The sequence below is a fragment of the Coregonus lavaretus genome (assembly GCF_964263955.1).
Source record: "Coregonus lavaretus genome assembly, chromosome: 19".
NCBI classification, from domain to species: domain Eukaryota; kingdom Metazoa; phylum Chordata; class Actinopteri; order Salmoniformes; family Salmonidae; genus Coregonus; species Coregonus lavaretus.
This window is the reverse complement of record NC_140006.1, coordinates 6921259-7170484: the sequence shown is the minus strand read 5'-3', so window position 1 is coordinate 7170484 and position 249226 is coordinate 6921259. Positions and strand designations below refer to the sequence as shown.

At 43.8% G+C, this 249226-nt stretch overlaps 2 protein-coding genes, 1 long non-coding RNA gene and 1 pseudogene across 7 annotated transcripts; 1 reads left to right on the top strand and 3 right to left on the bottom strand.

Annotated features, from left to right (window-relative positions):
- Positions 1-7754: 7754 nt before the first annotated feature.
- Positions 7755-32011, bottom strand: LOC311147138 (rho guanine nucleotide exchange factor 18-like). Of its 2 annotated transcripts, none has more exons than XM_084183764.1 (19): positions 31882-32011; positions 25093-25275; positions 24819-24959; positions 24551-24672; positions 24276-24386; positions 21513-21756; positions 21054-21305; positions 18786-18971; positions 18307-18513; positions 17997-18121; positions 17779-17850; positions 15573-15620; positions 15225-15407; positions 14368-14520; positions 14041-14169; positions 13723-13905; positions 10883-11081; positions 9016-9120; positions 7755-8900 (listed from the first exon to the last, which is right to left on the bottom strand). In XM_084183764.1, exons 2-19 carry the CDS (start codon positions 25193-25195, stop codon positions 8725-8727), a joined length of 2739 nt encoding a protein of 912 aa, XP_084039890.1. In that variant the 5' UTR covers positions 25196-25275; positions 31882-32011; the 3' UTR covers positions 7755-8724. The 2 variants fall into 2 exon arrangements, with proteins under 2 accessions (XP_084039890.1, XP_084039891.1); XM_084183765.1 differs by having other exon boundaries at positions 7869-8900; positions 25093-25272; positions 31882-31965.
- Positions 32012-59244: 27233 nt separating this feature from the next.
- On the bottom strand, positions 59245-152956 carry LOC311146660 (insulin receptor-like). Of its 2 annotated transcripts, none has more exons than XM_084183192.1 (23): positions 152911-152956; positions 124065-124625; positions 92562-92692; positions 91810-92003; positions 83172-83311; positions 82907-83051; positions 82343-82557; positions 81834-81960; positions 81418-81533; positions 80622-80753; positions 78461-78628; positions 70430-70628; positions 69025-69317; positions 68431-68570; positions 67622-67781; positions 67313-67415; positions 66638-66705; positions 66152-66381; positions 65851-65961; positions 65374-65536; positions 63986-64115; positions 60999-61133; positions 59245-60800 (listed from the first exon to the last, which is right to left on the bottom strand). In XM_084183192.1, exons 2-23 carry the CDS (start codon positions 124519-124521, stop codon positions 60407-60409), a joined length of 3951 nt encoding a protein of 1316 aa, XP_084039318.1. In that variant the 5' UTR covers positions 124522-124625; positions 152911-152956; the 3' UTR covers positions 59245-60406. The 2 variants fall into 2 exon arrangements, with proteins under 2 accessions (XP_084039318.1, XP_084039317.1); XM_084183191.1 differs by lacking the exon at positions 152911-152956 and adding an exon at positions 147249-148452.
- Positions 149467-181861, top strand: LOC311146661. Of its 2 annotated transcripts, none has more exons than XR_014614705.1 (5): positions 149467-149529; positions 167366-167404; positions 170860-170985; positions 180267-180422; positions 180824-181861. It is a non-coding gene; the product is annotated as an uncharacterized lncRNA (long non-coding RNA). The 2 variants fall into 2 exon arrangements; XR_014614706.1 differs by lacking the exon at positions 149467-149529 and adding an exon at positions 156857-157167.
- Positions 181862-192847: 10986 nt separating this feature from the next.
- LOC311146923 (hippocampus abundant transcript 1 protein-like) lies at positions 192848-216461 on the bottom strand (annotated as a pseudogene). Its single transcript, XR_014615606.1, has 7 exons — positions 216306-216461; positions 212176-212284; positions 196187-196258; positions 195938-196050; positions 194638-194735; positions 193400-193566; positions 192848-193105 (listed from the first exon to the last, which is right to left on the bottom strand). The product of XR_014615606.1 is annotated as a hippocampus abundant transcript 1 protein-like (transcript).
- Positions 216462-249226: the final 32765 nt, after the last annotated feature.

Here is a 249226-nt window from a genome sequence, read left to right as displayed (position 1 = left end):
CATCTCACTCATATGGCTCTCCATCAAGTGATCTGGTCTTTCTCACAGGCTACAAGTGAAGACAGACACATCCGGGAAGCAACTGCGCGTGTCCTTATCCAATTCTGAGGTGCATATTGAAGATATTGGAAGAACTGTCCACATTTACTTTGTGTCAGCCAACAAGATGAGTAGGCCTAACGAACAGCAAAAGCACTAGCCTATGTCAATCTACTATCCCCCATAGTACAAAAGTTGACCTATTCTGTGCGAGAAATACATATTCTAAACATAGTCTGGGACAGTTGTGGGATGCAATAATCCCAAATTAATACAACCACTAGCATCCCAAAAACTTTTTTACGCAATGAGGCTGACGCAACAGATCAGAACATTTAGCTTAAAATGTTGATAAACTATTAGGCTATTTCTTCATATTCTAAGCGCAGCTGTGATGAGGTGATGTCGAAGGAGTCAGCCGCAGAAGGGTAAATCACAGAATAACAGGCTTTATTCCGCAAATACAGTGTTACGCAGAAATGCGTCAATCACTCTAGTGCGCAAAAACAGGCACCCTGGAAAGTACAAGGCACACAGGGAAATATCCCGGCGATACATAATACATGGAACTCTACCGAGCTTAGCTATACTCTACAATAAACAATCACACACAAAGACAAGGGGGCAGAGGGAACACTTATACAGGTACTGATGAGGGGATATGAACCAGGTGTGTGTAATAAACAAGACAAAACAAATGGAATGATGAGATGAGGAGCGGCAGGGGCTAGAAGGCCGGTGACGAACGCCGAAGCCTGCCCGAACAAGGAGAGGTGGCAGCTTCCGGAGGAAGTCGTGAGAGCAGCAATGCGCACACGGCAGTAGGCTTTAAGGGCAAATGTTCCATTAGCGGGGAAAACACCATTATCAAAAGTGACCACAAATGCAATTACAGTGAGGGAAAAAAGTATTTGATCCCCTGCTGATTTTGTACGTTTGCCCACTGACAAAGACATGATCAGTCTAATTTTAATGGTAGGTTTATTTGAACAGTGAGAGACAGAATAACAACAAAATCCAGAAAAACGCATGTCAAAAATGTTATTAAAATGGAAATCAATTTATGAGGGAAATAAGTATTTGACCCCCTCTCAATCAGAAAGATTTCTGGCTCCCAGGTGTCTTTTATACAGGTAACGAGCTGAGATTAGGAGCACACTCTTAAAGGGAGTGCTCCTAATCTCAGTTTGTTACCTGTATAAAAGACACCCGTCCACAGAAGCAATCAATCAATCAGATTCCAAAGAGCACTCCAAGGTAGGCTAAAAGACCATCGCCAAGCAGCTTGGTGAGAAGGTGACAACAGTTGGTGCGATTATTTGCAAATGGAAGAAACACAAAATAACTGTAAATCTCCCTCGGCCTGGGGCTTCATGCAAGATCTCACCTCGTGGAGTTGCAATGATCATGAGAACGGTGAGGAATCAGCCCAGAACTACACGGGAGGATCTTGTCAATGATCTCAAGGCAGCTGGGACCATAGTCACCAAGAAAACAATTGGTAACACACTACGCCGTGAAGGACTGAAATCCTGCAGCGCCCGCAAGTTCCCCCTGCTCAAGAAAGCACATATACAGGCCCGTCTGAAGTTTGCCAATGAACATCTGAATGATTCAGAGGAGAACCGGGTGAAAGTGTTGTGGTCAGATGAGACCAAAATCGAGCTCTTTGGCATCAACTCAACTCGCCGTGTTTGGAGGAGGAGGAATGCTGCCTATAACCCCAAGAACACCATCCCCACCGTCAAACATGAAGGTGGAAACATTATGCTTTGGGGGTGTTTTTCTGCTAAGGGGACAGGACAATTTCACCGCATCAAAGGGACGATGGACGGGGCCATGTACCGTCAAATCTTGGGTGAGAACCTCCTTCCCTCAGCCAGGGCATTGAAAATGGGTCGTGGATGGGTATTCCAGCATGACAATGACCCAAAACACACAGCCAAGGCAACAAAGGAGTGGCTCAAGAAGAAGCACATTAAGGTCCTGGAGTGGCCTAGCCAGTCTCCAGACCTTAATCCCATAGAACATCTGTGGAGGGAGCTGAAGGTTCGAGTTGCCAAACGTCAGCCTCGAAACCTTAATGACTTGGAGAAGATCTGCAAAGAGGAGTGGGACAAAATCCCTCCTGAGATGTGTGCAAACCTGGTGGCCAACTACAAGAAACGTCTGACCTCTATGATTGCCAACAAGGGTTTTTCCACCAAGTACTAAAATCATGTTTTGCAGAGGGGTCAAATACTTATTTCCCTCATTAAAATGCAAATCAATTTATAACATTTTTGACATGCGTTTTTCTGGATTTTGTTGTTGTTATTCTTTCTCTCACTGTTCAAATAAACCTACCATTAAAATTATAGACTGATCATGTCTTTGTCAGTGGGCAAACGTACAAAATCAGCAGGGGATCAAATACTTTTTTCCCTCTCTGTATGCATGTAATGCTTTTATTATAAAGGTGCATTTTTATGGTGAAAATTATCTTCCCCAAACTTGAAACTCACGTGCTGCTTATGTATGCCAGTTAGCGGATTAATGTGCTTTATTTTAAGAAGTTATTTGGCCACTTTTTAGTTGTGATACAAACCTTATTGAAACATATACCCTATGGGCTAGGCTACATGAGGTGTGCGACTATGATTTGAAAAAGTCACACAAAAAAGGCATTGTTTCTTGCCTTAAGCTGGGCATCATTCACAAGTGATAATATATAATTCACAAGTGATAGGCTAATATTGTCACCCATCAGACTATTCTTGATTTAATCTTGTCTTTACATATACTAAATAATTTGTTTGAAATTCGTTTTGATTTAGAATGGACCATTATCATGCACCTGTCTCGAAACAGGGGCAGGGGAAAAAATACATGTAATCTCTGCATTTAAATAGCGAATGGAGGACGCTTTTCCTGTGGTTCATTTTCATGCCAGCCAGGTAGGCTATACTCCTGTTGTATAGATAAGCATTGTTGTCACGAACGTTGGGAGACGGGTCGGACCAAGGTGCAGCGTGTAAACTCAAATAAACATACAAGAAAACAACGTAACGTGAAGTCTAAAAGGCTATACACATACCAGCCTAACAGGAACAAGATCCCACAATACACAGTAGGCAATGGGCTACTTAAGTATGAACCCCAATCAGAGACAACGAGCGACAGTTGTCTCTTATTGGGAATCACAACCGGCCAAACCTAGCACTGCAACTTAGAAATAGACTAACTAGAACATAAACATAGAAACTCACGCCCTGACCAAACCAACTAAATACAACAGGCCTCTCAAGGCCAGGGCGTGACAAATGTGCTTAATATTTTTTTAATATTAGGAAAGTTGAGAAATAAATATAGTAGGCCTAGCCTATAGAAAGCTGATGGGATCCTCCTCTTTTTAATAGAGGCCATCACTGTTTTCTCACGTAATTGCATAGCCTATAGAAATGTTGCGCAACATGAGCTCATGGGCTCTCATGAAGTGTTTGATTAGATTTTCGATTACATTTGCATTGATGTCAGAGTGATTAGAGGGACAATAGAGTGCTGAGTACCAGGCAGTTAGCAAGTTTGGTAGGCTACTAATGACCTTCAGCAGCATCAGAGCTTGGAGAAGCCTAATTACCGTGACTAAACCGGTCAGTGGAATTTGACTGCCTTCACGGCTCATGATCCCCGGTGTGGCGGTAATACGGTCACCGCAACAGCCCTAGTCATGACCAGATTGCAGGTGCATCACCAGGGGCACACCCTCTATTATCGCAATTCATGAAAGGTGCCTGCAGGCTACGGCCCCAAGTCTCCTTCAGTACCCTCATGGGAGTTAGATGTTGTCCTACGATCACTTATGAGCCCACCATTTGAGCCGCTGTCTTCACTTGAGCTATGTGAGCTCTCAGTCAAGACTGCCTTTCTATTGGCTATTGTTTCAGGCAATCGTGTTGCACTTTTTACCCATTCTTCATGCCTCACTTTAGCAGAAGATGGATCTAAGGCAGTGTTTCAACCAAATCCAGCATTCTTACCGAAGGGGCTTTCATCATCACATTCTAACCACCCCTTAATCATAGCAGCATTTCACCCGCCTCCCCAGTCCTCACAGGAGAGTCGTGAGTTGCATACACTTTGCCCGGTTAGGGCATTAAGTGCTTATCTTGCTGCAACAAGAACTGTTCGTATGTGGAGAACACCAAAGGTCACGCTGTCTTGAAGCAGAGACTGGCACATTGGATTACCAATTTAGTGTCCAAATCATATGCTGCAGCAGGTAGACAAACTCCAGATGGCGTGGTATCACACTCCACCAGGGGTATGGCCACTTCATGGGCCCGTTCAGAGGGCCTCCCTGGACTCGATCTGTCTTGCTGCAAGTTGTGAAACACCCATGACTTTCATGAGGTACTACAGACTCAATGTTATGTCCACACCATCAGTGGGGCTGTGGTTATGGACACAGCACACTCTCTCAACCCAGATAAGTGAGCATACCGTTAACCTTGTACATACTTATCAACCATCAGTGAGATGGATGTTCTATACAGAGGCCTTCCCCTCTTGGTGCTGTTGAAGCCTCATGTTTTAAGTTCTAGATTTCAGCTTGTATACGGTTGTGTACCAGAGTTGAAATTCTGTGTTACCCTGTTGGTAAGGTAATTATATTCTTTTGCATCCTGTGGTGGATGCAAGGACGTCCCAGGGGCTCATCTGGACTAATTTAAAATGGTGAGTTATTCCACTCTGTTGTCCGAAGGACCTCTTTGGTACAGCCTCTCGCATAGGTCATTTGGTGACCCATTACGAAAACGAAAGAGCACATTGCGTTAAGGATGTAACCGTGGTTTTCTGAGTAGATTAACGGGTCACCAAGCTGTCATGTTGTTCCTCCACTTCCGTGGGGTTTGAGTGAAGTAATAGACAGTATGTCACGCCACACCGCCGTTTATAGTGACAGGTCACGTGGGTACAGTAAGGGTGTGGCGTGACTGTAAAAGTCTTTAATATTAAGCATCTCAATCACATCGCGTGAAGTGGAAGGAGTTCCCATAGGTCCTTTGACGACCCGTTACTCTACTCAGAGAACCAATGTTACATCCGTAACCCAAAGTTATATTTCCTCGCTGTCAAAATGTGGTGGATTTAATCATTTTAAAGTATTTTTTTTTTACTCAAACCACCTGCGGGCTGGAATTGACCAATGATGTATATAAACCCTGGATTGCTGATGCTATGTATTGGCCATTGAGAGGCGCTGAAGCCACCGGCCGGACATATTGGCACTCCCCAGTAGGAGTAGTCTTCCATAGGAATGAATGGAATTCTACAGTATTTCAATTAAATGTTTCAAGGACAAAATCACGAGTATTTAAGTCTTTTTTGTGGGGACAGTAACATTAGTAATCTTAAAAATATATAGTTTAAGGAAAACATTTGCATATATATTTGTTTAGCTCAAATATCATTTAAAAGTATGCATTAAGGTGTCTGTAATAGAATAAATGTGGCAAACAAGAAATGTAGATAATAAATGCATTTCTATAGCTTCCAAAATATTTTTTTACAATGGGGTGTAGGAGTGCCAAGATGGAAGTGCGGTGGCTTCAACACAGCGCCCCCATCAGTCATCTAGTGTGTGTGTATATATATATATAAATAAATAAAAATCATTGGATTGGACCACCTTAAAAGCCTAAGCAAAAGTTCAGAAGTATGGCCCACTAGGGTATGGCCCCCCAGAGTCGCCGAGAGGTTGTTGACATTTTGTGATGTCCTCTGATTGGTTCGTGCTTGTCTGCTCTATTTAACCTGTAGGATTTTGGGAAACTGGAAATCAAGTTATCATCATTATACTTTCAGCAGTATATCATGACTTTCTTTGCCCTTTTCCATATGTGACCTATGGATGGTCATCTACATACAATAGAGTGCAATAGATATATTCTGTAGCTAATCAAACAAAAGAGATGTTTTGTTCTTGTTCAGTTACTATACATAAAAACAGGTTGACAGTCATAACATGTATAGTAACCTACCACATAGGTCCATAGACACAGGAACGACATGGTCAATACTGGAAATATATTAACAGTCTGCTTTAGGGCAAAGGTTAGGGGTCAGAGGCTAGTGGTCAAAAGTCAAGACTGAAGAAGCTGGTTGGTTAGGGTGAGTGTCCTCAGATTCAGTTGCGCACATCATTTTCAGCCAGGACATAAATGAGTTTAGTTTAGTAGTTTAGTCTAGTTTGATGATGTCACCAAGTGGTTTTAAACACCTCTAAGGAGGAATAGGTTATAATAAAGATACAAAGCATTTCATATTTTGCCTGGCGTCTTCATTGGGAACCTCAGAATAATAATTATATTCACCATTCAAAACTTATTGTAGGAAAAAAAAAGTTGAACAAAGGTGGTACTATTTTTCATGATTCTTCAAGCTGGATTATAGGAACACCACATGTACGGTACCAGTATTGACTCAGGGGTGTGAATACTTACAGTACCAGTCAAAGGTTTGGGCACACCTACTCATTCAAGGGTTTTTCTTTATTTTCACTATTTTCTACATTGTCGAATAATAGTGAAGACATCAAAACTATGAAATAACTCATATGGAATCATGTAGTAACCAACAAAGTGTTAAACAAATCAAAATATATTTTATATTTGAGATTCTTCAAAGTAGCCACCCTTAGCCTTGATGACAGCTTTGCACACTCTTGGCATTCTCTCAACCAGCTTCACCTGGAAAGCTTTTCCAACAGTCTTGAAGGAGTTCCCACATATGCTTAGCACTTGTTGGCTGCTTTTCCTTCACTCAATATATTTTGATTTGTTTAACACTTTTTTGGTTATTCCATGATTCCATGTGTTATTTCATAGTTTTGATGTCTTCACTATTATTCTACAATGTAAAAAATAGTGAAAATAAAGAAAAACCCTTGAATGAGTAGGTGTGCCCAAACCTTTGACTAGTACTGTAAGTATTCACACCCCTGAGTCAATACTTTGTAGAAGCACCTTTGTTCTGAAGCCATTCCAGTGTTGCTTTGGCTGTATGATTGGGGTTAATGTCCTGTTGGAACATACATCTTTGCCCCAGTCTCAGGTCATTTGCACTCTGAAGCAGGTTCCTTATCAAGGATTTGCCTGTATTTGGCTCCATTCAATGTTTCCTCCATCCTTACCATTCTCCCAGTCCCTGCCACTGAAAAGCATCCTCATAGCATGATGCTGCCACCACCATGCGTCACGGTAGGGATGGTGTTCGACGGGTGGTGAGCTGTGCCTGGTTTTCTCCTTCCCCAGATATATGCCTCATCACAATTCTATCTCTGAGATCTACGGACAGTTCCTTGGACTTCATGGTATAGTTTCTGCTCTAACATGCACTGTCAACTATGGGACCTTATATAGACAGGTGTGTTTCTTTCAAAATCATGTCCAAACAATTGAACCTAGTTGTAGTGACATCTCAAGGATGATCAAAGAAAATTGGATGCACCTGAGCTCAATTTAGAGTGTCATAGCAAAGGGGTGTGAATACTTGTAGATATTTCTGTATTTCATTTTCAATACATTTGCTAAAAAAATTTAAAACATGTTTTCACTGTCATTATGGGGTATTGTGTGCAGATGGGTGAGAAAAACAAATCAATTGAATCCATTTTGAATTCAGGCTGTAACCCAACAAAATGTGGAATAAGTCAAGGGGTATGAATACTTTCTGAAGGCACATGTGTTCTAATTCGATTTATGTGTTCACTGGAAACTGTGAGCAACATAATTCACAAATCCTTCTAAACAACCTCCCCATATTAAAACAACATAATTCAAAAAGTTAAATCTTAACATTATTATTTACAAGTTACCTTTGTTCCCAGAACATAACCATATTACAGTTAAACAATGAGGAAAAAGGAAAAACGATTTGCTCCAGTTCAAACTACATTCTCACACACAGGGCAGCTGTTGTGTGGTAAAACTTAACTAAAACTCCATGTTGAGCGTTGATATCGCGTGGTAAGGCTGTCTGCATTCAACAGTCCACAAAATGTCATGACACCCACTCCTGTCTCCCTCATGACAGAAACCACAGTAGAATTGGCATCATTTAAGTCCAGTAGTCATAATTATTCTGTGTTAAAATACAGTATAACCCCATACCATTATTATTCCCTCTAACAGATAAATCTACATTTACTTCCATACATTCTATGACATAAATGCATTATTTTGATTAAGACATTCTGATTTCAAGCAGCAGGTCAACGATATAGATTAAAGTCGTTTCTAATGCGCTCTGAGAATAAAACGTGCTTGGCACCTCAGATCTGTAAACAAGTTATAATAATAAACAGCTTCCTAACAACACCGCTCAACATTCATGTAAGAATCCTTTAAAAGTAAAGACTTGAGTGCAGAGAGTGGTTAGAGACGATTCCTCTTAAACCATGACAGAAACACTCATCAGAACAATATGGAAATTCAACAGGCACTCAATAAGTACCAGGAATTAGAAAAGTCCAATCAGTAAAACATTAAAATCTTTACTGTACAGTGATCAGAACAGACTACTTTGGCGGGCCAAATAAAATCACTTGTGGACCGGTTTTGGCACACAGGCACCCAGTTGCAGACCCCTGGCATAGGCCCTATGAGTTAGGGTTTTGGTCTTACCCTGTATCACCCTGTGTCCTTACAGATAGATGACGCGTTCCTTGGTTGGTTTGCTTGCTATGTCTTTGGGGAAGGGTGGAGGATGAGGAGGTTCGGGTGGAGGGAAGTGCCTCCTCATGCTGCTGCTGGACAACAGGGTCTGGGTCTGGGAGGGCTTGGCATTGGACAGAGGATCTGGAGGACTAAAGAAACGATCTGAGGAGGGATAACAACGTAGGGTTAACTTACTCATCGTGTGTCCGTGCGTGCGTCATGTTAATTTAGATCCTGAGACGTTAAAACAAATCTCCAGTCATGGTAAAAATCTTACCTGATTGGTTGCTCCTGTGAGGGCTCACAGTCCTCTTCCCTCTCAGACTCCCGCACTCTTTTCCTGTCACTCTGATCGGCACCACCTGAGACATGTCTATAGATGCTGCAGGAGGAAAGACAACTAAAGAGAAATACTCACTTCCTAACAGATAATCGAATTTAGAGTGTCATAGCAAAGGGGTGTGAAGATCTTGTGACTGACATCCTGATCCCACCAGTGGCGGTCGGTGCTTATTTCTATAACAGCATATTGGATGACTCTCATTCATATCCCATTCACCCAGCTCAATGTAACATTGATAGGTTTAGGCTACTACATGATACTTCAATTTTCCCTATATCAATGAGGTTGCTACAACCTAGCCTATGAATGAAAGTTTACAACATTGGTGCACACAGGTCGAGAGAAAGATTTGAGGTGACAGACAGTGACGCATTCAATACCGCCTTGCACAATCTTGCCTGCATCTAGCTGATCTAGGGTGTAATCTTTAGTCCAACAGTTGCAAACAAGAGTTTCTATTGGACAAATTCAGGTATGTTTATCCCAGTTTGGTTCCGTTTAAGAAACGCTTTTCAACAGAATCGGCGGAATGAATACATCCCTGATCACACGCAAACAGTTCACTTTCATAGCCATATACAAACAGCTCGATGTAGTCCTTATCGCATCTACGTGCTCTCCTCCTCTCACCTTTTCCCTTCGCTTGTGGACTTCAATGCACAACACATCAGCTGTCTGTGACCAGGGGGAAATGTCCAAGCTAAACCTTCATATCATATCCAATACACACAGCCTACATCGTTGTCACCATATTAGTTAAAGTAACGTCATAGTCAACATAGCTAATAGAACTAATGCGTTAGTAAACCCGCTACAATCATGCAGTACAGTGTACAGCCAGTAAGCAGTTACACAGGCGGGCCCCGGTGGCAATACATTTGTAAAACCAAAAGCTTACCTTGACTTGGAAGAGTTCCAGTGTTGGATAGTCATAGCCAGCTAGCTAACATAGCATCCCTCTGTTTGAGCAGGCTAAACTAGCTAGCTGCATTTGCTACCTAAGTACAGTACTTTCCCTCTCTTGCTCCTCCTACATTTTTAAAGAAATTAATTTGTTCAAACTGTTCAACTATTGTCTTTCTCTGAGTCAACTACTCACCTAATTGTATGCACTGCAGTGCTAGCTAGCTGTAGCTTATGCTTTCAGTACTAGATTAATTCTCTGATCCTTTGATTGGGTGGACAACATGTCAGTTCATGCTGCAAGGGCTCTGATAGGTTGGAGGATGTCCTCCGGAAGTTGTCATAATTACTGTGTAACAGTGGAGGCTGCCTCATAATAATGGCTGGAACGGAGCAAATGGAATGGCATCAAACACATGGAAAGGATACCATTCCACTAATTCCGCTTCAGCCATTACCATGAGCCCGTCCTCCCCAATTAAGGTGACACCAACCTCCTGTGCTGTGTAAGTCTATGGAAGGGGGTGAGAACCATGAGGTTTTGTATTGAAGTCAATGTACCCAGACGAGGACAGCAGCTAGCTGTCCTCCAGCTACACCATGGTGCTACCCTACAGAGTGCTGTTGAGGCTACTGTAGACCTTCATTGCAAAACAGTGTGTTTTAATCAATTATTTGGTGACGTGAATATATTTAGTATAGGATAACTTTAATGTTTCACTAATTTTATGAAATTCACTGAGGAGGATGGTCTCCACTGGATCCCACTCAGCCTGATGAAGAACCTTTGTGTTCAATACATTGCAAATAAAAACTACAGGAGCATCTAACCATCCAGTGTGTGGGTAGTTTTCTTATACGATCATTTCTACCATGTATGTAAATTAAGTGTTCTGACCTGCACTATGCATGCACTGGTGCGATCCCTTTTTTCTGCTCTTCTTGTTGCCCTTGCTGCTGAGGGCAGCCAGCTTGGTGGGGATCTGCTGCTGCACGGCCCCTGGCTTGTGGACCACCTGGTTGGTGGTGCTGATCAGGTGAATGGGAACCTCCACTTTAGGGGGCACAGGGCTGATGCTCTCCCTACGAAGGGGCACCTACAATACAATACGATAATGTAAAGTTATGAATACTGTAACCTTGTCCCCAGGCTATTGCGCACAGCACATTTAAACCTGGTACGTCAACGATTCAAAGTTGGCCTTAGTGGGAGTGACCATACAATGTAAAGTATTTGTCATCATTACATTTTTGCGAATCACACGAGTGCGAGGCGTGGCTCTGTGCTTGTTCTGCGCTAGCGTATGGGGGAGGATTAGGGGGAAGGGGTTGTGGGTAGACGTGGGCGGTATACCGTTTATACCGTGGATTTTCAATACCGTTAGGGGAACCCCCGCCTCGTGGGGGCTGCGTGCTACGCCACTGCTTATAACTAACTATATCTGTAACTATAAGAAATCTAAGATGTGTCAAATAAATTACAGTGCATTCAGAAAGTATTCACATCCCCTGACTTTTTCCACGTTGTTGTGTTACAGTCTGGTTGAGATTGTGTGTCACTGGCCTACACACAACACCCCATAATGTCAAAGTAGAATTATATTTTTACACATTTGTACAAATTAATAAAAATGGAAAAGCTGAAATGTCTTGAGTCAATAAGTATTCAACCCCTTTGTTATGGCAAGCCTAAATAAGTTCAGGAGGAAACATTTGCTTAACAAGTCACATAATAAGTTGCATGGACTCACTCTGTGAGCAATAATAGTGTTTAACATGATATTTGAATGACTACCTCATCTCTGTACACCACATATACAATTACCTGTAAAGTCCCTCAGTCGAGGAGTGAATTTCAAACACAGATTCAACCAACAAGACCAGGTATGTTTTCCAATACCTCGCAAAGAAGGGCATGGTGAAGTTATTATTGGATTGTGTATCAATACACCCAGTCACTACAAAGATACAGTCATCCTTCATAACTCAGTTGCTGGAGAGGAAGGAAACCGCTCAGGGATTTTACCATGCGGCCAATTCTGACTTTAAAAATGTTAGAGAGTTTAATGGATGTGATAGGAGAAAACGGAGGATGGATCAATCAACAATACTAACCTAAATATTCCAAAACATGCATCCTGTTTGCAATAGGGCATCAAAGTAAAACTGCAAAAAAAGTGGCTAAGAAATGTACTTTGTCCTGAATTGTCCATATTTTCAAGCATGGTGGTGGCTGCATCATGTTATGGGTATGCTTTTTATTGGCACGGACTGGGGAGTTTTTCAGGATAAAAAAAATTAATGTAATGGCAAAATCCTAGAGGAAATAAAGAAATAATGGCACAAGCAAAATCCTAGAAAAAACCTGGTTCAGTCTGCTTTCCACCAGACACTGGGAGATTAATTAACCTTTCAGCAGGACAATAACCTAAAGCACAAGACCAAATCTACACTAGAGTTGCTTACCAAGAAGACAGTGAATGTTCCTGAGTGGCCGAGTTACAGTTTTGACTTAAATCTACTTGAAAATCTAAAATGGCAAGACATTAAAATGTTTGTCTAGCAATGATCAACAAACAATTTGAGCTTGAAGAATTTTGAAAAGAATAATGGGCAAATGTTGCACAATTCAGGTGTGGTAAGCTCTTAGAGACTTACCAAGAAAGACTCACAGCTGTAATCGCTGCCAAAGGTGCTTCTAGAAAGTATTGACTCAGAGGTGTGAATACTTATGTAAATTAGATATTTCTGTATTTCATTTTCAATAAATGTGCAAACATTTCTAAAAACATGGTTTTCACTTTGACATTATGGGGTTTTGTGTGTAGATGGGTGAGATCTTTTTTTTATTTAATCCATTTTGAATTCAGGCTGTAACACAACAAAAAGTGGAATAAGCCAAGGGGTTTGAATACTTTCTGAAGGCACTCCAGCTATGCATTTGGTTTGCTAACTTGCTAGCTAAGTGGCTAGATGTCAAGATCAAGCTTCTTGGTTACAGCAGAAGCATTCAATCTCCTCCTGGATCAAGATCCCTGCTGCCTAAATTGTTTCGTGCATCAATATTATTATTTATTTTTGTATATATAATTTTTTGAAATAATGTCCCTTGTGTGCACTTCCGGTAATACCGTATACAGAAACTGTATGAAAATCTGAATACCGGCCAACCTTGTCAGAGATGATTGGTTGGTAGATTAAGCCAATGCTTATGCGCCGGGAGTGTCTCCTGGTCTTTCTGTATTGGCTAACGAAGGCCAAGTTTGATGCTTTGGTCCACCAGACTCTTTATTTGGGCGGAAGCCTCTGGGAACATTATGAATACTGTGAACTACTGGGATTGAACTCGTAAGAGTGTTCTGATAGGGAACTTTGTCACTTTTAATGGAAATGCATTTTGTGAGGTCAGCACACAAAATACACAATATGAATACACTATAGTACAATAAATTGAATACAAAAACCCTGGAAGGTGAACACACATATTCACATAGTCCTGTGGATAGTGTTGCAAAGTACCGGTAACTTTGCCAAAATTCCCAAGTTTTACAGAAATCTCCTACTTCTCATATCTCCTATTTCCTACTTATTCCCTCCTGATTCTAGGAATCTTATAACCGGGATTTCTAGAAAACCTAGGAATTTGGGGAAAGTACTGGAATTTTTCAACTCTATCTGTGGTTGGTATACTGTCCTTCCATGTAGTCTAGCCCATGTTATGTCCTAGCTATGTCTCACCTCTGGGGGCTGCTCCAGGAAGAAAGCTGTGGCTAGAGAGGGGCTGGGTTGGACGTGGACCTTGGAGGTCTGGATGGGGGTCACGTCACCTCCCGTGGTCCAACCACCCATCAGGTCCCCTCGTAACGACTGGGAAAGGTCCCCTCGGAAGGAGGCAGAGTGGGGGAGGTTCCCTCTGAACGACTGGGAGTGGGGGAGAGGAGAAGAAGAGAATGACCAGATTACCTAAACGTCCCATACATCAATATCTATAAATGCATAATTAACAGCCCTCTCACTATTGGTCCTCAGTCCTTAACGACCACACCACCTCCTCACCTGCTGAGTGTTGAAGTTAAAACTCCCAGGGTTGGCAATGGTCTTGTTCTTCTTCAACTTCATCTGTATATCCAGGCGTTCCTTCTGTTTCTCCACAGTCCTTGTAGACTCCCTCAGCCTCTCCAGATCCTGTTGGTACGGTACATCACATGAACAATGAAAAAAGGCCAGCAGCACTCACTTGGATAAAATTGCCAATTGAAGATTAACTTTTTATTTTTTTAAACATTTGGCCATTTAGCAGACACTCTTATCCAGAGCAACTTATAGTAAGACCACAATTGTTATATTGTAACATTGTATAATGTAACAAAACGAAGCAGCAACCTGTTGGTAGATTTCTCTCCATCTCTCCAGCTCCCCCCTCTCCTCTGCTAGCTTCTCCTCCAGTCTCCTACACTCCTCCTCTCTCTGTCTTAGCTGCGCCTCCAGGACCTCCGCCTGCAGCTGGTGGCGCTCCTGCTCCTTCTCCCAGTGAGCCTGCGGATGAGATGGATGAGAGAGGGAAATGAGAGAAGTGAGATGAGTTTCTGCTCGAACAACTAGAAAACCAGGCGAGGAAGGTTCCTAACTAATCAGCGATCAATCAAGTACAAGGGAGAAGTAAAAACCCTGCAGACACTCGGCCCTCCATGGAACGAGTTTGACACCTGTGAGACAGAGAGATATCATAGATAAACACAATAGATAGTTCAATTAATAGATAGAGGATTAATCGAGATCGATAGATCAATAAAAATAAAAAGACACAGGAAATTGCAAGTACTTGTGCACAGAGACACGCAACATTCATCCAGCAGGTGTAACCCTACAACAAGATTGTATGTATACATATACAACATGTGGCTATATTTTGATAAAAGCTTTAAGACGTAATAACTGATACAGTGTCTGCAGTTTAAAGCTCTATTCTAGCTAGCTACCTGTTCCTGATGGTGTCTGCAGCTTGTGGAAGTTGGCCATCTCCTCTCTCCGTTTCTCTACCTTTGTTTCTCTACTTTTGTTAAGTACCTGTTCCTGTAGGCCATCTCCTCTCTCTGTTTCTCTAACATAAACTATTTTCTACCTCAGAGTTTTAAACTGTTCTAGTACCTGTTCTTGTCTGTGCTGTCTGCAGCTTGTGGAAGTTAGCCATCTCCTCTCTCCATTTCTCTAATGTAATAAACTGTGTTCTAGTTCAATACCTGTTCTTGTCTATGCTGTGTCTGCAGCGTGTGGAAGTTAGCCATCTCCTCTCTCTGTTTCTCCATGTTACGTTGTTTCTCCTGCTCCAGGAGCACGTTGCCACGAGGACGGCCAGGATGCTCGCGCTCTGACAGCAAGGCACGCTGCAACTCAATGTGGCTGTCCTGCTGGGAGACGATGGCCTACGGGGAATGGCAGGGAACAAACTTAACGCCAGGAGGCAGAGGACAAACTTCAGACCAGGGATGGGCAGTGGACACACTTAACCTATCTAATGGTAAGATACGACAGGTCAAACCTATCAACTGTCTCTATAGAATGTAAAGAATAGATACAGTACGTCTTACCAGCAGACTGTAGAGTTTTTGTGAGAGCAGCAGCACCCTGTCAAAGAACTGGGGAGAGAGAGACAGAAATAAGGTTGTAGCAGCTTTCGAAAAGCCGTGGGAAAACCAAATGCAAGATTTGAGATGCACATCCAAAATCCAATCGAAAACCCAAGAATCCAAACGAAAACGTATTTATTTTCATAGAATCCAATATAATAAGTGCAAGGTAAACAAAGGTTCCAATATTCCAGGTAAACAAATTAGGTCAAGGTAAAACGTGTGGTTAAAGAAAATAGATATCACGGTCTCACAAACATTTGCTTTACTTCCTGTTTCTATATACCCAATATGTGGCTATCTGGGCAGGCCCACCCATACTTACAACTAATTGAGGATAGAGGGAGTAATTGGCCTATTATAATTCAAATAATAGAACCATAATAAGAAATCACATTACCAAATTACTGCATAAACCATATAGAGTGCTGTGAAAAAGAATTTGCCCCCTTGTTGATTTTCTCTATTTTTGACACGGAATGTTATCAGATCTTCTACCAAAACCTAATGTTGGATAACGGGAACCTGAGTGAACAAATAACACAACATTTTGATAAAGTTATGAAACACCCAATGCCCCTGTGTGAAAAAGTAATTGCCCCCTTACACTCATTAACTGGTTGTGCCACCTTTAGCTGCAATGACTGCAACCAAACACTTCCTAGAGTTGTTATCATTCTCACATCGCTGTGGAGGAATTTTGGCCGACTCTTCCATGCAGAACTCCTTTAACTTCGAGGTATTTGTGGGTTCTCGAGCATGAACTGCTCATTTCAGGTCCTGCCACAACATCTCAATCAGGTTTAGGTCTGGACTTTGACTAGGCCATTCCAAAACTTTACATTTGTAGATTTTCAGCCATTCTGATGTAGACTTGCTTGTGTGTTTTGGATCATTGTCTTGCTGCATGACCCAGCTACGCTTCAGCTCACAGATGGATAGCCTGACATTCTCCTTTAGAATTCTCTAATACAGGCCTCCCGAGTGGCACAGCGGTCTAAGGCGGCACTACAGACCCGGGTTCAATCCCAGGCTGTTTCACAACCGGCCGTGACCGGGAGACCCATAGAGCGGCGCACAATTGGCCCAGCGTCGTCCGGGTTAGGGGAGGGTTTGGCCGGGGGGGCTTTACTTGGCTCATCACGCTCTAGTGACTCCTTGTGGCGGGCCGGGCGCCTGCAGGCTGACCTCGATCATCAGTTGAACGGTGTTTCCTCCGACACATTGGTGCTGCTGGGTTCCGGGTTAAGCGGGCGGGTGTTAAGAAGCGCTGTTTGGCGGGTCAAGTTTCGGAGGACGCAGCGATGAGACAAGATCGACTGGGGAGAAAAAGGGGGGTAAATTACGAAAATAATAAAAATAAATAAATAATAATCTCTAATACAGAGCAGAATTCATGGTTCCTTCAATGATGGCAATTTGTCCAGGTCCCGAGGCAGCAAAGCCTCCCCAAACCATCACACTACCACCACCATGCTTGATAAACGGTCAAGCTATCCGTCTGTGAGCTGAAGCTGAAGTGCAGCAAGACAATGATCCAAAACACACAAGCAAGTCCACATCCAAATGACTGAAAAGCAACACATTTAAAGTTTTGGAATGGCCTAGTCAAAGTCCAGACCTAAACCTGATTGAGATGTTGTGGCAGAACCTGAAACGAGCAGTTCATGCTCGAAAACCAACAAATGTTATGTCGCTAAGTTAAAGCAGTTCTGCATGGAAGAGTGGGCCAAAATTTCTCCACAGCGATGTGAGAGACTGTTCAACAACTCTAGGAAGCGTTGGTTGCAGTCATTGCAGCTAAAGATGGCACAACCAGTTAATGAGTGTAAGGGGGCAATTACTTTTTAACACAGGGGCTTTGGGTGTTGCATAACTTTGTTTATGAAATAACTATTTTTGTATCCTTTTTTTCATTCAGGTTCCCTTTATTTGATATTAGGTTTTGGTTGAAGATCTGATAACATTCAGTGTAAAAAAAAAATGCAATAATAGAGAAAATCAGAAAGGGGGTAAATACTTTTTCACAGCACTGTAAATAAATGAAATGATCCTTAAATATATATATTATCTAATAGACAAATATTTGCATAACTAATACAATAGAAAACTGTCTCCAACAGGTTGGCACAATAAAAAAAAAGTGATATGTTCTAGCAACACTTACCTCAGCTTCAGGAAAGGATGGATTTGGGCATGGAGAACTCCAGTATGATGCTGGTGCTGGTGACTCATCTACCTGTAATCACAATACCATGAATCAGACAAACTAAACCAGTCAATACCGCCCTCCCTCTCTCAGGAGAGAACAAGAGCACACTTGTAGGAGGGAACAAGTGCCCACTTGGAAGAGAAAGGGAGAGAATGGAACAGCCAGTAACTCACCGACAGTTCCAGACTCTCTGATTGGTCAAGGTCCTGTAGCTGGGGGTCAGAGTTTGAATGCTGACCTCTGTCTAGAGGTCTTCCTGCCACACTGTCTAGCTGTTCTCCCGCCTGTATATTACCATCTGGAAAACATGAATATGAACAGTGGTATAATAAAGGAAAGGTAAAGGGGGATACCTAGTCAGTTGTACAACTGAATGCATTCAACTGAAATGTGTCTTCTGCATTTAACCCAACCCCTCTGAATCAGAGAGGTGCGGGCGTCGATCCAGCATCCATAGTCCATCTGTATGAGTGGTAGACTTACTCTTCACAGGGGTTATGGGATTGCAGACATAGCCCCCACAGGTTTCGGCTCTCCTGAGTGCCACCAGGTTCCACAGCCCCCCAAGGCCTAGCCCCCCTGGACGGAGCCGTAGCACTTCTGGCCTCAAACTGTATCCCCCTGATCCCAGGCTGTCCTTTGGATCTCTCACAGTTACACCGGACAGGAGAAGGTTCTGCAGATTCTCCACTGAAGAGAGAAGAAGAAACGAAAAGCTGATTCCCTAACTGACAAGCTGACATTGGATTCTCATGGTGGGTCAATAAGCATTTATAACAGATTTACTAAAGAAAATGGTTAAGTTAACTATTATCAGATCCTATCAGACCTAGCAGGAGTACCAAGGCCAGCCTATCAGGAGGTGAAGGTGGAGCTATTACAATATTGCTTTAACCTATCAAATCCTCACAGATCTCCACAATTGCTTAGGGCATAGGGGCGGATTTGTCATTAATTCCTACCCTCAGTGATGGCCCCCTTGAGCAGTGTCTCCCCCTGCTGGAGGTCTAGGGCGTCACTGCGGAGCAGCAGACGAGAGTGGTTCACTACATCCTCCAGCCCTGGTACAGCCTCCGCCATGTCAGCAAACATATGCAGCTTCTCTGTCAGGCTCTGCATGATCTGGACATCCTTCATACACAGACTCCCTGGAGACACACAGATTATATGGTCAGAAAAATACACAGACCTACAGATGCTCTGGACACACACACATTCCATATGACCTGACAATGGTAGTTGAGGGCATTTGGACAGCTGTTATTGAGAACATTTTGAAGCGCTCAGGTAGAGCTGGTATGGGTAGAGTCTTTTACCTTGGAAGTCTCTGAGACTGGTTTAGCCTGGCCTCCTCCTGTTCACTGTACAGCTGCTCCTCTATCGTGTGCGTGGCAAAATAGCTCTATTTTCATGTCATCCAACAAATGTAAAAGCCTGGAGTTTGCTAACTTGCATTGGCACTTGGATTGGAACTGGTGGTTTGGTCAGATGACATGAACATAGACCTCTTTGGTCATGCACACCAGTGGTGGGCTTGGCGTCAAAATAAGGATGCAGAAAAGAACCTCATACCTACTGTAAGATATGGTGGTGGATCTTTTGATGTTATGGGGCTATTTTGCTTCCACTTTTCCTGGGGCCCTTGTTAAAGACATGCTCCGGTACTTTGGCGACTAGTAAGTATTTTTTAAACCTCCCGCGTTGGGCTGGATGTGTCAATGTGTAGTTCATACATGCATCATCTATGAGCAGAATTACTGTCTTACCTCAATTAGCCACGAAATCCCAAGTTTGAAAGCGACTGTTTTCTGGAAGCTGTGTGGCGCCATTTTCCCTACATTTACCCTCACGTGGACCAGTCCCCTTAGCAATTCGAGTTGCAGCCAATGAGCTTCAGCCCCTCGCTATTTGAGTGACAGCTCAAGATGCACACACAGTAGAGCGAGAGAGAGCCATGATGTGGTGCACATACAGTGAGCTCCAAAAGTATTGGGACAGTGACATTTTTTGTTGTTGTTTTAGCTCTGTACTCCAGCACTTTGGATTTGAAATGATACAATGAGGTTAAAAGTGCAGACTGTCAGCTTTAATTTGATGGGATTCTTATATCGGGTGAACCGTTTAGAAATTACAGCATTTTTTGTACATAGTCCCCCCATTTTAGGGGACCAAAAGTATCGGAACAAATTCCTGTTTATTAAAGTAATACAAAGTTTAGTATTTGGTCCCATATTCATAGCACGCAATGACTAGATCAAGCTTGTGACTCTACACATTTGTTGGATGCATTTGCTGTTTGTTTTGGTTGCGTTTCAGATTATGCCCAATAGAAATGAATGATTCATAATGTATTGTGTCATTTCAGTCTTTGTTATTGTAAATTGATATCCTTCATCTGCGCTTACGGACTGCCCAACCACAGGTTTTCAATGGGGTTTAAGTCGGTAGACTGAGATGGCCATTGCAAAATGTTGATTTTGTGGTCAATTAACCAATTCTTTGTGGATTTAGATGTGTGCTTGGGGTTATTGTCTTGCTGGAAGATCCACTTGCGGCCAAGTTTCAGCCTTGTATTACATTTACATATTAGTCATTTAGCAGACGCTCTTATCCAGAGCGACTTACATGAACTACACATTGACACATCTAGCCCAACGCGAGAGGTTTAAAAAATACTTACTAGTCGCCAAAGGCTCCCGAGTGGCGCAGCGGTCTAAGGCACTGCATCTCAGTGCTTGAGGCGTCACTACAGACACCCTGGGTCGATTCGAGGCTGTATCACAACCGGCCGTGATTGGGAGTCCCATAGGGTGGCGCACAATTGGCCCAGCGTCGTCCGGGTTTGGCCGGTGTAGGCCGTCATTGTAAATAAGAATTTGTTCTTAACTGACTTGCCTAGTTAAATAAAGGTAAAATAAAATAAAAATAAATCAAGGATCTTGATAGATTCTGTATGGAAGAATGGTCTAAGAACCCTCCCAATGTGTTCTCCAATCTCATAAACATTTTAGAAAAAAGGCTCAGTGCCTTTATACTCGCAAAGTGAAAGGTATTGAAAACAGGGGTGCCAATCATTTTGACCCCAATCTTTTTGAGAGAAGAAATATTTGACAAAATGTGGGCATACAATATAGCCCAGTATGTATATTATTTATTTTATACAGTGTTTTTGCTAATCTTTATCAAGGGTGCCAAAACTTTTGGATCTGACTGTATTTCTTTTAAATCACCTTTCAGCCATCCGTTGGCCGCCCGCCAGTTGGTCTCCTCATGGAGCAGGGTTCTGGACCCCTCTGCCAGGTCCTCTCTCCTGAACACCCTTCCGTCCTTCAGCCTGCCCTGAGAATGAGGTTCCAACCTGCTGCCTATGTCTCTCAGCCTAGAGGCCCTCTCATGGTCATGGACCTGAGAGTCCACAGCAGAGATGGTCTCTCTGATCAGAACCAGGGCTTGGGCCAGGGCACCGTGCTCCTCACTATCGACTGATGGGAGGAGAGTAGAGGATTGGGTTTGGGTTAATTCCATTTCAATTCAGTCAATTCAGGAAGTAAAATCAAATTCCATTTGTGAACAGCGTGGTTATCAAGCATGGCTGGGCCTGGGGGCTGATGGTACAAAGAGATATGCAGCCTAGCCCAGCTGAGCCCACCTTAAAGGCATTCAGTTACCTAACTGAGTCCGTTAGTTACCATCAGTGTTCTGTAGAATGCGTTCCACCAGAACGGGGTACTTTGTGAGCCGCTGAGACACCAACAGAATACATTCTGGGACTCCTAACCGCCGCACAATGGACAACCGACCGATTTTCGTAATCAAGTTCTGGAACTTCTTGTTGTTCTGTAGCTGTTCTTTGTAGAAGCTGACAGCATCTGTGTGGTGACTACAGAACACTCCATAGCTCTCCTTCATCCTCTCTCCCATCTCACCTGAAAACTACACCACAACATCATCATCATGATGATCAGGTAAACAACAACAAACATTCTGATCAGGTATGACAAAGGGATAGTACAGAGTCATTATTTCTTTAGAATGTTTTCTCAGAATCAGAGAGAGAGAGAGAGAGAGAGAGAGAGAGAGAGAGAGAGAGAGAGAGAGAGAGAGAGAGAGAGAGAGAGAGAGAGAGAGAGAGAGAGAGAGAGAGAGAGAGAGAGAGAGAGAGAGAGAGAGAGAGAGAGGCGCTACCTGCTTGATTAGTATATCTCCCAGCTGTGTAATGGTTCCTACCTGTTTGTGTTACAGTGTAATGGTTCCTACCTGTCTGTTTTAATGACTCATGGTCAAAAGTTGAGAATAATAATAAGCCATTTAGCAGACGCTTCTATCCAAGCGACTTACAGTCATGTGTGCATACATATTTACGTATGGGTGGTCCCGGGGATCGAACCCACTACCCTGGTGTTACAAGCACCATGCTCTACCAATTGAGCTACAGAGGACCACAATGACACAAGTATTGGTCTTCACAAAGTTCGCTGCTTCAGTGTTATGAGATATTTTTGTCAGATATTACTATGTTATACTGAAGTATAATTACTAGCATTCCATAAGTGTCAAAGGTTTTTATTGATAATTACATTAAGTTTATGCAAAGAGTCAATATTTGCAGTGTTGACCCTTCTTTTTCAAGACCTCTGCAATCGGCCCTGGCATGCTGTCAATTAACTTCTGGGCCACATCCTAACTGATGGCAGCCCATTCTTGCATAATCAATGCTTGGAGTTTGTCAGAATTTGTGGGTTTTTGTTTGTCCACCCGCTTCTTGAGGATCGATCACAAGTTCTCAATGGGATTAAGGTCTGTGGAGTTTCCTGGCCATGGACCCAAAATGTCGATGTTTTGTTCTCCGAGCCACTTAGTTATCACTTTTGCCTTATGGCAAGGTGCTCCATCATGCTGGAAAAGGCATTGGTCGTCACCAAACTGTTCTTGGATGGTTGGGAGAAGTTGCTCTCGGAGGATGTGTTGGTACCATTCTTTATTCATGGCTGTGTTCTTAGGCAAATTGTGAGTGAGCCCACTCCCTTGGCTGAGGATGTTTTACTGTTGGCATGACACAGGACTGATGGTAGCGCTCACCTTGTCTTCTTCGGACAAGGTGTTTTCCGGATGCCCCAAACAATCGGAAAGGGGATTCATCAGAGAAAATGACTTTACCCCAGTCCTCAGCAGTCCAATCCCTGTACCTTTTGCAGAATATCAGTCTGTCCCTGATGTTTTTCCTGGAGAGAAGTGGCTTCTTTGCTGCCCTTCTTGACACCAGGCCATCCTCCAAGTGTCTTTGCCTCACTGTGTGTGCAGATGCACTCACACCTGCCTGCTTCCATTCCTGAGCAAGCTCTGCACTGGTGGTGCCCCGATCCCGCAGCTGAATCAACTTTAGGAGACAGTCCTGGCGTTTGCTGGACTTTCTTGGGTGCCCTGACGCCTTCTTCACAACAATTGAACCTCTCTCCTTGAAGTTCTTGATGATCCGATAAATGTTTGATTTCGGTGCAATCTTACTAGCAGCAATATCCTTGCCTGTGAAGTCCTTTTTGTGCAAAGCAATGATGACGGCACGTGTTTCCTTGCAGGTAACCATGATTAACAGAGGAAGAACAATGATTTCAAGCACCACCCTCCTTTTAAAGCTTCCAGTCTGTTATCCGAACTCAATCAGCATGACAGAGTGATCTCCAGCCTTGTCAACACTCTCACCTGCGTTAACGAGAGAATCACTGACATGATGGCAGCTGGTCCTTTTGTGGCAGGGCTGAAATGCAGTGGAAATGTTTTTTGGGGGATTAAGTTCATTTTCATGGCAATTAATCTGATCACTCTTCATGACATTCTGGAGTATATGCAAATTGCCATCATCAAAACTGAGGCAGCAGACTTTGTGAAAATTAGTATGTGTCATTCTCAAAACTTTTGACCACAACTGTATATATGAATGGACAAATCCATCAATCACGTGACACCATTCATTCCTATGTGAAGACTCAATAGTGCATTGAAGCCAAATGAAGTCGGTTAAGATGGCGTCTCATGGAGACAATATGCGTAGTTTGAGCTACTCCAGGAAGTGAAGTTGAAGGCTAACTCAGTGCTGCACCCTCTCATTCATTAACTCAAGTTGAAGGCTGACCTGGGTACTGCATGCAGCCATTAGCAACTAAATTATCCTCATAACTTCTTTGTGCGATTTTATAATAATCGGTTCAAGGATAAACATCTGGTGTATTAGAAGCAATTATTGGTAACTTGATTGTCTTCGATATTTACACAAAGATTGCAATTTTTTCCATTCACTAAAATGGGGGATCCTGTTTTCTGCTAACAATGCCTGCAGTACCGCGGTCGGCCTTCAACTTCCGTGGCTTCAATGAGAGTGGGCAGTCGTTTTCCCCCGGTCTGTGTGACAGTGTAGTGGTTCCTACCTGTCTGTGTAACAGTGTAATGGTTCCTACCTGGTTGATGAGTATAGCTCCCAGCTGTGTGACTGTGTAGTGATTCTGTCCGTCGCGGCAGTCTCTAAGACACCACAGGAAGTGTTGGTGGATGTGCAGCAGGCTGTCCATCTGATGGAAGAGTAAAGGAAACGATTACTGCACATGCAATACACACCTATTGGTTTTAAGCAAGAGATGGAGTCACCGGATGGGAACATCCTGTCCAGCCTAGTCTCCTCCACCTGCAGGCTCTGTCTCAGATCTCTCTCGCTCCATATGTACGTGTGTGTTACCTGAGGGAACATCCTGTCCAGCTTATGCTCCTCCATCTGCAGGCTGCGTCTCAGCTCATACTTGTACACACTCAGCAGCAGCTTCAAGGTCTGCAGGTGGTACACCTCCATCTGGATCAACTCTGACACACACACACACAAATACAGCATCATCATTATTACTGTTGTAAAGAAGTCATCAACAACATAATTGTAGCAATGGCTAATATCATCATCACCCAAACCAGTTCTTTAATGATAAGATCAGCTACCCCAGCTATATTCTTACCGTAGATGACATCTTGTCTCTTTATAGCGTCTTTGTGTAGTCTCTTTATGTACTGCTGGTCCACAGAGACACTCCAGGACTCTCCCTCCAGGTCCTGAGCATCAGCCTCCAGCTCCGCTCGCAGGGCACTGTAGTGGCCATCTACACACACAATAACACACACACAGCTTAATGGGCATCTAGACACACACAACACAGTGTCACAATAACACACAACAAACATAAGACAGGTACAATAACACATCCAGGACTAACTACTGTAGTGATCATGTACCTTCTAAGTTGATGATGTCGGTGCTGGACGAGGAAAGGGACACAGAGTCCTCAGGAGGAGGGGGTCGAGGAGAGAGTCCTCTGAGAGCATCCAGGTCATCCATGTGTTATGTCAGGGTTAAAGGTCAGGATGATGGGGCCGAGGCCATGGAAGGCTGGGGGATGGAACCTGTGTACAGGACTGCTGGATGGAGAGAGGAGATAGATTGCATTTTTATTACGTTGTGTTTTCTTATTTATTTGCTAATTTGTAAAGCTAATGAGAAAAACCTGGCCAGGTCACAATACGAAAAACCTGGCCAGGTCACAATACCGCATACGATACTGGCAGTCTGGTTTGATGTAAAGACAGTGTTTTGTTTGTTGTGGCCTACTGTAATTTGAGATGTTTAGACTGATTTTAGATTAGATACACTCACAAAAAATATGTGGACACCCCTTCAAATTATTGGATTCGGCTATTTCAGCCACACCCGTTGCTGACAGGTGTATAGAATCGAGCACACAGCCATGCCATCTCCATAGACAAACATTGGCAGTAGAATGGCCCATACTGAAGAGCTCAGTGACTTTCAACGTGGCACTGTCATAGGATGCCACCTTTCCAACAAGACAGTTCGTCAAATTTCTGTCCTGCTAGAGCTGCCCCGGTCAACTGTAAGTGTTGTTATTTTGAAGTGGAAACATCTAAATCAAATCGTATTTGCCACATGCGCCGAATACAACAGGTGTAGACATTACAGTGAAATGCTTACTTACAGCCCTTAACCAACAATGCATGTATTTCTTAATAAAAAAGTAAAATAAAACAACAACAAAAAAGTGTAAAAGTAAAATAAAATAACAGTAGGGAGGCTATATATACAGGGGGATACCGGTGCAGAGTCAATGTGCGGGGGCACCGGCTAGTTGAGGTAGTTGAGGTAATATGTACATGTGGGTAGAGTTAAAGTGACTATGCATAAATAATTAACAGAGTAGCGCAGCGTAAAAAGATGGGGTGGGGGTGCAAATAGTCCGGGTAGCCATGATTAGCTGTTCAGGAGTCTTATGGCTTGGGGGTAGAAGCTGTTGAGAAGCCTTTTGGACCTAGACTTGGCGCTCCGGTACCGCTTGCCATGCGGTAGCAGAGAGAACAGTCTATGACTAGGGTGGCTGGAGTCTTTGACAATTTTGAGGGCCTTCCTCTGACACCGCCTGGTATTGAGGATCTGAGGACCCATGCCAAATCTTTTCAGTCTCCTGAGGGGGAAATAGGCTTTGTCATGCCCTCTTCACGACTGTCTTGCTGTGTTTGGACTATGATAGTTCGTTGGTGATGTGGACACCAAGGAACTTGAAGCACTCAACCTGTTCCACTACAGCCCCGTCGATGAGAATGGGGGCGTGCTCAGTCCTCTTTTTTTTCCTGTAGTCCACAATCATCTCCTTTGTCTTGGTCACGTTGAGGGAGAGGTTGTAATCCTGGCACCACACGGCCAGGTCTCTGGCCTCCTCCCTATAGGCTGTCTGATCGTTGTTGGTGATTAGGCCTACCACTGTTGTGTCGTCAGCAAACTTAATGGTGGTGTTGGAGTCGTGCCTGGCCATGCAGTCATGGGTGAACAGGGAGTACAGGAGGGGACTGAGCATGCACCCCTGATGGGCCCCCGTGTTGAGGATCAGCGTGGCAGATGTGTTATTACCTACCATTACCACCTGGGGGCGGCCCGTCAGGAAGTCCAGGATCCAGTTACAGAGGGAGGTGTTTAGTCCCAGGATCCTTAGCTTAGTGATGAGCTTTGAGGGTGATGAGCTAGGAGCAACAACGGAAATATCTAGGAGCAACAATGGCTCAGCCGCAAAGTGGTAGGCCACACAAGCTCACAGAACGGGACCACCGAGTGCTGAAGCGCGTAGCGTTTAAAAATCGTCTGTCCTCGGTTGCAACACTCAGTACTGAGTTCCAAACTGACCCTGGAAGCAACGTCAGCACAATAACTGTTCGTCGGGAGCTTCATGAAATGGGTTTCCATGGCCGAGCAGCCGCACACAAGCCTAAGCTCACCATGTGCAATGCCAAGCGTCGGATGGAGTGGTGTAAAGCTCGCCGCCATTTAACTCCGGAGCAGTGGAAACACGTTCTCTGGAGTGATGAATCACGCTTCACCATCTGGAAGTCCGACGGACGAATCTAGGTTTGGCGGATGCCAGGAGAACACTACCTGCCCGAATGCATAGTGCCAACTGTAAAGTTTGGTGGAGGAGGAATAATGGTCTGGGGCTGTTTTTTATGGTTCGGGCTAGGCCCCTTAGTTTCAGTGAAGGGAAATCTTAAGGCTACAGCATACAATGACATTCTAAACGATTTCTACTGTTGATTCCTTGAAATGATCAAAAGCCTGTATAGAAAATACCCCAGACAGGAAGAGAGGATTAGATGGTGTTGAATCCTGACAAATACTATTTTCTATTACAGAACAGAAACAAAGCCATTGGTGTGGGTGGAAAGGAAAGAAAACTGGTTTGACACAGTTACAGTGTCACAGCCCTAGTCAGACCAGCTCACTGACAACACACATGGCAGAGGGAGAGAGAGAGAGAGAGAGAGAGAGAGAGAGAGAGAGAGAGAGAGAGAGAGAGAGAGAGAGAGAGAGAGAGAGAGAGAGAGAGAGAGAGAGAGAGAGAGAGAGAGAATACACACAAGACAGCAGGGGGCAATTCCATGTTAACGAAATTGCGCCGAGACTCTGATTTTTTAACTTAAAAGTATGCCAAACAAAAAACATTGATTTCAAAGTTTAACAACCCATACAACTCTATGCACAAGGTCTACTTTTAACAATTTACACTGAATGTCGGTAAAATCTCCCTCAGTTTCTTGTGTCCACGTTTTCCAAATTACGATTCAACGACATCTGCAGAAAGAATGGGGTATTAGCTATGGCATGACACATTGACTCTTTTGGTTATTGAACTAGAGTAAGTGAAGTGGATTCTCACCCAGTAACGGAATTGCGGTAATCGAATCTGAAGTAATCATAGATGTCTATGTTTCACAAGTTTGGACATCAAAGTACAGCACAGTAGAGTTCAGTACAGTACAGTAGAGCTCAGTAGAGTACAGCACAGTAGAGTTCAGTACAGTACAGTAGAGTATAGTTCAGTACATTATACTGTACTCTACTGTACAGTACTGAACTATACTCTACTTTTCTTTACTGTACTCTACTGTACAAACGTGTGAACACAACTGTTGATTGTGACTACTATGATTTCCCATTGTAGCCGATTCAATTGTAGAAATTCCATTACCGATTTGGCAACGGAATTGAGTTTTAAATCACTTAATAATACATAAAATGTATATCAGTAAAAACACTAATTGATAGGTCTACCTTTACTTGATACTTCTGTGTACGTTCATTATCCTCCCTCCTCATGAGGGAGAGAAATTAAGTTACGTTTTTTTGTTAACGGAATTTCAAGGTACAAGGCAATGTTACAGGAGGCAAATAATTTCTCCAAAACTAAATATAAGTGTTGATATAAGTTGGCAGGGGTCTTTACTTCAACATTATTGTGTTTTGATGTATTTTAATACCTTTTAAGACTTTCTCTGGTAGATGTTTTCTAAAAACCCTTTTCTATCTGTTTGACCAGAAATCAATGCCTTTGCTTATTCAACATTTTTTGGGATGGATGTTTTATTTATTTATGTATATATGCCTTAATTTGTAAAAAATATATAGTCTCTAAGCTTTAATTTGAGACCCAATTTGACATGCTCCTATGAACTTGATTGATGTTAATTAGCATCATAGCATAGGCCTAACTGTCACAGTTGTGAACTGTCCCTGTCAACTAAATTGCATTGAAATAAAATCTTAATGAAGCCTTCATAGATCCTTTATAAGGCATACATAGATGAATTAAAAAAACATTCATAAGCATGTGTCATGCTAAAAAGGATGGAGAGATGGTTATGTCACATGTAAAATGACAGTACACCATCAGTATGGATGGACCTCAGAGCATGTTGGACTTATTTGCCCAACCACAGTAGCTCATAGATCTCTCTCTACTGGGTGGACACATACACACACATGGCAGTGACAGCCAAAACATATAGACAGGAGTGTGTGCCATGGAGAAAACTAATCCACTGGCTGCGTGTGTGTGTGTTTAGTTCACACAGCTGGGTACTAAAGACACAGTTCACACACCCTTCTCTGTCTCTACAGCCTCTGGCTCATCTGTTAAGTAGACAGACAGACACAGACATACATACAGACAGACAGAGCTTCCTCCTACAGTACACCACACACAAAGAGTCAAGAAGAGGCACCCTATTCCCTACATGGTGCACTACTTTTGACAAGGGCCCATAAAGGTAGTGCACTACATTTGGAATAGGAATTAAAGTTCTACAGTCCAGTACTGACCTGGGAGGAAAGGGTAGGAGGTGTGAAGCGTGAAATACAGGTCAGCCCCTGTGTGTTAGAACAAGAACTAGACTAGAAAGACAGCCAAGTATCCCGGCAGGTGAACGCAGTGTCAGTAAAGTAACGCTTTCTCAACTTTCAATGCATTTTACCAGAAAAATTTTATCATGCAATATAAAAAAAAGGTGAGTAAATGGCATTTATACTCCACTACAACACTGACTGCCTGTAGAACATTACACACCTATGTGAGAATGCTATTAATTGACTACAGCTCAGCATTCAACACCATAGTGCTCTCAAAGCTCATCACTAAGCTAAGGACCCTGGGACTAAACACCTCCCTCTGCAACTGGATCCTGGACTTCCTGACGGGCCGCTCCGAGGTGGTAAGGGTAGGTAACAACACATCTGCCACACTGATCCTCAACACAGGGGCCCCTCAGGGGTGCGTGCTTAGTCCCCTCCTGTACTCCCTGTTCACTCATGACTGCATGGCCAGGCACGACTCCAACACCATCATTAAGTTTGTCGACGACACAACAGTGGGAGGCCTGATCACCGACAACGATGAGACAGCCTATAGGGAGGAGGTCAGAGACCTGGCCGTGTGGTGCCAGGTTAACAACCTCTCGGTCAACGTGATCAAGACAAAGGAGATGATTGTGGACTACAGGGAAAAAAAGAGGACTGATCACGCCACCATTCTCATCGACAGGGCTGTAGTGGAGCAGGTTGAGAGCTTCAAGTTCCTTGGTGTCCACATCACCAACAAACTATCATGGTCCAAACACACCAAGACAGTCGTGAAGAGGGCACGACAAAGCCTATTCCCCCTCAGGAGACTGAAAAGATTTGGCATCGGTCCTCAGATCCTCAAAAAGTTATACAGCTGCACCATCGAGAGCATCCTGACTGGTTGCATCACCGTCTGGTATGGCAACTGCTCAGCCTCAGACCGCAAGGCACTACAGAGGGTAGTTGCGTACGGCCCAGTACATCACTGGGGCCAAGCTTCCTGCCATCCAGGACCTCTATACCAGGCGGTGTCAGAGGGAGGCTCCAGCCACCCTAGTCATAGACTGTTCTCTCTGCTACCGCACGGCAAGCGGTACCAGAGTGCCAAGTCTAGGTCCAAAAGGCTTCTTAACAGCTTCTACCCCCATGCCATAAGACTCCTGAACAGCTAATCATGGCTACCCGGACTATGTGCATTGCCCCCCCACCCCAACCCCCTCTTTTACGCTGCTGCAACTCTGTTTATTATTTATGCATAGTCACTAACTCTACCCACATGTACATATTACCTCAATTACCTCGACTAACCGGTGCCCCCGCACATTGACTCTGTACCGGTACCCCCTGTATATAACCTCCCTACTGTTATTTTATTTTACTACTGCTCTTTAAAAAAAAAATGCTAATCATTAAACTGCATTGTTGGTTATGGGCTTGTAAGTAAGCTTTTCACTGTAATGTCTACTGTAATGATGTGAGGGGCAGCTAGCTAGGCCTAATTATAATCATGTGACCTGCTCCCATCAGGGGTTCTGCAGGGACAGACTGAAAAATACAGAATACAGCCTCACTAACGGCTGGCCCGGTCTGGCCCGGCCCAGGGGCTTTTTCCCTTGCTGAACAATGTCCCATGTTAAGTTGCTATCTGAGAGGTGATAGTGACACCTGTCAGGTCTTCTAGCAGGGTCCATGATGATCATGGGAGAGGCCATTCTCTATGGAAACAGAGAGAATGCATGGAATGCTACTGTGTTCTTGGATAATTCTTGGAGAGGCACATTCCACAAGGATCTGTCTTTCTAATGTCATGTACTGTATTCAACATAGACACTGAGGTTTTGAACCTCTTCACCTCCTAACAGGGAATAGTCAGGAGTGTGAATGGCAGGTGTTATTTCCAGTAGAGGAGAGGAGTGTGTAGAGAAATAGGTACAAGTGGGTGTCTTAACGTTTATGCTTTGGTGTCTTGGAGAGATATATATATTCAAAATCTTAGTTTGACAACAGATAACATCCAAGTGAATTGAATTACTTTCAATAGATTATTTTGAGAAAATATTGCATTTCAGTTTGAAGGCTACAATGCATATGTTTGTAAAGCATTTCAATATAGTAAGTCAAATACATGTCGGGGGAATTTTCGAAAAGTTAATTGAAGTTAAAATTACTGGGATCACTCCAATTTTATAAAGTTTTTATGGCGACCAACCAACCTAGCAACACTCATTTGCCAGTTCCACATAGTCAGGTCAGGTGTTACAGCCTAAGTCAACAATAAGTATTTCCTTTCCCCGTGAAATAAAACTATCAAATACGACATCAAACCGCTAGCCTCGATCAATTCTTACCCCACCGTCGAACTAATTCCAGCGCGAGCTGTTGTAAAAATGTTGTTACTTTGTATCAGCTGCTAAGGATCCCGAACAGCATCGACCGCGTTGGCATGTACTATATTGTGTCCGTTTCCTACATAGAGATAGATAGACGACGCTTTGTATCTGTGGCTTTATAGCTTCTCTGACAGCATGTGTTGCGCCATTGAGGATATCTCCATTTTTAAGTAGTCGATTTTCTTCTTCACGATTGGCGGATGTAAGAAATGCTATTTTTATAAATAGCTTATTGCTATTACATTGCTATAACTAATTCCTTTTTCAAGACAAGTTTTGTCAAGAACTCGAAGGCACATATATTGCAGAAAACATGTTCTGCATTGCACAAGAGGCACATGATGCTGAACACACACACACACTCAGAGACAGAATGCTGACACCAACCTTGCATAGACATTGATGAAACAGGTAACGCCTGACCACAGGGTGTTAAGGTCATTGCTGATTATAGACAATAACATCTCGTGACTTTTGCAAAGATGCACTCACACACACAGACTTACTCAAGATAAGAGATAACTAAACGCACACACCAAATCTCCTACTTTGCTGAGCATTCGGAACAAAGGGCCTGAGTAGATCTCCTAGACCCAATCACAGAGGACAACGCTCAAACAGCATGGACCAACCAGAAGACCAGATCTGCCAGACTCAACCTACTTTACTAAACTGTATAAAACATGTGTGCACTGTGTTTTCGGGGCTCCGTCTGCAAGTTCCATATGAGCTGAAAGAACGAGTCCGTGCACGCTTGTACCAGATATCTTTACTCTGAATAAACTGCCTTGTCATACAATTTATCACCTAGTCTGAATCCATCCTTGACCGACTCTCCCTTCTCCATATCCCGTTATCAACAAAATGGTAGCAGAGGATGGTTGTCTAGATCCAGAGTGGTTGATGTGGATGTGAGGGGGCGAGTTGGTGGAAGGACGATTCACGGAAGACTGGTGTAATTATTCGGGGGGAGGACAACAATTCAACTCAGCTCGGGAAACTGATCCTAAAGTCGACTATAAACAAGGTAAGCAAAACCTGTTAAATCAAACTTTGCATATTGTCGTATAGTCTATCTAAATTCTGATCAGTATTACCGAGTGTGAGTATGAATTATTGATTAAATTTATACATGTATGACAACTGAAAATAGACAGTGAAGTAAACATATGTGGGAATAATTAATAAGTCGAGAGTCGGCTAAGAGAGTTGGTTCACTAGAGAAGGACCAAGAGAGTTAGACCGGGAGGGACTTTGTGATAACATGTATTAAGCCGGACTGGGAGAGTTGGTTCACTAGAGAAGGACCAAGAGAGTCAGACCGGGAAGTGTGTGATAATATGTACAGTTTAAGCCGGCTGGGAGAGTGGGTTCACGAGAGAAGGATCCAGAGAGTCAGACCGGGGGGGAACTGTGTGGCTAGGAGAGATAGAAATGTGTATTACTTAATGACAAACGCTCCATGTACCAATAGGGTCGGATGTGTAAATGTCAACTGATTAATGTGTATTACTTAATGACAAACGCTCCATGTACCAATAGGGTCGGATGTGTAAATGTCAATTGTTTAATGGATAAACGTGTGATGGAGGCTCATCAGGGAAGTTATAGTGAGACTTATGAAACTGAATAAGGTTTGTCCAGGGACAAAATTGACATGGGTTGAAGCCCTGCCACTGGCTTTGATGGCTATGAGAGCATCACCAGGGGCAGGGACCCATCTCTCTCCTCATGAGATAATGTAAGGGAGAGAAATGCAAGGTCCACCAAGGGAGGGAGGTCATATGCCCGCCCTTGATGTACAACAGATAGAAATGACTGATTATGTGATGAAATTGACGGAATTTTCTGCAGCACTCTCTTCTCAGGTGTAGAAGGCCCAAGAGGGGGAGCTGACGGGAAACACGCCACCACTGAAGGTAAAAGTGGGAGACTGGGTGAGGGTGAAAGTCCACAAAAGAAAGTGGCTGGAACCCAGGTGGACTGGACCGTACGAAGTGAAGGAGGTTACTTCACACTCAGTCCAGGTCAGAGGTAAATCAGGAGCACCCTGGCACCATCTAACACATTGCACTCCAGCCCCCACTCCTTCCAGACCATTGTCTGAAGTAAGAGCTGATTTGAGCAGCGAGAACCAATCCTGACAACAAAATGAAGAAACCCTTATGGGAACAACAATCTCACTCAGGGAGAAGGATAACTTTTTCCCCCTGGGAGAGATTGGGAGTGTCTGAATGTTTGTATGTATGTTTTCTGATAGGAATTGGACTCCTGCTGGGCACTCCTTATGAGGTGTTGTTGTGTGAAGCTATTTTGAATTACTTGTTAAATTGACTTGTAATATAGAGAGGTGGCTAAGGGATTTTTAACAGTACCAACCATGGGGGGGGGGAATCCTCACAAGAGGTCCCAGAATTGACTGGGGACGAGAAATGCTTGATGTAATTAAAATGGAATCCAGGGATAGAAGAAATCTCCATTATATAACCAGGTGGAGGGAGAGGTATGGTTTTGAGGGACGTCTGGACGCAGATAAACTCGAATCCATGCTTAAAACAGATACATAAGGTGTGTAAAGGAGAAATAAGCAGTGAGATAGAGAGAGTAGGAGGGGGCCAGTACCCACTGATAGCCTTACCTAATCTATTGGGGGGGAATCTCTCTGAGTCAGACAGGAGAGAGGAGAGAGAGAGAGAAGTCCATCCCCCAGCTTTGAGTGTGAGAAAGAGGAAGATAAGGCGTGACTAGTCCTTGAGGGAGAAATAGTAGACTCTAGTGGGGGGAAGACTAAGGAACCCTTTGATCCAAATTGTGAGGTGTTTGAATTGGCTACTATTGATTTAGCACTTCAACAGGAACAGAGAAACCTAATTTGGCATTGACAGTAATGGGTATGAAAATTGATTGGATGATGGGGTTTTATGTTGAATTAGAGACAGTGAGACTATTAGTCAATACCTAGGAGAGAAGAGAGGTTACGGTAGCAAAGACAGACAAGAAGGAAATAGTAATAGTGGAGACAGGAGTGAGTGGAAGTGTTACAATTGTGACAAAACGGGACATTTTGCTAGAAAATGTGAGGAACCGTGTAGTTACTGCAAGGAAAGGGCACCAGTTAAGAAACTGTAGGCAGAAGGGGAAGAGAGAAATCAGGAGTCATCATGACCTGGCTGTTTGGTTGTTGGTTTTAATTGGGGTTTTCAAATAAAAAACAACACACCTAGTATGATGTTTATAAAGGGTTGTTGTTTCAATTTTGGAGGGTTTTCAGCAGGTCAAGGGTGATAGGTCTTAGAGGAGCACACAGTGAATTTTATGGAGTTTTTTAGCTTTTGGCTGAGTTTGGGGTATATATGATTTCTTATGAGAATGAATGTCATGAGGACTTAATGAACACTTGGGATAACTAACATTTATGAAATATTTAGAATAATGGTAATGTTTAGTATACTATGGGATTAAACAGTTCGTTAAATGATTTCAATTGCCTCTGAACTCTGTTTTAACATTCTGGTGTTAATTAATCATCCACACTAGTAAATTCTAAAGGCATGAGACGGGACTTTAAGATAGTTTATTTTACTAAGTTGAGGGTAATTTGTAATACTGTGCAAATTGTGAAGAAGGTTATAGTTTGGTAATAGTATATTTGATTTGAACCATAAAATAACAGAAGAGAGAGTGGAGGAATGGCAATTGGATAATGAATTACCAATATTACCAAAGTGATTGTTTAGGTAGGTGGTAATATTGACACATGGCCAAATCATGTGTCAAAAAGGGGGATGGATGGATTAAATATTAAATATATACGAAGGAGAGGACAAAATACTTTTAAAAAAAACAAAACAGAAAAACATGTATGATAGTTTATTAACCACACCTGTATGTCAGAGGTTTTGTGCCCCACAGGTGAATTAAAGGAGAAGGTGACCCACTCTATCTAACCAGGAGACTGAACCAGGCCTGGCGGGAAGGGCCCTACCAAGTACTGCCTTTGCCAGCAGAATAGCTGAGAGATCCATCTGGGTGCATGTCACACACTGTAAAAAGGCAAAACCAGCTACACCTGACGAACAAGCACAGAGTTAGGAGAAAGATCCGATCACCACTAGGGTTCGGGGGTTGCCTCCTTAACGAAGATTCCCTTACCCTGTCTGATCATCCCTGTGTGAGTTCGATAGAAGGTAAAGCAATGGGTTGGCCTCTGGCATCTGACATGTTCTCAGGGCAAGGGTGGGGATTCACAGGTCTCCCGACGGTAGGTAGCTGTCTGATTGTGGGGGCCATATTCCTAACACACACGGACCCTCCTGTTTCAGCCAGAAGTGGTAGTTAACCTAACACAAGTTGAAAAGGCATAGGAGACAACTAGACGTAGGGAAAGGAGAAATACTAGGGACTTTAGGGAAGGACATCACCAATCTCCATATACAGTTTAGGGTTGTGAAAGTAGGGAATTATCAGAAAATGGCAGTGCGACCCATATGAGGGTAGGTACTGTCTGAAAGTCTGAATTATGCTAAAACAGATTACAGACCTGACAAGTGAGATATCTTCTTCAACTGGAGAGTCTTATGGTAACTTGCACTATCTGTTTCCCCCGATAACAAAGTCATTCAGACCTGGGTTGCCTCAGTTTGAAGTCACAGAGGATTTTAGGAGCAAAAAAAACCAGACCCGTGCTGACATCTGATGGATATGTGGTGATAACTGATTGTGAACTCACCTACATAAGCAAACAATCAAACGTGTCAGAGACTGGTGAGTTGTCACATAGAAAATAGGACCTCCTCCCGGGATCCTTTGATGAAAGGATCCTTTGATGAGATAGGAGTACCTCGAGAGGTTTCAGAACAATTCAAAGCTAGGAATCAGATCGCAGCTGGGTTTGAATCAAGTATTTTCTGGTGGTCAACAATTAATAAAAATGTAGATTGGATAAATTATATTTAATATAACCAGCAAAATATTTATAACCCACACTCGTGATGCAATAAAGGGATTAGCTGAGCAGACAGCGGCAACTAGCTTAATGGCATGGCAGAATAGAATAGCTTTAGATATGCTTTTGGCTGAGCAGGACGGGGTTTGTGTTCTGTTTGGATATATGTGCTGTATTTTCATCTCCAACAATATAGCACCGGACGGGCCTGTGACAAAAGCGCTTGAGTGACCATCACCGCGCTGGCGAACGAACTGGTTAAGAACTCTGGTATTGATAGCTCCATAAACGGTTGGTTCAATAACATATTTGGTAAATGGAAAACTATTGTTGTGACAATTCTGGGTGAAGTTATAGCTTCTATGGGTATACTTGTTCTTTGTGGATGTTGCCTTGTATCCGCTTTTGGGAACTAATGATTTGGAACTGGACGATTTTGAAAGTGACTATCCTCCTTATATAATATTAAAGGTGGATGGGCCTGTCATGATTACAAACCTGAACAACGACAATTGGAGGTTAGCAATTTCGAAGACCAACTCTGATTGTTATGTTCACTCACTAGAGGGGGACTAACATTGTTTAATTAACTGCCCATATAATTAGTATGCTAGAGGGGGAATGGTTACATTTTTTTTACAAATTGCATTATGCGTTATCATGTGTTGTTTTTCTTTTCTACATTATTGTTTTTCTTTTAAGACTGATTCAACTATGCTTAATGCCAACATAATTAATGGATCACGTCTCTTTTGAGACGTGAAGAGGGGGATTCAAAACTTTCTACTCAAAACTTTCTCTCTGAGAAAGTTTCCCTTTTGTTTGTTTTTTACTTAGTTTATGTCACGCCTTTCCCTATATGACACGTCTTTAGAGACGTGTAGAGGGGGATTTGTAAGAAATGCTATTTTTATAAATAGCTTATTGCTATTACATTGCTATAACTAATTCCTTTTTCAAGACAAGTTTTGTCAAGAACTCGAAGGCACATATATTGCAGAAAACATGTTCTGCATTGCACAAGAGGCACATGATGCTGAACACACACACACACTCAGAGACAGAATGCTGACACCAACCTTGCATAGACATTGATGAAACAGGTAACGCCTGACCACAGGGTGTTAAGGTCATTGCTGATTATAGACAATAACATCTCGTGACTTTTGCAAAGATGCACTCACACACACAGACTTACTCAAGATAAGAGATAACTAAACGCACACACCAAATCTCCTACTTTGCTGAGCATTCGGAACAAAGGGCCTGAGTAGATCTCCTAGACCCAATCACAGAGGACAACGCTCAAACAGCATGGACCAACCAGAAGACCAGATCTGCCAGACTCAACCTACTTTACTAAACTGTATAAAACATGTGTGCACTGTGTTTTCGGGGCTCCGTCTGCAAGTTCCATATGAGCTGAAAGAACGAGTCCGTGCACGCTTGTACCAGATATCTTTACTCTGAATAAACTGCCTTGTCATACAATTTATCACCTAGTCTGAATCCATCCTTGACCGACTCTCCCTTCTCCATATCCCGTTATCAACACGGATCCATCGTGATGACCTGGTTGGACATGACTCCAACAAAGTCACCAGGAGGGTTCAGCCAATGAAGTTGACTTCATTAAAATCGTGGAAGCCCTCATTGGCGCTGCCAATGCTAAAACATCATTTTGGCCACTAGAGGCCTATGTCATTCTTTATGGTGTTCTACCTTCTCAAAGCATTCTGGGAGCTGTTCGTTTAATGGTTAAATGCGACCAGAGAAAGAGGCGAAGTGAGAGGGTTACTCCGGACAAAATCTGTCTACGAAAATAAGACCACGAAGTGAGGAATTTTTGTATGGATGTCAATGAGTGTCGAATTTGGGTAACAAAAAATGTAATTGCTACTTTGCTACATATGAGGCGTATTTGATCGAATAGACGTTTGATAATGGTTAGGTTGTTACCAGTGGCGTGTCAATCTTGTCAATCTTGGTGGGGCAAACTCAACATATTTTTTTTATGCATGCCAGCAAAGCTACTACACAACACTAAACAATACATTAATTGCACTATAACGGTGACAAACGGTGCCCACAAACTGTTAGGGCCTACGTAAAGCTGTCCCAACAGCAGAGCTCTCTTTTCAGCACCATGGAGTGAATCATTACCACCCCTACGCCTGGCTATCAGCAGAGGCTTGTCTGGCAGTGAAACAGTGCATTCAGCCTCATTTACTGCCTTTTAAAAAACATAGCTGATATGGCTGACTTGATTAAACAAATGTGGTTTCTACTGACAAATGAAATGTACAAACTATGGTATAAGGGAATGATGGGCGGATAAGAGGCAATCCGTAATTTCGATTAAGACATTAACGAGTGAGCTAAGACAGACATAGTCAATATAACTATTTGTTCAACACTTTTGAAATGTACAGCAACAGAATTCAGAACATGGGCCGTTCTTACAGTATTCTCCCTGTACAACAAGTCAGAACCGTAGGATCAATAAAGGAGGCATATAAGCAGACAATGAAAGCTCTTACAATATTCGATGATGACATTTCTCTAAAACGTGCACCACCAAGTCAGAACAGTAGGCTAAGTTATGAGGGGGAAAGGGACCAAATTATTAGGGTGAGGCACATGGGCTACTAACATCTTACTACACAACATACACTTGTAATTACTTCCTTAGCTACAGTATACATATCTCCCTGGCATATTACATAATTTATGCAGCAGCATAGATACGTTTTATCTATAATTTCTCTTCACATGACAAGGATTGAAAAGGATTTGCCAGTAGATTGTCGACTGATGATGACTGCTTGACTAGCTTGCTAGCTAAGATTTTGAAAGTATGATGTTGACATGATCAGTCCAATCAAAGCTACGGTAGATATAACGTGATTTGACGTAATTTTATCTGTGGCCAATGACCTTGAGCCTTCTTGGATGGGTACTTCTAATATAAATATATGGCAGCACCCAAGGGGCTTGAATTCTGGAGCTCTCCCTGTAGATTTTGCGGTGGCGTATTGTCCCCATGAGTGATAGAACACTGAGCCAATCACGGTGGAACTAGAGAACATTACCAAACCCTACGCTCTGTATTTTCCGCTGGCTGCCCCACAATCACAGAAAGCACTGAGCTAGGCTGAAACACCTGCATTTTGGAGCTGCCTTACTCAAGAAAGCAAAAAAGAGACATGTTTGTATGCGGCTTTATGAAATGAAATATATTTTTTTTTACATTGTTTGCAAACTGATGTGTGACACGTATTAATGCCAAAATAGCATGCAAAACAGGAACATCTTATTTTTTTTGATAAACATATGGGGCTCAAATGACGGGTCGGGGCCCTGAATGACGGGTCGCCACTGAGCAGCATACAGTGGGGAGAACAAGTATTTGATACACTGCCGATTTTGCAGGTTTTCCTACTTACAAAGCATGTAGAGGTCTGTAATTTTTATCATAGGTACACTTCAACTGTGAGAGACGGAATCTAAAACAAAAATCCAGAAAATCACATTGTATGATTTTTAAGTAATTCATTTGCATTTTATTGCATGACATAAGTATTTGATACATCAGAAAATCAGAACTTAATATTTGGTACAGAAACATTTGTTTGCAATTACAGAGATCATACGTTTCCTGTAGGTCTTGACCAGGTTTGCACACACTGCAGCAGGGATTTTGGCCCACTCCTCCATACAGACCTTCTCCAGATCCTTCAGGTTTCGGGGCTGTCGCTGGGCAATACGGACTTTCAGCTCCCTCCAAAGATTTTCTATTGGGTTCAGGTCTGGAGACTGGCTAGGCCACTCCAGGACCATGAGATGCTTCTTACGGAGCCACTCCTTAGTTGCCCTGGCTGTGTGTTTCGGGTCGTTGTCATGCTGGAAGACCCAGCCACGACCCATCTTCAATGCTCTTACTGAGGGAAGGAGGTTGTTGGCCAAGATCTCACGATACATGGCCCCATCCATCCTCCCCTCAATACGGTGCAGTCGTCCTGTCCCCTTTGCAGAAAAGCATCCCCAAAGAATGATGTTTCCACCTCCATGCTTCACGGTTGGGATGGTGTTCTTGGGGTTGTACTCATCCTTCTTCTTCCTCCAAACACGGCGAGTGGAGTTTAGACCAAAAAGCTCTATTTTTGTCTCATCAGACCACATAACCTTCTTCCATTCCTCTTCTGGATCATCCAGATGGTCATTGGCAAACTTCAGACGGGCCTGGACATGCGCTGGCTTGAGCAGGGGGACCTTGCGTGCGCTGCAGGATTTTAATCCATGACGGCGTAGTGTGTTACTAATGGTTTTCTTTGAGACTGTGGTCCCATCTCTCTTCAGATCATTGACCAGGTCCTGCCATGTAGTTCTGGGCTGATCTCTCACCTTCCTCATGATCATTGATGCCCCACAAGGTGAGATCTTGCATGGAGCCCCAGACCGAGGGTGATTGACCGTCATCTTGAACTTCTTCCATTTTCTAATAATTGCACCAACAGTTGTTGCCTTCTCACCAAGCTGCTTGCCTATTGTCCTGTAGCCCATCCCAGCCTTGTGCAGGTCTACAATTTTATCCCTGATGTCCTTACACAGCTCTCTGGTCTTGGCCATTGTGGAGAGGTTGGAGTCTGTTTGATTGAGTGTGTGGACAGGTGTCTTTTATACAGGTAACGAGTTCAAACAGGTGCAGTTAATACAGGTAGTGAGTGGAGAACAGTAGGGCTTCTTAAAGAAAAACTAACAGGTCTGTGAGAGCCGGAATTCTTACTGGTTGGTAGGTGATCAAATACTTATGTAATGCAATAAAATGCAAATGAATTACTTAAAAATCATACAATGTGATTTTCTGGATTTTTGTTTTAGATTCCGTCTCTCACAGTTGAAGTGTACCGATGATAAAAATTACAGACCTCTACATGCTTTGTAAGTAGGAAAACCTGCAAAATCGGCAGTGTATCAAATACTTGTTCTCCCCACTGTACATGTATGGTCAATTGCCAACATCAATACTTGCTGAAGTATCCTTAATAGGGAGCTAGCATTACCTCTAAAGGAACCAAAAACACACGATTCAGCAGCGGTGGCCTCTGCTGCTCGAGCCATCTGCTTTGCAGCTCAAGCCGGACTCTGCGCCTGTCTTTCCAACGGTAGTTCTTAGAGTCAGTCAGTTGGTTAACATTCAAGGCCAGCCGGAGAAGATACCAAAAAGTTCAAAATTGGTATTTGTAGCTATTGTATTTGTAATAGTGTATTTCGTCGCAGTCGCTAATTAGTTTGTGACATTGTTGTTAGCTTCATTTCTGGACTGGTCATGGTTGTTGTCAAAGTTTCTCTATTAACGTCAGCTAAAGTTAACGTTAGCTAGCTATCTTAGCTAACTGTTAGAGCAGAGGTAGCTAACAAAGTCAATAGGTTTAGGGTCTATCCTAGGTGATATTAGGTAGTTAATTGAGCTAGCTAGTGTTTTTGTTTGTAAAACATCGGTAGTCTAAGACTAGGCAAGAAAGCACCCGGTTAACATAGTTACTGTAGCTAGCTAGCTAACATTAGCTAGCTAGCTATGTCTAGTGAATCACAAAGGTCTTCCGCGACCCCAACTGGTCTGGAGCGGAGATGGCAAAGAGCGCTCCAAGATTCAATGATGATGATGATGATGATAATGATAATGGTTTATTTCGTTTAATGGATGCTAAACGCTGAATTACAGTAACATATACAACATATACAGTGCATTTGGAAAGTATTCAGACCCCTTGACTTTTTCCACATTTTGTTATGAGCTCTGGCTGGGCCACTAAAGGACATTCAGAGACTTGTCCCGAAGCCACTCCTGCATTGTTTTGGCTGTGTGCTTAGGGTCGTTGTCCTGTTGGAAGGTGAACCTTCGCCCCAGTCTTAGGTCCTGTGCGTTCTGGGGTAGGTTTTCAACAAGGATCTTGCTGTACATTGCTCCGTTCATCTTTCCCTGAATCCTGACTAGTCTCCCACTCCCTGCCTCTGAAAAACATCCCCACAGCATGATGCTGCCACCACCATGCTTCACTGTAGGGATGGTGCTTTGCTTGAGAGCCATCGGGAGAGGTTGTGTTTTTCTCTAGCAGGAGGTAAGCTTCTCATATGGTGTTGAGTAAAGCTTAAACCATGTATTAGATCGTAGGTAGGTAGTTAGTTGTAGTTAGGTATTGTAGTTATTGTAGGTTAGTATTGTTGTTATTGTAGGTTTCCGTAGGTAATTATTGTAGGTTAGTATCGAAGCACGAGGCTAGCTAGCTAGCGGGTAGCTACTGGTAACGTTTAGCAACGGTGGAGAGCTGTTTCCAATGTTAATGTGCTGCTAGCCAACGTTTAATTTTTGCTGCGTTATGCGTTATGAAAGGAACTAGACACGGACATGAATTATCTGTTTAGTGTGTTAACACACTTGGCAGTTTGTTGTAACCAAGTATTGGTGCTAAACTGTGTGTTAATGGATGCTAGCATGCTAGTTAGCTATGGCGTCATAGCTAGGCATCGTGGGTTGTTGTGGGTAGTTACTGTAGGTTGGCAGTGTCTTCGGCCGTGCCGGCTGTAGCACGAAGCGAGCTAACTAGCCGTTTTTCGAACAGAGTCAGAGTCAACACAGTAGCCATTGTGTGCCGGGTGTAGCACGAAGCTAGCTAGCTAGCCGTTCTTCAAACAAAGTCAACACAGTGGCCATTGCTAGCTACCCAACACGACCAGCTAACTGTACTGTAGTAGCTAAATACAATATACTTGTCCTAGCTAGCCAACGTTTAATCATTGCTGCGTCATGAAAGGAACTTGACACAGACACGAATGATCTGTTTAGTGTGTTAACACACTATTGGTGGTTTGTTGTGACCAAGTGTTGGTGCTAAACTGTGTGTTACTGGATGCTAGCATGCTAGTTAGCTAGTTAACACACTATTGGTGGTTTGTTGTGACCAAGTGTTGGTGCTAAACTGTGTGTTATTGTTATTGGATGCTATCATGCTAGTTAGCTATGGTGTCATAGTTAGCTAGCTGAATAAAGTGGGTTGAGTCTATTCCTTTAAACATTGAACCGCTGTGGTTCACAACAATTCTGATTTCTAAAGGTGGAAGTTGGGAGAGTTTTTGTTCGGGTGGTTCAGTGAAACAATTTTAGTTTCTGAGGTAGAAGTTTTTGGTGAGGGAGGCCCTGCTCTCTCCTCTCCCAGATGATTAGCTCATTTCATTCCGATCTCCTCTGCATTTTTGTAGCCATTTGCTACAGCCTGTCAACTATGCCTCTGCCTATCCCTGTTCTCTCCTCTCTGCACAGGCTACACAAACGCACCACACCGCGTGGCTGCTGCCTCTCTAACCTGGTGGTCCCTGCACGCACCCCACACCTGGAGTTCCAGGTCTCAGGCAGCCTCTGGAACTGCCGTTCTGCTGCCAACAAAGCTGACTTCATCCCAGCCTATGCCAACCTCCAGTCCCTCGACTTCCTGGCGCTGACGGAAACATGGATTACCACTGAAAACACTGCTACTCCTACTGCTCTCTCCTCGTCTGACCATGTGTTCTCGCATACCCCGAGAGCATCTGGTCAGAGGGGTGGTGGTACAGGAATCCTCATCTCTCCCAAGTGGACATTCTCGATTTTTCCCCTAACCCATCTGTCTATCTCCTCATTTGAATTCCATGCTGTCACAGTCACTAGCCCATTTAAGCTTAATATCCTTGTCATCTATCGCCCTCCAGGTTCCCTTGGAGAGTTCATCAATGAGCTTGACGCCTTGATAAGTTCCTTTCCTGAGGATGGCTCACCCCTCACAGTTTTGGGGGATTTCAACCTCCCTATGTCCACATTTGACTCATTTCTCTCTGCCTCCTTCTTTCCACTCCTCTCCTCTTTTGACCTCACCCTCTCACCGTCCCCCCCTACTCACAAGGCAGGCAATACGCTTGACCTCATCTTCACTAGATGCTGCTCCTCTACTAATCTCACTGCAACTCCCCTCCATGTCTCTGACCACTACTTTGTTTCCTTTTCTCTCTCGCTCTCCTCCCACACTACTCACTCTGCCCCTACACAGATGGTAATGCGCCGCCGCAACCTTCGCTCTCTCTCTCCCACTACTCTCTCCTCTTCCATCCTATCATCTCTTCCCTCTGCTCAATCCTTCTCCCTCCAATCTCCTGATTCTGCCTCCTCAACCCTCCTCTCCTCCCTTTCTGCATCCTTTGACTCTCTGTGTCCCCTATCCTCCCGGCCGGCTCGGTCCTCCCCTCCAGCTCCGTGGCTTGATGACTCATTGCGAGCTCACAGAACAGAGCTCCGGGCAGCGGAGCGGAAATGGAAGAAAACTAAACTCCCTGCCGACCTGGCATCTTTTCACTCCCTCCTCCCGACCTGGCATCTTTTCACTCCCTCCTCTCTACATTTTCTTCATCTGTTTCTGCTGCTAAGGCCACCGTCTACCACTCTAAATTCCAAGCATCTGCCTCTAACCCTAGGAAGCTCTTTGCCACATTTTCCTCCCTCCTGAATCCCCCCCCCCCCCCCCCCCTCCTCTCTCTCTCTGTGGATGACTTCGTCAACCACTTTGAAAAGAAGGTTGACGACAGAGATGGTTGTCCTTCTGGAAGGTTCTCACATCAATTTCGAGTCTCATAGCAAAGGGTCGGAATACTTAAGTAAATAAGGTACAGTTGAAGTCGGAAGTTTACATACACTTAGGTTGGAGTCATTATTACTCATTTTCAACCACTCCACAAATTTCTTGTTAACAAACTATAGTTTTGGCAAGTCGGTTAGGACATCTACTTTGTGCATGACACAAGTAATTTTTCAAACAATTGTTTACAGACAGATTATTTCACTTATAATTCACTGTATCACAATTCCAGTGAGTCAGAAGTTTACATACAGTAAGTTGACTGTGCCTTTAAACAGCTTGGAAAATTCCAGAAAATGATGTCATGGCTTTAGTAGCTTTTGATTGACTCAAATGATGTCAATTAGCCTATTGGAGGTGTACCTGTGGATGTATTTCAAGGCCTACCTTCAAACTCAGTGCCTCTTTGCTTGACATCATGGGAAAATCAAAGGAAATCAGCCAAAGCCTCAGAGAAAAAATTGTAGACCTCCACAAGTCTGGTTCATCCTTGGGAGCAATTTCCAAAATTCATCTGTACAAACAATAGTACGCAAGTATAAACACCATGGGACCACGCAGCCGTCATACCACTCAGGAAGGAGACGAGTTCTAGAGATTAACGTACTTTGGTGCGAAAATTGCAAATCAATTCCAGAACAACAGCAAAGTACCTTGTGAAGATGCTGGAGGAAACAGGTACAAAAGTATCTACAGTTGAAGTCGGAAGTTTACATACACCTTAGCCAAATACATCAGTAAATCAGTTTTTCACAATTCCTGACATTTAATCCTAGTAAAAATTCCCTGTCTTATGTCAGTTAGGATCACCACTTTATTTTAAGAATGTGAAATGTCAGAATAATAGTAGAGAGAATGATTTAATTAAGCTTTTATTTCTTTCATCACATTCCCAGTGGGTCAGAAGTTTACATACACTCAATTAGTATTTGGTAGCATTGCCTTTAAATTGTTTAACTTGGGTCAAACGTTTCGGGTAGCCTCCCACAAGCTTCCCACAATAGGTTGGGTGAATTTTGGCCCATTCCTCCTGACAGAGCTGGTGTAACTGAGTCAGGTTTGTAGGCCTCCTTGCTCTCACACGCTTTTTCAGTTCTGCCCACAAATGTTCTATACGATTGAGGTCAGGGCTTTGTGATGGCCACTCCAAAACCTTGACTTTGTTGTCCTTATGCCATTTTGCCACAACTTTGGAAGTATGCTTGGGGTCACTGTCCATTTGGAAGACCCATTTGCGACCAAGCTTTAACTTCCTGACTGATGTCTTGAGATGTTGCTTCAATATATCCACATCATTTTCCTTTCTCATGATGCCATCTATTTTGTGAAGTGCACCAGTCCCTCCTGCAGCAAAGCACCCCCACAGCATGATGCTGCCACCCCTGTGCTTCACGGTTGGGATGGTGTTCTTCGGCTTGCAAGCAACCCCCTTTTTCCACCAAACATAACGATGGTCATTATGGCAAAACAGTTATATATTTTTGTTTCATCACAGCAGAGGACAATTCTCAAAAAAGTAGGATATTTTTCCCCATGTGCAGTTGCAAACCGTAGTCTGTCTTTTTTATGGTGGTTTTGGAGCAGTGGCTTCTTCCTTGCTGAGTGGCCTTTCAGGTTATGTCAATATAGGACTCGTTTTACTGTGGATATAGATACTTTTGTACCTGTTTCCTCCAGCATCTTCACAAGGTCCTTTGCTGTTGTTCTGGGATTGATTTGCACTTTTCGCACCAAAGTACGTTGATCTCTAGGAGACAGAACGCATCTCCTTCCTGAGCGGTATGACGGCTGTGTGGTCCCATGGTGTTTATACTTGCATACTATTGTTTGTACAGATGAACGTGGTACCTTCAGGCGTTTGCAAATTGCTCCCAAGGATGAACCAGACTTGTGGAGGTCTACAAAAAATTTTTCTGAGATCTTAGCTGATTTCTTTTGATTTTCCCATGATGTCAAGCAAAGAGGCACTGAGTTTGAAGGTAGGCCTTGAAATACATCCACAGGTACACTCCAATTGACTCAAATGATGTCAATTAGCCTATCAGAAGCTTCTAAAGCAATGACATCATTTTCTGGAATTTTCCAAGCTGTTTATAGGCACAGTCAACTTAGTGTTTGTAAAGTTCTGACCCACTGGAAATGTGATACAGTGAATTATAAGTGAAGTAATCTGTCTGTAAACAATTGTTGGAAAAATTACTTGTGTCATGCACAAAGTAGATGTCCTAGCTGACTTGCCAAAACTATAGTTTGTTAACAAGAAATTTGTGGAGTGGTTGAAAAACGAGTTTTAATGACTCCAACCTAAGTGTATTTAAACTTCCGACTTCAACTGTACACTACCGGTCAACAGTTTTAGAACTTCTACTCATTCAAGGGTTTTCTACATTGTAGAATAATAGTGAAGATATCAAAACTATGAAATAACACATATGGAATCATGTAGTAACCAAAAAAGTGTTAAACAAATGAGAATATATTTTATATTTGAGATTCTTCAAATAGCCTTGATGACAGCTTTGCACACTCTTGGCATTCTCTCAACCAGCTTCACCTGGAATGCTTTTCCAACAGTCTTGAAGGAGTTCCCACATATGCTGAGCACTTGTTGGCTGCTTTTCCTTCACTCTGTGGTCCAACTCATCCCAAACCATCTCAATTGGGTTGAGGTTGGGTGATTGTGGAGGTCAGGTCATCTGATGCAGCACTTCATCACTCTCCTTCTTGGTAAAATAGCCCTTATACAGCCTGGAGGTGTGTTTTGGGTCATTGTCCTGTTGAAAAACAAATGATAGTCCCACTAAGCCAAAACCAGATGGGATGGCGTATCGCTGCAGAATGCTGGTGGTAGCCATGCTGGTTAAGTGTGCCTTGAATTCTAAATAAATCACAGACAGTGTCACCTGCAAAGCACCCCCACACCATGACACCTCCTCCTCCATGCTTTACGGTGGGAAATACACATGTGGAGATCATCCATTCACCCACACCGCGTCTCACAAAGACACGGCGGTTGGAACTAAAAATCTCACCTTTCGACTCCAGACCAAAGGACACATTTCCACCGGTCTAATGTCCATTGCTCGTGTTTCTTGGCCCAAGCAAGTCTCTTCTTCTCGATAAACAGAAACCTATGGAAATGTCTTCTCTACCCAAAATTACAACCAAATAATTGCAGCCTTACTGCAAATATGGAAGAGGAAAGTGGAAGGAGGAGAAAGTAAGGAACTTGTCTGTCGGCCTTGCATTAAAGAACATAATTGGTTAAGGAAAACGGTGATAAATAAAAAAGTATATCAGTTTCATTTAAGGACCAAAGGATTGACAGCCGTCCCATATAGATTGCAAAATAGTTGGGAAGAGATTTCTGACGTACCGATCCCATGGCATAGTGTTTATGAACTGATAGTCAAAACGACACCGGATTCAAAACTTAGAATCTTTCATTTTAAATTATTATATAAAATTCTTGCTACCAATAGAATGTTATTTATATGAGGGATACAATCTTCCCAGTTCTGCAGATTTTGCTGCGAAGAGACAGAATCATTAGATCATTTGTTTTGGTACTGTCCATTTGTAGCTTGTTTTTGGACACAGGTCCAGGAATGGCTAAAGGATTGCAATATTTACCTGGAGCTAACCCTGCAGATAGCACTACTGGGTGATCTGAAAAGTCATAGTCAATCGATCAATAACATAATAATACTATTAGCAAAAATGTTTATTTTCAATTCACAATCTGTAGAAACAATGAGAATAGAAAGGTTCAGAACTTTTGTAAGACATCACAGTACAGTTGAAATATATATGGCAAATAGAAATCCTATATGGATGGTGTTAAAATATAGATGGGAGGTGTTGAATGGAATTGAATGATGGGACTAATAACAACTAACAACAAACAATAACAAGATAACTAATAATGTAGGCACGCTGTGTCCATAATAAGTGTATGGGTTGTAGGTTGGGAGCTTTTGTGAAGGAGCACAGTTAGAAAGATATGGCATATAGAAGCAAACCGGATGGACATCATGAAAATGATCGGAGGGGTTGAGAGTAGAAGTAGTTCAGGAGAAAGAACAAACAAAATGTAATGATTGTAAAATTGACTGTGTCCATAAAATGTAGATAGTGGGTATGGGCTGGAAGTAGAGGCCTAGGCGTTGTTGTTCACTAGTTTACTCCAAGTGGGGAAAGGGTGGCGGGGTTGGAAAGTAATAAAGGGGAATATATATATTTTCTTAAAGGATATGTACAGTGGGGAAAAAAAGTATTTAGTCAGCCACCAATTGTGCAAGTTCTCCCACTTAAAAAGATGAGAGAGGCCTGTAATTTTCATCATAGGTACACGTCAACTATGACAGACAAATTGGGGGAAAAAAATCCAGAAAATCACATTGTAGGATTTTTAATGAATTTATTTGAAAATTATGGTGGAAAATAAGTATTTGGTCACCTACAAACAAGCAAGATTTCTGGCTCTCAAAGACCTGTAACAACTTCTTTAAGAGGCTCCTCTGTCCTCCACTCGTTACCTGTATTAATGGCACCTGTTTGAACTTGTTATCAGTATAAAAGACACCTGTCCACAACCTCAAACAGTCACACTCCAAACTCCACTATGGCCAAGACCAAAGAGCTGTCAAAGGACACCAGAAACAAAATTGTAGACCTGCACCAGGCTGGGAAGACTGAATCTGCAATAGGTAAGCAGCTTGGTTTGAAGAAATCAACTGTGGGAGCAATTATTAGGAAATGGAAGACATACAAGACCACTGATAATCTCCCTCGATCTGGGGCTCCACGCAAGATCTCACCCCGTGGGGTCAAAATGATCACAAGAACGGTGAGCAAAAATCACAGAACCACATGGGGGGACCTAGTGAATGACCTGCAGAGAGCTGGGACCAAAGTAACAAAGCCTACCATCAGTAACACACTACGCCGCCAGGGACTCAAATCCTGCAGTGCAAGACGTGTCCCCCTGCTTAAGCCAGTACATGTCCAGGCCCGTCTGAAGTTTGCTAGAGTGCATTTGGATGATCCAGAAGAGGATTGGGAGAATGTCATATGGTCAGATGAAACCAAAATATAACTTTTTGTTAAAAACTCAACTCGTCGTGTTTGGAAGACAAAGAATGCTGAGTTGCATCCAAAGAACACCATACCTACTGTGAAGCATGGGGGTGGAAACATCATGCTTTGGGGCTGTTTTTCTGCAAAGGGACCAGGACGACTGATCCGTGTAAAGGAAAGAATGAATGGGGCCATGTATCGTGAGATTTTGAGTGAAAACCTCCTTCCATCAGCAAGGGCATTGAAGATGAAACGTGGCTGGGTCTTTCAGCATGACAATGATCCCAAACACACCGCCCGGGCAACGAAGGAGTGGCTTCGTAAGAAGCATTTCAAGGTCCTGGAGTGGCCTAGCCAGTCTCCAGATCTCAACCCCATAGAAAATCTTTGAAGGGAGTTGAAAGTCTGTGTTGCCCAGCGACAGCCCCAAAACATCACTGCTCTAGAGGAGTTCTGCATGGAGGAATGGGCCAAAATACCAGCAACAGTGTGTGAAAACCTTGTGAAGACTTACAGAAAACGTTTGACCTGTGTCATTGCCAACAAAGGGTATATAACAAAGTATTGAGAAACTTTTGTTATTGACCAAATACTTATTTTCCACCAATTACAGGCCTCTCTCATCTTTTTAAGTGGGAGAACTTGCACAATTGGTGGCTGACTAAATACTTTTTTCCCCCACTGTATGTATGTATGTATGTGGGTGTGTATATGTATATGTATGCATGTGTGTGTATATATATATACAGTGGGGAGAACAAGTATTTGATACACTGCCGATTTTGCAGGTTTTCCTACTTACAAAGCATGTAGAGGTCTGTAATTTTTATCATAGGTACACTTCAACTGTGAGAGACGGAATCTAAAACAAAAATCCTGAAAATCACATTGTATGATTTTTAAGTAATTAATTTGCATTTTATTGCATGACATAAGTATTTGATACATCAGAAAAGCAGAACTTAATATTTGGTACAGAAACCTTTGTTTGCAATTACAGAGATCATACGTTTCCTGTAGGTCTTGACCAGGTTTGCACACACTGCAGCAGGGATTTTGGCCCACTCCTCCATACAGACCTTCTCCAGATCCTTCAGGTTTCGGGGCTGTCGCTGGACAATACGGACTTTCAGCTCCCTCCAAATATGTTCTATTGGGTTCAGGTCTGGAGACTGGCTAGGCCACTCCAGGACCTTGAGATGCTTCTTACGGAGCCACTCCTTAGTTGCCCTGGCTGTGTGTTTCGGGTCGTTGTCATGCTGGAAGACCCAGCCACGACCCATCTTCAATGCTCTTACTGAGGGAAGGAGGTTGTTGGCCAAGATCTCGCGATACATGGCCCCATCCATCCTCCCCTCAATACGGTGCAGTCGTCCTGTCCCCTTTGCAGAAAAGCATCCCCAAAGAATGATGTTTCCACCTCCATGCTTCACGGTTGGGATGGTGTTCTTGGGGTTGTACTCATCCTTCTTCTTCCTCCAAACACGGCGAGTGGAGTTTAGACCAAAAAGCTCTATTTTTGTCTCATCAGACCACATGACCTTCTTCCATTCCTCCGCTGGATCATCCAGATGGTCATTGGCAAACTTCAGACGGGCCTGGGCATGCGCTGGCTTGAGCAGGGGGACCTTGCGTGCGCTGCAGGATTTTAATCCATTACGGTGTAGTGTGTTACTAATGGTTTTCTTTGAGACTGTGGTCCCAGCTCTCTTCAGGTCATTGACCAGGTCCTGCCGTGTAGTTCTGGGCTGATCCCTCACCTTCCTCATGATCATTGATGCCCCACGAGGTGAGATCTTGCATGGAGCCCCAGACCGAGGGTGATTGACCGTCATCTTGAACTTCTTCCATTTTCTAATAATTGCGCCAACAGTTGTTGCCTTCTCACCAAGCTGCTTGCCTATTGTCCTGTAGCCCATCCCAGCCTTGTGCAGGTCTACAATTTTATCCCTGATGTCCTTACACAGCTCTCTGGTCTTGGCCATTGTGGAGAGGTTGGAGTCTGTTTGATTGTGTGTGTGGACAGGTGTCTTTTATACAGGTAACGAGTTCAAACAGGTGCAGTTAATACAGGTAATGAGTGGAGAACAGGAGGGCTTCTTAAAGAAAAACTAACAGGTCTGTGAGAGCCGGAATTCTTACTGGTTGGTAGGTGATCAAATACTTATGTCATGCAATAAAATGCAAATGAATTACTTAAAAATCATACAATGTGATTTTCAGGATTTTTGTTTTAGATTCCGTCTCTCACAGTTGAAGTGTACATATGATAAAAATTACAGACCTCTACATGCTTTGTAAGTAGGAAAACCTGCAAAATCGGCAGTGTATCAAAAACTTGTTCTCCCCACTGTATGTATACAGTGGGGAAAAAAAGTATTTAGTCAGCCACCAATTGTGCAAGTTCTCCCACTTAAAAAGATGAGAGAGGCCTGTAATTTTCATCATAGGTACACGTCAACTATGACAGACAAAATGAGAAAAAAATATCCAGAAAATCACATTGTAGGATTTTTCATGAATTTATTTCCAAATTATGGTGGAAAATAAGTATTTGGTCAATAACAAAAGTTTCTCAATACTTTGTTATATACCCTTTGTTGGCAATGACACAGGTCAAACGTTTTCTGTAAGTCTTCACAAGGTTTTCACACACTGTTGCTGGTATTTTGGCCCATTCCTCCATGCAGATCTCCTCTAGTGCAGTGATGTTTTGGGGCTGTCGCTGGGCAACACGGACTTTCAACTCCCTCCAAAGATTTTCTATGGGGTTGAGATCTGGAGACTGGCTAGGCCACTCCAGGACCTTGAAATGCTTCTTACGAAGCCACTCCTTCGTTGCCCGGGCGGTGTGTTTGGGATCATTGTCATGCTGAAAGACCCAGCCACGTTTCATCTTCAATGCCCTTGCTGATGGAAGGAGGTTTTCACTCAAAATCTCACGATACATGGCCCCATTCATTCTTTCCTTTACACGGATCAGTCGTCCTGGTCCCTTTGCAGGAAAACAGCCCCAAAGCATGATGTTTCCACCCCCATGCTTCACAGTAGTTATGGTGCTCTTTGGATGCAACTCAGCATTCTTTGTCCTCCAAACACGACGAGTTGAGTTTTTACCAAAAAGTTATATTTTGGTTTCATCTGACCATATAACATTCTCCCAATCCTCTTCTGGATCATCCAAATGCACTCTAGCAAACTTCAGACGGGCCTGGACATGTACTGGCTTAAGCAGGGGGACACGTCTGGCACTGCAGGATTTCAGTCCCTGGCGGTGTAGTGTGTTACTGATGGTAGGCTTTGTTACTTTGGTCCCAGCTCTCTGCAGGTCATTCACTAGGTCCCCCCATGTGGTTCTGGGATTTTTGCTCACCGTTCTTGTGATCATTTTGACCCCACGGGGTGAGATCTTGCGTGGAGCCCCACATCGAGGGAGATTATCAGTGGTCTTGTATGTCTTCCATTTCCTAATAATTGCTCCCACAGTTGTTTTCTTCAAACCAAGCTGCTTACCTATTGCAGATTCAGTCTTCCCAGCCTGGTGCAGGTCTACAATTGTGTTTCTGGTGTCCTTTGACAGCTCTTTGGTCTTGGCCATAGTGGAGTTTGGAGTGTGACTGTTTGAGGTTGTGGACAGGTGTCTTTTATACTGATAACAAGTTCAAACAGGTGCCATTAATACAGGTAACGAGTGGAGGACAGAGGAGCCTCTTAAAGAAGAAGTTACAGGTCTGTGAGAGCCAGAAATCTTGCTTGTTTGTAGGTGACCAAATACTTATTTTCCACCATAATTTGCAAATAAATTCATAAAAAATCCTACAATGTGATTTTCTGGATTTTTTTTTCTCAATTTGTCTGTCATAGTTGACATGTACCTATGATGAAAATTACAGGCCTCTCTCATCTTTTTAAGTGGGAGACCTTGCACAATTGGTGGCTGACTAAATACTTTTTTTCCCCACTGTATGTATGTATGTGTGTGTATATGTATATATATATATAAACATGGGGGATTGGAAGTGATGCAGACAATTACATTGATGGAAGTTACAATCTATCTGCAATATTAAGCTGATCTACCCCCCAAAAAATAAAAATAAAATAAATAAAAAGTAACTGCTTATTGGTGTCCTTGAGTAGTGGTTTCTTTGCAGCAATTCGACCATGAAGGCCTGATTCACAGTTTCCTCTGAACAGCTGATGTTCAGATGGGTGTGTTACTTGAACTCTGTGAAGCATTTATTTGGGCTGCAATTTCTGAGGCTGGTAACTCTAATGATCGTATCCTCTGCAGCAGAGGTAACTGTGGGTCTTCCATTCCTGTGGCGGTCCTCATGAGAGCCCGTTTCATCATAGCGCTTGATGGTTTTTGCGACTGCACTTGAAGAAACGTTTAAAGTTTTTGAAATATTCCGTATTGACTGACCTTCATGTCTTAAAGTAATGATGGACTGTTGTTTCTCTTTGCTTATTTGAGCCGTTCTTGCCATAATATGGACTTGGTCTTTTACCAAATAGGGCTATCTTCTGTATACCGCCCCTACCTTGTCACAACACAACTGATTGGCTCAAACGCATTAAGAGGGAAATAAATTCCACAAATTAACTTTTAAGAAGGCACACCTGTTAATTGAAATGCATTCCAGATGACTACCTCATGAAGCTGGTTGAGAGAATGCCAAAAGTGTGCAAAGCTGTCATCAAAGCAAAGGGTGGCTATTTGAAGAATCTCAAATATAAAATATATTTTGATTTGTAACACTTTTTTGGTTACTACAGGATTCCATACAGTGAAGGAAAAAAAGTATTTGATCCCCTGCTGATTCTGTATGTTTGCCCACTGACAAAGACATGATCAGTCTATAATTGTAACGGTAGGTTTATTTGAACAGTGAGAGACAGAATAACAACAAAAAAGTCCAGAAAAACACGTCAAAAATGTTATAAATGTATTTGCATTTTAATGAGGGAAATTAAGTATTTGACCCCTCTGCAAAACATGACTTAGTACTTGGTGGCAAAACCCTTGATGGCAATCACAGAGGTCAGACGTTTCTTATAGTTGGCCACCAGGTTTGCACACATCCCAGGAGGGATTTTGTCCCACTCCTCTTTGCAGATCTTCTCCAAGTCATTAAGGTTTCGAGGCTGACGTTTGGCAACTCGAACCTTCAGCTCCCTCCACAGATTTTCTATGGGATTAAGGTCTGGAGTCTGGCTAGGCCACTCCAGGACCTTAATGTGCTTCTACTTGAGCCACTCCTTTGTTGCCTTGGCCGTGTGTTTTGGGTCATTGTCATGCTGGAATACCCATCCACTACCCATTTTCAATGCCCTGGCTGAGGGAAGGAGGTCCTCACCCAAGATTTGACGGTACATGGCCCTGTCCATCGTCCCTTTGATGCGGTGAAGTTGTCCTGTCCCCTTAGCAGAAAAACACCCCCAAAGCATAATGTTTCCACCTCCATGTTTGACGGTGGGGATGGTGTTCTTGGGGTCATAGGCAGCATTCCTCCTCCTCCAAACACGGCGAGTTGAGTTGATGCCAAAGAGCTCCATTTTGGTCTCATCTGACCACAACACTTTCACCCAGTTCTCCTCTGAATCATTCAGATGTTCATTGGCAAACTTCAGACGGCCCTGTATATGTGCTTTCTTGAGCAGGGGGACCTGCAGGATTTCAGTACTTCACGGCGTGGTGTGTTACCAATTGTTTTCTTGGTGCCTATGGTCCCAGCTGCCTTGAGATCATTGACAAGATCCTCCCGTGTAGTTCTGGGCTGATTCCTCACCGTTCTCATGATCATTGCAACTCCACGAGGTGAGATCTTGCATGGGGCCCCAGGCCGAGGGAGATTGACAGTTCTATTGTGTTTCTTCCATATGCGAATAATCTCATAAACTGTTGTCACCTTCTCACCAAGCTGCTTGGCGATGGTCTTGTAGCCCATTCCTGCCTTGTGTAGGTCTACAATCTTGTCCTGACATCCTTGGAGAGCTCTTTGGTCTTGGCCATGGTGGAGAGTTTGGAATCTGATTGATTGATTGCTTCTGTGAAACAGGTGTCTTTTATACAGGTAACAAACTGAGATTAGGAGCACTCCCTTTAAGAGTGTGCTCCTAATCTCAGCTCGTTACCTGTATAAAAGACACCTGGGAGCCAGAACTCTTTCTGATTGAGAGGGGGGTCAAATACTTATTTCCCTCATTAAAATGCAAATCAATTTATAAAATTTTTGACATGCTGTCTCTCACTGTTCAAATAAACCTACCATTCAAATTATAGACTGATAATTTCTTTGTCAGTGGGCAAACGTACAAAATCAGCAGGGGATCAAATACTTTTTTCCCTCACTGTATGTGTTATTTCATAGTTTTGATGTCTTCACTATTATTCTACAATGTAGAAAATAGTAAAAATAAAGACAAACCCTTGAATGAGTAGGTGTTCTAAAACTTTTGACCGGTAGTGTATATACGGTATTATATTCTACTGTATTTTAGTCTGTGCCACTCCGACATTGCTCTTCCTAATATTTATATAGTTCTTAATTCCATTCTTTTACTTTTAGATTTGTGTATATTGTTGTGAATTGTTAGATACTATTGCATTATTGGAGCTAGGAACACAATCACCCGCAATAACATCTTCTAAATATGTGTATGTGACCAATAATTAAAAGGCATATCTTGGCAAAGTAGAAATGCTCACTAACAGACAGGGATGTAAACAAATTTGTGCACAATATTTGAGAGAAATAAGCTTTTTGTGCATATGGAACATTTCTGGGATCTTTTATTTTAGCTCATGAAAAATGGGACCAACACTTTACATGTTGCGTTTATCTTATTGTTCAGTATACAGTGGGGAGAACAAGTATTTGATACACTGCCAATTTTGCAGGTTTTCCTACTTACGAAGCATGTAGAGGTCTGTAATTTTTATCATAGGTACACTTCAACTGTGAGAGACGGAATCTAAAACAAAAATCCAGAAAATCACATTGTATGATTTTTAAGTAATTAATTTGCATTTTATTGCATGACATAAGTATTTGATACATCAGAAAAGCAGAACTTAATATTTGGTACAGAAACCTTTGTTTGCAATTACAGAGATCATACGTTTCCTGTAGGTCTTGACCAGGTTTGCACACACTGCAGCAGGGATTTTGGCCCACTCCTCCATACAGACCTTCTCCAGATCCTTCAGGTTTCGGGGCTGTCACTGGGCAATACGGACTTTCAGCTCCCTCCAAAGATGTTCTATTGGGTTCAGGTCAGGAGACTGGCTAGGCCACTCCAGGACCTTGAGATGCTTCTTACGGAGCCACTCCTTAGTTGCCCTGGCTGTGTGTTTCGGGTCGTTGTCATGCTGGAAGACCCAGCCACGACCCATCTTCAATGCTCTTACTGAGGGAAGGAGGTTGTTGGCCAAGATCTCGCGATACATGGCCCCATCCATCCTCCCCTCAATACGGTGCAGTCGTCCTGTCCCCTTTGCAGAAAAGCATCCCCAAAGAATGTTGTTTCCACCTCCATGCTTCACGGTTGGGATGGTGTTCTTGGGGTTGTACTCAACCTTCTACTTCCTCCAAACACGGCGAGTGGAGTTTAGACCAAAAAGCTCAATTTTTGTCTCATCAGAACACATGACCTTCTCCCATTCCTCCTCTGGATCATCCAGATGGTAATTGGCAAACTTCAGACGGGCCTGTACATGCGCTGGCTTGAGCAGGGGGACCTTGCGTACGCTGCAGGATTTTAATCCATGACGGCGTAGTGTGTTACTAATGGTTTTCTTTGAGACTGTGATCCCAGCTCTCTTCAGGTCATTGACCAGGTCCTGCCGTGTAGTTCTGGGCTGATCCCTCACCTTCCTCATGATCATTGATGCCCCACGAGGTGAGATCTTGCATGGAGCCCCAGACCAAGGGTGATTGACCGTCATCTTGAACTTCTTCCATTTTCTAATAATTGCGCCAACAGTTGTTGCCTTCTCACCAAGCTGCTTGCCTATTGTCCTGTAGACCATCCCAGCCTTGTGCAGGTCTACAATTTTATCCCTGATGTCCTTACACAGCTCTCTGGTCTTGGCCATTGTGGAGAGGTTGGAGTCTGCTTGATTGAGTGTGTGGACAGGTGTCTTTTATACAGGTAACGAGTTCAAGTCCCGAAACCTGAAGGATCTGGAGAAGGTCTGTATGGAGGAGTGGGCCAAAATCCCTGCTGCAGTGTGTGCAAACCTGGTCAAGACCTACAGGAAACGTATGATCTCTGTAATTGCAAACAAAGGTTTCTGTACCAAATATTAAGTTCTGCTTTTCTGATGTATCAAATACTTATGTCATGCAATAAAATGCAAATTAATTACTTAATATACAATGTGATTTTCTGGATTTTTGTTTTAGATTCCGTCTCTCACAGTTGAAGTGTACCTATGATAAAAATTACAGACCTCTACATGCTTTGTAAGTAGGAAAACCTGCAAAATCGGCAGTGTATCAAGTACTTGTTCTCCCCACTGTATATTGACAATGTGCAAAGACCGACCAATTAGATGAATTGTACACATGACATAGTAAACAACAAAGTAGACTGTAACAGAAGCATGTGGACAGAGAAAGAGCGTGGTCATGTTGCACCGTGCTGCTTTATTTATCTAGAGCAGACAGTTTGATTTGAACGGGCCAAGCCAACGTCCTCCTCTTACTGTGCATCTGATACAGAGAGAGAGAAAATACCAAATGCTGCTGGTTTATCACAAGTCCAAATGATTATTAGTATGAGTTCTGGATTAGAAAAAAATAAACATAAGAGACAAACATGTAAAAACTTTTTCTCTACAGACTGGAAATACCTCATGAAAGACAACATATGTCAACCACTATGTACAAAAAAAATATCAATAATATATATTTATATTTTCTATACCTATTAAAATATATCAAAAGAAGCAGCTATTTGTCTTCTGAGGAACTCGTTTCTTTTCTCAATGTTTTTCTGAAACAGTTTTTTAAATATCCTTCAGCTGTAAATGAAACGTAAATAAATTAAAAATATATAACCCAAAAAATCGTAATTATTTCTGTGTGATGCTGGAATACTGCAGAGTGTGAGGAGAAAGACGACAACAAGCTTCTCCAGTGGATCGATAAAGTTTGTTTGAAGATTTAAAGAAGGATTTGACACATTCATCCATCCAAAAGTTAGTTCTCAAATCTCAGAAAGTCTGTCGTTCGTTGACGACTTGAGAGTACAAAGATACAGAGACACAGCTCCATTATGCAGGCTATAGCCAGAGATAGAAGAGAAGGGCACTTTTACACTGAGCGACCCAGGTGGACCTCCATGGTCCAGGGAGACCCAGGGACCCAGTGAGGGCTGACCTGCCCAGGGAGAGCGCCTCGGCCTGGGCAAGGGACAGTCTGGAGAGTCCTGGGGTTAGCAGCTTTCTGGTTGTCCCACAGTTAGATTCACAGTTGATTCCCCCAAACCACCTCCCATTTGTGGAATATTGGCAATATATTTTTTACGGATCGAGGACTAGAAAGAAGCAGTGGGGGGACATTAACATACATACCGTAGTGTATTGGATGTGGCATCTTGACAAGAAAGCATTAACGTCCTGAGATATGTATGTACACTTCGAGCCTCTGAGTGATAAAAGTGATAATCTATATAAAATGAAAAAACAAAACAAAAATATATTCATATATTTATATCTATGCATCTGTGTGAGGGAAAAGGTTGGACATAAGGGGAGGTAGGGATACGATATCCATATAATGTTCTGTTAGGAGGGACTAGACCGAGGCAGGGCTAGTGTCCGTCCATTAGTCTTTCCACCGTTCATGTGTGTGTACGGGATGTGTTCCTCATAGCTGTTTTGCCTCAACCCCAGCGACGAACCCGCTTCGTCCCTCTCCGAGCTGTGGTCTCCCCTCTGAGAGTACGAGGAACTGTGGTCCCCTCTCTGGGAGTAGGAGGACGGGTCCAGGGGAATGCTCTCCATGTTGTCCATGTCTAGGTCAAAGTCCTCCTGCTCCTGAGGCTTGTTTTCCTGGCTGTAGTAGAAGGAGACCTCCTGGAAGGACTGGTGAAGGTCCTCGTGGAGCATTTCAATGATCTCCCGGAAGCTGGGACGCAGCTTGGGGTTGTACTGCCAGCACATCGACATCAGGTCGTGTCTGAATAGGAGGAGAGAGGAGCTGCTGTTACATGAAATAGTTAAGAGCTGATGTTTATTGTCGTTAAAACATGATTTCATCAATATCACACACAAAAGTGTAATCCATGTTCCATACAGTTCCCTTCTATAATGATTAATCTTGTTATGACCAGTCACAGCTGGACATAAATATGTACAGTACGGAGGTGAGACTTACAGCCGGTCAGCACAGTTGTCTGGTCGGTCCAGATATCCTCCGTCCATGACGAACTTCAGGACCTGCTCATTGGACAGGCCCTGGTACGGCTGCTCCGCTAGGGTACTGACCTCCCACAGCACCACACCAAATGACCTGGGAGAGACACACACGAAAACATAGGAGAGAGACAAAATCTGTGGTAGGTAGGGAGAAAATCTTGAGAGGAACCAGATTCTGTCCTTCTGGACCAGGGATGGGCAACTCCAGTCTTTGGGGCCCTGATTGGTGTCAAACGTTTGCCCCAGCCCCAGCTAACACACCCGACTCCAATAATCAACTAATCATGATATTCAGTTTAGAATGCAATTAGTTTAATCAGCTGTGTTCGCTAGGGACACGACGGTGGTAGGCCTGATCACCGACGACAATTAGACAGCCTATAGGGAGGATGTCAGTGACCTGGCAGTGTGGTGCCAGGACAACAACCTCTCCCTCAACGTCAGCAAGTAGTGCTGAGCGATTTATTACTCTTTAAGGTCAGTTCGGTTTCGGTTTTATTATTACAAAAATAATCACGGTTTTCAATTTAGGTTTAAATAAAAAAAAATTACATTAAATGCACTATGTGGGTTGAATGCTGTAACACAGAATAAAACAATTAATAAAAGTCCCATGGTCGTGACTATTAATACTTATTACTTATTAACCATTATTTATTACATTTACATTTCAGTCAGTTAGCAGACACTCTTATCCAGAGTGACTTACAGGTAGTGAGTGCATACATTTTAATTTTTTTCATACTAACGTTACTTAAAAAAAATATTTGTTTTATTTGATTACTATTACTATTATTTAATTCCAAGTCAACTCATACAGTATAGAGCTGCTGCTTATGCTGTCTGACAAAATCACTATTTTAGTAGTTTTTCAAAGTAATTAAGGCATTATTTTATGACTGCTGAATACCAACTTTCAATCACTTAGATCAGGGTTTCCCAAACCCGGCCCCCCCCCCGGGTGCACATTTTAGTTTTTCTGCCCTAGCATTACACAGCTGATTCAAATAACCAAGTCATTATCAAGCTTTGATTATTTGAATCAGCTGTGTAGTGCTAGGGCAAAAACCAAAATGTGCACCCAGGGGGGGCCCCGGGACCGAGTTCAGGCTCGCGAAGCAGCTGCATTCTATCCCTCTCGATGGCATGTTCTCTCTTCTCTCAGTCTCCGTGTCTTGCTCCGCACAGACCGAACAAGTTTAAACGGGCGCGCAATGGATTATGGTCATTGTAGTTAATTACCAAGTTTTCTGCGTTAAACTATGTAGAATATTGGCCTGTTGGAAACTACAACTCCCTACTACATTGCACAGTTCAGGCTTGATCAGATTTTTCTGTACAGAAACTGCCCATCGAGCTCACAAAAAAAAACTAAAAAACAAATGGATTTCAAATAATTGAACAGATGTCAGTCAATTAGTTGTTAAAAAAAAAAAAAAAAAACGAAATTTCAGTTAATCGCTCAGCACTATCAGCAAGACAAAAGGAGCTGATTGTGGACAACAGGAAACGGAGGGCCGAGCACGCCCCATCCACATCGACGGGGCTGTAGTGGAGCGGGTCGAGAGTTTCAAGTTCCTTGGTGTCCACATCACTAAGGAATTAACATGGTCCACACACCAACACAGTTGTGAAGGTACGACAACGCCTCTTCCCCCTCAGGAGGATGAAAAGATTTAGCATGGGCCCTCAGATCCTCAAAACGTTATACAGCTGCACCATTGAGAGCATCTTGACTGGCTGCATCACCACTTGCTATAGCAACTGCTTGGCATCCGACCGCAAGGCGCTACATGCCATCCGAGCTCCCTGCCATCCAGGACCTCTATACCAGGTGGTGTCAGGGGAAGGCCCTAAAAATTGTCAAAGACTCCAGCCACCCAAGTCATAGACTGTTCTCTCTGCTAACGCACAGCAAGCGGTACCGATGCACCATGTCTGTAACCAACAGGACCAGTAGAGGCTGGTGGGATGAGCTATAGGAGGATGGGCACATTGTAATGGCTGGAATGGAATTAATGGAACGAGGTCAAACATGTGATTTCCATGTTTGATGTGTTTGACACCGTTCAATTTATTCCATTCCAGCCATTACAATGAGCCTGTCCGCCTTTAGCTCCTCCCACCACCCTCTACTGAACAGGACCCTGAACAGCTTTTACTTCCAAGCCACAAAAGCCAATTTATGCTTGATCCAAAAATTGAGGCATGCAGAGGCCAAATTGAGCTCTGTACTGCATCGCTGTGCTCCTCCCAAATTTTGTAACGATGCAGAGGGCTCTGTATAGCTCCGCATTGACATGATTGGTTGATGTTAGGTGGGGGCGGGAGGTCCTGTATAAACACAAACTCACTTCCTTGACAACTTCCTTCACAACAGCTCTGTGCTGCTCCGCGAAGCGCAATAAGTATGAATGCCCTGACTTCTGCAGAGGCCATATCATCGTAAATGCTGCACGGCCAATGCAGATGGCGGAGTGACCATGGAGCGCCTTTAAGACTGCTAAATAGTTAACCAAATAGCTACCCGGACTATCTGCATTGACCCTTTTTGCACTCTCTTTTGACATCACATACGCTGCTGCTACCGTTTCATTATCTATCCTGTTGCATAGTCACTTTACCCCTACCTATATGTACATATCTACCTAAATTACCTCGTACCCCTGCATATCGAATCGGTACCCCATATATTTAGCCAAATTATTGTTACTCATTGTGTATTTATTCCTCGTGTTTTAATATATATTTCCCTCTGCATTGTTGTGAAAAACACACTGGTTGTTTACAAAGCATGTGACAAATAACATTTGAATGGGGAAAAACAGTGACACCACTTCGGCCCCTGAGGACTGGAGTTGCCCATCCCTGCTTTGGACAGTCGGCAAGCATTCACACACAGAAAGACATACAGACAGACACACAAACACAGTCAAGTGTCCTCACCAGCAGTCTGAGTTTGCGGTGAACACTCCGTCCTTCAGAGACTCAGGAGCCATCCAGCGGACAGGAAGCAGACCCTTCCCTCCCTTCCTGTAGTAGTCTGTCTCATAGATGTCTCTGGTCATACCAAAGTCTGAGGAATGGGGGCAATTAGAACACAACCCACAGATCTGTTATGACCCTATCAACAACATTCAAATGATATTCTTTGACTTGGTTTTAACTAAATTAACATACTAAACGCTTAATAAGGGTGTAGCTAACTGATTAATGTATAGCCCACAGAAACAGTACAACTGAATATGTTCAACTCCACTTCTTTGAAAGTATTAGATTGTGTCTGTGAGGTGGTGAGTTGCCATACCTCCTATCTTGACATTCAAGTACTGTCGGCCGTGTGTGTGTGTGTATATTAGAGCTGGGAGATATGGACAAAAAGTAATAACGCGATAAATGTAACTATTTTGCTCGATAACGATAAATACTACAATACATTTTGTTTTTAATGGACAGTTACTTTACATTAGCGGCAGGGCTCTATACATTTTTTTCCCCCAGTGCCAAGTAAGACAACAGATGGTAGCCTATGATTAAAAAAGTAAGCTATTTCATCTAACATATCCATGGAATGAATGATTGATATTTTGAGGTGCAACCTGTCAAAATAGGATCCAGAATAATCATATTTATTTTTTGGGTGCTTCAGAGATGAATTTGCTGACATCTTTGTGGCCTAGGCTATATTATTCACCACCTGAGAAAGTGGGAACTCAAAACACTTAGATTGCTAACTCTAAATATTTTTTTTTTTACTGGATAGCCTTGTAGGCTAATTGATTAATCTATTAGTAATTGTAATGTCCTACAAAAACTTTCCAGCACTAGGCATAGGCTACTTGATGTAGGCCTATTCACCGCAAGTGGAGCGCTCCACTCGGCTCCACAACAAAACCCATACTACATACCCTACTTCGGTTGTAAAGTGGTGCCATGAACTCAATATATATAAATTATATAATCACGGAAAGCTGTGAATCTCCTCTCTGTAACTAGAACAACAGTAGTTGCTTTGAAAACTGTCTTTTTCCCGCAATTGCATTTTGAGCAACGGTCATATTCTCAGAATGCATCTCTCCCTCCACCGTGCGCACAGTGGGGAGAGGGAGTGAGATCGGCTCGCTCACACAGCTGCCAAAAGCGAAACAGGCAGATACTTTCATAACAGGAACAAACATAATGCATAGGCGATTACTGTTGACCAGATAATGGTTTTAAAACAATCTACAGGAACGTTGTGTAGCAAAACCACAGAAATACTTCAGTAAGAGGAAGGCAATAGAGATAATTTTCGGTATATCATCCCAACTCTAGCGTATATATGTGTACTCTACCTCCTATCTTAACAGTGAAGTCCTGCGCCACCATGCAGTTCCTAGCAGCCAGGTCTCTGTGGACAAACTTCTTGGCGTTGAGGTAGGCCATGCCATCTGCTATCTCTGCTGCCATCTGAATCATCTCCCTCAGGGTGGGGGGCGGGCGCCCTGTAGGGTTATTCTGTAAAAATAAACAATCAGAAATGTATTAATACTAGGGCTATTCTACAAAACATGGGGGTCACAATAATTCTAGGTGTACGTCCTAAATGGCACACAATTCTGTATATAGTGCACTACTTTTGACAAGGGCCTATAAAACTCAGGTCAAAAGTAGTGCACTATATAGGGAATCGGGTGCAATTTAGGACGTACACCTAGTCTCGCTCTGGCCAGTGGAGCAGAGTCAGTCAGCCAGCCAGAGACAGTGCAAGACTAGTCTGGTTTCCAATGAGACACAAGGGGGCAGTAGTGTATTTGTGTGTGTGTGTGTACCTCAGAGTCAGGGCGGAGGCAGCGCAGGTAGCTCTTCAGGTCACCGTGTGTCATCAGCTCCATGACAACCAGAGTGGGCTGGCCCTTAGAGACCACACCCATCAAACGCACCTGAGAGGGAAACATTTTGTTTACCTTAATTGCTTTGATTCTTGCACTGCGGCAGCTACCAACACCTACTTTTTCAAGAAAATTCTACTTTTGATAATCGTGGTCTCACCTTCCTTATTACAAGCTGCTAAATGACAAAAATGTAAACGTAAGGTGGCATCCCCTTCTATAACCTCTGTAGGTCACTTACCACATGGTGGCAGGTGAAGCCCTTCATGACGGAGGCCTCGTTGAGGAACTCGATCCTCTCTCTCAGACTGGCCGACTCGTTGACCGTCTTCACTGCCACGCGTGTCTCCGGCTCGCCCTTCACGATGTCCTTGGCGATGCCCTCGTAGACCATGCCGAACGAGCCCTGACCCAGTTCACGCAGGATGTTGATCTTATCTCTGCCCACCTCCCAGTCGTCGGGCTCGTACACTGCAGATTACAACACACACACAGTCAATGGCTGGACATTACTAGACACAAACGGTCAAGTATTGTACATTCTACATCTCCGATTGGCATAGACATCCACCGTAATGCTAATGTTGTGCCAGCTAGTATGTGTCAGTGATTGTCCATTTACATGGTATACTAGTTGAACATCAAAATCCAGTCAACTATGCTTTTACACAGGTGTATTCACAAAGGTCAGCTGAGAATAAAGAATATTATTATGATGTGTCCTTACTGTCAGCAGCACTGAGGTACTCTGGGTTGGAGGAGGTGTAGAGAGGTCCAGAGGGGCCCTGGGTTTGCCTTGAGGGAACACAAGGAGGTAGGGTTAATAATATATCATGAGTGCACAAAACATGACAGACTGACCAGGTGAAAGCTATGACCCCCCTATTGATGTCACTTGTTAAATCCACTTCAATCAATGTAGATGAAGGGGACACAGGTTAAGGAGTTTTAAGCCTCGAGACAATTGAGACATGGATTGTGTGTGTGTGCCATTCAGAGGATGAATGGGTTAGACAAAAGTTTAAAGTGTCTTTGAACAGAGTATGGTAGTAGGTGCCAGAGCGCACCGGTTTGAGTGTTTCAAGAACTGCAATGCTGCTGGGTTTTTCAAGCTCAACAGTTTCCCGTGTGTATCAAGAATGGTCCACCACCCAAAGTACATCCAGCCAACTTGAATGAAATCAAATGGGAATTTAGACCACTATTAGTCGCGTCATGTGTTAGTGCTGGGCTGGAACAAAAGCCTATAAATACTACTGGTGTAGTCCTACTAATCAGGAGAGAAGCCGTGTAATACTACGTACCTTTTCTTGAACAACTGAGACTACACACCAGGCCGATTCTTTCATAGACAGTTGGGTTGGCTGTAGTAAGATAGATGTGTAGAAGGCATAATACTTACTTCTTCTTGAACATGACGAATCCTCCTGCTACCACCAGTATCAGCAGAACGATAAAAATGACTGGACCAATGATAATCTTCACCATGTTGGATGGATCCACCCCTAAAAACACATCGCCATGGAAAAGGTCAGTTATGGTCACATACAATTCTTTTCTTAACTTTACTGTGCCTCGGTGTGCTCTAATGTTTAGGAGATTTAGGCCAGGTTAATGGTACTGCTAATGTACAATACAAGTATATACAAATGATATTTGATTGATTCACTGATTGGCCAAGCGGTCTGTGGTGTGTGTGTGCATCGCTTACGCAGGTCTTCTACGTAGAACTGTGTGGGGTCAGTCCAGGAGCCGTTTCCTGCCAGCGAGGTGGCTCGGATCCTCACGGTATAATTCCCAGGATGCACCACTCTCAGCTTGCAGCCCTCCGACTGCTGGTACATCTTCCTGGACACACAGTGGTGCAGCTCCTAGAACGAACACACACACACATTTAATTTTCATTTATTTATCTGTGTTTTAGGAGGAGAGGAGTTTGAGGGGACAGGAAAAGGGTTGAATAAGCCACTTAGATATAGAAATAAAATGTGAAGTATTGATTGAGAAGAGGAAACGATAAACAGGACATGCGTAATAACAGACTTAAGAAAAGATTGAAAACAACACACAGAGCTAATAGAAAATAATGTCTATGTGAATCAGCTGTGTTTTGAAATCATTGCATATGAGCCAATAATAAAACAAATGACCTGATTTTAGAAAAACATGTTTGTGTAATAACTATTATTCGACAACCACCGGAGTGATTATGTTGTTTTCAACATCAGCGACATCAGCTATGACTATGGCCTGTGCAACGTTTCCATGGTAACTAAAACACAGCGCTGATGCAACATCAGACCTTTATTGCTTTTCCATTAACGGTCCTATTCACTAAATGAGAGCAGAGAGACCGTGGTACTGTTCAATCTATCTATATTATATTAAGTGAGGCTGTGGGACACATCCAATGTTCAGTATTTGTCTGTTTGTGTGTGTTCCTGTGTGTGTGCATGCGTATGTGTGTGTGTGTTTATGGTTGAGTACCTGTGTGTGTGTGACGTGTCTGAGAGCTCTCACCTCTGTGTCTCCCAGTCTCTTATAGTTGACTTCATACAGGATGATCATGCCGTTGGGGGCTTTAGGCTCCAGCCACTTGATATGAACTGTGTACTCAGTCACGTCGTAGCTGATGGGCCCCACTATGTCATCTGCTTTGTCTGTTGACAGGATACACAAGGTGTTATAATGGCCTCATTACTCTATCCCACTACTACAAACATCTCAGGTCTAGAAATACTGTGCAAAAGTAGACAAGAAATGATCATGTTAAACTGGCTTATTACTTCTTACAGTGGTTTCTTAAAGGTACACTTTGGGATTTTGGCAATGAGGCCCTTTATCTATTCCCCAGAGTCAGATGAACTTGTGGATACCATATTTATGCTAGCAGATACCCATGGTCTTCCAGTCATTGCGCTAACGCTAGTTAGCATTGGCTTGCGAAACTACATCAAACGTCCTTCATACTGGACACAGAGACATCAAAATGGCATCCACGAGTTCATCTAACTCTGGGGAATAGATAAAGGGCCTCATTGCCAAAATCCCAAAGTATCCCTTTAAGTAGTGGGTGTGTGTATGGGCAGTGTACTAGCATGTAGATAGCCCCACCCTCAGGCATGGTGCGAGCTGAGACGAAGGCTGCCATACTGCAGCGTGAAGGGTCTGTGGGGTGGTTGCAGGCCAGCACGTCAATCTGGTACGAGGTAAAGTGTCGGAGGCCGGAGATGACCGTAGACTCCTTGGAAAACACTGTCAGCTGGATCTTACTGCTCTCCACACCATTACCATCTTCGTCGTCTGGGCCGCGGGTGGCGAAACCTTCGGGCAGGGTGGCGGGCGTCGTCACGACTGACGGCTGCGTTTGATTGGCTACGCCCATGGCGGAGCGGCGCTGTCTTGGTCTGGGAGGGAATGAGGGATAATCAATTCATTAATCAAATCAATCATTTATTTTATTATTATAACAGCTATTTGCTAAATATATCACACCATTATGTTGAGGTTACTGCTACTGGGTAGATTGCTGGGTCGTATTTATAAGGCACCAAACGAAATGGGGCTTCAATTAGCCTTGAAGAAAAAAACAGGCTTGCGTCCCAAAAGTCTCTCCTTCCTCCTGAAATGTGCACTCTTTCACTACTCCCCATACATTTCAAAGCATGCCCCCCGGTGTAGACATGGGCTAGAAAGAGTTTCCATGTCAGTCATTTCCTTTCAAATCCATGAAGACTTCGGGAGAAAGTAGAGATTATTGGGACGCAACCCAGCCCTGTGTTGTCAGAGTTGGGTGATGTGTGCTGCTGGGGAAACAGTATGCAGATTCAGCTTGTCTGACAACAGGACAGGAAGGGATGGCAGTTCAAATTATGAATGACGACAGTTTACCTAAAACACATAATGAATGTGTGTGTGTACATGATGTGTGTGTACATGTTCTTTTGTACCCTGATTACACAATTAACAAATTAACAAATGTCCTAATTTAGACAATAAAGACTGACTGATTGATATCAATTGATTGATCAAATGGATTATATAAAGCCCTTTTTACATCAGCAGTTGTCACAACGTGCTTATACAGAAACCCAGCCTAAAACCCCAAAGAGAAAGCAATGCAGATGTAGAAGCACAGTGGCTAGGAAAAACTCCCTAGAAAGGCAGGAACCTAGGAAGAAACCTAGAGAGGAACCAGGCTCCGAGTGTGGCCAGTGCTCTTCTGGCTGTGCCAGGTGGAGATTATAAGAGTACATGCCCATTAAGGCCAGATCGTTCTTCAAGATGTTCCAACGTTCATAGATGACTAGCAGGGTCAAATAATAATCACAGCGGTTATAGAGGGTGCAACAGGTCAGCACCTCAGGAGTAGATGTCAGTTGGCTTTTCATAGCCGAGCATTCAGAGGTCGAGACAGCAGGTGCGGTAGAGATGGAGAGAAATAGAGAGAGAAGTTTGTCCTTAATTGATTGACTGATTAACTGACTGACTGATTGACTGAGGTAGATGTCATACGTACTTGGGCTCAAAGACCTCGTTGTGGATGTAGTTCTCGAAGGTCTTGCGGTACTCTGAGTCCTCTGCCTCCTTCTTCAACTGTTTGTCTGTTTTGGGACAGGCACAGCAGCGGCCACCCTGCCCCTCGTCCTCAGTCTGGTTCCACTTGGCCTCCTCATCACTGTCCACTTGGGTGGGCACCCGCGATGGCAGCTTCATACCTGGAGGGAGGCAGGGAGAGTCAGAGGCAAAGTTGGACAGAGACACAGAGACAGAGGTACAGAGAAAGGCAGAGAGACAGGCACACAGAAACAGACAGATATACACACACACTGCCGGGGGAGCCTGTCATTAATTGTCTTTACAGACTAGTGTTGTCTAGACTCTTGAATGTTTGGGTGAGTGAGTGGGAGTAGAGGAGAAGAAGTTAAAGTAGAGCATGTGTGTGTGCCATAGAGTGAGTGGCTACCACTTATTAGGAGAAGGCCAAATCAGGTAAATAACTATTCCATCCACCTGAATCACAGAACTTCACAGTCTCTCACACACTGTTCCGGACTGGGGTGATCCCGAGGGGCTTGCCCCTCTGTGATTTTTTTTGTTGCAGAACAAGCTCTATTTTGGTGGCCTCTGGTACATTCTAATGCCTTGATTCCATTCTAAATACACAGCTAAATGATCGAATACTTTAACAACTTTACCTCCCAGATTGGTAACAATGAGTTGTGTTATTGAGTAGAAAGATGTGACTTAACAATTAAAATGACTGAAAATGTATGAATTCAGGGTGTTAGTTGTTTTGGATATTGTTTTGGATATCGTAGGCCAGTGGTATTCAAAAAAAATTAAGAGTACAGATTATTGAATGTGACAATATACAAATGTTATTGAGAAAGATCATTTGAATTTTTTAATTTTATTGGATAAATGTATGTATTGGTTCTCTTAATTTTGATAGGAAAGATGAACATGTAAAAAATTGAAGGTTATTTGTTGATGTGAAAATCTTAATTTACTAATTTTAAGGCGGTGTCATTAGATTTGGGAATTTCTGGCGAAAAAAAATGGGGTCCTCGGAAATTCTGGTGAAAATAATGGGGTCCCCGCTGAAAAAGCTTGAACGCCACTGGTCTAAGCCTTAGTGATGCGCGGGGTTGAATCATAACCCGCAGTCATGAGTCAATTCATATCTACAGTGAGGGAAAAAAGTATTTGATCCCCTGCTGATTTTGTATGTTTGCCCACTGACAAAGAAATGATCAGTCTATCATTTTAATGGTATGTTTATTTGAACAGTGAGAGACAGAATACCAACAAAAAAATCCAGAAAAACGCATATCAAAAATGTTATAAATTGATTTGCATTTTAATGAGGAAGTATTTGACCCCCTCTCAATCAGAAAGATTTCTGGCTCCCAGGTGTCTTTTATACAGGTAACGAGCTGAGATTAGGAGCACACTCTTAAAGGGAGTGCTCCTAATCTCAGCTTGTTACCTGTATAAAAGACACCTGTCCACAGAAGCAATCAATCAATCAGATTCAAAACTCTCCACCATGGCCAAAACCAAAGAGCTCTCCAAGGATGTCAGGGACAAGATTGTAGACCTACACAAGGCTGGAATGGGCTACAAGACCATCGCCAAGCAGCTTGGTGAGAAGGTAACAACAGTTGGTGCGATTATTCGCAAATGGAGAAACACAAAAGAACAGTCAATCTCCCTCGGCCTGGGGCTCCATGCAAGATCTCACCTCGTGGAGTTGCAATGATGAGAACGGTGAGGAATAAGCCCAGAACTACACGGGAGGATCTTGTCAATGATCTCAAGGCAGCTGGGACCATAGTCACCAAGAAAACAATTGGTAACACACTAGGCCGTGAAGGACTGAAATCCTGCAGCGCCCGCAAGGTCCCCCTGCTCAAGAAAGCACATATACAGGCCCTTCTGAAGTTTGCCAATTAACATTTGAATGATTCAGAGGAGAACTGGGTGAAAGTGTTGTGGTCAGATGAGACCAAAATGGAGCTCTTTGGCATCAACTCAACTCGCCGTGTTTGGAGGAGGAGGAATGCTGCCTATGATCCCCAAGAACACCATCCCCACCGTCAAACATGGAGGTGGAAACATTATGCTTTGGGGGTGTTTTTCTGCTAAGGGGACAGGACAACTTCACCGCATCAAAGGGACGATGGACGGGGCCATGTACCGTCAAATCTTGGGTGAGAACCTCCTTCCCTCAGCCAGAGCATTGAAAATGGGTCGTGGATGGGTATTCCAGCATGACAATGACCCAAAACACACGGCCAAGGCAACAAAGGAGTGGCTCAAGAAGAAGCACATTAAGGTCCTGGAGTGGCCTAGCCAGTCTCCAGACCTTAATCCTATAGAAAATCTGTGGAGGGAGCTGAGGGTTCGAGTTGCCAAACGTCAGCCTCGAAACCTTAATGACTTGGAGAAGATCTGCAAAGAGGAGTAGGACAAAATCCCTCCTGAGATGTGTGCAAACCTGGTGGCCAACTACAAGAAACGTCTGACCTCTGTGATTGCCATCAAGGGTTTTGCCACCAAGTACTAAGTCATGTTTTGCAGAGGGGTCAAATACTTATTTCCCTCATTAAAATGCAAATACATTTATAACATTTTTTACATGCGTTTTTTTCTGGATTTTTTTGTTGTTATTCTGTCTCTCCCTGTTCAAATAAACCTACCATTACAATTATAGACTGATCATTTCTTTGTCAGTGGGCAAACGTACAAAATCAGCAGGGGATCAAATACTTTTTCCCCTCACTGTATAGGCTACATGGACGTTTTTCTTTCATTATTTTTTTCTGCCGTTAGTGCGTAGCCTAAGCCTAAGCTTCAGGGCCTGACTGTAGCGCGACAAATACATGCCAATTGCCAAGTGCTTTTGGGAATTTGGGCAGAAAAAGTAACGTTGATCCATTGAGGCAAAAAGGACAATATCGGAGTTTAATTCAATAAGAGAAAAGTTGTGAAATGGAGAGTTAAACATAAATAGAAGGGAGGGCCAGAACAGTAGTATAATGTTTCGGAAAGATTTGGTGTAGTGGTAGAGGATGATAGCAGGCTATGTGTGATGATTATGAGAGACGCTATACAAATTTGTCAGTCACAAGACGGGGACTTCAAAATGGCACCTCAAGGGAACCATACTATTCAATGAGCTCAATGGTTCTAATGATGAACTTAGCCTTAAGATGCTTTTGGGAAACCGGGCCCTGATGGGTTAAATGGAATAGTAGCCTAAGTGAAATCTGGACACTGACTGTAGGTCTATGACCTCTCACATAGCCTAATATAATATTAACTGCAGCAGAATTGAGCAATTCTTGCAGTAAAATTATTTTGAATCGGGAACAAGAGTGGAGAAATATGATTGATTTCATTCAGCATCTTAAGAGAATGAATGCGTGGTTAGGGACCGTCTGTAAAGGTGGTGGTGCTATCTTAATCAGCATCATAAAAGTTTATACTATTTCAACCACATAAAATATGCATTCAAGCCTAAATGAAATCTTATAAAAAACACGTTGTATTGTTTTAACAGCTTTTAATTTCCTTAAAACCGGTCAAACTGATGTAATTTGAACATTTTGCACGGAAAATCTTTCCAGTTTCTTTGGGGTTATGCATTGTCTACCCGGTCCCTAAACGTCTTTGCTGCAGGAGAGAAGAATAGATAAAAGAGGAAAGAGGAAAGAGAAAACAAACTTTACCGATGTCAACTATTCTGGTGAGCAAAGGTTTATTTAGTCTTCTAGGGCAACAAGTAATGACAGAAGAGAAACTAATAATAGACAAGTTGACCAACAAATAGCCTATCAAAATCGTTCCGTCATATCCGACCATACAGAGCATTTTCTAATTTTGCGGGTTAGGTGTGGGCCTCAGGTTTTCACTTTATCACATATAGTCGGGCGGTTGCGGATGGGTTATTAGCAATTGCGGGTGGATGTGGTGAACAAACAGCTGACCCGTGCATCACTACTAGGTCTAAATGATCATGACTATTTTCTAAGTAAGAACCTTTAACATTAAAATGTCTTCTCTTGAGATTAAAGTCATATTTATGATATTAATTGCCACAATGATGTTTGTTCTTCAAATTGTGTATTTTATTGGCTCTGCTGCTGTGGACACTTAGGGTAAGGAAACCAATGTGTCATTTTGTAATTTGGGTGAACTATCCCTTTAACAGTTTGGCCTGTCAGTCAATCATGGTGGGTGGGATTGTCAGGGGAGGGGGCAGGATGTTTGTGAGTCACAGAGTGGGTAGGGTTTCAGACCTGTCAATCAATCTCTGTGGGTGGTACTTTGATGGAAGGCGGTAGATTAGTAATATACAGCGCATTTGGAAAGTATTCAGACCCCTTGACTTTTTCAAAATTTTGTTACATTGCAGCCTTATTCTAAAACTGATTAAATAATTTTTTTCCTCATCAATCTACACACAATACCCCATAATGACAACGCGAAAATAGGTTTATAGGGGGCCTCCCTAGTGGCACAGTGGTCTAAGGCACTGCATCGCAGTGCTAGCTGTGCCACTGGAGATCCTGGTTTGAGTCCAGGCTCTTTCACAGCCGGCCACAGCCGGTCGCAACCGGGAGACCCATGGGGAGGCGCACAATTGGTCCAGCGTCAGTGCACGCTGACATGGTCGCCAGGTGTACAGTGTTTCCTCCACGACACATTGGTGCGGCTAGCTTCCGGGTTAAGCAGGCATTGTGTCAAGAAGCAGTGCGGCTCGGTTGGGTTGTGTTTCAGAGGACGCACGGCCTTCGCCTCTACCGTGTTCGTATGGGCGTTGCAGCGATTGGACAAGACTGTAACTACCACAAAATTGGGGAGAAAAAGGGGTAAAAAGGGTATTGAAATTAAAAATTGAGCTCAGGTGCATCCTGTTTCCATTGATCGTCCTTGAGATGTTTCTACAACTTGATTGGAGTCCACCTGTGGTAAATTCAATTGATTGGACATGATTTGGAAAGGCACACACCTGTCCCACATTTGACAGTGCATGTCAGAGCAAAAACCAAGCCATGAGGTCGAAGGAATTGTCCGTAGAGCTCAGAGACAGGATTGTGTCAAGGCACAGATCTGAGGAAGGGTACCAAAAAATGTCTGCAGCATTGAAGGTCCACAAGAACACAGTGGCGTCCATCATTCTTAAATGGTACAAGTTTAGAACCACCAAGACTCTTCCTAGAGCTGGCCGCCCGGCCAAACTGAGCAATCGGGGGAGAAGGGCCTTGGTCAGGGAGGTTACCAACAACCCGATGGTCACTCTGACAGAGCTCCAGAGTTCCTCTGTGGAGATGGGAGAACCTTTCAGAAGGACAACCATCTCTGCAGCACTCCACCGATTACGGTAGAGTGGCCAGACGGAAGCCACTCCTCAGTAAAAGGCACATGACAGCCCTCTTGGAGTTTGCCAAAAGGCACCTCAAGGACTCTCAGACCATGAGAAACAAGATTCTCTGGTGTGATGAAACCAAGATTTAACTCTTTGGCCTGAATGCCAAGCCTCACGTCTGAAGGAAACCTGGCGCCATCCCTACGGTGAAGCATGGTGGTGGCAGCATCTTGCTGTAGGGATGTTTTTCAGCAGCATAGACTGGGTGACTAGTCAGGATTGAGGAAGAGATGAACAGAGCAAAGTACTGAGAGATCCTTGATGTTAACCTGCTCCAGAGATCTCAGGACCTCAGACTGGGGCGAAGGTTCACCTTCCAACAGGACAACGACCCTAAGCACACAGCCAAGACAACGCAGGAGTGGCTTCGGGACAAGTCTCAATGTCCTTGAGTGGCCCAGCCAGAGCCCGGACTTGAACCCGATCGAACATCTCTGGGGAGACCTGAAAATAGCTGTGCAGCAATGCTCCCCATCCAACCTGACAGAACTTGAGAGGATCTGTAGAGAAGAATGGGAGAAACTTCCCAAATACAGGTGTGCCAAACTTGTAGCATCATACCCAAGAAGATTCAAGGCTGTAATCACTGCCAAAGGTGCTTCAACAAAGTACTGAGTAAAGGGTCTGAATAATGATGTAAATGTAATATTTCTAAAAATCTGTTTTTGCGTTGTCATTATGGGGTGTTGTGTGTAGATTGATGAGGGGAAAAAACCGATGTAATCAATTTTAGAATAAGGCTGTAACGTAACAAAATGTGGAAAAAGTAAAGGGGTTGAAAATCCTTTCCGAATGCACTGTAGTCATAAAAACTAGTCTACTCTTTCAATTCTTTGGGGGAAAAAACCTAGGAAGAAAGGTTGTGTTCTGTCATGTAAACATGGATTCCCTGTTGAGAAACAATATGTGGAGGAACCCCAGACCCATCACCAGAATGTGCACCCCCACTTTTATACAAAGTCTGGCACCAATTAATAGATCTACAGGTATGATTGAAGAATGAAGCAGGTGTTAAACATGGGCTTAAATACAAAGAAAGCAGCAGTTGACTACTTAATTGTCAACGCTTTAATCAAATCAGTAGGCCATATCAATATCTATAATAATACCATATATGTATGATGAAATTAGCTTTTATAACCTTCAATCCGTTTTCTTTTATCATATTTTGGGCCAGAAGGAGGCTCTCTCCACTACCTATGGTTCCTGCAGTGAGGGTTCAACATATTAATTGAATATCTTCATAATTTATCTGCAGACAATCGCCAAAAAGCAGTAGTAGCCTACCATTACGCAAATTAGGGAGCCAAATGAACGGCCCTCTCACTGATGCGATCCTCTTCCGATGCTATACCATGGACATTATAACAATAATTACGTGGATTTCAACTCATCGTTACCACTTACATTACATGGGACGTGTAAATTCACTCACATGAGACAATTAAGAAACATCACGCTCTCCCTCCTCCATGAAAATCAATTTGACTGCAGCCAACCACGGCGTACAAAAATAACACAGGTACCGAGAGGCGGGACAGACAGCAGACTGACAAACGAGCAGTTTCCCTGTCATCGCTCGCTTTGTGACTGACAGGCGCCTGTCCTATCAATAGATCACTAGATTATGCATATCGTTCGGGAGAAGGCTATACAGACTCTTCTGACTAGCGATTTGAAACTTTTAAATGAAAAGAAGCCTAGTTCATTTATGAAGTAGAAAAAGTAGCCGGCTTACAATGAGTCTGGTATCGGCTATTTAGCCGGCGCTTATGGAAAACACTGCCTTTCTGGCAGTCGTCCAATAGAATAGAATAGTCCACTGGAGAAAGACACTCACCTTTCGAGCAGTTGTCAAACTGATGATAATCGCATAACTATACTGAACAAAAATATAAATGCAACATGTATAGTGTTGGTCCCATGTTTCATGAGCTGAAACAAAAGTTCCCAGAAATGTTCCACACGCACAAAAAGCATATTTCTCTCAAATGTTGTGCACAAATTTGTTTACATCCCGGTTAGTGAGCATTTCTGCTTTGCCAAACTAATCCATCCACCTGACAGGTGTGCCATATCAAGAAGCTGATTAAACAGCATGACCATTACACAGGTGCACCTTGTGCTGGGGACAATAAAAGGCCACTAAAATGTGCAGTTTTGTCACACAACACAATGCCACAGATGTCTCAAGTTTTGAGGGAGCATGCAATGGGCATACTGACTGCAGGAATGTCCACCAGAGCTGTTGCCAGAGAATTTAATGTTCATTTCTCTACCATAAGCCACCTCATACGTTGTTTTAGAGAAGAATTTGGCAGTACGTCCAACCGGCCTCACAACCGGAGGCCCATTGGCTACTTTTTATGGTATCTGTGACCAACAGATACATATCTGTATTCCCGGTCATGTGAAATCCATAGATTAGGGCCTAATGAATTTATTTCAATTGACTGATTTCCTCATATGAACTGTAACTCAGTAAAATTAATGAAATTGTTGCATGTTGCGTTTATATTTTTATTCAGTATATATGATGCCTATGAACCACCTTTCTGACAGAAGTTACATTTGTAGAATACAATAGAACTTAACAGTCTCTCTAAAACACACCTTTCTGACAGTAGTCAAACTTGTAGAGTTCGCTGGCCTCAGGCTGCTGCTGACAGTACACCAGGTAGTGAGTGATGTTGCCGTTGGGATCCGTGGGGGGCTTCCACTTCAGGATGATCTGAGAGGACGAGTTAGATGACGAGATCGGGTCCAGGGGCACGGACGGTTCTGGGGGAGAACACAGATACATACCATACTAATGTATATGACAGAGAAACTCAAATCTGGACCTTAAATCCAGTTCCACTGCTGATTTTCATACCTGCCCTCTAATCTGGGACGGATTAAAACTTCGGACATCAAGTGAGTGCAATTAACTACCAGGTAAAAAAGGTCCAGAACCAGATTTGAATATCCCTGGTCTATGATGTACACAATTCTGTTAGAGCAGGGGTATTCAAATCTGGGCCTTGAGGTCTGCAGCACTGCTGGTATGTATTCATTCTTCCTTGCTAACCATGGAATAATTTTGGACTGTGAGCGTACTCTCTGGTCAATTAACCAATCAACTAACTACTGGGGAGAAATGAGCACTAGAAGTCCTGCATACGTCAATGCTCGGACATGAATACCCCTTTATTTAGTCAAATAACAATATGATAACGAGCAAAAGGTTCACAGTGTTCGATATGCTTATTTCTAAATAGCTATAGTGTTGGTATCAGCAGTGGAAGGGGGAGGGGTACAAAAAAAACAGGGTGAGTGACTGACTGGCAGACAGGACAGAGAGTACCAGGCATCACTGTCAGTACCGGTGTGTGATTACATTCGGTCTGTGAGTGATGATGACAGTGACTGACAGTGTCTGCATGTCTGATGAGGATGCCTACAGGGTACAGGTCAGACCACATTGTCAGACTCTGTTAGAGAGCATTAAGTCTAATGACAGATTCTCCTCGAGGTATGCGTGTGTGTGAGCGTTTGTGGGGGTGATGAGGTCGTGAAACAGGATAGGTGCCTGACAGGCGAGGAGGGTGAAACTAGAAAAACTAGAACACCCTTGAGAACGCACACCTACCCTCCAACCAACCTGCCGACAGTGCTGTGCCAGCCGCTATAACTTTAGAGAACAAAGATCATGTTTAACGACAGCTTCTCCTAGAGGTATGTGGGGGTGATAGAGTCATGACACAAGACAGGATGTGAACCCAGGTTCGGTCCAACCGCCACACAGACAGAGAGACAGAGGTAGCCTGGATGCCAGCCAAACTTGGCAATATAGCAGAAACAGATCTGGGACCAGGCTAGAGACGAGGAGGGTGAAACTGTAACTACAGTAGAACACTGTTGCAACTGCAACTAGAACACCCTTGACATGCCTGCCCGCCTCCCTGCCTCTGATGGTTGTGTGCCAACTGTTGCCTCACACCAGCCTGTGTGGTGCGAGGAGGCGGCATGCCACGCGGCTGCACTGTAATGTGGTTTATCAGGAAGGAAGGAAACAACGCACAACAAGTATAAAGGAAGCCAGTCAGACTAATTTAGACACCTGTCTGTGTTCAACCCTAAACCACAGCCTGCCCTCTGGAGACACACACACACACACACACACACACACACACACAGGGAGATCCAAATGCACGCAGGGTGACACACACACACACACACACACACACAGGGTGACAGAAGATTCATGACCTCAGCTTGAGTGACTAGTGACTACAGACATTTGGCACGAGAAAGAGACAATGAGATGGGGAGGTACAGGTAGCACTCCTGTCTCATCATCATCGTCTCCTTCCTCTTCCTTGTTCTCGTGCCATTAGCCTTGACACACCTCAGCTAACAGCTGAGGTGAAGCAGAGGACAACAGCCAATCTACCAGCTACTGTAGCTCTTAAACCACTTATCCTAACCAGGGGCAGTCGAATCCCACCCTCGACCCTGGAGAACCTGCTAGCTGATTGATATATTGGATAGTCCACTTACCTGTTAGTCTGATTAAGGGGGAAGGGAAGGAGGGCTTGAGATCATCAGGGAGAATGAGGAATCTTACTCACAGAATTGAATTAAGAACTGTATGGTTGCGTCACAAATGGCACCCTATTCCTTATATAGTGCACTACCTTCGACCAGGGCCCATAATGGTCAGAAGTAGTGCACTACATAGGAAATAGGGTGTAATTTGAGACGCAACCTATATCTCAATAAGGGCTCTTACTGGTGGCGTTGGTCCTGACGTAGATGATTTTGCTCTTGGCTCCGAGGACCTGGTGTTCATCAGAGGCAGAGAGCTGGGTCTTGACCATGATGGCGTACTGCGTCCAGGGCTTCAGAGACAAGATCAGGGTACCTGGAAGGAACAATAGTATTGTTATGTGTTGCAGCACGGACACTACTGAGCGCAACACTGGCTGTTCCTTCCTTGCTACTACAGTGACTAGTATGTACCTGTACTGTATGCTGAGAGTTGTCAAATAAATATGAATGGCTAAGCAGCTAAAATCATTTAACCGTATAGTTGTTAGACAGATTGACAGACAGGTGACACTCATGATGGATTAAAGGTAGACTTAGCGAAATGATGTAGCCACAAGCAGCACCGCAGATAGAGATGAGCGAGATGCAAGACTTTGCTCTCACACAGTAACACACAGTATCTGCGCACGTGCAAGAGTTCACGTCACGCTGTTACAGCATGGTAGCCATGGCACCAAAACAGCGGAGAAGTTGAGCCTCTCACTTCAACGCTCTTGGTTGTTGTGGAAATTGACCCACTATGCTGTTTACTTTCTGCATCTACGTCATATCGCTGAGTCTACCTTTAAATCAACCAAAACGTTTGTTTTGTCCACTTTTATTCATGCACTTTATTCACATTTTGGGGCATCATGTCTTAACAAACATCATATTTCTGCATCCAAGCCTCCATTTTGGATTTCCTCCATGATTTTGTCAGTGTACGGGTATTTATCCTTTCCAATACAGTTGTAAGACAGAAGAGAATGAAACGTTACCTGGCTCCACCTGTGGGTTGCCCTCTGTAGCCCGGGCTGGGGGGTCCAGGTCAACTATTACCCAGTTAGAACCACACGCGTCCTGGCCGTCAAACTCTGTCACGTTGGGGTAGGGCCTGGGAGAGGGGAGAGACGCAGAATAGCATAGATAAGAAATAAGGAGACACACACGAATGTTACTGCTCCAAAAAGGTCCTTAGAAAGGAGGAATTGTACTTGGCTCCTGGGAAGACTTGACTACATTGAATGTTCCACGAACTTCTTCAGAAAGGAAGACGTTAAATGGTACTGATCTAATACAGTAAGTTCCTAGGGAAGACTGTTTGTGGCCCATAGTGTACTGGTACAATTAAAACCCCACTTCTCTGGAAACTGCTCATTCCCAAAAGTAACTTGAGTGCTTTGGACATACTTACGCTTCCTTGTAGAAGAGCATGAAGCCCAGCAGGTCTCTGAAGTCAGGAGGCCAGAACGGTTCCCACCTGATCACGATCTTATCATGCGTGGCACGCACCTGAGTGAACCTTAACTCCTGGTTCTCACCTGAGAGTCACATACACAAAGACGCATGGTTACTATCACAGGATATGGTCAGTATTACACTGTCCTAAGTCTGTGACACACCACAGACGTGCGTGCGTGTGCGCACAAGCATGTGTGTGGGTCGGCAGGTAGCCTAGCGGTTAGAACGTTAGGCCAGAAATCAAAAAGGTTGCTGGTTCGAATCCCCGAGCCGACTAGGTGAAACTCTGCTGATGTGCCCTTGAGCAAGGCACTTAAGCCTAATTGCTCCTGTAAGTTGCTCTGGATAAGAACGTCTGCTAAATGACAAAAATGTTTTTAAAATGTCAAGTGTGTATATGTCTGTGCGTGTGTGTGTGTTGGCGTTCATGCGTGTGTGTACTCAAGACTGTATGGTCCTTACAGGAGGCCTGGTCTCCATTGGTCTTGGATACGATGTCGTTCTTGTGCTGTCTGTCTTTGGTGCCTGTCACCTCCTCCATCTTGCGGATCTCTGACATGCAGAGCTTAATATTGAGTTGAAAGAACATGCGCCCCTGGAGGATGGTCAGGTTGTGTTTGTTCCAGTCCCAGAGCTGACGCAGGTTCTGGTTGTCTAAGGCATAGAACGAGTAGCCCCTGGGGAAGAAACAGACACCAGGGTTGGGGTCAATTCCATTTAAATTCCAGTCAAGTCAGAAAGCAAACCAAATTCCAATTCCACATTTTCCTCAGTGAAAAGCATTGAAGATAATTGGAATTGGAATTTCAGTGTACTTTCTGAATTGACTGGAATTGAAATGGAATTGATCCCAACCCTGACAGACACATTATATTTATGTATTTTTAAGGGTATTTTAAGTATTATTGACAGATATAGTTTTGAATATGAGAGGAGGAGGAAGAGGAGGAGTAGAAAGAGAAAGAACTGCAGGGCTTGGAAGAAGAAAGAGGTGGAGGAAGAGGACGAGAAGGAAAGTCAACTTACCCATCTATCAGTGTGTCCCCTCTGATGACCCGTAGTTTGCGGAGGAAAGAGAGAGAGACGAGGGCATAGGAGCGCCGGACGGTCAGATACCCTGTAATCTCCTCCAACTGACCAAGGTTAGCCTCCAGCTCTGCTGCTATGTTATCTACGCACGCACACAATCAAATCCTTATTAACTCAGAAGGAACTTTGGTTAAAAGCAGGGGTGACATAATGACACACACACACACACACACACACTGTAGTAAACACTCCCAATACTAACTTCCTCCTCTGAGGTTGATTTCCATGCTGCCGTTGAGCACGGTGCATCCTTTCAGAGCCTGTGCTGCTGTCACAGAGTCCACCATCTTCTGGCCCATACACACCTTCGGACACAGCCCAGCACATGGAGTACAGATTAACCTGCAGGAGGAGATGGAGAGTGAAAACACACATCTGATGATACACACAGATCAGATAATATAGGGATGGGGCAAAGTATCTCAATATTATTTTTGCAGATTTTCTAGGTAGTTAACGTTAGCTAGCGCTAAATCGGCTGTACCAAAACTCAATTTCTCATGGCTCTCTTTTGTTCCTCTGCAGCAGACATATGGTGAGCAATTTGTTTGGAACATCGAATCGCAATACATATAGAACCGTAATACATATCGTATCGGCACAGTATCGTGATAATGTGGTCCTCTGTAGCTCAATTGGTAGAGCATGGCCCTTGTAACGCCAGGGTAGTGGGTTCGATCCCCGGGACCATCCATATGTAAAAATGTATGCACACATGACTGTAAGTCTCTTTGGATAAAAGCGTCTGCTAAATGGCATATTATATTATTATTATTATTATTATAACCTCGTACTGGGAGGTCCCTGGCAAATTCCCAGCCCTAGGGTCATACGGTTCAAACCCACACAAGTCAGATAATACACACTCTTGGGGTAGACACACTAACACAGACAGTCAGAGAGTTCACACAGTCACTGAGTTCGACTCACAGGAGGTGGGAACCATAATCAGACTCTCACTCGGCGGTACACGCACGCACACACGAGCAGTGTTTGCCCAACAGCTACTCTATAACCTTATACTCACCTCACAATGAATTGAAGGAAGTAGGCATACATCCTTTCATAAGAGCTACGATGCCCTCATTTACCCCTCAACCTTCCCAGAGAGAGGGAGAGAAGATGAGAGAACTATTCTGTAACCTAACAATGGAGTTAAGTACAATCTTTCATAAGAGAGAAGTATGAAATGTGTGACGCCCTGATCGAGCCCTTCAAACACAGAGCCAAACCAAACAAATGACGATGTGTCAAGGTAGTTTTTATGGTGACTGGTTTGAGAGGTGAGAGAATGACCTGGTGTAGTGAGTACACAACCGCACCCACACTCACTATGTTATCCCAGAGTGTGTGTGGGCTCTCTCTCTCTCTCTCTAAGTGAAATGGATAAACAAAAAAGTGTCTATATACAGTATGTGCAAATAGTTAAAGTACAAAACAGAAAATAAATAAACGTGGCTTGTATTTACAATGCTGTTTGTTCTTCACTGGTTGTCCTTTTCTTGTGGCAACAAATCTTGCTGTCTTCTCTTGAGAGCCAGGTCTCAACCTTTCTCAATAGCAATGCTCACTGAGTCTGTACATAGTCAAAGCTTTCCTTAATGTTGGTTCAGTCACATTTTACATTTACATTTTAGTCATTTAGCAGACGCTCTTATCCAGAGCGACTTACAGTTAGTGAGTGCATACATTATTTTTTTATTTTTTTTAATTTTTTTCATACTGGCCCCCCGTGGGAATCGAACCCACAACCCTGGCGTTGCAAACGCCATGCTCTACCAACTGAGCTACATCCCTGCCAGCCATTCCCTCCCCTACCCTGGACGACGCTGGGCCAATTGTGTGCCGCCCCATGGGTCTCCCGGTCGCGGCCGGCTAAGACAGAGCCTGGATGGTCAGTCACAGTGGTCAGGTAACTCTCTGTTTATGCCAAATAGCATTCTAGTTTGCTCAGTCTTTTTTTGTTAATTCATTCCAATGTGTCAAGTAATTATATTGTTTTCTCATGATTTGGTTGGGTCTAATTGTGTTGCTGTCCTGGGGCTCTGTGGGGTCTGTTTGTGTTTGTGAACAGAGCTCCAGGACCAGCTTGCTTAGGGGACTCTTCTCCAGGTTCATCTCGCTGTAGGTGATGGCTTTGTTATGGAAGGTTTGGGAATCGCTTCCTTTTAGGTGCTTGAAGAATTGAACAGCTCTTTTCTGGATTTTGATCATTAGCGGGTATCGGCCTAACCTGATGGTGCCGACGGAGATGGCGGCCTCGCGACGAGCTCTGAGGAAACTTTGCGGTATTTTGTTTTTTTATGTATTATTTTTTACTTTATTAGCTCAGGAAATATTTTGTCAAATGATACAACCCCCCCCCAAATCAATTTTAATTCCAGGTTGTAAGGCAACAAAATAGGAAAAATGCCTAGGGGGGTGAATACTTTCGCAAGCCACTGTATATACTGTATTCTACACTATTCTACGGTATCTTAGTCACTTTAATAATGTTTACATATCTGCATCACTCATCTCATATGTATATACCGTATTCTATACTATTCTACTGTATCTTAGTCCATGCAGCTCTAACATCGCTCGTCCATATACAGTGAGGGAAAAAAGTATTTGATCCCCTGCTGATTTTGTACGTTTGCCCACTGACAAAGACACGATCAGTCTATAATTTTAATGGTAGGTTTATTTGAACAGTGAGAGACAGAATAACAACAAAAAATTCCAAAAATGTTATAAATTGATTTGTATTTTAATGAGGGAAATAAGTATCTGACCCCTCATAAAACATGACTTAGTACTTGGTGGCAAAACCCTTGATGGCAATCACAGAGGTCAGACGTTTCTTGCAGTTGGCCACCAGGTTTGCACACTTCTCAGGAGGGATTTTGTACCACTCCTTTTTGCAGATCTTCTCCAAGTCATTAAGGTTTCGAGGCTGACGTTTGGCAACTCGAATGTGCTTCTTCTTGAGCCACTGCTTTGTTGCCTTGGCCGTGTGTTTTGGGTCATTGTCATGCTGGAATACCCATCCACGGCCCATTTTCAATGCCCTGGCTGAGGGAAGGAGGTTCTCACCCAAGATTTGACGGTACATGGCCCCGTCCATCGTCTCTTTGATGCGGTGAAGTTGTCCTGTCCCCTTAGCAGAAAAACACTCCCAAAGCATAATGTTTCCACCTCCATGTTTGACGGTGGGGATGGTGTTCTTGGGGTCATAGGCAGCATTCCTCCTCCTCCAAACATGGCGAGTTGAGTTGATGCCAAAGTGCTCCATTTTGGTCTCATCTGACCACAACACTTTCACCCAGTTCTCCTCTGAATCATTCAGATGTTCACTGGCAAACTTCAGACGCATGTATAAGTGCTTTCTTGAGCAGGGGGACCTTGCGGGCGCTGCAGGATTTTAGTCCTTCACCGCGTAGTGTGTTACCAATTGTTTTCTTGGTGAGTATGGTCCCAGCTGCCTTGAGATCATTGACAAGATCCTCCCGTGTAGTTCTGGGCTGATTCCTCACCGTTCTCATGATCATTGCAACTCCACGAGGTGAGATCTTGCATGGAGCCCCAGGCCGAGGGAGATTTACAGTTATTTTGTGTTTCTTCCATTTGCGAATAATCGCACCAACTGTTGTCACCTTCTCACCAAGCTGCTTGGCGATGGTCTTGTAGCCCATTCCAGCCTTGTGTAGGTCAACAATCTTGTCCCTGACATCCTTGGAGAGCTCTTTGGTCTTGGCCATGGTGGAGAGTTTGGAATCTGATTGATTGATTGCTTCTGTGGACAGGTGTCTTTTATACAGGTAACAGCTGAGATTAGGAGCACTCCCTTTAAGAGTGTGCTCCTAATCTCAGCTCGTTACCTGTATAAAAGACACCTGGGAGCCAGAAATCTTTCTGATTGATCAAATACTTATTTCCCTCATTAAAATGCAAATTTAACATTTTTGACATGCGTTTTTCTGGATCTTTTTGTTTTTATTCTGTCTCTCACTGTTCAAATAAACCTACCATTAAAATTATAGACTGATCATTCTTTGTCAGTGGGCAAACGTACAAAATCAGCAGGGGATCAAATACTTTTTTCCCTCACTGTGTGTACATACAAATTTTATGTTCCTTTTGATGCATAGAAGTCCCTTCTTGCCTTGTCTCTCAGAACATTCATAGCTTTGTGGAAGTTAACTGTGGCGCTGATGTTTAGGCCGAGGAATGTATAGTTTTGTGTGTGCTCTAGGGCAACGGTGTCTAGATGGAATTTGTATTCGTGGCCCTGGCAACCGGACCTTTTTTGGAACACCATTATTTTTGTCTTACTGAGACTTACTGTCAGGACCCAGGTCTGACAGAATCTGTGCAGAAGATCTAGGTGCTGCTGTAGGCCCTCCTTGGTTGGGGACAGAAGCACCAGAACATCAGCAAACAGTAGACATTTGACTTCAGATTCTAGTAGGGTGAGGCTGGGTGCTGCAGACTGTTGTAGTGCCCTTGCCAATTCATTGATATATATGTTGAAGAGGGTGGGGCTTAAGCTGCATCCCTGTCTCACCCCACAGCCCTGTGGACAGAAATGTGTGTGTTTTTTGCCAATTTTAACCGCACACTTGTTGTTTGTGTACATGGATTTTATGATGATGTATGTTTTCCCCCCAATACCATTTTCCATCAATTTGTATAGCAGACCCTCATGCCAAATTGAGTCAAATGCTTTTTTGAAATCAACAAAGCATGAGAAGACTTTGCCTTTGTTTTGGTTTGTTAGTTTGTCAATTAGGGTGTGCAGGGTAAATACAGTAATTTGGTAAAAAGCCAATTTGACATTTGCTCAGTACATTGTTTTCACTGAGGAAATGTACAAAGCTGCTGTTAATGATAATGCAGAGGATTTTCCCAAGGTTGCTGTTGACGCATATCCCACGGTAGTTATTGGGGTCAAATTTGTCTCCACTTTTGTGGATTGGGGTTATCAGTCCTTGGTTCCAAATATTAGGGAAGATGCCAGAGCTGAGGATGATGTTAAAGAGTTTAAGTATAGCCAATTGGAATGTGTGGTCTGTATATTTGATCATTTCATGTACGATACCATCAACACCACTGGTCTTTTTCGGTTGGAGGGTTTGTATTTTGTCCTGTAGTTCATTCAATGTAATTGGAGAATCCAGTGGGTTCTGGTAGTCTTTAATAGCTGATTCTAAGATTTGTAATTGATAATTTATATGTTTTTGCTCTTTGTTCTTTGTTATAGAGCCAAAAAGATTGGAGAAGTGGTTTATCCACACATCTCCGTTTTGGATAGGCAACTCTTCGTGTTGTTGTTTGTTTAGTGTGTTCCAATTTTCCCGGAAGTGGTTAGATTCTATGGATTATTCAATTACTGTAGTGTATTTCTGTATTGTTTTAGTGATTCACCATAGTGAAGGCTTAGACTCAGGTTTTCTGGGTCTCTATGTTTTTGGTTGGATATGTTTCTCAATTTCATTCTTAGGTTTTTGCATCAAACCATTTGTCATTGTTGTTAATTTTCTTTGGTTGTCTGCTTGACATTTTTAGATTTGATAGGGAAACTGAAAGGTCAAATATACTGTTTAGGCTTTCTACTGCCATGTTTACACTTTCACTATTATAGTGAAAGGTTTTGTCCAGGAAGTTGTCTAAAAGGGATTGAATTTGTTGTTGCCTAATTGTTCTTTGGTAGGTTTCTACACTACTTTCCTTCCATCTATAGCATTTCTTAATATTGTGCAGTTCCTTTGGCTTTGATGAGTATTACTCTGTTTAGGTAGACTGTGATTTTGCTGTGAACTGATAGTGGGCTGACTGAACACTCTGAGAGACTCTGGGTTGAGGTCAGTAATAAAGTAAGGGATGAGCTGTAGGTCTACCTACCATAGGAGTCTCCTCGAAGCTTACCATTGACTATGTAAAGAACCAGCGTGCGACAGAGCTGCAGGAGTTGTGACCCATTTTTGTTGGTTGTTTTGTCATAGTTGTGTCTAGGGGGGCATATTTGGGAGGGAACACTGTCACCTCCAAGTAGGTGTTTGTCCCCCTGTGCACTGAGAGTGTCAGGTTCCTGTCCAGTTCTGGCATTTAGGTCGCCACAGACTAGTACATGTCCCTGGGCCTGGAAATGGTTGAACACCCCCTCTGGAGAAACTGTCATCGTTAAAGTATGGGGATTCTATTGGGGGGATATAGGTAGCACACGAGGACATTCTTCTCAGTTCAGATCTTTCCTTATTAATTTCTAGCCAGATGTAAAATGTTCCTGTTTTGACTAATTTAATAGAGTGGGTTTGGTCTGCCCTATACCAAATTAGCATACCCCCTGAGTCTCTTCCCTGTTTCACACCTGGTAGTTTGGTGGATGGGACTACCAGCTCTCTGTAACGTAGAGGGCAATCAGTGGGTCCTGCTCCTCTATACCATGTTTGTTGTAGGATGACAATGTCTGTATTTCCAATTTATTTGATGAGGTCTGGGTTCCTGCTTTTTAGGCCAAAGGCAGATTACCTCAGACCTTGTATATTCCAGGATGACATAGTAAAAGCTTTGTGTTCTATAGTGTCTAGTGTTGTTTTCGTGTGGTTTAGGGCTGGACCATTACAGTAGGAGTGAGCAGAGCATGTTGAGCATCTGATACTAACTTCTTAGGTCGCAGGATGGAGCATTGGGCTCTCTCTCTCTCTCTCTCTCTCTCTCTCTCTCTCATTTTAGTCATTTAGCAGAAGCTCTTATCCAGAGTGACTTACAGTTTAGTGAGTGCATACATTTGTTCATACTGGCCCCCCATGGGAAACGAACCCACAACCTTGGCGTTGCAAGCGCCATGCTCTACCAACTGAGCTGTAGGCCCTCCTCATAGCAAAGGGTCTGAATACTTATGTAATGGATTAGCCCACTGAGACAGGCGCAAATCAGCCAGGTGTCTTGTGTGCCATAAAAAACATACATATTTGTTACTGCTCGATTAAAAATATATTGTTCGACCAACAGCATATCGACCAAACAATCGTTCAGTCGATTAAATGGGGTCAGCCCTAGTTTCTGCAGCTATAGTAGCATATTTTCATGGCAACTCGTGTCCATGTGTGATTTGCTCAAACTAGTACGTGAGGAGTGGCGGTATGTGGTGTCGGATAGAGCAACACTGTTGTAGCACCAGCGAATGACCCCAGTAACTACTGAGGTTGGACAAGAATGGCTGTATCTCAAACGGCACTCTATTCCCTATATAGTGCACTATAGTCCCTATGGGCCCTGGTAAAAAGTAGTACACTAAATAAGGAAAAGGGTGCCAGTTGGAACACATTCAATAATGATAGGCAGGTGTGATGACTTACAACAGAACTTATTATGTATAGCGGGAGAGAGGGAGAATGAGAGAGAGAGAGAGAGAGAGAGAGAGAGAGGGGAAAAGAGCGGGGATAGGGGAGAGAGAGAGAGAGTAGGAAAAAGATGTGAGAGGAGAGAGAGAGGAGAAATAGAGAGCCGAATGAGAGATTTGAGGAGAGGACAATGGGTGGCGGGTAGGGTGTTGAAATGCAAGCCATAACCTGTGCGACCATCAGACTCCAGCCAGCAACCCTGGCCCACCCTCCAGCCTGCCGCTACCCAACCACACAACCAGCTCCTACCCAGTCTTCACCCAACCAGCCCCTACCCAGCTTTCACCCAGCAAGCCACGCTGTAACAAAAGGCACGAAGAGGCCAGACCCATCTCTGTCCAACTAATGATTAGTGTGTCTGGAGTCTAACACACACACACACGAGGGAGTAGATGAAGGTCAGTGTGACACACACACCCAGCTCCTTCTCTCTAGTGGCGAGCCAGGATTAGAACGCACACAAGCACACACACACACAACCTTAAACATTGTTATTGGCAAATCAATGAGCACTGTAGCCTAGCCCTGAATGACAGACTGTCTCAGCTGGCGAAGTTCAGACTGGCTCAGCTACTCAGCTATGGAGTGGTGACAACAATCGCAAACAGAAATGAAATGCTATGAGGAATTTAGACTGTAGGCCAACACAAAACACTGCACACACACTACTGCCCTGTTTTCCCTGCCTGCCTGATTTGCTAGCTGCTCTGACCTGAACTAGCTGAACTGTCTGCATAGAGAACACACTGTGCCAACCAACGCCTCCACACTCACGCTGTAGAGTCACACGCACGCACACACAGTCGGAGTACAACGCGGGAGCCTTGCAGTACTGCATTGTCATGCTGTACTGCACAGCAGACAGTAGCAGGACGGGATGCAGAGAGCTTTTGCAGCGTTGTGTTCTAACTGGCACAACACCCTCTGAAACCACACTGAGACGACTGTATATGTACCTATTGAGATGACTGCAGATATGTGCATATTGAGATGACTGCAGATGTACAAGTTCCTTTCCCATACCCCATCTTGTGCAAATGCAAACGTTATGGTGTTCACTTTAGTATTAACACAGTAATAAGACTAAGGTAGTGGAGACTTCAAGTGGTGTATAGAGTAGACTTACCCTTCATTGTTGAGTTGACAAAATAATTAATACAGCATTGTACGTGTACAATGTGTATAGTATTTTGACATATATATAGTGGAGTTGACTATAGATACAGTAAACAGGTAGACTTACAAACGTAGTGCTTAGGCTTACGTGCTGGAGTTGATGGTGGTGTATAGTACTGTATTATAGACTTACGTAGTGGAGTTGATGGTGGTGTATAGTACTGTATTATAGACTTACGTAGTGGAGTTGATGGTGGTGTATAGTACTGTATTATAGACTTACGCAGTGGAGTTGACCATGGTGTAAAGAGTTGAATATACAGTAAGTAGACTTACGTGGTGGAGTTGACAGTAGTATATCCGGAGGGGCACTCAGGTATACAGGCTCCATTGTGGATGACATACTCATGGCAGTCGCTGCTCTTGCTCTGCTTACACTTGTTGTGGAGGTCCTGGCAGAAGGAGAAGGGGACGCAGCGCCAGCCCCTATAGGTGTAGTATCCCTGGGGACAGCGGTCCACACAGGCCTCCTGGTATAAGGGAATAGGGATTAGGTGGATGAATTGTTTAGTTGATGGAGAACATCCATATCAATTCAAATATTTGGTAATATAACAATTTTAAGTGATATTTTCCATTGCTGGACAGACATATGAGTTTAAATAAACACAATTCTGTTTTGATTCAGCTTCCCCCCCAGCAATAGAAAAGTAAGCTTGTGTCTAGTATGCACGCACACATCTTACTATAAATCAATTTTATATTTTTTAAAATACTTTCTTCGATTCATCGATTAATCATCTCTAGCACCCATCAAGAAATTGAATTCTTGAAGAATAAAAACTAGTTAAAATGTATTTCTCTTTGCGTTTTTTTTATTTATTTAACCTTTATTTAGCTAGGCAAGTCAGTTAAGAACAAATTCTTATTTACAATGACGGCCTACCCCAGCCAAACCCGGACGACGCTGGGCCAATTATGCACCGCCCTATGGTTGTATTTAGAAGCATCCACATCAACCAAAAAAACAAAACAACTATCAACTAATCAATTGTGAGAAACGTCTGTTGATCCTCTCCATACTGTACCTGGTACTGGAGGTTCTTGCAGGCTACACAGCTGCTGCTGTTCTGGGGCTCAGAGCAGCCTCCCAGACATGACTCATGGCAACACTGGTTGTCCTTGGTACAGGCCCGGTGCTTACAGCTGGGGGGGCACACTGTGGGAGCGCAGAAGGAGAGAGGGGGGGAATGGTAAGTGACAGGATTTACATAGAGAGAAAGAGTTCAGGTAATATCTTGTGGCCTGACCTGTGGCCTGACCTGTGGCCTGACCTGAGCCCCTTGTTAGGCTGTTGGCCAATCTTAATCTGGCTCTATATGACTATATGGGATGAGCTAATCTGGTGGACAGGCCAGTCAGCAAGGTGTTTACCTCTCTCTGACACACACACTGCCAATGCCAACTGGCTCTGCACCTCCAGCGATGGCACTGAACTTTACTGTGTGTGTGTACATGTGTGTGAGCACTCGACCACAGTGCATTCTTGCCAGCTTGGCACTAGATGAAGCGTGTGTGTGTAGCCTAGGTCACGTTGTTAGAAAGAGGCCAAGGAATCAGTAGCATTCAGTGTCTTCACAGCAAACCTGTGTCAAACACACACACTGAGTGTACAAAGCATTAGGAACACCTTCCTAATATTGAGTTGAACCCCCCTTTTGCCCTCAGAACAGCCTCAATTCGTCGGGGCATGGACTCTACAAGGTGTCGAAAGCGTTCCTCAGGGATGCTGGCCCATGTTGACTCCAATGCTTCCCATAGTTGTGTCAAGTTGGCTTGATGTCCTTTGGGTGGTGGACCATTCTTGATACACACGGGAAACTGTTGAGCGTGAAAAACCAGTGACACACTCAAACCGGTGCGCCTGGCACCTACTACCATACTCCGTTCAAAGGCACTTACATTTTTTGTCTTGCCCATTCACCCTCTGAATGGCACACATACACAATCCATGTCTCAGTTGTCTCCTCCCATTCATCTACACTGATTTGAAGTGGATTTAACAGGTGACATCAATAAGGGATCATAGTTTTCACCTGGTCAGTCTGTCATGGAAAGAGCATGTTTTATTTTATACACTCATATATATCAAATACTGAGTGAGAAAGTTAGAAGCACAAATATCATACCCCCCCCCCCCAAATTTTGTTTTTGTAACTTTCTCATTCATTATTATTCAGGATTCATTCAGGATTATCTGTAATCATGGTAGCATCCACATGAATGTAGAATTGTTTAGAAACATATTGTATTCTTGTTTACAGTAAAAGTGACTCCAAAATGACACAATACATTATTTACCATTAATTTCTATTGGGCACAAAATAATCTGAAACGCAACCAAAACAAACAGCGAATGCATCTAACAAATTTGTAGAGTCACAAGCTTGATGTAGTCATTGCGTGCTATGAATATGGGACTAAATGCTTAACTTTTGACTACTTTAATACATACAAGTGAATTTGTCCCAATACTTTTGGTCTCCTAAAATGGGGGGACTATGTACAAAAAGTGCTGTAATTTCTAAACGGTTCACCCGATATGAATGAAAATTCCCTCAAACTAAAGCTGACAGTCTGCACTTTAACCTCATACTCATTGTATCATTTGAAGTCCAAAGTGCTGGAGTACAAAGCCAAAACAACAACACATTTCACTGTCCCAATACTTTTGAAGCTCACTGTATCGCCCATCCCTAGGTGGAAACGTTTTGAAACCGAGTGAAACGTGGAGGCCTGTTTGGGTGTGTGTGCATTAACAACTGACTGAACAAGCAAACTGCGCGCACACACACACTTACACACCTAAAGATATAGTTATATATGAAAATGCAGAGCAAAACCATTATGAGAGAAAGAAGTGACTGACGACATACTCCTGAGTGGCGCAGTGGTCTAAGGCGCTGCATCGCAGTGCTAACTGTGCCACTAGAGATCCTGGTTCGAATCCAGGCTCTGTCGCAGCCGGCCGCGACCGGGAGACTCATGGGCGGCGCACAATTGGCCCAGCGTCGTCCAGGGTAGGGGAGGGAATGGCCGGCAGGGATGTAGCTCAGTTGATAGAGCATGGTGTTTGCAACGCCAGGGTTGTGGGTTCGATTCCCACGGGGGGCCAGTATAAAAATATATATATATGTATTCACTAACTGTAAGTCGCTCTGGATAAGAGCGTCTGCTAAATGACTAAAATGTAAATGTAAAATGAGTGATAAACTCCTTTAAAAAAACAGTGCTATGCTTAAAATCTGTGTAAAAGTAGGGTAATGACGGATAATAGAACTGTATCAAATGTTTCCATACCTCTGTTCAAATCCTAGACAGAGGGGTTTAGATACACACATTTCTGGATGAGAAGCTTACATTGACAATCAAATCATCTTGACAGTATTTTCTCTGAATTTGGGGTTTTCCCTCTGCCTCCCCCTTTCCCCTCCAGTCTCTCACCTCAACTGCAACATAGACGACCCCTCCCCCCCAAAAAATACAAACGCACACACACACACAGCCGCTCATTCTGACTGCAGGCCTCCACACAGCACACAGACTCCTGATCCAGTGCAGGGAGTAGACTCCACTCTGTAGCACAGTTGCAGCCGCAGATCCACCCTCAGCTTTAACCAATGTGTTGTCTGGTTGGGGGAGCTAACCATTCAAATGGCCTCTCCCCACTCAGAAGAGGAGCTGCTGAGAGTTAACCGTTTAATTGCTGGAGACACTGCTACTGCTCTCAGCCACTCACACAGCTGCACAGCGGCAGCATGCATGAAAAGTAAACCTGAGCCACATAGTAACAGGCAGACGCTTCACTTTGATGCACGCACACAGATAAAACAACTGATCCACTCCATCTCTGTCGGTGTGGCAGTGAGGAATTGTCCTGATGAGAGACACTGGCTATGTCCAAAATGACACCCTATTCCCTAGGTCAAAACACCAGTTTCAACATCAACAGTGAAGAGGCGACTCCGGGATGCTGACCTTCTAGGCAGAGTCGCAAAGAAAAAGCCATATCTCAGACTGGCCAATAAAAATAAAAGATTATGATGGGCAGATATGGCTTTTTCTTTGCACAGCCTAGGCTACCAAAGTGAGCGTGGGTTAAAGTTCAACGACTACCCTTCTGACTTGCAATCCTTCTATCTTTACTGTCTGCTCTTCAATGTAGTCTCTCAAAAAGAAGCAAAAGTATATTTAAAATAAAAATAGATAAAGGCCATGGAGAAATGTAACTTGCACACTGACACAGAAGTTCAGCGTTGTTATGGTTGTCACCATCACTTCAGCTAATGTATCATCCTCTCTCTACTGTACATCTTCCCACCCTGCATCTCCAAAGCCACCAAGCTCACCATGTCATTCATGAAGGATTTCAATTTACTAGACGTTTGGAGACAGATGCACCCACAGGATAGGGACTATTATTTTTACTCACACCCACACGCATAGATAACTTTTTGCTATCAACCCAACTGTTCATAGAGTGTTAGATACCAATTATCTCCCCAGATTGCTTAGTGACCATTCTCCTCTGGTATTATCAATCTCCATCCCTACCAAGGTAAATGGAGCATATACAGTGCCTTCGGAAAGTATTCAGACCCCTTGACTAGTTCTACTTTGTTACGTTACAGCCTTGTTCTAAAATGGATAAAATAAATAAAATCCTCAGCAACCTACACACAATACCCCATAATGACAAAGCGAAAACAGGTTTTTAGAAGAGCAGGTTAACATCAAGGATCTCTCTGTACTTTGCTCCGTTCATCTTTCCCTCGATCCTGACTAGTCTCCCAGTCCCTGCCGCTGAAAAACATCCCCACAACATGAAGCTGCCACCACCATGCTTCACAGTAGGGATGATGCCAGGTTTCCTCCAGATGTGACGCTTGGCATTCAGGTCAAAGAGTTCAATCTTGGTTTCACCAGACCAGAGAATCTTGTTTCTCATGGTCTGAGTCCTTTAGGTGCCTTTTGGCAAACTCCAAGCGGGCAGTCATGTGCCTTTTACTGAGGAGTGGCTTCAGTCTGGCCACTCTACCATAAAGGCCTGATTGGTGGAGTGCTGCAGAGATGGTTGTCCGTCTGGAAGGTTCTCCCATCTCCACAGAGGAACTCTGGAGCTCTGTCAGAGTGACCATCGGGTTGTTGGTAACCTCCCTGACCAAGGCCCTTCTCCCCCGATTGCTCAGTTTGGCCGGGCGGCCAGCTCTAGGAAGAGTCTTGGTGGTTCCAAACTTCTTCCATTTAAGAATGATGGAGGCCACTGTGTTCTTGTGGACCTTCAATGCTGCAGACATTTTTTGGTACCCTTCCCCAGATCTGTGCCTCAACACAATCCTGTCTCTGAGCTCTACGGACAATTCCCTCGACCTCATTGCTTGGTTTTTGCTCTGACATGCACTGTCAACTGTGGGACCTTATATAGACAGGTGTGTGCCTTTCCAAATCATGTCCAATCAATTTCATTGACCACAGGTGGACTCCAATCAAGTTGTAGAAACATCTCAAGGATGATCAATGGAAACAGGATGCACCTGAGCTCAATATCGAGTCTAATAGCGAAGGCTCTGAATACTTACGTATATAAGGTATTTCTGTTTTTGCTTTGTCATTATGGGGTATTGTGTGTAGATTGAGGAGTAAAAACATTTATTTAATCCATTTAAGAATAAGGCTGTAATGTAACAAAATGTGGAAAAAGTCAAGGGGTCTGAATACTTTCCATTGTCTTTCTTTGACCATCAAATCAAATGTTATTTGTCACATGCGTTGAATACAACAGGTGTAGACCTTACTGTTAAATGCTTACTTACAAGCCCTTAAACCAACAATGCAGTTAAGAAAATATTTACTAAATTAACTAAAGTAAAAAATCTAAAAGATAACACAATAAAATAACAATAATGAGGCTATATACAGAGGGTACCGGTACCGAGTCAATGTGCGGGGGTACAGGTTAGTCGAGGTAATTTGTACATGTAGGTAGGGGTAAAGTGACAATGCATAGATAATAAATAGCTTGTAGCAGAAGTGTAAAAACAAAGGCGAGGGTCAATGCAAATAGTCCGGGTGGCCCTTTGATTAATTATTTAGCTTATGGCTTGAGGGTAGAAGCTGTTAAGAAGCCTTTTGGACATAGACTTGGCGCTCCGGTACCGCTTGCCGTGCGGTAGCAGAGAGAAGTCTATGACTTGAGTGACTGGAGTATTTGACCATTTTGAGGGCCTTCCTCTGACACCGCCTAGTATATAGGTCCTGGATGGCAGGAAGCTTGGCCCCAGTGATGTTCTGGGCTGTACGCACTACCCTCTGTAGCGCCTTACTGTCGGATGCCGAGCAGTTGCCATACCAGGCGGTGATGCAACCCGTCAGGATGCTCTCGATGGTGCAGCTGTAGAACCTTTTGAGGATCTGGGGACCCATGCCAAATGTCTCCTGAGGGGGAATAGGCGTTGTCATGCCTTCTTCACAACTGTCTTGGTGTGTTTGGACCATGATAGTTTGTTGGGGATGTGAACACCAAGGAACTTGAAACTCTCGACCTGCTCCACTACAGCCCCGTTGATGTGAATGGGGGCGTGTTCATCCCTCCTTTTCCTGTAGTCCACGATCATCACCTTTTTCTTTCTCACATTGAGGGAGAGGTTGTTGTCCTGGCACCACACTGCCAGGTCTTTGACCTCCTCCATATAGGCTGTCACATCGTTGTCGGTGATCAGGCCTACCACCGTTGTGTCGTCAGCAAACTTAATGATGGTGTTGGAGTCATGCTTGGCCACGCAGTCGTGGGTGAACAGGGAGTACAGAAGGGGACTAAGCACACACCCCTGGGGGACCCCCGTGTTGAGGATCAGCATGGCAGATGTGTTGTTGCCTACCCTTACCACCTGGGGGCGGCCTGTCAGGAAGTCCAGGATCCAGTTGCAGAGGGAGGTGTTTAGTTCCAGGGTCCTTAACCTAGTGATGAGCTTTCAAGCATAAGCCTATGGGCTTCACATATTTGAACATAATGGTGGATGGTAACCTGAAAAACCTTGATAAACTCAATCTGGCCAGCTTGTTGCAAAAGGTGGAGGGTGACCTGTGTAATGGATGGACATGCCACTCACTCTACTGGGTAGAATGAATGTAATTAAAATGAATGTCCTGCCCAGATATCTATATTTGTTTCAATCTCTCCCCATCCCTGTGCCCGCAGCATTCTTTTCCTCTCTCGACAAGCTGACCAGACGGTTTATCTGGCACGGCAAAACTCCTAGGGTTAGCCTGGACAAACTGACCCTTGATTACGATCAAGGGGGCTTAAACCTCCCCAATTTTAGAATGTATTAATGGGCTGCGCAGTCTAGATTTCTGGCTCAGTTGTTCGACAATGGTCCTTCACCCTCATGGTTGAACATTGAAAAGTTTGAGGTACATGAGGACACTGGGGCAGATATGTTTTACAAAAATGGGACATGAAATCTATAAAAACTATCAGACAACCCTTTAATGATACATTCTGTCCTGACATGGTGCAAACTGCATGAGCTGTTCAGACGAGAGGGATTTCTTTCCCCTAAAACCCATCTATGAACAATAGATCCAGAATATGATTTTCCAGAATAGTAACTTTAGGCCATGATCTGAGGGTATCACTCTTCTGGAACATAGTTTTGAGGAGGGAGTTCTCATGTCCTTTGAACAGCTGCAACAGAAATACCACTTGTCTAACAAGGCCTTCGTTAGTTACCTACAACTACGATTTTTTAAAAAGGTTTTATCTCAAGGGCCAATGGAACATACCTAAGACGTCACCTATTGAACAACTCTGCCATGGATACCAACCACTGTTCAAGCCCATTTCCTGTGTTTCCGATGCTCTTATGTCAGGATAACCACTACTTGAGTTAGTTAAACCCCAACTTAAATGGGAAAAAGATCTGGGTATCAATATTGATGAGGGACTATGGAGTGACCTATGCAGGGTGGTGTTACATCCACTTTGAACTCCAGATACAGACTGATCCAGTTTTACTTCCTCCATCAGCTCTATATCACCCCATCTAGATTGCACAAGTTCAACCCTGATATTTCCTCCCTATGTTTTAGATGTGGCTCAGATGAAGGAACATTCCTCCATTCCACTTGGCAGTGTTCAAAGCTGCACAGTTTCTGGCAAGGGTTATGCGATACCATATCTTCAATTCATGGGGCTGCATTCCCTGTAGATCCGGAGTTCTGTCTACTGGGTAACTTTACTAATTCCAATCTTAGGCAAAGTCACGCTATAAAGCTAACAGAAATCTTACTAGCGATTGCCAAGAAATGTATTGCCTTGAAATTGAAATCAGATAGCCACATTGCAATTGGCAGGGGGGTATCTGAAGTTAATAGTTGTATCCCACTTACTTACTGCTTGAGGAACAAGTCAGAGACATTTTACAGAATTTGGCAACCCTTTATTGATTATATGGAGAATCTCCCCTCACATCACATTGATTGCGTCTCTGTATAATCTTTATGTAATGTTTCATATTTAATGTATAATATGTAGCCTATATAAGTCTACCACCTACTGACTGCCACTGGTTAGGTTGGTTGGAGCATCAGCATGGAGCTGGCATGGTGCTAGCAAAATAATATAAAATAATGCTACGGAATTCTAAGCAAATCTTTTCTGCTAAATTAACAAGTGTAGCTCACCAGCCATATGGCATAGCCAGATCAGGACCTAACATAAGGACAACTCAGAGTATGCTATTCTGTTCTTCTGAGATAGACTACATTTTCTTCATATCATGCTTCTTTAGACTTGTCTAAAATAAATAATGGATTTATTGTAAAGGTGTAGGCTATATTACATGGATTTATTACACTTTTTTAAATGTAGATGTTCCAAAGGTCTGCATCAGTGGCTTGTAGGCTGTGTGTGAAAGCCAGGAGATGCTAAATGTGTTTCTGTTAATTAACAGTCAATTATCGTGAGACCGACAGTTATTTGCTTGACAGTCACCGGCTGACGAAATTTTGTGACCGCCACAGCCCTAGTTGATACTTTTTGAAATGTCCCTTTAACCAGTAATGACGTCATTCACGAGGCAAGAGGGGGTCGGCCCGTCAGCGCCCTACTCACACACACACACAGTCAGTTCGCTGAGGCAATAGATTATCTTTGGGAGAGACTTGAGAGAGACCGCAAATGAATAAAGTTTAGGTAACAATCAGCTTTGAAATCAGCATATTTTGCGTTATGGTTAGCATATTATCACATATCGTCTTGCATTGTAGTGTTGTACCAATTTGTAAGTCGCTCTGGATAAGAGCGTCTGCTAAATGACGTAAATGTAAATGTAGCATGTATGGACACTGTTTTGCAAACAGTAATTAACAGTTTCAACTTTTCCACATGCCTTGTCGCATTATTTAAGCGTTAACATGATGCAGCCCCAGACTCCCAGTGCAGGCTAAGTGGAGCAGGCACGGTGTTCTCACGCTATAAGGGGGACATCGGCTGCGCTGATAGACTTGATCAGACACATTTGACAGAAGTAACAACAATTCTGGTACCAAACTGTTCTTCATATCAAGTTTTGGTATGCTGGATTATAAACCATCTAGTGATATGTCATCTGCCAGTGGCACTGGATAAGACTGTCTAAATCAGTGTTTCACACTGTATAGCTAAGTGTTGAGTGACCATTCACTCACTGCCAGATAGAAGAGACTTGATCTGAGTCCTCATCGTGTTCATTACGGCACAACATAGCAACAAATGTTTCCAAACATTGTGCAACGGAAGAAAAAAAAAAAAGTGTTTCTTATTGGACAAGTTTGATAGTACCCCCCCGTTTCACTCTGTATCAGAACATTTTCTTCAGTTCTGTGCCTAGTGAACACAACCCTGGTAACCTACCCGAGATCAAAAGTCCTGCAGGAGACCAAGGCTGAAAGCTGCCTAGTCAGTCAGTCAGGTTATTATAGGCCTAGTTCATCTGTGTTGTCCTCAAGCATTTCAGAATCCCCCATCACATCCCCACTGCTCTCGGTGAAGGAGATAGCCTTGTTTGTTGTGTGCCTGTCATATATGTTGTCAAGGTCTGGACAGTGAGGACTGTGAATACCTTTCAGCCTGAGGCCACCCCCACCCCAAGCCTTCTGATCCCCCACAGAGAGCCACGCTGAGGGGGTAGAGGGGGCTGGGTTTAAGTTCTGGCGAAGTTCTGGTTGTCTTTAGTAATTCTAGTTGGTTCTCATTCTGTTCTTAAAACATGGTAATCCACCAGTATGCATCCCAAATGCCACCCTATTACCTATATAGTGCACTACTTTTGACCAAAGCCCTATTGGGACAGACCACACTAGTCAGTCAGTCAGTCCTGCGCAGCTCCATCTCTCTCACACTACCGTACTGACTCAGGTACTCATTGTCTTTTCCAGCACGGTTCCAGCAACTATGGAAGATGTGTAACCAGGCCAACGTAGTACAGCTCAGCTTGGTTTGACTGAGTTCTCTCTGTTTCTGGGTCCTTTAGGGGCCCTGGTCAAAAGTAGTGCACCATATAGGGTCAAAAGTTGCGCACTATAAAGAGAATAGGGTGCCATTTGGAATGTAGACCTCGGGAATGTGGTAGTGCTTGGTCATTAACATTCCACTACCATGACAACGGGGGTATTTAGCTGCTAAACGATTGCAGAAGCATCAGATAGAGAAAAGATGAGGAGAGTCTGACAGCCTCATATGGTAATCTTCCGATCGACTGAAAAATATTTTGAGATTTGAAAATATAATCTGTTTTTTTTCACCCAGAGAAAGAGAGAGCGAGAAAGAGCTGTAAACTGATGTGGTCTGGTTGATGACTAGCGCTTGTCAAGCACATACAGTTGGAAGTCGTAAGTTTACATACACCTTAGCCAAATACATTTAAACTCAGTTTTTCACAATTCCTGACATTTAATACTAGTAAAAATTCCCTGTTTTAGGTCAGTTAGGATCACCACTTTATTTTAGGAATGTGAAATGTCAGAATAATAGTAGAGATAATTATTTATTTCAGCTTTTATTTATTTCATCACATTCCCAGAGGGTCAGAAGTTTACATACACTCAATTAGTAATTAAAGCATTGCCTTTAAATTGTTTAACTTGGGTCAAACGTTTCGGGTAGCCTTCTACAAGCTTCCCACAATAAATTGGGTGAATTTTGGCCCATTCCTCCTGACAGAGCTGGTGTAACTGAGTCAGGTTTGTAGGCCTTGCTCGCACACGCTTTTTCAGTTCTGCCCACAAATGTTCTATAGGATCGAGGTCACGGCTTTGTGATGGCCACTCCAATACCTTGACTTTGTTGTCCTAAACCGATTTTGCCACAACTTTGGAAGTATGCTTTAACTTCCTGACTGATGTCTTGAGATGTTGCTTCAATATATCCACATAATTGTCCTTCCTCATGATGCCATCTATTTTGTGAAGTGCACCAGTCCCTCCTGCAGCAAAGCACCCCCACAGCATGATGCTCCCACCCCCGTGCTTCACGGTTGGGATGGTGTTCTTCGGCTTGCAAGCCTGCCCCCTTTTTCCTCCAAACATAACGATGGTCATTATGGCCAAACAGTTCTATTTTTGTTTAATCAGAACAGAGGACATTTCTCCAAAAAGTACGATCTTTGTCCCCATGTGCATTTGCAAACCGTAGTGTGGCTTTTTTATGGCGGTTTTGGAGCAGTGGCTTCTTCCTTGCTGAGCGGCCTTTCAGGTTATGTCGATATAGGACTCGTTTTACTGTGGATATAGATACATTTGTACCCGTTTCCTCCAGCATCTTCACAAGGTGCTTTTCTGTTGTTCTGGGATTGATTTGCGCTTTTCGCACCAAAGTACGTTCATCTCTAAGAGACAGAACGCGTCTCCTTCCTGAGCGGTATGACGGCTGTGTGGTCCCATGGTGTTTATACTTGCGTACTATTGTTTGTACAGATGAACGTGGTACCTTCAGGCATTTGTAAATTGCTCCCAAGGATGAAGCAGACTTGTGGAGGTCTACAAGGTCTTGGCTGATTTCTTTTGATTTTCCCATGATGTCAAGCAAAGAGGCACTGAGTTTGAAGGTAGGCCTTGAAATACATCCACAGGTACACCTTCAAATGATGTCAATTAGCCTATCAGAAGCGTCTAAAGCCATGACATAATTTTCTGGAATTTTCCAAGCTGTTTAAAGGCACAGTCAACTTAGTGTATGTAAACTTCTGACCCACTGGAATTGTGATACAGTGAATTATAAGTGAAATAATCTGTCTGTAAACAATTGTTGGAAATATTACTTGTGTCATGCACAAAGTAGATGTCCTAACCGACTTGCCAAAACTATAGTTTGTTAACAAGAAATGTGTTGAGTGGTTGAAAAACGAGTTTTAATGACTCCAACCTAAGTGTATGTAAACTTCCAACTTCAACTGTAGGTCGGCCGGTGACACACACACATCTTTAATTCCTCTCTGCTAATGAGGAGCAGATGTTACATTCACAACTGCTACTCTCCAACACATGTCTTTGTCTACTGCACTTTACGACTTGTACCAGCCCATGTCCCTGCTTAGTTCCTCCCTACCAGCCTCTCACAGTCTAGTGCCTCTCCACCCACCCCCCCCACACACACACTCCCCAATCCCAATCAACAGAGACAAAGCCTCAGATATAGATTCATGGCACAGCAAACAATGCACAATTATTTAGCCATTCTCTCTGAGTGACCTTACCAGAATAAAGGTTAGAGAATAATAAAGAGGCTGTCCTGTTTTACCAGCCTTTAGACAGAAAAGAGAGATTGATTGAGAAAGAGATTGATTGAGACAGAAACAGAGAGAGCGAGAGAGAGGTGGATAGATCAACATTCACCTGTTCTGAACAGTGACTCTGTCAATAGTGACTGCATACCACGTAGTATGAATAATGCAGACTGAGAAAAGAGAGATTGATTGACAAAGAAAATATAAGATTGATTCAGAGAAGTTGATGGATACAGAGCCTAGTCCGCTGTTCTGAACAGTGTAACTCTGTAGATATTGTTGCAGTCGCACCCTCTGCTGATCCAAACAAAGGGCCAGTCCAATGAATCAACTCTTCTATAGCTAGAGGCCTCCTGATATCTCCAGGAGTGATAAGTATAATTTTTTTGTCTTTATCTGTTGTGGTCTAGTAATGTCTTTTTGCTAGCTAGGGCCATCTACTTTAAGGGCTGCCTGTCTTCCCAGTGGCCTACTTTGTGTGTGAACTGCTGACTGCCCCTAATTTGCAGATAATTGTTGACACATCAACCAGGATCAAGGGGCAGGGCAATTTGTGACTTGTTTTGGTAATCAGTGGCTGTATTGGAGGGCAATTAGCAATTAGTTCTTCAGTCTCCCCTGGTTTCTCAGCAGCCACTGTAAGTGGCGGTCTTGTCGCAAAACTTAGACCGAGGAAGGTTCCACACCACTCTCTCACTTGAGTATCTTACCTAGTTATTTACAGAGTATCTCATTTTACTCTTTTGTAGCTTTGTCAACTATGTGTGTGTTTTCTATACCTGTTCGCACCTCTCCCTGTAGGCTTTACAGAAGCGAGAGGGAGGGAGGGCGTGCGAGAGAGTGGGAGAGAGGGAGGGCGGGCGGGCGGGATGGAGGGCGGGCGGGAGGGAGGGAGGGCAGGCGAGAGAGTGGGAGAGAGGGAGGGATGGAGGGCGGGCGGGAGAGTGGGAGGGATGGAGGGCGGGCGGGAGGGATGGAGGGCGGGCGGGAGGGCGAGTAGAAGAAAAGGATGGAAACGGTGGCAACAGCATGTCAGAGGAAATAAAGGGTCAAACCTTTATTTTCCGTCCTTTTTTGATTAAAGTGTGATTTTAAATAAAAGGTAGGCTAATAATAATGACCTTGTGTCATTTCTCTCTCATTTCCTGGTAACCTGTTTCTCAGTTGGTAGTCAGGTCTGAGTCATAGCAACAGGGATCGTCAGCAACAAGAACTGTAAACAATTTCATTAGCTAGTCTTATGCCAGCCTCCAGTAATAGAACACACAGGTTAAGTCCCAAATGGCACCCTATTCCCTATATAGTGCACTACATTTGACCAGAGCCTATGTGAGAGAGGTACAGTATTTTGATAGCTTTCTGCTTTTTAATAAATTCAATTAGTTGATTTAATTACAAGAGAGAGGTCAATACGGTGACATGCAGCTGTCACACTGACGCTGAGCCAAATTAACACAGGAAGAACATCAGGCTGTTGAGTTATCAGTTGTCAAGCAATTAAGGGTTGTGTTGGCGGCTGGTGCATCGGAGTACCTACTAGGCCTATACTACAGGTATTTTAACCTGGATAGTCCATTTACTAATACATGCCACTGCTGTCCATGGATACCAAAAGCATCTTTCCTCAGCAGTTCGTCAGTACACCAGAAAATGCAGTCTGAATGCCTGTCTGTGCTGCCTATGGTGAGAGGGGTCCAGCTGCAGACAATCTCAGTCCCCACCTCATCGCTCAGGCCCCTCATCGCTCAGGCCCCTCTCATCTCATGCTTGTGTATAGGTGACACTTTTGATATTCTGGATTTCCCCTGATTATCTATAAGGTACAATGTACAGTGGGGAGAACAAGTATTTGATACACTGCCGATTTTGCAGGTTTTCCTACTTACAAAGCATGTAGAGGTCTGTAATTTTTATCATAGGTACACTTCAACTGTGAGAGACGGACTAAAACAAAATCCAGAAAATCAGATTGTATGATTTTTAAGTAATTCATCTGCATTTTATTGCATTACATAAGTATTTGATACATCAGAAAAGCAGAACTTAATATTTGGTATAGAAACCTTTGTTTGCAATTACAGAGATCATACGTTTCCTGTAGGTCTTGACCAGGTTTGCACACACTGCAGCAGGGATTTTGGCCCACTCCTCCATACAGACCTTCTCCAGATCCTTCAGGTTTTGGGGCTGTCGCTGGGCAATACGGACTTTTAGCTCCCTCCAAAGATTTTCTATTGGGTTCAGGTCTGGAGACTAGCTAGGCCACTCCAGGACCTTGAGATGCTTCTTACGGAGCCACTCCTTAGTTGCCCTGGCTGTGTGTTTCGGGTCGTTGTCATGCTGGAAGACCCAGCCACGACCCATCTTCAATGCTCTTACTGAGGGAAGGATGTTGTTGGCCAAGATCTCGCGATACATGGCGCCATCCATCCTCCCCTCAATACGGTGTAGTCGTCCTGTCCCCTTTGCAGAAAAGCATCCCCAAAGAATGATGTTTCCACCTCCATGCTTCATGGTTGGGATGGTGTTCTTGGGGTTGTACTCATCCTTCTTCTTCTTCCAAACACGGCGAGTGGAGTTTAGACCAAAAAGCTATTTCTGTCTCATCAGACCACATGACCTTCTCCCATTCCTCCTCTGGATCATCCAGATGGTCATTGGCAAACTTCAGACGGGCCTGGACATGCACTGGCTTGAGCAGGGGGACCTTGCGTGCGCTGCAGGATTTTAATCCATGACGGCGTAGTGTGTTCCTAATGGTTTTCTTTGAGACTGTGGTCCCAGCTCTCTTCAGGTCATTGACCAGGTCCTGCCATGTAGTTCTGGGCTGATCCCTCACCTTCCTCATGATCATTGATGCCCCACGAGGTGAGATCTTGCATGGAGCCCCAGACCGAGGGTGATTGACCGTCATCTTGAACTTCTTCCATTTTCTAATAATTGCGCCAACAGTTGTTGCCTTCTCACCAAGCTGATTGCCTATTGTCCTGTAGCCCATCCCAGCCTTGTGCAGGTCTACAATTTTATCCCTGATGTCCTTACACAGCTCTCTGGTCTTGGCCATTGTAGAGAGGTTGGAGTCTGTTTGAATGAGTGTGTGGACAGGTGTCTTTAATACAGATAACAAGTTCAAACAGGTGCAGTTAATACAGGTAATGAGTGGAGCTCAGCTGGTAATACAGGTACCAGCTGTAGCTCAGCTGGTAGAGCACGGCGCTTGTAAAGCCAAGGTAGTGGGTTCGATCCCCGGGACCACCCATACACAAAAAATGTGTGCACGCATGACTGTAAGTCGCTTTGAATAAAAGCGTCTGCTAAATGGCATATTATTATTATTATTAAAGAAAAACTAACAGGTCTGTGAGAGCCGGAATTCTTACTGGTTGGTAGGTCATCAAATACTTATGTCATGCAATAAAATGCAAATTAATTACTTAAAAATCATACAATGTGATTTTCTGGATTTTTGTTTAAGATTCCGTCTCTCACAGTTGAAGTGTACCTATGATAAAAACTGCAGACCTCTACATGCTTTGTAAGTAGGAAAACCTGCAAAATCGGCAGTGTATCAAATACTTGTTCTCCCCACTGTAAGTACGGTACTGCATTGTATACAAACACCGCTTCCAGCTGCAGCCTGGCGGCGATTCTAACTATTTCTTCAGACGTTCAAATCCTCCTGCTGCAGAATTATTTTCCTCCTGCAACAAAACGCGTCAAATTAAGATCCAAAATCTGTATGTAATTTCACATTATTATTTATGTTATGATCATATTCATAACATAGCTATGCATACACATTTGTATGGTAATTAGCTAGATCTATCCAACTGGGCCCAGTTTTTCTCAAGTCCAATATAGCCTATATTATGAACTACAATATAGGCTATATAGACACTACCTGGGGGAAACTCCTGGCAGGCACACCGGTGGAATCAGTGTGTGAGTGACTCATAGGGCTCATGTGACTATTTAGTAGGCTACAGTTAAGTCAGCTCATCCTCTTTGGGATGTCATATGATTGCCCTCCCAACCCTATTCCCACTCTCAGCACTTAATCATGCTTTCTGATTCATTGCACTGGAATCCATGAGAGGACATTTTGCCATTAGTTTTCACAGCAAATTATATTCTATTAATAGCCTCTATGTGATTAAAATGTGGGTCAAAAGGGAAATAAAAGTATTAAGAGTTTTTCGTCATTGTAGTATTATTACTGTAATGTGCAATGTATTTGCTTAAAATTTGTGTGTAATTTCTTGATGCGTTGGATAGCAGATGCAACGTTAACAGAACAGCAGGAAAACAATGCTCGGGAGGCGGGGGTGAAGGACACTGTACCGATGTCCTAGCTACCGGTGTCCTAGCTAGCTGTTTTTCCTCAGTTCTGTTAATGTTAGGGCGAGGGAAGTAGCTAGCTAGAACACCGGTACAGTGTCCTTAGCTACTTCCCTCGCCGTAACATTAATAGAACTGCGGGGAAAACAGCGCTCGGCAGCCAGGGGCGAAGGACACTGTACTGTTCATACATTCATTGTGTATTTGTTTCGACCTAAAGTGTGTTGTCAGTCATTTGGAAGCTATCCTCTCTGTGGTAACCAGATAATAATAATCCGCCTCCATCTCATGTGTCAGGCACGAAAGAGACGTTTGTAATGTCTGAGGGGCATGAGAGATGAGGTCTGCAGTTATTGCAGAGTCTATTGCCTAGGGTTGGGCGATATCCAGATTTTCATACAGTCCTTGTGCCATACCGGGGTATACTGCACCTGTTTGAACTTGTTACCTGTATAAAAGACACCTGTCCACACACTCAATCAAACAGACTCCAACCTCTCCACAATGGCCAAGACCAGAGAGCTGTGTAAGGACATCAGGGATAAAATTGTAGACCTGCACAAGGCTGGGATGGGCTACAGGACAATAGGCAAGCAGCTTGGTGAGAAGGCAACAACTGTTGGCGCAATTATTAGAAAATGGAAGAAGTTCAAGATGACGGTCAATCACCCTCGGTCTGGGGCTCCATGCAAGATCTCACCTCGTGGGGCATCAATGATCATGAGGAAGGTGAGGGATCAGCCCAGAACTACACGGCAGGACCTGGTCAATGACCTGAAGAGAGCTGGGACCACAGTCTCAAAGAAAACCATTAGTAACACACTACGCCGTCATGGATTAAAATCCTGCAGTGCACGCAAGGTCCCCCTGCTCAAGCCAACGCATGTCCAGGCCCGTCTGAAGTTTGCCAATGACCATCTGGATGATCCAGAGGAGGAATGGGAGAAGGTCATGTGGTCAGATGAGACAGAAATATAGCTTTTTGGTCTAAACTCCACTCGCCGTGTTTGGAGGAAGAAGAAGGATGAGTACAACCCCAAGAACATCATCCCAACCGTGAAGCATGGAGGTGGAAACATCACTCTTTGGGGATGCTTTCCTGCAAAGGGGACAGGACGACTGCACCGTATTGAGGGGAGGATGGATGGGGCCATGTATCGCGAGATCTAGGCCAACAACCTCCTTCCCTCAGTAAGAGCATTGAAGATGGGTCGTGGCTGGGTCTTCCAGCATGACAACGACCCGAAACACAGAGCCAGGGCAACTAAGGAGTGGCTCCGTAAGAAGCATCTCAAGGTCCTGGAGTGGCCTAGCCAGTCTCCAGACCTGAACCCAATAGAAAATCTTTGGAGGGAGCTGAAAGTCTGTATTGCCCAGCGACAGCCCCGAAACCTGAAGGATCTGGAGAAGGTCTGTATGGAGGAGTGGGACAAAATCCCTGCTGCAGTGTGTGCAAACCTGGTCAAGACCTACAGGAAACGTATGATCTCTGTAATTGCAAACAAAGGTTTCTGTACCAAATATTAAGTTCTGCTTTTCTGATGTATCAAATACTTATGTCATGCAATAAAATGCAAATTAATTACTTAAAAATCATACAATGTGATTTTCTGGATTTTTGTTTTAGATTCCGTCTCTCACAGTTTAAATGTACCTATAATAAAAATGACAGACCTCTACATGCTTTGTAAGTAGGAAAACCTGCTAAATCGGCAGTGTATCAAATACTTGCTCTCCCCACTGTATACAGGGGGGTACCGGTGCAGAGTCAATGTGCGGGGGCACCGGCTAGTTGAGGTAGTTGAAGTAATATGTACATGTGGGTAGAGTTAAAGTGACTATGCATAAATAATTAACAGAGTAGCAGCAGAGTAAGAAGATGGGGTGGGGGGGGGGCAGTGCAAATAGTCCAGGTAGCCATGATTAGCTGTTCAGGAGTCTTATGGCTTGGGAATAGAAGCTGTTGAGAAGTATTTTGGACCTAGACTTGGCACTCCGGTACCGCTTGCCGTGCGGTAGCAGAGAGAACAGTCTATGACTAGGGTGGCTGGAGTATTTGACAATTTTGAGGGCCTTCCTCTGACACCGCCTGGTATAGAGGTCCTGGATGTCAGGAAGCTTGTCCCCAGTGATGTACTGGGCCGTACGCACTACCCTCTGTAGTGCCTTGCGGTCGGAGGCCAAGCAGTTGCCATACCAGGCGGTGATGCAACCAGTCAGGATGCTCTCGATGGTGCAGCTGTAGAATTTTTTGAGGATCTGAGGACCCATGCCGAATCTTTTCAGTCTCCTGAGGGGGAATCGGCTTTGTCGTGCCCTCTTCACGACTGTCTTGGTGTGTTAGTTCGTTGGTGATGTGGATACCAAGGAACTTGAAGCTCTCAACCTGTTCCACTACAGCCCCGTCGATGAGAATGGGGGTGTGCTCAGTCCTCTTTTTTTTCCCTGTAGTCCACAATCATCTCCTTTGTCTTGGTCACGTTGAGGGAGAGGTTGTTATCCTGGCACCACACGGCCAGGTCTCTGACCTCCTCCCTATAGGCTGTCTCATCGTTGTCGGTGATCAGGCCTACCACTGTTGTGTCGTCGGCAAACTTAATGATGGTGTTGGAGTCGTGCCTGGCCATGCAGTCATGGGTGAACAGGGAGTACAGGAGGGGAACTGAGCACGCACCCCTGAGGGGCCCCCGTGTTGAGGATCAGTGTGGCAGATGTGTTGTTACCTACCCTTACCACCTGGGGGCGGCCCGTCAGGAAGTCCAGGATCCAGTTGCAGAGGGAGGTGTTTAGTCCCAGGATCCTTAGCTTAGTGATGAGCTTTGAGGGCACTATGGTGTTGAATGCTGAGCTGTAGTCAATGAATAGCATTCTCACGTAGGTGTTCCTCTTGTCCAGGTGGGAAAGGGCAGTGTGGAGTGCAATAGAGATTGCATCATCTGTGGATCTGTTGGAGCGGTATGCAAATTGGAGTGGGTCTAGTGTTTCTGGGATAATGGTGTTGATGTGAGCCATGACCATCCTTTCAAAGCACTTCATGGCTACAGACGTCAGTGCTACGGGTCGGTAGTCATTTAGGCAGGTTATGTTAGTGTCCTTGGGCACGGGGACTATGGTGGTCTGCTTGAAATGTTGGTGTTACAGACTCAGTCAGGGACATGTTGAAAATGTCAGTGAAGACACTTGCCAGTTGGTCAGCACATGCTCGGAGTACACGTCCTGGTACTCCGTCTGGCCCTGCGGCCTTGTGAATGTTGACCTGCTTAAAAGTCTTACTCACATCGGCTACGGAGAGCGTGATCACATAGTCATCCGGAACAGCTGGTGCTCTCATGCATGCTTCAGTGTTGCTTGCCTCGAAGCGAGCATAGAAGTGGTTTAGCTCGTCTGGTAGACTTGTGTCACTGGGAAGCTCGCGGCTGTGCTTCCCTTTGTAGTCTGTAATAGTTTTCAAGCCCTGCCACATCCGACGAGCGTCAGAACCGGTGTAGTACGATTCAATCTTAGTCCTGTATTGACTCTCTGCCTGTTTGATGGTTCGTCGGAGGGCATAGCGGGATTTCTTATAAGCGTCCGGGTTAGAGTCCCGCTCCTTGAAAGCGGCATCTCTACCCGGATGTTTCCTGTAATCCATGGCTTCTGGTTGGGGTATGTACGTATGGTGACGACATCATCGATGCACTTATTGATGAAGCCAGTGACTGATGTGGTGTACTCCTCAATGCTATCTGAAGAATCCCGGAACATGTTCCAGTCTGTGCTAGCAAAACAGTCCTGTAGCTTAGCATCTGCGTCATCTGACCACTTTTTTATTAACCGAGTCACTGGTGCTTCCTGCTTTAGTTTTTGCTTATAAGCAGGAATCAGGAGGATAGAGTTATGGTCAGATTTGCCAATTGGAGGGCGCGGGAGAGCTTTGTATGCGTCTCTGTGTGTGGAGTAAAGGTGGTCTAGAGTTTTTTTTCCTCTGGTTGCACATTTAACATGCTGGTAGAAATTAGGTAGAACGGATTTAAGTTTCCCTGCATTAAAGTCCCCGGCCACTAGGAGCGCTGCCTCTGGATGAGCGTTTTCCTATTGATTTATGGCCTTATACAGCTCATTCAGTGCAATCTTAATGCCAGCATTGGTTTGTGGTGGTAAATAGACAGCTATGAAAAATATAGATGAAAACTCTCTTGGTAAATAGTGTGGTCTACAGCTTATCATAAGATACTCTACCTCAGGCGAGTAAAACCTCGAGACTTCCTTAGTATTTGATTTTGTGCACCAGCTGTTGTTTACAAATATACACAGACCGCCACCCCTTGTCTTACCGGAGTCAGCCGTTCTATCCTGCCGATGTAGCGTATAGCCCGCTAGCTGTATGTTATCCATGTCGTCGTTCAGCCACGACTCGGTGAAACATAAGATATTACAGTTTTTAATGTCCCGTTGGTAGGATAACCGTAATCTTAGGTCATCCAATTTATTTTCCAATGATTGAAGATTGGCTAATAGGATTGATGGGAGCGGCAGTTTACTCGCTCGCCGTCGGATCCATACAAGGCACCCCGACCTACGTCCACGATATCTCCGTCTCTTCCTCATGCGAATGACGGGGATTTGGGCCTTGTCGGATATCCTTCGCGGCCGCCTCGTTGAAGAAAAATTATTCGTCCAATACGAGGTGAGTAATCGCTGTCCTGATATCCAGAAGCTCTTTTTGGTTATAAGAGACGATGGCAGAAACATTATGTACAAAATAAATTACAAATAACGCAGAAAAACACACATAATAGTACAATTGGTTAGAGGGCTGTAAAACGGCAGCCATCTTCTCCGGCGCCAACAGTGTTTTCACCGCTTGCCTCTTTGGTCTGGACTGCGTTTTCACCTGCAGCGAACCGCAACACGGTACAAATGGAATTGGACAGAGACCACCATTTTTGAGCGAACCGCGAACCACGGATCGTTGTGATTCCCTCCAAATCAGTTCTTTCAAAACAAAGACACATTGCTTTTCAAGGGACAAGACACTGGGTCACATGGCGGCAGTGTTTTGGTTGTAAAAGCGTCCGTCAGCATGGCAACATCAATGCGGAGAGAGAGAGAGAGAGACGGCCCTCGCTCGGCCCCATGGGGCCACACATAACCTTGGACAGGAAGGGGCCTCACAAAGACAGGAAACAATCGTGCAGAACACTCTGTGAACTTGGACTTCTATTGTTCCAGGAGGAGATGGACTTGGCACCAGACAGACTTGACTGGGATGTGTGGAGTCCGTCACCGGCCACAAGGGAGAGAGGTGTCACACACACAACGAACACACACACGTGGACACAGACATACAGACGAAAACATACACATGCACACAGAGATACATACAGTTAGGGAAAAAAGTATTTGATCCCCTGCTGATTTTGTACGTTTGCCCACTGACAAAGAAATGATCAGTCTATAATTGTAATGGTAGGTTTATCTGAACAGTGAGAGACAGAATAACAACAACAAAATCCAGAAAAACGCATTGATTTGCTTTTTAATGAGGGAAATAAGTATTTGACCCCCTCTCAATAATAAAGATTTTACCTGTATGAAAGACAGGTGTCTTTTATACAGGTAACGAGCTGAGATTAGGAGCACACTCTTAAAGGGAGTGCTCCTAATCTCAGCTTGTTACCTGTATAAAAGACACCTGTCCACAGAAGCAATCAATCAATCAGATTCCAAACTCTCCACCATGGCCAAGACCAAAGAGCTCTCCAAGGATGTCAGGGACAAGATTGTAGACCTACACAAGGCTGGAATGGGCTACAAGACCATCGCCAAGCAGCTTGGTGAAATGGTGACAACAGTTGGTGCGATTATTCGCAAATGGAAGAAACACAAAATAACTGTCAATCTCCCTCGGCCTGGGGCTCCATGCAAGATCTCACCTCGTGGAGTTGCAATGATCATGAGAACGGTGAGGAATCAGCCCAGAAATACATGGGAGTATCTTGTCAATGATCTCAAGGCAGCTGGGACCATAGTCACCAAAAAAAAAAAATGTGGTAACACACTAGGCCGTGAAGGACTGAAATCCTGCAGCGCCCGCAAGGTCCCCCTGCTCAAGAAAGCACATATACAGGCCCGTCTGAAGTTTGTCAATGAACATCTGAATGATTCAGAGGAGAACTGGGTGAAAGTGTTGTGGTCAGATGAGACCAAAATGGAGCTCTTTGGCATCAACTCAACTCGCCGTGTTTGGAGGAGGAGGAATGCTGCCTATGACCCCAAGAACACCATCCCAACCGTCAAACATGGAGGTAGAAACATTATGCTTTGGGGCATCTTTTTCTTCTAAGGGGACAGGACATCTTCACTGCATCAAAGGGACGATGGACGGGGCCATGTACCGTCAAATCTTGGGTGAGAACCTCCTTCCCTCAGCCAGGGCATTGAAAATGGGTCGTGGATGGGTATTCCAGCATGACAATGACCCAAAACACACGGCCAAAGCAACAAAGGAGTGGTTCAAGAAGAAGCACATTAAGGTCCTGGAGTGGCCTAGCCAGTCTCCAGACCTTAATCCCATAGAAAATCTGTGGAGGGAGCTGAAGGTTCGAGTTGCCAAAAGTCAGCCTCGAAACCTTAATGACTTGGAGAAGATCTGCAAAGAGGAGTGGGACAAAATCCCTCCTGAGATGTGTGCAAACCTGGTGGCCAACTACGAGAAACGTCTGACCTCTGTGATTGCCAACAAGGGTTTTGCCACCAAGTACTAAGTCATGTTTTGCAGAGGGGTCAAATACTTATTTCCCTCATTAAAATGCAAATCAATTTATAACATTTTTGACATGCGTTTATCTGGATTTTTTGGTTGTTATTCTGTCTCTCACTGTTCAAATAAAACTACTATTAAAATTATAGACTGATCATTTCTTTGTCAGTGGGCAAACGTACAAAATCAGCAGGGGATCAAATACTTTTTTCCCCTCACTGTACATACATACGTGCACGCACACACAGTGACCTAGCCTTCCACTGGGGGGGCCAGTGGTGTGTACACATCAATCAAATCAATCAAATGTATTTATGAAGCCCTTTTTACATCAGCAGATATCACAAAGTGCTATACAGAAACCCAGCCTAAAACCCCAAACAGCAAGCAATGCAGATGTAGAAGCACAGTGGCTAGGAAAAATGCCCACATCCACCCTTACACCACCATGCTAATCTGCTAGTTATCTAGAAGCTAGAAAAAACATATGGATATCCTCACTCACACACACGTTGGGTGATTTATGCTGTGTGTATGTGTTAGCAGTCAGGACATTCTTAGTGTCCCAGACCATCCTACAGGCCTCTTATTGTTGGAGGCAGGTGTATGCGACATCTATTAGGGTAAATTTGGACCATCTGTAGGCCTATATTTATGATCACCATTCACCTCACCTGACTCTTTCTGGACTCACCAACACATCAAGATTGCAACATAACACCCAGCCAACATTGTAACAATTCTTAGGGTCCGTGCGAGCAAGCGAGAGTGAGAAGTCCCCATGTCCAGAGTGGAGAGCTCTCAGCCTATCAGAGGAGAGGGGCGGCAGCCAAACCCATTCTGTAAAGCCCCCTGCTGTTAGAGTTAATCAAATATGGACCACATTTATAACACTGGCTCACCATAACACTGGAACACAGGCTCACTGGCTGCTACTGGGGAGGAGGCTCTCCGTCTCTCTCTCCCTCCCGCTCTCCGGATATGTCCCCCTCCCTCTCTTGGTCTGTCTCGGTCTTTTTCTCTCCACCTCTGTATATTTTCCTCTCTCTCTCCTCCTCCCTTCCCCTCTCCATCCCTCCCTCTCAGCTGTGTGTGGGTGAGTGAGTAATCTCCTCTGAGGGGAAGATAATGAAGATCATTTTATAATGCGTGTCAAATACCAGTCTCTTGGGAACCTCTGGCTCATTCAGCTCACACTCATTTAGCTGGAGTCTCATTGTTGGGTGCGGCCCAAACGGCACCCTTTCCCCTATGTAGTGCACTACTTTTGGCTCTGGTCAAAAGTAGTGCACTATATAGGGGATAGGATGCCATTTGGGACACAGTCTTGCTACTGTACATTAAAGGCCTGCTGCTGTACAGAAGCTGTAGTGCTCTCTCCATTTAAGAAAGACAGACCGTCACGCAACACCACAGCACAGCATGGCTCAGTAGTCACTACCGCAATGAGATTATTACACCAAAACAAAGAGATCCCGAAAGAAACCCCATGGAACACAGTCACCACATAGTTAACACTAGAACCGCTAAAGCGGTCATTTGGACTGCTCATGACTAATTGATTTATTACTCTGCCATTTTTAAAGTCATGCCCCCCTCCGTCCTTTACTTTTCCTAAATATACTGAACAAAAATATAAACGCAACATGTATAGTGTTGGTCCCATGTTTCATGAGCTGAAATAAAAGCTCCCAGAAATTTTCCATATGCATATAAAGCTTATTTAGCTTATTAGGAGTCACACTGTATCACCACATGTTAGCAATGTTTAGACAATGTTTGAGAACTGCTACACCAAAAAAACTATGCAAAGTGCTACGAATATTTTAAAAAATAAACACCTATTACGAATATTTATAAATAGTGTTGTCACGAATGTTGACTTTGATACCAATAACAGGTTTAGTATCACGATTCTCGATACCATCACAATACTCAATACACCAAAACAATCCCGCTATAAAAAAATAAGGCATATTAACCAAAGTCACAGAATGGCACTTGATCCAGACAGAAACTCACCTACTACTCTGTTCAATCATTGTGCATATTTTTAGTTCAATATCATTACATTTGAAAATGTTTACGTCAACATTTTTCAGAGACAGCCATGTATACATTAATGAATCAATTATACAATCAATTTGACTTTGTTTTTACCAATCTACCTACATAACACAATGGTAATCATTTATTTGAATGGTAAATCTCTATTTATGGGTAAATCAACATGTAGCCTAGGCCTATCCACAATAAAGGTGAATGCATATTCAATAGGAGTGTGTGTATGCATTGAGTTCGAGTTTGCTTTAGCTGACATTGCTCTTTCTGATATTTCTTGATTGTTATTATTTTGGATTTGTGTGTCTTGTTTTGTTCGGTATTACTGCACTGTTGGAGCTAGAAAGATAAGCATTTCACTGCACCTGCGATAACATCTGCAAAATATGTGTACGCGACCAATAACATTTGATTTGAAGTAGCATATGTTATAAAAGTGTGTGCTGTTTCTCACCAGTAATGACGTCCTTCACGAGGCAAGAGGGGGGCCGGCCGTTGAAACCCTATTCACAGACTTAGGGAGAATCTCAAATGCATACTCCTCGCATCCTCTCTCCTCGCCTCCTTCTCAAAACCCATTGGAGGAGAAGGTCAGATGGGAGGGGACCTCTGGCTTTCTCATCCAATGGGTTTTGAGAAGGAAGAAGTATGCAATTGAGATTCCCACAGTCAGTTCGCGGAGGCAATAGATACTCTTTGGGAGAGACGTGAGAGAGACCGATTAAGTGAATTAATAAAGTTTTGGTGGCAATCAGCTTTGAAATAAGCATATTTTGTATTATGGTTTGCATAATTATCACAAACAAAGTAATAGGGTAGTGTATTGATGATAGCGTCAGCTGTAGGCTAGCAAGTTAACCTACAAAGCTAGAAGCTACCGGTATTTTATTGTATTGTAAAGTGTTCTAGCCTGTATGGAAATTGTTTTGCAAACAGTAATTAACAGTTTGAAAATTTCTACATACAGTGTCACATTATTGAAGCGTGTTAACTTCTGTGCAGCATGAGTGGGAAGCAAAACTTATGCAGCCTAGACTCCCAGTGCAGGATAAGTGGAGGAGGCACGGTGCTTTCGCGCTATGAGGGGGACATCGACTGCGCTGATAGACAGAGTTGATCCGTGAGACACATTTGACAGAAATACCGAAAGTAACAAAAAATGTTTGTACAGAAACGTTTTTCATGTTCTAGTATCAAAAAAGTACCAAAGTTTCGGTATACCGTGCAACACCATTTCTAAATATAAAAATCTACTAGGAAACTGAATTGTCTGCCAATGGATGTCTGAGGTCTATATTGGACCATGGCAGGGAATAGAGTATGGAACAGGGCAGGGCTTGCCTCTCTCTCTCTCACACTCTCTCCTATTCTCTATGTTGTGTGGTTAGAGCTGGGGCTTAACAGATCTTTTCAAGATTTAGTGCAGGGATCATCAACAAGATTCAGGCGCGGGACGATTTTTTCTTGAGCGGAACTTGAATTTGTAGACCGCAGATTGGCCACAAGAAGCCCAAACAGATATAATGTTCGACTAAAACAATCATTTCAAACCTTCCTTACATTTGTGTACGATCACGTGTCTCCCTATTATGCGTTGGAATACTTGGGAACAGATTTCTTAAATTAAAATCACTTGGAGCTGATTTCCTGGTGTTTTTACAGTCTTATGTCCAACAATGAATAAATGAATTTTTTTGCTCCAAAAACCTGGGGGGCCAAATAAAACCACCAGCGGGCCGCCAGTTGGGGAACCCTGCTTTAGTGAAAGCAGGCCTGAAACCACAGGGTCCACACCACAAGACCAGAGCCTGACTCACTACTGAGGGAGCTAGCTACTATTCAAACAGCTAAAACTAGTAATTGGCTAACTCTGGGTTAAGGGGCTACAGGCTCTAGAAATTGAGTACAGACAGATTTGATACGTTCATTTAAAAGGAATGATGTGAGATATATACAGTGGGGAAAAAAAGTATTTAGTCAGCCACCAATTGTGCAAGTTCTCCCACTTAAAAAGATGAGAGAGGCCTGTAATTTTAATCATAGGTACACGTCAACTATGACAGACAAATTGAGATTTCTTTTTCCAGAAAATCACATTGTAGGATTTATTTGCAAATTATGGTGGAAAATAAGTATTTGGTCAATAACAAAAGTTTCTCAATACTTTGTTATATACCCTTTGTTGGCAATGACACAGGTCAAACGTTTTCTGTAAGTCTTCACAAGGTTTTCACACACTGTTGCTGGTATTTTGGCCCATTCCTCCATGCAGATCTCCTCTAGAGCAGTGATCTTTTAGGGCTGTCGCTGGGCAACACGGACTTTCAACTCCCTCCAAAGATTTTCTATGGGGTTGAGATCTGGAGACTGGCTAGGCCACTCCAGGATCTTGAAATGCTTCTTACGAAGCCACCCCTTCGTTGCCCGGGCGGTGTGTTTGGGATCATTGTCATGCTGAAAGACCCAGCCACGTTTCATCTTCAATACCCTTGCTGAGTTTTCACTCAAAATCTCACGATACATGGCCTCATTCATTCTTTCCTTTACACGGATCAGTCGTCCTGGTCCCTTTGCAGAAAAACAGCCCCAAAGCATGATGTTTCCACCCCCATGCTTCACAGTAGGTATGGTGTTCTTTGGATGCAACTCAGCATTCTTTGTCCTCCAAACACGACGAGTTGAGTTTTTACCAAAAAGTTCTATTTTGGTTTCATCTGACCATATGACATTCTCCCAATCCTCTTCTGGATCATCCAAATGCACTCTAGCAAACTTCAGATGGGCCTGGACATGTACTGGCTTAAGCAGGGGGACACGTCTGGCACTGCAGGATTTGAGTCCCTGGCGGCGTAGTGTGTTACTGATGGTAGGCTTTGTTACTTTGGTCCCAGCTCTCTGCAGGTCATTCACTAGGTCCCCCCGTGTGGTTCTGGGATTTTTGCTCACTGTTCTTGTGATCATTTTGACCCCACAGGGTGAGATCTTGCGTGGAGCCCCAGATCGAGGGAGATTATCAGTGGTTTTGTATGTCTTCCATTTCCTAATAATTGCTCCCACAGTTGATTTCTTCAAACCAAGCTGCTTACCTGTTGCAGATTCAGTCTTCCCAGCCTGGTGCAGGTCTACAATTTTGTTTCTGGTGTCCTTTGACAGCTCTTTCGTCTTGGCCATAGTGGAGTTTGGAGTGTGACTGTTTGAGGTTGTGGACAGGTGTCTTTTATACTGATAACAAGTTCAAACAGGTGCCATTAATACAGGTAACGAGTGGAGGACAGAGGAGCCTCTTAAAGAAGAAGTTACAGGTCTGTGAGAGCCAGAAATCTTGCTTGTTTGTAGGTGACCAAATACTTATTTTCCACCATAATTTGCAAATAAATTCATAAAAAATCCTACAATGTGATTTTCTGGATTCTTTTTCTACAATTTGTCTGTCATAGTTGACGTGTACCTATGATGAAAATTACAGGCCTCTCTCATCTTTTTAAGTGGGAGAACTTGCACAATTGGTGGCTGACTAAATACTTTTTCCCCCCACTGTATATATATATGTATATATGTGTGTGTGTGTGTGTGTGTGTGTGTGTGTGTTCTACAGTGTGTTATGGAATGCTGCAGGCCAGGCAGGCAGAGCAGAGAGAGGGGTTTCAGTAACACCCATATGATATATTCTTCTCCGAGCTCAGACTGAAAGCTAACTGAACAGTGTGAATGTGGAATGGGTGGGCTCCTGGTTTCACAACAAACCCACTTCAGAAGGAGAACGGGCCTCGGCAGCAGGTAGGGGCCGTGCCCCAAATGGCATTCTATTCCCTATATAGTGCACTACTTTTGACCAGAGCCCTATGGGGGGCCCAATGCAATGTAGAGGGAATAGGGTGCCATTTGGGAGGCAGCCAGGGTTTCTCAGGTTCAGCAGCTACTAGTCTGTCAGCCTGTCTGTCGTTCTATACTCAGGAAATGATAAGGCTAGAGAAGTAGTGACATCATTACCTGTGTGTGTGTGTGTGTGTGTGTGTGTGTGTGTGTGTGCGCGCGTGCGCGCGCGTCTCTCTACACTCCACTACAGCGTCTCTCTAAAGGTCATGTGTGACAGGGCTGAGACAACACTCTCAGGTCTAGCAGAACAAACACACAGACAGTGCGTATGTTTGGCTGCGTTGCGTCAAACCCAGGGCTCAGGAGCATGGTTGAAGTCTTGACATACAACCTGAACTCAGCCTACTTTACTAAACCATAGTTAGTAACGGTTCACCAAACCCACGGTTCGGTACGTATTGCGGTTTTGGGGGTCATGGTTCGGTTTCAGTACAGCGGGAAAATTAAATGCTTTTCACAATGTTCAGCATTCACAATGTTTCTAGCATTGTCTGTTGTGACCGGATTGTTATGTTGAGCCTCTCAAGTTTCCACTCTGATGCTGCATTTGTAACCATGTGAGGTGGGAATTGACCAGTTGTGAAGTCATAAATACCAGTTGGATGCGTTCATGTGATTTGAACTCATTGAGAAACGGCGATTGGCTAATGGCCAACAAGCTGCGTCAACCATTAACTAAAAGTACAGCCATCATGCTTGTAAACAAATTATAGTTAAAAAACCACATTAATAGAATGCTTTTTATAAAAATTGTTTTGCTGTTGCATTTAACTGCTGAAAATGCTGTTATAGAGGCAATTTCCTTAGTAGGTGACGTCAGAGGTCACCATGTGGGAGAAGTGGGTGCTCAGCATGAGTTTCCCACTGGTAATTACCAGTTGGAGAGCTGTTCAAGTAGATCTTTCCCAGCCATATGTGGTAAATTCCCACTTCCATATTGGTTACGAACGCACCATGACACTGCCTCCTTCAATGGCAGATGTGCACTTGTGACTCTCATAAAGGGGGCGTGTCTGTACCACAGTACATCTCCCACTCTGGGGTAATGTGACGGGCTATCACTGTTAAGTAAGCACTACACAGGGTGCATTGGCCAATTCATTGAAAACTTCGGCTTTGGCCTGCTTATATAGAGCGGGTACTACCTGTTTGCTGAAATGGGTGCAAGAGGGAAGTTTGTAACATGGCTCAAGCACTTTCCACGAGGTGTTAAAACCCCCTATTCTCAACCGCTGAGAACGGGCGCATATCCTTGGCTATAAACCAAAGACTGTACAAAATATAAACATAGCCTACCTATCGCTCTTGTAATTTCTTTGGCCTGGTAAGAATCAGCTGCCAAGTGCTGCTTAAATGCAGAGGGGGGACGGTGTTGTGTTGTCTCTTTGCGTTTCCGTCTTGCTCCGGTATACTGGGGTGATGTCGGCGTAAATGTGTCAACGTATTTGAGGTGTTGGCAGCTGCATAGGCTATTCTCGTTGAGCGACATACTGTTACCGTTTTATCCACTACTCTCTGTCCATCGCCGTTGTAATCTACTGGGCAGCCAAAATGTTCCCAAACTGGAGATTTAAACGATGGAGGTTTATCGACCCCACCACTCGCCATCCTACAGAACTAGTTCCTGGCTGCGCCTCAAAGAGACAGTTTGAAATGCGGCAATTAAGATTTTAATTTGAAGTACAACGTGCACATAGGCTCTAGTTGTTTTAATGGAATAGCCTCAAATGTGTTTTCAGCTCATATTTCCTCAAGAGGCACTACAAAGCAGTGTAGGCATAGCCAATAGGCTTAGTGTTATTATTATTATTCGTTTTTTTATGCATTCATTTGGGTTCACAGTGCGGACCGAACCGAGGCCCCCATACCGAACGGTACCGTTACACCCCTAATAGTTAGCATATGACTTCTTGGCTCTGCAGCTGGCCGTCCTACGCTAAAGGACACGGGTGAGTGAGTGAGTAAGTGTCTTGGCAAGACTACAGCACTCTGTCTGACTCGCACACACACACTCCACTCTCGCTTTCTAACAATTCTTCTCCTTAATCTGACTCCCCTGGAGACATGGTCTTTGAATTTTAAGTGACATCACTGCAACCTGAGAGCTCCCACTCTCTCTCTCTCTCCGTCTCACACACACACTCTCTTTCTCTCAATCATTCTCTCTACATCTCTCTCTCTCACACACACACTTCCCCCACTCTCGATCTCTTTCACAAACTTCCCCCATTCTCGATCGCTCCCCCTCTCTCTCTCCACTCTTTCCCCGCCCTCCCTCCCCTTCCTCCCACCCCCTCTCCCCCTCCCCTCCCCCCTCCCTCCTACCCCCTCCCCTTCCTCCCACCCCCTCTCCCCTTCCTCCCACCCCCTCTCCCCTTCCTCCCACCCCCTCTCCCCTTCCAGATTCACCTCAATCAGATAAGATCACTGATCTACTTTCACTTATAAATAGCAAAACACTCAAATATAAATAACCTGACACATTAAAACAAGTACAAGCCCTGTGCACAGCAGTGGGTCTTTTACCAAAGTGAGGTTATGGCAGGAAAAACTGAGTATCCAAAACATGGAATAACTGCAGACAAGGAAAGATCTATCCTAGTGTGTGATTTTACATGCATTTAAATACAAACACTCCCTCCATCATGCACCAAAGACTGTCAGGTCTCCCTTGTAAAAGAGGTCTTCTGACATCAATGGGACGTCCTGGTTAAATACAGGATAAATTAAATAAGAACCCAGTGACTTACTTCTCTGGCAGTGCTTGTGCGTCCAGCAGCGTTCGCTGAAGAGGCCGTTGATGGTGGTCTGCTGACAGGTGGTCTTCCCCTTGGCCGCCCCGGGACACACGTCCCCGCACTCCCGGTCATTCTTATTGGCTACGATGTAGTTGTCCTCCACCGTGTCCAGGATCTTGGACCAGTCCAGCGTGGAGAGGTAGCAGAGGTCCGGGTTCTTCTCGATTCTAACCGCTCCTCTAGTGATATTCATCAGGCTTTGGAGGCCGATATCCCTGAGCTGCAGCATTTCAAAGAAGACCAGAGCGTAGTTGAAGAACAGGTTGTTACCTCGGATCACAGTGAGATTAGGGAAGAGGTCTTTGAGGCTCTCCATTCCGTAGACCCTGAACAGGAGGAGGAAGTCTGTGACCACGGTCAGTTTGGGGTAACTGAGGCCCCTGAAGTCCTCGGGCTTGGTCTTGAACATGAGGATGATTTTCAGGTGGCCCTCGATGACCGTGCAGTTCTCCAGGGAGCGCAGGTTGGTCACGTTGTTCCGGATGTCCTTACTGTTGCAGATTCCCGGGGAGACTTCAGGGGAGCAGGAGAGGGGAGGGGAGGAGACAAACCGATTAGATGGGATATGGGATTCAGGCGGGAATAGTATGGCACATCAAAAATATTCTGTCAAGACGTTTATTGGTCTGCACATTTTTTGGTGTGTTGTCCATCTCATTTCTATGGACTTCATTAACGAAGATTCAGCAACCAAATCACTTTTGAGGAATAATCTGAGTGAGCACATTATTCATGCCATGTTATTTTTTACCTCCTGGGGAAAAAAATTAAACTTTCTACACATTAATGATCAGTTAGGCTCTGCAATTTATATCCCCAAGAGTTTAGCTTTTTATAAATTACATTCAACCATTTAAAAGAAAATAAACCGCAGTAGGTTATCGTTTATTTTGCTTACTACAGCCTACTTAAGTTCATTATGAAAATCTTCAATTCAATACAACTTTTGTATTTATCCCCTCAGGGGTTATCTATTGTGTTGTACTGAATGTGAATTAAATGAATGTAGACAGTGAACACGAGCAAGAGCCACATAATCCTGATTAAGATGCTATCTGTAGCCTAAGTAGATTCATGAGAATATTGATGATATCTTGGCCAGCTCATTATTTCTGCAAATGAGAAATTATTCTTAACTGACCAACATTGATTAAGGGTTAAATACAATAGATAAAATCTACCAAACAGCTACTTCATGAAATGGTTGTACAGTACACCATGCATAGTTCAGAGAAAGTGAATTGTGTAATATTTTAATATAACCTTAATTGCAAAACCAGTTTTAGGGCAAAGAGACCAAGGCATTGAATAAAAATAGACCAAAATAGTCTGGATTGAGAAGAAACTATTTCACGGCAAAATATGTGGTTATGTATCTACAGTATCTTGGTTTGATGAAACCCATGCCTCTCTGCAGACAGTTGGTTCAGCAACCACATATCTGGGTGTTACCCACATTCTAGTATTGAGCACTGTCATTGGCTGTAATCCCTATTCTAATAAGGGTCGCTGTCATTGGTTGCTGCCCACATTCTATTCTAATACGGAAGTTAGCTCTGTTATCACAACTGACAACTCTACTCTTACTTGGCATGGGGCCGAGGCTGTAATTTAAGTAACTACACTGAACAAAAATATAAACACAACATGTAAAAAGTGTTGGTCACATGTTTCATGAGCTCAAATAAAAGATCCTACAAATTTTCCATACGCACAAAAAGCTTATTTCTCTCAGATTTGGTGCACAAATTTGTTTACATCCCTCTTAGTGAGCATTTCTACTTTGCCAAGATAATCCATCCATCTGACAGGTGTGGCATATCAAGAAGCTGATTTAACAGCATGATCATTACACAGGTGCACCTTGTGCTGGGGACAATAAAAGGCCACTAAAATGTGCAGTTGTGTCACACAACACAATGCCACAGATCGCCATATTACTTCAACAGTATTTAACATGAGATCCTGTCTAAGCTTTACAGCAATGTGGTTCTGTATATAAACAACAACACCTACACCATTTGCATTTCTGTCTTTTCTGCAAATGTTATAACCTTGTGTTGCTACCACTGTATCATAAAATGTATTATATAAGAGAGTTTCAGAGATTGTCAGAATATGAATGTCATCTGTTACTAGCAAATTATTGATTTCATGAACCTTGTTAACACAGGCTATTTTTGAGCACTTTTCTTCCGGGATGCTTACTTGTTTTCATTGCTTTACTGGGAAGCTTATCAGAAGCAGATATGCTCATGTTATTTATGTTAGTGCAGGGTGAGCTGCACACAGTGGACTTTCTACTAGGGAAACACCGCCTCAGTGCGAACAGTATAAGTATGGTTCAGATGCACATGATTACTGCATACAATAGCTGTAGGATCAGCAGAAGCATTCAGGGCAGTTAGAGGGACATAAATTAGGTTATTTACATTGTGTCTAACAACGCCTCTGGTATAATGTACATTTGCTGAAGCATTATGACAACTCAGCGTCAAATGGTAGGGATTAACTGAGCTGGGCTTGGGTCATTGATAAGTAATTGTCTCAACGCAGCCTTATAATGCTGCTTGGCAGTGATTACAGGTGTGAGTCTTTCTGGGTCCGTTTCTAAAGCCTTGTTCACACTGCAGACCTTAATGCTCAAATCAGTTTTGTTTTTTAAATCCGTTTTGGACTACGGACTGTCCAAATAGCAAGTTGCAAGTGACCAAAGGGGATGAAGTAGTTGTCATAGTAACGACAGGTATGTGTACAGTGGTGTAGGCTGATTGGTGGTGGTGCTCGTGCTTCCTATCACTCAGAAGTTATGTAGCAAGCTAAGGTGAAAATGCCTGCCATGGATGTTTCCCAGTTGCTTTTAATGTTCAAAATCACATGTTAAAAACACTTTAAAAGCCTCACAGGATAAGATGATCCCACTTTCAAAATGAGTCCTTTTTGGCTAGCCACAGCAGTGAACTAGCTAGCTGGGTAGCCGTTTAGCGTTCTAGCACATTCACTAATTTGTTTGTAAACAATTAACAAGCTAGTTATCTACCACATGTTCATGTCAAACTGTCAACAGAGTAGCTACTAGCAAGCAACAAGAAATGCAGAATAACAGTCTAAAAACCACTTGAGGGCAAATAAATCAGATTTGACCATTCAGACAAGTCACATGGACAGGGATCAGATTTGTATCTGACTTCAAACCACCTAGGAAGGTGTTTTCAAATGTGGCTGTTCAGACTGCAGGAAAAAGAACATTCGAATCGGATATGCAAATCAATAGGATTTGTGTCACTTCAAACTGCCAATGTGAACAACTGCCAAGAGCAATAAAATGCAAATTAATTACTTAAAAATCATACAATGTGATTTTCTGGATTTTTGTTTTAGATTCCGTCTCTCACAGTTGAAGTGTACCTATGATAAAAATGACAGACCGCTACATGCTTTGTAAGTAGGAAAACCTGCAAAATCGGCACTGTACAAATACTTGTTCTCCCCACTGTATATTAGTGTTTCATTTTTCATAAATGTTTTACAAATGTTAGAATATTTCTTCCACTTTGACAGTGTAGATCGGTGACAAAAAAATAACAATTAAATAAATTTTATACCCAAGTTTTACAGTGTAGGCTCTACACACACAGCCAGGGGCAGTCCCGTGCCATTGTTGCCTCTTCAGAAAGGTAGTTTATTTCTGGTCAATTGCACAATGAATAAATCATAATAAAAAAAATTATAAAGAAAAATTGTGAACCAAAATCTAATGTGACCAGGTACATTTCTTCACTGGCACCCTTGCGACCAATAAAAAATATGTTGTACTGCCAACTCAAACGGTCGCAAATGTGACTGTTTTGGTCGCAGTATTGAACCCTGGTAATATAAGAGTGGAATGCCCATACAGTAACAAAGTCCACACTCAGAAAGATTAGCCTACTGGAGCTTGTTTAATTTATTTACACAAGAGAGCATAGCTACATCTATGGCCTTTTATGTTTTTCTGCCGTGTGTAATGTGGGGTAGCCTATATATCATAGGCTATGCTATGTATTGGATCATCATTTGGGATTTTTTGGGCTTGGGCTCATAAAATGTATTTAATGTATAGCTCATCAGGCTCAGGTAGCATCATGCTTGAATTTTCACGCTGATAAAAGCACTAATCAAATCCAGACATGCTTTATATGCTTTAGAAGGACACTTGCAGTTTTGGCGGAAAATACTTACCTAGATTCAGATTAACTTTATTATCCCACCAGGGGGAAATTAATTTGGTAATGTGCATAAAAAGACAGTACATAAAACATGAAAACACCGAAACTACACAAAACAATTAATTCGAAGTGCTACAGCTACACATTTAAAGTGAAAGTGCAATATGCTGTATACTCGAGGGACCAACAGACTATCTATTATACAGCCTAATGGCTGTTGGAATAAAAGAGTCCCCATATCTGTTTTAATTTGAAGTCTCTTTCCCCTTGTCCGGCTGATTCTGTGACTGAAAGGGGATGAGTACTGTCCTGTAAAATGCTTTCAAGTTTTAGGAGGATGAGTTGTGTACAGGTTTGTGGCGGATTCTTGATCTATACCAATTATCCTTCCCGCCGTCTTGAAGCTTGACTTGGTCTTGCATGTTTCCGAACATTGCATATCAGACCAAAGGACAGCACACTCTGCAGGACAGATTTATAGAACACTTGTAAGATATGGCGGTCAACATTAAAATGGTTCAGTTTGTGTTAAAAACAAAAAACATTCCCTGTTGCAATTTCTTTATCTTTGCAAAGGCACAGTCATTGAATTTCAGTTTGTCTATTTCGATTCCCAGGTACTTGTATGTGGTCAACCTATCGACTGATTCCATATTGATCTTCGTAGGGGGTAGTGGAGCTTTGTTCCTTCTAAAATCAATTTCTCTTTCGTTTTCTTAAAGTTTATTTCAAATCAAGTTATCTGCACACCACTGTACGAATTTTGCCGTTTCTCTGTCAAAACCTTTAAGAGAGGCTTGGTCTGGATGGAGGAAACCCACAACAGCGGTGTCATCTGCATATTCAAACAATTTGTGGGCCGTGTCAGAGGCTTCACAATTGTTTGTGTACAGTATCGGTGAAAGTACGCAACCTTGAGGGGCTCCCGTATTCACCGTTCTAGATGTAGAGATGGCGGAGTTAAACTTAACTTGTTGAGTACGGTTCACAAGGAAACTATTAATCCACTTGATCATTAGAGAGTTGACACCCAAACTCACCAGCTTATCCACCAGTAGGTGGGGTTGGATGGTGTTAAATGCGCTACTGAAGTCAATGAATACAATTTTCACTAGACGATTTGCTTTTTCTAAATGTTCTTAGATATTGTTCAGCATGACCAGTAACACATCATCAACACCCCTGGAGGCACGGTAGGCGAATTGGTTTGAGTCTAATTGGGATGAGAGAATTTGTTTTTGAAATATTTTTTCAAAACATTTCATTAGGTACAGATGTCAGGGCTACATGGCGTAAATCGTTATTTTCTTTTGGCCTGTTGTTTTTAGGTATTGGGACAATCAGTGACATCCATAAGTCTGGAATTATCCCACTGTTCAGTGACGGCTGGAACAGCTTCTGGAACGGTAATGCGAGCTGGTCTGCGCATGCCTGAAGTGCCTTGCTGCTGACGCCGTCTGGACCATATGATTTTCGTGGGTTGACACGTTGAAAGTACTGCTTGACGTCATTCACAGAGATCTGTATATCAACAGCTGGTATGCAGTCTATACTGTCCAAGGCCACTTTCTGCAGCGATGTAAAAATCACACGTCAAACCTACAATAGAAACTGTTCAAATAATTTGCAAAAGCAAGGTCATTTGACGGTCATAAAATGTCTCTGGTTTGTAGCCTGTGATGGTTTGTAGCCCTTGCCAGGCTTTCCTACTGTCCTTGAAAAGGTTTTCTAATTTGTCTTTGTATGCTACCTTGCACTCCTTAATGTTGCTTTTGAGTTGCCTCTGAATATTTTTCCTTTCATCTTTACTGACACCTGATTTAAACACAGTTGAGGAGCTCTTTTAATTCCCGAGCTACCCACGGTTTATTATTGGGGAAGATGTTGACTTTCATTTAGGAAATAACGAGATCCTCACAGAAACAGATGTGCTCAGAGACGGTATCCGCTGCCTCTTCCAGGTCATCGGCGCTGTCCATCAGGGCCGCCCAGTCAGTGGACTCAAAACAGTCCTGGAGGGCTTCAGTCACTTCAGGAGTCCAGCTTTTCATCTCCACCTTTCTAGCCTTCTCTCGCTGCAGACGCGCTTTGTAGACTGGGATGAGCTGAACCATGTTATGATCCGAACCCCCAAGATTGGGTAGTGCCTTTGAAAAATACGCACCTGGGATGTTACCATAACAGAGGCCCAGACAGGCATAATTTCGGGTAGGACATGTAACATATTGCTGATATGATGGTAAATGTTTCGCTTTACTGCTTCAGGTGACTGTCTCAGCCTGGGATACAAGGTCATGAATTAAGTCGGCAGCTATTTGGGTGTCAGCGGAGGGGGCTATGCAAACAATAAATAATCTGACCTGATTTATTTCCCATTGCAGGTAGTATGGCCATAGCTTAAGAGCAAGGAGTTCAATGTCTTTAGTACAGACCTTGTGCTTAGTTGTAATATGGGCAGGATTGCAATATTTCTCGTTGATGAATGCACCAACTCCACCACCATTTCTCTTACCAGAGTTGCTGTTTTGGTCCATTAGAACAATTGTGTAGCCATGCAGCTCCACAACGGAGTCGGGATCCTGTTCCGTAAGCCAGGTCTCAGATAGACAGATCAAGCAGGATTGTCGGTACTCTGAGAGGTATTGGGTACAAGCGCGTAGCTCATCAGTCTTATTCCTTATGCTTTGTACATTGCCATGCATAATAGAGGAAAGAGGTGTTCTGAAGGGCTGTTTTTTAAAATCCAATTCTGAATTCCTCCTCTACTGCCACGCTTCCTTGGTTTAGAAGCCTTTCCTTGTGAACATGTTGATTGTATTAATGGTGGTATTCCATTGCAGTGTAGACTTGGAGCAAAGGGTCGGATATTAAGCAGGACATCTCGTGTATGATATCCGCAGTTGCGGCTCGCTGTATCCATTGAGGGTTAGGTCGCTTGTTTGGTGCGTTTCACAAAAAAAAACGGATTAAAACTAAACAGCTAAAGTACTGCTATTTGCCTCATTATTTATCCGATTTAATACCACTAACAACTTGGTTGATTGAGGTAGATCTCAAAGTGATTTATTCTCGGGATGGAACATTTGTAAAATACCAGGAAAATATTCAACCCTACCACACAGCAGTGAGTGTTGGTGGTTAGGCTTTCATCATATAACTTTATGCTCATCTGTAGAATTCTGGTTACTCTCCAGAGACAAATCATGATTCACCTGTAACAGAATCTATGATGACTAACATTGAGTTTTTGCTCTGACTGAACATTGATGCAAACAAATAATACCTCTGATGTCACAACGGTGTAGAACAGGGACAACCGTCACAGATGTAAGAGAGTTCATGGACAGTCGAGGGGTGTTCATATGCTATTCCATCCATAACACCACAGGTAGTCTAGTCTAGGGCTGCCTGAGCTCAAATGGCACCTTATTCCTAATATAGTACACTAGTTTTGACCAGGGCCCATAGGAAATAGGGTGCCATTAGGGCAGCAACCTAGCTGTTAAGAGTCCTTCCTATCAACTTTGGAGAAAAAAAAAACTAAGAGGAGATGTTTTGGGAACATCACACAAACCGATGGAGTTACCATGGAAACCAGCCACATACACACACACGGACAGGCAGACAGACAGGGGCTGCTGGACTAACTCACACAGACACATGGAGACAGTCTGTGCCTCGGGGGTACTGTATAATCTACAACAGGATCACGGCTGAAGATTTCCACTGACCAATAATATCTCACACCACCACTGACAGAGTCGAACAGAGATGGACTTTAAAGGACCATTAGGAGAGTGAGAGAGGGGGGCTAACTATGATGTAGTTATGTTCCTCAGAACAGCAGAACCCCCAAGCAAGGAAAAGGAATTAAAGCTTTAATTGTTGTTTGTACCACCGCTCCTGTGCATGAAGAAATAACAGGGGTGATTAACTAACAACAGGCAGACAGAGTTAAAATCAAAGGTCAGGATTGAGTCATAGGACAGTCCTGCTGGGAGGTTAACTCTGTAGGTGCTGGAGCAAACCACTGAATAGCCAGCAATGGATCATATAACACAGCAATAAAAAGTAATGAAATAACATCTTAGTGAATTAGAAACTAACACATCATTGTATATTCCTAAACAGTCATCTACTGTAGCCTGTGAGAGGTTAACTGTAGGTGCTGGAACAAAATGCTCTGTTGAAATAGCACATACAACTTTAGCAAAACTAAAAGAAAAAACATTGTCCATTACAATCTACTGTCTGGAGTTACAGGTCATTCTAGAACATAAGACTACAATTCTGGAATCCTTAAAATCAATATAGAATTTAGGTTAAATTGTCTGTGATTAGAAAGAGGTCAAACAGCTCTGTGTAATTCAACAATCTATTTCTAAGGTGAAGTTGAGAGACATTATGAAACTGTCTGATGAGGTTTTGCAGAATATAATAACATTTCAGAGTATGAAAACCCCAAAAGATGCTGAGGAGCTGCAGCTTTAAAGTTGTCCTGACATGATCCTCCTGGAAGAAGATACCAAAAGAAAACACAAACAAACGATATTATAAGGGCGGCTACGCGGCTTCTGATTCACTTCTAACACTCACCTACTCAACAAGAAAACTCCAACATCAGCACTCTTATGTAGTGCATTTAAATACTTGCCTACATCTACTATGAATGCATTTAGATAGTATCTACATTTACTATTGAATGAATTAAAGTGTGTTAAATAAACCTGCTCTGAAAATGTGGCTGGTATGTAGCTACTTACAGTATATAGTCTGAGTGGCTGGTGAATTTTGTTTTCATACACCAGCCACACTGGCTACATGCCTGGTTACATTAACACTGTACAGGTCTCATTGTAAAAAATAGTTTAATCTCAATTAGACTAACCTGTAAAAATAAAGGTTAAGTGAAAATGAAACGGTAGGTTGACCACACTTAATTTGATGCCATGGTCTGGCAGAAAAGTAGACATTAACAGACGGAGGGGGGTGAGGGCACTGTCCAGATGTGTGTGTGTGTGTGTGTGTGCGCGTCTCCCTCTCCTCTCCCTCCTACACTACAGGTCAAAGTAATCCACTACATAGGGACACAAACCTCTCCCTGGGCCTCACACGCCTCTCTCTCCTACACTAGTGTGGCTTCAGGAAGAACACAAAACACACAGCAGCTATTGCAACACTTCCCTTTTCAAGGTTTCACTAGGTGGCTCGCTGGTTTATTGTTTTCCAACATATGCTGCTGGAGCTAAGATCAGGGAGGCACCAGCGGACCAGACGATTGGCTGCAACGGTGCATGATGTAATCCATACCAAGAATGGCTCGGTTGTAAAACCACATCATCAATAATAGACATTTATCAGGCATCAGACTACAGTACAGTAAAGTCACTTGAAATAATTACTAGCGGGCTCTTAACAAGGATTAGTGGTATTTAACCATAATCTGAGATCAACTACGTCTATGATGTTCTAAAAAATTCTCTAAAATGTATTAAATGTACTAGATTGGTGAATAATTGCTTAAGCTTTTAGGAACTGTGTCTCTAGGACCTTCAAACTCAACTCCGGACCTCGAAGCCAGTTCAACTGCGTTTTTTCATTGTTCCCCTCAAATTAAATCAAATCAAATTTGGGTTGTGACATGTGCCGAATACAACAGGTGTAGACCTTACCATGAAATGCTTACTTACAAGCCCTTAACCAACAATGCAGTTCATGAAATAGAGTTAAAATATTTACTAAATAAACCAAAGTAAAAAATAAAATAAATAAAACAAAAAGTAACACAATAAAATTGCATAACAATAACGAGGCTATATACACAGGGTACCGGTACCGAGTCAACGTACGGGGGTATAGGTTAGTCGAGGTAATTTGTACATGTAGGTAGGGGTAAAGTTACTATGCATGGATAATAAACAGCGAGTAGCAGCAGTGTAAAAACAAAGGGGGAATGGGGTGTCAATGCAAATAGTCCGGGTGGCCATTTGATTAACTGTTCAGCAGTCTTACGGCTTGGGGGTAGAAGCTGTTAAGGAGCCTTTTGAACCTAGACTTGGCACTCCGGTACCGCTTGCCATGCGGTAGCAGAGAGAACAGTCTATGACTTGGGTGACTGGAGTCTTTGACAACTGTTTGGGCCTTCCTCTGACACCGCCTGGTATATAGGTCCTGGACGGCAGGAAGCTTGGCCCCAGTAATGTACTGGGCCGTACGCAGATGCCGAGCAGATGCCGACAGTTGCCATACCAGGTGGCGATGCAATCCGTCAGGATGCTCTCGATGATGCAGCTGTATAACTTTTGAGGATCTGCGGACCCATGCCAAATCTTTTCTGTCTCCTGAGGGGGAAAAGGTGTTGTCGTGCCTTCTTCACAACTGTCTTGGTGTGTTTGGACCATGATAGTTTGTTGGTGATGAGGACACCAAGGAACTTGAAACTCTCGACTCGCTCCACTACAGCCCCGTCAATGTTAATGGGGGCCTGTTCGGCCCTACTTTTCCTGTAGTCTACGATCAGCTCATTTGTCTTGCTCACATTGAGGGAGAGGTTGTTGTCCTGGCACCACACAGCCAGGTCTCTGACCTCCTCCCTATAGGCTGTCTCATCGTTGTTCAGGCCTACCACCGTTAAGTCGTCAGCAAACTTAATGATGGTGTTGGAGTCGTGCTTGGCCACGCAGTCGTGGGTGAACAGGGAGTACAGGAGGGGACTAAGCACGTACCCCTGAGGGGCTCCCGTGTTGAGGATCAGCATGGCAGATGTGTTGTTGCCTACCCTTACCACCTGGGGGCGGCCCGTCAGGAAGTCCAGGATCCAGTTTCAGAGGGAGGTGTTGAGTCCCAGGGTCCTTAGCTTAGTGATGAGCTTTGTGGGCACTATGGTGTTGAACGCTGAGCTGTAGTCAATTAACAGCATTCTCATATAGGTGTTCCTGTTGTCCAGGTGGGAAAGGGCAGTTTGGAGTGCGATTGAGGTTGCGTCATCTGTGGATATGTTGGGACGGTATGCGAATTGGAGTGGGTCTAGGGTTTCCGGGATGATGGTGTTGATGTGAGCCATGACCAGCCTTTCAAAGCACTTCATGTCTACCGACGTTAGTGCTACAGGGTGGTAGTCATTTAGGCAGGTTACCTTCACATTCTTGGGCACAGGGACTATGGTGGTGTGCTTGAAACATGTAGGTATTACAGACTCGGTAAGGGAGAGGTTGAAAGTATCAGTGAAGACACTTGCCAGTTGGTCCGCGCATGCTCTGAGTACACGTCCTGGTAATCCGGATTAGTGTCCCGCTCCTTGAAAGCAGCAGCTCTAGCCTTTAGCTCGGTGCGGATGTTGCCTGTAATCCATGGCTTCTGGTTGGGATATGTACGTACGGTCAATGTGGGGACGACGTCGTCGATGCACTTATTAAGCCGGTGACTGAGGTGGTATACTCCTCAATGCCATTGGATGAATCCCGGACAATATTCCAGTCAGTGCTAGCAAAACAGTCATGTAGCGTAGCATCCACATCATCTGACCACTTCCGTATTGAGCGAGTCACTAGTACTTCCTGCTTGGTTTTTGCTTGTAATCAGGAATCAGGAGGATAGAATTATGGTCAGATTTGCCAAATGGAGGGCGAGGGAGAGCTTTGTATGCATCTCTGTGTGTGGAGTAATGGTGGTCAAGAGTTTTTTTCCCCCTCTGGTTGCACATGTGACATGCTGGTAGAAATGAGGTAAAACAGATTTGAAAGTTTGCATGCATTAAAGCCCGCGGCCACTTGAGCATTTTGTTTGCTTATGGCCTTATACAGCTTGTTGAGTGCGGTCTTAGTGCCAGCATCGGTTTGTGGTGGTAAATAGACGGCTATGAATAATATAGATGAGAACTCTCTTGGTAGATAGTGTGGTCTATAGCTTATCATGAGGTACTCTACCTCAGGCGAGCAATACCTCGAGACTTCTTTAATATTAGACATCGCGCTGATAAGGACTGATTTAGACCTGGGACAACAGGTGGATGCAATTAATTATAAGGCAAAACAGAAAACCAGCAGGCTCCAGACCTCGCAAGGAAAGAGTTGAATAGCCCTGCTCTATATGCCTAAAAAGTATTGGGGTCACCATCATTGTCAACTTTGCTGGTTTGTTCAGGCATAGCGTAACATCCTAAGCCTTCTTTCAATAGCAGGTACCCATTCTAGATTGACCCCAGCCCTGTTATGAAGAGTTTAGCTCGTCTAGACAGAAGATACAGTGCATTCGGAAAATATTCAGACCCCTTCACTTTTTCCACATTTTGTTACATTACAGCCTTATTCTAAAATGGATTAAATAAATAAAAAAATCCTCAATCTACACACAATACCTCATAATGACAAATCGAAAACAAGTTCTTAGAAAAGTTACCAAATGTATTTAAAAAATATATAGAAATACCTTATTTACATATTCAGACCGTTTGCTATGAGACTCGAAATTGAGCTCAGGTATATCCTGTTTCCATTGATAATCCGTTTGATGTTTCTACAACTTGATTGGAGTCCACCTGTGGTAAATTCAATTGATTGGACATGATTTGGAAAGGCACACACCTGTCTATATAAGGTCCCACAGTTGACAGTGCATGTCAGAGCAAAAACCAAGCCATGAGGTCGAAGGAATTGTCCGTAGAGCTCCGAGATGCAACTGCATAGGAGCAGGCAGAAAACAATCCATTTTTAATCATGTTTTTATTCAATTGTCACTTGACAACAAGGTTGACGCCAAGCTAAGTGAAAAAATATTCAAAAGATTAGTAACTTGTTGACAAATTTGACATTAAATATACCTCAAGTATGGCACTCGTAAATAAAAGCTGTATGCGACGGTCTTGTTTTATGTTGCGCAAGGTGAAAAAGGAAATGTGGAAGTAAGTGCAGCTGGTGAGTTTGGGGAATGACTGAAGTACAGTGCATTCAGAAAGTATTCAGACCACTTGACTTTTCCACATTTTGTTACGTTACAGCCTTATTCTAAAATTGATTAAATTGTGTGTATTAGGTTTTTGTTGTAGAATTGTTAGATATTACTTGCAAGATATTGCTGCACTGTCGGAACTAGAAGCACAAGCATTTCACTACACTCGCAATAACATCTGCTAACCATGTGTATGTGACCAATACATTTGATTTTATTTGAAATTGTTTTTTCCTCATCAATTTACACACAATACCTCATAATGACAAAGCAAAAATAGGTTTTTAGAAATGTTTGCAAATGTATTTTTAAAAAAAACCCGGAAATATCACATTTACATAAGTATTCAGACCCTTTACTCAGTACTTTGTTGAAGTACCTTTGGCAGCGATTACAGCCTCGAGTCTTCTTGGGTATGACACTACAAGGTTGGCAAACCTGTATTTGGGGAGTGTCTCCCATTCTTCTCTGCAGATCCTCTCAAGCTCTGTCAGGTTAGATGGGGAGCATCTCTCTCGCTCCCTCCCGCAAACACACACTGCTCCCAACTTTAAAAACATTAGGCACCAAACAGAATGTAAGGAGCACCAGAAAGAGATCAATGTTTTTATATAGTTTAGGCTTACATTAGGCCTATATGAATCCTACCTTTGAAGCACATCTCATGAGTAGCAGACCCTTTTCCTTTCTTCCTGTGCCAATCAAATTTGCCTAGACCTATTGTCAAGTTAAAGGAAAGATTCACCCATTTTGAATGTTACATCGTTTTTGTGCATCTCTGAGCGATGTTCTATTGATTCCCGGGGTCATTTCATGTTTTCATGTGTATTGACGCAAAACTCGTCATACCGGCTGTATTTCTGCCTGCTTGACCAGCAATAGCTCAGATACACATGAAATGACCCCGGGAATCGATAGAACATCGCTCAGAGATAGAAAAACGATAGAACATTCTTAAATGGGTGAATCATTCCTTTAACAGGTTGTTAGCTAGCTAGGTAACATAACTGAACAAGGTTGTTTGTTATCAAACCAATAATTAGCGACCAGGGAACAGTTTAAAACAGCATGCAACATGTTTGTAAAATTATATAAAATGCATGCGAATTTGTAAAAGAAAAAAAAGGTAGCTCTGGTAATATGGGTCATTTTTTTAACGGTGTGGCCTAGAGACAAGCCGTTTTCATTGCTGTAAAGTGAAGTAATGTGCTCCATTTTTTCTCTCTGGCACACAGAGGCTGTGTGACAGCAAACTTGCAAAGCCTACTCAGAATGGCCTGTTCTCTTGGTTATACCAGGTGATGAAATGATGCAATGTATCAACTTTGGTCGCTCTGCACACTGCTCCAATCTATCAAATGTACATGTAACAGAAGAATATCAGGGTCTGCATCCCTGCTTGCCATCACGGATAAATTATATTTGAAAAACTAATGGAATAGATGCGCAGGAAGAGAGGACGGAGAGAACCTGTGAGTAATGGCTGGTAGGGGATGTGGCTGGCTGATTACAGCTGCTACATGTGATATACACGTGAAAGTTAAATGGACATTATTGGACCGGCGCATACAAGAGACTTAGTTGCTGTTGCTTCTTTTTTCTCCACTGAATTTATTAACAAAACTGACTTTATAAACATTTTATAACAGGCGCCAGCGGGTTCTTTAGATTGGTAGGGCCAAAAAATGCAGCAGTATCAAATGAAACGGTTCAACGGTATTCTAAAATGTTGGCATCATAAGTATCATGACGTTTTGGTACCGTGATATTACCGTGGTACCGGTATACCGTGCAACACTACAATGGATCCCGAACTGCTTTATGGTATCATGTAATATGAATGGACATTGTTGAGGGCCATTGTTGACACTGAGTTAATTATTACCTGCAGAATAAGAAGGACGTTTCCTTGATCAAGGCCAGTGAGGCCACCATGTCAAGGGTACGGACTGAGTACGCACCTCAGAAAGAAAGCACATTGTCAGATCAAGGGCCATATGTATCAAGCATCTCAGAGTAGGAGTGTTGATGTAGGATCAGTTTTGCCTTTTAGATAATAATGAGTAAGATTATAGACAAGGGGACCTGATCCTAGATCAGCATTCTTACTCAGATGCTTGATACACACGGTTCCAGTTGCTTGAGTTGAGTCAGTGAAGTGCGAGATTATTGAAAATGAGGTGTTTCATGGCTTGTCAAAGTCCAACATGTCACTCAGGTTTAAAAGGCCTGTTGTTGAAGGTAACAATAAAAACAAACAATTCCTGTGTGTCAACCGCACACCCATGGTTCTCTCACAGGAGGGGGTGTCTCAAATGGCACCCTATTCCCAATATAGTGCACGACATAGGGAATAAGGTGCCTTTTGGGACATAACCAGGTTCATTACCTGAGATCACCACTCGCTGATTCTACCTGTGAGGTGAGGCGGCCATGTCATAAATCAACAGGCTCATCAGCACCCTATTCCCTACGGACCCTGGTCAAAAGTAGTAAACTATACTTAACAAAAATATAAAACTCAACATGCAACAATTTGAAAGATTTGACTGAGTAACAGATCATACAAGGAAATCAGTCAATTTAAATAAATTCATTAAGCCCTAATCTAAGGATTTCACATGACTGAGAATACAGATATGCATCTGTTGGTCACAGATACCTTTTTTTAAAAGGTAGGGGCGTGGATCAGAAAACCAGTCAGTATCTGGTGTGAAGACCATTTGCCTCATGCAGCGGGACATCTCCTTCGCATAGAGTTGATCAGGCTGTTGATTCTGGCCTGTGGAATGTTGTCCCACTCCTCTTCAATGGCTGTGCGAAGTTGCTGGATATTGGCGGGAACTGGAACATGCTGTCGTACACGTCTATCCAGAGCATCCCAACGTGCTGATGAGTATGCAGGCCATGGAAGAACTGGGACATTTTCAGCTTCCAGAAATTGTGTACAGATCCTAGCCTCCCAGTCCCTGCCGCTGAAAAACATCCCCACAGCATGATGCTGCCACCACCATGCTTCACCGTAGGGATGGTGCCAGGATTCCTCCAGACTACACGATTGGCATTCAGGCCAACAAGTTCAATCTTGGTTTCATCAGACCAGAGAATCTTGTTTCTCATGGTCAGATCCTTTAGGTGCCTTTTGGCAAACTCCAAGCGGGCTGTCATGTGCATTTAACTGAGGAGTGGCTTCCGTCTGGCCACTCTACCATAAAGGCCTGATTGGTGTAGTGCTGCAGAGATGGTTGTCCTGGAAGTTTCTCCCATCTACACAGAGGAACTCTGGAGCTCAGTCAGTCAGAGAGACCATCGGGTTTTTGGTCACCTCCCTGACCAAGGCCCTTCACCCCCCGATTGCTCAGTTTGGCCAGGCGGCCAGCTCTAGGAAGAGTCTTGGTGGTTCAAAACAGATTCCATTTAAGAATGATGGAGGCCACTGTGTTCTTGGGTACCTTCAATGCTGCAGACATTTTTTGGTACCCTTCCCCAGATCTGTGCCTCGACACAATCCTGTCTCGGAGCTCTACGTAAAATACCTTCGACCTCATAGCTTTGTTTTTGCTCTGACTTGAACTGTCAACTGTGGGACTTTAGACAGGTGTGCACCTTTCCAAATCAATGTCCAATCAATTACATTTACCACAGGTGGACTCCAATCAAGCTGTATAAACATCTCAAGGATGATCAATGGAAACAGGACGCACCTGAGCTCAATTTCGAGTCTCATAGTAAAGGGTCTTATGTAAATAAGGTATGTTTATTTTATTTTTAATACATTTGTAAAAAATTCTAAAAACCGTTTTTAGCTTTGTCATTATGGGATATTGTGTGTAGTATATGTATTTAATACATTTTAGAATAAGGCTGTAACGTAACAAAATGTGGAAAAAGTAAAGGGGTCTGAATACTTTCCGAATGCACTGTAGATGCTGTCTGGTTCAGGAATAGATTGATAATGTCTAGTTTGACTACCTGGCCACTTTGGAGATAGCTAAATATATTTTTTTTTTCACTGTATTTTTGATAGGTGAGCAGGGAGACACTGATAGGGAGAGAGGTGCAGAGTAGTAGTAGGGCCGGGATACGTGCCCACGCTGAAGGGTGACGTGTATGTGCTGCAGGCGGCGGCATTACCCGCTAGACCAGCCTCAGGCACACTTCTGAGATAGATTGATACTGTCTGGTTTGACAACCTGACCACTTCAGATTATTTAATTGGCAACATGAGGCGAACTACTCTACGTTGGAGACCTGAGGTGAACAACTACTGTACGGTGGTACCTGATGTGAACTACCGTTCGTTGGATGACAGCACAATATAACGGATACAGCATACAGATAGGGCAATGCTTAATCTGTGCCTATTCTCAATCCTTCAGTATGTAAAATGGGGTGATGTAAATGTATGATGTAAGGCGTAAATGTAAAATGTAATGTAAATAGAAAATAAAATAAAATCCACCAAGGTTTTTAGTTTCATTTAGGGTTTTGTCCAGCTTAAGTAAGTAAGCCTTGTCCAAGCCAGAATTATCCATTTTGATTTAAGTATTGGGTCAGAAAACATTTACATTTCCTTCACAACATAGGTCACATACAGACACTGGCTTGGTTCAGCCAAAGCGTTGGTCAGTTACTGTTAGTCAATGTTATGAAACACTTTCAGTGAGGCCCAAGTTTCTCACTCACTCACTGGTTCACTGTCAAGTCGGAGAGGTGCGAGAAGGGGGCCAGTCAGTGCCAGCAGAATCGAAGTCGCACAACAGAATCTAACACAAACTGGTCTGACATTACCCAATCTCAACTCAACCCCCCCTTTTTAGTTTTTAATTAAAAGGTAGCTTCACGTTACTATTTGTTTTTTTTTCAACTCTCAGCCCGACTCGCTCTCGTCCCGTCACATAGGCTAAAACCAGAAACCACACTCGACTGCGTTTAACATTCAAAACAAGTACAGAGGTGTTAGTCGAGTGTTTGGTTTGTTGCGATGTTGCTAGACAAAGGCTGTTTAAGAGGGTTAACTTCCAGGCCTAAATAAATAAATGGTGCATGGTGGTGGTGCAAGAGTAGGTATAGGCCTATTTCATCACAAAGTCTCAAGAATTCCACTACACTGACTCTTAACGGCTTTTCAAATAGTTAAACATCACGAGTGGGTCACCAAGTGCAGATGGAGTGAATAGAAACCATAGGCAGGACACCAGAGTGTGACCATTTAGTCACATTTTGCGACATTTTAACTTGGCTGTGCGAGTTTCATTTTTAATTGCTTGCACTGGTGCGAGCTGCACAGTCTACCTGGTCACCTCAATCAAAACGTCACATTTTTGGTGCAGATAAAATCATGAATTTGTTCAACAGTAAAGTGTATTATCCTCATGATTCCTGTAATAAAAAGTGTCTTCCCTGCCACTGTGCCTGCCTGTTTCGCTGGGACAGGATGCTGTAATGAACGCGCCTCTCACTCACTCTCCCCCCTCATGTGCCCCTCGTGATTGTATAACATTTCAAAATGCAATTGCGGGGGGAAAAATATAACTTTGGAAGCAACTAGTCCATATTAAAGAGAGGAGGGTCTCAGCCTTCTGTAGGTATAATTGTTATTTCTCAACTATCATTATTGAGTTCAAAGCACTGTTTTACCTTTTGAAATACAGAGCGCGTGAAATTGCGCATCGGCCATCGCAAGTGCACTAACCTCATTGCACTCGGACTCATTTTGGGGGGGAAATTACATTTACTGTTACATTTACATGGCTACTAGGAGTAGGTGTTATATTTAGAGTTAGCGATCTAGCTAATGTGTTGAGTTTCTACTTCCTCAGGTGGTGAATTAGCACCAATTGAATTAGGCCTGTATATAATGTTAATGCACATAAAGATGAAGGCAAATTCATCTCTATTGAACAAAACAGAACATTCTGGAGCCCTATTTTGACAGTAAAATATAAAAAAAACTGCATAATTGTCAAGCCATTCATGACAATCACTGGATTAGGTTGCATATCAAAATATTTTGAATCATGCATTCCTGCTTGGACATGTAAGATATAACAACTTATTTGAACAAAAATATAAACGCAACATGCAACAATTTCTAAGATTTTACTGAGTAACAGTTCATAAGGAAATCAGTCAATTGAAATAAATAAATTAGGCCCTAATCTATGGATTTCACATGACTGGGCAGGGGTGCAGCTATGAGTGGGTCTGGGAGGGCATAGGCCCACCCACTGGGGAGCCAGTTTTTTCCCCACAAAAGGGCTTTATTTCAGACAGAAATACTCCTCAGCACCCCACCCCCCTCAGACGATCCTACAGGTCAAGAAGCCAGATGTGGAGGTCCTGGGCTGGCGTGGTTACACGTGTGAGGCCAGTTGGACGTACTGCCAAATTCTCAAAAAATACGATAGAGGCAGCTTATGGTAGAGAAATGGCCATTCAATTCTCTGGCAAAAAACATTTGAGAGAAATACGCTTTTGTGTGTATGGAAAATGTCGCAATTTTTTATTTCAGCTCATGAAACATGGGCCTGACACTTTACATGTTGTGTTTATACTTTTGTTCAGTCTCTTTACTGAATACCAGATCTCAGTAGTATATTATACTTCTTAATAAAGCATTGTGAATGACTTTATAAGATGACAAACTTATTCTATTGTGTGAGACTGCACATTTTCAGGTGGGGTGCCCTATGGGCCCTGGTCAAAAGTAGTAAGTCTACACTATATAGGGAATAGGGTGCCATTCAGAACATACCCAGATGCAACACGCAGCTATGCATCTCTCCCCCATACCAAACCATTAGTCCTTTCAGACACGACAGACCCACGGCAAATCATTCCCACAGCAAATCATTCCCACACTAGATATTTTTTTCTGAAACTCTTGTGATTTTACCAGATTGAAATATTGTGATTAAATCCCTATATCTTAGTTATTATGCTATTATCCTTTTAAACTACGGTAATAAATTGTTTAGCTAAGTGACGGCAACAAAAAAAAACAACACTTAAGGACAAAAGCAATGACAGATGGATTGAAGAGGCCAATGTTTCCTCTAGCTAGGCAAAGCCAAGTGTGTCACAAGCATGGCTTGAAGCCCTCCAAGTCCAGACAGTTGAGAAAGAGCAATGAGAATGGAGAACTATTTAACAGACAACAGTAGGCTTGTGTTTATACCATGTTCATCCTAATGCCATTTGATTGAACTACTATAATTGAGTGAAATCTAATCTCTTTACCCGATCAAGTGTTGTGATAAAACCGACTTGATTATATGTTATTATGTGAGAACTGTCTAGAGTCTAAGATTAGTAGATGGATTGTTTGTACCATGTCCATCCTAATGCCATTTCATTTAACTAATTTGGTGAAATCAGATCTGATCGAATCCAGTGCCTTGATAAAAACAACTTTGTAGCCTAAGTGGTTGAATTGACATACACTCACGGGACAGTTTATTAGGTACATCCCGTTCAAGAAAATGGATCGCTCCTAAAGACAGTCACGTGGCCGTGGTTTGCTATATAAAGCAGGCAGACAGGCATCGAGGCATTCAGTTACTGTTACTGTTTCAGTTAACATTAGAATGGGTAAAACTAGTGACCTAAGTGACTGAGCGTGGTATGATGGTCAGTGCCAGGTGCGCCAGAACCAGTATATCAGAAAAGGCTGCCCTCCTGAGCTTTTCACGCATGACAGTGTCTAGGGTTTCCCGAGAATGGTGCGACAAACAAAAAAACATCCAGTCAGCAGCAGCTGTCTGGGCGAAAACAGCTTGTTGATGAGAGAGGTCGAAGGAGAATGGCAAGAATCGTGCAAGCTAACAGGCGGGCCACAAACAGACAAATAACGGCATAGTACAACAGTGGTGTGCAGAATGGCATCTCAAAATGCACAACACGTTGATCCTTCTCACAGATAGGCTATTGCAGCAGACGACCACACCGGTTTCCACTCCTATCAGCTAAAAACAAGAAGCGGCTCCAGGTGGCATGCGATTACCAACACTGGACAATTAAGGAGTGGAAAAACATTGCCTGGTCCGAGGAATCACGGTTCCTGTTGCTTCATGCTGATGGCAGAGTCAGGATTTGCTGCAAGCAGCATGAGTCCATGGACCCATCCTGACTGGTGTCAAAGGTACAGGCTGGTGGCGGTGTACTGCCATCCAATCTGCAGCAACTGCGTGATGCCATTGCATCAGCATGAACCAACATCCCTGTGGAACGTTTCCAACTTGTAAAATCCATGCCCCGAAGAACTCAGGCTGTTCTGGAGGCAAAGGGGGTCCCGACCCGGTACAGTGTACCTAATTAACTGGCCGATGAGTGTAAATTGCCCTCTTTTAATATCTGCCTTTGTTGGGAGGACTGTTTAGAGTAACGACAGAAGCTAGGTTGTTTGTACCATGTCCATCCTTAATCCTTACCATTCATTTGAACTAATTTGGTTTATCCAATCTGATCCAATTGAGTGTCGTAAAAAACCTGCAATGAAAGTGGTTGGTTTGACATAATACTTTAAGGCCAAACTAACTATTTTAAACCTCTGTCTTTGTTTACTCACTTAATGTTGTACATGTGCATCTGGTTCCTTTACCATTCATTTGAAATAGGCTAATTTGGTTTATCCAATCAGATCCAGTGCTGTGATAAATCTGCTGTGACTTCAAAGTGTCTGGTTTGACATAAGTACCCTCTTTTAATCTGTCATTTTGTTTACTCATTTACTGCTATTTGCAACACAACAGTCAATCTAGTGAATCACACAGTAATGTAGATAGGTAATACATGTACAAGTTTTGTAATAGTGACTAGTAGTGTGCGTGCGTGTGTTGGTGAGTGTGTAGGGATGCTGAGAAGTGTTTGTCTGTGCGTGTTCTTGTCTGCACTCTAGTCCTATTCAGAGGGGCTACTGAATACAACATAACTGCGATAAAACCTAACTTAGTAAATAGTTACCCTACTTTTTGTTCATGATCATGTCATCCCAATTACTCTGTTACCACCCCTGGTGTGTGTGTGTGGGTGCTTACACTTACTCTTCAGTGTAGACTCCCAGTTCTGCATAAAACATCAATATATGTTAACAATATGACCACCTGACTTTAAATTAATGGTTTAACATGCTGTATTTATTTTATTCTGTACCGACTCATTAGCATATTATTATGCATGTAATTTGCATAAAGTCGTATATTTTCTTAATTCTAATTTCATATATTGTTTCAAATTGTTACAAACTCTCAGTTTTGCATAAAGCATGTAGATTTGTTAATAATATGACCACCCTACCTTAAATTGGGCTTAACATTACTGTAATTATGTATTCCGCACTGCCTAATGTGCATACTAAGTGCCTAATTGGCATAATATTGCATAGAAATGTCAGAACAATATGACCACTCTATCTTAAGATATTGGACAGAACGTGTTGAAATTAAGAATGAATACAGGTGATTTGGTGCCTTTTTGACAAGGGATTATGATTGATGTGTACGCGATTTTTCTTACTTTTTCTGATCACTTGAAAATAAGATCTCAGCGATGGTAAGTATATACCCTCATGAAATAAAGTGTTCTGCGTCCAGAAAAGCTGCACTATAACATGGAATACAAAGCATAACACCAGAACAAAAGTTTCATGTTGACCCCTAATAAATGTATTATGTACATTGTACGTTTTGATATCCAAGCAAATGTATGGGATAGACATGTACAATTGCATGTTGCAAAAGTATTTTGATCAGTTTAGGTTGCAAAGTAATTTTTTTGCTAACCAAAAAGTCTATAAAATAGACCTTTGTCCTTTCAAATCTAGCGTATCTAACGAAAAGGCTGACCTTGCTGTCATCATAGCTGATGAAAAGAAAGTTAAGTGACATTCTGTCAACATTCTGTCAAATTAGGTACAATTATGCAAATGCACACATCTGAAACAAATGAGAGCGGGGTGAGAAGATTATAACTAGCTACTTACTTTCTGTATTTTCTCCATTCGTTTGCTGACAATTCCATACGTAGACAGCAGTCACAAAAACCACAAGGCAAGTCCGCTGCCACATATTTACTTAAGTCAATATCCGACCGACGACACGGTCGAGAGCAACTGGGGAAGAATCCGTGTCAAGTCGATTAAAACTAGCTGGCAAGTGGTAGCTGTCAATTGGTTAGTTAGCTAAACCACGAGAACCCACAGGTAAACAAAAATAAAAACATGCATTCCGGAAAAATGGGCGGAGGGAAGGAAGAGTCCAACGTGTTCACTAGCTACCTGGTTAGCTTCAGCTAGTTATCTGTACAGATCTGGTGGATATTCAAAATCGCCACAAACAAATGCAACAGTGGTATTCATTGTGGACAAACGAAGATAAAGTCTCACTTGCCAATGAATTGCACGGCATTGAGTCTTCTTTTCAAGTGTTCTTGATTCAAACCGCAGTCTCGAGAGTCGCAGAGCAGGCCAATGGGAGCAGCTAGCTAGCTAACTGCTAGCTAATGTTAGCTGGCTGTGCAGCAGGCCACAACACAAGTTAGTGCAATTTCATATAAACTCGCAATTTAATTACGCTTCCTGTAACACTCGCTATGGATATGTTGCCACGTATCTACTTCGGAAATTGCTTATTCCCTTGCATTGAAAGAACCTAAACCACAGCTAATGAAGTGCAGCAATTTCTCCCGTCTCGCATTCTGTAGCTTCGCTTATGACAACTTCAGGTTCATGGCACGCGTGGCGTACTAAACCAAACCCACGGGTCACTGCGTTTCACGTTCACCGCTGGTATCTTTCACAAAAATACTCCAAACTCTTCTTGAATAAACGTACAATTCTAGCGATTACTAGGTAGTTTACTTAAACTCATCTGAACCTTGTATGGAGAGAATAAATAATTAAAACCGCAAACTCGATTCGGTCAATACTGACATTTACGAGACTTCCTCTCAAGACAACACTGACTGTCAGACTTCGACGTTGGTCTAGTTGTTCGCACACTTTCTTCACAATAAAGCGCGTTTCGGTGATTTTACATGAGGGATATCTCCCTTCAAAATGACCACATTGTTATTGCATAACGAGAACTGTCAAAATAAAGTCGAAAAGGTATAGTTTACTCTCCCACATGAGAGGTAGATTGTTCAGTCCTCTATGATCCCCTTCTCTGCCTCTCCTCCGCCAGTAAACTGAGCCAGCTGGGGCGAAGGGGAAATACGGACTGGAGAATATTTGGATTAGGCAGTTAAACTAAAGATACTGTAAAAACCATGGGTCATACCATGGATTATTTAGCTATTTTATTTTGAATTTTAGTACCCCTTTAGGTATCAAAATAATATGAAAACAATTATTTTATAAAATAATGAAGTTGGCCTTTACTACTATAACCCATAGAAGCGCATTGAATAACACATACATAAATTGCAAAAAAGACAGTCAAAAAATAAATCATAAGAAATAAGGTTTTTAAGTGTCTGTCCTATATCTACAAGAAGACCGATTTTCGGGATGTCTACAAACAATGCTGTAGCTCGGCCACCTTCCACCATAGATGCGGAAGACCGACGTAGGCGGGTGTGGTGGATTGAGAAGCAACCCATTCAACAAACCTTATAGATCTAGTTTAAACTGACGGATTTTGATGGGGATTTGTTTATTATGTTACTTATAGACTCTTAATGAATTATGTGTGGGAATAAAGCTCCACTTTCAATTAGGGTCAGGAGTAGCTTGACTAAACTCCACTCCATGGTGAAGGAAGTTGTTTGCTGAAATACATATTTTTTCAATAAGCGTCAATGAAATACAACCACCGACTGTTTCCTTCTTGAGATTCAATTGGCACAAATGCACATTTGTGCTGAGTTGCCATTTTAGAGCAACAGCGATGAGCAAACAGTTGGTGGTTGTATTTGATTAAAAAGTATGGATTTCAGCAAACAAAGGCATGCAACTACAGAGGGCAAACATAAGTACAAGGTAAGCGTTGAATAAGTTAAAGTATTTTAAAGTATTGACCTTGGGCGAATAAATGTAGTTGGAGCTGAATTCCCAATGCCTGGTCTCAGCCCCACTCCATTGGTGGAGTTAATCAGAAACTTCCTTTACCATGGAGTGGAGTTTAGTCAGCTAGGTCAGGAGGATAAATATTTGCAAGAACACTTGTTGATTACATTTTCATTTCTTCCCCCTCTTCTTTAGTTCTTTGTTCTGCGGACGCCAACCAACCTGCCCATCCAGTTTTAAGACATGGTGGGAAAGGGTAGGTTGTATGCTACAGGAGGTTGTATGTCTGTTAATCATGGTCTACATTCCAAACGGCACCCTATTCCCTTTATAGGGCACTACTTTTGATCAGGGCACATCGGGATCTATATGGTGAATAGGGTGCCATTTGGGACGTAAACTCGTAGGCTAGACCAACAATTCAGGGAGACTGAAATATTCTCTTTGTTTAAACATAGACGGAAATATCCACTTTTACAAGCATCACATTGTCCAGAATTGTTATCTCTTCTCTCTGTGTTAGTCCTTGGCAGCCTTTATGGGAAAAACAGCTGCACTGAAACCCCTTGTGCTCAGATAGACCATATCCTCCCTATGTCAATGCTATACGCTTAGAGAGGGACTATCACCAGTGGTGGAAAAAGTACCCAATTGTCATACTTGAGTAAAAGTAAAGATACCTTAATAGAAAATGACTCAAGTAAAAGTGAAAGTCACCCAGTAAAATACTACTTGAGTAAAAGTCTAAAAGTATTTGGTTTTAAATATACTTAAGTATCAAAAGTAAATGTAATTGCTAAAATGTACTTAAGTATCAAAAGTACAAGTAATTTCAAATTCCTTATATAAATATATTAAAGCATATTTTTTAAATTTAATTTACAGATAGCCAGGGGCATGCTCCAACATTCAGACATCATTTATAAACATCAGAAGCAGTAGGGATGACCAGGGATGTTCTCTTGATAAGTGTGTGAATTAGGCAATGTTCCTGTCCTGCTAAGCATTCAAAATGTAACGAGTACTTTTGGGTGTCAGGAAAAATGCATGGAGTAAAAAGTACATAATTTTCTTTAGGAATGTAGTGAAGTAAAAGTAAAAGTTGTCAATAATATAAGTAGCAAAGTAAAGTACAGATACCCCAAAAAACAACTTAAGTAGTACTTTCAAGTATTTTTACTTAAGTACTTTACACAACTAAGATATATGTGTACCAATTGTTTCCAGTTTTAGCTTTCTGCAATTCACTTGTGTTGTCTGTATGTATTGTTGAAGAGGTGGGTTATGTCCCAAATGGCAACTAGTACACAACTTTTCTTTAAAGTAATGCACTATATAGGGAATAGGGTGCCATTTGGGGCGTACATAGTCTCACGTGCCAGACTCAAAGGGCTGAACTGAAGGGGTCTCTTCCTACACTGCTGTAGAGAGACACTATTGAAGAGGTGGGAGGATGTGCCAGTGCCAAATGGCGACCTATTCCCTACATAGTGCACTATGGGCCGTATAGTGAGCCCTATGGGCTTTGGTCCAAAGTTGGGCACTATATAGGGGGATAGGGTGCCATTTGGGATTCAACCGATATGTGTTGATGTTTACTGTACACTCTTAGAAAAAAAGGAGCTATCTAGATCCTAAAAGGGTTCTTCGGCTGTTTATGAAAAAAGTTTTTGGGGACCAAGTTACACTTCTCATAAGGCAGTGAACTGGTGGAACAACCCATAAATACTGTCTCTCCTCTCCCCTGGCTGCAACTCTTTCCCACACCTCTTTGCTGGCGTGGAGAGGACAGTGTGTTCTTCTCAGCCAACTTACCTGGTAAAATAAGGGTTATAGATAGATAATAGATAATAGTAGAAAAATAGATTTTAGTACACTTTGTAGGACACTGGTGGTGCATATGAGGACCATAGACCTGCGTCCAAAATGCCACCCTATTACCTATATAGTGCACTACCTTTGACGAGAGCCCTATGGGCCCTGTTCAAAAGTAGTGCACTACATATGGAATAGGCTCCCATTTGGGACGCAACCTTTGATAGGGTGGAGATGCTTATTGTTCATTTACTGTAATCATATTTATTATTTATAACTAACCACTGCTCTACCTGTGTTGAAAGGTTGATGGGTGATGCTTATAACTGATAACAACAAGCGGAATGATTACTTAGATTAGTCTTCCTGTACTGGCAGCCAGGGGATTGGCTGGACAATACCACCAGTGTTAACTCACTACCTGTTAGCATCCTCTCTTCCCAGCAGGACCAGTACATTTCGGATAAAAAAAGGAACCTCTTCTGTCACCAATTAAGAGAAAATAGCCCTCAATCTTACAGGAATTCAAACACATGCACAAACACGCACGTATGCACCAATGATGTCTATAAACCCAATCTACACACAATACCCCATAATGACAAAGCAAAAACAGGTTTTTAGACATTTTTGCAAATGTATAAAAAAAAAAATACGGAAATCTAACATTTCCGTAAGTATTCAGACCTTTTGCTATGAGACTCGAAATTGAGCTCAGCTGCATCCAGTTTCCATTGATCATCTTTGAGATGTTTCTACAACTTGATTGGAGTCCACCTGTGGTAAATTCAATTGATTGGACATGATTTGGAAAGGCACACACCTGTCTATATAAGGTCTCACAGTTGACAGTGCATGTCAGAGCAAAAACCAAGCCATGAGGTCGAAGAAATTGTCCGTAGAGCTCCGAGACAGGATTGTGTCGAGGCACAGATCTGGGGAAGGGTACCTGCGCAGCGACGCTCCCCATCCAACCTGACAGAGCTTGAGAGGATCTGCAGAGAAGAATAGGAGAAACTCCCCAAATACAGGTGTGCCAAGCTTGTAGCATCATACCCAAGAAGACTCGAAGCTGTAATCGCTTCCAAAGGTGCTTAAACAAAGTACTGAGTAAAGGGTCTGAAAACATATATAAATGTGATATTTCCATGTTTTATTTGTAACAAATTAGCAAAAATGTCTAAACCTTTTTTCGCTTTGTCATTATGGGGTATTGTGTGTATTTTTTTTATTTTTTATTTAATCCATTTTAGAATAAGGCTGTATCGTAACAAAATGTGGAAAAATTCAAGGGGTTTGAATACTTTCCGAATGTTTCTTAATTGGTAACATTGTATGGTGATTTCAGAGGTGTCACCATAGGAGTGTTTTTTCTGATCTGGTAGGCTAACCTAACCAGGTAAAACTCTGGACCCTAGTAGTAGGGTATGACATAGTAATAAATCAGCTGTAAAACTGTATTATATGGGCTACGATGGGACAATGCTTTTTCTAATCAGGTCGTATTGTTTTATAAAAACTACACAACTGCGATTGGACTAAAGAACTAACAGGGCTGCGCTTGCTTTATGCAGGATTGCATTGTGTATGCCTTTGCATCTGTAATTAAATAGTTACTCACACAGTATGTCATCACTATTGTGTTGATTGATTAATTCCAGTCAATCATTTGGATTGATAAGGTCTAGGTAGCCTAGCTACCTGAAGTTTTAATATAAAACACATTTGATGACATTCACATTTTCTCTTAACACAAATAAATAGGCCTATTTTCGGCTATAAATACAGGTACATAGCTTAGGCAATAAATACATGACGTTACCGCTTCGTTTCCCCTGGCCAGAGGGGATCAGAGCTCATAGGCTTCTCCAGGCTATCTGCAGCTGTGGTTGTTATCAGTAGGCTACAGCTGATCAGACTGAAACACAGAGTAATTGTACACGACTTGACCAATCATGAGGCAACAGTACTTTGTCCCTCTTTTCAACGCTTTTGTTTCAATATTTTTTATCCAACCGAATAGAAAGTGTTGGGGCAAATGCCAGCTCGCCACACATTTGCTGGTGGCAGTGCTGTGCTGATCTCTGCAACATGGATAAATTGAAATAATTTGCCACATATTGCTACAAATGAAGAAACATATCCTATATGTATGTTCTACTATCTAAAAATGTCGAGTTAGTATCTGGACATTTTGAGTTAGTTTGGGCTTCCATACTAATGTTACTGTCCTCAATTCAACAAATAAATTGTAGAATTCCATTCATTCCTATGGAGGACTGCTCCTTCTGGGGAGTGCCAATATGGCGGCCGGTGGCTTCAAAGCCTCTAATTGGCCAATACATAGCATCAGCAATCCAGGGTTTCTACAGTGGGGAAAAAAAGTATTTAGTCAGCCACCAATTGTGCAAGTTCTCCCATTTAAGAAGATGAGAGAGGCCTGTAATTTTCATCATAGGTAGACGTCAACTATGACAGACAAATTTAGAAAAAAAATTCCAGAAAATCACATTGTAGGATTTTTTATGAATTTATTTGCAAATTATGGTGGAAAATAAGTATTTGGTCACCTACAAACAAGCAAGATTTCTGGCTCTTACAGACCTGAAACTTCTTCTTTAAGAGGCTCCTCTGTCCTCCACTCGTTACCTGTATTAATGGCACCTGTTTGAACTTGTTATCAGTATAAAAGACACATGTCCACAACCTCAAACAGTCACACTCCAAACTCCACTATGGCCAAGACCAAAGAGCTGTCAAAGGACACCAGAAACAAAATTGTAGACCTGCAACAGGCTGGGAAGACTGAATCTGCAATAGGTAAGCAGCTTGGTTTGAAGAAATCAACTGTGGGAGCAATTGTTAGGAAATGGAAGACATACAAGACCACTGATAATCTCCCTCGATCTGGGGCTACACGCAAGTTCTCACCCCGTGGGGTCAAAATGATCACAGGAACGGTGAGCAAAAATCCCAGAACCACACGGGGGGACCTAGTGAATGACCTGCAGAGAGCTGGGACCAAAGTAACAAAGCCTACCATCAGTAACACACTACGCCGCCAGGGACTCAAATCCTGCAGTGCCAGACGTGTCCCCCTGCTTAAGCCAGTACATATCCAGGCCCGTCTGAAGTTTGCTAGAGTGCATTTGGATGATCCAGAAGAGGATTGGGAGAATGTCATATGGTCAGATGAAACCAAAATATAACTTTTTGGTAAAAACTCAACTCGTCGTGTTTGGAGGACAAAGAATGCTGAGTTGCATCCAAAGAACACCATACCTACTATGAAGCATGGGGGTGGAAACATCATGCTTTGGGGCTGTTTTTCTGCAAAGGGACCAGGACGACTGATCAGTGTAAAGGAAAGAATGAATGGGGCCATGTATCGTGAGATTTTGAGTGAAAACCTCCTTCCATCTGCAAGGGCATTGAAGATGAAACGTGGCTGGGTCTTTCAGCATGACAATGATCCCAAACACACCGCCCGGGCAACAAAGGAGTGGCTTCGTAAGAAGCATTTCAAGGTCCTGGAGTGGCCTAGCCAGTCTCCAGATCTCAACCCCATAGAAAATCTTTGGAGGGAGTTGAAAGTCTGTGTTGCCCAGCGACAGCCCCAAAACATCACTGCTCTAGAGGAGATCTGCATGGAGGAATGAGCCAAAATACCAGCAACAGTGTGTGAAAACCTTGTGAAGACTTACAGAAAACGTTTGACCTGTGTCATTGCCAACAAAGGGTATATAACAAAGTATTGAGAAACTTTTTGTTATTGACCAAATACTTATTTTCCACCATAATTTGCAAATAAATTCATTAAAAATCCTACAATGTGATTTTCAGCATTTTTTTTTCTCATTTTGTCTGTCATAGTTGACCCATCTCGTCCAAAAAGTTGACTAAAGTTTGCCAAAAAGCACCTGGATGATCATCAAGACTCTTGGAAGAACGTTCTATGGACAGATGATTCAAAAGTATAACTTTTTGGACGACATGGTTCCAGTAATGCCTGGTGAAAACCAAACTCTGCATTCCACAGTAAGAACATCATACCAAAGGTCAAGCCTGGTGGTGGTGGTGTGATGGTTTGGGGATGCTTTGCTGCCTCAGGACCTGGACGACTTGCCTTAATAGAAGGAACCATGAATTCTGCTCTGTATCAGAGAATTCTACAGGAGAATGTCAGACCATCCGTCTGTGAGCTGAAGCTGAAGCGCAGCTGGGTCATGCAGCAAGACAATGATCCAAAACACACAATCAAGTCTACATGAAAATTGCTAAAAAGCAACAAATTGGAAGTTTTGGAATGGCCTAGTCAAAGTCCAGACCTAATCCCAATTGAGATGTTGTGGCAGGACTTGAAACGAGCAGTTCATGCTTGAAAACCCACACGTCACTGAGTTAAAGCGGTTCTGCATGGAAGAGTGGGAAAAAATTCTTCCAAAGCAACGTGAGAGACTGATCAACAACTACAGGAAGCATTTGGTTGGAGTCATTGGAGCTAAAGGTGGCACAACCAGTTATTGAGTGTAAGGGGGCAATTACTTTTTCACACAGGGGAGGGTGTTGCATACCTTTGTTTATGAAATAAATATGTAATTGTTGTGTTATTTGTTCACTTATGTTCCCTTTATCTAATATTAGGTTTTTGGTTGAAGATCTGATAACATTCAGTATCACAAATATGCAAAAGTAGAGAAAATTAGAAAGGGGGCAAATACTTTTTCATAGCACTGTATGTCCCAAATGGCACCCTATTCCCCTTGTAAAAGTAGTGCACTATGTAGGAAAAGGGGTGCCATTTGGGATGCAGCCGTGATGGCTGGCAAACCTCCAGAGAACTGCTTCCTCCGATCACAGAGGACAGAGCAGAGATCAAGTGTGTGTCCCAAATGGCATCCTATTCCCCGTAGTGCACTACTTTTGACCAGGGCCCATAGGGTTCTATAGTGCAAAAGTACTAGTCTCTGGTCAAAAATAGTGCACTAGGGAACAGGGTGCCATTTGGAACGGAGACCAGATCCTGCAGAGGACAGAGTAACTAGAATAAAAAAAACATGTGTAATGAGTGTGCTGCCGTTTAGTGAGGTTGAGGGTAAGGGTGACCAGCAGCTTTGAGCCAATGAACCGATTTCAGCACGTCAGAAGCTGTAATGAAGCTAATAGGGTTGTGATGCACGCATTGGCAGAAATTATAATCTCATAAAGTCTGTCTGTAGGTACGTGGAGTTATAGTAAGATTATGGCACTAGGCAGTTTTAGTTTTAATCACCCTGTTCTAAGTTCCAGTCTTTTGTTCACTGTATTACACAGCACAACATTTCCGGCAACAGTTTATTTTAAGGGTATAACACTTCACAATACATTCATAACGATTGCATAACACATTCATAAGTAATACAAGTCATGTAGGTACACTTGAAATAAAGTGTTACCAAATTTCCATTGAGGAAATTCTGTTTTTTTTTAGCAATACGCAGTGACTGATTGTGGGTGTTTATGGTAAGGTTTGTTTTGCCTCCTTGACAGTGTAGTTCAAGAACCATTTGAGGAAATTGAAACAAGATACTATTTTATGTCTCGACTCCAGTTCAAAGTCGAAGAAAACCATTTCCTTTCCCATCATTTCTGATGGAAATAAGAGCGAGAATGAGCGCACAAATAAATGCCAGGTCTAGTTATTGGCGACATTATAACACAAATAATGTTTGATGCATAACACAAATACATGTTTTGAGGTCAACTGAGGTTCTTTTGAACAACAATTTAAGACTGGGGCCATGCATAGAGCTAAGCTCAGCAGTTTTGATTTAGTATTGACAGTCTAGAGTCCTGTCCAGGGGGTGTACTTGTACATCAAGCTGCCTCACGCTACAGGAAACAGCAGATAGGCTCCTGCCCCTATGGGCCATTCTGGCTCAGACAGGCTTACTTACTGACGACAACTGAAGGATAACAGATGACCGGTAAACACATGATGCTAATGTTGACAGTATGTAACCAGTAGCCATGGAGCCATGGTCTGTGTCCCAAATGGGTTCTTTCGCTGTTCCCATAGGAGAACCCTTTTTGGTTCAAGGTAGGTAATTCATTCATCCATTCATTCAGATTACGCTAGCATTTCGTTTTTTTACAGTATAAAACAGTCAATTTACGGTATTGTACTGTCATTACACAGCACTTGCTTTGATACCGTATTCATATTACAGCAGGTGTATTGTAATATGAAATATAGAATTTTGTTTGCCGAGCTACTGTCAAATTCACAGTAACCTCTTTACAGTGTAGATAGCACCTTTTTTTCTAAGAGTGTATGTAGTGCACTACTTTTGACGAGAGCCCTATGGCTCTGTGGCTCTGTTCAAAAGTAGTGCACTAAATAGGGAATAGGGTGTCGCAGTATTTGGTATGTAGACATAGAGTCAGAAGGCTGTTGTTGACTGAGCGACTGACTCCTAATCCTGCTGGCCCTCATCCGGTTCCAGGGGCCTGGGGGAGGCAGGTCACAGCTCGGACCCAAGGCCTCTCTTTCGCCCCTCTCTCTCTCTCTCTCTCTCTCTCCTCTCTCTCTCCCTCTCCTTCCCTCTTCTCTCTCAGGGGTTTCTCTGAAATCCTATTACACACTTCACGGCAGTGGCCAGCTCAGAGATGATTATGTAGCTGCTCCTACAGACTGATCTAAGGTCAGGTTTCAGTATATACACTGAGTGTACAAAACATGAACATGACATAGACTGAACAGTTGAATCCAGGTGAAAGTGATGATCCTTATTGATGTCACTTGTTAAATCCACTTCAATCAGTGTAGATGAAGGGGAGGAGACAGGTTAAAGAAGGATTTTTAAGCCTTGAGACAATTGAGACATTGATTGTGTATGTGTGCCATTTAGAGGGTTAATGGGCAAGACAAAATATTTAAGTGGTATGGTAGTAGGTGCCAGGCGCACCGGTTTGTGTCAAGAACTGCAACACTGCTGGGTTTTTCATGCTCAACAGTTTCCTGTGTGTATCAAGAATGGTCCAACACCTAAAGGACATCCAGCCAACTTGGCACAACTGTGGGAAGCATTGGAGTCAACATGGGGGGGGTTGGGTTGCAACTCAATAGTATGAAGGTGTTCTTAATGTTTTGTACACTCAGTGTATATAGTAAACTGATCATAGACCTGCTCTGCCCAGGAATGGGGGACAGTCTGGATGAAGCAGCAAGATTGGACACCCATGGAGTCATCACAGTTTAGGTAGCAAATCTCTTACTGTTAGAGCAAATCTGTTAGGGCTTGACTCTACTTACTTAGCTATTCAATCCGATCGCCCTCTTTTCGGCTATGCAACATTTAAAGGCAATCTTACATCTGCAGTCAACGCTGCAGATGTTGGCTCAATTGTAAATAACCTTTAAATGTCAACCTTGCTACAACGCAGATCTTCTGCGGTCTGGATTAAATCTTGGCCTTACTTAGTTAACCCATAAAACCCATAGTGGTCAGTGTGGCTGACGTCTGTTGAGGTACAGTAGAAACCTCATGATGATAGCATCAGCCTCAAAATGGCCAGATAAACGCAGGACAACAGTCAGTGGGGGAATAGGGTTTAAAACAGATTAAGCCTAGATTACAAACCACTTTCAATGGAGATTCACCGGTCAACCGGCCCTTCGAGTAACTCAAGCCTTGAGCTACACATTCATGTCCTTGACACAGTATTGAAAAGCTCACCCAATAGCCCTCAGCTTATTCCTCTATGTAGGTAACCAGCCGCACGCACACTGTTCAAACATGACAACTAAAACAACAGGGTCAGGGTTCAGCCTGATAAGAGCCGTGCGAAGGCCTCTCTCTCTCTGTTATCATGTATGATAATATATGTAGCTCAGCCTAGTTTTTGTTATTCGGCCAAGTCTGCCACAGTGTCATAAAGTGCTTGTCTTGAAAAATATATACAGTATATGTGAGGATGAGAAGGAGAGTGGGTACCGTAATGGTGGGTCTACTCTGTCAAACCTTCACAGTTCCCAACCTTCCCCTGATGGAACAAAAACTAAACAGTCATGTTCCCCAGAGGCTCCCCCGGCCCCTAGCTGCATCCCGTAAGGAAACCTATTCCCTACATAGTGCACTACAGGGCCCAGGTCAAAAGTAGTAATATATGGAGAATAGGGTGCCATTTGGGACTCAACCTTTGTCCAAGCGGCAGTCGGGTGGGACACACCCATCCCTGTTTTAATGGTCCACCCAACATCCGTGGACACTGGGAGGGAAGGACAAAGTCGGTCTGGAGCCACGCCACCAACGGAGGTCTACATATAGAACATGGGAAGGGAACAGGGGTGCAGCAGAGGTGAGAGACAGAGACCCTTTCACACGAAACTGCCTGACAGGAACAACAATAAAGTTCACAGAGTGATTCATCCGAGGGCTCCGCCAGGGCGCCATGATGATCCACACTGTCCCGTCAGGAAGAGGTGATGCCATCCGCTCTCTCTGCTCTGTCCGAGTGTGACGTTCTTCCCCTTTGGACCGCCCGGGGTCCCAAGGTGTCTCGTTCTAGAGAAAGATTCCTTCCTGCTGCCCCTTTCCAGCGTTCCTAAAAACAACATTGTTTACTTTGGGGGGTTAATGGACACGCTCATTTACTATGGAGGTGTGTGTGTGTGGGGGGGGACTATGTGTGTTTGTGTGTGACTGTGTCTTTGCGTGCGTCCTTCTGTATGTGTTTGTGTGTGACTGTGTCTTTGCGTGCGTCCTTCTGTGTGTGTGTGTGTGTGCCTGGGTCCGCATGCATGCGTGTTGACCCGAGACAGTTCCAGGATAACTAATTAGAAGCATGTACGCATTCTTCCAGTCTCGTGCACCTAATCTGGGACTAGAACCTAAATGTGCTATGACAGCGTCTCTGCTTAAGTGACAATGGCCGAGAAGCTCGTGTTTGGAGGATATATTGGCACGGGTGTTGTTAGTATTGGCAAACCGTGCCAATACTATATATCCTCCAAACACCGGCTTCGAGGACATTATCACTTTTATACAAAGGGTTACCAACATATTCAAATAATGATTGACATATTTTAATTAAAAATGTTATTTTGATGAATTTATTCATACTATTTCATCCTTCCACAAGATATAGTCCAGACACAAATCTAGGGTTGCTACCCAAGCCGGCTGGTCATTCGTTCTATCAGTTCGGTTGCCAGAGACGCGACCCAGTCGTTCAGTCTTTTTGATCTGTATCTATGAACGGGACCCAGTCATTCATGCTAAACGTTCCATTGCATACTGGCTGGCAATGGTCTTATCCCTTGCTTGCTAGCTAGCCAACTACGGCTAACTTACAGTCACGTCAAAAAGTGCAGCCAGAATAACAGCAAAGTAGCTGCAGTTGCATTTGTTTAAGCTGTTTTATTTGGATACATCCATAACAATGAGCTAATGAGGCGCGATTTCACCTGGCATAGAACATTTGCTCACTCGTCAGGACACTGTTGTTCAGAGGAGCTAGCCAACAACACAGCTAACACAATCACTTCAAACTGAAGCTGGAAAGACTGCAAACTAGCAGCACTTCGTTTCATTTTATCTTTTTTCAATTGACATTTCTTTGTATGGGGGATTTATTATTCTCCTAATTGATGGGATGACTAAATTAGAAAGAATGCATTCTTGACTGGGCTAATGTAGGTTGTGTCACCTGGCAAGCTGTGATTGATGTGAAGAGCTGTTTTAGGGGGTAAAATGAGATATGGATTTGTGTCTCCAAATACTAGACTATACTGGTTCTTTGTGATCTGTGAACCTTCCTTGGACGTAGGAATGGTGTCTAGGGGAGCTGGCTCTTCTCACTATGACAGGTTGTTATGATAAATGTATGCCTGGTAACAGAAGAGGTGGGGAGCAGCCGGTGCGCCAACGGATAGGCTGAGTAAGTCTAAACCACGCTCAAGTCTCTAATCTGATTGGCCAGCATAGAGGTGGGAACTCTCTCTCTGTAAGAGTATTTGAAGAACAATCTGAAACAATGGATTTAGTTCTCTGAGTGCCCTGCGAGGCATATCGGGGAGCCCGTATATACGAAACATCATATTTACCATTGAAGGTTTTATATTAATTAAAATACTAGTATATCTTAGAAGTCGTGTTGACCTCTTTTGTTCCTAATACCAGATTTGAATTGACGCAACTTTGACATTTGTATATATCCATAAAAATGATGCCAGCTGATTCATGATTTCGACTGGCTGAGAAACGCTGCCAGCCTGTCTGTCTAGTCCCGACTCCCGACACGTTCATTACTATGGGACAGCTGGTGTCACATCTACTCCCTCTCCCCCCCTCCGGCGCTCAACGTCGCTGGTCTACTAACCACCGGTCCTGGCAACCATCATTACACACACCTGCGCCCCATCATGAGGCACACCTGGACTTCATCACTCCCTTTATCTAGCACTCCGTTGTATCACCCATTAGGTCGTATTGTTTCCTGTTTAGACACTACTACTGTTTTGTATTCACTCCATGTTCGTTCCTATTAAACTCACCGACTGCACCTGCTTCCCGAGTCCCTGCATCTCCTTTACAGCTGGAGATCGAATTTGAATATTGAAACTATGTTGCAAATGTCGGAGAGACAGACAGCAAGGTTTATACAAATCTCCGCTGTTGAAAACAAAATGTTAGTCTAAAAGAAATGTGAGATAATGTCTAGATGCTTTTTATAGTGGAGATCAAGTTTATAAATTGCTTGGCTGGGCTGATGAGACAGTGGATTGCGCAGTCAGATGGAACAGAGTAAATAGGCATTTTAACGTCATAGATTTAGCCGGTGGTAACTTGCGCAATAGACACCGACTGGAATGCGGTTTTAACCAATCAGCATTCAGGATTAGGCCCACCCCGTTGTATAGATCACAATACATTCCAGCCCAGTCACAATTATTATTTCATCCTGACACAAGCACAGAGGAACAAATAATAATGCTTTCAAATACATCTAATTTCCACCTTGGAAGTAAAAACGTTTCATTTGCACTTTAGAAGTATAACTGTTTTAATTTGCACTTTAAAAGTATAAATACTTGTGTAAAGTTACTCTTGTCAAAACATGCTTACTCTCCATTCCATTGTAACAGTTTTATGATCTTACATCTCAGAGAGGTGATTCTGGTTATTTGTTGATTTGTAATATCAGGATCTATGGGCACAGTACAAATATTGTCAATACTATCTGTAACCAATGTCATGGCCATTGAATTTGAATTAAGTGTCATTTCTCCCATGTTTAGAAAAGGAAAATATGGAAGAGATCTTCTTTCTTAGAGATTTTGAAGCAGCTACCCACTGGGCACACCACGTCATTTCAATGTGGGTAATATTTGGTTGAGACGTTGATCAATGAGATTTCAACCTTTATTTACCCACTCAAAAAGACAGCCAGAAGTTTTTTGAATTCCCAATGTGTTATCACTATGCTTTCAACCATCTTAAAGCAGAGCCAAATTCCATAGTAAAAACAATGTCAGATTTTTGGTTTAGGGCTTGATTCAATCTGTATCGGTGAAAATCTGCGCTATAGCGCGCTTAAAATGTAAAAGTAAGTCTCGACATAGAACCCGTCGGGTGATTGGTTGAACATTCTTGAGTGCATGACGTCACTCTGAGCCCTTATCAAAACACAAAACATGGCAGACAATTTATTTCGCCTCGGCTCTGAAACCAATAGTGACAGTTCAATGACAGTTAACATAAAATGTAAATACGAATCTGACATTCCCCTGCCCCAATAACATTGTCGCGAAGGAGGGTTTGCTAGCTAGCTACTGTGTTTGATTCATATCAGCCGTTTACTTATAAAACAGCTCAGCTACCTAGCAAAATGCTAACTCACGACGCTAGCTAGCTAACGTTAGCTAGACTCAGGAACTCATGGAGATATAGGCTTCAGGAGCCAGCAGGTTAGGTATGATTCCACCATGGGCATCAACAACAACTGGCTACTAGTTTATTTTCAGCCAAATATGTTCAACTCATAGCTAGTTTATCCAGTGAACATCACATTTAGAATCAAACCATCACATGCTTCGTAAACAACAGGTGTGGACTAACAGTGAAATGCTTACTTATGGCCCCTCTCAACAATGCAGAGAGAAAGAAAATAGAGAAATAATAGAAAAGTAAAACACTTAATAATAAAGGTAATAATAGATACACAATGGGTAACGATAATTCGGCTATACAAGGGGTACCAGTACCGAGTCGATGAGCAGGGGTATGAGGTAATTGAGGTAGATATGTACATATAACTAGAAATAAAGTGAAATATAGTCAAAAGTAGCAGCAGCGTATGTGATGAGTCAACAAAGTTTGTGCAAAAATTGTCAATGCAGATAGTCAGGGTAGCTATTTGGTTAACTATTTAACCAGCTATTTAGCAGTCTTACAGCTTGGGGGTAGAACCTGTTCATGGTCCTGTTGGTTCCAGAGTTGGTGCATCGGTACCGCTTGCCATGCGGTATAACTATTTAGCAGTCTTACGGCTTGGGGGTAGAACCTGTTCAGGGTCCTGTTGGTTCCATAGTTGGTGCATCGGTACCGCTTGCCATGCGGTAGCAGAGAGAAGAGTCTATGACTTGGGTGGCTGGAGTCTTTGACCATTTGTAGGGCCTTCCTCTGACACTGCCTGGTATAGAGGTCCTGGATGAGAGGGAGCTCGGCCCCAGTGATGTACTGGGCCATACGCACTACCCTCTGTAGCGCCTTGTTGTGGTCAGATGCCAAGCAGTTGCCATACCAAGCGGTGCTGCTCTCAATGGTGCAGCTGTATAACTTTTTGAGGATCTAAGGGCCCATGCCAAATATCTTCAGCCTCCTGAGGGGGATAGAGGCGTTGTTGTGCCCTCTTCATGACTGCGTTGGTGTGTTTGCACCATGATAGATCCTTAGTGATGTGGACACAGAGGAACTTGAAGCTCTCGACCCTCTCCACTACAGCCCTGTCGATGTGAAAGGGGGCGTACTCTGCCCTCTGTTTCCTGTAGTCCACGATCAGCTCCTTTGTCTTGCTGATGTTGAGGGAGAGGTTGTTGTCCTGAAGGACAGTGGCCCTCCCACTGCTGGCTTACCTCTGAAGCTAAGCAGGGTTGGTCCTGGTTGGTCCCTGGATGGGAGACCATATGCTGCTGGAAGTGGTGTTGGGGGCCAAGTAGGAGGCACTCTTTCCTCTGGTCTAAAAAAAGATAATGCCCCAGGGCAGTGATGGGGAACATTGCTCTGTGTAGGGTGCAGTCTTTCAGATGGGACATTAAACGGGTGTCCTGTCTCTCTGTGGTCACTAAAGATCCCATGCCACTTATCGTAAGAGTAGGGGTGTTAACCCTGGTGGCCTGGCTAAATTCTCAATCTGGCCCTCATACAATCATGGCCACCTAATCATCCCCAGCTTCCAATTGGCTCATTCATGCCTCCTCCTCTCCCCTGTAACCAGGGGCGCAACTTTGGTTTTAGACGTTTTTTTATTTATCTAACCAGTCAGATAAACACGCCAAACAGCCTACCCGACCACTCGGAGGCGTCCGCATGGTCCTAAAGACACTGTTGCATCGTTTTCTATCACATTCCAATGATAAAACTGGGAGGGACAATTTCAGAATGTGGGGGGACATCCCCGTCCCCCCCCGTCCCCAGTGAAAGTTGCGCCCCTGCCTGTAACTATTCCCCAGGTCGTTGCTGTAAATGAGAATGTGTTCTCAGTCAACTTACAGTGAGGGAAAAAAGTATTTGATCCCCTGCTGATTTTGTACATTTGCCCACTGACAAAGAAATGATCAGTCTATCATTTTAATGGTAGGTTTATTTGAACAGTGAGAGACAGAATAACAACAACAAAATCCAGAGAAACGCATGTTAAATTTTTTATAAATTGATTTGCATTTTAATGAGGGAAATAAGTATTTGACCCCTTCTCAATCAGAAAGATTTCTGGCTCCCAGGTGTCTTTTATACAGGTAACGAGCTGAGATTAGGAGCACACTCTTAAAGGGAGTGCTCCTAATCTCAGTTTGTTACCTGTATAAAAGACACCTGTCCACAGAAGCAATCAATCAATCAATCAGATTCCAAACTCTCCACCATTGCCAAGACCAAAGAGCTCTCCAAGGATGTCAGGGACAACATTGTAGACCTACACAGGACTGGAATGGGCTACAAGACCATCGCCAAGCAGCTTGGTGAGAAGGTGACAACAGTTGGTGCGATTATTCGAAATTGGAAGAAACACAAAATAACTGTCAATCTCCCTCGACCTGGGGCTCCATGCAAGATCTCACCTCGTGGAGTTGCAATGATCATGAGAACGGTGAGGAATCAGCCCAGAACTACACGGAAGGATTTTATCAATGATCTCAAGGCAGCTGGGACCATAGTCACCAAGAAAACAATTGGTAACACACTACGCCGTGAAGGACTGAAATCCTGCAGCGCCCGCAAGGTCCCCCTTCTCAAAAAAGCACATATACATGCCCGTCTGAAGTTTGCCAATGAACATCTGAATGATTCAGAGGAGAACTGGGTGAAAGTGTTGTGGTCAGATGAGACCAAAATCGAGCTCTTTGGCATCAACTCAACTCGCCGTGTTTGGAGGAGGAGGAATGCTGCCTATGACCCCAAGAACACCATCCCCACTGTCAAACATGGAGGTGGAAACATTATGCTTTGAGGGTGTTTTTATGCTAAGGGACCAGGACAACTTCACCGCATCAAAGGGACGATGGACGGGGCCATGCACCGTCAAATCTTGGGTGAGGACCTCCTTCCCTCAGCCAGGGCATTGAAAATGGGTCGTGGATGGGTATTCCAGCATGACAATGACCCAAAACACACAGCCAAGGCAACAAAGGAGTGGCTCAAGAAGAAGCACATTAAGGTCCTGGAGTGGCCTAGCCAGTCTCCAGACCTTAATCCCATAGAAAATCTGTGGAGGGAGCTGAAGGTTCGAGTTGCCAAACGTCAGCCTCGAAACCTTAATGACTTGGAGAAGATCTGCAAAGAGGAGTGGGACAAAATCCCTCCTGAGATGTGTGCAAACCTGGTGGCCAACTACAAGAAACGTCTGACCTCTGTGATTGCCAACAAGGGTTTTGCCACCAAGTACTAAGTCATGTTTTGTAGAGGGGTCAAATACTTATTTCCCTCATTAAAATGCAAATCAATTTATAAAATTTTTGACATGCGTTTTTCTGGATTTTTTGGTTGTTATTCTGTCTCTCACTGTTCAAATAAACCTACCATTAAAATTATAGACTGATCATGTCTTTGACAGTGGGCAAAAGTACAAAATCATCAGGGGATCAAATACTTTTTTCCCTCACTGTACCTCATCCTTTGTTGAAGACGGTATGTTGCTTTCAGTCTTCTCATGCTTCACGTCCCGAACAAGCCAGCAGCTAACTGTTACATTTCTGGAGTAGCCTCTCCACCGGCATCTCCACTGCGACCCGCCGTGTTTATTTTCTTTGCCTTGACAAACTTGTTGTGAACCCTACCCCACTTGTTTCGAACAAGTGGTTGCGTCGGACCCCAGTGTCTCCACAATCTCCCCCCATGAATTGGCATTTACATGTTGGTCTTTATATAATGTATGGCTAGAATCGTAGTGGTGAAGGTACTTCTGGACCTCCTCGGTCAATGGATGCTCGGAGTTGTCGTTCAGAACCCACACAGAGTTTCGGCCTGAATTGGTGCACCCGATTAGAACACAACAATCACCCCATTAAAGGGTGGAAACATCTTACCAATCACACCATTCATATTGTGAATGTGGTACTCGTTACCTTCGAATAGTGATTCAGAACCCCACATCGTACTGTGTGATACACGACCCTTTCAATGGTGATTTTAACGGAGACTGAGTGCGCATGTTCACCATAGAAGCCAAACCCAAAATCTTTCCCGGGAGTTTTTAGTGTGAAAGTCCTGGGTTTCGCGGGAAATTGTCCTTGAGCTTTTGATCGTGAGTGTACCGTGTAATATTTACAGGAAAGGAACGTTCTTCTACAACTTAATTATGTCATTGGCAAGTATGGTTCTTATAAAAGCATGCTTTAATTATAACTTGGAGAGCTGTTTAGACCCTGATTTTCATAGTTTCATAGTCTCTGAGCTAGCTAATATAGCTAGTATCACCTAAAGAATGTTAGTTACAGTAATGTTAGCTAGCTAGAAAAAGATTAGCTAGCTATCCTCAAAACGTTGTAGCTACATGTAATTTCTTTGTTCCCATTCTAGTCTGTTCCCACTCAATGATGACTTCTCCCATCACTGAAGGTATGTTCAACAATTCCCTTCAATGTTTGTTTCAAAATAATAAGTAAAACACTTCAACAGGTGAAATATTTAGTCAGATTAGATAGCTACTTGTCATTAAGCTTTTAAAGGGGAAATCAGCAGTTTCTACATCCATCTTTGGACTTTTGTACCCATTGATTCTTGAAGATATATAACTTATAAATGCATTATGAGCTTAGTTCAACTGTCATACCCCACCAGAACCCCAAATAAAAGCTTGTTTTACTCCAATGTTTTTAAACAAAGTAAATGTAAACAAACACTGTATAGCCTCTAGCGATATTATGGATGGTCAGCTCTGGCTATGAATTTGAGAGTGGTAACATTCTCCAGCCCCGTCCCATAGCTTTTTACCCAAACAGGAACATGGAAGATGCTTTATTGTTTTTACAGCCGATTGCCGCTTTAAGTGCTTTTGTCACGGCGGTTGTAAGGATGAAACCAATGCGCAGCGTAGCGAGTGAACATGACTTTAATTTGATAAAGAAACACACGACAAAACAAAACACGAACCGTGACGTCCTCAGTACACAGACTGAACATAGAACATTTGGAACAATAACCCACCACTAACACCAGAAACCTACATCTTAAATATGGCTCCCAATCAGAGATAACGAGCCGAACAGCTGACACTCGTTACCTCCGATTGGGAGTCAATGAATACAAACACGCACAATCACCCAACATAGAAATACAACAACCTAGACACCCCCACATAGAAATACACCCAAAACAAATGAACATGAACAACCCTGGCTCAAGAATAAAGGTCCGTGGAGCCAGAGTGTCACATTACCCCCCCCTAAAGGTGCGACCTCCGGGCGCACCAGCATACAGTCTAGGGGAGGGTCTGGGTGGGCGTCTGTCCCTGGTGGCGGCTCTGGCCCAGGTCGTGGTCCCCACTCCACCTTAGTCACTCTCCGCTTTAGTCTACCCTTCCTCATGACCACCCCCCAACTAAACCCCACTGGATTAAGGGGCGGCACCGGACTAAGGGGCAGCACCGGACTAAGGGACAGTACCTGACTGAGGGGCAGCACCAGACTGAATGGCGGATCCTGGCTGGCTGGCTCTGGCGGATCCTGTCTGGCAGAAGGATCTGGCTGATCCTGTCTGGCGGAAGGCTCTGGCTGATCCTGTCTGGCGGAAGGCTCTGGCTGATCCTGTCTGGCGGAAGGCTCTGGCTGATCCTGTCTGGCGGAAGGCTCTGGCTGATCCTGTCTGGCGGAAGGCTCTGGCTGATCCTGTCTGGCGGAAGGCTCTGGCTGATCCTGTCTGGCGGAAGGCTCTGGCTGATCCTGTCTGGCGGAAGGCTCTGGCTGCTCCTGTCTGGCGGAGAGCTCTAGCGGCTCCGGTCTGGCGGACGGCTCTGTAGGCTCATGGCAGACGGGCGGCTTTGCAGGCTCATGGCAGACGGGCAGCCCCTGCGGCGCTTGGCAGACGGGCAGTTCAGGCGCCGTTGGGCAGACGGGCAGTTCAGACGGCGTTGGGCAGACGGACAGTTCAGGCCCCGTTGGGCAGACGGCAGACTCTGGCTGTCTGAAGCGCATCGTAGAACTGGTGCGTGGTGCCGGAACTGGAGGTACCGGGCTGAGGACACGCATCTCAGGGCTAGTGCGGGGAGAAGCAACAGGGCATGCTTGGCCCTGGGGACGCACCGTAGGCCCGATGCGTGGTGCCGGAACTGGAGGTACCGGGCTGAGGACACGCATCTCAGGGCTAGTGCGGGGAGTCGGAACAGGGCATGCTGGACCCTGGGGACTCCCATAACGCCTAGTGCGAGGAGCCGGAACAGGGCATGCTGGACCCTGGGGACTCACCTCACGCCTAGTGCGGAGAGCAGGAACAGGCCGGGCGGGGCTGGCGACGCGCACCGTATCCCTGGTGCGAGTGGCCGGAACAGGCCGGGCCGGGCTGGCGAAGCGCACCGTATCCCTGGTGCGTGGAGTAGGAACAGGCCGGGCTGGGCTGGCGAAGCGCACCGTATCCCTCCTACGTGGTGCAGGGACAGGCTGAACCGGGCTGGCGACGCGCACCGTACACTTAGTGCGAGGGGCCGGAACAGGCCGTACCGTACAGGGAACACACACTACTGGCTGCACCTCGGGACTAGGAACGGGCCGGACCGAACTGGTTACACACCCCAGTACCTCATGCCGTGCCTCAACACTTTCCTTCCCTGCTTTACCCAGTAGCCCCCTTGTACTGGCGGCCATATCTGCCAACCTCTTGCACTCCTCCGGGCCGTACACCTTCTGCCCCGACGTCGTGAGCCCCCCCCCAAAAAATTTCTGGGGGTCTCTCCTCCCCGTGGACCAGGCATCTATCTTCCTCGCCAGACTCTCCAGACTCTCCATCCTCTGCTCCCAAGTCCAACCTCTCTCCTCCTCACGCGGCTTGACCCAGTTGAAGTGGATATCCGCTAAAGTTGGAAAGGGCGTCGGCTCCTGGACACCCTGCTTGTTACGCCGCTTGGTCCTCTTGGGGTGGGTTATTCTGTCACGGCGGTTGTAAGGATGAAACCAATGCGCAGCGTAGCGAGTGAACATGACTTTAATTTGATAAAGAAACACACGACAAAACAAAACACGAACCGTGACGTCCTCAGTACACAGACTGAACATAGAACATTTGGAACAATAACCCACCACTAACACCAGAAACCTACATCTTAAATATGGCTCCCAATCAGAGATAACGAGCCGAACAGCTGACACTCGTTACCTCCGATTGGGAGTCAATGAATACAAACACGCACAATCACCCAACATAGAAATACAACAACCTAGACACCCCCACATAGAAATACACCCAAAACAAATGAACATGAACAACCCTGGCTCAAGAATAAAGGTCCGTGGAGCCAGAGTGTCACAGCTTTTCATTTGCTTCACATTGTAACCTGCAGTAGGCTCTCTATGTGAGTGCAGTATAATGGGGGGGGGGGGGGGGGGGGGGGGGGTGGAATTAGGGACATGTGACTACAAGGTTGGTGGATTTTGAGGGGATAGTGGCAAGAGGGATTGGGGGGAAAAATTGATTTCGGGGAGAGTGGGGAAAGAAATAGGCTGTGTTCTGATACCCTGCATCCAGAAGTGTTCACACTTTCTTTTCACCTCATGCATTTAAAAGCATTGGATTGGTGCAAGCATAATGGGGAGACATTCCACCACAGCACAAGACCACTGAACGACCCCAGGCCAAGTGTTTGCTTTCCTAACGCCTGTATTATTAGAATATTATGAAATAAAGAATAAACAACCCAACACCTAAAAGAACGGCGGATTAGTCAGAATCAGGCAACAGTGTAAAATCATGTTAATTATAGTACTGTAAACTGTATTTTATCAACACAGAAGTTATACAGTGTTATGCTTGAATGTTTTTAGTTGAGTTACATCTAACGACAACGCTTTCCTTTCAAATTACAGAACTGGATTGGTAACTATGGGCGTTAACTTAATACCTCCTGCAACACCCGGCGCTGCAAAGCTGCTGGTTATAAGCGCAGTGTGTCAGCCTATAACTTGTTTGTGCAGAGGTGCTGAAGGGGTAAGGTATGTATTCTCAGATTAATATTTATTCCAACATAAAAAATGTAGTCCTACATTCTGATGTGAAATGTTGAGAATTGCTTTATCACTTTCACGTCTCCATTCCATAATGCGTCTTTCCACAGTAATCATTTTTTTGTCAGAAAAATAGGATATATTCCTCATTTCAAGACTGTTTCCTGCTGGATTATTTTTAAAGGGGGTTTTAAAGTATTATTTTAAAAACATCTTTATGTGGGTGTTTTTTTCCCGATTCTGTGATGAGGTGTGAATGAAGGAGTCAGGCGCAGGAGGTAAAACACCGAAGTTCAGAGTTTATTCCATTTACATAAATAAAACGCACCCACCGTCAATATGAAACTATCACAAGGGAAATATTCCACCTTGGCAATAACAAATGGAAGAGTAGCTCAAAGCTCTCACAATGAAACAATCACTCACAAAGACAAAGGGAACAGAGGGAAGACTTATACACATACTAATTAGGGGAATGAGCACCAGGTGTGTGTGATTGACAAGACAAGACATGACAAGTGGAGTGATGAGAATGGGATCGGCAGTAGCTAGTAAGCCGGTGACGACGAACGCCAAAACCTGCCCGAACAAGGAGGGGAGGCAGCCTTCGCGGAAGTCGTGACAGTACCCCCCCCCCCCCCCCCCCCCCGACGCGCAGCTCCAGCAGTGCGCCGACCCCGACCTCGGGGACGGCCAGGGGGACGCGGAGCAGGGCGAGTCGGATGGCGACGGTGGAAATCCCTCAACAGGGAGGGATCGAGGATGCCCTCCTTGGGACCCAGCACCGTTCCTCCGGACCGTACCCTTCCCACTCCATGAGATACTGAAGGCCCCCCACCCAACGCCTCGAATCCAGTATGGAACGGACCGAGTATGCCGGGGCCCCCTCAATGTCCAGAGGAGGTGGAGGAACCTCCCGCACCTCAGACTCCTGGAGCGGACCAGCTACCACCGGCCTGAGGAGAGACACATGAAACGAAGGGTTAATACGGTAATCAGGGGGGAGTAACAACCTGTATGTAACCTCATTTATCCTCCTCAGGACTTTAAACGGCCCCACAAACCGCGGGCTCAGCTTCCGGCAGGGCAGGCGGAGGGGTAGATTCCGGGTCGAGAGCCAGACCCGATCCCCCAGTACGAAAACCGGGGCCTCCCTGCGGTGGTGGTCAGAGTTCGCCTTCTCACGACGCACGGCGCGCTGGAGGTGAATGTGGGCAGCGTCCCAAGTCTCCTCCACGCGCCGAAACCAGTCATCCACCGCAGGAGCCTCGGTCTGGCTCTGGTGCCACGGTGCCAGGACTGGTTGGTAACCCAAAACACATTGGAAGGGTGTTAGGTTAGTTGAGGAGTGGCGGAGAGAGTTCTGAGTGTATTCTGCACTATATCCTCTGGTACCCCGTAGTGCCGGAAGACGTGAGTAAACAGAGCCTCTGCAGTTTGTAGGGCCGTGGGGAGACTGGGCAGAGGAAGGAGGCGGCAGGACTTCGAAAAGCGATCCACAACGACCAGGATAGTGGTGTTACCTTGGGAGAGGGGAAGATCAGTAAGAAAATCAATACTAAGGTGAGACCATGGTCGTTGTGGAACTGGTAAAGGTTGTAGCTTACCCGCTGGGAGGTGCCTAGGTGCCTTACTCTGAGCACACACTGAGCAGGAGGAAACATACACCCTCACGTCCTTAGCCAAGGTAGGCCACCAGTACTTCTCGGTCAGGCAGCGCATTGTACAACCGATACCTGTATGACCAGAGGAGGGTGTCGTGTGTGCCCAGTAGATCAGACGATCACGCATAAGTGCAGGTACGTACTGCAGCCCAGCTGGACACTGCGGTAAAGATGGATCTGTGCGTAATGCCTGCGCTATATCAGCATCCATCGCCCATACTACCGGCGCCACAATGCATAAGGCCGGGAGTATGGGGGTGTTGTCTCTGGGCCTCTCCTCTGTGTCATACAGCCAAGACAGTGCGTCTGCCTTCACGTTCTTCGTACCCGGAATGTATGAGAGTGTGAAATCAAACCGGGTGAAGAATAGGGCCCACCTGGCCTGGCGAGGATTCAGCCTCCTCGCTGCCCGAATGTACTCCAGGTTATGGTGGTCTGTCCAGACGAGGAAAGGGTGTTTCGCCCCTTCGAGCCAATGCCTCCACACCGTCAAAGCTCGGACAACAACCAGCAGCTCCCGATCACCAACGCTGTAGTTCTGCTCCGCCGAGCTGAGCTTCTTCGAAAAGAAGGCACAGGGGCGGAGCTTGGGTGGCGTGCCCGAGCGTTGGGATAAGACAGCACCTATCCCTACCTTGGACGCATCCACCTCCACTACGAACGGTAGTGATGAATCGGGGTGAGCCAGTATCGGGGCTGAGGTGAACAGACCCTGCAATCTACTGAAGGCCAAATCAGCCTCAGCAGACCAGCGGAGCCGGGACGGCCCACCCTTCAACAGAGATGTAATGGGAGCTGCGACCTTGCCAAAGCCCCGAATAAACCTCCGATAGTAATTGGCAAAGCCAAGGAAGCACTGCACCTCCTTCACCGTGGTTGGAGTCGGTCAATTACGCACGGCTGAAATGCGATCTCCCTCCATCTCCACACCTGTGGTAGTAATGCGGTATCCGAGGAAGGAGATTGACTGCTGGAAAAACTCTCACTTCTCTGCCTTGGCATAAAGATCATTCTCCAGCAGTCGGACCAGTACCTTGCAAACCAGGGACACATGCTCAGCGCTCGTAGCGGAATACACCAGGATGTCATCGATGTAGACCACCACACCGCGACCAAGCATGTCCAGAAACACCTCGTTCACAAAGGACTGGAAAACGGATGGATCATTCATCAAACCGTAGGGCATCACCAGGTATTCATAATGCTCCGAGGTTGTGCTGAATGCGGTTTTCCACTCATCCCCTTCCCGAATACGCACCAGGTTGTAGGCACTCCTGAGGTCTAATTTGGTGAAAAAATGGGCCCCATGTATTGACTCAATCACTGAAGGAATGAAGGGAAGGGATAACAACTAAATCGTACAGTCACCTTATTCAGTGGTCGATAATCAATGCACGGGCGTAAACCGGCATCTTTCTTGTTCACAAAGAAGAAACTCAAGGAAGCAGGTGAAGTGGAGGGACGTATATACCCCTGGCGCAGGGACTCAGTGACGTATGTTTCCATAGCCTCCGTTTCAGCCTGCGACAGGGGATACACATGACTCCTGGGAGGTACAGCGTCTACCCAAAGGTTTATCGCGCAATCCCCCTCCCGATGAGGTGGTAATTTAGTCGCTTGCGTCTTGGAAAACGCGAGCGCCAGATCATGGTATTCGTGGGGAATGCGCACGGTGGGGGTACCGTCTGGACTTTCCACCGTGGTCGCACCAACGGAAACACCTAGACACCTACCCGGACACTCACACGACCACCCCGTAAGAACCCTCTGCGGCCATGAAAAAGTGGGGTTATGAAGGGCTAACCACAGAATACCTAAGACTACAGGGTAAGCAGGAGACTCAATAATCAAAAAAGTGACCTGCTCAACATGCGTCTCCTGTGTAATCATGGTGATTGGTACAGTAACCTCCTTAACCAACCCGGACCCTAATGGTCGACTATCAAGTGCTCTGATGGGGAGTGGAATGGATAGGGGAACCAATTAAATGCATTGACAGCGTGCAAATGCCCTGTCCATAAAGTTCCCAGCTGCGCCTGAATTGACTAGCGCCTTACACTGGGAAACTACCAGGTGATCGGGAAAGGAGATAGATAAAGTACAGTGCGCCGCAAAGGGCTCTGAACAATTTTGGGTGTTTGTTACCTGGGGTGATGCATGAGTACCCTGGCTACCGCCTCCAGACCCAAAGGAACGTTGACTGCGATGTGAAGTGGATTGTCCCTTCGTGCCACCAGAGTGGCACTGTCGCTGTCCTCCTGCGCTCTCTCGACCGGCGGCTCCCCCAGCTCCATCTGCTTGGGGTCAGAATCATCCGGAGTGGGAATGGGCAGACCCCTACCAGGACGTTCTCTGGCTGCTAGCAGATTGTCCAGCCGAATGGCCATGTCCACCAGTTGGGAGAACGATAGCATGGCATCACGGCAGGCTAGCTCCCGCCGGACGTCCTCCCTTAGGTGGCACCGGAAATGGTCGATCAGGGCCCGCTCATTCCACCCGGACCCCGCTGCCAGCGTCCGGAACTCCAGCGCGTAGTCCTGTGCGGTCCTCGTCCACTGCCTCAGATGGACCAGTCGTTCGCCCGCCTTTCGACCCTTAGGCGGGTGATCGAAAACGGCCCGAAAGAGGCGAGCAAACTCCCCGTAGTCCTCCAACGCGGCACCTCCCTCATTCCACACCGCGTTGGCCCACTCCAGGGCTCTCCCACAAAGGCAGGAAACGAGGACGGATACCTTCTCCCGCTCCAGTGGCGCCGGCCTGATGCTGGAGAAACACAACTCTAGTTGGAGCAGAAATCCCTTACATCGCGCTGCCGTCCCATCAAACGCCGGTGGCCGGGATATCTGGATCCCTCCAGGGGCTGGGGTGTAGGTGGCTGGATCCGGTTGACCAGCTGGTCTCGAAAGATCAGGTCCTCTCCTCTCCTGGCATTGTACTACCTGAAGAACCCGATCCATCGCTTCCCCCAAGCTGGCCAGCATCGAGGAATGCTCCTGGACCCTTGCCACAAGTCCAGGCATGTGGTCTTCTCCTGCTGACTTCATTCAGCGGGTGAGTGATTCTGTGATGAGGTGTGAATGAAGGAGTCTGGCGCAGGAGGTAAAACACTGAAGTCCAGAGTTTATTCCGTTTACGTAAATAAAACGCACCCAGCGTCAATACGAAACTATCACAAGGGAAATATTCCACCTTGGCAATAACAAATGGAAGAGTAGCTCAACCAAGCTACTCGCTCTCACAATGAAACAATCACTCACAAAGACAAGGGGAACAGAGGGAACACTTATACACATACTAATTAGGGGAATGAGCACCGGGTGTGTGTGATTGACAAGACAAGACATGACAAGTGGAGTGATGAGAATGGGATCGGCAGTAGCTAGTAAGCCAGTGACAACAAATGCCGAAACCTGCCCGAACAAGGAGGGGAGGCAGCCTTGGCGGAAGTCGTGACAGATTCACTACTACTACTAATAATAATAATTCATTTTAATTTGGCGGACACCTTTCAGGACTCTCAAAGACATCTTACATTAAAAGTAGGCCTACATAAAATTAAGTGTGATACATAAGGTCATAAAATCAAGTGCATCAATCAACAGCAATAAAAAATTTAAACAATCTCAAATCAAAGGACCAGACAAAATAGGACCGATAAAAAAAGAAGGGAGGGGTTGGGAAGAGGATACCTTAGGGTAAGGATTTGGTTTAAGGTGGTAGGGTACCCGGTTTAGGGTAAGGGTTTGGTTTAAGGTGTTAGGGTACCCGGTTTAGGGTAAGGGTTTGGTTTACGGTGGTAGGGTACCGGTTTGGTTTAAGGAGGTAGGTTACCCGGCTTAGGGTAAGGGTTTGGTTGGGAATAGGTGCTAAAGGCCCAGGCACCCATGGTGGAGAGGTGGAATGGGGGGGAGACAAGGAGACCAGCAGAGGAGGAGCGGAGGGAGCGGGAGGGGGAATAGACTGGGAAAAGATCAGAGAGGTAGGTGGGTGCCAGGTTGTGGAGGACTTTGTATGTGAGGAGGAGTATTTTAAAGTTAATACAGGATTGCACAGGGAGCCAGGATTGGTTTGATGTGTTCAGTTGATCTGGTGCTGGTGTGGATTCTGGCAGCAATTCAGAACCAGTTGGAGTCTATTGATGAGTTTGGTGGGCATCTGGTGAGGAGGATGTTACAGTATTCTAGTCAGGAAGTAACCAAGGCATCTGGTGAGGAGAGCGTTACAGTAGTCTAGTCAGGAAGTAACCAATAATAATAATAATATGCCATTTAGCAGACGCTTTTATCCAAAGCAATTTACAGTCATGCGTGCATACATTTTTGTGTATGGGTGGTCCCGGGGATCGAACCCACTACCTTGGCGTTACAAGCGCCGTGCTCTACCAGCTGAGCTACAGAGGACCACCAAGGCATCTGGTGAGGAGAGTGTTACACTAGTCAGGAAGTAACCAAGGCATCTGGTGAGGAGAGTGTTACAGTAGTCTAGTCAGGAATTAACCGAGGCATCTGGTGATGAGTGTTACAGTAGTCTAGTCAGGAAGTAACCAAGGCATCTGGTGAGGAGAGTGTTACAGTAGTCTTGTCAGGAAGAAACCAACGCATCTGGTGAGGAGAGTGTTACATTAGTCTAGTCAGGAAGTAACCAAGGCATCTGGTGATGAGTGTTACAGTAGCCTAGTCAGGAAGTAACCATGGCATGGATGAGGGTTTCAGTGCTGGAGTGTGACAGAGAGGGGTGGAGCCTGGAGTTATTGCGGAGGTGGAAGAATGCTGTCCGGGTGCTGGTTTTTATGTGGGGTTGGAAAGAGAGGGAACTATCCAGGGAGACACTGAGGCTTTTGACTTGTGTTTACAGATGAACCGGGAAACCATCTGTGGTGATGCTTGGAGAGAGTAGATTTGGAGCCTCTGTCTTGTTGCTGTTGAGTTTGAGGAGGTTCATGTTCATCCAGCTCTGGATGTCGTGAAGGCAGCTGATGAGTGAGGGGAGTGGTGGGTTTGGTGGAGAGGTACAGCTGGGCGTCATCAGCATAGCAGTGGAAGTGAACTTTGTGATGTTGCATGATCTCGCCCAGGGGCAGGAGGAATATGGAGGATTCTTCTGAGAGTAAGCATTCATGGTTGAGGAAGGTTTTTGCACATTCATGAGTGATTTACAGGAATGAGGTCCATGATTTTAATCATAAGTGAAATCTATTCAGAAATCTATTACTTAAAACTATGCGGTTCACTACAAATCACTTATCAATCCATAATCATTCAGCAACTGTGAGATGGATGCCTATGTAAGTAGTAATGACAGTGTATCTGGTCACACTACATCAAGCCGCCCTCAATCCTATACAACTAGTACACAGTAATAAATGCAGTATAAGCATTGTTCTGAAACATGTTGGCTGGAGTTGTGCTGTATCTAACAACTAATACCGCTAGACTGTAATTACATAGCAGTTACATAGCAGTTATTATGGAAGTACAAAGTGATGCCATGTTTCCTAATTCGTTTCCAAGTGAACAGCAAGAAAGCATTTTTATCCAGCCCGGCCCTATCACACCTGAATTGACTGGCCAACGAATCACAAAGCCATTGATACAGCCTAATGCAATTAGTTGTATCTGATGTGCCTGAGATAGATTTCAAATAGACAGCAGATTTATTTTCTGAAGCACCAATATCTTTCAGCACCAATGTTAGAGAGTCACATCTCTATAATCACCATTGGAGCGCTCCGCAATTATATCACACAATCTTCAGCGCTAACGGTCATACAATGATTATATCACTTTAAATTAGAAACAGCAATACATACAAAGGTCATAGGTTTAGGGAGGTGTGTCCAGGGAGAAGGAGAGCTGATCCTGGCTGGAGATCATACTCATACTTACGATTCAACAACCAGGCTGCCATTACTGGAAATTTGGTCTAAGTCACCTTCACTTCTCTTGTCCTCTCAAGGCACTCCAACCTTTACAAATAATGGGAATCTTCTAGCCACTGGGAAACACTGGGAATTTATAGGAAAAACCCCACCCACCAATAACAAGACGCACCTGGGTGCAATCACAGTTAGGTGACGCATGTCACACCAATAAAACAGTCGACTTGGGTATTCTGTAATGTGTAATTAGAGAACAATTTAAAAGTGAATTGTTTTATTACTGTCACGCCCTGGCTCTGGGGACTATGTTATGTTGAGCCAGGGTGTGTAAGTCTATGTTTTGTATATCTATGTTGGCCTGAGTGACTCCCAATCAGAGGCAACGAGTGTCAGCTGGTTGTCTCTGATTGGGAGCCATATTTAACTATCGGTCTTTTCACTTTGTGTTGTGGTTTCTTGTTCATTTCGGTTCGTGTGAAACCGTAGACGTTACGTTATCGTTTATTGTTTTTGATCGTGTGATCAGTAAAATAAAAAGGATATGTTCACTTTCAACGCTGCGCCTTGGTCCACTCTGTTAGACGATCGTGACAATTACACATGTACTCTTCATTACATAAAGCAATTTGTGTTCCAACATATTTAGAAAGAGGTTAAGCTATGCATGACTAAGTCGCTTAAAAGTGTCTGCTTAATGGGGTCTGCTCGCCTAAGCTCTGTCACGGTAGAACTGTATCCCGTGGCGCTGGAGCAAGAGCATACCACCGCATCTCTACAATAAACCGGAGATTCGTGCCAGTTTTTATACGTCTTTGTGTGCTATTTTGGGGGGCTGCACTGCTAAAAGCAACGTCTCCTATGGAGCGGAGCCTGGTGCAAGGAATGATGAGGAGGCCATTGTTAGAGGAGTGCAGTGAGCAGGTGGGAATGAGGGGTGCAGAAGATCAGTAAGGTATGAGGGCGCCAGTCCATTCAGTGCTTTGTAAGTGAGCATGAGGAGTTTGAAGGTGATCCTGTATTGTTCAAGTAAGCCAATAGCTCACGACACTTTCACCACGACAATATCCTCTGTTATAGTTGACATCAGTATACAATATTGTCATCTCAGGTGACCTGACAACCCTCAGTGGCAGGTGGGGGAGTTTAGGTGAGATGGAGAGGAGGAGATTCCAGAAGATGTCTGAGGAGCTCAGGGAGTCAAGGGATAAAGGACAGATGACGAAGACGTTAGGGCAAGAAGTGTTGATGACCACATCAATAGATTAGAGATACATTTAGTCACATCAATAGATTACAGATACATTTAGTCACATCAATAGATTAGATACATTTAGTCACATCAATAGATTACAGATACATTTAGTCACATCAATAGATTAGATACATTTAGTCACATCAATAGATTACAGATACATTTAGTCACATCAATAGATTAGATACATTTAGTCACATCAATAGATTACAGATACATTTAGTCACATCAATAGATTACAGATACATTTAGTCACATCAATAGATTAGATACATTTAGTCACATCAATAGATTACAGATACATTTAGTCACATCAATAGATTACAGATACATTTAGTCACATCAATTGATTACAGACAAAATGTAATTTTATTGTTTAGTGTTACCAGTAATGTAGTATGTAACATTTGATGTTTGATATATACAGTATGTATGTATGTTATCCATGCCAAGCTCTCTGTGTCTTCCCTGTTAGATTAATGTGGTGGAAAAGGTTGGTTCCCCTACCGCTCTTTTGAGGAGGGGACCATCGTCATTAGCTGTCTCGGGCATGCGTTAAACATCAAGCAACCGTCATCTTTTGGAAAGAAACAGCTGGAAGACGTACTGGCAAAGGCAGTATTTGAAATGAGTAGGTGTAAATTAATTATATCTTTGTCTCATTCTATCTTGTTATTGTTACATTTTCAGATGAAATTATTACTTGATATAACTGAATAGATATTGTAGGCCGGCCCCTGAAATTACTCTTATCAACTGTATGCAAGAGGTTTTATTGGGTGAAAAAGAAGTAAGGGAAGCGCTGCACAATAATAGATGTTTGTAGATAGAAGTTGCTCTTTTGGTAAAGGGGTTAATGTCTCTCTCCCTCTCTGATCATGTGTAGAATAATGCCTTATTAATGGCAGTAATGTCCTGTAACTTATGGTTTTACCTTGTTATTCAATGTTCACCTTTGATATTCATCTTTCAGATCTTTCTTGATAGCCTATTAGTGTAACTTAACAATAGTCCTTTTGCACATTGCTCCAGTCCCCCCCACGGCGTGGCGAGGGCCAGCCGTTCCCCAGTGGACCTCCAGTCCCCCCCAGACGTGGCAAGGGCCCGCCGGGCCCCAGTGGACCTCCAGCCCCCCCAAGAAGTGGGGAGGGCCAGCCGGGCCCCAGTGGACCTCCAGTGCCCCTCAGACGTGGTGAGGAACAGTCTGGCCTCAGCGGCCCTCCGGGGCCCACCAGACCCCTTGTTGCATTCTACCTGATCAGCCGGTGGGTCTACATTCTCCCCAATCATTTGATGGCCATTTTCAAAAGTCTGTCCAAAATATGCTTTTGCAACCACATTGCAACTAGAGAAGAACCTGAAGCAACAACAAAAACAGGGTTGTTGACACCAAAATGTTCAGTTGAGACCAATCATATTTCATAACTGTAGGGGAGGTGTTGAGGGGGCTGAGCTACAAAGTAGTAGCGCCTACCTGTTTGTGAATGCAGGGGAAAGGCTATGGGCCATATAACTGCTATGATGTAGAATTAGCAATGTCACATTCTTTGTTTCAGACCTTTGTTGTTTCTTCTGGGTATCCTGCCTTGGATACATTTCTGGTGGGTCCACTAGTCTTCATTCCACTAATAACCAAAAGGCCATATATTTCCTCATCCTTGCTGGTTCAGCTAGTAGTCCACTACACCTGTCACTCGTATAAACAACCCTGAACCCATTACAGATGTTTGTATTTGTCACAACTTCCTCCGAAGCTGCCTCCCCTCCTTGTTCGGGCAGGCTTCGGCCTTCTAGCCACTGCCGCTCCATATCTCATAATTCCATTTGTCTTGTCTTGTCAATTACACACACCTGGTTCATATTCCCCTCATTAGTACGTGTTTAAATGTTCCCTCTGCCTCCTTGTCCTTGTGGGTGATTGTTCATTGTGAGGATTAGTAGCTCGGTTGAGCTCAGTATTTTGTATTGCCGGGGTATTTTCCCCGTGTGCATGTTTGTTCCAGTGCACCTGTTTTGCGCACTGGACTGGTTACGCTGGATTATGAAATAAACTCTGTATACTCTGATTTACCCTCCTGCGCCTGACTCCTTCAAATCACGCATCACAGTATTCAAGACCAAACCTTGACAGTGTCCGAATCTCCAAGTGGAATGCAATTTGCACTTGAAGTCGTGTAAACATTTTGCTAATGTCGAGCTGAACACATTCCTAGCTGTATTTTGTCTAACCTAGGAATTGATATGTTCCTTTTTAGCTATGTTGTCCTTTACGACATCTTTCAGCAGTTTATATTTCTTTATTGACCCTTATTTTACCAAGCAAGTTGACTGAGAACACAAACTGTATTACAGCAACAAACTGGGGACCATTTGCATGCATGGAAAGGTGAGGGGTAGAATGGGCCAAAATGAAGTGTACAAAAATCAAGATGTCTTCTCTTGTGTTTTTTGTGGGGTAGGGGCTGCCTGTCTTGCAATATTCATAATATTGTTAATAAAGATAATACCATTTTAAAACAATCTACCCATTCTTTGTTTTTGTTGGCATATAAGTATTGGTATTGCTCATACCAACTGAGCCATATGTTTAAAACTGTCAGCTCTGTCATGGTCCAGAGAATGACATTTACTGTAAACGTTTCTTATAATCTTATAACTTCTAGAGGCAGTAGGCATAGCACACATGCATACTACCTTTACTCTGGTCACTGTCCTTATTGTCATTACTTAAAGGGCTGTGAAAACAATGAAAATGTCACAATATATTTAGGGATGCAAAACCCAGATACGAATCATGTGTTGATCTATTGCCATGGACGTAGCATCTTCCTTTCCTAATCCATTGGCAATTGACTTTAAACTGCATGTTTCTCAAATGATGATTTAGGACAGGGTTCCCCAAGTGGCGGCCCGCGGGACGAATTTGGCCCCCGGGTGGTTTTATTTGGCCCATCAAGTTTTCTGAGCAACAAAATTATAATTAATTTCAACAATTTCATTGTTGGACATAAAAGACTGTAAAAACACCAGGAAATGAGCTCCAAGTGATTTTTATTTAAGAAATCTGTTCCCAAGTATTCCCACACCTAATAGAGAGACACGTAAGCAAGGTTTGAAATGATTATGTTTTTTTGCAGTCAATATGCAGTCTACAAATTATTAGTAATTATAAACTGGGTGGTTCGAGCCCTGAATGCTAATTGGCTGACAGCCGTGGTATATCAGTCCGTATACCACAGGTATGACAAAACATGTATTTTTTACTGCTCTAATTACGTTGGTAACCAGTTTATTATATCAATAAGGAACGTTGGGGGTTTGTGGTATATGGCCAATATACCACGGCTAAGGGCTGTATCCAGGCACACACACTTTGTTCCTTTTAGTGTTTATGTTTTCTAAGTTCACAATTGTTAGTGTTGTCGTTTATATTGATGATGAAATTTGGATTTTCAAATAAATGTTTTGAAATATTATAAAACATGCTTAAGGTGGTTTTATTTTGTTCTTCACACTAAAAAGGTTGAACGTGAAACTTTGATTGTAAGATTGATTGTAAGAAAAATATGCTAATATTTTAAACAGCCATTATGAATTTTCATAATATGTTATCATTGAAATGTGTATCAAACTGTTGAAGTGCGACTAAAAACATTTCAAACAATAAAATAATTATTGAAAGGTCCAAATCATCACTCAAAATAATTATGTTCCACAAAATTGATAATATTTTAAACCCATATAAATAAAACACAGATATTACATTATCGGGTAAATTTGACCCTGCATATGCATTCTTGGGGCGTCATGTTTACTATGCATCCTAGGGTTAAGGCCAATATGTGTAATCGATTCGTAACAGGGAACAACAGTCGATGTTATTACATGGCCGACTTTCCTTCAAATAGCCTACGCAATAGCCTATCGGCCTAGTGATAATAAGCACGTCTTTATAGTGGAGTTTATTATAGGCGCAAGGATGATACATGTCAAATCAAATCAAATTGTATTGGCCACATGCGCCGAATACAACAGGTGCAGACATTACAGTGAAATGCTTACTTACAACCCTTAACCAACAGTGCATTTATTTTTAACAAAAAAGTAAAAATAAAACAACAACAAAAAAAGTGTTGAGAAAAAAAGAGCAGAAGTAAAATAAAATAACAGTAGGGAGGCTATATATACAGGGGGGTACCGGTGCAGAGTCAATGTGCGGGGGCACCGGCTAGTTGAGGTAGTTGAAGTAATATGTACATGTGGGTAGAGTTAAAGTTCTATAGGCTACTTCTTGACATTGACCTACATCTATATGTCAACATAGCCTATATTCAAACCATGCAAATAAGTGTATGTTCTAACATGAAGCATCATATGCCTCTGCAGCATATAGGCAATTTATGCGGTTGGAGAACATGAGTCTACAGTGGGGAGAACAAGTATTTGATACACTGCCGATTTTACAGGTTTTCCTACTTACAAAGCATGTAGAGGTCTGTAATTTTTATCATAGGTACACTTCAACTGTGAGAGACGGAATCTAAAACAAAAATCCAGAAAATCACATTGTATGATTTTTAAGTAATTAATTTGCATTTTATTGCATGACATAAGTATTTGATCACCTACCAACTAGTAAGAATTCCAGCTCTCACAGACCTGTTAGTTTTTCTTTAAGAAGGCCTCCTGTTCTCCACCCATAACCTGTATTAACTGCACCTGTTTGAACTCGTTACCTGTATAAAAGACACCTGTCCACACACTCAATCAAACAGACTCCAACCTCTTCACAATGGCCAAGACCAGAGAGCTGTGTAAGGACATCAGGGATAAAATTGTAGACCTGCACAAGGCTGGGATGGGCTACAGGACAATAGGCAAGCAGCTTGGTGAGAAGGCAACAACTGTTGGCGCAATTATTAGAAAATGGAAGAAGTTCAAGATGACGGTCAATCACCCTCGGTCTGGGGCTCCATGCAAGATCTCACCTTGTGGGGCATCAATGATCATGAGGAAGGTGAGGGATCAGCCCAGAACTACACGGCAGGACCTGGTCAATGACTTGAAGAGAGCTGGGACCACAGTCTCAAAGAAAACCATTAGTAACACACTACGCAGTCATGGATTAAAATCCTGCAGCGCACGCAAGGTCCCCCTGCTCAAGCCAGCGCATGTCCAGGCCCGTCTGAAGTTTGCCAATGACCATCTGGATGATCCAGAGGAGGAATGGGAGAAGGTTATGTGGTCTGATGAGACAAAAATAGAGCTTTTTGGTCTAAACTCCACTCGCCGTGTTTGGAGGAAGAAGAAGGATGAGTACAACCCCAAGAACACCATCCCAACCGTGAAGCATGGAGGTGGAAACATCATTATTTGGGGATGCTTTTCTGCAAAGGGGACAGGACGACTGCACCCTATTGAGGGGAGGATGGATGGGGCCATGTATCGCAAGATCTTGGCCAACAACCTCCTTCCCTCAGTAAGAGCATTGAAGATGGGTCGTGGCTGGGTCTTCCAGCATGACAATGACCCGAAACACACAGCCAGGGCAACTAAGGAGTGGCTCCGTAAGAAGCATCTCAAGGTCCTGGAGTGGCCTAGCCAGTCTCCAGACCTGAATCCAATAGAAAATCTTTGGAGGGAGCTGAAAGTCCGTATTGCCCAGCGACAGCCCCGAAACCTGAAGGATCTGGAGAATGTCTGTATGGAGGAGTGGGCCAAAATCCCTGCTGCAGTGTGTGCAAACCTGGTCAAGACCTACAGGAAACGTATGATCTATGATGTAATTGCAAACAAAGGTTTCTGTACCAAATATTAAGTTCTGCTTTTCTGATGTATCAAATACTTATGTCATGCAATAAAATGCAAATTAATTACTTAAAAATCATACAATGTGATTTTCAGGATTTTTGTTTTAGATTCCGTCTCTCGCAGTTGAAGTGTACCTATGATAAAAATTACAGACCTCTACATGCTTTGTAAGTAGGAAAACCTGCAAAATCGGCAGTGTATCAAATACTTGTTCTCCCCACTGTATATATATGTATATATAACCTGCATATTTTCTCATCAGGCCACAGAGGAACCTCCGTTCTAGCACCAGACTGAAGGTTCCCTCCAGATTGGTCCTCAATCTGTTACTCTGCAGTCTGTGGAGTGCAGTCTGGAAGCGACTGCTGGTGGGGGACCATCGATGGAGGATGCTGTTCTTCCTCTCCATCGTCTTGAGTTTTCTGGAATCAGAACGGTTCTAAATACTTTGACCAGGGAGATCAATTACAGTTGAATTCGTAAGTTTACATACACCTTAGCCAAATTCATTTAAACTCAGTTTTTCACAATTCCTGAAATTTAATCGTAGTACAAATTCCCTGTCTTAGGTCAGTTAGGTTCACCACTTTATTTTAAGAATGTGAAATGTCAGAATAATAGTTGAGAGAATGATTTATTTCAGCTTTTATTTCTTTCATCACATTCCCAGTGGGTCAGAAGTTTACATACACTCAATTAGTATTTGGTAGCATTGCCTTTAAATTGTTTAACTTGGGTCAAACGTTTCGGGTAGCCTTCCACAAGCTTCCCACAATAAGTTGGGTGAATTTTGGCCCATTCCTCCTGACAGAGCTGGTATAACTGAGTCAGGTTTGTAGGCCTCCTTGCTCGCACACGCTTTTTCAGTTCTGCCCACAAATGTTCTATAGGATTGAGGTCAGGGCTTGACTTTGTTGTCCTTAAGCCATTTTGCCTCAACTTTGGAAGTATGTTTGGGGTCATTCTCCATTTGGAAGACCCATTTGCGACCAAGCTTTAACTTCCTGACTGATGTCTTGAGATGTTGCTTCAATATATCCACATAATTTTCCTTCCTCATGATGCCATCTATTTTGTGAAGTGCACCAGTCCCTCCTGCAGCAAAGCACCCCCACAGCATGATGCTGCCATCCTCCAAACATAACGATGGTCATTATGGCCAAACAGTTCTACATTTGTTTCATCAGACCAGAGGACATTTCTCCAAAAAGTACGATATTTGTCCTCATGTGCAGTTGCAAATCGTAGTCTGGCTTTTTTATGGAGAAGTGGCTTCTTCCTTGCTGAGCAGCCTTTCAGGTTATGTCAATATAGGACTCGTTTTACTGTGGATATAGATACTTTTGTACCGGTTTCATCCAGCATCTTCACAAGGTCCTTTGCTGTTGTTCTGGGATTGATTTGCACTTTTCGCACCAAAGTACGTTCATCTCTAGGAGACAGAACGCGTCTCCTTCCTGAGCGGTATGACGGCTGCGTCATCCCATTGAGTTTATACTTGCGTACTATTGTTTGTACAGATGAACGTGGTACCTTCAGGCGTTTGGAAATTGCTCCCAAGGATGAACCAGACTTGTGGAGGTCTACAATTTTATTTCTGAGGTCTTGGCTAATTTATTTTGCTTTTCCCATGATGTCAAGCAAAGAGGCACTGAGTTTGAAGGTAGGCCTTGAAATACATCCACAGGTACACTCCAATTGACTCAAATGATGTCAATTAGCCTATCAGAAGCTTCTAAAGCCATGACATCATTTTCTGGAATTTTCCAAGCTGTTTAAAGGCACAGTCAACTTAGTGTATGTAAAGTTCTGACCCACTGGAATTGTGATACAGGTGAATTATAAGTGAAATAATCTATCTGTAAACAATTGTTGGAAAAATTACTTGTGTCATGCACAAAGTAGATGTCCTAACCGACTTGCCAAAACTATAGTTTGGTAACAAGACATTTGTGGAGTGGTTGAAAAAAACGAGTTTTAATGACTCCAACCTAAGTGTATGTAAATTTCCGACTTCAACTGTAACTGCCTGCTGTCAGGCTACCTACATCAGCATTACATACTGATATGCTAGGTGTGTGTGTGTCTACACACGTGTCTAAGTCTGTGTTTGTGGCAAGACCATACCATACCAGACCCCCTAGTACACCAGGAGATGATGATCCTCAACATTTAGAGAAAGTTCTTAATGGAATCTGGCAGACAGGCCAGGATCACAGGCCATTAATAGACATAGAGCTGTCACTTCAGGTGTGATAAACTGTACACACAGATTGTCCATCATCAGGAACGCTATGGGGGTTGTGTTTGTTTCATCAACTATCATTTTCAGGAAACCAATTACATTGTATTTACGACAATACTGTGTGTGTTTGCTTTAGGGTGTGCTCTTTCCTCTTTTGCTTGTTTATTATAGACAGTTCTGAATTAACAGGCTAAAATCAATGGTTTTAATTTAGGTAATATAGTAATCTTTGTTTAAAACTGTAATTTTCAGTGTTGGCTTAGAGAAAAGGTCCTATCAGTATGTGTACTAACTTCTTACAGGAAAAGGGTCCTATCAGTGGCTTCAAAATAACCTTGTAGTGGGAGGGAGGTGTTGCTTCTGATTAAAAACTAGAACGTCCTCATGTTTCACAGTTAAACACACACCGAGGATCTAACACAATAATATAAATGAAAGGAAATGAACAACAGAACAGAATGTTCAGTGTTTGCGCAGGTTCTGAGGGAGAGATCCGAGAGGTTTTAAACAGGCACTTACTGCTGGAGCCTGAGTCGTGTTCAGTAGGCATGACATGGAAGAAAACAACCTGAAACAGAGTGCAGTGGGGAGGTACGAACTGAACTTGCCCAATAAGAAATGTTCATTTTTATTTCCCATTGCAAAACGTTTTGCTATGGTGTGCACTAATGAACACGACCCCATTTCCAGTACATGTTTGTACATGTAGCCTACTGTATGTTGCAAGAGAAAGTCACACAGCTTGATGTACCATAAACCTTTAAATAAATAGTTTGACATTAGTTTCACATATTAAAATGATATTATCCACCATTTCCACTCATGTTGGCCTGGTCTGGTAATTTCTTGGCTAACAGTAGGCACACAGAGAGGAGGCTCAGCTCAGGCCACAAACCACAAACCATATGGGACTACAAAACAGGAGTGGTCCGAAAAACCAGGGTCGGTCTAAGAAATGTTGCTGCAACATACTACTGTGGCAATCAGACCTACAGGTAAAAGTCAGTAAATTAGAATATTTTGAAAAACTTGATTTATTTCAGTAATTGCATTCAAAAGGTGTAACTTGTACATTATATTTATTCATTGCACACAGACTAGACTGATGCATTCAAATGTTTATTTCATTTAATTTTGATGATTTGAAGTGGCAACAAATGAAAATCCAAAATTCCGTGTGTCACAAAATTAGAATATTACTTAAGGCTAATACAAAAAAGGGATTTTTTAGAAATGTTGGCCAACTGAAAAGTATGAAAATGAAAAATATGACCATGTACAATACTCAATACTTGGTTGGAGCTCCTTTTGCCTCAATTACTGCATTAATGCGGCGTGGCATGGAGTCGATGAGTTTCTGGCACTGCTCAGGTGTTATGAGAGCCCAGGTTGCTCTGATAGTGGCCTTCAACTCTTCTGCGTTGTTGGGTCTGGCATTCTGCATCTTCCTTTTCACAATACCCCACAGATTTTCTATGGGGCTAAGGTCAGGGGAGTTGGCTGGCCAATTTAGAACAGAAATACCATGGTCCGTAAACCAGGCACGGGTAGATTTTGCGCTGTGTGCAGGCGCCAAGTCCTGTTGGAACCTGAAATCTCCATCTCCATAGAGCAGGTCAGCAGCAGGAAGCATGAAGTGCTCTAAAACTTGCTGGTAGACGGCTGCGTTGACCCTTGATCTCAGGAAACAGAGTGGACCGACACCAGCAGATGACATGGCACCCCAAACCATCACTGATGGTGGAAACTTTACACTAGACTTCAGGCAACGTGGATCCTGTGCCTCTCCTGTCTTCCTCCAGACTCTGGGACCTCGATTTCCAAAGGAAATGCAAAATTTGCTTTCGTCAGAAAACATGACTTTAGACCACTCAGCAGCAGTCCAGCTCTTTTTTTCCTTAGCCCAGGTGAGACGCTTTTCGCGCTGTTTCTTGGTCAACAGTGGCTTGACACGAGGTATGCGGCAGTTGAAACCCATGTCTTTCAAGCGTCTCTTGGTGGTGGATCTTGAAGCCCTGACTCCAGCAGCTGTCCACTCCTTGTGAATCTCCCCCACATTTTTGAATGGGTTTTTTTTCACAATCTTGACTAGGGCGCGGTGATCCCTATCGCTTGTACACTTTTTCTGACCACAGTTTTTCCTTCCCTTTGCCTCTCTATTAATGTGTTTGGACACAGAGCTCTGAGAACAGCCAGCCTCTTCTGCAATAACCTTTTGTGTCTTTCCCTCCTTGTGCAATGTGTCGATGGTCGCCTTTTGGACAGCTGTCAAATCTGAAGTCTTCCCCATGTTTGTGTAGGCTTCAGAACTGGACTGAGAGACCATTTAAAGCCCTTTGCAGGTGTTTTGAGTTAATCAGCTGATTATTTTGTGGCACCAGGTGTCTTCAAAATGTGACCCTTACACAATATTCTAATTTTGTGACACACAGAATTTTGGATTTTCATTTGTTGCCACTTCAAATCATCAAAATTAAATGAAATAAACATTTGAATGCATCAGTCTGTGTGCAATGAATAAATATAATGTACAAGTTACACCTTTTGAATGCAATTACTGAAATAAATCAAGTTTTTCAAAATATTCTAATTTACTGACTTTTACCTGTATATGATGCCATATCCTTCAAGTTAACATACACACGTATTGTAAGTACAATAATGTTTGTGCATTTACTGAAACACCTGTGTGTTTGAAATGTAAATGTATTGTGTGTTAGGGCTGGTGAAGAATCGTTTGAATTAATGTAGGATCTTAGTCATTGGGTTTACTGTCCTTGTGTGTTATTGGTCCAATATGTGTTGATCCGATATATTCTGAGCATTGACTTAACTACATATAGATTCTGAGAGACATTTGGTCTGTCTCTCAAATGTCACCCTATTCCCTATGTAGTTCACTTATTTTGACCAGGGCCCATAAGGCTTTTGACCAGGGTTAATGCTAACCCAGCTGAAATTATGAACAGTTTGTTTGGTTGGCATAACGACAACATGTATAGCTCAGAACATTCAATGATGCTTATGATGTAATTTATACAATTCAGTAAAAACATTTTTACAGCTTGTTATTAAATTGAGAAATGTGTTTTTAAATGCAAGGCTGAACATTCAATAAATCCCCAAAATGTAATGTTGAAGAAATCCACAAATAAAAAACAACATTGGAATGTTCAAGTGTTAAAAGCTATTACAAATAGCACTTAAACGTTTAGCCAAAAAATTAAGACAAAAGGATAAACAAACAATAAGAAAACCAGAGTTAAAGTAGTCACAAACAATCATCAAATATGGCACAAAAAAAAATAAAAAAATAAAAAATGATTTGGACAAAATGTAAATTCTGATAAAATGTCCAGCGTTTTCACACCAACCGGTTCTATTTCCATTTGTGATTTGGTTATTTCAATGCACGAGTATCATTTACAAAAAAATTGATTGTTTCAAAAGTACAACAGCAAAGATTTATAGTGGTATCTGCAACACCTTTAGAATCAAAGACGGACGGACGGACACGGGGAGCTAAAATGTCCTAAGATTCCTTTAACTTGTTTTACAGTCTAAATCCAAAATACCACATTTGCAATATTGTCTCTAATACCACATAACATTTAACCTTTACTGTCCTACCGCAGCAGTTCAAGTGATATTTTAACTTACTGAACACCTAATGATATTATTCCAAGACTGTTGGAAATCTCAGTGCTCACATTGATTCCCACATTACAGATCAGTGCCCATATTCATAGTAGGAGTATTGATCTAGGATTAGGTCCATATACTGTACTGTTATTTATTATATACTCTAAGTCAAAACAGATCCTAGATCAGCTCTCCTACTCTGAGATGCTTTGTGAATACATACCTAGAAGCAGTCTATGGGCAAGTTGTTAACTAAACTACAGTCCTGCCAGTCTTTGTGTTAACTAAGTTAGTGTCTAGATTCACATAGAAGAGGGTTGTGAGAAAAAGACAAGAAGAAAACAAGACTAAAATGACTGAAAGCCTCCAATAGGAGCGATAGCAACAATTACAGACCCACGTCAGACATACAGGTTGTTGTAATATATTAATATGAAGACAACATCCCTTCAAGTCAACATTTCTCTGGAATAAAAACTTGAAGCACAACTAGCCTTAAGTGTGTGAACACAGGAATAATATACAACCCAAAACCGTACATCTGTCTGTCGGCTGCTACTCTAATGTATGGCAGATAGGTAAACATTGAAAAACGTATTTCCAACTAATAAAGCGGTCTCTCTCATACACACTTCTCTCAGGAAAGTAAGTGTCCTTCTATAAAAACGCAAAAGATTAGGTAGTGCCTCTTAGATGGATCTAAAGAAGTTCCACTCTACTCATGTTCTACATTGATTACGTCCCAAATGGCGCCCTATTTCCTTTATAGTGCACTACATTTGGTCAAAGGCAGTGCACTATAAAGGGAATAGGGTGCCATTTGGGACGAATCCAGTAGCTTCCCTCCCAGCTGTAGACACACACAGAGGCAGACCTGCTTTCTGTTCTTACGTATTAAAACATAAAATCTGACAAGTCACAACAGAAGTTTGTTAGCTTGTAAATTGGCCATTAGAGTAGAGCTCGAGCTGTGGCTACTGTTACCGTTGTTGACTTACTCTCTTTAGACAAAGAACACTGTGGTTGTTGTCACATATTGATCTTCTTGGCTACAGAGGAAATAGAGTCATCGGTTGTATCCAAAATGGCACCATATTCCCTATATAGTGCACTTCTTTTGACCAGAGCCCTAGTAGCTCTCTGGCAGTACAAGCCAAGCCTGTACATCACATCCTCCTTTATCCTCTTCCTGTTACTGCTTCTCAGGACTCACTCAGGACAGAGATCAGCTCAACCAAGTCTCTCCCAACACAACACACACCTCTCTACAGCACTACCCATCCTCTCTCTCTCTTCCCTCCATCCCTCTCTCAGGGCCTTTGGGAACTCCATACACAACACTGTTTGAACTCAGGTGTTCAGACTTCAGAGGACAGCCCACAAGGTGCTTCCGACACACACACATCTTCTTGGCTCTCAGAAGAAGCCACTCTCTTATCTGTCGTCCAGTAGTGGCTCCTTGCCCTCTGCCCCGCTACTGGGAGGGCTGTGTGAGTGGCTCTGGGCTACATTGCTGTGTTTCTTGTAGCCTCCTGGTCAGACCCCCAGGCTACTAACAGGGAGAGTAGTACGGAGCACGCCCCAAACAGGAAGGGAGGGCCGGGGATGATGGAACTCTGTGGAGGGAGAGAGAGAATACATATGTGATTGTTAGTAAATGTGTGAGTGTGTTGCCTTATCCACACTACAGGGCTGACCTGATCTGTACTGGCTCAGAAACTTTATTTTGACATGATCCTTTCTAGCATCCAGCATCTATGGTGGATAGATAACCAGGCCAGCCCAGTACAGCTCAACTTGGCTTGGCCCTATTGTGTGAATCAGGGTTGTGTATGTGTGTGTGTGAGAGTGTGTGTGTGTCCCTCTCAAAAGACAGTTATCTATCTTAGTCCTGTCGTCACTGATCTCACCTCGTCCGTGTGGTTGGCCATGTTGGGTTTGGGTTCTTTCCCAGGGCTGTCTACTACGTCCAGATCAGTCAGCTCCACGTGCAACAGACAGAAGATAAAACCATAGAATGCTGGGCCCAGACCGTTACACAGACCACGGATACCTGTTATCATCCCATGGACCACGCCTAGAGACAGACAATGAAGAGGTTACACAATGATCGAACACAGTAAACACACTACAACTTAGGGGGTCCATTGCAATGAACAAGCTGAACTTCGCACATACCACTGTGTTAACGCTGGTTTTCTTAAAATGCTACTAACGGGAGATTACATGAACCTGCGCATTAAAGCAAACTTGATTTAAACCAAAACCCCACAAGGATAAACCAGCAGTTCAGTTCATCTCCCGTTGTTACAGTGTCAAGTGATTATAATACCAGACAGCTGCTTCTAGGTTTCATTTTCAATCTTCAGAAAAAAATGACTTTAAAAAATGTTGCCTACATTTCATTTGATAAAAAAATATAGATTATATAGGTTTAACTTAATCACGATTGACTTGATGTATTTACACATTTCAAATATGGACAGTCCAGGGATATACCAGACAATTGTATTTTAAAGACAGGTGTATTTAATGGATTATATAAATTGGAAACAAATAAAATAATAACAGTAGGCTAGATCAACATTAGTTTTCCATTCATACAACGTGTCGGGTAAATTGCCACATTAAACCAGGATATCGGCCTACTTTAGTTCAGTTATATGGAATGATTATCAAATAGATAAATCGCCCTTAGTCTGCTCAATAAGTAGGATTAAGTTGTTCCGATGATAAAACCCACCAGAGGGCGAACATGCTTTGAAAGACTTGGTACAGTAGCAAGCAGGACTAAGGTAACAGAGAGCGGTAATGAGGTGACCAATAAGGATCGCAATTGAGATAAGCTGTGCGGGTGAATTTAGCTCATATTGACGGTTTAATGAGAGATCTGCTGGCGATAATCTGGTGGCCATCGATGGTTGCAATAGACCCAAAGGCTTTATAGGACATTTATAACGCCTTCATAACGACTACATAAATGCTTCAGAAATAATTTATAAGCTCACCATTGTGGGTTGAAATCTTTAGAGCAAGTAGCCTAGACTAAGCATTCTACATTATCTAACTACAATTTCAGATCTGAAAAAGAAGGGGTCAATTTCTGATTAGGGCAGTCTTATATTGGTGTGTGGTAGTAGTAGCTAACCCTGCTGGTCTGGGTCTGTGTTGCGGGACACGATGGCACTAATAGCTGAGAAGGTGATGCTAGACATAGCCGCTAGCGCTCCTGCTGCCCACATCATCCTTATGGGAGAGAGAGAGAGAGAACACAACTCCATTATCCCGACCAGAGAGAATGAACACACTCCACATTTGTGTGTGTGTGTGTGTGTGTGTGTGTGTGTGCCGAGACACACCTTAGCTTAAACCAAACCATCGCTGTAGAAAAGATAACTTTTGATTTGAGGTAATTCTTTAACAAAGCATTTTCCAACTCCAGAGAGGAAGCAGCAGGCAACAGATCAGACACAGTACACTGAAAGGTCATATAGTCAGGAGGCGGAAACACGGAAATCCTCCTCACAGACCGATATCACAGAGACAGGACTAATCTGGCCTGTATTCAACCTCTCTTCAATGCATCTATCAGAGTCAACACTAACAACAGTAACCGTCATAAGACAACATACAGTGCATCAGTACTACTTTCTCTCCCCTGTCCTCTCAGTCCCCTGGGTCAAACCACTAACAGTACATTAGTGTTAAAGCCTGAACAATAAAGTCCTCTGTAGCTCAGCTGGTAGAGCACGGCGCTTGTAACGCCAAGGTAGTGGGTTCGATCCCCGGGACCACCCATACACAAAAAAAAAAATGTATGCACGCATGACTGTAAGTCGCTTTGGATAAAAGCGTCTGCTAAATGGCATATTATAAATTAACGGTCCTCTGCTGACCCCATGATAAAGGATCCTCGCAGTGTGACCTGTTCAGTGCTGTGGATCATTGGTATAAACTAGATGGCAGGGGCGGCAGGTAGCTTAGTGGGTAAGAGCGTTGTGCCAGTAACCGAAAGGTCGCTGGTTCTAATCCCCGAGCCGACTAGGTGAAAAATCTGTCGATGTGCCCTTGAGCAAGGCACTTAACCCTAATTGCTCCTGTAAGTCGCTCTGGATAAGAGCGTCTGCTAAATGACTAAAATGTAAATGTAAATGTAGATACAATGCTCTGGTCAGTGAACTGTATTGTTGTTGGTGTTTTGCTGCCCTCTAAGGGCCTGACAGGATAGCGCTGTTTAATGTGACGATATACTTTGTCAACTCATGGAAATTGTATTCCCATTTAATTTAGAGTTGATTAGAAGAAAATTAAGTAATGTCTGCTCACTGTTTGCTGACTGCTCCACAAAAAGTTGTGCTTAAAGGGGTTATTGTGACCAGTATGTTAGGGTAAGGCCTGGGTCAAGGTTAGTGATAGGGACAGTACATTAAAAGGTAGTTGGTACTGACCATGGTTGTGATCCGAAGCCGTACCAGGCCAGCTGTAGTATCTGGAAGCCCAGGCCCAGTAGGATGATGTTCTTATTCACTATGGAGCGCATCATGATCCCGAGAACCACCGTCTGACACAGAGAACACAGCAGGTAATCAATCAATCAATTATTTATTTATTACAGATATGTCAACTCTCTGACTTCCGAAAAGACATCACAACCTAAGTCAAAGAAAACTGTACAACAAGTGTCAAAGGTCACCAACCTGAGCCACGATGGCGAGGATGCCCACCACAGCGATGAAGGCTGCTACTGTCTCTGACCTGAACCTCATCACCTGGGGAGAATATACAGTTTAGAAGAGACATAATACAGTATATACACTGAACAAAAACATAAAATGCAACATGTAAAGTGTTGGTCCCATGTTTCATGAGTTGAAATAAAAGATCCCAGAAATTGTCCATACGCACAAAAAACGTATTTCTCTAAAATGTTGTGTACAAATTTGTTTACATCCCTGTTAGCATTTCTCCTTTGCCAAGATAATCCATCCACCTAACAGGTGTGGCATATCAAGAAACGGATTAAACAGCATGATCATTACACAGGTCGCCTGCATACACAGACATGTCACCCATTGAGCATGTTTGGGATGCTCTGGATCGATATGCACGACATGGGGCTGTGCATTATCATGCTGGTGATGGCGGCGGATGAATGGCACCACAATGGACCTCAGTATCTCGTCACGGTAGCTCTGTGCATTCAAATTGCCATCAATAAAATGCAATTGTGTTCGTTGCTTATTATTATTATTATTATTATTATTATTATTATATATATATATATATATATATATATATACAGTGGGGAGAACAAGTATTTGATACACTGCCGATTTTGCAGGTTTTCCTACTTACAAAGCATGTAGAGGTCTGTAATTTTTATCATAGGTACACTTCAACTGTGAGAGACGGAATCTAAAACAAAAATCCAGAAAATCACATTGTATGATTTTTAAGGAATTAATTTGCATTTTATTGCATGACATAAGTATTTGATACATCAGAAAAGCAGAACTTAATATTTGGTACAGAAACCTTTGTTTGCAATTACAGAGATCATACGTTTCCTGTAGGTCTTGACCAGGTTTTCACACACTGCAGCAGAGATTTTGGCCCACTCCTCCATACAGACCTTCTCCAGATCCTTCAGGTTTCGGGGCTGTCGCTGGGCAATACGGACTTTCAGCTCCCTCCAAAGATTTTCTATTGGGTTCAGGTCTGGAGACTGGCTAGGCCACTCTAGGACCTTGAGATGCTTCTTACGGAGCCACTCCCAGTTGCCCTGGCTGTGTGTTTCGGGTCGTTGTCATGCTGGAAGACCCAGCCACGACCCATCTTCAATGGTCTTACTGAGGGAAGGAGGTTGTTGGCCAAGATCTCGCGATACATGGCCCCATCCATCCTCCCCTCAATACGGTGCAGTCGTCCTGTCCCCTTTGCAGAAAAGCATCCCCAAAGAATGATGTTTCCACCTCCATGCTTCACAGTTGGGATGGTGTTCTTGGGGTTGTACTCATCCTTCTTCTTCCTCCAAACACGGCGAGTGGAGTTTAGACCAAAAAGCTCTATTTTTGTCTCATCAGACCACATGACCTTCTCCCATTCCTCCTCTGGATCATCCAGATGGTCATTGGCAAACTTCAGATGGGCCTGGACATGCGCTGGCTTGAGCAGGGGGACCTTGCGTGCGCTGCAGGATTTTAATCCATGACGGCGTAGTGTGTTACTAATGGTTTTCTTTGAGACTGTAGTCCCAGCTCTCTTCAGGTCATTGACCAGGTCCTGCCGTGTAGTTCTGGGCTGATCCCTCACCTTCCTCATGATCATTGATGCCCCACGAGGTGAGATCTTGCATGGAGCCCCAGACCGAGGGTGATTGACCGTCATCTTGAACTTCTTCCATTTTCTAATAATTGTGCCAACAGTTGTTGCCTTCTCACCAAGCTGCTTGCCTATTGTCCTGTAGCCCATCCCAGCCTTGTGCAGGTCTACAATTGTATCCCTGATGTCCTTACACAGCTCTCTGGTCTTGGCCATTGTGGAGAGGTTGGAGTCTGTTTGATTGAGTGTGTGGACAGGTGTCTTTTATACAGGTAACGAGTTCAAACAGGTGCAGTTAATACAGGTAATGAGTGGAGAACAGGAGGGCTTCTTAAAATAAAACTAACAGGTCTGTGAGAGCCGGAATTCTTACTGGTTGGTAGGTGATCAAATACTTATGTCATGCAATAAAATGCAAATTAACTACTTAAAAAGCATGCAATGTGATTTTCTGGATTTTTGTTTTAGATTCCGTCTCTCACAGTTGAAGTGTACCTATAATAAAATTACAGACCTCTACCTGCTTTGTAAGTAGGAAAACCTGCAAAATCGGCAGTGTATCAAATACTTGTTCTCCCCACTGTATATATATATACACAGTGGGGGAAAAAAGTATTTAGTCAGCCACCAATTGTGAAAGTTCTCCCACTTAAAAAGATGAGAGAGGCCTGTAATTTTCATCATAGGTACACGTCAACTATGACAGACAAATTGAGAAAAGAAAATAAATAAAATCACATTGTAGGATTTTTAATGAATTTATTTGCAAATTATGGTGGAAAATAAGTATTTGGTCACCTACAAACAAGCAAGATTTCTGGCTCTCACAGACCTGTAACTTCTTCTTTAAGAGGCTCCTCTGTCCTCCACTCGTTACCTGTATTAATGGCACCTGTTTGAATTTGTTATCAGTATAAAAGACACCTGTTCACTACCTCAAACAGTCACACTCCAAACTCCACTATGGCCAAGACCAAAGAGATGTCAAAGGACACCAGAAACAAAATTGTAGACCTGCACCAGGCTGGGAAGACTGAATCTGCAATAGGTAAGCAGCTTGGTTTGAAGAAATCAACTGTGGGAGCAATTATTAGGAAATGGAAGACATACAAGACCACTGATAATCTCCCTCGATCTGGGGCTCCACGCAAGATCTCACCCCGTGGGGTCAAAATGATCACAAGAACGGTGAGAAAAAATCCCAGAACCACACGGGGGGACCTAGTGAATGACCTGCAGAGAGCTGGGACCAAAGTAACAAAGCCTACCATCAGTAACACACTACGCCGCCAGGGACTCAAATCCTGCAGTGCCAGACGTGTCCCCCTGCTTAAGCCAGTACATGTCCAGGCCCGTCTGAAGATTGCTAGAGTGCATTTGGATGATCCAGAAGAGGATTGGGAGAATGTCATATGGTCAGATGAAACCAAAATATAACTTTTTGTTAAAAACTCAACTCGTCGTGTTTGGAGGACAAAGAATGCTGAGTTGCATCCAAAGAACACCATACCTACTGTGAAGCATGGGGGTGGAAACATCATGCTTTGGGGCTGTTTTTCTGCAAAGGGACCAGGACGACTGATCCGTGTAAAGGAAAGAATGAATGGGGCCATGTATCGTGAGATTTTGAGTGAAAACCTCCTTCCATCAGCAAGGGCATTGAAGATGAAACGTGGCTGGGTCTTTCAGCATGACAATGATCCCAAACACACCGCCCGGGCAACGAAGGAGTGGCTTCGTAAGAAGCATTTCAAGGTCCTGGAGTGGCCTAGCCAGTCTCCAGATCTCAACCCCATAGAAAATCCAATACAATGTGATTTTCTGGAGAAAAATAATCCTAATTTTGTCTGACATAGTTGACGTGTACCTATGATGAAAGTTACAGGCCTCTCTCATCTTTTTAAGTGGGAGAACTTGCACAATTGGTGGCTGACTAAATACTTTTTTCCCCCACTGTGTATATATATATATATATATATATATATATATATATATATATATATATATATATATATATATATTTTTTTTTTTTTAACCTTTATTTAACTAGGCAAGTCAGTTAAGAACAAATTATTTTTACAATTAGGCCCACCCCGGCCAAACATTTCCCTAACCCGGACGATGCTGGGCCAATTGTGCGCCACCCTATGGGACTCCTGATCACGGCCGGTTGTGATACAGCCTGGGATCTAATCCGGGTTTGTAGTTATGCCTCTAGCACTGCGATGCAGTGCCTTAGACCGCTGCGCCACTCAGGATCCCTATAGTATGGACAGCTTATGCCTGTCCATACCATAACCCCACCGCCACCATGGAGCACTCTGTTCACAATGTTGACATCAGCAAACCGCTCGCCCACACAACGCCATAAACACTGTCTGCCATCTGCCCGGTACAGTTGAAACCAGGATTCATCCATGAAGATCAGACTTCTCCAGCGTGCCAGTGGCTATCGAAGGTGAGCATTTGCCCACTGAAGGTAGTTACGACGCCGAACTGCAGTCAGGTCAAGACCCTGGTGAGGACGACGAGCACGCAGATGAGCTTCCCTGAGACGGTTTCAGACAGTTTGTGCAGAAATTCTTCAGTTGTGCAAACCCCCAGTTTCATCAGCCGTCTGGGGTGGCTGGTATAAGACGATTCCGCAGGTGAAGAAGCTGGATGTGGAGGTACTGGGCTGGCTTGGTTACAAGTGGTCTGAGTTTGTAAGGCCGGTTGGACGTATTGCCAAATTCTCTAAAACGACATTGGAGGCGGCTATTGTATGAACATTCAACATTCAATTCTCTGGCAACAGCTCTGGTGAACATTCCTGCAGTCAGCATGCCAATTGCACTCTCCCTCAAAACATGAGACATCTGTGGCATTGTGTTGTGTGACAAAACTGCATATTTTAGAGTGGCATTTTATTGTCCCCAGCACAAGGTGCACCTGTTTAATGATCATGCTGTTAAATCAGCTTCTTGATATGCCACACCTGTCAGGTGGATGGATTATCTTGGCAAAGGAGAAATGCTCACTAACAGGGATATAAACAAAATTTGTGCATAAATTGAGAGAAATAAGCTTTCTGTGTATATGGAACATTTCTGGGATCTTATATTTCAGCTCATGAAACATGTGAACAACACTGTATGTTGCGTTTATATTTTTGTTTAGTATATATTGTCACGCCCTGACATAGAGTTCGCTAGTTGGTTTGGTCAGGGTGTGAGTATCTATGTAATGTGTATATCTATGTGTAGATCTAGTATGTTTAGATCTATGTTGGCCGGGTGTGGTTCCCAATCAGAGGCAGCTGTCGATTGTTGTCTCTGATTGGGGATCATACTCAGGTAGCCATTTTGCCTACCTATGTTGTGGGATCTTGGCTCTTGTTTGTGTGTAGCCATTGTGAGCTTCACGTTACGTTGCTTTTGTTGTTTTGTCGTGTGTTTACTTCGTTAATAAACATGTATGCATTCCACGCTGCATCTTGGTCCAATCCTGTATTCAACGAGCGTGACAGAAGATCCCACCACCAATGGACCAAGCAGCGTGCCCAGGAGGAGCAAACACCCTGGACACAGGTGGGGAAGACGTGGTCTTGGGAGGAGATATTTGCTGGGAAAGGACCCTGGGCGAAGGTAGAAGCCCAGGTAGGAGAGGATCAACGGCGGCGCCAACAGTGCCGACAACGAAGGAAGTCCGAGAGACAGCCCCAAGAAAAACATTTGGGGGGGCACACGGGGTGGTTGGCGGAGCCAGGGGGCAGACCAGAGCCAACTAGCCGCACTCGCTGTAAGGAGCGTGTGTTCATTGAGGAACCAAGGTATGCGGAGATACGCACTGTGTCGCCAGTGCGCCTTCACAGCCCAGTGCATCCTGTGCCAGCGCCCCGCACGTGCCATGCGAAAGTGGGCATCCAGCCAGGACGGGTTGTGCCGGCTCAAGCTCCTGGTCTCCAGTGCGCCTCCACGGTCCAGTGGTGCGTGTATCCAGTCCGGTACGGCCCGTACCTGCTCCCCGCACCAAACCGGTGGTGCGTGTCGCCAGCCCGGTACGCCCCGTACCTGCTCCCCGCGACAGACCAGTGGTGGGTGTCGCAAGCCCGGTATGCCCCGTACCTTCTCCCCGCACCAGACCAGTGGTGCGTGTTCCCAGCCCGGTGCGGCCCATTCCTCGCACCAAACCAGGGGTGCGTGTCTCCAGTCCGGTACGGCCCGTGCCTGCTCCTCGCACCAGACCAGTGGTGCGTTTTCCTGGTCCGGCGCGGCCCGTGCCTGCGCCTCGCGCCGGACCTGTGGTGCGTGTTCCCGGCCCGGTGCGGCCCGTGCTTGTTCCTCGCGCCGGACCAGTGGTGCGTGTCCCCAGGCCGGTACGGCTGGTGCCAGAGCTGTCCGCTCCACCGGTGCCCAGTCCAGCTCTGGTCAGCTGCTCCACTCCGGTGCCAGAGCGGTCCGCTCTATCGGTGCCCAGTCCAGCTCTGGTCAGCTGCTCCACTCCAGTGCCAGAGCAGTCCACTCCACCGGGGTCCAGTTCAGCTCCGGTCAGCGGCTCCACTCCAGAACCAGACATCAACCCCTCTTCAGGGTCGGGGCCTCACACACCAGGGTCCACGCCCTGACATAGAGTTCGCTAGTTGGTTTGGTCAGGGTGTGAGTATCTATGTAATGTGTATATCTATGTGTAGATCTAGTATGTTCAGATCTATGTTGGCCGGGTGTGGTTCCCAATCAGAGGCAGCTGTCGATCGTTGTCTCTGATTGGGGATGATACTTAGGTAGCCATTTTGCCTACCTATGTTGTGGGATCTTGACTCGTTTGGCTTGTTTGTGTGTAGCCATTGTGAGCTTCACGTTACGTTGCCTTTGTTGTTTTGTCGTGTGTTTACTTCGTTAATAAACATGTATGCATTCCACGCTGCACCTTGGTCATATCATGTATTCAACGAGCGTGACGTCATATATATATATATATAAACTCTGTGAAGCATTTATTTGGGCTGCAATTTCTGAGGCTGGTAATTCTAATGAAGTTATCCTCCGCAGCAGAGGTAACTGTGGGTCTTCCATTCCTGTGGCGGTCCTCATGAGAGCCAGTTTCATCATAGCGCTTGATGGTTTTTGCGACTGCACTTGAAATAACTTTAAAAGTTCTTGACATTTTTCGGATTGACTGACCTTCATGTCTTAAAGTAATAATGGACTGTAGTTTCTCTTTGCTTATTTGAGCTGTTCTTGCCGTAATATGGACTTGGTCTTTTACCAAATAGGGCTATCTTCTGTATACCCCCCTACCTTGTCACAACACAACTGATTGGCTCAAACGCATTAAGAAGGAAATAAATTCCACAAATTAACTTTTAACAAGGCACACCTGTTAATTGAAATGCATTCCAGGTGACTACCTCATGAAGCTGGTTGAGAGAATGCCAAGAGTGTGCAAAGCTGTCATCAAGGCAAAGGGTGGCTATTTGAAGAATCTCAAATATAAAATATAATTTAATTTGTTTAACCCTTTTTTGGTTACTATATGATTCCATGTGTTATTTCATAGTTTTGGTGTCTTCACTATTATTCTACAATGTAAAAATAAAGAAAAACCCTTGAATGAGTAGGTGTGTCCAAACTTTTGACTTGTATTGTATATGTGTATACATATACAGTGGGGAGAACATGTATTTGATACACTGCCGATTTTGCAGGTTTTCCTACTTACAAAGCATGTAGAGGTCTGTAATTTTTATCATAGGTACACTTCAACTGTGAGAGACGGAATCTATAAAAAAAAATCCAGAAAATCACATTGTATGATTTTTAAGTAATTAATTTGCATTTTATTGCATGACATAAGTATTTGATACATCAGAAAAGCAGAACTTGGTACAGAAACCTTTGTTTGCAATTACAGAGATCATACGTTTCCTGTAGGTCTTGACCAGGTTTGCACACACTGCAGCAGGGATTTTGGCCCACTCCTCCATACAGACCTTCTCCAGATCCTTCAGGTTTCGGGGCTGTCGCTGGGCAATACAGACTTTCAGCTCCCTCCAAAGATTTTCTATTGGGTTCAGGTCTGGAGACTGGCTAGGCCACTCCAGGACCTTGAGATGCTTCTTACGGAGCCACTACTTAGTTGCCCTGGCTTTGTGTTTCGGGTCGTTGTCATGCTGGAAGACCCAGCCACGACCCATCTTTAATGCTCTTACTGAGGGAATGAGGTTGTTGGCCAAGATCTCGCGATACATGGCCCCATCCATCCTCCCCTCAATACGGTGTAGTCGTCCTGTCCCCTTTGCAGAAAAGCATCCCCAAAGAATGATGTTTCCACCTCCATGCTTTGCTTCACGGTTGGGATGGTGTTCTTGGGGTTGTACTCATCCTTCTTCTTCCTCCAAACACGGCGAGTGGAGTTTAGACCAAAAAGCTCTATTTTTGTCTCATCAGACCACATGACCTTCTCCCATTCCTCCTCTGGATCATCCAGATGGTCATTGGCAAACTTCAGACGGGCCTGGACATGCGCTGGCTTGAGCAGGGGGACCTTGCGTGCGCTGCAGGATTTTAATCCATGACGGCGTAGTGTGTTACTAATGGTTTTCTTTGAGACTGTGGTCCCAGCTCTCTTCAGGTCATTGACCAGGTCCTGCCGTGTAGTTCTGGGCTGATCCCTCACCTTCCTCATGATCATTGATGCCCCACGAGGTGAGATCTTGCATGGAGCCCCAGACCGAGGGTGATTGACCGTCATCTTGAACTTCTTCCATTTTCTAATAATTGCGCCAACAGTTGTTGCCTTCTCACCAAGCTGCTTGCCTATTGTCCTGTAGCCCATCCCAGCCTTGTGCATGTCTACAATTTTAACCCTGATGTCCTTACACAGCTCTCTGGTCTTGGCCATTGTGGAGAGGTTGGAGTCTGTTTGATTGAGTGTGTGGACAGGTGTCTTTTATACAGGTAACGAGTTCAAACAGGTGCAGTTAATACAGGTAATGAGTGGAGAACAGGAGGGCTTCTTAAAGAAAAACTAACAGGTCTGTGAGAGCCGGAATTCTTACTGGTTGGTAGGTGATCAAATACTTATGTCATGCAATAAAATGCAAATTAATTACTTAAAAATCATACAATGTGATTTTCTGGATTTTTGTTTTAGATTCCGTCTCTCACAGTTGAAGTGTACCTATGATAAAAAGTACAGACCTCTACATGCTTTGTAAGTAGGAAAACCTGCAAAATCGGCAGTGTATCAAATACTTGTTCTCCCCACTGTACATATATACATACATACATACATACATACAATGCATTTGGAAAGTATGTAGACCCCTTGACTTTTTTCACATTTTGTTACGTTACAGCCTTGTTTTTTCTCATCAATCTACATACAATACCCCATAATGACAAAGCAAAAAACAGGTTTATACTGAAATGTCACATTTACATAAGGTTTTGAACCCTTTACTCATTACTTTGTTGAAGCACCTTTGGCAGTGATTACAGCCTGGAGTCTTCTTGGGTATGACGCTACAAGCTTGGTACACCTGTATTTGGGGAGTTTCTCCCATTCTTCTCTACAGATCCTCTCAAGCTTTGTCAGGTTGGATGGGGAGCGTCGCTGCACAGCTATTGTCTGGTCTCTCCAGGGATGTTAGATCGGGTTCAAGTCCGGGCTCTGGCTGGGCCACTCAAGGACATTTAGAGACTTGTCCCGAAGCCACTCCTACGTTGTCTTGGCTGTGTGCTTAGGGTTGTTGTCCTGTTGGAAGGTGAACCTTCACCCCAGTCTGGGTTCCTGAGCAGGTTTTCAAGGATCTCTCTGTACTTTGCTCTGTTCATCTTTCCCTCGATCCTGATTAGTGTCCCACTCCCTGCCTCTGAAATACATCCCCACAGCATGATGCTGCCACCACCATGCTTCACTGTAGGGCTGGTGCCAGGTTTCCTCCAGACGTGACGCTTTGCATTCAGGCCAAAGAGTTCAATCTTGGTTTTATCAGACTAGAGAATCTTGTTTCTCATGGTCTGAGAGTCCTTTAGGTGCCTTTTGGCAAACTCCAAACTGAGGAGTGGCTTTCGTCTGGCCACTCTACCATAAAGGACTGATTGTTGGAGTGCTGCAAAGATGGGAGAACCTTCCAGAAGGACAACCATCTCCACAGAGGAACTCTGGAGCTTTGTCAGAGTGACCATTGTGTTCTTGGTCACCTCCCTGAGCAAGGCCTTTCTCCCCCGATTGCTCAGTTTGGCCGGGCGGCCAGCTCTAGGATGAGTCTTGGTGGTTACAAACTTCTTCCATTTAAGAATGATGGAGGCAACTGTGTTCTTGGGGACCTTCAATGCTGCAGACATTTTATGGTACCCTTCCCCAGATCTGTGCCTCGATACAATCCTGTCTCGGAGCTCTACGGACAATTCCTTCGACCTCCTGGCTTGGTTTTTGCTCTGACATGAACTGTCAACTGTGGGACCTTATATAGACAGGGGTGTGCCTTTCCAAATTATGTCCAATGAATTGAATTTACCCCAGGTGGACTCCAATCAAGTTGTAGAAACAGCTCAAGGATATTTTTTCATTTAATCAATTTTAGAATAAGGCTGTAACGTAACAAAATGTGGAAAAAGGGAAGGGGCCTGAATACCTTCCGAATGCACTGTGTATATCAAAAGTTTGGGGTCACTTTGAAATGTCCTTGTTTTCGAAAGAAAAGCAATTTATGTCCATTAAAATGACAGCAAATTGATCAGAAATACAGCGTAGACATTGTTAATGTTGTAGATGGTTATTGTAGCTGGAAACTGCTGATTTTTTAATGGAATATCTACATAGGCGTACAGAGGCCCATTATCAGCAACCATCAGTCCTGTGTTCCAATGGCACGTTGTGTTTGCTAATCCACGTTTATCATTTTAAAAGGCTAACTGATAATTAGAAAACCCTTTTGCAATTATGTTAGCACAGTTGAAAACTGTTGTGCTGATTGAACAAGCAATAAAACTGGCCTTCTTGAGACTAGTTGAGTATCTGGAGCATCAGCAATTGTGGGTTCGATTACAGAATCCAAATGGCCAGAAACATAGAACTTTCTTCTGAAACTCGTCAGTCTATTCTTGTTCTGAGAAATGAAGGCTATTCCATGTGAAAAATTGCCAAGAAACTGAAGATCTTGTACAACGTTGTGTACTATTCCCTTCACAGAACAGCGCAAACTGTCTCTAACCAGAATAGAAAAGAGGAGTGGGAGGCCCCGGTGCACAACTGAGCAAGAGAACAAATACATTAGTGTGTCTAGTTTGAGAAACATACGCCTCACAGGTACTCTACTGGCAGCTTCATTAAATAGTACCTGCAAAACACCAGTCTATGACTACATTTCCTATGCATTTTGCTATATTTCCTATTCAAAGTCATTTCATGTATGTTTTCATGGAAAACAAGGACATTTCTAAGTGACCCCAAACTTTTTAACAGTAGTATATATATATATATTATATACACTGCTCAAAAAATAAAGGGAACACTTAAACAACACAATGTAACTCCAAGTCAATCACACTTCTGTGAAATCAAACTGTCCACTTAGGAAGCAACACTGATTGACAATAAATGTCACATGCTGTTGTGCAAATGGAATAGACAACAGGTGGAAATTATAGGCAATTAGCAAGACACCCCCAATAAAGGACTGGTTTTGCAGGTGGTGACCACAGACCACTTCTCAGTTCCTATGCTTCCTGGCTGATGTTTTGGTCACTTTTGAATGCTGGCGGTGCTTTCACTCTAGTGGTAGCATGAGACGGAGTCTACAACCCACACAAGTGGCTCAGGTAGTGCAGCTCATCCAGGATGGCACATCAATGCGAGCTGTGGCAAGAAGGTTTGCTGTGTCTGTCAGCGTAGTGTCCAGAGCATGGAGGCGCTACCAGGAGACAGGCCAGTACATCAGGAGACGTGGAGGAGGCCGTAGGAGGGCAACAACCCAGCAGCAGGACTGCTACCTCCGCCTTTGTGCAAGGAGGAGCAGGAGGAGCACTGCCAGAGCCCTGCAAAATGACCTCCAGCAGGCCACAAATGTGCATGTGTCTGCTCAAACGGTCAGAAACAGACTCCATGAGGGTGGTATGAGGGCCCGACGTCCACAGGTGGGGGGTTGTGCTTACAGCCCAACACCGTGCAGGACGTTTGGCATTTGCCAGAGAACACCAAGATTGGCAAATTCGCCACTGGCGCCCTGTGCTCTTCACAGATGAAAGCAGGTTCACACTGAGCACATGTGACAGACGTGACAGAGTCTGGAGACGCCGTGGTGAACGTTCTGCTGCCTGCAACATCCTCCAGCATGACCGGTTTGGCGGTGGGTCAGTCATGGTGTGGGGTGGCATTTCTTTGGGGGGCCGCACAGCCCTCCATGTGCTCGCCAGAGGTAGCCTGACTGCCATTAGGTACCGAGATGAGATCCTCAGACCCCTTGTGAGACCATATGCTGGTGCGGTTGGCCCTGGGTTCCTCCTAATGCAAGACAATGCTAGACCTCATGTGGCTGGAGTGTGTCAGCAGTTCCTGCAAGAGGAAGGCATTGATGCTATGGACTGGCCCGCCCGTTCCCCAGACCTGTATCCAATTGAGCACATCTGGGACATCATGTCTCGCTCCATCCACCAACGTCACGTTGCACCACAGACTGTCCAGGAGTTGGCGGATGCTTTAGTCCAGGTCTGGGAGGAGATCCCTCAGGAGACCATCCGCCACCTCATCAGGAGCATGCCCAGGCGTTGTAGGGTGGTCATACAGGCACGTGGAGGCCACACACACTACTGAGCCTCATTTTGACTTGTTTTAAGGACATTACATCAAAGTTGGATCAGCCTGTAGTGTGGTTTTCCACTTTAATTTTGAGGGTGACTCCAAATCCAGACCTCCATGGGTTGATAAATTTGATTTCCATTGATAATTTGTGTGTGGTTTTGTTGTCAGCACATTCAACTATGTAAAGAAAAAAGTATTTAATAAGATTATTTCATTCATTCAGATCTAGGATGTGTTATTTTAGTGCTCCCTTTATTTTTTTGAGCAGTATATATATATATATATATATATATATATATATATATATATATATTGTGGTAAACCGTGGGGTGTTGGGTTGAGCGTGCAGAGATGGACACATAGACAGGGAGGTTCTAGTCAGAAAAACACAACTTTACTAGGCAACGAAAATAAAGATAACAACAAAATAATTCAGGGTTGGCTCTGTACATTTTCTTATACTTGGCTCCGTGCCTCCGGGAGCTTCGTTCCCCTTCGTATGCTCACTCCTTGCCTCTCTCTTTGTCCTCTTCGCAGTGTGCCACGGTGCTCCCTTTATGTGGCCTGCACGGCTGGCTGGCACTCTCCCCTAATTACCTCTACTTGGCCCATCAGCGTCGGGGTGCCCAGTCCGTGTACTCCCAGCAGATGGAGCCAACATCGCGGCACATACCTCCCCTCTATCACCAACCCCCGGGGTAGACCTCACGGAATCCATCCATCCATCCATCCATCCATACGGTCAGTTCCAATACCATATTTACAATGTGCAGGGATTCTGATAGAGTGATAGAGGTAGATATATACAGTGCCTACAGGGTTACAGCCTGAATTTTAAAAGGATTAAATTGAGATTGTGTCACTGGCCTACACAGAATACCCCATAATGTCAAAGTGGAATTATGTTTTTACATATTTTTACTAATGAATTAAAAATTAAAAGCTGGAATGTCTTGAGTTAAGAAGTTTTCAACCCCTTTGTTATTGCAAGCCTAAATAAGTTCAGGAGTAAAAATGTGCTTAACAAGTTGTCGTCAGCAATTTTGATGACAAGTCGTGCGTGGCCACGCAATCGTGGGTGAACAGGGAGTACAGGAGGGGACTAAGCACACACCCCTGTCAGCGTGGCGGAGGTGATGTTGCCTACCCTCACCACCTGGGGTCTGCCTGTCAGGAAGTCCAAGATCAAGTTGCAGAGGGAGGTGTTCAGTCCCAGGTCCTAAGCTTGTTGACGAGCTTGGAGGGGACAATGGTGTTGAACGCTGAGCTGTAGTCAATGAACACCATTTTCACATAGGTTTTCCTCTTATTTAGGTGGGTGAAGGCAGTGTGGAGTGCAATTAAGATTGCGTCTATGGATCTGTTGGGGCGGTAAAGCACTTCATGATTTGTGATGTGAGTGATACAGTGCGGCAGTCATTGTGCCATGAAGCCTTAGAGTTATTGGGAACAGGAATGATGTTAGTCAGTTTAAGACATGTGGGGATTACAGACTGGGACAAGGAGAGGTTGAAAATGACCTGCCAGCTGTTCTGCTCATGCTCTGAGAACGCGCCCTAGATTACCGTCCGGCCCCCCGCCTTGAGAGTGTTGACCTGATTAAAGAATTCACTCACGTCGACCTCGGAGAGCGAGAACATCCAGTCCTCTGGGTCGGTGGGGGCCCTCACGCACAGCGTTTTTATTGTTGAAGCGTGCATATAACGCATTGAGTTCGTCTGGTGGATTAGCATCGTTGGGCAGATCACAGCTGGGTCTTCCTTTGCAATCCATAATGGACTGAAGCCCCTGTTACATGCGGCGGGTGTCGGAGCCTGTGTAATATGATTCCACCTTATTCCTATATTGTCCTTTTGCTCGTTTGATGACTGTGTGGAGGTCGTAGCGGGACTTCTTATACTTGTTCCTGTCCTCAGTCGTAACCTCAGGGTTGTCTGCGATAGCCCTGTCCTTTAGTTTAGCACCAACCTCTGTGTTAATCCAGGGCTTTTGATTGGGGAAGCAGCGAAACTTCACTGTGGGGACAACGTTGCTGATGCATTTCCTAACGAAGCTGGTGACGGAGGTTCTTAGCTCGTCGATGTTATCGGCGGAGTCCCGAAACATATTCCAATCAGCGCTAACAAAGATGTCCTGTGGCATAATCTCTGATTCTGATTACCATTTCTCAATGGAGCGAGTCACTGGTACGTCCTGTTTGAGCTTCTGCTTGTAAACAGTAGTGCTGAGCGATTAGTGCTTTGAGGTCGGTTCGGTTTCGATTTGCTTATAAAAAAAATCTTGTTTTTCGATTTCGATGTATTTACATTAAAAGCACTATGCATTATGTGGGTTGAATGCTATAACACAGAATAAAATAATTAATAAAAGTCCCATGATGATTATTCACATTACTTTAATAAAATATTTCAGTTGTTTTATTTGATGACTTTATTATTTCATTCAAAGTGATCTCATCTCTATAGAGCTGCTGCCTATGCTGTCTGACAAAATCACTATTTTGTAGTTCTTCAAAGTAAATAAGCCATACTTTTATGACTGCTGAATACCAACTATCAATCACTCTGATCATATATTTTCAGGTAGAGATACCTAGCGAAGCAACAGTTGCTCTCTATTACGATTGCGCATTCTTCTCTCTTCTGTAGCAGGCGTAAAAGAAATACAGACCGGACAAGTAGATGCTCAATGGATTATGGTCATTGTAGTTAATTACTACGTTTTATGTGCTAAACTATGTAGAATATCGGCCTGTTGGAAACTACAACTCCCTACTACATGTGCGCATTGAGCTCACAGAGAAAAACAGAACGAAAAACAGAATTAAATGGAATTCTAATTATTGAACCAACGTTGGTCACTTCGTTGTTTAAAAATAACCAAAAATGTTCATGCTCAGCACATAGGCCACATTCTGAGGAGGTTAAGTTTGAAAAAGGAGTTTGGTTTACTCAGAGGCCTTCCAACAAAGTCCCCCAGTCAGTGAATTTACAGATATGACTACATTGTAGTATTTTTGTACACTGAACTTTTGTGGGTGAAAGCGCAAGATTTCTCTCAACTATAAATGTGCTAATGCATCACTGAATCTACTCACCAAAATATGCTATTCAAAACACCTGCTGACACTGTGCATGCAACATACTGCTGTTTACAACTTTTACAACTTTTCCACTGGTTACAGAAATATAGGGGGTAGGGTTGAGACTAGGGGTTGGTTTGGTTCTGGTCAGTCCCTGTCTACCTCTAGGAGGAAGTGCCTAAGGGGTAGGGGTTAGCAGTGCTTGACTTGGACTGAAATAGGTGCCGGTACTCATTTTGGGTGCCGGTACTGTTTATATTTAGGCGCAGGAGCTCTACGATACTTTTGAGCTAATATTCTATTAGAGGAACAGGAGCTCAAGCAGTAAAACATTTGAGGGTACTCAGCTCCGATGAGCTCTTGCCCAAGTCAAGCACTGGGGGTTAGGGGTTGAGGCTAGGGGGTTAGAGGAAGAAGCTAGAGTACTGTTCGGCCTCAGGGAGGTAAAGGGTTAGGGGATGAGGTTAGGGGGTAGGGTGTATTTGGGATCATCAGTACCTGTCTGAGATAGAGGAAGAAGCTGGAGTACTGTCCTGCCTCTGGCAGGTAAGACAGGAACACTGTGATGCAGATGAGAAGCACTGTCCTGGCACACCTTACGCAAACACTGGAGGGGAGATGAGAGAGACGAGAAACACAACACATTAGATTCACATTCATTTTATTGCCACACAAACACAGATTGGTTGTCCTGTTCCCAAGAGATGGGGGCTCCCCTCAGGCATAATAGTATCTAATAGTACATTATAGTATACTACAGGTCAGTACTACAGTACTGAATGCGAACGGGTCTACCTGCTCAAAAGGAGATAAGAGCTCCCCAGGAGGTCAAGTACAGTAGTATAATATAGTAAAGTCAGTTATAGTACTACAGTATAGCATAGTATAGCCCTAGAATAGTACTCACAGTGAAGGGGTCAGCCTGCTCCCAGGATATGGGTGCTCCCCAGGAGGTAGTATAGGACAGTACTATAATATACTGAACAAAAATATAAATGCAACATGTAACAATTTCAAAGATTTTACTGTGTTACAGTTCATATAATGAAATCAGTCAATTGAAATGAATTCATTAGGCCCTAATCTATGGATTTCACATGACTGGGAATACAGATATGCATCTGTCGGTCACCAATACACTACATGACCAAAAGTATGTGGACACCTGCTTGTCGAACATCTCATTCCAAAATCATGGGCATTAAAATGGAGTTGGTTCCCCCTTTGCTGCTATAACAGCATCCACCCTTCTAGGAAGGCTTTCCACTAGATGTTGGAACATTGCTGCAGGGACTTGCTTACAATCAGCCACAAGAGCATTAGGGAGGTCGGGCACTGATATTGGGCGATTAGGCCTGGCTCGCAGTTGGCATTCCAATTAATCTCAAAGGTGTTCGATGGGGTTGAGGTCAGGGCTCTGTGCAGGCCAGTCAAGTTCTTCCACACTGGTCTCGACAAACCATTTCTGTATGGACCTCGCTTTGTCAAGCTGAAACAGGAAAGGGCCTTCACCAAACTGTTGCCACAAAGTTGGAAGCACAGAATCTAGAATGTCATTGTATGCTGTAGCCTTAAGATTTCCCTTCACTGGAACTAAGGGGCAAACAGTGAGGGAAAAAAGTATTTGATCCCCTGCTGATTTTGTACGTTTGCCCACTGACAAAGAAATGATCAGTCTATAATTTTAATGGTAGGTTTATTTGAACAGTGAGAGACAGAATAAAAACAAAAAGATCCAGAAAAACGCATGTCAAAAATGTTATAAATTGATTTGCATTTTAATGAGGGAAATAAGTATTTGACCCCTCTCAATCAGAAAGATTTCTGGCTCCCAGGTGTCTTTTATACAGGTAACGAGCTGAGATTAGGAGCACACACTTAAAGGGAGTGCTCCTAATCTCAGCTTGTTACCTGTATAAAAGACACCTGTCCACAGAAGCAATCAATCAGATTCCAAACTCTCCACCATGGCCAAGACCAAAGAGCTCTCCAAGGATGTCAGGGACAGGATTGTAGACCTACACAAGGCTGGAATGGGCTACAAGACCATCGCCAAGCAGCTTGGTGAGAAGGTGACAACAGTTGGTGCGATTATTCGCAAATGGAAGAAACACAAAAGAACTGTCAATCTCCCTCGGCCTGGGGCTCCATGCAAGATCTCACCTCGTGGAGTTGCAATGATCATGACAACGGTGAGGAATCAGCCCAGAACTACACGGGAGGATCTTGTCAATGATCTCAAGGCAGCTGGGACCATAGTCACCAAGAAAACAATTGGTAACACACTACGCCGTGAAGGACTGAAATACTGCAGCGTCCGCAAGGTCCCCCTGCTCAAGAAAGCACATATACAGGGCCGTCTGAAGTTTGCCAATGAACATCTGAATGATTCAGAGGAGAACTGGGTGAAAGTGTTGTGGTCAGATGAGAACAAAATCGAGCTCTTTGGCATCAACTCAACTCGCCGTGTTTGGAGGAGGAGGAATGCTGCCTATGACCCCAAGAACACCATCCCCACCGTCAAACATGGAGGTGGAAACATTATGCTTTGGGGGTGTTTTTCTGCTAAGGGGACAGGACAACTTCACCGCATCAAAGGGACGATGGACGGGGCCATGTACCGTAAAATCTTGGGTGAGACCCTCCTTCCCTCAGCCAGGGCATTGAAAATGGTTCGTGGATGGGTATTCCAGCATGACAATTACCCAAAACACACAGCCAAGGCAACAAAGGAGTGGCTCAAGAAGAAGCACATTAAGGTCCTGGAGTGGCCTAGCCAGTCTCCAGACCTTAATCCCATAGAAAATCTGTGGAGGGAGCTGAAGGTTCGAGTTGCCAAACGTCAGCCTCGAAACCTTAATGACTTGGAGAAGATCTGCAAAGAGGAGTGGAACAAAATCCCTCCTGAGATGTGTGCAAACCTGGTGGCCATCTACAAGAAACGTCTGACCTCTGTGATTGCCAACAAGGGTTTTGCCACCAAGTACTAAGTCATGTTTTGCAGAGGGGTCAAATATTTATTTCCCTCATTAAAATGCAAATCAATTTATAACATTTTTGACATGCGTTTTTTCTGGATTTTTTTGTTGTTATTCTGTCTCTCACTGTTCAAATAAATCTACCCTTAAAATTATAGACTGATCATGTCTTTGTCAGTGGGCAAACGTACAAAATCAGCAGGGGATCAAATTTTTTTTTCCCTCACTGTAGCCCAAACCATGAAAAACAGCACCAGACCATTATTCCTCCTCCACCAAACTTGACAGTTGGCACTAAGCATTCGGGCAGGTAGTGTTCTCCTGGCATCCGCCAAACCCAGATTCGTTGGTCGGACTGCCAGATGGTGAAGCGTGATTCATCACTCCAGAGAACGCGTTTGCACTGCTCCAGAGTCCAATGGTGCCGAGCTTTATACCACTTCAGCCAATGCTTGGCATTGCACATGGTGATCTTAGGCTTGTGTGTGGCTGCCTAAACCCATTTCACGAAGCTCCCAACAAACAGTTATTGTGCTGACGTTGCTTCCAGAGGCAGTTTGGAACTCTGTAGTGAGTGTTCCAACCGAGGACCGACAGATTTTTAAGCGCTACGCGCTTGGCGGTCCCATTCTGTGAGCTTGTGTGGCCTACTACTTCGCGGCTGAGACGTTGTTGTTCCTAGATGTTTTCACTTCACAATAACAGCACTTACATTTGGCCTGGGGCAGCTCTAGCAGGGCAGAAATGTCACAAACTGACTTGTTGGAAAGTTGCTGGATATCCCCCCCCCAAAAAAAAAGTTGCTGGATATTGGCGGGAAATGGAACATGCTGTCATACACACCGATCCAGAGCATCCTAAACATGCTCAATGGGTGACATGTCTGGTGACTCTGCAGGCCATGGAAGAACTGGGACATTTTCAGCTTCCAGGAATTGTGTACAGATCCTTACGACATGGGGCCATACATTATCATGATGAAACATGAGGTGATGGCAGCGGATGAATGGCACGACAATGGGCCTCAGGATCTCATCTGTGCATTCAAATTGCCATCGATAAAATGCAATTGTGTTCGCTGTCCGTAGCTTATGCCTGCCCATACCATAACCCCACCGCCACCATGGGGTACTCTGTTCAAAACGTTTACATTAGCAAACCACTCACCAACAAGACACCATACACGTGGTCAGCGGATATGAGGCCGGTTGGACATACTACCAAATTCTCTAAAACGACGTTGGAAGCGGCTTATCAAAGAGAAGTGAACATTCAATTCTCTGGCTACAGCTCTGGTGGACATTCCTGCAGTCAGCATGCCAACTGCATGCTCCCTCAAAACTTGAGACATCTGGCCTCCTGAGTGGTGCAGCGGTCTAAGGCCCTGCATCGCAGTGCTAGAGGCGTCACTACAGACCTGGGTTCAATCCCAGGCTGTTTCACAACCGGCCGTGATCGGGAGTTCCATAGCGCGACGCACAATTGGCCCAGCGTCGTCCGGGTTAGGGGAGGGTTTGGCCGGGGGGGCTTTACTTGGCTCATTTCTGTGATCTTTTATTTCAGCTCATGAAACTTGGGACCCACACTTTACATGTTGCATTTATATTTTTGTTCAGTGTATATTAGTGTTTAGTACAGTGTAGTACTCACAGCGAAGGGGTCAGCCTGCTTCCAGGATATGGGTGCCCCCCAGGAGGCCGGTCTCATCTTCTCAGGCAGTGACTCAGGGACAGCCACAAGGATGAAACAGATGTCCAGCAGGGCGATGGCCGTAGCCAGGATCACTACCAAGGTGTCACCATACATTTACATTACATTTTAGTCATTTAGCAGACGCCCTTATCCAGAGCGACTTACAGTTAGTGAATACATTTTTTTTTTTTTTATACTGGCCCCCCGTGGGAAACGAACCCACAACCCTGGCGTTGCAAACGCCATGCTCTATCAACTGAGCTACATCCCTGCCGGCCATTCCCTCCCCTACCCTGGACGACGCTGGGCCAATTGTGCGCCGCCCATGAGTCTCCCGGTCGCGGCCGGCTGCGACAGAGCCTGGATTCGAACCAGGATCTCTAGTGGCACAGTTAGCACTGCGAAGCAGTGCCTTAGACCACTGCGCCACTCAGGAGACACGACAGGTACGCTCTTATGGCTGGGCTGGTCACCAGGCTGGCTGCAAACGTGACCGACACCTGGAAGGGGAGAAAAGGGAAAGAAAGTGGGTGAAGAGGAGGGGAATGGTGGGGGTGAGGAAGAGATGGAAAGGAGAAGAGGGAGACCTGGTGTCATTCTAACAATACCAGAATATATGACAGCAGAAATAACACTTTGATAGGTTGTCCATCGGGGTTATCATTAAAATCTAGTCATTCAGTATCACTCCTCACCAAACCTTAGGCTGTGCTCCTCTCGTGTTCTGCTGTGTTGTCTGCCACGTATGCAAAGATCACAGAGAAGGTGACGGCAAACACACCGGACATGGAAATGACTGCAAAGTACCACCTGGAGAGAGGAGGAGAGAGGAGAAGAGGAGAGAGGAGGAGATAGGATGTAAGACAGGAAGGAAGAGAATGGAGGGAGGAGAGAGGAGGAATGTTAGCAAGTCTGTAAAGCTCTATCATGACTGTGGAAACCACTACAGTGATGGTCCACTTTAACATTGGTTGAACCACAGCAAAACGGCAGAGATACAGGGCCAGCTGCATAGCCTACTCCTGAACTTCAAACACGTTCATGTCTCTAAACACTTGAAGTTGACAATGCTTTTTATTCCATGAGTAGGCTTAATCCGGCTCTGTACAATCACAGCCCATCAAGATGTAGTAAGTAGAGTGAAGTGTGTGTTATCTTAGAGGTGTTCTCACCATGGGCTGATCTTCATGAGAGGAATGGGGGTGCAGGTGAAGAAGACTGTTAGCAGTAGAAATGACTTCCTCCCCCATACGTCTGACAACGTTCCAATCAGAGGAGCACTCAGGAACGACAGCAGACCCTAGGGGAGGGAGGAAGAGAGAGAGGGGGAGAAGGAGAGAGGGCAGGAAGAGAGAGCGAGAGAGAGGAGGGGGAAAGAGAGGGAGGGATAGAGAGAGGGAGAGGGAGCAAGAAAAAGAGGAAGAGCAAAAGAGGGAGATAGAGGGAGAGAGAGCGAGAAAAAGATAAATAAAGAGAAGGAGAGAGACAGAGGAAAAAGGAGAGAGCGAGAGAGAGGAAGAGGGAAAGAGGAGAGAGAGAGAGGGAGAGGAAGAGGGAGCGAGAAAAAGAGGGAGATAGAGGTAGGGACAGAAATAAAGAGAGGGAGGGAGAGAGAGGGAAAATGAGGGAGAGAAAGGAAAGAGGAAGAGGGAGAGAGAGAAAAAGGAGAGAGGGAGAGAAAGAGGAGAAAGAGGGTGGGAGAGAGAGGGAGAGCGAGGAAAAGGGAGATAGAGGGAGAGAGCGGAAAGAGGAGAGCGGGAAAAAGGAGACAGAGGGAGAGAGGAGGGGGCGGGAGAGAGGGAGGGGTAGAGACAGAAATAATGAAAGGGAGAGGGAGGGAGAGAGAGAGAGGAAAAAGGAGAAAGGGAGTGTGAAAGTGGAAAGGGAGAGAGGGAGATAGAGGAAGAGAGGGAGAGAGGAGAGAAAGAGAGGGGAGAGAGAGGGAGGAAGAGGGAGCGAGAAAGAGGTAGAGAGAAATAAAGAGAGAGGGAGAGAGAGAGAGAGGAAAAAGGAGAGAGGGAGAGAGGAGGAGAGAGAGGGGAGGGGAAGAGAGGGAGAGAGAAATAAAGAGGGAGAGAGGAAAAAGGAGAGGAGAGAAAGAGAAGAGCGTGAGAGGGAGAGAGAAAAAGGAGTGAGAGAAATGAGACCTCATTGAGCTGTGCACTGAGCTACTGAGTAACTAACTACAGTTATGTACAATCATTCTGGATCATGCTGATGTCCTTTGGGTGGTGGACCATTCTTGATACACACAGGAAACCCAGCAGCGTTGCAGTTCTTGACACAAACCGGCGCGCCTGGCACCTACTACCATACCCCGTTCAAAGGCACTAAAATCTTTAGGTTTGCCCATTCACCCTCTGAATGGCACACATACACAATCCTTTTTTAACCTGCCTCCTCCCTTTCATCTACTCTGATTGTGACATCAATAAGGGATCATAGCTTTCACCTGGATTCACCTAGTCAGTCTATGGAAAGAGCAGGTGTTCTTAATGTTTTGTATACTCAGTGTATACTATCCACACTGCCATCATCTCCACACCCCACTAAACAGGCAACCTGAGATTAAAATGTAACATTTTGAGTTTAGCCTACATGAGATAAGATGCCATGCACTACTGCAGCTGTCAGTGGTAAAACAAACACAAGGTGCTTGGCAGAGAGAGTTCTACCATGACGGGTCTCTCTCTTATCTAACCTGCTGAGTGACGAGTGTCCTCGCTAGGCAGCGGCTAGCTTAGCGCTTTCTTACCTACAGGGTGTCCTAGCTACAGGGTAGAGCAGCGTTTCCCCAACCCTCTCCTCTGGGACCACCAGACGTTTCACATTTTTGTTGTAGCCCTAAACTGGCACACTTGATTCAATTAGTCTACTAATCATCAACCCCTTCCTTGACTAATTGAATCAGGTAAACCAATTTAGGGCTAAAACAAAAATGTTAAAACATCTGGTGGTCTCCAAGGAGAGGGTTGGGAAGTACTGTGCTAGAGAGCAACAGGCTAGGCTGCTGTTAACTGTCGTTATCTTACCTTCAGTGTCCTAGCTACAGGCTAGAGAGCAACAGGCTAGGCTGCTGTTAACTGTCGTTATCTTACCTTCAGTGTCCTAGCTACAGGCTAGAGAGCAACAGGCTAGGCTGCTGTTAACTGTCGTTATCTTACCTTCAGTGTCCTAGCTACAGGCTAGAGAGCAACAGGCTAGGCTGCTGTTAACTGTCGTTATCTTACCTTCAGTGTCCTAGCTACAGGCTAGAGAGCAACAGGCTAGGCTGCTGTTAACTGTCGTTATCTTACCTTCAGTGTCCTAGCTACAGGCTAGAGAGCAACAGGCTAGGCTGCTGTTAACTGTCGTTATCTTACCTTCAGTGTCCTAGCTACAGGCTAGAGAGCAACAGGCTAGGCTGCTGTTAACTGTCGTTATCTTACCTTCAGTGTCCTAGCTACAGGCTAGAGAGCAACAGGCTAGGCTGCTGTTAACTGTCGTTATCTTACCTTCAGTGTCCTAGCTACAGGCTAGAGAGCAACAGGCTAGGCTGCTGTTAACTGTCGTTATCTTACCTTCAGTGTCCTAGCTACAGGCTAGAGAGCAACAGGCTAGGCTGCTGTTAACTGTCGTTATCTTACCTTCAGTGTCCTAGCTGCAACAGGTTAGGCGGCTGTTAACATCTTAACTTGACACCGTGAATAAGCCCATTCATCAGGAATGTGTGTTGAGGGAACGTTTCATATAAGACCTGGGAAACAAACACATAACACCTCATCAACTGCTGTGTCCATACAGTAGCCTACAGTAAAATGACCCACACAGGACAGTGACTGGTATACACTTCAGCGTTAGTCAAACTTAAACAAAGGAAAGCACCAATGCACACACACTATCCACTCCAATATAAAGAGCCACTGAGAAAACAAAAAACGGTTGTGTCCATATTAGTACAGTGTAACAGACCTAAGTAATGACATACAGTGGCTGGTGTTGACTACAGTAACTTCAGTTAGTCAACAGTTAGGCAACCTACAGCAGACTGACAGGAAGGTACCCACTACACAATATCCGCTCCATTACCTGATAGTGACCTTTCTGGGTCTGAGATACTGAGAGAAAACTTTTAGTTAGATAATGGAAACGGATGTAGAAAGGTTGAGGGGAGGGACTCCAGCACACTGTGTGTAAATAACACACTTAAAGTACAACGTTATTGCCTGATGAAGGTCCAAGTGACCGAAAAGTACTCTGAAGCAAGCAGGCAGATGGTATAATTTCCTTCAAATTCACAAACAGGGGTCGGGCATGATGGTGCAAATTCAGCCTAAATCAATGTGATGCAGTTCAAAGTCTACAGACAGTATTGGTGAGGAACACAGTTTGAGAGCAGGTGAGCGAGGGGTCATTGACACCAGTAGGAGCATGACCCTGTGAGTGTTTAGACAGGACTAAGAGAACAAACACATACAGGGTTTGAGTATTGGTCAGAAGGACATGGACCAAATGCAAAATGTAGAGGAGAAGCCATTCTAGGCCCCTAAGACAGGGTTTCCCAAACTCAGTCTCGGGGCCCCCCATGGGTGCACATTTTGGTTTTTACCCTAGCACTACACAGCTGATTGAAATAATCAAAGCTTGATGAGGAGTTGGTTATTTGAATCAGCTGTGTAGTGCTAGGGCAAAAACCCTGCCCTAAGAGAGTTTTCCTGCACAGATGCAGAATACAGTGGCTTTGGTGAGGCTGAGAGAGGCTCTGGCTGTTGCTAATGAAAGTGGGAACCTCAGTGGGTGCAGTAGAGTGTGTGAGCGTGAGAGAGGGTGAAGCATGCGAGAGTACTGTAGCAGGAACAGGTGAATGGATAGGGCACAGTGGGAGCTCACTGAGCTGTGCACCTAATTAAGGAGGACCTGAGTGGAAAAAGTGAAGCCAGCGTCCCTCTCCACTGCCCTCTGATTAACGCAACATGCAAATGTCAACCTCCCCCTGGGAGATCCAGTAAGTGGAACAGATTTTCATAGTCACAATAAGCACCACTAACCCTCCACACAGACCAGGGTCGTGCTCAGTAGGTGAGAAACCGAAGAAAATGGAATGAAACGAGGAGGTGCTATCTGAACTTGTCCAGTAATAAACAGTCTAATGAACAACACATAGCACTGACTTCAAACAAATCATTTGAAACTGTCCATAATGTGGGCTGTAGATTTAGTTGTTTATCATTTGTTTGGTGGGGAAAAGTAGCCCAGCTGTAGCAAAGGTAAACATGAAATGTCCTGAACACAAACAATGCATTTTCAATTCATATTCACTTTTATATAGTTTGTCTGATTTGATTAGTCCGTCCATTGAGGGGAGTCGTGTGTGCCCGGATGTGTCTACAACATCTATAGTCGAACAACAACCACTCACTAACCTTCTCTCTCCCACTCCCTTTGAGAAGCCCTTTCAAAAGCAAAAGACACCTTGTTCAAACAATACATTGCTTGATGTCTTTTTCATATTGCTCAGCCAAGTAGCATCTGTCGACACTGAGCCTCTCATTCCCACAACACAGACTGCATTATCATGCCCTCAACATTTGATTATCAATTCAATTATTCACAGCTGTTTGTGGAGCTGTTTGTTGGGAAATGTCACTCCCAGGTAGTCTGGTTGGGTTTAGGACAGAATTATGAAGGAGTGGGGAGGGAGGAATGAATGCATTATAACCAGTCATTATGAATGCATTATAATGCATTATAACAGTCCTGTTTGAGGGGAGGGAGTTAGGAACATACATTTAGGTCATTTAGCAGACTCTCTTATCCAGAGAAACTTATAATGAACTTGTTTTGTTTAGTAGGGCTGGGAATTGCCAGAGACCTCACGATACGATATTATCACGATACTTTGGTGCCAATACTATATGTGTTACAAAACTCACAATTCTATATGTACTGTGATTTTATTGAGATTCAATGTTCCAAACATATTGCTCACCATATGTCTGTTGCAGAGGGACTAGAGGGAGCCATGAGAAAACAAGTTTTGATCAGTCATGGAAACAAAAGTGCTGAAAACAAAATGGCTCCCTATTTAAAAAGAAGATGGAGAACAAGCTATGAAGGAACAATACTGTTTTGGTGCAGGTACAGCCAACTTGCACAAAAATAATATTGCGATATTGTCAAAACGATACAATATATCATCAAAAATAATATCCCGATGTGTACCTGTATCGATTTTGTCTCATTTGCCTACCACTTTGAAGATGTAAAATATTTTTTCTTGTGAAACAAACAAGAAATAAGATACAAAAAACAGAAAACTTGAGTGTGCATAACTATTCACCCCCCCAAAGTCAATACTTTGTAAAGCCACCTTTTGCAGCAATTACAGCTGCAAGTCTCTTGGTGTATGTCTTTATAAGCTTGGCACATCTAGCCACTGGGACTTTTGCCCATTCTTCAAGGCAAAACTGCTTCAGCTCCTTCAAGTTGGATGGGTTCCGCTGGTGTACAGCAATCTTTAAGTCATACCACAGATTCTCAATTGGATTGAGGTCTGGGCTTTGACTAGGCCATTCCAAGACATTTAAACCACTCGAGTGTTGCTTTAGCAGTATTCTTAGGGTCATTGTCCTGCTGGAAGGTGAACCTTCGTCCCAGTCTCAAATCTCTGGAAGACTGAAACAGGTTTCCCTCAAGAATTTCCCTGTATTTAGCGCCATCCATCATTCCTTCAATTCTGACCAGTTTCCCAGTCCCTGCCAATTAAAAACATCCCCACAGCATGATGCTGCCACCACTATGCTTCACTGTGGGGATGGTGTTCTCGGGGTGATGAGAGGTGTTGGGTTTGCGCCAGACATAGTGTTTTCCATGATAGCAAATAATCTAAATTTAAGTCTCATCTGACCAGAGTACCTTCTTCCATATGTTTGGGGAGTCCCCCACATGCCTTTTGGCGAACACCAAACGTGTTTGCTTATTTTTTTTCTTTAAGCAATGGATTTTTTCTGGCCACTCTTCCGTAAAGCCCAGCTCTGTGGAGTGTACGGCTTAATGTGGTCCTATGGACAGATACTCCAATCTCCGCTGTGGAGCTTTGCAGCTCCTTCAGGGTTATCTTTGGTCTCTTTGTTGCCTCTCTGATTAATGCCCTCCTTGCATGGTCCGTGAGTTTTGGTGGGCGGCCCTCTCTTGGCAGGTTTGTTGTGGTGCCATATTCTTTCCATTTTTTAATAATGGATTTATTGGTGCTCCATGGGATGTTCAAAGTTTCTGATAATTTTTTTATAACCCAACCTTGATCTGTACTTCTCCACAACTTTGTCCCTGACCTGTTTGGAGAGCTCCTTGGTCTTCATGGTGCCGCTTGCTTGGTGGTGCCCCTTGCTTAGTGGTGTTGCAGACTCTGGGGCCTTTCAGAACAAGTGTGTATATATACTGAGATCATGTGACAGATTATGTGACACTTAAAGTCCACCCGTGTGCAATCTATTTAACTAATTATGTGACTTCTGAAGGTAATTGGTTGCACCAGATCTTATTTAGGGGCTTCATAGCAAAGGGGGTGAATACATATGCAACCACTTTTCCATTATTTATTTTTTAGAAAAAAAATCATTTTCATTTCACTTCACCAATTTGGGTGTCCATTACAAGAAATCCAAATAAAAAGCCATTTAAATTACAGGTTGTAATCCAAGGGGGATGAATACTTTTGCAAGGCACTGTATGAGAGTATATTGTAGTAGAGGGAGTAGAGTAGAGTATTACTTAATTAATCCCAACTTGGGAAATTGTTTTATCACAGCATGTATCATCAATGACTTACAATGACAGGACACACAACAATGACCAACACATGATAAAAAACACATTAAGACAAAGAAAGACACATACACCAACCATAGTATCCTTTAAAGAATAGTCTGAGTCATGTGCTGTTTTCTATCCTACTCCGGCGGAAAACAGGCAACAACATTTTCCAATTATGCTATAACAAGGACCTGTCGTTTTTTCCAGACAGGTTGTATGGTTAGGGAAACTCAGCCTATTCCATACTCTACTGTAGCCCTAAGGAAGATTGTGTTCCATATAGTAGAGTGGAACAGGTGGATGGGCTAAGGTGTGAGGTAGTTTACCTACTGTGAGCATGGGTGTGGTGAGCATGTGCTGTATCTCTACTGTATGTACAATATGTACCCTATTATGTACTGTAGCCCTAAGTAAGCTTGTTTTTCATGCAGGTGGGTGGGTTGTAGTTTACCCTGATCATGGGCGGGGTGAGCAATGAGCATGTATTGTACAGGTAACTGCAAACATAAAGGAAACTAACATAAAGTGTCTTAATAGGGTGTTGGCCCACCACAAGCTGCCAGAACAGCTTCAAATGGGCCTTGGCATAGATTCTACAAGTGTCTGGAACTCTATTGGAGGGATGCGGCACCATTCTACCATGAGAAATTCCATAATTTGGTGTTTTGTTGATAGTGGTGAAAAACTTTCTCAGGCGCCGCTCCAGAATCTCCCATAAGTGTTCAATTGGGTTGAGATTTGGTGACTCACTATGAAAGAGGGGTCTCAAAGGAGCAAAGTCACTGAGATCTCTTCTTCTAGCCATGGTAGCCAAAATAAATGGGGAACTGGGCATTTTTATACGTGACCATATGCATGATGGATGTATTAATTGCTTAATTAACTCTGGAACCACACCTGTGTGGAAGCACCTGCTTTCAATATACTTTGTATCTCTCATTTACTCAAGTGTTTCCTTTATTTTGGCAGTCACCTGTACATCCCAACTGTATGCATCCCTAAGCAAGGGAGGGGAGCATTTGGGCTTAGGTGTGTGAGAGTCACACTTGAGCCCAGGTTGTGATTAGCCTAGCATGAGGGGGTCCTGTGCATGGCGCTTGCAATGCCAGGGTTGTGGGTTCGATTCCGACGGGGACCAGTACAAAAAAAGTACAAAAAATGTATGCACTCTCTACTGCAGCGTTTCCCAAACTCGGTCCTCTGGACCCCAAGGGGTTTTGGTTTTTGCACTAACACTACACAGCTGATTCAAATGATCAAAGCTTGATGATTAGTTGATTATTTGAACCAGCTGTGTAGTGCTAGGGCATAAACCAAAACGTGCACCCCCTGGGGTCCCTAGGACCGAGTTAACCCTGCTCTACTATTAGTCGCTCTGGATAAGAGTGTCTATTAAATGACTAGAATGTAAACCTAATGAGCATGTGTTGTATCAAATCAAATCAAATCTTATTGGCCACATGCGCCGAATACAACAGGTGCAGACATTACAGTGAAATGCTTACTTACAGCCCTTAACCAACAGTGCATTTATTTTTAACAAAAAAGTAAAAATAAAACAACAACAAAAAAAGTGTTGAGAAAAAAAAAGAGCAGAAGTAAAGTAAAATAACAGTAGGGAGGCTATATATACAGGGGGGTACCGGTGCAGAGTCAATGTGCGGGGGCACTGGCTAGTTGAAGTAGTTGAAGTAATATGTACATGTGGGTAGAGTTAAAGTGACTATGCATAAATAATTAACAGAGTAGCGGCAGCGTAAAAGGATGGGGTGGGGGGGCAGTGCAAATAGTCCGGGTAGCCATGATTAGCTGTTCAGGAGTCTTATGGCTTGGGGATAGAAGCTGTTGAGAAGTCTTTTGGACCTAGACTTGGCACTCCGGTACCGCTTGCCGTGCGGTAGCAGAGAGAACAGTCTATGACTAGGGTGGCTGGAGTATTTGACAATTTTGAGGGCCTTCCTCTGACACCGCCTGGTATAGAGGTCCTGGATGGCAGGAAGCTTGGCCCCAGTGATGTACTGGGCCGTACGCACTACCCTCTGTAGTGCCTTGCGGTCGGAGGCCAAGCAGTTGCCATACCAGGCGGTGATGCAACCAGTCAGGATGCTCTCGATGGTGCAGCTGTAGAATTTTTTGAGGATCTGAGGACCCATGCCAAATATTTTCAGTCTCCTGGGGGGGAATAGGCTTTGTCGTGCCCTATTCACGACTGTCTTGGTGTGTTTGGACCATGATAGTTCGTTGGTGATGTGGACACCAAGAAACTTGAAGCTCTCAACCTGTTCCACTACAGCCCCGTCGATGAGAATGGGGGCGTGCTCAGTCCTCTTTTTCTTCCTGTAGTCCACAATCATCTCCTTTGTCTTGGTCACGTTGAGGGAGAGGTTGTTATCCTGGCACCACACGGCCAGGTCTCTGACCTCCTCCCTATAGGCTGTCTCATCGTTGTCGGTGATCCGGCTTACCACTATTGTGTCGTCGGCAAACTTAATGATGGTGTTGGAGTCGTGCCTGGCCATGCAGTCATGGGTGAACAGGGAGTACAGGAGGGGACTGAGCACGCACCCCTGAGGGGCCCCCGTGTTGAGGATCAGTGTGGCAGATGTGTTGTTACCTACCCTTACCACCTGGGGGCGGCCCGTCAGGAAGTCCAGGATCCAGTTGCAGAGGGAGGTGTTTAGTCCCAGGATCCTTAGCTTAGTGATGAGCTTTGAGGGCACTATGGTGTTGAATGCTGAGCTGTAGTCAATGAATAGCATTCTCACGTAGGTGTTCCTCTTGTCCAGGTGGGAAAGGGCAGTGTGGAGTGCAATAGAGATTGCATCATCTGTGGATCTGTTGGGGCAGTATGCAAATTGGGTCTAGGGTTAGTGGGATAATGCTGTTGATGTGAGCCATGACCAGCCTTTCAAAGCACTTCATTGCTACAGACGTGTCACGTTAATTTTTATCTCTAATTCAACCTAAGCTTGAATCATTACCAGAGGTTGTAAAGCTCTGGTTTTAATCATCAATGATTCAAGGTCCACAATCCACAAGTAATTATCAGTAAATTCTATTTAAGGAGAGCTCTGCTCAAAAACACAAATATCCTGTTTTTTATACCCCTTGACAAACAAAGGCACTATGCTCCTCCCACCTTTAGGTGGCTTTCTTAAAACAGTTCCTGCCTTCTTCTTTACCCTTGAATGTTTAGTAATGTTATTGGGTTGACACTACATGATAATTCGAATATCGTATACACATTTCTACTGTATTTGGGGTGAAATCTTTTAGTCATTATTTTTAATACACAAATTCATCTATCAATCCACCCTTTTGACTAAATGGTTTCATCTTCAGGATAAATGTATTTACAAACATGTTTAATCTCAGAGATCAGTTCTATTTATCTACATCCAATCATAGGTCTTCTTTTTAGGATTTTCCCTATGACCTTCATACATCAGAACCAATAAACGTTTCATCCAATTGCGGTCTTTCAGGGTCAAAGTCGTCGTTATCCCCCAAGCCTGGAGGATCGTATTTCCCGCTCTCCTGGTCAGAGTCCGGAGTCGGTCCATCTCTTATCATTTGGTGAGATACTGCATTCACCAACGCCTTGCTCACCAATCCTCGGACACAGGGAACAAGACAACAACCACATAATACAAGAATTCCCATACAAACACTGACTGCCCCTAAGATGGTTGCTGCTATGGTTTTCCATTTACCAAACATGGTATCAAACCATCCTGTCCAAGATGTACTAATTCCTGAGTTTTCAGCCCATTCTTTACTTAGCGCAGTTAATCCTGCAAGAGCTCTGGTCACCGTCCCCTCCGGTGTGGTGTTGTTAGGGATAAATGTGCAACAATGGCCCCCCACCATTTTACAGACTCCACCCCTTTCTGCCAGCAACATATCCAGAGCTAACCGATTTTCCCAGGTCATAAGTGAGGTGGCCGATAATTGCTCGGAGATCCCCTTTACTGCATCTCTAGTCTGGTTAATAAATCGTTGTTGGTTGTAATAGATATAATTAATCCAATCCACATTTTTGTTTATTGTCACCCACCAGAAAAATGTTGTGGTGAACCCCTCCTATATCTGATTCATAGCTTTGTATTCATCTGGAACACCCCTGGGGATGCCTATACCATCTATCCAAATGGGGCTATTTCCTTCCTGACCTATATTCCTTTTCCTTCTGATTCTTCTTCCTGTCACTGGTCTTTGATGACTAATTCTTACAGGCTGGACCAACAACACTGGTGCACAAGTACCCACCCATCCCTCTGGTAATGTCTGCCGAATACTCCCTTTTTTTGTGCATGCCCACCACACATCAGTCAGAGGGATGGTTAGGTTCCTAATTTTTTTCCTTCCTTCCTTATCTAAATCAGTCACATTAATTATCTCCTTACACCCAAGTTACGGGTGCCATTTCTATGTCTGTAACACTGGTATTCGCCAGGAGTTAAAGTGAATCTAGGTGGGCTGGCCGAGTATGTCAATTTTGCCAGCCCAATCCCTGTGCAATTGGGCTCTTTTTGATTGGACCCCAGGTCTAATACACAGGGAAACATTGCCTTTGGCATTGGGGCGGTCAACATTGTCGGTCGCCCAATGGAGCATGCATAACAATTGGTCTCCCCCAAGGCCCTAGCGGTGTATTTCATCCACTTTAACCAGAGATTCTCATCAGGGACCCCCTCCACTTCCCCATTGTTCCATTCTTGGAGGAGAAAATCTTTCATAGTGGACGGGTTAGTCAAATTGACTCCGTCATCCCTTGACTGATTTACTCGGTCTATTGTCATTAATGGATTAATGCCAGTACCTGCTCCCTCTATATCTTTTGCCTCCATTAAATATAATCTTAGACAAGTATCCCGTCCGTATATGTCCGCGCAAGCCCAGTAAGTTATTTTCATGTCCTCTTTAGTGACCTTTACTATCGTTACTACCATCTCCGTGGGGATGTCGTTATACCTTCTTATCCTCCATCTGGACGTCCAGCCCCCCCCGGTCTCATATCTCCTTCCCCCAGTATGTCTAAATACCTGAGCCCAGGAACAATCCGCTGAGGGGGCTGAACATAAATACAACGGGATCTTATAATCCCATGTTGCTTGCTTATCCGCTCTGATAAGATCCCTAATCATAATTTTGAATCTTACTCCCCACCCTTCTCGGACTCCTATTTTGTAGATCACTCGCCCTTGATGGTCAGTATGTCGGGTCGCTTTCCCTTTATTTCTTAATAATGGTAAGGCCATAGCGTAATTGGTGCGAGGTGGTGGTGGATTTTGACCTACCACGACTATTGCCGAGACTATGATGCAGCTCAGGGTCACCCATATTCCCAAAAACAGCCAACCCTCTCCTGTCTTGAGTCCTTCTGCTCGGTACCACCCCATACTCACACCCTAGGAACACACTACAGTGATGATAGGTCTGGGTAGGAGATCTTCGTTGACAGAGGTGACCCCCGCACCCTGTGGCGCAGTTCCGCTCGTCAACTCTGCGTGTGCTAAGCGGTGCTTGTATGTGGTCCTACCTTCTTGCAGTGGGTAACATGGACCCAGGTTCCTCTCTCTGCTATTCTAATGGCAAAGGCGGTGACCAATAGAACCTGGTAGGGGCCTTCCCAACGGGGCTGCTTCCAGTCTTTCTTCTTTAGGGATTGTATCCACACCCAGTCTCCGGGTTGGATAGAGTGGGTTACCCTCTCCTTTAGTTCTCCTGTGGGACACAGAATCTTTGACATACGTGTTTGGTTAATGAACAGTCTTCTCATATGTCCCGCCAATGTCCCTTCTACTTCTGTATCTGCTTCCTCTAGTCTGCCTAACTCGGGCATTCTATATGGTCTCCCAAACACTTTTTCAAAGGGGGATAACCCATCTTTATCCGGTGTTACCCTTATCGTCATTAATACTATTGGTAGACATTGTACCCAATTTCTTCCTGTACTCATGTGCGTTTTTCTTAAACGTGATTTAATCGTCGAATTAGTGCGTTCAATCAAACCTGCTGATTCCGGATGATATGAACAATGTTTTTTCATATTAATATGTAACTTCTGTCCAATATTATCTATTACCTGGTTGGAGAAGTGAGACCCATTGTCGGAATAAATAGTTTCTGGCAATCCGAACCGAGGGATTATTTCCTGACATAAAGCTTTAGCTACTGTGAATGCATCAGCGGAGGAGGTTGGAAAGACTTCTACCCATTTGGTATACTTGTCTATCACAGTCAAACACCATTTTTTCCCTTCACTTCTTGTAAGTTCTATAAAATCCATTTCCAACTGTTGGAATGGATATCTGGCCTGGGGAAATTCCCCTTTTGGTGCTCTCTGCTTTCCTTGATGATTACTTTGTGCACATATAACACACCTAGAACAAATTTTTTTAAAGTAATTTGTTATCCCGTACGCTACAAAGTGCTTTCTAATTATTTCCACCATTCCCCCGGTTGATACGTGACTTTGTCCATGTATCAAAATTGCTGCATATCTAAACAGAGATTTTGGTAATATAGGTAAATTACCTTGATGCCACATTTCCCCCTTCTTGACTGCTCCCATTTTCTCCCATCTACTCACTTCCTTCATCGGTGCTCTTAACTGGCTGTCTATCAGTAATGCTTTATCAATGTCTACCTCCTCTTTTAGATGTAAGTATGTGGGTGATTGTGGTTTGACACCTGCCTTTTTCGCTTCCTCATCTGCCTTTCTGTTGCCGTTGCTTATGCTATCTACACCTTTAGTGTGAGCATCACATTTACATATAGCTAACTTCTCTGGTAGGAGTACAGCATCTAAAAGATTCAAAATTAACTGGGCATGTGTAATGGTTTTGCCAGAAGTGGTTACCATTCCCCTGTTTCTCCATTGTGCAGCAAATACGTGTATTGTATTAAATGCATAGGCACTATCGGTGTAAATAGTAACCTTTTTCCCTTTACCCAAATGACATGCCCGAGTGAGAGCCACTATCTCTGCCTGTTGTGCAGAATAATTTCTAGGTAATGATTCAGCTTCCAAGACGTCAGTCTCTGTTACAACTGCATATCCTGTAGCATTCGTACCATCAGGGTTTTTTCTAGATGAACCATCAACAAACATAGTCACTTCCCCATCCACTAAGGCTAGGTCTTTTAAGTCAGGTCTTGGCAACACAAGTTTCTCAGTTTCAGTTATACAATCATGTGGGCTGCCATCTGTCGCAATAGGAACTAGAGTACATTTTACATTTACATTTTAGTCATTTAGCAGACGCTCTTATCCAGAGCGACTTACAGTTAGTGAATACATATTTGTTTTTATACTGCCCCCCCGTGGGAAACGAACCCACAACCCTGGCGTTGCAAACGCCATGCTCTATCAACTGAGCTACATCCCTGCCGGCCATTCCCTCCCCTACCCTGGACAACGCTGGGCCAATTGTGCGCCGCCCATGAGTCTCCCGGTCGCGGCCGGCTGCGACAGAGCCTGGATTCGAACCAGGATCTCTAGTGGCACAGTTAGCACTGCGATGCAGAGCCTTAGACCACTGCGCCACTCAGGAGCCCAGAGTAGAGGGGTTTAGAGTTGTACACCGTTCAATGGTCAAATTAGGCATATTTAACAGGATTATCATACAAGATAAATGTCTAGCAGGTGACATATAGGCCATGTCTAGCAGGTGACATATAGGCCATTTTATGCTCCAACAACAGTATGGATACTGCATGCGGAACCTTTAGTGTTAAATCGTGGTACAAAACTATTGATGCCGAATCTTGCACTGCCTGAGCTGCAGCTACCACAGATTGTAAACATAGTGGCATTGCTTGTGCTACCTGGTCTAATTTAGATGAATAATATGCAATGGGTTTGTTCTTATCCCCATGTTTTTGAGTCAAAACCGATGTCATATATCCCTCCCTACAATCTACCGCCTGGGTAAAAGGCCTGTCATATCTAGGAAAAGCTAAGGCTGTTTGGGAAGTGAGCAACTTTTTTATCTCTATAAATTGTTCCTCCGCCCCAGAGTTCCAAATGATTTTATCATGGGCTGCCATTGCCTTCCCATAGATAAGATCACTTAACTTCCCAGTATGCAGTGCATAATGTGGTACCCAAGCTCTACAGTAATTTATCATCCCCAAAAAGCTCATCATTTGTTTTTTGTTCAATGGTTTTGGCGCTTCAAGTATAGCAGTTTTCCTGGATGAGTTTAACATTCGTCCTTCCTGAGTTATAGCGTGTCCTAGGTAAATCACCTCGCTCTGCCAAAGTTGAAGTTTCTTTTTGCTCACTTTGTGTCCCTGTTCTGCCAGGAAGGTTAACAATTGGATTGTATCCCTCTTACATCCCTCCTGAGTGGGATTAGCCAATAGAATATCATCTACATAAACTAACATTTGGCTTCCCTCCTGAGGTTCAAACTTTCCCAAATTCCTAGTTATAGCCTGGGCAAAGATTGTAGGACTTTCCGAGTAGCCCTGAGGCATCCTAGCGTATGTCCATTTTCTTCCCTGAAAAGTAAAGCCAAACCACCCCTGACTATCCGGATGAACTGGGATACTAAAGAAAGCATTAGCTAAATCTATCACTGTAAAATAGGAGTTTTCTGGTTTCAATTGGTTCAGCAATGTATGTGGGTCTGGTACACATGGAGCTCTGGGAATGATATTTCTATTAACCCCCTGCAAGTCCATTACCATCCTCCAGTCGGCGCTAGGTGCCGCCTTTTTAACAGGAAATAATGGAGAGTTACATTGTGCCTCGTCTCCAGGAATTATCACCCCTCCCTTAAGTAAATGCTCAAATGTAGGTGTTATCCCTTTTATTGCTTCTGGTTTCATAAGGTATTGCTTTTGTTATGGTCTATGATCGGATCGAGGAATCACTTGTACTGGAGCTACCCCCTTAATTAGTCCCACATCGGCTGGTCCTTGTGACCATAATTTGAATGGAATTGCTGCTAACTCATCCTCCTGTTCCTGAGTTAAGAAAATCTCTTCCTGTCATCCGTTAAAATTTGTCTCCAGGTGGACTCCGGGCTGGGTTTTTGCTCTCCAATTCAATTTTCTTCTATATCTCCCAGTGGAGTGGCTATACTGATCCCCATTTCGTGTATTTTGCCAGTCAGTGATGTTTTTCCCCTGTTTTATCCATTTACCTAGTGATAACCATTCCTCTGAAGGTTCTTTCACTAGGGAAACATGGGGGCTCCACCTTTCTCTGTACAGTCTCTGGCTTTGTGGTCCTAACTCCACCTCTACAGCTGCCCGTTTTTTATCATAGTGAACCCATTTTAACCCAATTGTTTTTTCTGTGGTTTTTAACAATTCTTCCTCATAATCTGGGTTAGGACCTGGGTGCTCATTACACCATAATGTACAGTGTAAGTCATCTACCGTCATCTTGGTTGATCCAATCACTAACTCATTACTCAGGTCCATTAGTGATTTCGGTATGTCTGTGAGTCCCCCTCTTAGCAGATCCTGGCTATACCAATAGCATGGTTTTCCCTCCCCGCTCAATACCATATTATCTCTTATGACATATGCCTTCATACCCCTTAGCGTTGGCTTTACAGCTACATTTTAACTGAGTCATGGCATCCCTTCCTAGCAAATTGACCGGACACAGGCTTGATACAAGTACAGGTATGCATACCTCTCCCCCTGAATCTTCATGTTTTAAAGTCACCGGGGCCGATAATCGCTCTATAAATTGATGGCCCGAGGCCGAGCGTACCATGATTTTTCCCCCATTAATTCTAATTCCTTTGGGCATGTCGGCTACACAGATCGCTGTGCGACATGCCCCTGTGTCACACAAGAATTTAATATTTTTTCCCAATATTGTTAAGGTGAGGTATGGTTTCTGTTCTTGCTGCAGAGCCAATTAAATCGTTTCCAATTCAAACACTTCACACCCTGTATCAATGGTATCCTCTGACCCCTCTCCTTCACTATCTGTCTTAGTATCTTCCCCTTGCTCTAGTCATGCCTCATCTTCCTCTTCCTCCCTACCGGAACTGGGTGGTGGGTGTTTGTAGGCCCTTTCTCTTTTCCCCACCCTATTATTTTGCTTGCCTCTTCTTTTATTGCTGCAGCCGCGATAGTTATGACCTGGCTCGTTACAGTATTTACACGGCCCCTCACACTCCCTTACAAAGTGTCCTTCTTTGTCACAGTTAAAGCACCTACTTCCTTTCCCATAGGGCAGGAAAGAGCGAAGCCTCGCTCCCCCCTCTTCTGGAGTTCTATTTCTCCCAGCTATCTCCCCCAGAGTAGCAATTAAATACTCTGCTCCCCTTTGTTCCCTTTTTACTCTATCCTGTCTACTATTCTGCTCATGATGGATTGCATATCTCCTGACCTCGGCTAACGATGTAGTTCCCCATCCCACTAAAGTTCTCTTAATATTCCTGCTTATTTCTGGTCTCATTCCACTAAGGAATGCTATTTTTAACTGTTGATGGTACGGAGTATCATCACCTTGCCCTTGGGGAGGCTCAGGTATCCCACTATTTGCGTTAAATACATTTCTCAGTCTCTCTAAGTATTGGCTGATGGTCTCACTGTCTTCCTGTTTACATTCATGTACTTTGGAGAAGTCAGCATGTCGATGGTAATATTCCCTTAAATTATTACACAATTCAGTTATTTTCCCAACATATTGCCCATCATCTGCCCATGGTAGGACTGCTCCATTGGCATCCCCTGCAACCCACTGCCCCCGAACAGCTGCCCAATCTTTCCCAACTAGGGTTCTGACTGCCCTTTCAATTTCCCCTGTGTTTAGCTTAAAGCTTGCCGCTAGACTCTCCAAATCCCTCCTGAACCCCTCTATTCCTGTTTTAGGGTGCACTACACCCTCTATAGCTCTCACTACATCCCGCTGTGTCCATGCCCTATATACATCCAGTGTCTCTGGTGCATGCTCCTCCCCAGCCCTTGGGTTCGGCAAGGCTATCAAAGGGTACTGGTCATCCCCTGTGTTATCATCTACCCACTCTTTCTTCCCTGGCTTATTGTAGTTTTCTAATCTTTTTAACTCCCTGTTCTTAAACTCTCTGTGTTTACTTTCTCTAGCTTTCCCTGCCTCTTTCTCCCTATCCAATTCTATTCTTAACCTGACTACCTCCTGTTGTAAAACTTCCCCCTCTTTGTTCTCTTCACTGGCCTCTTTACTCTGCCCCCCGTCTTCCCGCCCTTCCAACATTCCGGCTTGGCCGTCATATGGTGGGGGAAGGACGGGGATCACCCCTAATCTTCTTTTACACATGACAACGGTGTCATCTGGGCTTTCTTTCCAAGCTTGCTCTACCAACTCTGGATATAACCTCTCTGCTCTTTGCTGTGGGGGAGGTCCTGAAACTTCCTTTTTCTGTATATCCCTTTCTCTCTCCATCTCTAACTTCTTCCTCTTTTCTCCTTCCTCTCTCCTTCGCGCTTCAAAAAGCCATACCCTCGCTGTCTCTAGCCCCTCCGCTCGCTGTTTTTTAACATTTGCTCCACAGTTGATATGCATTTGCGTAATCATATTTTCTAACTTTGCAACATCGAGATGCCCAATAAATCCATACCTCTTCTCCCAAATGGACCCATAAAACATATTTCTCCGATCCCTCCCTAACATATATCTTTCATCTCCCGTTAATTCTCGGACTTGTTTAGAAGATGTCTTTCCCATCGTGGAACAATAAGAAATCCCTCCCCCCCTTTTTGTTTTTTTAAATAATTCACTCCCAAATTATTTCCGTAGGAGCCAATCTCTTAGTGCGCCTCTTGCTTTTGTAATTAACCCTTTAAAATTATTTAACCCCTAACCCAGAGTTTCTATTTAAAACTCCGGTTTCATGAAAAGAGTAAGTTACCCAATTTTCCTCACGCGACTTAATTTTTCCCTCCACCCCTGAAATACTGATCACGTCTCCCGAGGGATTAAGTCTCACACATATACGACCTTATCATCTGTTAAACTTGTTTGCAAAGTTCTAGCAAATGCCCAGTCGCATATAGAACTCCCGACACATCCCTCTCACACTATGATAATTATTTCCCTGTTTATACTGTCATACTGCAATTCGTACAATGACAATATTAAGTAGTTTACATTTGTGATTGCAATTCACTTTCATGTCATTTCGGACTATTTTTTTTTTGTAATAGCTATTTACCTCTAGGATCAATTGCGGACCCTTCCTGTCGTAATAATTATTACCTTCTTTGAGATTTTGGTAACCTGTCTGCCCTTCACAAGAATCCCTATTCTTATACAAGTTCAAATCCTTTCACCAAAATCCATGAATAAAATTACTGACCTTTCCCTTGTAGTTTGGATTCAAATAATTTTTCAAACTCGTTAACGTCTTTATCGTTCATAAAGAGTAATCACCGGCCTGTTTATTAACCTTAACGTCGAAGGCCAGGACTCTCTCACGGATGCGATCACCCGGCCGTGCACGGATTTCGGTGTCTCTAGAACGATAAAGATGTATTAAGCTCCGCTCAGAAGGACCAATCTGTCATGTGAATTTTTATCTCTAATTCAACCTAAGCTTGAATCATTACCAGAGGTTGTAAAGCTCTGGTTTTAATCATCAATGATTCAAGGTCCACAATCCACAAGTAATTATCAGTAAATTTTATTTAAGGAGAGCTCTGCTCAAAAACACAAATATCCTGTTTTTTATACCCCTTGACAAACAAAGGCACTATGCTCCTCCCACCTTTAGGTGGCTTTCTTAAAACAGATCCCGCCTTCTTCTTTACCCTTGAATGTTTAGTAATGTTATTGGGTTGACACTACATGATAATTCGAATATCGTATACACATTTCTACTGTATTTGGGGTGAAATCTTTTAGTCATTATTTTTAATACACAAATTCATCTATCAAGACGTCAGTGCTACGGGTCGGTAGTCATTTAGGCAGGTTATCTTAGAGTCCTTGGGCACGGGACTATGGTGGTCTGCTTGAAACATGTTGGTATTACAGACTCAGTCAGGGACATGTTGAAAATGTCAGTGAAGACACTTGCCAGTTGGTCAGCACATGCTCGGAGTACACGTCCTGGTAATCCGTCTGGCCCTGCGGCCTTGTGAATGTTGACCTGTTTAAAAGTCTTACTCACATCGGCTACGGAGAGCGTGATCACATAGTCATCCGGAACAGCTGGTGCTCTCATGCATGCTTCAGTGTTGCTTGCCTCGAAGCGAGCATAGAAGTGGTTTAGCTCGTCTGGAAGTCCTGTGTCACTGGGCAGCTCGCGGCTGTGCTTCCCTTTGTAGTTTGTAATAGTTTTCAAGCCCTGCCACATCCGACGAGCGTCAGAGCCAGTGTAGTACGATTCAATCTTAGTCCTGTATTGACTCTTCGACGAACCATCAAACAGGCAGAGAGCATAGCGGGATTTCTTATAAGCGTCCGGGTTAGAGTCCCGCTCCTTGAAAGCGGCAGCTCTACCCTTTAGCTCAGTGCGGATGTTTCCTGTAATCCATGGCTTCTGGTTGGGGTATGTACGTACGGTCACTGTGGGGACGACATCATCGATGCACTTATTGATGAAGCCAGTGACCTGTTGATTTATGGCCTTATACAGCTCATTCAGTGCAATCGTAATGCCAGCATTGGTTTGTGGTGGTAAATAGACAGCTATGAAAAATATAGATGAAAACTCTCTTGGTAAATAGTGTGGTCTACAGCTTATCATAAGATACTCTACCTCAGGCGAGCAAAACCTCGAGACTTCCTTAGTATTTGATTTTGTGCACCAGCTGTTGTTTACAAATATACACAGACCGCCACCCCTTGTCTTACCGGAGTCAGCCGTTCTATCCTGCCGATGTAGCGTATAGCCCGCTAGCTGTATGTTTTCAGCCACGACTCGGTGAAACATAAGATATGACAGTTTTTAATCTCTACTGTTTGTACATTTATGTACCCTACTATGTACTGTAGCCCTAAGTAAGCTTGTTTTCGTACAGTATGTAAGGGGAGCAGTTGGTGGTTAACCTACCTACTGTGATCATGGACGTGGTGAGCATGTGTTGGCCTATACCTACTGTAGGTAGCACAATGTACAGTAAGCCTGGGAATAGGTGGGCTCAGGTGTGTGGACGTTTATGAGCATGGTGAGCATGCATTGTATCCCTACTGTAATGTAGTCCTAGGTAAGCTTGTGTTCCAGGCAAGTGGGCTCAGGTGTGTGGTGGTTTACCTACTGTAAGCATGGGCGTGGTGAGAAGCCCCTACTGTACTGTATGTATCCCTAGGTAGGCCTGTGTTAGTGGAACGGCTGGGTGGGCTCGGGTGTGTGGTGGTGGTTTACCTACTGTAAGCATGGGCGTGGTGAGCAGCCCCCAGGCGAAGAACTCCAGGAAGATAATCACCACAGCATGGTAGACTTTGGGCTCAACCATCCCCTGGGGCTAAAGCATGGAGAGATGGAGAGAGGAGGAGAGAGAGAGAAGATGAGAGAAAATGATGGAAAGACAAAAGGAGAGGAAAGACGAGAGGGGAGAAGAGAGGGTGAGCGAAAAGGAGGGAGAGATAAGGGAAAACAGTAAGCTGACAGGCAATAAACATTTTAAAAGTAGTGGGCACAAAATCCACCACATTTGAACAGGTGCTGGGTATAGACTAGTCAGTGAGTGTGCACTTGTTCATTTCTCTTCATGGATTTAAATATAATTACTGGTGTAAGACATATGATGAAATCTCCCTCTAATCTAGCCCATGCTTACGCCAATCCAAGTATGCAATGCAATGTCAAGAATGGCATCTCTGACTGACATAGCCTAGGTCAAGGCTCTCCGACCCAGTTCCTGGAGAGCTACCATCCTGTAGGTTTTCGCTCCAACCCCAGTTATAACTAACCTGATTCCGTTTATCAACCAGCTGATTATCCTGGCCTAGCCTAGGTCAACCTAGTCTGCAGGTAACCGAGTGGCGCAGTGGTCTAAAGCACTGTATTGCAGTGCTAGCTGTGCCACTAGAGATCCTGGTTCGAATCCAGGCTCTGTCGTAGCCGGCCGTGACCGGGAGACCCATGGGGCGGCGCACAATTGGCCCAGGATAGGGGAGGGAATGGCCGGCAGGGATGTAGCTCAGTTGGTTGAGCAGGGTTGTGGGTTCAATTCCCACGGGGGGCCAGTAAAAAAAAAATATATATATATATAAAAAAGAATAATGTATGCACTCACTAACTGTAAGTCACTCTGGATAAGAGCGTCTGCTAAATGACTAAAATGTAAAGGCTATGAGATCCAATGCATTTGGCTTTCTTGTCAGCTCAAGGCTATAGCCATTACAAAGACGTGGTCTCTCTCAATTCTAGTAGCTACCTAGCCAAACCATGTTCCAAAGGGACCACGTCACTGATTCGATTAATCTGCCCTGGGCGCCCGGGTAGGCGTGTTTTGTGAAGGTTGATTGCATTTGTTTTGGAACCGGCTGCCTTCGCTTCCGGGCGTGAGCCAAGTGCACCGTTCAAAGCCCACGGAGAAGTCGGCTCAAAACAAAGCATGTGGAGTAATGAGTAGGATTCTGTGTTTTCACATGCAAAAGTGCCTTTGATAAAACACTATCTGCCTTCCCAATGAAAACTTGTTTGAAAATTAAACATATATTTTATGGGAAAGAGATGCATGTTTCTGGATGATGCACCATGCTGCCTTGTTGACAACATGACCGAGCAGCACAGATAACTGTTCGATTTGAGAAGGGCGCTCCTCCCTTACCGCTTTTACCCGTTCACGTCACGGGCCATAGACCGGTGCCCCGCGGCTCAGCATAATCGAATCCGCCCCCTAGCTCAAACTCATTGACCCTTTCCTTATTATTGAAGCCTGGACTGAAGTAGCCACCAAACCGACAAAAACAAGCTCCAAACTCACAGAATAAATGTGGCTAGCCCATTCATAGGCGCTAACTACCTTTAGCGTCTATTCATGAAGGTATCTATGTCCGGGGGTGTTTTGTTAAGAGCCCCGACGCTCATTCTTAAAGTTAAACATAAAGAATGTACCTTTCATATCATCGAGAAATAATTTCCCCCAAAAAATGTAATAAAAAGGTTAAATTACTACACACCTTTATAGGGTGAGGGTTAGTGTTTCCACACGGCCATATTACAGCGTTTGTTTACGGAAGACAGAGACACAACACTAATTGCTCCTGTAAATCGCTCTGGATAAGAGCGTCTGCTAAATGACTAAAATGTAAATGTAATGAACACCTGTGCTAATTAGCTATCTAGCGTGCTCAAAACACAGGCTCGAACGCCTGTGTGTAAGCGTAACTTGGTTACCACAGTCACAAAGTAAAATTGGCTATATTGTAAAAATTAATGAAAACAAAAATTACCTTTTTGGTCTTAATTTAAGGTAAGGTTAGGCATAAGGTTAGCAGTGTGGTTAGTGTTAAGGTTAGGTTTAAAATTATTTGTTATTTAGATAAATTGTAATAATAGGCGGGGTTTATGACTTTGTAGTTGTGGTAACTCGGGACGATCGCGTAACTGGGGAGAAAGTCTAGCGGAAGTGTAGTTCGTCAGCTGGAGGCACACACCTCTGAGAAGCCAGCAAGAATAAGCAAGACCTAACAAGAATAAGGCCGTGACCTCAGCAATTGTATTTTTTTTGCATTCAGTGTTACATTGAACATATATATTGCACTGTACACAATTTCTGCTATTATAGTGGCCCTTAATCTGTGGAAAAGTTACAGAAAACTGGTATTCAATGCATAGAGCTAGCTGATGAACATTAATGCAAAAATAATGCAAAACTTGTAGTGAAGTAAAGACAAAAAATACTGACAAATGGTAAAATAAATAAATGTCAATGTTAGTTTTTATTTGAGAAGAAAAAAAACAACATCTAAGCCAATGTTGGAGAAACTGAAAAGAACTTCCATGAAAGCTCCTGGAAATACACAAATCATTAAAGATGCACTCCGGGACTGGATTGGATACGTAACATATCATTAAAATTGCAAAAGAAAAATAACATTAATATTTTTTGCAGGACGTAACATATATGAAATGGATGATGCAGTACACAGAAAACAGGGACCACTTTTGGCTCATGAGCACCACTCTCAAAACTACTGGCTAAAATTATTCAAATGTTTGAGAGTGCATCTTTAACAATAACTAAACTATTTATATGAAAATGTACTTTAAAATACCTGTAAAAATAGTGAAATTTTTTATTTTCTTCCTTTGATCATCCTTGAGACATCACTACAACTTGGAGTCCACCTGTGGCCAATTCAATTATTTGGACATGATTTAAAAATAAACACACCTGTCTATGGGGATCCTGGTTCGGGTCCGGGCTCTGTTGCGGCTGGCCGCGACCTGGAGACTCATGAGCGGCGCACAATTGGCCCAGCGTCGTCCAGGGTAGGGGAGGGAATGGCCGGCAGGGATGTAGCTCAGTTGATAGAGCATGGCGTTTGCAACGCCAGGGTTGTGGGTTTGATTCCCACGGGGGGCCAGTATAAAAAAATAAATAAAAAATAAAAAAGATATATGTATTCACTAACTGTAAGTCGCTCTGGATAGGAGCGTCTGCTAAATGACTAAAATGTAAATGTAAATGTAAAAGGTCCCACAGTTGACAGTCCAAGGAACTGTCCATAGATTTGGAGATAGAATTGTGATGAGGCATATATCTGGGGAAGGGTATAAAACTATTTCTAGAGTGTTTACATTTTCCAAGAGCACAGTGGTCTCCATCATTGGGAAATTGAAAAAATATGGAACTACCCAGACTCTGCCTAGAGCTGGCCGTCCGACCAAACTGATCAACCGGGCAAGAACGACCTTGGTCAGGGAGGTGACCAAGAACCCAATGACCACTCTGATAGAACTACAGAGTTCCATGGCTGAGATGGGAGAACCTGCCATAAGGACAACAGTCTCTACAGCACTTCACCAATCTGGGCTTTATGGGAGAGCGGCCAGACGGAAGCCACAACTGAGAAAAAGGCACATGACAACATGCTTGGAGTTTGCAAAAAGGCATGTGAAAGACTCATAGTATAAGGCAAAATATTATGTGGTCTGATGAGACAAAACATTTACTCTTAGGCCTGAATGCAAAGCACTGTTTGGAGAAAAAACTAGGCACAGCTCATCACCTGTCTAACACCATCCCTACCGTGAAGCATGGTGGTGGCAGCATCATGCTATGCAGATGCTTTTCAGCAGCAGGGACTGGGAGACTGGTAAGGATATAGGGAACAATGAATGGAACCAAATACAGGCAAATCCTTGATGAGTACCTGCTTCAGAGTGCAAACGACCTTGGACTGGGTGAATATTTATGTTCCAACAGGACAATGACCCCAAGAATACAGACAAAGCAATGCTGGAATGGCTTCAGAACAAGAATGTGAAAGTCCTTGAGTGGCCCAGTCAAAGGCCAGACTTGAATCCCATTGAAAATCTGTGTAAAGACTTGAAGATTGCTGTTCAGCGCTGCTTCTCATCTAACTTAACAGAGTTTGAGAAAATCTGCAAGGAAGAATGGGAGAAAATCCAGAAATCCAGATGTGCAAAGCTGATACAGACATACCCAAGACGACTCAAAGCTGCAATTGCCATCAAAGGTGCTTCTACAAAGTATTGACTAAGGGGTGTGAATACTTATGTAAATGTGATATCTGTATTTCATTTTCAATACATTTGGAAACATTTCTAAAAACATGTTTTCACTGTCATTATGGGGTACTGTGTGCAGAAGGGTAAGAAAAAAACTGATTTAATCCATTTTGAATTCAGGGGGTATGTCTTTTCTGAAGGCACTGTATTTGTGACAAAGAAAAAATTTCAATACAGTATTATGAGATCTGTATGTAAAACATTTCAATTTTAGTCATTTAGCAGATGGTCATTTCCATCTAGAAGGACCCATGAGCACCAACATGAAGTTTCTATGAGCATGTCAAATTGGGTTTCAAATGAAATAAAGGTATATATACATTTTCCATCCTAAAAATTAGGAATAAGCAAAGGCTTTGATTTCTTGTCAAACAGATGGAAAAGGGAAAACATCTACCAGAAAGTCTTAAATAGGTATTAGAAATACATCAAACCACAATGATGTTGAAGTAAAGACCCCTGCCAACTAATATAAAAAAGTAAAGAGTTATGTTACCAGAAAAAATATTGCAATCAGATTACAGATACTTTTGAAAAACTAGATTATTACTTCTTGGATTACTTTGAAATTCAGAAAAAATACATTATGACACCTGTTTTCTCAATTACATTCAATTTTACGTTTGTTCCACCTGAGCGTGTCTGACCACAAGTCAGAGACCACTATGATGACACACCAAATGCATTTGATGAATCCTTTTTGTCTTCTTCTAATGCCTCTTAAAGGGTAGTAAGTAATCCAAAAGTAACTGAAAGTAATCAAATTACTGAGTTTGGGTAATCCAAAAGTTTTGTTACTGATTATAATTTTGGACAGGTAACTAGTAACCTGTCCAAAATTGTAAATTGTAAAATTGTACTATACTGCACTCTGCTGTACTACTCTACTCGACTATACTCTCCTGTACTGAACTCTACTCTACTGAGCTCTACTGTGCTGTTCTCTGATGTCCAAACTTTTGAAACAGACGTCTATGATTGGTTCAGATTTGGTCCGGACCAAACAAATTTGGTCTTGTTTGTTGGCGGAGCTCATTAAAATAATAGCCAGTGTGTAGAATAATACCTAAATATGCAAAGGAGGATATTGAATATTTATGTACCTATTTAGGATACATCACCATCACATTCATATCCATAACTATGCATTTCTGTGTAGTACAGATCATGGACCCATGATGCAATTCCATTACTGCAATTCTGTTACCGGGTGTAAATCCACTTCACTTAGTGTAGTTCAATAACCAAAAGCAATTTTTTCAAACTCAAGGTGTCATGTCATAGCTGACACCCCATTGTTTCTGCAGACATCTTTGAATTGTTATTTGGAGCAGAGTTTTTGGAAAACGTTGTCACATAAACTGAAATTCTGTTACCAAACTTTGCAACTGCACAGTTCTTCCAGTGAATGTGTTTTTGTAAAATGTTCAGTGTAAATTTGTTAAAAATGGTCATTGTGAATAGAGTTGTATGGTTTGTTAAATCAATGTTTTTTGTTTGGCATACATTTTAAGTGAAAAATCTGAGTCTCAGCCATGTGAGCGGAGTTGAGCGGTCAGAAATCCCGCTCATCGCTCCACTTACGCACCTCTCTGGCACTCCACTTCCTTTCCAACATCTCTGTTAAAAACCGCTCCTCGCTCAAAAGAAAAAAAAACCTGCAGCTCCAAATTCAATCCATTCATTAAAATCACCATATAACCAACACCCATCTATTTTTGTGACTACCTGGACCTACCATTTGGTTTTGAAGTATTGAAACCAAACCATATGATTTGAATGAAAAGTATTTTAATAAACATCATTTCAAATAGGCTACATGCCATACTAAACAGCATATAAACACTCTAAATAGATCAGGAGCCAAACAGGTAGCCTAAGAAGGAACAAAAATGAATTATTTAGGCTATATTATTTATATTATTTCAAGACTATAGCCTACAAAATAAATAAATTGTGAAGCATTTGCGAGTGCGACACACTAGGCTGGCAGGAACATTAAGACTCAGCATTTAAACATTTCATTGTATTAAATCCTTATAGTCTATAAAATGCCCATATAGGCTGTGACTTACTTACAATTAAATTAAAATGAAACAAAAATGCCTTATTAGGCTCAGTACCTTTGAATTCACTTTTAGAAACATGAGTTAGACCGGAGCCTGTGGGTTCAGGCTCATGCAATGGTGCCTGGAGCGCAGGCCAGCAGCTGAGAATATCCTCTACGTGCTGGCAGAGCCACAGGGTACTAAATACTCTTTGGGCCACTCTTTCAAGGCTGGGCAGGGATGCAGAGTATTTTTATTTTATTTTTCTATAGGTAGGCCTAAAGGTTTTTAGGCAAAATAACCCTATTAGAACAGAAAGCTCCTTGAAAGAGTTAATATGTCAGGCCTATTGAGCCAAAAATCAACCAGAGCCTATTGTATAGATAATATAATGTAAATGAACAAAACTTTTAAGATATCAAAATTTTTGTTTATACAGTGCATCCGGAAAGTATTCAGATCCCTTGACCTTTTCCACATTTTGTTACGTTACACCCTTATTCCTCATCAATCCTACACACAATACCCAATAATAACAAAGTGAAAACAAGTTTTTAGATTTTTTTGCAATAATAAAAAACTCTTATTTATGTAAGTATTTAGACCCTTTGCTATGAGCACTCAGGACCTCAGACTGGGGCGAAGGTTCACCTTCCAACAGGACAACGACCCTAAGCACACAGCCAAAACAACGCAGGAGTGGCTTCGGGCAAGTCTGTGAATGTCCTTGAGTGGCCCAACCAGAGCCCGGACTTGAACCAAATCGAACATCTCTGGAGAGACCTGAAATTAGCTGTGCAGCAACGCTCCCCATCCAACCTGACAAAGCTTGAGAGGATCTGCAGAGAAGAATGGGAGAAACTCCCCAAATACAGCTGTGCCAAGCTTGTAGCCTCATACCCAAGAAAACTTGAGGCTGTAATCGCTGCCAAAGAAGCTTCAACAAAGTACTGAGTATAGCGTCTGAATAATTATGTAAATGTAATATTTCGGTGTTTTATTTTTTATACATTTGCAAAAATTGATAAAAACCAGTTTTTGCTTTGTCATTATGGGGTATTGTGTGTGAAGATTGAGGGGGGGGGGGGGGGGAACAACAGAATCCATTTTAGAATAAGGCTGTAACGTAACAAAATGTGGAAAAAGTAAAGGGGTCTGAATACTTTCCGAAAGCAATGTGTATATATTGCCAAAAGTATGTACCTGCTCGTCGAACATCTCATTCCAAAATCATGGGCATTAATATGGAGTTGGTCACCCCTTTGCTGCTACAACAGCCTCCACACTTCTGGGAAGACTTTCCACTAGATGTTGGAACATTTCTGCACGGACTTACATTTACATTACATTTTCGTCATTTAGCAGACGCTCTTATCCAAGGGGGGGGGTAGAAGGATTTCTGTATCCTATCCCAGGTATTCCTTAAAGAGGTGGGGTTTCAAGTGTCTCCGGAAGGTGGTGAGTGACTCCGCTGTCCTGGCGTCGTGAGGGAGCTTGTTCCACCATTGGGGTGCCAGAGCAGCGAACAGTTTTGACTGGGCTGAGCGGGAACTGTGCTCCGCAGAGGTAGGGGGGCCAGCAGGCCAGAGGTGGATGAACGCAATGCCCTCGTTTGGGTGTAGGGACTGATCAGAGCCTGAAGGTACGGAGGTGCCATTCCCCTCACAGCTCCGTAGGCAAGCACCATGGTCTTGTAGCAGATGCGAGCTTCAACTGGAAGCCAGTGGAGTGTGGGGAGGAGCGGGGTGACGTGAGAGAACTTGGGAAGGTTGAACACCAGACGGGCTGCAGCGTTCTGGATGAGTTGTAGGGGTTTAATGGCACAGGCAGGGAGCCCAGCCAACAGCGAGTTGCAGTAATCCAGACGGGAGATGACAAGTGCCTGGATTAGGACCTGTGCCGCTTCCTGTGTAAGGCAGGGCCGTACTCTGCGAATGTTGTAGAGCATGAACCTACAGGATCGGGTCACCGCCTTGATGTTAGCGGAGAACGACAGGGTGTTGTCCAGGGTAACTCCAAGGCTCTTTGCACTCTGGGAGGAGGACACAACGGAGTTGTCAACCGTGATGGCGAGATCATGGAACGGGCAGTCCTTCCCCGGGAGGAAGAGCAGCTCCGTCTTGCCGAGGTTCAGCTTGAGGTGGTGATCCATCATCCACACTGATAGGTCTGCCAGACATGCAGAGATGCGATTCGCTACCTGAAGGGGGAAAGGAGAAGATTAGTTGTGTGTCATCTGCGTAGCAATGATAGGAGAGGCCATGTGAGGATATGACAGAGCCAAGTGACTTGGTGTATAGCGAGAATAGGAGAGGGCCTAGAACTGAGCCCTGGGGGACACCAGTGGTGAGAGCACGTGGTGCGGGGACAGATTCTCGCCACGCCACCTGGTAGGAGCGACCTGTCAGGTAGGACGCAATTCAAGAGTGAGCCGCGCCGGGGATGCCCAACTTGGAGAGGGTGGAGAGGAGGATCTGATGGTTCACAGTATCAAAGGCAGCAGATAGGTCTAGAAGGACGAGAGCAGAGGAGAGAGAGTTAGCTTTAGCAGTGCGGAGAGCCTCCGTGACACAGAGAAGAGCAGTCTCAGTTGAATGACCAGTCTTGAAACCTGACTGGTTTGGATCAAGAAGGTCATTCTGAGAGAGATAGCAAGAGAGTTGGCTAAAGACGGCACGCTCAAGAGTTTGAGAGAAAAGAAAGAAGGGATACTGGTCTGTAGTTGTTGACATCGGAGGGATCGGGTGTAGGTTTTTTGAGAAGGGGTGCAACTCTCACTCTCTTGAAGACGGAAGGGACATAGCCAGCGGTCAAGGATGAGTTGATGAGCGAGGTGAGGTAAGGGAGAAGGTCTCCGGAAATGGTCTGGAGAAGAGAGGAGGGGATAGGGTCAAGCTTGCAGGTTGTTGGGTGGCTGGCCGTCACAAGTCGCAAGTTTTCATCTGGAGAGAGAGGGGGGAAAGAAGTCAAAGCATAGGGTAGGGCAGTGTGAGCAGGACCAGCGGTATCATTTGACTTAACAAACGAGGATCAGATGTCGTCAACGTTCTTTTCAAAATGGTTGACGAAGTCATCCACAGAGAGGGAGGAGGGGGGAGGGGGAGGAGGATTCAGCAGGGAGGAGAAGGTAGCAAAGAGCTTCCTAGGGTTAGAGGCAGATGCTTGGAATTTAGAGTGGTAGAAAGTGGCTTTAGCAGCAGAAACAGAGGAATAAAATGTAGAGAGGAGGGAGTGAAAAGATGCCAGGTCCGCAGGGAGTCTAGTTTTCCTCCATTTCCGCTCGGCTGCCCGGAGCCCTGTTCTGTGAGCTTGCAATGAGTTGTCAAGCCACGGAGCAGGAGGGGAGGACCGAGCCGGCCGGGAGGATAGGGGACATAGAGAGTCAAAGGATGCAGAAAGGGAGGAGAGGAGGGTTGAGGAGGCAGAATCAGGAGATTGGAGGGAGAAGGATGAGCAGAGGGAAGAGATGATAGGATGGAAGAGGAGAGAGTAGCGGGAGAGAGAGAGCAAAGGTTGCGACGGCACATTACCATCTGAGTAGGGGCAGAGTGAGTAGTGTTGGAGGAGAGCGAGAGAGAAAAGGATACAAAGTAGTGGTCGGAGACTTGGAAGGGAGTTGCAATGAGATTAGTAGAAGAACAGCATCTAGTAAAGATGAGGTCAAGCGTATTGCCTGCCTTGTGAGTAGGGGGGGACGGTGAGAGGGTGAGGTCAAAAGAGGAGAGGAGTGGAAAGAAGGAGGCAGAGAGAAATGAGTCAAAGGTAGATGTAGGGAGATTAAAGTCACCCAGAACTGTGAGGGGTGAGCCATCCTCAGGAAAGGAACTTATCAAGGCGTCAAGCTCATTGATGAACTCTCCAAGGGAACCTGGAGGGCGATAAATGATAAGGATGTTAAGCTTGAATGGGCTAGTGACTGTGACAGCATGGAATTCAAATGAGGAGATAGACAGATGGGTCAGGGGAGAAAGAGAGAATGTCCACTTGGGAGAGATGAGGATTCCTGTGCCACCACCCAGCTGACCAGGTGCTCTCCGGGGTATGCGAGAACACATGGTCAGACGAGGAGAGAGCAGTAGGAGTAGCAGTGTTTTCTGTGGTAATCCATGTTTCCGTCAGCGCCAAGAAGTCGAGGGACTGGAGGGTAGCATAGGCTGAGATGAACTCTGCCTTGTTGGCCGCAGAACGGCAGTTCCAGAGGCTGCCGGAGACCTGGAACTCCACGTGGGTCGTGCGTGCAGGGACCACCAGGTTAGAGTGGCAGCAGCCACGCGGTGTGAGGCGTTTGTATAGCCTGTGCGGAGAGGGGAGAACAGGGATAGACAGACACATAGTTGACAGGCTACAAAAAATGGCTACAATAATGCAAAGGAGA

What these genes read in the sequence shown, in the direction of transcription:
- LOC311146660 (XM_084183191.1), bottom strand. Translation starts at nt 147,333, where the DNA reads ATGTGGCAGCGGACTTGCCTTGTGGTTTTTGTGACTGCTGTCTACGTA. An exon ending in CAACCCACAGGTGGAGCCAG is followed by an intron (nt 80,754 to 81,417) that starts GTAACGTTTCAT and finishes TGTTCCTTCCAG; the next exon opens with GTACCCTGATCTTGTCTCTG. An exon ending in ACCGCAAACTCAGACTGCTG is followed by an intron (nt 61,134 to 63,985) that starts GTGAGGACACTT and finishes TGTCTCTCCCAG; the next exon opens with GTCATTTGGTGTGGTGCTGT.
- LOC311147138 (XM_084183764.1), bottom strand. Translation starts at nt 25,195, where the DNA reads ATGGATGACCTGGATGCTCTCAGAGGACTCTCTCCTCGACCCCCTCCT. An exon ending in GAGCTATACTCATCAACCAG is followed by an intron (nt 21,757 to 24,275) that starts GTAGGAACCATT and finishes GTTGTGGTGTAG; the next exon opens with TTTTCAGGTGAGATGGGAGA. An exon ending in CAAGGGGGCCATCACTGAGG is followed by an intron (nt 18,514 to 18,785) that starts GTAGGAATTAAT and finishes TTCTCTCTTCAG; the next exon opens with TGGAGAATCTGCAGAACCTT.